This window comes from Salarias fasciatus, chromosome 14 (assembly GCF_902148845.1).
Source record: "Salarias fasciatus chromosome 14, fSalaFa1.1, whole genome shotgun sequence".
Taxonomy (NCBI): Eukaryota; Metazoa; Chordata; class Actinopteri; order Blenniiformes; family Blenniidae; genus Salarias; species Salarias fasciatus.
Genome location: NC_043758.1, coordinates 17,483,013 through 17,771,370, shown reverse-complemented (window position 1 = coordinate 17,771,370; position 288,358 = coordinate 17,483,013). Strand labels below are relative to the sequence as shown.

The 288,358-nt window shown below is 41.5% G+C and overlaps 1 protein-coding gene and 1 long non-coding RNA gene across 2 annotated transcripts; both read left to right on the top strand.

Moving 5' to 3' along the window:
• The first annotated feature begins 73,114 nt into the window (after positions 1 to 73,114).
• Positions 73,115 to 226,217, top strand: kirrel3b (kirre like nephrin family adhesion molecule 3b). Its single transcript, XM_030108946.1, is given in 17 exon segments — positions 73,115 to 73,407; positions 164,048 to 164,197; positions 169,108 to 169,257; positions 180,636 to 180,793; positions 186,788 to 186,938; positions 197,528 to 197,633; positions 206,038 to 206,186; positions 206,307 to 206,318; positions 206,321 to 206,433; positions 207,151 to 207,277; positions 214,978 to 215,078; positions 217,963 to 218,173; positions 220,082 to 220,189; positions 220,714 to 220,797; positions 221,101 to 221,210; positions 221,960 to 222,046; positions 225,151 to 226,217. Coding segments are annotated over 17 exon segments (2,400 nt in total). The 5' UTR covers positions 73,115 to 73,286; the 3' UTR covers positions 225,613 to 226,217.
• Positions 83,910 to 104,939, top strand: LOC115400885 (uncharacterized). The gene is made up of 3 exons (XR_003932829.1): positions 83,910 to 84,992; positions 96,296 to 96,297; positions 104,929 to 104,939. It is a non-coding gene; the product is annotated as an uncharacterized LOC115400885 (long non-coding RNA).
• Positions 226,218 to 288,358: the final 62,141 nt, after the last annotated feature.

Genomic DNA, 288,358 nt, shown 5'->3' with positions numbered 1-288,358 from the left:
CAAAGGATTACGTCATAATGCAGCTTCGAAAATGGCTCCATCTTCTGTGTGCTCGGCCAAATAACGTGGCTGGACCTCTCAGTTTTCAAATTTCTTTTCTCTTTTTTTTGCCCTCATTTTTTTCCATTTCAAATATATGTGGGACAACAAAGAAAACTCAGAGTTTGAAATGAAACTCCTAAATCATAAAGTTCCGCTGCGCGGCGGCACAAAAGACTCAAGAGTGGAATCTCATACACTTAAAATTAAGATGAAAAGCTTCTACGACATCGTCATTGAGGTGGAAATTACTCTATTTTGTTGCTGAAAAGAAATTCTAAGGTACAGTGCATACACAGAGAGCGTCGAAAAACAAGCAGCACATCTTTTTATCCTTTTGAAAGTACAAAAGATGCATAAAACGTTGCTCTCGATTCAGTCATGAATTTGCAAATCAAAGCGAGTGTGTGTTATCCCGTTTGGAGCCACATCATTTCATATGTTTTTCCTGTATTGATGGTGTTGGGTATGACATGTTATTGCTGTCGCACTGTTTTAGCAACAATGGCCTAATAATTTAATGCTATCATGAAGTTAATGGTGCACTCACACTTACTGGGGTTTCCATGTGTTACTTTTGTTTTATTTTGTGATACCTGAGCTTTGACTTTTAGCACTATGTTGATACTAATATGTGAGCTGCTTATTTTATTCTTATGTTGAATTGAACATATGTATTTTCCTAGTCTTCGTGGGTTTTCGTTCTCTGGCTGCTCTAAATGGCTTTATTAATAAAGATAGACTAGATCGGTTCCATGCATAAAGCTGTGACGGTCCTCTTGTCTGTTTTTGAGGCAACTGTTTGCTTTTTTTATGAGTCTCATTCTTCATTCTGCCTTCAGTTCATCAAGATCCTTCTTTAAAGAAGAGGTTCTATGCAGAATTCTGCATCGCTGCAGAGAATTGATCATGCAGTTGGAAATAGCAGACTTTCCTAACGACCGATTAAGCGATCCAGCTAACGGATGTCGCTTCAGCTCAACTTGTTGAGTGGATCAATCATCGGCTTGACTCACAGTGAAATAAATCGGTAAAGGTAAGATTTTTCACAATCTGCCTCTGATAATTAAATAAACGCAAAATACAATTGTTTTGACCTGAGTTGCCCCAAAATGTGTCAGGAATGACACATACCCTCACTGTTGTTACGGTTGTGCACTGTCTTGAGTTGAATAGATTAACTTCACAATAGTGTTGAATTCATTCATTCATTCATTCATTCATTCATTCATTCATTGAATTAGGATCCTTGAAGTTCAGCCTCATCTGTGTCCCGCTAAGATTTATAATGTACTGTATTTTCTGAATCAATACGGAGTTTTGGCCGACCCTTCCATTTGACCTGAGGGTGAAATGCGTGTGGGAAATCATCAGACTTCGTGCTGGTAGAATGACTGACAGAGCTATCAAAGAAACAGAAAATAGGGAAAGTGGTTGCCTGGAGAAACAGTGTGATCGCTTATTGAAATGCTGCTGGAGGTGAGGTCTGATGTCTGTGACATGCCTGAAATAGCATGCAGCCAACTTTCTTGTCCAAGACACAGCGCCGTAGAATAGGTGACATTTCAAAGCAATTTTATGTTTTTTCAACAAAGTTCATGCAATACAATGCGAATGTGAGACTCGGCCTACGGCTAAACGGTCACTTCGCTCGGCCGTCAAAATGAAGTCGGCACAATTCAAGGCTGAGCTTCTCTGGCTTTTGGAGAAAGAAGCAGAGAGGGACGTGGTATCAATTTGTTTCTCCTCCTGAAGGCGATCTTGTCTTGTTCTCGATGCAGACATTTCTGAAATTAACTGTTATGTATTTTTGTCTCCTTGGCCGTGATTGAAACGAAGAAAAAGAAAACAAAACAAAAAAAACATTTCAAATTTTTCTTTTTCTCGCTGGTCAGTGTGACTGGCAGCTTCATGAAGCTGTTCGAACACACAGACGGTTGTCTAACTTAGTTAAAGGAACGAAGTGGGTTCAAACCTGTGGCACATTGAAAGTGTTGAAGTTGTTTATCACTTTGTTGGAGTTACATCAGAACCTTCTGCACTGTACAGAAAAAAAGATTTCACTCCTTCCTTTCTTCTGTTTTGAAAAACATGTCTAATGGAAAAAGTGGAGCATGTCTGTTTGTCCTTGACACAAAGCTTCACTCCTCATCGTTTGGAGCTCCTTAATGGCCAGTAAGCAGACAATGAAGTAAAAAGTAGTCCTGGCAGTGTCTCCCTCTGCATCAAAGCAGTTATCTTGTGATTAAGGTGTGCACATGAACTCTATTGACATCTGTGAATACTGACCATTATCTTTTAATTACACCAGCAAATTAGAGCTGTCCCCTGATGGTTACCTTGGACGGGGATGAGCCGGTGATGGATGTGAGACTGAAATTGCCAGGCGAGCTGCGGACGCCAAATTGACTTGACAGTGAATGGAAGGGAATGTGATAACTGCAGTCTGAATTCTGTATTATTATCTTTAAATTTAATCTTGTTTAATGCTGCTACAATTAAGGGGGGATGTTCTAAATGTGACCGATTCAACAGATGACTTGCCCATTAAATGTAGGTTAAAAAGGTTTGGGGATGAATTTGTTTCAGGATTTGTTCTGTTTATCTCTGCTTTGAAAGTGCAGCTGTAGCAGTGTCATATAGTAGCTACGACTATTAGTATTTTTAGCAATTACTTTGGTTTTTCACGCAGCTTTATTTTCCTTAAATCACTGCAGCCAGCAGTACAATGCAGTGATATGGGGTATTGATCTGGGAACCTATTGATCACCTACCTTGTAAGGTCTTCCAAAGAATAGGATGTAAGGTATGATTAGCGAAGAGAGACTTTTAAAAAAGCAAATTGTTAAAGAGTAGCTGCATTTTCTCTTTCAGGAATCAAACAATGCAACATTTGGTTATGTAACACACTGTTGCACCTTCTTTAGGAAAGACTCAAACAGGTGTTTTTACCATCTGTGGCTCGACTGGTAGAGCAGGGCGACTCTCAGTTGGAAGGTTGCGAGTTAAATTCATTATCTGTCCACGTGTCAAAGTGTCCTTGAGCAAGACACTGAACCCCTCGATGGCTAGACTCAGTGTTTTGATGGCAGATTCTCCACTTGTGTGAATGGGTAAATGTGATTAACAATATAAAGCACTGAGCAGTAGAGGATCACTGCACATGTGGAATCTTTAACTTTTCCCATCTGACAGTGCATGCTTCAGGTTTTTTTTTTTTTTTTTTTTTTTTAAATTATCTGAGCTTTAGTAGTTGTACTCCAGGTGAGTGAATGCTGGCAACAGCAAGCAGTGGTACTTATGAACGCAGCACTGTTTTCAGATGAGGTCTTTAAAATGTAATGTTCCAGTGTTGATGCTTTATTAATTGGATGATGGGGGAGTTATTTCATCCTCCAACTGATGCTAAGTCCAACTCTAAAAACTGAAGTAGCTTGCTCTTGAGGTTGGACTGTCTTATCATTCATGGTTTCCTCGACAAATCTCGACAAACTGGACATTAAAATGACTGACTACTCCACCAAATCAGCTGTGAGGGAATTTGGTAAGGTTATTCATTATGTGCACTAAAATAATATAAATACCTTATAGTATGGAATACAGGTATGTTAGAGACAAAGTCAAGAATGTCATTAGGAGACCCGTTGGTAGACTGGTGTCTCACAATCGGAAGGTTGTTGGTTTGATTCCCCATCTCTCCCTGTCAGAGTGACAGTGAACAAGAAATCAAACCCTTTAACTGAGCATGATGGAAGGAGAACCTTGTATGGCAGCTGCTTTCATTTAAAGGGCAACTTCGGTTTTTTGACATCTGGATCTTATTTCTAGGTGTGTGCATGCTCATATACTCACTCAGACAAACATTGTGCAGCACGGAGTCCTTCAGAAGTTATTTAGATCCAACCGATTTAGCCGCACTTAGCCGGGGCCACGGCAAGGGAGCTTCAGCGCGGGACATAATCTCTGCAAAGTCGCTCATTTCGGCTATATTTCTTCATCCATCGCCAGTGTTATCATAAAGTCAGCTCGTCTACCGTACAGTTTTCACTGTACGCGACTTTGCAGAGATTATGTTCCCCACTGAAGCTCCCTTGCCGTGGCCCCCGCTAAGTGCGGCTAAATCGGTTGGATCTAAACAACTTCTGAAGGACTCCATGCTGCACAGTGTTTGTCTGAGTGAGTATATGAGCATGCACACACCTAGAAATAAGGTCCAGATGTCAAAAAACCGAAGTTGCCCTTTAATGTTCAAATTCTAGGTTTTATTTTCTCTTAAGGAAGCAGATTCTGTAGGACTGGACAGGAAAAGGAATCCTGGGTAGTCCAGGACTCGTATAGGTCCAGGTCCAGGCTGTCAAAAACAGAGAGGAGGTCACTGTTGCAGGTTTTTTTTTCAGCGAGTGTTGCTCAAGATTTCTCCCTTGTGAGCTGGTGTTAGAGTCAGCACCTGTCCCGCTCTGTCCAGGACACTGTGTTTTCTTCTCTTTTCCACCGTCCTGGAAGTTGAAATCACGTCCCGCCTTGTGATGTTTGAGTATGAAGCCAACTTTACCAGTCAGCTGTTAGCTTAGCCACCAGCGTTAACTTTGTGCTAGTCATGTGACTTTGTGCATTGCTCCAGTTGGTCATTGAGCTATGAATTCATCTGGGGTAGTCCAGGAACACCACCACCCTAAACAGGCAGGATCAGTACATTTTAGTCTGGGACTGCTCAGGAAAAGTCCAAGTATGTCTAAAATTTTTGGTATGGCCAAGATCGCTCCAGGCCTGGTCCAGGACCAAAAGATCTGATCCGCTGACTTCGCAAACAGAGCAGATAGGGACAGATTTTGACAGCAGCAGGAACAATGACAGCTAACCACAGCAAAAGTATCCACACTGCACAGTTTGCTCTCGGTGTGTCTGACAAAGAGCGCAGAAGGTTTATAATGTGTGATGACCACTTCAGTCAACAGGTCCACTCCACAACCACTCATGTTGTCTTGTGCCCTGAGTGTTGCTGTTAAAATGGTGAGAAAATGCTGAGAAAGTTAATTGAAAATTAACTCCCTAGGGGGAAAAAAAAAGACTGTTAGCAAAAGCCAGCAGCATGGGGGACCTCAGGAGTTTTTATTTATTTATTTTTTCTGATAAAATAACTTCATAGGTATTCACAAAACCCAAAAGACTCTTGATTGCTTACCTGATTATTTCTGCCCTTCCAAATATTCCCAAAAAAACAATGTGGAGGCACTGCACCACAATAACTACAACAATTCCTGAATATTTCTGAAAGTATCTATAATGGATTTTCCTTGTTATCTCAAATTTAATAGAAAGAGAGAATCTGGCTTCCAAACGTGAGTGGAACTAATATTTATTTTGTATGGAATCAGGGCCCATGTTCGAAAGCGTTCAGTTTATTGTTCCTGAGTCTCTTCGTGGCAGGTGTCCTGTGGCACATGTGATTGTGGGTGACAGCTCAGGGTCCGTGTTGCATACAGCAGTTGGCAGTTTGGGAGCTCGATTTGCTCTGAGCTCCTGGGGCACAAATAGTAGTTGTGAGACAGCGGTGTCAAAACAGAAATAACTCATGCTTCAAATGAGGGTTTTGGCCAGTTAGAAATGACTGATTGAATAAATGAGGCAATGAACCTCGCTGCTTTTCTAAAGTTTGTTTATGTTTCAGAGAAGCTTTTGACATTTTTATAGGCTTAACCACGAATAATTAAATATCCCCACAAAAGTATTGGAATGTTAAATATCCACAAAAGTGGAAAAAAAAAAAAAAAAACATTTGTACCATTTGCAAATCTGAATTATTCTGTTATCACCTGGACTAACATTAAGACCCACTGTCATCCCTTAATAACAAGCTGCAACTCAAACACGTGGTTTCTCAAAATCATTGAATTAAAGTAGGATTTTTGTCAAAACCACAGATAACTGATCTTACAATAATATATCTCGGGCTGGATGATAAAACGACAACAATACTGATCACAATATAACGTTTCCTCAATAGAATATAAGACATGATCAGTAGACCTTTCAATAGATTCCGTTTATGCAGATAAACAATGCAAATGCGAGCTGCTCCATGCTGAACTAATCGTGGCTGAGCAGAGCAAATCTCTCTTCTCAGATGTTTCACTGTGTAGGTCCCAATACCACCTCATTAACAAGTTCTTATTAAAGCAATTATCCCTTCACAACGCATGACAAACCTGAAATCTGAACAGGAGAACTGTGAATTTAGCAATATTATGCCTCAGTTCACCATGTGCTTTTCAACTCACAGGCCACAGTGGATTTTCAATATACTTCACCTGAAGTGACTCACCACGGAATGCAGACTTAAGTGTGACCCTGGAGGTCAAAGAAATTCTCACGGCTGGCAGATTTCATCTTTTGTGGGCTTGTATGTCTGACACCTCCGTTCTAAACATTGACAACTTCATTATGAGGCCATTAAACAGTGACAGTACTTCATGATACCACTTTGAGAATACCAGAATTCATAACTACTTCTTTAAACAGTTGTAGATTGGCAACAAGGCCAGTATCTAAGCTTTGGTCATATCTAAGCCAAATTGTTACAGAGTTACAAATAAACACTCTGTTTCTCCCCCTTTCCTTTGACCAAAGTAGCGTCTGAAATCCTGCTGGCGTCCAGGTTGCAGTGTGTGGTAAAATCAGCCTTTTCACAATCCAGTCTCCACTGAGGACAACCAGCTATCTAAGCCAAACTTTCTCTCATTATAGTTTTTAATCTAGTTCTGATGAGGTACGTCTGTGTTTTGGGGAATCTCACCACAGTGGAGGCAGGGCTAGAGCACGCTGAGATGGCATTTGGCAAGTGAGAAGACAAGTCATCCTTTCAGCCAACAGCGATGCACAACGTCCCAGGCATCTGCCTATTAAATCTTCACACCGAAAGAATAACTATCAGAAGACGGCGAAGGATCGGCAGGCTGAGTAAATTGAAATATATAGAACTTTATACCCTTCACCTTCACCTCAAGCTTATGTAAGAAGGAATCAGTCTTTCTTTTCTTCCTTTTTTCCCCCTTAAACACTTTTTTGAAACATTGAGACATTCCGGAGATCTAATGTCAGACTCTGCAAATGACTTGTCATTAATTTCAGACACCAGTCAGCAATTTGACTGACCTTGAGTTGAAAACCTGCAAGGGTAGCTCACTCAATCCATCTTACCGTTTTTTTATTTATTTATTTATTTTTTATTTCATGTTCTCTTTGCCAAATTGAAACTGCGCTCTGAATCATATTTTCATTTTTCTTCCACTAAGCAAGTTAAAAAAAGTGGAATTCTTGAAAACGTGAATTTGAAATGAGTTGGGGATGGATTAGAAGTTTCCTGTTGACAAACCCTGTAGGAACGATAAATCATTCATAAGTCAAAGAGTTAATTTAGAGTGATCTGTGAATTCTGACGTCAAGGATCAGATGCATGAAAAGCTGAGATGAAGAAGGATGAAATTCTTGCCAAGCATGTGTGCATCACTCTAATCCCCCATTTCTGCTTTTTGGGCTGAGTTCTAATTAATTAAAGGATGTATGGCAGGAACGGAGCAGTAATCTCCAAAGCTGTGCCTTTTCAAATCCAGATTCATGTTTTATGACCGGTGCCTGCATGACTGGTAATTCTGCCTTGGCCACCACGGATCTCATCCCTGTCTCTTCTCTAAAATGTCTAATTCCCTCCACAACATACACACCAGCTTCCTTGGTCTCACCTCCCTTGCACTGTCACTCCCATCTCACTTACTCAACATCACTCCCACTCCCACTTGTTTTTTCCCACATCCTCGTCATCTCTTTAAGATGAGATCTATTTTCAGCTGATGATAGTTTAATGAGCTTTTCCACAAGAAGTCTTATTGTGTCATTAAAAAAAAAACAAAAAAAAAAAACAAAGAATAATAGATCTGATGACGAGACAACCGTAGAAACATTCCACATAAGTCTTCTGGCGAGACGAGACAAGGTGCTTTTGTTTAACAGGACTCCGTATCCAGCTAATTAATGGCTCATGGCTGATCTTGAATCAATCTGAAGGACAGCTGACAGATAAGAGACAGAGCGACGTAAAATCCCATAAAACTCACGACCGCACCGGGGCTGCTGTTATTTTGTTTTACTTTTCCCCAGCACTAAAGGGGTTCCTTTTTTGGAGCCGTGTGAAGTCACTTTACACCCCTGCAGGGTCCGTGAGTGGGCTAAAGTGAGCTCAAGCCCCCTATTGGTTGTGTGTAGCTCCTGAGGCGAGTACGCCCTGCCAGTTTCTCTCCATACACGGCACTCTCAGCTCTGTCAGCTTAATTGGCTCACCTCCCATCAGCAAGATACCTCAACCCTATCGTAATTGGCTGCCTTTTAGCCACCCGGCCAATGCTATTGTTCAGGTACACAGTGTGTCGCTATGGATGCAGCGATCATTCACACATGAATTCTAGGACAAAAAACCCATGGGCTGTCTCAACCAGTTTCCTGAACTGCAGCTGTATTTTTGCCAACAACAACAACCATGATGCACTTTAAAAAAAAAAAGTTACCCTCTTCAACCTAATGCCCTGGGGCCTTCTTTGGTAAAAGGTAATTTATTCACCCTCTATGGTTCCTCCACATGATGTAGGACCCCATGCCGGCAGCTGTGCCGGCGCTGTCTCGTGCATTTACGTTCATCCTGTGGGATGTTTACATAGGGAGATCATAGTGGATGCCAGTCAACTCGCAGAGACAGTAAGGAGGATAATGATCAACAGTGTGTCTGTCTGTGTGTGTGTGTGTGTGTGTGTGTGTGTGTGTGTGTGTGTGTGTGTGTGTGTGAGATGTGTGTGAGATGTGTGTGAGGAAGACAGATGAAGAGATATGACATTCTCTTCCTCAGACTGAAGCCAGGCCTTGTTCTGTCTGAGGAAAGGTAGTCGGTGTTACCCTGATGAGTGCCACTTTGGCCTCGGCTGGGTCAGTTCCCTGCCAGTGTGTAATGAGGCCCAATGAGGGTGAACTCCCTGTTCCCAGGTGCCCCGGACTGTCTCCACTAATGAGCCTCCGAATAAATCACTGTTGGTGTACCAACCCCCCCTCCACCCGACTTCCCTCTACCCCACCCTTTTCCTGGTCCAGCCTCTGTCCCTTCACTGATCCCGCCAGGCCTGCCTCACCCCACCCCGTAATGAGCGCTGAAGAACACCATACATCCCCTGCCAGCATTTCCTGTCTCTTAATTGTGAGTATTTGTTTGTGGGACAGTCTGTCTCTCTCGTGTTTGAGGACTGTGATATTCAAATCACCCCATGTGTGACTGTTACTGTTGCTGCTGCCTGGAGCTGTGATTGAGTCTTTTTTTTTTTTTTTTTTTTTTTTTTTTGGGCAGGGAAAAAAAAAAATCGAGTGCTATTTTTTTTTTATCCTCATCACTGCTACTGAATTCGGGGTGTTGAAATAAAGAGATAACAGTACTTCCTTTGCTTCTGCATGCCCCATTAGTCTGGTCTGTTTTTGGAGCACCGGGGTGTCGGTGTTCACGCTGCATCCGGTAGACAGACACAGACAGCTTTATAAATGCTGATGATAAATATTGCAAGGGATGGCTTATTGGACCGCAGACCTGCCCACTCTGCTCCATAAATAGTCCCGAACAGTTGGACAGAAACTGGTCAGAGCTTCACATGATTTAACCAGAGGATATTTAGCATGCAGAGCTGGGTAAAGTAGGCCAGAGCTTTCGGTCTTGGTGATGAAGTCAGATGCGAAGGGATGACTCACAGAAAACACTGGGAACTCGATTCATAATGTGAAAATGAAGGGAGGAAGACGTGTGAGCATTTGGTTTTGATTAAAGGATAATCCTGGTATAGGAATGTGATGAAAGTAATAAATGCAAGTGAAAATTCGAGTGTGCGCGATGGATATTCCAAAAAAGTGACCCATCGGGATGTGAGAGAAGGACGAAAATAGTGGAAACTTGTTGGGGAGCCCACAGAGGAGGAGAAAAAAAAAGCGAGCCCCGGGGAAAGAGCAGTTACTTTACAGTACAGTCAGCACTGCTGTTCCCCACAGATTACCTTTCCAAGGTGACTGACCCCTGAGCAAATGTTACTCGTCAAAGTATTGGCTGCCATGCATCAGGTTCAAACATTGTTTTTCTTTCACCTCAACTGATTCGTTTTCTTCACAGATTGCCTACCGCAGAAAACTTATCAGTCGGCTTGGGGAAATCAATCATGGGGTGACACTATTCCGGACCACAGTGTTGTTTGCGAATCTGTTGTCTGTGATGCCTGCAAAACCCCCGCTGTGATTGCCAAGCCTCTCGATGTGTTGGTTTTGGAGTTATTTTTCATTGTAGGTCCTTTTTTTTCCTGTCTCCTTGGCTGAGTTTCTCCCTGCCTCGCTCGCTGCCTCTTTCTCTTTTCACTGTTACACTCATGTCTCACAATACAAACCTTGGAGTGCATTGATGTAACTAATGCCAGGGCTGTTTTTGGAGATACTGACAAATAAGCTCGCCCCACGAAGGTGACTGCCAAGCAGGGATTAATGTTAAACAGAAAATATTAGCGATTTGAGCCCGTGCTTAGCTGAGAAATTGCTCCTCGTTAAATAATCTCCCCCCTCCAGTCAAGCGAGTCGTCTTTTGCTTTTTTCCAATAGTGTCCGTTTTCTGTATGTCCTATTGTGTCCTATCTTATAAAAACAGTTGAAGTTCCATTTAGGTGAACAGCGTTTCCTGTCAACTATCCAAAGCTAACTGAATCAACACTTTAACAAAGGCATTCTTTATATACGCTTCAACAAACTGGAAATTTTAGGCTTTTGTGTTTCTCGAACAAAACAAAGAAACTGCTGTTGCATTTTTCCCCAAACAGGGAGCAGAACATGACTTCATCTCTGCATTTCAGCCTTGGCGTAGCATGTCTATCTTTGGAAGCATCTCCCGTACAAAGACAATGCTGTGCATGTGCTGTGAACTGTCAATGTCTGCCTTTATATTGCCGTGTAAAATGTGCACTGTATAAACAAATTTCCTCCCAGAAGACAATGAAGGATTTCATCTTATCTGTCTTAAGTTTTTTAAAGATGGCCGCTGCACAGTAATGACTAGGCACTTCATCACAGCCTGGAGAATGGACGTAACGATCCATGAATGGTTTAAGACAAAATGCTGGCTTTTATGATTGTAACTGAAGAAGATTCAGGATTTATTTTATAACCCCACACATTTACACACGCACACAAGTTCCCTCTTCCGGATATAAGTCTGTGAAATAATTATCAGATATTGACTTTATAAAGTGTTTTTACATTACATTAATATGAATGAGACCTGTTTCCTTTATTCTGAGTGAAAACAGCAGGTGAATGAATTAATGGTGGTTAGTGGGAGTTCTACAAAATGTGATAAATAAGCATCTTTTAATTATTTTAACCCTGACCCTATTTTAATTCAATCACAATAATAAAAAAAGTGTTCACGCAAAGACAACAGAAGAGAGTGTTTTCATCAGTGTTTACCTTCTTCGAATCAGTGCAGCTTGTCCACTGTATACACTTCTGCTCTGCACTCGCACGCATACATATAATCATTAATTCTCTCTATATATACCCTTCGGCTTCTTATTAGCATTCCCTTACACAGTCATGGTTTTGCTCCAGTAGCTTCAGACTGGTATTTTCATACATAAAATATCGGTATGCATAGAAAGCTATTTCACAAGATGGACCCGGGACTGCAGCAGTTTGCACACACTGAGAGAGTGTGTGGGTAACCGCACACTGAGTTTTCCTCCAGAAGCTGCACATATAGCCTCAGTCTGCTTGGAGATTATATGAGCTGTAAGGAGATTCATTCATCACCCGATCGAGATGCTTTCTCCGTTCAGTTGTGTTCCTTTTTATTAAGAGTGAAAAACTAGACAAAGCAATTAAAGTGCCATCACTCTCGTCTTGGACCTGATCTCTCTCCTGGCATTCCAAGATTCCACTGGAAGTACAAGTTTGTATGCAGTTTCCATGCCCCACAAAGTAGGAAAGAAGGAACAGACACTTTTATGCACACACTTACTAGCTATGTTTATATGCCTTTCAGGAACATTCCTTAAGACACGCATATTTCCTGAATCCTTCATCTTAACTATTATTGCTACTTTGACCAACGACAGCCTCGCACAGTAAAACCTTTGAAACTTTGAACCTCTGGGGAAGTAATGATTAGGAAAGGAATAACCTTAGACCAGACATTAATAATGTATACATTACTTTAACCTCACCTGCCAACGCTGTTGAAGTTTTCTCCTTCCCTTTTTGGCCCCAACTGTATCTTGAAAATTTACTAATGGCTTCAAAGTTTCAGTTACACAATAGTGCCCGAGAAACGCATTCCATGTCAATTGATGGAATTAAGAATTTAATTTCCCTCACTTCACTTTTGCCTTTAAAGTCAATTAATCAGATTCTTATCAAATTAATTAGTAGACTTAAAATATCTACAGCACAAACTATAATTGGTTTATGTTTCCCTGTGAGAGGGACTTTTAAGAGCTGAGAGAGGCCATGAAATTAATTATTCCAAACGTGATAGCACTAAGATGGTGCATTTTTGGCTCTGCGTGGCTTTCTTCCCTGCGGTTTAGAGAAAAGGGATCATATATCCGATGGGTAACTGGAGGATGAGGTCTCTTCGCTGCTTTGAGAAAGGAACACATCACCCAGCCGGAACACCTGCGAGCAGGGAGACTTCACATGGAGGTCACGTCTCTGGATCAAGCATGGAAATGAACTCACCATATATAATTCAATTTATTTTTGTTGCTAATCATGACTGAAAATAAAAATTCACTTTCCAGGAACGATCAGGATATCTTCACAACTATGAAAAAATATTTTTGAAATAATGAAAGGGATACAGCTTTTCCTATCACTTGTTTTTTTCATCTCTCATGCCTTTTGTTCGAGGTTTTCTCAAATCTAACAACAATGAAATATGCTTGTACTCAGGATATTGACCTCTGCTTTCTCAGGTCAGCCCTGTCATATACTTGCTTAGAATAGTCAGATCATATCATGCAGTTTTTCCCTTTGTTTCATCTCTATGATGTGACCCCACACATATTTTGACGGGTCCAAGCCCATTACTGTTGTGATGCACGTCAGCCATGGAACCCAAACATCTTTTCATTCATATTTGATGTGGCTTTATCCAACTCAGGGTCACAGGGCATTCAGCAGTGCACACACGGACACACACTGTGGCATGATTTCACATGCATGCTTAAGGACTGTAGGAGGAAAGTAGATTGATTACGTGGAGGAAACAACATGCATGAAGGAGAAACATGCAAACTTAGAAGTTGCAATTAACCACTTCAGTAGGACATAATAGACAGAGTCCATGATATATTGCCTCATATAAATTGCTTGTTTTTTACTTGTTGTCCTACCAGATGAACTTACAGCCAAATCAGCCCAAAGAAGTTTTCTATCAGCAGGCTTATTTTGTGATTTTGAGAGACAGGTGGAAAATGAAGATTAAAGTGTTGAGCCTGTGAGCTATATAATTTAGACTTGGAAGCTTTCTGAATCTGAGATCAGTAAGTGCTTAGAGGCTGTAATGCTCAGAATACAAGTCATAAATTGTGTGGCGTTTGTTCATAGTGTATGCTAATTTTTTTTTCACTCTAAATGCATATTTTGTCATCTTTCATAACACACATTTCCATAAATCTTGATTTGCTCGACTATGTGTTTTAAGTTTGTCAAGATCCTTTATTGTATGTATATGAATTGCCTGACTGGAGTAGCGAGTCCCATTATCCCAACTCTGCAAATGATAAATGACCAGCGGATGCCCAGAATTACTCTTTCATTTTCTATTACAGACAATATAACTGTAGCATTATCTGATTCATGTTTCTCCATTTTGTGTAAATTTCTTTTCATATTCTGGGAAGCTACAACAGGTCAGGACCAAGTGGAAACAATACACATGAAAATTTCTCAAGAGCACTGTTTTTAAAACAATTTATTTTTTAACATTATTATATTAAAAACATTATTTTTATTTAGAAAAATTTGCAGTGCCTTTTACTTTATATTTAGTGAGAACATACTTGGATCTAAATTATTTCAATTAGGTGAATTTTACATTTTGCTGATATCGTGTATATATTTTTAAAATTGTATAAACATTGAGCATTCTATTTCATAAACACAGCATGAATTGTAATATTCTAAACCACATCGAGAAAGCAATCCTTCCATCTATTACAGAAATCCCAAGGTAAAACTTATAATCTTATTATTCATTTGACCTATTTCATAGAAAATACCATTAAATTGCATCTCTCCTCATTTTACAGCTGCTTTGCTGCTACTGTGGAGATTTGCATATATGCTTGGTTACTGAAAACCTAAATAAAGATCTTTCAGTATTTTATGAACATTCTTATTTTTGATTTTATTTGTACCGTGCACCAGATCTTTGCTGGATTGCTTTGTCAAAGGGTACAGCTACACCTGTTATTCCAGCGTGCACCAGCTGTGTCATTGCAGTGAAGACTGAGATAACAGAGTTGGAAAAGAAAGATCAGCCTTCAGAAGAAATTATGCTTTGGTAGTCAGAGATGAAAGCAGGAAAACTGAAATTCCCCATTGTGTTCAAAGTCTCAACGGAAGAGAAGTGATCCTGTTTCTGAAAATGAAAGCTATGCCAGACCACGCTGCACCGTGCGCCACATAAATACTCCGTGAATTTCAAAACTGGAAAAGGAAAAAAAAAAAAACCAGGTGGCCAATTCAGTGACATAAGGTCTCCCATCTCAGCAGGGTCATGAGGATCATTACAGCATCCATTCCATATAGTTCCTTTGTCTTTCTCTAAGATTGATGGAGGAATGTTTGCTGAGCTGCACAATGCGCGATAGCGTAGATATTTACACCAGGACAAGATGAAATGTAATGGGCTGCAACTCAGCTGACTGACCAGATGGAGAGCCCTTGCTGAGGGTGACTCACACCTCCTATGCAGCCAGTCCGACTGCCACTGCTTGCATCTCGTCCTTTCCTCTCCACTTCTCGCCGCCGTTACCGCTGCCGCCGCTTCCACCTTTTGAATTGCTATATTTGTGACTGTGTCCATTGATGTGGAAAAAGCCATCATCTGGGCCAGTAGATCTGGAAATAGAGTACTCGTCGAGGTCGGCCAGAGACAAGCCTTGTACTGTGCAGCTCACCCTGCCAAGGGTGTAGGGGGCAATGAGTTCCAGCTTGGGAGAGCCGGGGGTCGCTCCTGGCTATTTTCTCGACATTCACTCTGGGGCCTGCAGTGTTCTTAAGCTAAGACAACCCTTCCTACTGACTGAAGCCTGTTCAGTCCCACGTCGCTTCGGTCCTGTGAGACACATGCAGGAACTCGGTATGTCAGATGCTGGCTTCTGCCAAAAAAAAAAAAAAAAAAAAAAGAGAGAATTTCTAAATGATGAGGTGTGGCAGAAGCTGGAGGCATGAATCAATAGAGGTAGAAAGATGCAGGGCGGCTCGTCAATTAGGCCAACAGGGGCCTTTAGACGAATAATACAAAGGCTTCGAAGGAGAAAAAAATTAAAAAAGGTGTTGGTTATCATGGAGAGTAGTCCAATAGCCATGTGTCATTTGATCATCACTAATGACGTTTAAATACTGTATTAATATTTACTGCATTTACATTGAATGGCTGGCATTTTGCAGATGCATTTATCAACCGTCAACCAATTTACCAACCAATATTGCTGAGGTCTGCAAGAGACGAGCTTTGAACTGCGTACCTCACACACAGCTGCTTGTTGTTGATATTGGCATAAGTGGTTAACTGCTCGATTAAAACAACAGTCATGCAGTTCTGGCTCTTATATTTCGTAGTGCTGTATTTTGTCCTCACGTGTTGGGCCAGCAGGTGGCAATTTCTAGTGAATAATGAATTATTCAGGATGTTTTATACCGTAAGCAAAGTCAATAATTTTGAAGTCAAACTCTTGGAGCTTCCTATTTTAGTAAAAATGAATGTGATAAATTTTATGATGTATTGCAAGGCTATAATAAATGTTATAGGTGAACTGGCTGCAGACACTTAATATTGCTTTCATTTTCATTGTAGAGTGGGGATATATTGACGAGGAGCGTGAATATCCCATCAGCGCCCATTTTCCATTTAGAAAGTGTGAAAAGTGAAAAAGATAAATAAAATTATTAACTTATTATGGATCTAGAATTTTCAGTACAGCATAAATGGACTAAATAAACTAACAGGGGGACTGTTTGTGTTGTGGGCGCTTCGTGTATCCAACACCAGGTGAATACTAGCAAAACAGAGCTGGCCAAACAAAATCAAAACAACCATTACATTTTTTTTTCTTTTTTTTTTCGTTTTCAATGCATCGCGCCGTCATTGTCAGTGCATCATGTTTGTTATTCCATTCTTCTAATTACAGGTACATTTGAACCCAGCAGATTCATGGGATCACAGCACTTAGCTCACTGGGAAGTAAGCTAACCTCTCTCCTCCATCCCACTCTAAAATGGCCCTCAGGCCTTTACTGTGGCATAGTTAATGGAGTGTGCCTACATGAATTATTAACAGTGCTTACATTCCCTTTATGCTTGCCATTCTATCGATATTCAACCCTTCGCGTACCCATGGGTATGTGGGCGAATTTCACACATCAGGATGAATTGCCCTTTTCGCACACATGCTGGTCCCTCTCAGATAAATATGTCTTATAATGTGGGATGTGCAGACTATGTTGAATAAAACATCCAGCGTCTAAGGAAAAAAAAAAATATATAAAAAAATAGATATCGAAAAATATCTATCTTTCTCATAGTTACAGATCTGAATTTAAGTGCCGGTGAGGACAGTGAATTGTGACGGTACAACACTCTGTCCTCCACTGCTTTGGTTCTACACCACAGGGACACCTTGAACTGTACATTATTAGAGCATACTTGGATTTATACCATCACCCTCTGTGGGGAGTAATCCAAGAGGTGAAATCAATGGCCAATAATCCACATCCGCAAACTATAAAATAGCTCCTCTCTTGGAAAGTGCTTGTAAACCGTTTTGGACCATCGTTGCCAGACCTGGCAGGACATCTCTGGAGAGAGACACATTAAGCTAAGAAAAAGAGACAAAGCAGCCTCCTGGAATTCTTATAAGGGACATAAGGGAGCGATCACGTCGACCTTTCCTCCGGCTCTGGCAGGACCTCTGACTAGATTGTTTCCAGTTTTATATAATGCACTGGAACCAAATTTGAAGAGCATCTTTTCTCGTGGTTAACCAGCTCAGTGGCTCAACTATTGATCGCTTGCGTGAGATTGTGCGAGTGTGTGGCGGCCTGTTGGTGTGGTTGAAAGATATAGAGGCCCCAAAGCAGATGGCGAGTCATTTACTACAGGCAAACGGGAGAAAGCCTTTAAGCCATTTCATGTAAGCAGTCAGCCTGTAAACTGTCTTGAATTAAGGCATTTCTGAAGGTGCCAGAGACGCCGCCGCCATGATTGTATAATAGATGGAAGAGCAGCGTGAGGATTTATGTCGTCTATGTCAGCTTTAGCTGTGTTCAGAATTGCCCTTGACTTAAGATTCCATCGGTTTTAGTTTAATGCGACTTTGACAGACCGGTTGAGACAAAGTATTAAAAAAAACAATAAATCATTTCTTGCAAAAGTGAGAAATTACATTTACTACTGACAGACTTTCAATCAAAGAAACAATACAGCCAATAATTAACACCCTTTTTAGTATATGTCTCTGATTTCTACCTATAGTAATAGCTTGTCATTTATTTCTTTTTTACATATTTGGTTACGTATTTGCTCCATTTCAAGCTTTACGAGGACTTTTTTTTGTGCCACCGAGTAACCTAATGAATCCAATCTAATTATTGTTTTCCTTCTCTCTTGTCCTGAATGCTGTGTTCTCTATTCTCCTCTCCCTCCATTTCTCCCCTCTCTCTCTCTCTCTCCATCCTCCCGACTCTTACCCTTTCCCCCTGCCTTTCCAAACAATCTCCCCTTTGTACCAACAGCCAATGTTTTCTCTCTTTCTGACTCAGTCGGCTCATCTTCCCCAAGGGCTCTGGGCACACAGGTCCTCAGTCTTCTTAGCCTCTGTAGTTCCCTGTCCGACTCTATGAAAATGAATTTCCATGAGCTGTTAATAGACTGCCCGCTCCTATATCCCTCATCACTCTCTACCATCACAAGCTTGATTGCTCACAGTGAACACACTGGTCTTTGCACAAAAAAGAAAGAAAAAAAAAAAACTTCTCCTCTTCCCTACTTCTAACCCCCATGTAGAAGCCAAGGCTGTATGTCGGAAATCTATTGTTTCCCCAGGCACTCTTCACCATAATCTATAAATGGTTCCATCTATAGTTGTGCCTACAGACAAAAGAACCTCCATGAAGCTCTTTATGAAACTTATTATTGTCACCACTCCCACCCACAAGTTCACAATCTAATATATATTGGAAAGACATGCACAAATGTATATTTTGATATTTTCTTATTCTTTTTCTGTAGTAATGTGAAGTATTACAGCGTGCTCTGGACAGACTGCAGTAGTTTTCAGCGATTTGCTGGGTATTTTACCTCTGGTGCAGATAGAGGACAGTGCTAATAAGCTGATCATAGGTCAGAAGGCTCTGGACATATGGCACTTAGCTCTTAATCAAAGTGATCTAATATTACTTCCTCCGGGTTTTCTTTTGCACAGAGCAGTGCATAATTACAGTATTTTACCCATGACTTGTGTATGCGGTTCTTTGCAGTTTCGATATCAGCGCCAAATGAGTGGTAATGAGATGCATGGTATGTACTACTGTGCTATGCTACTTGATGAGCCATCAGAATATAAAGCGCTCATTTTTTGGTAATTGGGAAGTGTAGGATGGGGGAAGCTCAGAATTTCATTGAAAAAGTGAAAAAAAGATGGTCTTCTTCATTAGATGGAAACTGGTAGTTTTTCTCCTTTTCAAATGTATAAACCGAGTTTGCAGACAAAACTATTCTTAACTCTGCACACGGCAGGGCACATTTAAGCTATTTCTGTTCTTATGCTAATTTGCCAGTAATTGTTGAAGCCACACACCGCCATAGTAATTCAAGTGTCCATATTAATGTGCCCTTACAGTAACAATTTCTATTTCCAGCATGTCAGCACCTCTTGGCAGAGATGCTATCTTTAAAAAGACCCTCTCACCCTCATTACGGCTCATAGAGACTCTGAAATAGAAAGTCTTTTTGTACAGCCAAAAGCGATGGGCATACTGACAAAGTTGTTTCACTATGACGACACTGACATTTTGGGCAGAAAACTCAACGGCAAAATAAACCACTTTTGTCCGATACAACTCATATGTGGTTCGTGACATTCAGTAGATTTATGACTGAGATTGCTCAAATTGCGACACATTCAATACTAGGATTTAAACAGTGGTTCGGTACGGGTCTGGGTGACTCCATTTTTATTTTAAAGTACAATTAAAAACTTCATGACACTTGAAAACTCTCAGGTCCAATAAGTGTCAACGGTGACAAAAGTAGATGTGAGTGAGCTTCAGGTTTCAGCTCACAGTGAAAACATGCTGGTGTGCCTCATCAACAAACCTGGTCCAATCATTTTCTGTATTATTTGTGACAAATTTGATGAAATAATGCTGCTTTTAAATCATGTCTCTGTAAAAATGCATGGTTTCGATCACAAAGACGTGTTAGAGAGCCTGTTCTTTCATAGCTTCTCACCGTTCAAATGTTGTTATTTGCCAATTGATGGACACCAGGAGTGATTTATGACTGTATCAATGATGGTTTCTTCTTCAGAATTTTCAAAATGTGAGAGGATAACCTGCTCTCACAGACCTTGAACCACAACCTGCTTTCAGCAACTCTCGCACTGCTCATGTTTTATCTCACAAATATTCAGAATTTTTGGTTGATTTCCACAGTTCAGATTATGATATTGTTTGTGGCTTTTGAGATATGGCTAAAAAATAAAGATACATCAATTAAAGGTGCATTAAGGAGTTTTTCAACTTTAAAAATATTTCTTTTCCACCATAAATATGTTACAAATATTCAGTGATGTGTACAGTGTGCCCTGACATATTAATTGTAAGTACCTCTAACAGCGCTAAATTGTCACTTGAAAGTTGCAGTGCCGGTCCGGCGCCAGAATTTTTTTGAGGAGAATTTGAGATGATGTGACGTAATGCGCGCTCCGGCTGGCCTAATTTGCATAGGTTTCGTTTTGTCCGCCATTACTCCACCAGATGCTTAGAGAGCAACAACTGAGCAGGATATTGAGGATGGATCTTCCAGAAAGTAAGAAAAGACCGGCTTCTAGCACTGCCACAGCTCCAGCACAGAGGCCCCACCAGGCAAAAGAAACTTAAATTTTACTCGAGCGTTACTAAAAGAGCGAGGAAGGAGTTCCCCTCTTCCGCGCACGTACATGGACGCAAGCCACAGACACAAGCGTTTCACTAAGCTGCAGTTACGCCTAAAGCCTGCAGGGGCCGTTGTTTCACAGAAAACGTGCAAACTCCTTAATGCACCTTTAATAAAAAATGTATCATACCTGTTAGATGCAATTTTAAATATCTGTTAGGTTGTCTTGAAAAATGTCTTTTTTTTTTTTTTTTTTTTTTTTTTTTTTTTTACATATTTCTCACATTTAAAGGGGAACGGTCGAAAAAAATGAATAGCATAGCTTCATGTCACCTCGACCTGTTCTCCTCCTGCAGCCGCTGGAATGGCATTCTTTTGGAGGTTCATTCTCTGGATCTTCTGGCCTTCATTTCTTTCCTGAACTGGGAAGAAGTCCTCAGATGTGAAGTGGGCACTCCACACCCGATAATCCAAATGTGGTAAAGTTGGAACTTTGATGCTGGGGTCCATGTTGAGCGCTATTAGCCATAGCTTCAATAAATCCTGGTCACGAAGTGGGAGCCTGTGAGCTCAGTGACGTCCAGCTGGTCATTTTACTTTCACAGCCAGGATATATGCACACTGGAACCATTGTACCAAAGTTACAACCAGCTGAAAATAAACTCTGACTGCTTAAAAAAGCCGATCGAGATGCCGTGGTCTGACTGCAGAGCAGAGACGCTACTTCCATGTAAACAAACAATGAATGTGCGCCACGGCGCAGTGTGATGACATCATCGCTTCAGAGTTCCCGGAGAGTTGCTCAATCTAGCCGATTTACAGACTTCCCAATAGCGCTAAGTGATGCTGACTTAATAAATTTACATGTATCTACCACACCACAACAAACATAAGAGAAAAGAGCGTCTGTAACGGCTGCATGTCGGTGCCCCGCCCGCTGCCGTTATATGGATATGGGAGCATCTAATTATCTCCGAACCAACTGCAAATCACACGAAAGTCAAACGGGTGAGTAAATGTTGTTGTGACGAATGTGAAATAAGGTCCAGATTGTAAAAACGACCGTTCCCCTTTAAATCCAATTTCTAAATGACGAAGACAAATTCACCGAAACCTACCATCAGCTTGTGTAAAAACTTAATCACTTACCCATCCTGTTTCTTCATGGATTAACTGTGATTAGCCACATATTTTGAGTTTGGTTTCGCGAACCACACCTTGGCTCATTGAATCACAAAATCTCTTCAGTAGAGCCAGTCTGAGAAAGTGAACGCGGCTAAAAGAGCTCAAAAATCAACACATCATGCTACCATGTCAAGAAAATCAATAAGAAATGAGAGAAACAGTCATTGGCTTTGATCGATCATTTTTTCATTATTCATTTATGTGTTTTGTAGAAAAAAAAATGTGGAGCTACTGTGGCAGTCTAACATCTTAACCCAAGAATGTGTTAAAATGTCACATTTTCAGAGGTGGTATTTTGAACTATTCATATATAACATTCTGGGCATGCACCAAATTGCATCAGTGCCTTCAGCGTTCCTCTGCTGTGTTTTGCATGAGAAACACTTTGTAAAAAGACTGCCTGTTTTTGAATCGAGACTTTTTTTTTGAGAATCTTTGCTAAGTCTATCTGTCTTCATTGGACATCTGTTACCCCTGCCCTGTCTTCCCCTTGGGGGGTGATAATCACAGCAGGAGCCGCTCTCAGCAGGTGATGGCTCGGTTTGAGAACCACTTTTTCAGCCAGGTTTCCATCCACAGGTCACGTTTCATCCATAGGGCCTCTGTTTCCACCCGATAGAAGGACATATCAAATGGCTGCAGTGGCAGACTCCAAATTTATTATGATTTTTATGGTTGGCATTTAATGCGCAGTCTTCAGAAAGCTCCAGAAAGTAGTTTTTCAAAGGTCACGTTATAAAGTTAAAGTGGCAATAACAAATGAAATAGACTTAACTTTTCTGAGCATCAACATGTAATTTCAGCTAATTGCATTTCTACTTGTTTTTCCCCCTTTTTTTTAAAGATTATGTTCTGTCCATTTCTTACAACTGGCCTAATCTCCCACATGAACTGCCCCGGTCTATTTTAATGAGGGGTGTCAATGTGCACAATTCAATGTGCACAACAACAGCGATCCTGCACTTGACTCTGTCCACATTGTTTGGTGTAGTTTTGCAAATGAAAACAAGCCAGTAATGTGATTTCAACCTTATAGATCTGCTTCATTCGGTTCTGAGCATTGCCTTCAGTGTTTCAGATATCAGCATTTGTCATATTAGATAGTGTTCTAAACGCCTGCATACTGTATGCACAACCAGGTACACTTTTGCATCTTTTGAGGCCTGAAATATTGTGTCCCATAAACCAGTGTGCATGTTTTTAAGGGGGAAATATGTGAGTTTACAGCTGAGGGTTAAAATTAGGATCAGGTTTAGGGTTGAATACTGTTCGGTGAGTGAACCCTAACATCAGTCTTATTTATGACATTTGGAGGACTAGTATCCTATAATTTTCCAGTGATCGTATTTCATTTTGTTTATATTATAATAAGGACTCTCAGTGATGTCAACTTTTTAAATGGTCAAGACCAGTGAAATAGTGCCATAATAACTTTTTAAACTTAGACTTTGTTACCTCCGCCAAGGAGGTTATGTAATCACGTTGGTTTGTTGGTTTGTTGGTTGGTTGGTTTTGTTTGTTGTGGTGCAAGTAATGCAAGTGTCTATTTTCAAGAAATCGAACAATTACAACAGACAATGATTTTAATGAGACCTTCTGGTGCAAAGTACATCAGAGCGTCCTCAAAAAACATCCTCTATAGCTGTTGTATTGTTTATTTATTTATTTATTTATTTTACAAACTCATGGTTTTAAGGCTAATGGTACTTTTTTTTGTTTTGTTTTAGAATAGCTGAAGCTATCTTTCATGGCATTGTGACTGATACCTCAGCTTATACTGTCAGTGGAGTGTTGTCCGCTACTCTTACAAAATCAGTACAATATTTGCTTTGAAATCTTGACTTTGCTTGGTTTTTCCACAGCCCTTATGTTTAACATCCCTGCTTCAAACCTCATACTCTATATATAATGCCCATCGATTTTTCTTTTCTACGGTTAATTAAAGTAGGTAATGGGAAAAGAGGTAACGCTTCCTTTTACAGTACGGTAATTACCATGTATTAACAAAAACGCTCCAAAAAGTATGTAAAAAGAGCAAAAACAAACGGCTTACAGTGTGATGCAGTCAGTGAGGTGTGTATATTCACGTTTTTCTTGGTGTTTTATTGATCATTATAGCGTATAGCGTCATTATATGTCGGTTTCATGTGTATGTTTGAAGGTTTAAAGATATTTGTGTTTTGTGCAATGTGTATATTTGTTTATTGTGTAAGTTTCTGTTTATTAATATGTATATTTGTATGTTTTCAGTTCTCACGTTTGGGGTTTGGGTGTTAAAGTGAATAAACCCTGAGCATTAAGAAGGAACAGTTCTGCTGTCCTCGTTTTCATCACGCTGAAGGAGGTACAAGTCTGGACGTGGACGACGTGACAACATCTGGCGACGGCGGTCCTGGGTATTCGGGATGATGGAGATCAAGGGTTCCTGTAGACTGTTCTGCAGAAAACACATGATGTGAATTCACAAGACTGGAGCAGTGTACTTATTAATGTTGATTTATAGTGATTGTTTATCACTGTTATTTGTATTTTGTTTTTTGCAAAAGAAATCTGTTCTGTTTCTTAAAAAAAAAAGGTGCCTGACTGCTAAAAATGTGCAGTTTTGTAAATTGTTTTATAAGAAGTTGAACTCCATTTGATTAAAATGTTTATCTTTGGCAGCTCTCTTGTTTTTGCATGTCTGTCACAGTGAGGTGTTCGGAGTGAGGAAGTGTAATAATAATGCGTTCATCTTCATGTAATGTGATGGCTGGTGATGGTGGTTTTTGATGGAAACTCTGATCTCCTGACAGATACAGTGTGCTGTTCAGACACTGTATCACAGACACTGATGGGGTTTGCTGCATTTTTGGTGCAAGTGTGTGGGGTAATGTGAAAGTTTCTGAGTAACAGGCTAAATACTGAGTAATTACCAGGTAATAACATGGAAACGGACCTCACTTCCTTTTACAGTACAAATCCACTTCAACAACTATGTAATTTCCAGGTAGATATTTTACTATTTACTGGGTAATAAATGAGTAATTACCAGGTAATAACATGGAAACGGACCTCACTTCCTTTTACAGTACAAATCCACTTTAATAACTATGTAATTTCCAGGTAGATATTTTTCTATTTACTGGGTAGTAAATGAGTAATTACCATGTAAAAACATGGAAACGGACCTCACTTCCTTTTACAGTACAAATCCACTTTAATAACTATGTAATTTCCAGGTAGGTAGTTTTGCAGTTCCTGGGTAATAAATGAGTAATTACCAGGTAATAACATGGAAACGGACCTCACTTCCTTTTACAGTACAAATCCACTTTAATAACTATGTAATTTCCAGGTAGATATTTTTCTATTTACTGGGTAGTAAATGAGTAATTACCATGTAAAAACATGGAAACGGACCTCACTTCCTTTTACAGTACAAATCCACTTTAATAACTATGTAATTTCCAGGTAGGTAGTTTTGCAGTTCCTGGGTAACGAATAAGTAGTTACCAGGTAATAGTGTGGAAACAGGCCTCACTTCCTTTTGCAGTAGTCTACAGATCAACCGTAATTACCAGGTAAATGTTGTAGTTACTGGGAAATACTAAGAAGTTACCAGGTAAGTAGTAAAAAACACTTGACTAATAGGGAAATACATAGTGTACACACCTAGCAGTACCTAGTAATACCTAGTAAAAAGTCTACATTTCCCACTGATTACATGGTAATTATTTAGCAATTACTTAGTAAGTACTTGGCAATTACCCACATAGTTGCTATATACATTATAATTACCCAGTAATTAATACTTACTACCAGGTAGTTACTTGGTATTTGCCTGGAATTTGCTTGGTAATTACTCTAAAAGTACTAGGTAATTCGCAACATAGTTACCCTGTAATTACATGGTAATTTTACAGTAACTTCTCCTTATGACATGGTACTTACCTTGCAATTACCATGTTAATACATGGTAATTACCGTACTGTAAAAGGAAGCGTTACCGGAAAAGACAAAAGGTCTGCAAACTAACAACATACTGTATTATACTCCATGTTTACATGAATTTATGAAACTTTTAAAATTGATTACCATTATGATTAACATGGTTAACATCGCACAGTTAAACTGCTTATTGCATTTGTAAGACACATGTTAATACTTTGCCTTTGGCAACATAAATTGTATTTATTTATTTGTTTATTTATTCTGTCCTTGTGAAGCAGAATATTCTCAGTTGAATATCAGTGTCTTCAGTTTATAGCTGGCCGTTCAAAGCAAGAGAAAACAGATAAGATCCAGCGGCTGTAACTGAAAAAAACATTTTAATAAATATCTAATAACATGTGATAGTAATTTAAAAAGAAATGCATGGTGGACATACTGCCCTTCACTCGCCATGTGGCCTATTTCAGCTGATCGCTCCTTTGGCACGTTGTTAACCATGCCCCTTTAGAAACCATCTCAATCTATAAAGGGCACCCTGTGTAGAGGGGCAGCTCCCTACGCCAACCCCAACAAATTACAATAATAATTCATAAAGAATAAACACATAAAAAAAGAAGGGGTTATTAATCAGTATCCCCCCCACTGGAGTAGTAGCTAGAGAAATTTTATTAACTTTATTTTGAGCTCATTACTCTTATATCACCTCTTTAGAATACGCCGTATTCAGAGGTGCAGCTTAATTGCCTCTATATTTCTACGTTACCACTGAATAACATTGATGAGGTGGGTTTTAGTGGGTCTCTTAATAGAAGTTTTTTTTTTTTCCCCTTTCTCTTTGCACTATCATTCCCGGAGATTAACAGATGTTTTCAAGACATTTATTAACTTGCTGGGGAAACACCAAACCCAGTAATATTTTGCAGCACAACCGCTCCAGACAAGACTGCGGATACCGTTGGAAATATTTAACCTGGGGAAATTGATGCTGTAAGCAGACCCACTGCTGCCAGATAGCAATCGGGGAATGAAGAGCAGGTAGTAAATGCCTCGGGTCATGATTAAGCGGACCGCTGGATAAAGCGCACTGATGCAAAATGCATGTTGCATAGTGATCAACAAATGTCGAGTGAGACGAGGATGCATCAGTCTCTCCCCAACGGGTTTCAGGTTATTGCAGCTAAATAATCAGGACTCGGAAGATTCATTACATGTGTTATTTGACAACCGCTGTAACCAAGCAGAGACAGCCTTTCAATACATCCCAGTGAGTTCCGTAAGTAAACATGCCAGTGATCTTTACCTTTGACCAGGATATTGCTGGTGGAAGCACTGAAGCTTTAAAACAACAGAACGGAGCTTGGCCTCGAGGAAACCAGAGTCAGCCACTGTGAAGATACATTTCTGTCTTCTTCTGAGTGGAGAGCCTATTTTAGGCAGATGAATGACTGAGCACGAATGAGAGGAGACAGACTTTGAAACACAGACAACTTTCTTCCGCAAATATATCATACAGGTCAGCTCGGCTGCTTTTCATATTGAAATGGTTGCCGAGGAAAGCAGGAATGCCTAGAATGAGAAGGAGGAACTGTATTTTAACACTACCGCCATCATTGGCCTGGGGGAATTCATGAGGTATGTTAATTAATACATCATTCATTAATTATAGCAATTATTTAGGGTTGGGAACCAGACCTCCACGCTGTGTGCTCATCAATGCATGTCCGTAATTGCTGGGTGACTTGGACTTCAGTGAACGGGGAGGAGAGGAAAAAAAAAAAAAACCTGCTGGTCTCCTCCTGTTCCTTGCCCTCCCCTGCCCACACCAGCCCCCCCAAGGAGGCGATCGGACTCGTCTGTTTCCCGGAGATAAAGGGCTGCTCACCGCGTCCCCAGAGCTGGGAGAAGTTGGCACGGGGCATGCTGGCAGTCTGCTCATGTAACACACCCCGTCACCGACACCGAGGGAGACAGCCAGGGAGCAGGGGTGAGGGCGAGACGCAGGGGTGGCAGCGAGGGCCAGAATTCGTGGAAAGTGTAGGTGAGGTGTTAAAAGGGTGCATCTTCGCTCCAGAAAAGGGAAAATCCTCATGGAAATATGATGACTAAACTCAGAATGCGTACATGTCAAGTGCTCATTCACAAGTCTCACAACAGTAAACCGAGCTCGCCCGGGCATGCAGGCAGGGTCAAGCCGACCTGCTTAAGTTCAAAGCGCGCATCCGAATGAGGTAGGGAAGTAATTTATGTGACTTTGAAGGTGGCATGTTCGGAGTATTTCAGAAGCGGCTGATCTACGGGGATTTCTTTGCACAAGCATCTTCAGAGAATGGTCAGAAACAGAGAAAATATCTAGAGAAGGAGTATTTCTCCAGGCTATGATGCTTCATCGACAGTCAGGCTTCAGTGGAAAACAGCTACACTTGTTGGAGATAACAGAAAGGCAAATATAACTCAAAGAAGTTCTCAGAACCAGGAGGATATGCAGAACTTCTCTATCTCTGAACATACAGCATGTGGGCGCTTGAAGCAGAGAGCCTCGCCGCCCGCCCCTTCTGTCTGCTGAACAAAATGCAATTCACATGGTTACATCAAGGAAGAACAAATTAAAATCGAAGGAACGTTACCTCATCTGATTCAACTTTGATTCAGCTGGGCGCGTCAGACTTCGGCGTAAACAACATGGAAGCATGGTTCCGGTTTGCCTTGGCTCCTGCTGGCGCTGTCAACACATGGAGGGAGATTTTCTGGGCACATGCTGGACCCCTCCGTTCTAAATGAGCATCGTTTAAATTCCACGGTCAACTTCAGCATTGTCGGCGACCATGTCCACCGTCTTATGGCCACAGTGTGCCCATCCACAGATGGCTACTTCCAGCAGGGTAATGCATCATGTCCCAAAGCTGGAATTACCTGAAAATGATTGCTTGAACATGACAATGAGTTCACCTCACTCCATCCTGCACGGAGGCCAGAGGAGAAGCCTGCAGCATGGGTGGGTGTTCGGATAAAACTTCTTAGCTGAAGGGTAATGTAATCATTTCACTGTTGTTTGAAATGCAGTGGGAATGTTTCCAGTATACACTTGAATAAGCAATGGTGACAACATGACATATCGTTCAGTGACTACGGTTAACTGAACCTATTTTCTTTCTTTTTTTTTTTTTTTAATAGTCTGTAGCCTCACAAAACAATCGTATTTTCTCCTGTGTGGTTGTTGACTCCTGGGAACTCTGACTCAATTCCAACTGCTGTGGTTAAAATAAAGTTACAGGCAAAAATTTAAATGTCGGGCAGTGTTTTTATTTGCTTTCTTGCTGAGAGCTAAATGAGGAGAAATCAGCCCGCATTTGGAAACAAAGGAAGATGAATTTGTTCTTTTTGTGTTTGCTTTGCAGGGATGTTTGCCTGAGTTGGGACAAAATTTAGATTTAAGCAAGGAAGAAAACAAATGTGAAAAATCTCCAATTGGAAAAACCTTGATTAAGCTGTAAGTATTTAGTCTTATGAATCGATCTGGGTTGCTATGGGTGACTTGTGTCGGTGGAGTTTTTCTTCAGTCCTCAGTGTGTGTTTATGAGTTTTCTCCTTCAGCAAATGATCCCAAGATCGTATGTATGAACAAGGTTGCACATTAAGTAATATTTTGAGGTATTTCTATATTTTTTTCACAGATGGAATTACACTTTACTCTGTGAAATCTTTGTTCCCTTTGAAGTCATCAGTGCACAAACTTTAATATTACATTTATTCTTCTAACTGAGGAAAACTCAGCTTTACACCTTTCTCACAAAACAATGAGCACATGAGAAATCTGCTTCAGACATATTTTAGAAATGGTATCAAATGGCATGGACACTGCATTTAAAAGCATTTAAAAGGTAAGCGTTCTTAAAGTAGTTCAGAAGAGTATTTTGTGACTTTCATTACCCTTTGGACCTCCAGGTGTTTGTTTGTGTGGAGCTATCTGTTCCTTTGTGTTGGCTCTGTAATGGACTAGCGACCTGTAAGGTTTAACCTGCCCGTCGTAGACGGTGAGTCATGACAGCTCCCGCCTCCTGAATCCTGAAGTCGTTCTCATGTTTGTCGGTTTAATTCCACTTCTGTTAGTAATTCTGTCAGTGGGCAGAATTGACACACACACACACACACTGTTTTGTAATCTCCATTTGTTGCACGTTATTCCCCCCAGTTGAAGGTTCAACTTGAACTCTATTGAAACAATCTGATCTTGCATCTTTTTGCTGTAGCTTAAGTGAACACAAGAGAAGAATAAGCTTCACCATCAGCTCTTCCCGAAGTGATTAACTTCTAATATTCAGCAGATCCTTTTTTTAAGCATCTGCTCACATTAACTTCATGAAATTAGTTGCCAAATTAAAAACAACAACAGTGCTTTAGGCACACTTTGGCTTCAATTCAGGGGATAACAGGAAACCTCCAAAAAGGAGGATGAGACTATTAAATGATTTTTAGCTCTGCATTACGATTATAGTTGTTACACTGTCTGCTATAGTGTAGAAAGAAAAACACAGTGATATTGTTAATTCCAACTATTTGTATGACAAAGTTTATTAAATATGAAAGTGTTCCTCATTAATAAGAGACAGCTCAGAGTTTAGCATTCATTTCACACAAGTCTCAAATAGCTATAGGCAATGCAGAAGGAAGAAAGAGGGAAAAAAATCCATATTGAATACTAAAATAAATTGCACATGGCATACAATGCATTTTCTCCAGCTTGGTTTACAAGCATTAATGTCTAATAACGTCCATTTTTTATTTAGTTTCCTCTTTTCAGACTGATTACAACTTTTTTCTTTTAAAGTTCGTTCCGTACTTTGTTCATCCCTAATATGTGCTTTCCAATCAATGTTGTTAGTTGGTAAATCTCCCCAACCTCTTCACACATGCATTCCTCAACCGTATGAATCGAAATGAGGTTGTATACACAAACACACAAGCGTGCACGTTCGCACGAGCTTTGATCCACTGAGACCGAGCTCAATATCAGTCTGTGTACAAGTTTTCCACCTCTGCCTCCCTGCTTTCATTTTCCAGTGTAGCCTGTCCTATAAGCTCCACCACAGGGAATAGAAATAGCCCAACTATAGTTTTCAAAGGGATCAATACAGTAGAATATTGTTTCTTTCTCTGACCCCCCCCCCCCCCCCCCCCCCCCCTCTCTTTGTGTCTCTATTTCTCTTCAGATCAATTCACCTTTTTTTTCCCCCTTCTTCTTTTTCCTTATGGAGCTACTGTCACACACACACACACACACACACACACACACACACACACACACACACACACACACACACACACACACACACACACACACACACATATCCTGCATGCAGCTATTTCCCCAAACAGAATTAGAAGAGAGTGGAGCAATGGTTGGTGTGACCCAAATAAAAAAGATGCCCTTGTCTTGGGGTGGAGGCAATTGGAGTTTTGAGCTGTCGGAAAAACAAATCCCATTTCGGGCTGAACGCTGCTGGAAAGTAGGTTAAAAAGAAAGAAAGAAAAAAAAAACCTTTCTAATTAATTCTTAACAGCTTCACTGTGAGTTTTCACTTTCAGATTTTCATTGATTGTATTCCTTAATCAGGCATTTCAAGGATTCCAGTGACAAAGGGCAATCTAATAGATATGTTAATCAAAGCTAATGTGAAAAGAATTTGGTGTTTCGAGAGTGAGCTCTGTGTTGCAGAGATGAGAAGAGTTTATAGTCGAGTCGGAAATACAGTCAAGCCAAAGTTTCTGGCTTGATCTGTAATATGGTCTGTAAAAGTACAACATATTTATTGAAAACATTTTGCCTCTGTACTTCGGACCAGTGTCTGGGATCATGAGGAACAGCACAAAGTCAGAACAACAATAACAGACCAGTCGAGACCAAGATCAATGATTAACCAGCCTTATTTATATGGAATTTTTATCCAGAACTAATTGATAATATATTATTGTCTATCTTGTCAATATGGATGTTTATCAGTGTTCTAGCTGGTAGTGAGATATGTCGCTTCTTAGAACAAAGCTGATATTGTCAACTTGGACGAGGCGAGGACTGACCAAGGTTTGCTGAGTACAGTGTCATGCTGGATATGCAGTCAGTTTAAAATCAGCTTGCAGAATTTTTGGACAAGGCACTGATTTGAAATTTCTCTCAATGCAGGATGTCTGAGACTTTCAGTTCATGCAATTCCTTTTTGTTTTTTTTTATTTTTTTGGAGCTGCCTTTAATTCTCCACCTCTTTGTCTCATGTTACGTACACTTTACTTGGCGGGGAACACAAATACTAGTTAAGATCAGCACAATATGCACGTCCATGTCTTTGAACAATGCTGTTTAAATACTGATTTGCGTCCATCTTTGGGCTCAGTTGGTCTGTTTGTCCTCAAATGAGGTGTTGTTAATGACGCCCATTTGATAAAACAGGATAGGATCCACACACAGACCTTTGGCTCATAACTTTTATTTTCTCTTTTTACTTGTCTGGTGCTTGCAGTGGTTGATAGGAGTATTTTCTTTGAGTGCACCAGGATTCTGCCAAAATGTGTATTCATGCTTGAGGCAGCAGTAGCGTCATTAACTAATAGCGCCTTACATGAGAAGAGGGTTTGAAAGCAGATGGTTTTATGTGTTTTTCTTTATTTCTGACAAATGAGAGAAAAAAATGATAGAGACAGAAAAAAAAAAAATAAAACAAAATTAAATAAATAAACGTAAACATCTTTCCTTGATCTCAAGAGGAAGGTTAGTTTTTCCATCTCATACGTCTCTTGGATGATTTAGAGCCAGTTATTCCACAACCTCTCCAGCATGTGTGGGTCACTGTCAATTTTTAGGGGCGATCAAAGCAAAATATTCTTCCACTGTTTAAGTTTTTTTTTTTTTTTTAAATGCATTGTTCTCTAAACTTCTTTCTTGGACTGTAAAGCAAATCTGTCTGATGTCTTGATTAATAATACTTGGCAGCGACATCAGTGTTTCGACATTAACTTACACTCTGATAATGAGATGAGCACTTGCTGGAAAGACCATCGTTCCATCCATCCATCCATCCATCCATCCATCCAGTCCTGTCCGTGGTATCTACAGTCCGTTTTATGAAATTCAAAGGATTCCAATTAATTTTGCCATTGCTGACGCCACCAAATCAGAAAGAAACTCAATAAGCGCATCCTTACTTTAGACAAATAAAACCTGATTTTGAATAAATTGATTAATTATCAAATATGTTCTCAGTGCATCAAATGCAATATGTGTACAAATGGATTAGCTTGAGAATCGCTGCATGAGGCTCCTCAAAGCGCATTCCAATCATCAGCGCATTAACATGCACAACAAAGCGCAAACAGCGTTATGGAAAGCTGTTGAAATAAATATAATTAAATTGAAGCCCAATGTAATTAATGCTAATCAAATAGCAAAGACAAAAAAAAAAAAAAAGAAACAATATATGGCAGATAAATAAATAAAACTGGTAATTAAAGTAAAAATGAAACTAATGTAAATGTAAATGGCTTGTCTCTGGTGTTCTGTATCCATTTGACGCCACATCTGTTATCTGTGTACAATTAATTTTGCGTGTGATTATTGGATGCACAAAAGATCAGAGGCTCTCTGTGGGGCCTCTGGTGTGGGGGCCACACATCTCCAACTAATCATTGATTAGAGGCAGCACCCTGTGTAACTGCCTGTTGTTTGCATATCGCAGTGCTGATAAGCAAGGCATTGTTGTCACCATGTATTAATGACTTTATTACAGCAGTTTATGAGTTTGGTTTCCTACACTTTTTTTTTTTTGTTTCCCCTGGTAAACATTTCTTTCTAATGATGTGGATAGTCTGCCAGTTGCCATTAAACATTTCATTTTGCAACTTGCAAATTAACTCGCTGCACTGGTTAGAATCAATATCCCATTATTTGAACTTCATTAAGAACCCATAATTTATTTGACAGCACTCTCATTAAAATTGTGACCTGAGTGGATAATTTAATGGCACGGCTTTTGCACAGCCTGTATCGGGTGGTATTTATTCTTCTGTTAAAAGAATGTTTTTTTTTTTTACTTTTTTCCTTTTTTTGCTGCCAACATTTTGTTAATCAATGTTAAAGTTCTCTAAAATTTGCATGTTTTGTTAGGTCCAAACAAATCTTTAAATAAAGAGGATTGAATTTTAAAGCCAGTGAAGAGATGTTAATAAATACTTCTTTGGCATTCGCCATTGCAAATCCTTTTTAGTGTATATTATTGGAGAATTTATGCTTTATATATAAGTGTTATACAGTTGATTTTTTTTTGTTTTTGTTTTTTGTGATCAACACCTTGTTTTACTGCAAAGCACTTTTTTCAGCCAAAAACACAAAGTAAGATATTCTTCCACAATGTGCAATAAAGATAATAAGTATCACCTCATAAAATACCGGGGTATTGGCCTCGCTTCATTTCGGAGTGGCACAAAATTTCAGCGCAGCAGTGCAGTGGAGAACTTTTCTCTCGTTCTCCTGCCCGAGAGAGTGATTCCACAAATCCCAGCTGACATGCTCACTGTAGATGTTGTGACATTTAGCCTATTTTCCTGCAGCTGATTCAGTTCTGAAATGCTGGATTAATCATTTTGAACACCTCACACCTAATTCAATTATTTCCCAATCAGTATTTGATGTGAACACTTAGAAGACATTGTTGAGCCTCAAGTACCACAAACAAGTTAACTGAAGAAACTAAATGCTTTGAGAACATCAAAGGTCTTGATCTGAAGACTCAAAATGCTCATGAAAAATGTAACAGACAAAGATGGGCTGAAGTAACCTTGTTTGAACTAGATCGGTCACAACAAACTTATTAATACGTCTTATTATTGTCTTTACATGCGCTGATTCATTTCCAGGCTTATGTAGGTCAGGGTCAGATGTAAAGCCAGGCAAGCCAATCAGCCATTTTATACTGTACATCAGCAGCCCTCGGCTCCTCCTGATCTGAGCCTCTTTGGGGTATTCCGGGACTTGATGCCCCTCCAGGGTGTCTTGGGTCTGTCCCAAAGTCTCTTCACAGACAGTCATGCCTGGAACACCTACAAGGGAAGGTGCCCAGGGTGCATCCCTCTCTGTCAATATGGAGGAGTAGCTGCACATCGCCTCTGAATCTCTGCCAGACAAATCTACAAACCTTTTTTCTTTTTTTTTTCTTTTTTTTCAATTTTTCCCAGACAGCACCCAGGTGAGTGTCTGAATTAAGATCAGCTTGGCTGTGACTCAGCCGTTTTTGGTTGACACCACATGTTTTTGACCACTTTTTTTTTAATATAAAACTACATACGTATATTAATTTTACTAGATTTTATCCACCTGTATATAAAGACCTGCCTTAAAATTCTCAGACAGATTGGCAGATTTAGAACAGCTCTCTGTAAATTATGAATCTGCATGTTTACTTTGCAGTACAACCATTGTTTACTTGCTGTTGCTGGTGCATTTCTGTTTGTGCTTGTCTGGTAAAATCTTAATTGTCCTCATTACAACGGACAGAAATAGGTACGTTTACGGATCCTGTTATGATCTTTGTTTCCTTGAATATGTACAGTAAGATATGACAAGAATAATTGCGTTGTATGATCTTCACGTCCTGCGTTTTACCTGACTATTGCAGCTCCGGATGGTTCGCTGCATCTCTCACACACTAAAGCGATTGCTCAGAAAAACGTCCGTCCCCACTGATCTGCACCCTTGGGTTTGTGTTTTTTTTTTTTTTGTTTTTTTTTTTTTTGGAAAAGGTGTTATCTGTTGTTATCAGCTTTAAACTGTGAAAGCTGAGGGAATAGTGTGTGGATTCAACTCAATCCAGGTGCTGTCAAGAAGCTAATGTTACCTGGGTGTTTGTAGACATCTGTACAGACAAATCGTTGAGGAGACGTTCGCTCGGGGGTGTCAGTGATAATTAGCACAGCTTTTCTGTGCCGACAGTTTGTTTTTTAGATGTACAGAAAATGATTTCTAATTAAGCGGCGTACCAACACCTTTGACAGTGGAGCAGGTCATTTATCAATGTCTTTTTCAACCAAACACCTGAAAACATGAAAGTCATGTCGACATTAATTTGTATTTACAGAAAGAAAATTGGAACTTTCAAAACAAATTAATCATTTTAATACTTTAATGTGGGTGGTTTACACTGTTTTCCAGTTCATATGCAACATTAACATGCAATATTAACAATATAAGTGTTTACAGACCGTAAGATAGCGACTAGTTTGAGAGTTAAGACCGGAAAATCACACCGAAAATGCATCAGACTCTGAAATTCCAGGATTGATAGATTGATTGTCGTTCGTGTGCCATAATGTCAGTAAGAAAAACACTTGACCTCAGTTCACCCCAAATATTATACCCATGGCCTCATTTATAAATATTGATCATACACAAAACGGCCTGAAAGATGAGCCTGAATGGTGAGGAGGTGAACTGAAGCCAGATTAATCGCATACTTGTAATTTCAGTATGCATCAAACAGAAATCCATCATTAAAACCAAGCCTGAGCTATTGGTCCTACTCCGGAATTTTCAGCAATGTGTAAGTATTATTTTAATCTTCAAGTGTTGCAGAGCAGTGGATAATACTGATTGATTATTAATTATGACAAGGGGTGTAACAATCCTTGTAATTGCTGAGTAAGTAGCACGGTGAGAGCCGTGCGTAATACTGCTCAGTGAATGCACTGGCAATGCTGAAAGATTACAACAATGGCAGGATAAATGTGGAGAGTTTATAGGGAGTATGAAGATTACCTGGCCCATGATGATATTTGATTCATGATCAACCCACTGGAACTGAGCCATCCTGGTCTTTAGATGTGTGTTGACCACTACTGATTTCTGGAAACCAACTCTTGCTCTACATTCTATCTCAAGCCCTTTTGGGGAAATGTAATATTGCTGTTAACTGATATCCTTAGGTCTGGGATACCGTAGTCATCCCTGAGCAGAATAATGCCAGCTACATTGGATGATATTATTAAGATCGGGCTTCCTTAAGGCGGCAGGTGAACTCTAAAAGGCAACTTGCAGCAATGTCCGTTTTTCTGATTACGCTCTCAGGCAAAATTCATTTGTCAAATGTAAAAATGTGCATACAATCAATGTACAAGTTGTTTCTGCTTGAAACACGGTTCTGAAATATTTAGTGGCGCAGCGGCCTGGCTCCAGACATCACTCATGCATCGTGACGCACAGCGGTGCAGAGAACATATTGCAGACGGGCTCTGAGCGTGATGGCTGGCTCCTCGGTGAGTACACAAACACCACTGTAGAAATTCCAACGAAAAACGCCTGATTTATAATTACTCCTCCGTCATACGTCGCGAGTGACAGCGGCTGCCCGTCAACAAGTATGTGTCATTATTTAACAGCATCTTTAATGGAGCTGGCATTTTCAGACATGCCTTCAGATTGTTACTCATGGCTCCTGAACGTATTGGTTGAGATCGTCGCTTGATGTCTGAGGTTGCTCTGATGGCGTTCCTCTACGTTTGCAGGACAGTGTCGCTCAGTCCAGCCGCATTGCTGCTGGAGACAGCGAGGCCTGCAGCCACGTTTCCAAGCCTGGCTGCGCTGGTGACTGAGGACTCAACACATCAGTCCACTGAGCGTCTACAGAAGTTCCTGTTGAAATGTTTATTTCATGCATTTAATAAACAGATAAATCTGTACGTCCCCGATCTCCACTGTGGTCTCTGCCAAATCTGCATCCGTGAAATTCCTCTTTCTTTTCTTTTCCACCATGATTGGCTGTAAAGTCCCATGAATCAGCAGGCTTATATACATGCAAAAATATTCATGAGATACTTTGCATTGACCACTCATGGTCCCATGTGGGTTTGTTGACAGTGGGATATGAGGTGAATCTACCTTCGTAACTTTCCACGTGGACTGTGATTTGTAAAAGGGGAAACCCATGTGTTTGCAGGTGTGCGTGCACATGGGTTTATAAACCTTTTTTTTCTTGGGGGGGGGGGGGGGGGGGGGGCTGTGCCATTTTTAGCCTCTGGGCACCCATACACTTTTAGTAGATTCCATGCAATGTTTTCTAAATCAAGACGATGTACTATATTTAAGTTCTTACCAATGTTTAAAGGTGAGATCCAGGCCATTTTCCCACATGTGTAGCTATTGTATGTTTACATGTTTTATATCTCACACTGTGGAAAAATGTCAGTTTGCTTCTAATTTTCGAAAATACTCAATACTCAAAATTGGCATGTGACTGTGACAGTGCACCATGAAACTGCTGTAGGCCAGATCAATAATAAATTGAATGAGGATATGTTAGAAGTAAAAAAAAAAAAAAAGAAAAAGAACTGTGCATAGCTTGCATCGTGGGACCAGGTTAGGTCTTTTTGGGTAAAATAAATGGTAAAGTTAATTTCTGAGAGTTTTTTTTTTTTTTTTTGTAAATATGTCAAGTTGACTTTTAAACAAAATCTGTGTCCCATTGTAATTTCTGTTCAAATTTGATTTTTTTGAAGAAACCACAATTGAAAATTACTATTTATTTTCGTTACGCTCAGAATCACTTCCAAAATCACATAATATGTCATGTAAAGAATTAATTTTTAAACTGAAATTTAGAGGTCGATAGCTGTGAACCTGAGAATATTTTCAGACGGTAATGTTGTGTTGACTGAAGTTAATGCTGGACTTCAAGTTATCTGTAGAAACACAGACATAAAGCAAACGTATTTTGACGGGGATCATCAAATCATTTGCAGATCATTTCCCGTGTCAAAGGGGCAACGAGAGCATAGAATTATTGAAGATCATGCAACTTTCTCAGAGTAATTTTCAGAAAAAAAATGTACTCCAATTCGAGTGTGATGTTTAATTTTCAGCAGTAATTTGTTCACTAATCCAGTCTGTGTCGTTCAGACAGTCCTTGCTGTGGCGTAAACCATCGTCCCAGCTTACAGGGGTTCCAGCTGGCTGTGTCCTCCACAACTAAAAACGCCACACCGCCAATCTTCAGATTTCAGGATGATTCTGTGAAATGGTGGCTTGTCGTACATGGAAAATCCAGAGCTATGACAGATGTCATACATGGAAAAGCATCTGTGTGATTTGGCAGGGTAAATATGTGCGCAGCGCGTCTTATCATACACACAACTGGCGCTTCCTGTGAAATCTTCCTAGAACTAATCAGTTCAAATCACAGTGATTGCTCGCCGCAGAAAATTAATCTAATTTTCTGTCAAAGCAGCTGCCAGTTACTTAAGATCTGATCTCTTTCATTCTTTCACTCTCATTTCTTTTCTGCCTCTCTCTCTCTTTTGGCCTTGGTTAATTAAAATGGAAAGGAAAGGATTTGCAGTCAGTAATTCAGGACAACTTATAGTGGAAGTTAATTATAGAGTCCAATGAATCATATAAAGAACATTTTGAACAGCTGGGGAACAAAAAAAAAGAAAAAGAAACATTGAACCAGCTAGAGGGCCTTAAAAAAAAAAAAAAAAGCCTCTTCAAACAATTGTTTCCGATAATGTGTGAACAACACAAACAGAGACATTTAAACAAATATGACAAACTGCTAATCTGACAACAAAAAGTGCGACTTGTAAAGAACACATTTAGGATTACTGTCCTCAAATCAGCCAGCATTCTTAAAACAAGTTAGTTGACTTTTTTGAAGAATGTTTTTTTTTTTTTTTGACTCAATTTTCTGCACATTTTTTGTCCACATTTACAAAACCTGCAGGAGCCATTTCATTCTTCCAGGGCAGTTCTGTAGCGGTGACCTCTCTGGTCTCACCTCATTGATGTCCACAGTTTGACATACAGTTGAGCCAAACTACTTCTGTACATGGAGTTTGACTATTCTTCCTGCGCATGCAATTTTTTTTTTTTTAAACGCATGCTGGTTTGATCCCACAGTCTCAACACGTGCATTTGAAGTTAAATGTTGATTCCACATGTGTTTGTCATAGTTGTCTGTTCGTCTTTGCTTGTCCTATGATGGACCAACCACAGCGCCCACAGTGAGCTGAGTAGTTAAAGAGAAATCAACCATCATGCTTTTCATCACTATTAATTGTTTTTTTTTAAACCCCTTTAGCAAGAGATTGATTCAACAGTATCTGCTGTGTCTTTATCAACAGCTGTACTTTGAGACTCGTGTTGGAATGCATCGTTTTCTGCGATGCAGGGAGGCACAGGCCTCTCACGCTCGATGAAGAAGTCCTTAATGTCTTGTCCCATTAGTCAATTCTGGAGAGTGTTTGTGTGTGTATGCATGCATGTTGCTGCTGTGCCAATGTGCCAATCTTTCAGCTCCAGTTTATGAATGGATTTATGGATTCAAAATAACAGTTTCAATGTACTAAAGGTATAAAAAACACCATCTGGGTGCAGCAGACATTATGCCCTTAGTAGAAAGATAAAATGGTTATTTTCACCAATGGAGCTGGTTGGTTTGCTCAATAAAGACAGTGTTGAAGTTCATGCTTCATGTAAAATATTTTTAATCATCAGGCTGCCTTGGAAAATGGAAAATATCCCACAGAGCAGAGAAGTTTCTGATGAGCTGTTACTACTTCTGACTTTTTGTGTTTCTCAGAAACGTACTCAAAGACTGGTCACCAAATGTGCACCGCAGCATTTCACTGAACATATTCAGTGCCAGAACGTTAAAATCATGCCGTCTTATCAAAGTCAAAAAAGCAGCTGTGGCTCAGTTGGCAGTAGTGAAGTGAAATACCGCAGATTTTCTTTCTGATCTAATGCCAAGTCAAACCAATCCTGGTATCACAGATACCGAGCAGACACTGGTACTTTAAACAAAGGCTTATCCGTGGTTAAAGGCTGTTCGTTCAAACTCGAACGACTGATTTCCTATTCGTAGAAAAGTGCACCACATGAACCAATCGGATGGCAGCCCATTGGGTTAAGCTGTTGGGACGAGGGGGAAGCCATGAGACCTCGGCCTCCGCTTGAGGGAAACACCATGAAGATCATTTAAGCAAAGTCCCTTCACTCATGGATGAGGAAAGTTTCAGGCCATCAGTATTTTAACAAATCATGTCTCAGAGTTGATCTCTTTATCAATCCTTAAAGAGTTACATTTTGTATCAGAACTGCCAACTTGTCATGTCCGTGGACAGACGCGTTCTCGAGCAAGACGCTCAACCCCAAGGGGCTCGCCGTGGCGTCCAAGCCTTGCTCAGACGCCGTCTGTGTGTGACTGGGTGACTGAACGTAAAGCGCGTTGAGAGCGCTTAAGCTGTAAAATGCACTATATAAGCAAATCCATTTATATTACAGTTTGCAGTCACAGCTGAATGAAAGTTGCCAACAGTAAAATTTTCTGGAGAATATAACTCTGTCATTTGGCTCCCTACTTCATTTGATACAGTTTGAAATCCTCACTCTTATTTACAGAGCATAAGACAACCACAGATCCCATATTCCTCCTTACTCTGCCGGCCCTATTGGTACAACAAGCTTGTTTTAAGAGATAAAGTGATTAAGATTTTGGAAACGCACCACCTCGACTTTGCAGCTGAGTTTCTTCTTGTAGTTGGCTGATTTAGTGGACTTATTCAAAAAGCAGCTAAACATTCAGAACTTCAGAAAAAGGAAAAAAAAAATCAGTTGCTGCTATCCTCAGGGTCAGCATTATGAATTGTATTTTGTCTTTTCTCATTGTAGCATAGCTAAAATCTTACCGCTGTATTTCTCTCTTATGTTGCCTGAATCCGTTTTTTGCTTTTTGTTTGTGAAGAAGTTGCTATATAAATTGATTTTATTCTTCTCCTTTTGCTGTTAAGCTAAAATGTTGCCATGAACTCCGTCTTTCAGGTTGAACCATGCCTCAGATCTTTCATCTCAGATGAACCCCCTTCTTTAAAAAAATCAATGTTGTTCCATACTTCACTAACAGAACTCTGCAGCTTGGTTGTTTGGTTAGAAAATAATTTCACCCACACATCAAGAGTTGTCAAATTACCTGCAAAGTAACAATTCCAAGTTAAGGATTGAGTGGATATAGATTATGCAGGCGAACAATGTGAAGTTCCAATGCAAATGTAATTTGCAGAACTTCTTTCAAAAGGGGCAGAGAGTGGAGGCAATAATAGTAACAGTGGCTGTAATGGATGCAACAGAATAAGAGTGAATTAATGAGGGGAGAGCTTGAAATAAAGGTCCAGGAACATTGATTCTGATCTGCATGTTTGGACCAGAACGCTCGAGGCCTATTGAAAATATGTAGAATAATTTTCAAGACTCGCCATATAGCCATAAAAAGTTCAAGGAACAGAAATGATTTGAAATTCAAACGGAAAATGTGTATGTTATGAACAAAAGATTTTCTCTCTTATTTAAAATGATGATCACTATGCAACAGTGTAATTAGGATACCAGTTGGTGAACTTTCATTCGTGTTTACACATCTTTGTAAATACTTTATTTCATACATTAGATTTCATAACACAAGCTTCTGAGTGAACACTTGGATTCAGTTGCCAGTAATATTTGAATATAAAATGCAGTCTGGTGTTAAATTAAGTATTACTACCTGGTGTGTGACTTTTCCATTTAGACGGCATGAGGCGACTGGCAGGTGAAGTCCATCTCGTCCGACCTCACTCTCTTCACAGGAAATAAAATGATAATCTCTCTTGATTTCTGAAAGCATGTTGTATTTGGCTGGATTAAGCTGAATAGTACCTGGCTAAGGCGGTCATGAGAACAGTGTGATAATGGCACAATGGCAATGTTGACACTGTCGATCCATCTCCCCTCTGCCAGTCAGCGCTGCGCCTGGAGTGTTGCCAGCTGTGCTTTGCAGTGATTGGTAATATGGAAAAAGGGCTGGAACTGAGTTGACTCCAGCATAGGAACCCGCTTCCGTTATGATTTTAAGGATGCTGACCAGGTGTTTGATTATTTGTGGGATTTGATTTTATTCCCAAGTGTTGTTATTGGGAATTCTTGTAACCCTGTATTGTGATTATTAATGCACACAATTTTTCCCCAAGTTATTGTGAGGCTGAAGCAAACAGCTAATTATATGACATACACATATGCATATGCATAGATCATAACAGTGATTTAAACATTTACTTTTTTAAAATTTATTTATTTATTGATTGATTACTTTGGTAATCAAATGTCCGTGCCTACATGAAGTGTTGATGAAATGAAACATGGATGGAAGGGCACCAGAAACTGAAAGTCCACAATATTTGTCGTCTTTTATTTCGTCTGAAAGCGGAAGCCAGCATTTTAACAAACAAAACAGTGATAATTGTTCCAATGGTATTCTCTATGAGTTTCAATCCAATAGACTTATTGTTAGCATATATTTGCAAATTGATCCTACTGCACACTTCAAGTAAAGCATAGTATCCTTAATACAAAATCTAATTTGCACCAATTCCATAGACTTACATTCTCAATTAACGCCATTTAAGATCAGCAGTTGAATCCATGTTTACTTCAGTTGCACTGTCTGTTCATACAGAGTCTTACTGAAAGGAGATTTGAGCAGCGATGCTTTATTGTCACAATCTCCTTTTGTTTTTGTGCTTGGCATATTCCAAAGGCATTGTTATTTTCACGTCTCTGACTACAGGGGTATGAATCATATTAGGTGTTAATGTTTTTTTTCGTCAATTAAATCATCTGGTCGCCTTCCCAGATTGTCATGAGATGACATCGCACTGCTTTTGACAATTATCAGAGCAACACAAGACATGTTGAGTGAATGTTTGAGCACGTAAGGAGAGAAAGGAAATATTACCACAAAAAGAAATATTTAAATGCCAGTCACATAGACAAAAAAAATCCCTTCAATCATCACTGTAGAAAATGCAATCGAAGAGTTGGTTTCAAAAGGATTTAGATAGTAGGAGCTCTGACTGAAGATTTGTATCAACCCAGCCATTCAAAGGAGGCTCATAAGTTTCAGTACGTTTCTTGCAGCATTCAGTGTTTTCGCGTTTGCACACTTTCATTAGACACTGCTGCTGGAGTCACTCAGAAGATCATGTCTGTTTGACATTTCGCTATACAATAACTAAAAAAACCGATCCACTCTATATGCTCTATTATCTTTCAGAAAGTTGCGCGGTTTATCGCCGTCTCTGTGAGGCGCTTGATTCTCGCCTCCAAGCAGAACAGAAGTCAGGTCTGAAAGAAAAAAAAAAAAAAAAAAAGATACTGAAGCGTGCCTCTCAAATAGAGGGGAAATAAATGCAAATACATGTTTAACATTCATTCATTTGTGGAGGGAGATGAGTGCCTGCTTGGCAGTGATGACGCACTCTTTCAGCTCTCATTGATTCTCTGGAGAAACTGCTTATAGAGGCAGTCGGGGTCCATTAACTGTGACACTTTTCCAGGATGCTTGTTGTGTGGACCATTATTAAACCCCAGTTAACAGCTGCAGAAGACCATATTAGCCAAACAGAGATTCTTTGTTCGCGACACACTCCCATATCCCAGCACGGCGAGGGCGCGAGGAGACTTTCTGCCGTTGTAAGACATCTGCTTTCAAACATTAGGAATGCTTCACAGCGTCTAATCGAGTCTCCAGGGTAAACATGTCCATTTCTGAGATGTGTTATGTGCTAGCTTCTCTTCATTTATTCATTCTTTATTTATTTATTTTTTTATTAGAGAATTTTACTACTTAATTTTGCTGTTTTACGCACAGGCGCCATTGTTGCCTTCTTTTAAACTTTTCCAGCAAGTAAGTACATGAAGAAAGTGCCTGCTGACTCAAAGTGACTCTCTCACGTCTCAGCAGCCCCAACATGGAAACACACCACAGTTTATTTATTTTTCCCCGACTAATATCTATTTTCAATAATTGAATACATGAATGACAAACCAGCCACCGCTTCAGCGATGTATGCAATCCTCCACATGCCTACCAGTCTTGCCAACGGGGAGGAAAAAGACGTGAAAAATCAATATTATCATGGCAGGATCGTGTCATCGGAGCACACGTGTGGAATCTCTCCCCCGTCTCAGGGCTTATTTTATTGGAGGGCCAAACCCGGGCTGATTCCCCCGCAGTTACTGATATGAGACTTTTCTCATTACAAGCTTTGTGATCACGACACAGAAGCGGGAGCCATGCGTGCGAAAAGGGAGGGAAACAGATGCAACACGACAGATAAGGCTGATCAATACCTTCAAATTCTAATCAGGTTGGCGCCCTAAGCAAATTACATCGACCTGGAAAAAAAAAGTGTCATAAATAAATAGCTGGACACAGAAATGTGCTTACCCTTAGATTGAATATTCCTCCCCTAGCAAGTAAAATAACATGCAGTGCACCCACATAAAACAAAAAAAAAAAACTGATAACATATCTATTTTTTTAACCAATCATTCATGTGGTATAAATGCCAGGAGGAATGACACCAGCCTTCCATGTGGTCCGTCTTGACATTTTGACATGACGTTTATATCAAGCCTAATGTAATATTTCTATTATCAATGTAACAATTGGATTACCCACGCCATTTCTGGAAAAAAAAAAACAGGCATATTCTGGATTTATATAATCAATCTGTAAATCCTGTGCAAAAGTCAGTGTCGCCATGACAAATCCGATTCCTCATGCCCTGAGTAATTCGTCCGAATGCGGATGTGCCGGAAGTGTGTAAAAACAGCAGCTGCACAGTCCGTTAACTGATATGCAAACAGAACACTATTTTATTCCATTTTAATGTTTCTTTTTTTTTAGTTCAGTCGGGAAAATGGCAAATACGCTCTATCTGAAGGAAGCTTCTATCAATCACATTTAGTAGATGCATTTTGAAACTAACCTTTAAAGTCACCCTGTTCTGCACAGTTAATTACAGAGCTGGGGAAACTCCAGTAGGGCCAATAATTCTCAAGATCAGGCCACAGGTCATTGGCTTCAAATAGTTGAGCCGGTATACTTGATCATCACTTTATGGCTGGCTTCTTCAGCTGTAGATGAATATGTTACGTAGAGGAGGCGATTTACTACACCTGACGTGGCTGGAGGATAGATACTGTTTTCATATCATGACAAATGTCTTTGAGTCCCTCAAACGTACAGATGTCTGGGTTGTTTGTGCAGGAGGGATTTGAAATGAATGAAATGCCACTGCTTCTGCCAGATGAGGACATGAGACAGTCCTCTGTTTGGGTTTATTTCAACTTCAAGTCTGAGCATTTTTTTGTAAATATTGTTTTTCAAAGAGTATTGAAAGTCATTTCTAGCAGCACAAACTTAACTCTATTCCTCCTTTGTTTGTAATATCTACACAGTTAATTTGATTTGTTCACGCTTTTGGGTTGGTTATTTCAGAAAACTTTATGCAACTTTATCTCGAGAGAGAGCAGTACATAAGAAAGTCCAATCTCCATCCACCGCATCCTCGTGTTTTGACTGTCGATATTTTATAATGTTGGAACAGTCGAAATAAAACACAAGTATACAAAAGGTGCAACATCACTTGTCCTTGACAAGAGGAGATACAGCATTTAGACAACGCATAAAACTGTGGAGCTCTGGCTCACTTTATAGTCTTCTCCTGAAAGCACCTTTGAGTGCAGTGGTGCCATAAACAATGACCATTATTTGAGCGATAAGAAAGGATGGCACGGAAAAAGCAGTGCCGCTCAGTGGTTGTGTGCACTTGGCTCATTTATTAATATATTTTAGTGTAGAAGAAAGCCCGGGGGAGCTGAATGTTTTAAAAATCCATGATTAATGAAACATTAATCATGAATATTGTAGAGGAACAGGAAGTGTTGTCACTCTCTATTTGGGCCCATTACGGGTCGGAGGGAACGGGGAGACAAGCAAAGGGGGAAAAAAAGGTGGAAGGAGAAGATTTGGGGGAGGATGTCAAGAAGGTGGAGGGGAAGGAGGATCCCACTGATGCTTTCATTTTAAGACCCCATTATGTCGGCTATAGCCATACATTTTGAGCGCTATGAGGATTCGCTTTGCTTTTTGACAAATATTTATGTGAGACATGGCCTGAAGTTACTGTAAAGAAAAACAATATTCAAGCTGCCACAACCTCATTCTGTATCCATGCTGTTTTTTTTAAAGACAAGGTCACAGCCAATATGATACTTTTATCATTTTTCACCTCCTGAAATTTTTATAGATGAAGAAAAAAAAAAAAAATCGCACCTTCGATCATTCGTGTCACCTTCTCCTTGAAACGAATTCATTGTGACATCTGTGCTTTTGTGCTCCGTGTGTTATATATCCTCCCATGTATATGCAAATGACGAGGCTTATGGAACTACAATAGCACTTGTCAATATTTGTGCCAGGTATAACAATCCTCTCTCGTTCGAAGTTCCCCGCAGAATGCAAAGTGCCCAAATTGAAATGAGAGACGGCAAGAACAGGGGACTTCTTCAGCGTCGATGCCTTTGAGGCAAACATTTCCACGTACAATAGATGGTTAGGATTTTGTTGGGTGGAGTGGAGGGGGTACAATGAAATAAACATGCCAGCTGCTTCTGTTGTGAACTTGCAGTGATTTGCACAGTGCTCGGGATTTGTCAGTGGCATTACCGTTGAGTGACTGCTGATAACGGCAGTGGGGTTTTTTGGAGCGAACAACACAACTCAGTAGTGTTCACCTTGCATGCTAATTTGGTTTTCAGACATTGATAATGTTAGATCTGACTTACTGAGGGACGGATGCAGACGAGACACTGTTTGTTTCACATTCGGGTCGACTTTTAGCATTTCTGCAAAAAACAAAAACTGACCTGAGTTCATGCAGCCACTGACTATATAAACACGGTGAGGAACAGGACTTTATGAATGTATTCTAATCACAGTAAACTAAAGTCTGACTTTCAGTGCTTTCATGATCCTTGAAAAGATCAGAAACAAGCTGGAGGTGGTGTACATCAATATTACTACTTTCAAACATAAAAACAACAGCGCAGTTTGTGTTCCCGGCCGAAAGGAAGATACACAATGGAAATAAAGAATGAATACATTAAGTTAAAAAGAAGAAGAAACAAACTGAACATCAAAAAAAAAGACAATTTTGTAAGAATCAGATCGGCGCTGCTTTTTCAAATGCATGCACAGAAGCATCCCAGCACGTGCAAACACTCGGAATTATTAACTAACATATGCTCTGTGTCCCAGTGGAACAGCGTATTTTCAGGGACTGGGACTCATATCGGGTGTGAAATTCAAATCTATGAAAATCGTCTTGATCTTACAAATGAAAACGGAATAGAGTCCTGATTCATTTGCTTCCCTCTGGCCCGAGCACAGGCTTGGCGGTGGGTGAAGGAGAGGACATGCTGGGCAACGGCACAGATGGAACTAAAGGTGATCTAATGGTCCTGGGTAGCAATCAAGAGGTGCAGAAAGCCTCATGGTGAATTGGATGCAGCGGTGGTTGGTGGCACTTACTGGAGTGGAGTTTCCCTTTCTGTATTCCTGCCGTCACTTGCTCTTGAGGCCTGGGTACAAAGACATGCTGGGGGCAGGGGAGTCAAGTCATTTCCTCCCTCTACACCAATCCAGCCCCTTGGCAACCTTCACATCTGACACTGATCCCATATTTGTCTAAGGGTGAAACCTGCCCGGTTTTTGATAACAAACCTCTCACATTCGTCGGCCTTCTACAGCTCTGGCTGCGGCTGAAGGGCCGCGCATAGCAGAGCAGCATCAAAGGCCTGCACAGCCCGGTCTCCAGCCATTAATGTTAAAAACGAGGCTAATTATGAGCATGGAGTTTTGAAGTCAATATAACAGAAATCAATGATCCTGCATACAAAACATTTGTGGACAGTGGTCTGTCAGAGCACTTGATCCATTATAGATAGGAAGTGAAGTTCTGCGTCGGCGTATCAAAAGCCTTTCTTCTGTTTTATTAGCGGCTTTCACAGTCAGATATACGCCCCCCCCCCCCTGTTCTCACTTGCAGCCCCGACCATCTTCTCCATTTATCAAAAGCTGAAATAATGTGGCAGGGATTTATTATCTTATTCAGGAGGCAGGATTCATTTGCACAACAGAGGCCACAATCCTCAATCTGGCATTGATTTCTTTTGATTTATGTGGAACAAGCAGTGTTAGGAGTGCATGTTCATTGAGCCCCGTGCCCCTCCAGTCTCCTTTGTTTACTGTGACAGTGATCTGGACGACGATGACACCTGGATGCAAATCAAAACAACTGACGTCGCTTTTCTACAACGGATCACTTCGTTCCTCGATACAAGCTACGCTCGTCAGCTTTGCACATTATTAAGTAGTTCCGCCCCCATGTGAAATGTAGCCATTATTCATAATTATTGTCATTTTCACTGGACATCTCAATGCATATTTGGGCAAAGTTGAAATTGAAGTCACTTATAGATTAAAAGTTTTAATGCATGGTTTAATAATGGCCAAGACTGCTGTTAAAATCTGGTTTAGGTTTTAATTCTACAAGGAACGGTTCACACAGTCAACATTTTTTTTGAATTGTTAACTGGTGTTGTTCTTTAAAAAAATTGAACTATTGGTGTGATCGCACAGCTGGGAATGACAATGTTTGCCAGTTGGGAAGGTACCATTCCCCACTTTGCAGCCTTCACATGACAATGACAAACAAGCAACACATCCGCCTCCAGCGGTTTTCCTTTATTATGGCTGTCAGAGTCCAGAAAAGAGACAAACAAGCTCATCATAACATATGTCAACAAAGAGGGGTGAAATGAAGCTCAGGGGGAACAAAAAAACAAAGTCACAGCATACATACTGCACATGTCCAGCCATTACTTAGATTTCTATATTTAACAACAATTACAACAACATCAAAGTTTTCAAAATGTGAGATCTTTGACATAAAACAGCACAGTTTTGAATATAGAACAATGCTATTATTATGCTATTAATGCAATTAAAATAAGGAAAAAAACAGTGAACCATCTTGAAAGAACCTTCACTTCTCCCACTGTGAGCTAAGAAAGGTTCTAGCTCCAAATTAGCTTAAATTTGAATAAAATGGGTTTATATTGATGGATGGAAAGGATGCTTCTGGACTCGTCTGATGCCTTGAAGTTGAGATAGTTATTCCTGTGAGAGAGAGATACTAAATACTCTAAACTCTTGCCAATTGACATTTTATTCTTGAAGTGTAGTTTTGTCGCAGTGCTACAAAAATCAGACCACTTTGTATTAGAATGGGGCTCTATGTATCACTGGTCACTTTTTCTATTGCACCACTGAACAATACAAATAGCTCAAGATCAGACAATTATGTAGTATTTCAGCTTCACTTTGAGGCTGTCCGCATTCACTGAAGCGTGCAGGCATTACTGCCCTTTTTAAAAGATGTACCCCAGGGGGAAAATGGGCCTCGACTCCTCTACTGTTGGCCTAAAATGGATGTGAACACCTTTGAAAAGTCAGCACTTTACTTCATAGTAATTGTTTCATTTGAATTGCAGTGCGGTGGAAGCGAGCCAAAACTATGAAAAACACAATACTCTTCAGTGCTGTAGTTGATCCTGAAAACCTCCAAATGGTTTTCACTCTCTTCCAGTTCAGAATAATCAATAAAATCTCCATATGCCATGCAAAATATATTAATCACAATGCAAATTATCCTTTGCAAGCACGTCCAGTAATACGTTACCCACCGAAGACCAACGCTTATACTTTTGATTCTCAACGCCTGAATGCTTGACTTCTTACTCGTAATAAACCATGGGAAATCAATTGCTAGATTAATAAAAAAAAAAACTTGTTGTTCTTGCTCGTGGTAGCCTCTCTGTTTGGATCCAGAAACCCTCTCGGAGCTTGAGTGGGTGTAGAGAAGTTACACCTTGCATGAAACGGTGCGTAATCAAAGGTCGGACCTACTTGCTCCCCTCCCAGTGGGTCAAGAGGGCTCCTCTCACCCTGTTGTCTTACTCCCACTCACCTCCGCAGTAATGGCTGCATCTGAACTCAAGAGATCACGCCTCACTCCAAGAAGCAACTATTATTTCAGTCACCATCCACTGATCTGGTTTAACATGACTTGTCAGGGTTTTACCGCTTTGATGGCTTTATGCAGATTTAGAGGCTATGTGCAGGGTGTGCATACAAAATCTGTTCATTATGCTGTAAGATACTTAATACAGAGTCGCAGTGAGCATCAGAAGCAGCAGCACACTGATCCTGAATCAAGGCTATTGAACTGCCTATTGATTAGAGCTGATGTCGTTGGAGGCATGTTGTTTAGGTCCATGTTGCATTTTTTTTTTTTTTTTAAACCAGATTGAAATGCTAATATGTGTGGGTGGTGCTACAGTATATTAGTAGGTTGCAGGGTTAGTGAGGGTCAAAAAAGCAGGCCTTTCTTTACATTCCAATACACTTGTGTAACAAATGTATTTATAACTTCACAAAGACATTTGCTGCATCTGTGACAGGAAAGCAGTGATTCAAGAAAATGTAATGCAACACCTGGTTAGCAAATTAAAAAAAAAAAAAAAAAAACTACTTCAAAATGCATTTCACAAAATTAATTAATCTTGGTAAGACTATACAGTGATTTAAATATGTGCTTTTATATCTGCTGTGTACCACTGTAGATAAAAAAAAAAAAAAAATGTGGCATATGTTAAGTTTGTCCCCAGGTTGAATTGATTGTCAACATATTTTCATAATTACGGCTAAAGCGGGAAAGTGATGTAGTGTTATGACAATAATGTTTATTTCCCGTTTTCCCGTTGTTTACCACAAGTTTATGCTCAGAGATATTACTGTTATTTTTTTTACAGATCACATTCACACACACACACACACACACACACACACACACACACACACACACACACACACACACACACACACACAGCAATAGCCAGCACTCATCTGCATGGTGCTGGGAAAAACAAACACAAAAGTTTCAATGTGTTGTTCAAACCTTCAAGACTTTTAAAGGTGCAATAAGTAAGAAATGTACTATAAAATGATTAAAAGCATTCCCATTTGTTGCCTCTTATTGAAGAAACATTCTCTTTAAACAATTTGTCTTATCCATGTCTTATTTAGCTGAGAGGTACAGGCGGAAAAAACTTCAGTGGGCGGAGCTAGACTGTCACTACCAGGTACCAGAGGTTGCCAAACAAGCAGCACAGTTATCTGTATTTTATGTATGCACCGCCGATCGTGCAGTGCCCCTAAACTCACCTAAACTCTCCCAAACTGGCAGACTGTGCAACATTCTCCGAAGAACATTATGTGACGCAATCTTACTTATTGCACCTTTAAAGATGAAATACTGAGGTTCCAATATTGGGAAAGGGAAACGACCTGCTCTTCCAAAGCAGAAGAACCTCTTTCACATGAGACTGCAGTGTCAGAAACCTTGAAAGCTCTGTATTTATTATTAATTTGAGATGAGTGTCTCAAGCAATAAAGTCTCCAGCCTCATTAAATTGCCTGATTGCGCCGCATATAAACCTCCATTCCTTTCATTCACATTTACATACAGATTAGTGTCTACTATTTTCATTATTTTCTGGTAATAAACTACCTTTGAAAGTTTAAAAAAAATACTTCCATCTACTGGCATTAGCATCAAATTTGTTGTTTAATCCAAATCAGGAACTTACTATATGTTATCCATCAGCTCTCACTCGGAAATAAATCATAAATGTGCCTAAAGACTCCGGGATGATCACTACCTGACATGTACTCCTCCTCCCTTCCACAGCAGCGCATAACAGATAAAAGACAGTATCAGATTCAGTGCGTCTTGCCGTGGGAAGCCACAGCTAAAGGACGTTGTGTGAACTCCCTGCCACACCTCCCCATTCTTCTCCTCCTCCCCCGTCGCCCCCGTCTTCAAAGAGGGAAGGAAACCACCGAGAAGAAGAACAGGGTCTAGATCCCCGGAGAGCCTCAATGAATGGGATCTCCTGCCTTTCGCATGTAATATTTCACAATTTAACCTCCTGGGATGATGGTGGAAGGTGGATTAGAGCACATCATTATTAGAGAGATTGTAATTTTCGATTTAAATGTAAATCAGTCCTTTATTTTTTTTCAATTGTTGCAAATGCTAAATAATTTTCAGTGTGGGAGCAGGAATCGATCTTAAAAACTTGAAAATACACAAAGCATATCAGTGATCCAGTGTTTTTTTTTGAAGGATAACTAATTGATATTAAAAAAAATAAAAAAATGTCAGTTTCAAACACTCAGGTTATGTACGTATCTTTTTTCATTTTACATGAAGGGTTTCCATTTCTTAAAGTGGCTGTATCATGTAAAATTCACTTTTTGTATGTTTCAACCTTGTTATATAGTTATTTACTCATCAAAAACACCCCCAAAGCGGGTTTTTCCTTCGTGCCTGTGTGTTTGAGCTTTCCTTAGAGGCAGCCCCTCCCATACCCGTGAAAACGGTCTGTCTACTCTAGTGACGTTACTGGAGCAGAGCGCTGAGCGCGCCCCTCTTCCCCTCCCCTGCAGGCCCTCGATTCTGAAATGGCCGAGCCAATCAGCGTTGCCGCTCTTTGTTTTCAGATTTTTTTTGGTGAATTCCGGTGGCTAAACCGGAAGTGACGCATTCACTGCTTGTAGCGGAGATTATGGAGAAAAACTTCAACTATTGTCTGAAAGCAACAGTCAAGCAAGAGCCAAGAGTCTGCGCTTGGTGAGTTTCTAACAGGAAAACACGTTTTCGCGCGTCTTTGTGTGTAGAGAAGCTAGAGCTAAAGAGCTAAAGCTAACCCTGAGAGAAGCTAACGCATGACGTATTTGTTTTGAAGCGCTGATTGGCTGAAGTACGCTGTCAGTCAAAGACCACAGGGGGAGAGGCGGGATTTTCAGTGAAACAAAATGTTTTCTCTTCCGGATTTCAGAATTGGCCCCAGAAAATCTTTTATTTCACACAAAATGACTTTTCCTTAGCGCCAAAAATAAACTATTACCATGTTAATGTCATTTCTAGGGTTTAGACTAGCTGAAAAAGCATGATACAGCCCCTTTAAATTTCACCACACTGATTAAAAAATAAATAAAAATAACTTGTTGAGACTAATAATCTGTGAAAGCTATGATCAATGATATCTTACAAAAACAAATCATGTGCTAATTACAGTTTTAAGCAGAATAAACAGTAGGTTCTAACATAGTCCACACTTCTAAAACATCAGAGTCGATGTCATTCACATCTGGAAGACATCTTTTAAATCATGACAAGTGCTTTAAAAATCTTGCAGTAAAGATGAAACATTTGATTAACCACTGAATTAAATTGATTATTCAGCGGTAGCTCATTCTTTGACTCTCGGTATCCCTCGTTCATTGACTCCTGATCCTCTGCAGCAGATCAGATTCTTGAAGCAATAAATCATCCAACACAATTCACAAGTCTTGACAGGTAACTTTAGGAACATTTTCCTGGGAATTTTCAACAAAAGAGCCGAGTTCTCGCAGATGACTATTTTTCAGAGGAACGTCAGCCGTTTAGCTCGTCCAGCAAAATTGCCCAGAGCGGAGCGGCGGCTGCTGGCGACAGTGTGATTGACAATTTTACATACGGGAGCATCTGTCAGGAGTCAGGAGTGCTCAGCGATGGCAGACTCTCAAAAGCACATCAAAACTGTTTATCCTTTATGTTTTTGTTTTTTAATTCTGACTCAACAAGCAGCTCCGTATGAGGCGTAGCAGCTTTTTCGCTTGTTGGAATCATTAAATCCATCATCAGTGGGACTCGTAGAAACGCTGGACGCCACATTTCAGACTTCCTTGTGAGCAGATGAAACGCTTCTCTCACAGTTTACTTAAACTGCACTCTAACAGTCTCCCTTTCAGCCGTTTGATGGCCCAAGCTATATGAAAAATCAAGGACTAGTTGCACAAATATGCAATTTATTCAGTTACTATAAAGCCTCTGAGACTGCATTCCTAACACCTTTCATATTAGCAGTAAAGCATATCAACCCTGCAGTGAGTTTACAACACATCAGTTAAGTAGGCACCGTTAACGTTTCTCTTAACATTGTAATCTCTTGTGAGCAAGCGTTCAAGCGGCTTGGTGAACTTTTGGGATACTTTCCTCTACCCACATATTAGCCTGTCATTTGCCCTATTAATGATAATAATGGTAATTTACACACTGAACACTCAACTGCCTTGACCTTTAGCTACTTTGTCTGGAACTGTGGCGAATCTCCACATCATTATGTGGTCGTTTGCATTGCCCGCACTCCTCTGAGGAGGCTGAGAATAAAATACTATTAAAAACACAAATTGAAAACATAATTTACATCTTCCATCCATCCTTCGTCTATAAACAGAGCTGGAGGCGACCACAGCCCACATCGTGTGGAAGGCAGAGCACACAATAGGTAGGTCACAGGACCGACACGGAGAGGGCAATCACACACTCATAAACACCCATAGCAGGCGAATGGCAAGTGATTAACCTAATGTTTATGTCTTTTGAGAGTGGGAGGAGTGGTGTAGCGGTTAGCAATGTCAGCTCATAGCCAGAATGATGCAGACCTGAGCCTCAGTGCTGCTGCCGTGCAGAGTTTGCATGTTTTCCCTGTGCATCAATGGGTTTTTGTCTGATATGCAGGTTTGGTCCTATAGTAAAGATGTTACTGAATCCCCCTTATGGGAGTTTAATATAGCGATTCAAAAAATGGATTGATATTTCACTTAGGGATAAACCAGTACTGCAGAGAGTACTCCAACCTGTTGAGTATCACCTGGCGCCATGCCTCCGCAACTTATTTTTCTTATTGGCATTTAATAAGTCGTCATATCTTCGCTCAGTATCAGCAAATAGATAAAGGTTAGGACTCATACTTGTATTCATAATTTCAAAAAGTGGGATCGGTGCTTCCCTAAATTGACTGAAAGTTGAATATCTTTTTAAAACTCCACAAAAAAAAAACAAACAAACAAAAAAAAAAACAACTGTAATGGCCAACAAGTTCAAAACCGCTGCAAAACTAATATGCCACCCACTTATGATTTCATGCAGTAATTTATCATTTTGCGAATACAATAAGACCAAAGTACCCAGCAGCTACATTGTTGTTGAAGTCGGCATTCAGGCGATAGCGACACAGCTGCTGTCTGTTCCTGAGAGCAGACCGAATGCAAACAGTGATTTGCTCAGTGATGAGGAAATTATGTGGAGGCTGGTCAAATATGGTCTCATACTGATTGTTCGCTCTTTCTCTCTCGTCACGCCAGTCAACGGGACAAAGAGGGGCGTCAGAAATGAAGCCGAGACATCATTTATACAACCCAGTTCTGTCACTCAAACTCGTCTTCTCACTTTAAGAGTAGATTACTGAACGAACGGTTACAGTATGGATCAGCTTGTTTCTTCTCCTTCTTCTTCTATTTTGCATTTGTAGCAACATTTGTTTTGCTGTAAATTAACATCAGGACGATCAGGATGTTGGACTTTAATATCAAGTGGCTCGAATCAAAGTGAGCATAGCAGCAAGCCGAAGAGCGAAGCGAGTGGAGGTGGGATTGCGACTAGTAAAGCCCCAGTGTCTGTCTGCATGAGTGCATGAGTGGGCGCTGGTGTAAAAAAGTGACTTTGTTTCTGTCTCATTCATTTTCTTTGCCTTTGAATTGACTATCTGCACTGTCACTCACACTCAGAGCTGCTTCGGCTGCAGGACTGAATTCAAGCACACTGGAAAAAAGCTTGCTTACATAACTGCCTCTGACCTGTTTTGATAAAGCACGTATATTAAAAACTTTTTTAAAATACAACACTGGAATAAACAATTGTGCTGCAATAGCGACTGAAAACAATTCCAAGTGACATGATGGTAGGAGTTTCTTTTAGTTTTTATCTTGAAATTCATGTTGATTGCAACAAACTAAAGTTGAGTAAATTCAGTAGAGCTCTACATTAAATTCCATGCTGCGGCGTGTAGGCTGCAAGCTAATTGTGAAGTTTTCTTTTTTTGGCATCCACATAAATTGTTAGATAATTTCAACAAATCTCTAGCTGCCTGATTACGCTGTCATAACTCTGTGCCTACGTAATTTTGTTATCTGGGTCCGCAGCAGCGTCGCAGCGAAGCATCCTGAATGGATTGGATGAGAGCTCCTGCGAGGGGGACTGGCAATTGAAGAAAGAGCCGAACGAAATTAGAGGGCACGTACATAAAGCATTTCCCACACCGGCAAATCAGTTTTCCCATGCAATTACAGCCAGATAGCTTTTATTTCATCGGGCGAGGCTAAGAGAGGGTTCGGCACCACGACTGTCAGCAAATACAACCAAAATCTACAACCTACAGTAAATCTTGTGAGTTTTTGAGGATATTTTAATGACCTGGCTCGTCCTCTGCGTGGCTCACAATCTGATTATTCGTGGCGCGGGACAAGAGGCTAATTGAAGTGTCATTCAGCACTAAAGTGTCTTTTTTCTTTCCCCTTTTTATGTTGAAAGAGAAAAATCATCATTTTGAATAAGTCATCAGCACTTGAAATATAGAGATTGCCATTGATTATTTCCCAAAGGCGCCGTCTGAAAAATGAACCGAAAAAAGGTAAATGCTGAAATGAAACGGGGGAAAGTCATTGACAAGTAAAAGAGGTAATGAGAGCCGTAGTTAAAAGATAGGACTATATAGTTTTTGACAGTTTATTTTAATCTGAAGCACAGTTCTAAATGTGTGTAATCAGATGTAAAAGTAAAGAAGACGGGCTACTATCGAGAGACGCTTGACGGCCAGAACTGCAGGGGGGGAAAAAGCATGTTTCTGGAACATCAGCTGGATAATATTGATGGAGCAGACATAGCTGAGCATGAAAAAAAAAAAAAAAAAACATGTTATTTTCCTCTCCATGACACTTTTTTTCCATGTGGGGCTTTTGAAACTAAAAATGACAAGTTTATACCTGAATGTAGATGACAAACATTTGAAAAAAGAGATATCCACAAGTCCATCACAGAGAGAAAGACTATAATATTGACTCATATTCATTCATTAATTTCAGTCAGTTTACTTTTAGTAGGCGCAGTCCACTAATCAGCTAACCGCTAATTAGCGAAGCTAACATTTTCATTAGCGGATTAGCTAACTTTGAAAAACATCAGCGGACTAATTAGCTTCCGCTAAACTTACACATTAGCGTAGTGGTAGCTCTGGGAACCAATGTAGGCTGACTACGTCAACATGAAAGGACAACACGTGATTGGCTGACGAAGCAGCTGCTGAACAGCAGCATGTCTAGTTTCCAAGGGTACTTGAACGCCTCTCGTACGTGCTTCCGTTACTGTGCAAAGTAATGAAAAGTCTCTTCTCTGCTGTTAAAAACGCTGAAAATTGTCTCGAAAAAAACGTGGATTTTGTAATGCATATAACTCCCGATCCGTTTGTCCGATTGAAACGATTCAAAAACTCTTAGAAAGCCCCAGAACTCAACATTCCGGGGGTATTTGAACAACTTGCATACGTGCTTGCGTCATGGCGTGACATCAACAAATTCATGTGCGCATTTGACGTGCCGGCTCGTCCATGGAGTCCTGAGTGCTAACTCGTCAGTTTAATGAGTCCATAGACAGAGTCTACAAGTCACTCATATAATAACATTTTGCAGTTAGCCGTCATTGTTAGCTTCAGCTAAATCTTTTAGCAGTTTATCGGTTTAGCGTTATCGAAGCTAACTTTTCAGTTAGCGGAAGAACGGTTATCGAAGCTAACTTTTTGGTTAGCTGTGCCCACCACTGACTTTTAGGTCAGATTTTTATATTATTTTTTTACAACATAGTGGGATCCTCACACAATGACTGGCATCTCTTTAAATAAAAGACGATTAAGGAGTGAACATTGTGGCCACTATGAAGGATCCACTGTTTATTCCATTTGATGTGATTAGATCCTTCCAGATCTTCAGAGTTAATACAGGCTGAAACCAGACATTTGCCAGCCAGGAGAAATCTAACCAGCCAGTGTGGACGCTTGGTAGAAAAACGCAGCCCTGTGAAATACAGACAGATTTACCTGCCAATAAAAAGCTTGATCAACATGGTGTGAACACTTCTGGCAAGGCTTTGAATGGAACTGATCCTCATTTCCATTTACCAGCTTTAATGCAGACACACATGCTTTGTCACTGATCTTAGCTTAAACAGCGGCGAGCCAAATAAAGCTGTCAACCGTTGAAACTTGTCAGTTTGTTTGAGGATTGCTGGGTTGTTTTCCCACATTTTCCTTATTCTCGCACTCGCACACAGTGTCCACTTTTCCAAGTTTAGCTGCCTTGAAACTTAACTGCACTTACTGCTTGGATTAAGTCCATGTTGAGGCTGTGACTGAGTTAATCATATTTTCAAAGTGAAAGCATTCTCTCCAGTTTGAAGGTTGCCAAAGGTTTCTTTGGCAGGTGTGGACAATCCTGTTAGATGGTGTTTGTGTTACACCTTAACCTCTTTTTCCAGTAAATCTATCTTTTGTTTGTACAGCTTCCCAGTGTGAAGGTTTTCTGCCAAGGAGATTTAAATGCATAAGTATGGGGAAAGGGCAATCTAGTGCTATCTTGGGATCCATACACCTATTTATTTGTCTTATGAATTAAATCACCGTGCTTTTTTTTTTTAAATTGAATTTTCGCCCATATTTGCTTTCAAATTTGTGTGTACTGTAAAAACAACCTGCGCTCGTGTTGAACACTGATATATTAAAGCTGCTGAGCAACACCTATTCATCTTTGAGTGACATCAAAATAAACATTCAAGTTGTACTATTTTCAAAGTAAAACTAATTAGTTCACTGAAAAAAAATTGTTAATTGCAGTGACAAACCCAATTCAAACAGCTTGAAAACAGCACAGTGCAGTGCGGAAAATACAGCAGTGCACAACTACAGAGAGCAGCCTGGAGCGGGCTTCTCCAACCAGTTGCAATAAAACATGCTAAAACACTAATATGATGCTTGCAGGCGTGTTATAAAATATGCAAGAGTTAAGAAGAGGCAACAGTGAAATTGCTGGTCTTTAGCCAGGTACTTAGCAGCAGCGAGGAAAAGGGAATTAGCACAAAGAAGAGTGCAGCATTCCCATAAATTGCGGTTTATTAATTTCTGCAACACTTTTTGTCTGATATTGCTGGTCCTTGTTTGACTACCTGTGCAATTATAATGAATAAACACAAACAAACAGTCGCACGTGGAAAGGGGAGCAATTTTATCTGATATTTTAACCAGCCATCTCGTGGTAACAGTTCAGGTAATTGCATCCTACATGCAGTCTTTTAGCTGCAGCATCAAGTTTTTATCAGTTATATTGCCTCCATGCAAATCCTGAGGGCGTTAATGGGGCTATTTTCGTTGAATGAGAGCTTTATGTGGGTCAGACTGTGTTTTCCTTTGACACCCTCTGAATGCTGCTGTTCTGCTGCAGTTTTGATTAATGGCCCACTGTGTCACAGTGACCTGAGATGGAGGGTGTCCATTGTTGGGAGCAGCAGAAGAAGAAAACACACATATGTGTGTGTGTGTGTGTGTGTGTGTGTGTGTGTGTGTGTGTGTGTGTGTGTGTGTGTGTACATATATATATATATATATATATATATATATATATATATATATATATATATATATATATATATATATATATATATATATATATATATATATATATATATGTATATATATACACATACATATATATACACATACGTATATATATATATATAATATATATATATATAATATATATATATATATATATATATATATATATATATATATATATAAATATCCTGTCCTGAGTTGGATAATGCTGTGCACAAAATGAACTACTGGATGGAAAATTACATTTTTCTTTTTTTCTCACATTTTGAACCACTCAAGCTGCTTTGGATTCTGTTCATTAACACACTAACTGCAGTGAAGAAGCAGATGAAAAGAGCAACATGACAAAGAAGACATGTCCAAGTTTCTATTAATGGTGACAGTGGCCATGCGCATCGTAGTCCTGCACGTATACAAATAGATGGACTTTTCCATTTCTGCTGTTTCCATGTAAACAGACATGGTTTTTAAAATGTTGCTTTGGAAACATTAAAGTCTTCTAAAGCGCCATGTGAAGATGAGCAATGTCAATCGTATTGTAAAGATTCCATTATTTTCTAAAAATGAATATAGAACTGGGGCATAAAAGTAATTTGAATATAATTATTGAGTTGACGTGATTATCTTTTCCTCTGTGTTGGCCCATTGACAGACTTGTGGCCTGTCCAGAATTAAATAAATCTGTGCATAAGATGGATGGATGGATGGCAAATAATGTGTTTTGCATTTTGAACCACTCACGCTGCTCAGGATTCCCTTCATTAGTGTCCTGACTGCTCTGAATAAGCAGTTGTTGAAGAGAGCAACATAACAAAGGAAACATGGACAAACTTATATTAATGTTGACAATGGCAAATGAGGAATTCATGCAAAGTTAGCCTACAAAATCCAGCTGAAGAAGAAATGAAAACATTAACTGGCAATTAAAAGTTTGTTTTCAGTAAGTCTTGGTGATCGATGAGGCCCACCAACTAAAAGTTCAGTTTCAGAGCAGTTCTGCTCTTAGCATGCAGGTTGATTGTTTAAAACATTTAGAAATGAGAATCAAAAACATATTTATTGTCATTTCGGGCATGAAAAGTGGTTCGCTTTCTCACCTCATTACAAGAAGGTTGTGGGATGGATGGATGGATGGATGGATGATGGACTGAAGTTGCTGAAATACTTCTCCCGTCTTTCATCCATTTCATCTTCATCAAACAATCAGCCTGAGCTTTCTTTGGGTTAATATTCTCTTCTTTAAAGGTGCATTAAGGAGTTTTTCAACTTCAACTTTAAAAATACTTATTTTCCACCATAAATACAAATGTTCAATGGTGTGTACAATGTGCCCTGATATATTCATTGTAAGTACCGCTAACAGCGTTAAATTGTCACTTGAAAGTTGCAGTGCCGATCCAACACCAAAATTTTATTGGGGAGAATTTGAGATGATGTGACGTAATGCGCGCTCCCGCTGGCCTGATTTCCTTAGTTTCGTTTTGTCCGCCATTACTCCACCAGATGATTAATGAGCAGCAACCAAGCAGTATTGAGGATGGATCTTCCAGAAAGTAAGAACAGACCGGCTTCTAGCACTGCCACAGCTCCAGCACAGACCCCACCAGGCAAAAGAAACTTAAATTTTACTCGAGCGCTACTCAAAGAGCGAGGAAGGAGATCCCCTCTTCAAGCCACAGACACGAGCTTTTCATTAAGCTGCAGTTACGCCCAAGGCCTGCAGGGGCCGGTGTTTCGCATAAAATGTGCAAACTCCTTAATGCATCTAAGTGGCAGCAGAAGTGTTCAGAATTATTTTCAATATACCCACTTACAATACCAGCAAAGCCTTTGTAGTCTTAGCATAAATGGTGTATTGGGATCCAGAGTTTGTGTGTGAATCTTGGCATGGCCGTTGTTTGTGCAGTTTGTATGATCGGCCATTGTTTTCCTTCCTTAATGCAACAACATTGTTACCACACAGTTGAGTTGTGATGATGAACATTTGTTTGTGAGCCAAACTACTGTTAGAGAGCTTTAATTGTGCTCAGTTCTGCGGAAACATTTTCAGCTAAGAGAATAAGTAAAATAAAATAATGATAATTTTCTTCATGTGATAGCTGAAAACATTTTATATACATGCAAAAACGTAAATATTTTTACAGTTTTTATGACCAAAAAATTGAACAGGCAAAAGTTAGTGGCTTTTTTTTTTGTCAGTCCTGCAACTTATAACTTATTTTCAAATCCACATATGTAAATACTGAAAGATCTGGTGATATGATGGAAAACCCAAATGATCAAATACAACAGGCTGAACCACGCCTACACCAGTCTTCCTAAAGTGACAGTAACCAAACATTCAGCCTCTCAGACAGTTCATAGTTTGCCACTAAGTGTTGTTTACTTCATGGTGATGAAAGATGAGCAAAGCATCATTTTTCATAATATGTTTAAATTTACTGCAGTATCCTTACATATCTTTCCATGTCTCCATTTTTTTCTCTTTGTTTTTCAGGATTAATTTGTGCATGAGTGCAGACGCTGAGCTTTGAGCATCTGGAATGCAAAAAACTCTGGCTCATTCTGCATTTTCAATTAAGACCACTGGCAAAACACTTAGAGTAGGTTAACTGAATATCATTACAGCCAACTATTTGTGGGCTGAATTGGCAGATATACGATTTGTACTTCATCAGCATTTTATGTACTGCTTTGTGAGGAAATGCTCCTTTTCCCATGTTTATTCTTTCTCAATTCCAAGCAACACATCCTCTGCACGGACACTTTGCTGGGAGATCTACCCCAAGGCGGTGCAGGTCTGTGTGGAAACATGGCAAAATCCACATTTCAAAGGAAAATTATTCATGATAATGCTTTTCATTTTAGTGTGATGTTCGAATTGTTGAAGTTACAGTAATGAAGATGCATGCAACTTCTCAACTTCCACACGGTGCTGCCAAACATTATTGGAGTGACATCCATGAATCCTGTTCTGTTGTTTTTTTGTTTTCCGATTGAGTAGATCTATTCACTTCTCCTCCGCTGACATCCGGTGTGTCCTCGCCTGAGGGCAAATCCATAGTTCACCATGCTGCTTTTATTTACCGCACAGTGTCTCGGGCTAGAGGAGCAGCAGGAATAAGGCATGCAATAAAGATGTCGATGGTCAATCTGTCAGATGCAAAACAACATGTAGTCACCTCGCTCGCAAGAAAGAGTCCAGCTTGACTTATGCAAAGTCCGCTGACCCCTGACAAGCTTTCCTGAGGTGCATATTGCTTGCCACTGCTCCTTACCTATCTCCAAATGAGCAAGACAAACAAATCTATACCGATGTTTTGCATGTAAAGACCTAATTTCCACAGGGCAATGAAGATGAAATTCAAATGGGGTAGAGTGAAATGACCCATTCGCCCTGTAGCTCTGTGAGTTTGACTGATTTAGAGAAAAGCTCTGGACTACTGCAGACTGTATACTTTGGTTGGGAAACAACATTTGGTCAGATTACATGAACAAAAGGACATGTTAGCACTGGAGTGCTGTGCTGACTTTGATGTGGAGGGGCTTGTAAACAATGTGGGATTCTTTGCACAGTAGCTCCCAGTTTGTGATCACCATGTAGTGATCATGTCATCTAAAATATTACATGTTTCTGTCTGATAGAACATCCATGTTTGATTGCTAGATTTTTTTTTTTTTTTTTTTTTTTTTCCAGGATTTTGTTCATGTCTGTGATGGTGCTGCTTATTGTAACTTGACACATAAGCCTGAAACAATCAGATTGAAATATAGAGTGGCTGCTGAAATTACTGCAAAAGGAATATATGCAATGAAAAATACATCCACTGAAAGAACGATACTTGAGAAAAATAGTTTTCAGTCTTCAGTTTTCTTTTTGTTGCCTTCTGTTTTTTCTTCCTCTATCAGTGTGACTTATTACCTAGACATATGCCGGGGTCAGTGCAGATGGTGCATTCAACTTCCTACCTGTCAATTGATCATAACATACAGTATTTATGATGACTTTTGCTCACATGAGCTTTACATGATCATGTAATGTCCGACACATCAATAATGCCAAATAATCCACATCCTAATCTTTATTATTTAATGGCAGACAGTAGACGTTATTATTCAGACTAATGATGCAGTTTCAGTTTGATTTGTTAAATTTGCTTTTCTTATTTAAATTTTACTTGGTTTTCTTAGATCATTTTTGCAAACACCATTACTTGTTTTTTCCCAGACAAGCTTTAAAAAACAAGCTAACATGTCACTGAGGGTTTAATAATGTTGACTGTCCTTCATGATGCTTTATACACATTTAGCTTACTTTAATTGCTGTGTGTAAACCGGGGCACATATGGAGATATATCAATCACAAATGTATTCTCGCAACTGTTCAGCATTAATTACAACGTGTCTTTGTCATCTGTTGCCCTTCATATTTCATGCTGTCAGTTGAAACTAAGAAAAAGCCATTTTCTTCTGTATTTATTTCTGTTTGATTGCTGTTACTAAAAACACGCTTGGGTTTAAACTCATATTAAATCTAATTTCAAGCAGGTAATGTTCCTATCAGGTTCATGGGAAGCAGATTCTGAAAATATCAGGATCAGGTCACATGTTTAATATTTTGCTTCACACTGCCGGGTACCAGTTGAGTTCAGAGACCGCTGATAATCCCTCCAAATGGTTGAGTCGCCTTAACCTTGATGCACACAGCACCGCATTCTTCCCAGACTATTAAAGATGAGGCTTTTAGTGTCAGAAAAAAGAAATGTACATTAAATACGAAGAAATGTTATCACAGAAAATCATTCTCACTCCAGTGTTTGATGCTTTTGGCAAAACACCATTTATGCTGAATCCCATTTCACCCCTTGGCCCTCCCCCTTGGCCCTGCCCCTCATTTTGTGCGTTCTCATGGAGGGGTAGGAGTGTCCCAGTTGTCATTATGACGTAGGTGTAGGGCCAAGAAGGAGTGCCAGTCACCCCTCCAAAAGGAGGTTCTCCCGAGGCACACTTCAAACGGAGGGGTATGATCCAGTGGCAGCCGATGGCGAGGGGCGCTTGTTCTGTCAGCCTAGACCGTGACGGGCGGGCGGGGTTAATTTACTTCCACATTGGCGGGAGCGATCGTTTCCACACCCGCGCATTCCAAACGCAACAGATAGATGATTATTTTCAATAAACCGGTTTCTTCAACACTGCCCGCCTGGAATGCGTTGGTGGGAAACAAGCGTCCCTGTCAATGCGGAAGTGAACTAGCCCCGCCCGCCAGTCACGGTCCAGGCAAACAAAACAAGCGCCCCTCGCCACCGGCCGCCACTGGATGACAGATTTCTCAGAAAGCCTTCCAAGATCGGTAAGATGGCGGCATCCGCAATGAAAGAAGTTCATAAATGTCAGTATTTTGTCAATTAATAAAGTTTTAAACTGTAAGAAAAACTTTCTTCTTCGGCAAACACTTGTCGCATCTGCCTACGTCATGGGCAGCGGCGATGACGTACGCGATTTTCGAAGGGGTGTTCCAATTCGGAGGGGTTTACTTTCGGCCCTACCCCTTAGCACTCCGTTTCAAAGGGGTAGGGCCAAGGGGGAGGGCTGGAAAGAGAAATGGGATTGAGCCTTAGTCTCAAGGAAGATATGGGAACATGGACGTCACCCTGTGAACTGCCATAGCGTCATCTTAATTGTTAAAAATAAAAGTAATTATTGTGATTGCTGACCAGTTGTTAATGGCAAAGTGTAAATTAGCGTAATGGCACCAGGATGTTTTCTTTCTTTTTCTTTTCCCGCCGAATGCCCCTTTGTTTAAATGTGCTCTTGAGGAAATGAGATGTCGTCACACTTCTGGCTTCCCTCTAACACCCCACCATACTGTTTAATTCCATTCATTTATGCCTCTGCGCTGCCACTTTGCAGACTTGATTAGAATGAGAGTCTGCAGCATGAGGGCTGGAGACGGAGCATCTCTGGGGAATCGTCTGACTGACAAAGATTGAGTGGGTGTCCTTCCTTGAAAGACAACTGGTTGATTTGCTAATTTCAAAATACAAATTGATGGCAGCACAAACAATACACACATGCGTAGCGGGACACACACACGTGTCCACAGACGGCACCGTTTCAGACCTTTCTGCGCCTCAACAGCGGATATGCAGGCCCAAGAGAAATAAACAGATATGTCACTTTCTATTTAGCTCAAAAACAGAGTGCCTGTCCGTCATCTTAACGTGTCACTTTTTGAGTGTGAGAATTAGACTTTGCATTTTATCTGGAATAGAAATGGATTGGAGGCAAAGCTATTTTTATGGGTAGGGCCAAAAATAAAACCAGCTGTATATTGTTGAAGCTTCAAATTCCTTAATATATCCTTTTTGATATCCATGTTTTTATGCTTTTTTTTGTATTTTTTTATGAATTCAGAATATCTGTTTCATCTGTTCCACAAATTAATTTTACACAAACAGTGATGAGAACTCATATTCTCTCATTTGCTTATTTTTTCCCACTTAACTGTGAATTTTGAACAGTTCCTCAATCTGTTCATCACAATTTGAAGGCTTGAAGTTTCAGTGGTTACTTTTGTGACCAAATACAACTAATTAAATCTGTGAGTAGCAGCTACTTTGCTGGGCAGTACGAGATGTGCTCTTTCAGCTTCGACATGCAGACGCGAGTAAGCGCCCGATAAATAAGATTCACTGCAACTCCGGGTTTGAAAGGAAACAGTTTGCTGCCTTCAGTAATCTCAAGTAGTCTTGAAAGTTAGACTAATGTGATACGCAGACTTTTAATATTGCTCCTGTATCTTGGGTGAAGTGTTGATGTTTCGACGCATTTTTGTTCCGCAACTGCATTCAGTGATGTGACCTCAATGTGTGCAAACCTGAAGAGTTTCTCTCAAAAAATATCTGCACTTTCAATACATGTTTTATTCCTCATAAATTATATATTTTTAAGAAGGTATGTTTTTTCTTTTTTATATATTTCCTCTGTGGGATTACTAAGGTATTGTGATTCTGATTCTGTTATAGTTGATGTAAGTTGACTCTCACAGCTAATACCCACAGTATTCACATCAGAGCTTCCAGATTTGGTGATAATGATTACAAGCTGCTTCAGGAGTGACAGGTGGAGCCTGTCTTATTTAAACCTCTGACATTTAAGCTGTTCTCTCTGCTAATGAAGTGTGTGGTGTCATCTTGCCAAGATCTAAAGAGCTCTCAGAGGCGCTCTTAAGAAAGGTGGCACATGCCTTCGAGTCTGAGAAAGGGGTTTAAAAAAAAAAAAAAGAAAGACCCCAAATGATTTGAAATGAATTTCCATAAAGAAGTCATAAAGAAGCCCATTGTGCCCGACCAGGATCTCCAGGCTCCTCTTACAATTTGCATGTCTACAAGCAACACTTAAAACTACTGTTGCTGCTGTTTTGAACCTAAATTATTGAAGGTGTAACAACTGTCCTGATGGTGTATTAATGCGTAACTAATAGATGGGAAAAGGTGGAAGGTTTCAGACAGCTCCCAGAAGCGGCTCTGATGATGCTCAACAGGTCGTGGTCTTGTAAGTTTAGATATGTTCTCACTCCAGAGACAAAATCATTTATTTTCATCTTATTTTTTGCTCCTTCTCACAGGCATGCGTCACAATCCTCCCTCGCGTCACTTCAAGGAAATTGTCTTGTTTGTAACCATGAAGCTTAGCAACAGTTCCAATATAATAATGGCTGGAAATATTAATAACAGAAAAAAACAACGAAACAGCTCCACTGAAAATGTCGTGTGATGAGAAATTTGATTTCATAAGGAGGCACAGTCTGAGGCTGCTTGTTTATCATTGTCTCTAAACTAGGAAAAGTAAATGTTGTAAACCTTATCAATGTGTAACTATCTCGATTCCCATGTTCATAAATGCAGCATTACTTTTTTTTACATTAATCTGTAGCTCTTTAGTCAGAACTTTTCAAATATTTGAAGAAGTTATGAAAGAATCAATTCTAAAGTGCATTTATTTTCCACCATACTGAAACTGGAGATGGGTTTTCATTGAACAACAGTATCTTTGAAAACACATTCATGTCTTGGATAAAAAGCATTGTTGCAGCCGTGCATTGTGTGTTGAATTCAGTTTCAGAGCAAATATCCATCCATCCATCCGTCTTCCATACTCCACTTCATCCAGTCCAGTGTGGTGTGGTGCTGGAGCCAATCCCTGCCAACTAATAGAGAAAGCAGAGCTCACCGCGGACGGTTCATCTGTCCATCAAACAGAGACACAAATGCAGGCCATTTATGGTCATCAGTTAAGTTGTCTAAATATTCAATCTGTTCTTAAGTTCTCCTGATTATTCCCTTCAGAACACATAGTAATATTGTTCCTGCCATCGGTGTAGAATGTTCAGGAGGAATGTGTCTGTGCTGTTTCTTATCAAACCAGTGCGATCAGCATTGATGATCACAGTGGAATACCCAAGCAGACCAGTTTTTGAAGGTGCTTTCCAAGGTTTTTAACATGTGTGGCGAGTGAATTCCAGCCGGCGGATGTCACAGGATAAGCAATGCCCAGAACTGAAATGCGCACATGGAATACATCCGTCACACAGATTATCAATAGCTGCTTTTTCCTATGAATACATAAGAAGCCCACATAAACTGTATTGAATCAATTATCACTTGAGGACAGGCTGACCTTGGGCCAGCTAGAGTCATAAGTCGATACGGTGGAGATACCATAAAGTTAAGATGTGTCATGTGCATGCAGCACCTCACAGTTAACGCCGTACTTTGTTTTAGCTCACTTTCGCCCTCTTTTCAGCACGTCCTTTTGACTGAGGATTATGGTTGTAGCTGATATGTAGAGGCTCTTGAAGCCAAAGTAAAATAGTTCCCCGTCTCCTGAGTCATTTAAGATTATGCCCCCTGTGGGTGCACTGTGGGTTTAACAGTGTATGAGCTCTTTCCCAGGCTTCATATCTCCTAATGTAACCCCCTTTGTCATTCTATGTAAGAATAGTATTGTAACAAAGACAGACAGAGTGATGTCTTTTTGTTTGTTTTTTTTTCAGTTTCTTTTAGGGAGGTGAGGGGTGGGAATGTAGAAGAATTGCCTCTTTATTTTTTTATTAGCATTTTTTTTTTTTTTTTTCCCGCTGGATCAGGAATTTGGGATTTAGTTTCCTTCTTTCTTTCTTTTCTTCTAAATAAACCCAAATCACTCTAACCCTCTCTATTTCAGGGTTCAGGATTAATATTTTACTTCATGTATTTGACAACAAACATGACAATTTCAGTTCACTTTATCATTCCCAAAACCTGTCCGAATACCCAGAATATATTAAAAGAAAAAAAAAAAAAGTTAAAGCTAAGGTTTATCCTCCCAAATGCCCAAATGGAGCCTCGTGAGTATTGGATGTACAAATTTGTTTTGCCTGTTTACCCCGTTTACCCTCATTTCTCAACCTTCAAGCACATAAGCTCCATTGTTATTCTTTGCCCCTACTCATCATGTTCTTAGGCAGAATGCAAATCTGTTATCCGCTGGTTTGGCCGCAGTGGGCTTGTTTTTGTGTGTAGCTGTTAGTTGCACTGATGAAAAGACCACCTGTCATCCACTGGCCCTTTGATTAGATTAGGAGGTCAGGGGCACGGACTAAACTGATATGAAGTAGACGAGGCCCACATGCGGTGCTTTCACTGTCGTTATGAGAGCTTTGATGTGGAGGCGCTGGGCATTACACGACGTCGATATTTACTTGCTCAGTCCATCCGTGTTGCACGAATTTTGTCATTCACCATTTACATAAAAGCCATGTGATCACTGGACAGTTCACAAGGTGGACGCCTGCAGTGCGGGGCTGTCTAACAGAAGGCCACTGGGCCCAAACTGACCCGCTGCAGGCACCACAAATACACATTTCAAACAAATAACTGAGAATAGAGAACACAACTATGAGACCCGAGCTGAGGCATCGGTGATGTTAACATGAAAGCACGCAACCTCATCGCTTGCAAGCTAGCACCATGCTGTTGGGGTGAAAGGGTAGAAACATACATCATGCAATAGCTGTAGAAGTTCTTTTTTTTTTTTCTATTAACATGTCACCGTTTTGTGCACCAGACAGTATATTTAAAATTGCTTTTGTGTTGAGATTCTTGTTAGATTCAAAGGTTATCATGGCACTGTTTTATCGGTCCAGTCCACTCGAGACGAAATTAGACTGTGTGTGGCCTCCGGAATTGAAATGTGTTTGACACCCCTGATCTCATGTGATCAAATACAACTTCAACATGATTCATTTTCTTTTTTTTTCCTTGAGGTTTTCTAATAGTTTACTCAATCTTTTTTTTTTTTTTTGGCCAATTCTTATAGCCACATGCTTCGTTTCAAGTGAGTCATTTTTGGTTGAAGTCCATCTTCTTCATATTTAGATATTTTTTCAACAACTGTTGAGATTCATCAGGGAAAAAAAGTGTTGTATTCCCCCTGCTAGTTAGAGAAATTGAATGTAAAGCATCCGTCTTTTTATGTAGTATGTAACTGTTACACTTCAGCTTTAGATATAAGGCAAGGCGAATTTTAATCATATGCAGTACCTCTTATTCAGACAGGAGGAAATTCACAGTGCTTTACAATGCGATTAGGGAAGACATGAAAAGACAAAGAAAGTAAAGTACCGGCATTACACACAATAATCTTAGTTTTAAGAAATGCACATTTCAATTAAATATTTATTAATCTTTTCCTTCATTTATTTATTAACATCAAGAAAAACGATTCCCCTGAACCCAGGGTTTTTATTACTGCTCTTCCCCTCCATGAAGTCCGTGAAAAGAGAGACTTTGAAAACCAGATATTACACAATTAGGATCCATTTTGGTTTTATTTTCAGGAATAAAATAAATAATTCAGATGTCCAAACTGTTTCATCCTGAGCAACGTTCCTCATTCTCTCCTTGATGTACCGATCCACAGCAGGAACACCTTCAGCATCCCACCAGAATGCAACACAAAGCACTGCTGGAGAGCGTTCTTTCCTGTGGTCATTAAACTCCACAACACCTCCAAATAAATAATTATTAACTGTCAGGCTTTTATGCTTATACATGTTATTTATCTATTTAGAGCAGCATTTATAGAGATTTTCCCCCTGGGATTATTAATGTTATTCACATCTTCCTTATTGTTTTTACACTGGGTTTCTGTATCATGTTTCTCTATTCTTTTCAAGCTTTTTGTCATTCTTTAAACTGGATAATTGGCACCTGTGTAGCCTTTTTTAAAGTTTTTGTCTATACTGTTCCACAGCAACTTCTTGCACTTCCTCTCTTCTTTCCTCATCCTCCTCTAACTCTGTGGAAACATGAGAATGATATATGACAAATGACTTCGATGGTTTGTTATATACAAATATATTTTTATTATATAAAAATATAATATGTTTGTGCACTGAGCTCTGGATCCAGTCGGAGGGTTCATTTGTTATAAATCTGGTGAAGCATGAGTGGGTGGTGGGCTGATAGTTCCTCTGTGTTTGCACAGATGCGGCGGCGCTGACATGGGGACGCAGTGTTTCAGCTGAAAAGCAGCGATCCCAGGATTGGACTCATGTAGACATTTCACCAAATAAACACATCCCTTGCAGTGTAACTGGCAGAAATTCAGAGAATTGACTAAAGATTTTATTTTCCCTCTCCACAAAGTGTCACTTTAATTACAACGCTTCCGTCATTTGAGATCTCTAGATGTTGTTTTATCACATCACCAGCTGAAACGTGTGATGTGACGACCATGTTGTGGTTTGAATGGTATTTGTGTTACTCTCAATCCAGGCAGTGGGCACCATAATGTCAACATGATAGCAGGAATAGGAGCTGGCACCGCTTCTGTACTTCTGTTTTGTTTCCGGGTTTTTTGTCATCTATGTTCACTAAACAGCTAAACAAGATTCTGAATTGAAAGAAGAGATTGTTGAGTTAAACTAAAACAAGCAAAAGCCTCTTGGAAATAAGTTACATTCACTACAAAAAGTTTGGTAATTCATTTGACAATTTACAGCAGAACATAGTGTCTAGTAGTTCAAAACAAAGGGGTTTTTACCTCACCTGAAATAGAAGCGAAAAAGCCTCCTAATAAATATTTAACAATCATAACCAGGAAAAGTTGTTTGTAAGCATGCAGTGCATTTGAGCATTTTATGATGTCTTGCATCATGACTCCTTGAGTGAGTGACTATGAATACAATTCTCCCCTAATAACAATTGGGTACTAATGAATGCCACTGCCTCGGTCTTGCATGCTAATGTTGGGCTTTATCCAGTCTCTACAAAAGCTCACAGATTCCAAACTTCACTTCCATCCAGCACATCCCACAAAAACGGCATAGATCTTAACTGGGAGGAGGGGGTGAAACTGCACTTTTTCCCCCTTTCTTTCTTTCTTTTTTTGTTTGTGATCGTCTGCGTTATTTGTAGCTATAGAGGTCTCGCTCCTATTCTCATTCTAATTGGCGCTGCACCCTCTCGGTTTTCTCCCATGGCAGCTCCCGTTCCCAGAGCGAGGACCCCAGCCTCCCAGCCTCACACTCATCCACAGCCACCCAGACAGAGAGAGAGAGAGAGAGATGGAGGGAGGGAGGGAGGGAGGAGTCTGGATGTGGAGTTCTCTCCCTTGACTGTGTCTGCTGTGTGAGTGGTGGAGCAAGAGAGAGAGAGAGAGTGAGCGAGCGAGGGAGGGAGGGGGAAGCAAGTGAGGGCTGAAGGCGCTGAGAATGGACGGGCAATGAGAGAAGCGGTGCGAGCGAGAGAGAGAGAGAGAGAGTGAGCGTGTGTATTCTCAGAATCAGCAGCGGAGACACAGAAAGTCTACACGCTCACATCATCGCCAAGAGAGTGCGCGAGGCACAGCTGACAACCCGGCGACTCCTGAAGAGTGACACAGAGAGGGAGAAAGAGACCCAGAGAGAGAGAAGAAGAAGAAGAAGAAGAAGAAGAAGAAGAAGTCTAATCAGAAGAGGAGAGGGACGGAAGACAGACAGCCAGCCTTTCCACTGGTAAAAGGAGACACCGCTGAGGGACCGTAGCATCATCCCCCCTCCAGCAGCACAGAGGAGCACTGTCTCATCTCGTGCATGTGTTTGTGCCTGCCAACTTCAATTTCACACTCGCCTACTGTTTTTCGTAGGTTTTGTCCTCTCCACTCCCCAGTCATGATCCCTTGGGTGCTTCTGCTCCTGTGGATCTCCGGACATGGTAAGTTTTCTAGATTAAGTTGCAATTTTCGCATTGCCTCTGTGACCCGCTGGCTGTGAACTGTGTGTTTCTGAGTCTCTTGCGGTGACGTCTGAGCTCGTGCCGCCATCTGTGTTTGTAACTGCTTGTGATATAGCTCTCTCATGTGCGCGGTGGTGTCTGATGCGGGAGAGGATGGAGGTGAAAGTCGGTGCAGCCGTCTTGAGGTTACGGCCGGTACTTTCTTCCTCCGTTGCTCAGTTTTTTCCCCAGTCAGTAGTTTGTCATAGCTTTCAGACCCAAGTTAATTACTTCCTATGTGGGCTTGACATTCCTGTCACACACGCTGACACGCACAAACAAAGCCCTTTAACCCCGGCCCGGTCAAGTCAAGCGTTCATTCCTGAGTCACATTGTTTTGAATTGACAGCCCTTTCCCATTGAGCCTCACTACAGGCGGGCAGGGAGATGGGGGGGGGGCGTCTGGTCTGAGGAATAGAGAGAGAAAAAGTTAACCATAAAGCGCCTCTAAAGACAGACTCATGAATACAGCTTGGCAACTTCAGCCCTTTGGACAGTATCTGCTGTTGTTATTTCTATTCTCAGACAGCCGGTTTGTGGACAGAATGAGGATGGATTAGCTGTTTCCCCTGTTTGCCACCAGGTGGTTGTCTTCAGAAAACAATAGAAATGAGTTAAAGGATGGCAGAACACTTCTTCACCGGTGCCGGTGTGACCGACGGCTGCACGGAGGGCTGAATCGGGCTGCGACTGCTTGTGAGTTTGCAGCAGCGTGCGCGGCCTGGTTGTTGCTCTGCAGGTTCAGGATCAATGACACGGCAGCTCAATACGTACCAAGTTTGACCCCATCATGTTGGACCGCATCCTAAGGAGAGCACTGACTGACTGAATATGTGTGTGTGTGTGTGTGTGTGTGTGTCTCTCTCCGTGTTTGTGTCACTGCACTCTTTACCCAGGGGGTTTTGTAATCTTTTGATGAAAAGCAGAGCAGAGAAGACCAAAGTCTGTTTTAAACTGAGAAGCATGTTTGTTTCATATTGTATGGAACCTGACAGCTTAAAGTTGATGATATGATGGGAAAGGAACTTTAAAGCAACGGATCCAGCTGTGGATTTGGACTTTTCAGTGAGAGTACAACAATTACAAAACATAAAAAAAAAAAAAAAAAAAAAAAAGATCTGCTGATCAGGTATTTTCCAGCAGATTATATTGAAAGAGAATAAAAAATAGAAAAACCTAAAAATCTTGAAAAATGACTGGAGCAATAAAGCCTGTAATCTCCATCAGTATGCCTCTTTGCTTTGCTTTAGCGTGTGTGGATGTTTTTGCTTTTCTATGACTGCGTAAGTCTTATGACGGTTGCACAGAGCTGTGTGTAAGTTGAGACGTGGAGTGGACGGAGTCTGGCCAGTGAAAGCTTTCTCTCTCTCTCTCTCTCTCTCTCTCTCTCTCTGTCTCTCTCTCTCTTTTGTTATGGGACAATTAGAGTACATCAAACAGAGCAGCACATGCTACTGTTCCTGATGTTCCTGCTTTGCTGTTTTCCTGATTTCACTGTCAAGCCTTTCTGGACCATCTGTGCTTATTGTGATTCAGAGATGCATAATTTGTCATTAGTTTCTTCTTTTCCACTCCGTTAGGCATCTGCTAAGTTTTCTGTCCACAGCCGACTTCTCATGGTATCACTGCTTTAACTTGTTTCCATTTCTCACAAAGTAGATCATGGATAACAATCACAGCAACAACAGGATATGAAGTGAAGCTGAAGGTTTATTGATACTTAGCACACTTTCTTTGACATTTCCATTCTTTAACCACCACATTTTCTTTCCCATATGATTAGAGATTTATCCTCAGCTCTGGAAAAGAGTTAAGACCACATCTCATATAGTAACAAATGGAATGAGGCTATTGCTGCACTGGAATGAGATGGGATTGCTGCGCATTTCAGCACAGTTGGTTCTTGCCGTAATATAAAATGCCGCTTCCCCTGCCAGGTAAACGGGGGATAACAACCTTCCTCCTTTTTGCATTCCTCCAGGGAGGAAAAAGTGCTTCCCTAAAGCTTACTGTTGTTGTACAAATTACGGCTCTGTTTATATGTCGAGCCGATGTCAGCAGAAAGCTGCGGAAAACAATCTTGTTTTTATGAACAGGGGGACAGAGGGGAGTAGCGGCCATCACAGTCATGTACTTAGACGCAGCTATCCGGTGAGACGGCGAGAGAGAAAGAGTGTGAAAACGAGACAATGAGCGGGAGAGGGAGGAAAAACGGAGGGGAGAGTCGGTCCAAACGCAGAGGCACTAAGCAGTTGTTTTGTCTCTCAACTTTGAGGAACAAATGGTCTGGAGCCAGGGAGACGGAGAGAGAGAGCTGCTCTGTCCCGACTGTGGTGTTATCGCATCTAGGGCAGCTTTTCTTCACCTGTCACCTCTCCAGCGAGTGACAGATGACACATGCCGGGTCAGGAGGATCTGGGAGACGGGCTCCTGGAGCAAAGTCAACTTTGGGCCAAACGTGTCCAGGACCTCATCTGTTTTCTCACAGCGCCTCCTCACTGTTCCTCCTCCCGTCCAATCTACAGGCTGTCTAACGCCTCTCGGGTTCTTCACCTGCTTCTTCATTTCACTCCCACCTTTAGAAGAGGCACTTCTCTCTCCTTCTTGTCAATTTCCATTCCCGCTGTTTGTTTTGTTTTTCAATAATTTGTTCTGTTAGAGGGTGATTGATTACCCGGCTTTTAATGGATGGAACATGTGATAGCATAATGTCACAATGGAGGAGTGGCAGTTTAAGAATAGTCTGGTGCTGGATGTGTGAGACTTTGAAGGGATTGTGCCAGAGAAAAATCACCCGTTGTCAATGTTAAGTGTACGGTCCCTTTCTCCTTTTCTCTCCCCCCGTGTGTCTGTCTGTATCGTTTTATCACTATTTCTCTCTCTGAGTGACATCGTGTGAAATTAGTATGCAAACTGTCAGTGCTGATCATTCTGTTTGGGATACTGCCTGTCGTGACAGTTTCCCCCCACTGGGGGCAGCATTGCAGTACAGGAATGAAATCCCAATCTTCTTCAAATCTTCTGCCTCATACATCCCCCCCTCCTTTCCTCTCTCTCTCCCTCAGTCTCCATCATTATCTCCCACCCCCTCATAGATCTCGTGTCAGGACTCCTGATTTTGCCACCCAGCCAGACTAAGCTGTTTCTTAGTCCTGGAAAGCGTGTCTTAGTACCCCCAACAGCCCCTATTTCATTTACTGCTGTCTATTAACTGCTGTCTGACGACTCTAAATCCGCTTTTCATGGGCGGCGGGCTTTGATACATATTTCTCAACCAAAGTATAATTAAATGTCTTTCCAATGTCATGTTTGGATGTGTGGATTTTTTTTATAGACGGAGAAATCATTCTCGCTTCTCCAAAGGAGTAGAAAGAAGGGAAGAAATACAGCTCATTACACTGCGCAATACAACTCAAACAGAAATACCAATTTCCAGCCTCATTATTATGAATGGTTATTTGTAAGCAAGACACTCTGCTGTCTAATGCATGGATTATGGCTATAATAACTCAGAGGTAATTAATTGATTTATCCCCATCCTATTGAAATGTTAAAGACAGTATACAATTTTTTTTTTTCCTGACATGCTGTCATAAGCTTTACTTGTGTGTTTAATGCAAATATTGTGAACAACAGCTACAGATGAAAATCTAAATTCGCCGTGAGCATTGACTGTGTGCTTCACCAGATACGAGCGTGGCACAGAATATGTATTTATGCTAAGAAAGCATCCTCGTCCTGGTCTTATGACCTTCCCACTTGCCGTACGCTGGAGAGTCAGACAGTGAGTGACGGGCGACGCCATTGGTTCATGATGGGTGGCACACAGTTTGTTTTCTTGTTTGTGCTGCGTGTCCCATCAAGGCTAGCCAGCTTAAGTCACCTCAGCCGCTGTGACCCCTGCTCATTTCTGTGCCACGATAGATTAAGCCCACTGTAATCCCTCTGAGCCGACTGCCCTGTCGGATATTTATGGTAATAAGTAAACATATGAATAAATAATCTAAGAGGCTGCCGCTGGACAGCTGGAACTTCTAAGTCCCGGTGTTTGAATTGAGGAAGATTTGTTACTTCTAACTGTTAAAAAAAAAAAAAAAGAAGAAGAAGCAAGTTTATGTTTAATTTTCTTTCTAGAATAAATATATTTCCAAATTTTCACATCCGAATGTGACAGTATTTTAGACCAGTTGCTTTTTGTGAACTACCCAAGTTAAAATGCAGAACGTAAGTGAAAATCTGAGTTTGGATGAAGGCCTCAGTTTGGATGAAAGTCAGGAATCAGGTCAGGTTAGGAGAGGAGAACGATTAGATTTGAGTCTTCTTGGAAAACCAGGCAATGATCGGCTTCCTCCCATGGAGTCAGTCTGCCTGTCAACAAAACCAAGCTGTTTACTGCGGAGCTTCATTATTTATCCAGAAGACCCTCTTCCCAGCCTCTACAGTTTTCTTTAGCACTAACCAATCATCCCCTCTCGTCCCCCCCCCCCCCCCCCCCCCCCCACCACCACCACCACCACTCCTCTCCCCCCTTCTCTCCTCCTCTCTCTCTCTGAGACTCTGCTGTGAGTTCTCATTCCTCTGGGATGAATTTATCCAGATTGGAGCACTCAGCAAAAGGGCATTATCCCGGATTACATGTCTGTTGGGCGGCAGTGTTAAGTAATTCAACCAGATGCTGTTGCGATCACTGGGTCACCTGTGAAGTTTGGGTTAGCAGCTGCACCTCTGTTCAGCGGGGTATTGTCACCTCTCCGTCCCTCGGGGACTTCAGCTCGGAGAACAACATAAGAATAGTAGCAGAAGTTGGTGAAAAGGCTTAGATGCAGTGTTGTTTAATATAGTGAAGCCAGTGGAAGCCCTCTCTAACCCCAGGATTTTATTTGGTGACAGATTATGGGATGGATTAAGGGCCTCTAAATTGCAGTTTAATGCACAGGGAACAACAGGCTATGTTTTCTCGCTAAACCAAGTAAAGGCGGCTCCACGGGACTCTGTGTGTTTAGTTGTGGGGGTGCTGCAAGTGGAATACTGCTGGATCATACTGTGTTATGTTTTCCTTTGAGGGGACCAAACACTGGCACAGCTGGGCTGAAAGAAATGTGTCGGCTTCGGCATGACTTCGTCTTTTCTGTGCTAATCCAGTGTCTTCCCAAAAGGGGGTTTCGATGAAGTTTTTTTTTTTTCTTTTCCTTATGAGATCAGTAGTTGATTGTAAGCAAGTTGATGGCGTCATTGTGTCAGTTATTCTTAAAACCATGAAAAACTCACAGAGCTCCTGAGACTGATAGCGACTCCCGTGCAGCGTTCGGCACTTAACTGTATGTGAAAAACACTTTTGCATACATTGACCCTTCTTTGCCCGAAACACCGTGTCCCCATGCTTTCTGCGCAGATCCCCATGCAAACATGGCGCAGGACTGTCACGCCACCTGTCGTGTTAGTTGTTCCATTGCTGCTTGAAACATTTGTTAGTAAACCAGCCAAGCAGTTCACGAGCATGACTGTGTTAGGAATGAACCTCGGAGGTGCATGCGGTGCCTCAGCGCAGAAGGCACTTGAGGAATTGGGTTGCCGATCTGATAACGACTTTCCTGTGTTTGGCGAGAAGTTTCTGGGACAGACCAATATTACACTTGAATGAACTTACCCATCTCTCCCCGCTCTTGTTTGGCCCACATTTCTTTCTCACTTTCTCCCAGTTCTAACTCTCTCATGCCAAGGATTCATAACAATGGCCTTGGGAAAAAGAGTTTCATACTGGACACTTCACATGGATTCTGTCTCTCTCTCTCTCTCTCTCTCTCTCTCTCTCTCTCTCTCTCTCTCTCTCTCTCTCTCTCTCTCTCTCGTTTTTCTTCTTTCTCTCTCTATCCATAAAAGCATGTGTGGTGTCTTTGCACTTCTACCGAGCCCTTACAATTACAACTACAAGCCTTGAATGGCAATATAAATGCAAATCAGCCTTTTAACGTGTACGAGCGAATGCTGAGGAGGGAGAAGCTTCTCACCTGTGGATGAATGCGGATGTGTCTCCGTCTACCATCGCCGCTGCTCTGCGTGTTTTAAAAAGTGACAATTGATAGTATGGACAGTACCTCCATTTATAAGCAAACCTCAGGCTGCTGTGTGTGTCTGGACTCCAGTATAATAAAGAACACCCATGGGAACAGTTGTAAAACATCATTGTGTGGGACAGTCTCACGTAGTGATGCGCCTCTGGCACTACCGCCCTACTTGTGAGCTTCCATTTTAGTAGATACATCCAAGCCGTGCTCAGCATCGCTAAATGGAACTACTCAGTAGCTTCTATTTATTAAATGGATAGGAAAACAGCTCTCGCTATGGTACCAGACACCAGTGGTGAGAGGCATGGCTTTTTGAAAGGGTATTTGATCTGGCACTGATACCAAAAGATGTTTTATTCAGTAAAGCACATCTGACACAATAACAGCACAAACTTGCTCTTGATCCAAGCCAAACTTTTTGAAATCTGCCAAGGGGGGGGGATGTGCAGCTTTGAGAATGAAACATGTCTAAAGCTGCGACCCTCCCCCATGCTCACTTCCACACACCATGTAGATGGGCATGTTTTTTTTTCTTTTTCTTTTTCTTCTCAGCAGATGCCAAACGGGGCTTTCAGCCACCTGCCTGTCTCACTAAGACAATTAAGCAATTGGGAAGAAAAGGGCCATTCATGAGAGGGGATCGAACTGTTAGCAGAGGAACTAGAAACTGCCCTGCATACCACTCCTCCCCCCACAACACTCTTTTGGAAATCCCCCCCGATGTTGGCACCGTGCCCACTTCTTCCATTCTCATTTTTCTGTGTGTTGTTGGGAAAAGCAGGAGTCTTTGACACTGTGTCTTTGGGAAATCTTTCACACTGGGCTTTTGGTGTGCACGGTGTTAAAGAACCCCTCTATCGGTCTCCAGGCGGATGGAGTGCAAGGCCTGCGGTTCCATGACGTTATGACTGTTTATGGGGCAAAGCTTCATCTGACAGAAACATCACATGGAACAAACACACACACACACACACACACACACACACACACACACACACACACACACACACACACACACACACACACACACACACACACAGTCTTCAGCAATCTGCCAAAGCGCAATAACAGATGAGAAACCCTGGAGTATGTGAGCACTGAGGACCCTGCAGTATTGGTAGATTCTATCACATGCTATAAATATATGTAGGTTTGTATTGATCCTGAAACATTAATATATCCTAATATAAGAAAATAGCTTTATTGATTGTAGGACTCCACTTCTGATGTCTCTTTGATATGATTCTTGTGAGATTCACTCTGCAGACTTTAATACACGGCCTATTTCTGTATGCAGTAATAATTTGGTGTCACAGACAGGATCAGCTAAAGGCAATTCGTATATATTTTTCACTACTCTGCCACAGAATACCCTTCAAACTGTCAGAACCTTTTCTTTCTGAAATCTTTTCTTCGTTAGCAAGGCTCCTCAAGTGGCTGTTGGGAAGCTGACAGAATAAACAAAGGGAATTTAACTATAATTAATATTTTAGTGGCCACTCCAATATTCACTTTGCTGATTCAGGGGTTGAAGAGCTCTTGTCACACTCAGATTTTTATTTTATTTTATCAAGTGCAATTTAATATTGTGGAGGCTGGCCCGGGCAATGAAAAAAAATGCTAATGCACATTGGGGAGTTTAAATGATTTGCTATCCTTTCAAATCTGTTGGCAGGGGTTTCAATCTGGCTGGCGTCCTGGGGGAATTCACAGTGGTCATTGCTCAATCCCTGGGGGACATTAGTACAAATCACAAAGGAGCGGAGAAGTCATTTCAGTTTTCCACTTTCCTTTGGCCACTGCCCAATGCTAAATGGCAGAGAGCTGGCTCATAGTACTGGGAAGGGCAAACTCCTCGTGTCTCTCCATATCTAACCTTTTAAACCTGATTTAATCAAATCAAAACACCCCGGTGTGGAGCCATTCGAGACGACCTGAAGACAAACAGTTGAAGAGCAAGCCGAAGGCCTTGGGCTGATCCATGGGCAAGGCCATCCATTACTTCCTGTGCAACCAAGAGCACAGGGACATGGAAAATGCCTGCGGTTCATAATGATGAACCGACTCCACATCAGAGATTGGATTAGAGTGGCAGGGGAGAGAGCCCTAAAAGCCATGCCAGTTTATTGAAGCCTTATCTAAAGTGATAATGTTACTACAGAAACGCCCACGTTTTGATGGACGAGTCGACTTTGTAAAGAATGAACGTCAGGAACAGATGGGTTTAGTAAATATGTAAAGTCGTTCTTGATCATCAGTTGTGTTTCTGGTCCTTCCACGAGGCGCAATACAGTCGATCACAACAATTTAGATTCCGTTTGATTTGTGATATCCATCAGACGTGTTTTAAAAGTGCTGTTGCTAAAATGCTAAAACCAAAAGCAGTGGTTGAGTTTATGTTTGTGTAATATTTACATTCATGTCAAGTTGTATCACGTCACGCATGTAAAGCAGTCCATATACAGAGACTGAGAACATTTGAATGGCATTCCTTTGGGTGACTGCAAAGTGGCATTTAGGTTAGAGTCTTGTTGTTATAGTTCTATTTTCACTGAAATGTCTAGAGGATTTACTCCCTGCAGAAAGCCAATGTTATCTTAACAATATATGGATTATAGCAATGACAACACAATGCATTCCCCAGTAAACAAAGATATGTAGTGCTTAGGGACGAAACTGAGAACAGGATAAAGAACGACAAAAACCGAATATTAAAAAAGGGGGGAAAAAATGAGCGTAAATACATTAATCTCAGAAGAAAAAGCATTTGTGCCAGAAATTAAAACATATCTGTATCTAGCAGCTGTAATCCTTAACGCGAGTGTATTTGTTGTGCATATGTGCGAACAAGCACAAATGTGAATATTTTTCACTTTGGTTTTATGCTAATTTTATTGCTTGACATTGTTTGCCCATTTCACTGTAAACAGCTTTGGTTCAAGCTACTTCTCAATGTTTGTGTACATTTAGCAGACTAGTGGGGTCATCTGTGTGATTATTATTTCAAATGCTCATTAATGTATTCATTTCTTGAAAATACCCTTGGTTAACTTTAAGATTATGTCTCACCATGATGTGCTCGGGGAGAGCCGGTGTCCCTGTGCCTGTGTGACACAGCCACAGCAGGGCATTAAAAATGCAGTAGGGTATCTAGGGTTGACCGTGGCAGCACACTGTGGGATGTTCAGAGGTCTCACCAATCCCACCATCGCCCCCTCCTCCCCATGAACGGCCCTCAAACTTTCCCCAGGTTACGACTTTAAATTATTAACAGCAATTTCATTAAAAAATGCAATTTGGTCAGAGCAGCTGTACAAACTCCAGCGCAGCTTCGACTGAAACATGGAGAGACTGTCTCATAAATTTATGCTGGATCCCTGCAGCCTGAAAAGTCTCCTCCAGATGGGTATGCTCCACACTGAGTGAAGAGTTAATGGTTTAGAGGTTGCTGTCAGCCTTCATATGAGTGTACCCGTAACTGCTTAATGCTTGTGTTTCCCTCTAAGTGCAATGTGTGAAGGGATCATGTAGTGTACGGATTGTTTAAAGAGATCATACACATGACTGCTTTAAATTATTACTTAATTTAATCAAACTTGTATGTTTAATCCAAATATAGCAATTTCAACGTCTACTGTATGTATCAGGTATGTTTATATGATATGTCAGAGATTTGCTGAAGGACAATCCTTAAAAGAGGGCCTCATGCAGGTCTGGGAATTGGTGTTGCTTTTGTTTACTAAAAAGCAGACATCTCTTAGCTTCTCCCTCAGCTCAGATCCTTTTGATCATCTCCTCCATATTGGATATAAAATGGAGAATGAACAGCACTGCAATACAAGTGACTTTTAGAGTTCTGTGACTCTTTGAAGACTGCCAAACAAGTGTCTTTTATCTCTAAAAACCAGCAGCTGCCGCGTACAAAAGCAGAACAGGACAAAATGAGAGAGGAAAGCAGTATCCTGTGCTGGGAAATGAAAACGTGGAGATTGTGGGGTCCCTTTTCCCTATCCGTTCCTCTGAGGCCTCCCATGAGGCAAATGACGAGCATTTCAAACAGCGCTGATAGCACCTGTCAAACAACTGGAGTTAAGACAGAATGAGGAAAAAAAAAAAAGCTAAAAGCTTGATTCTATTTACTAACTGAACTATTCAATTTATGAAACAGTGTAACTTTATTTCTCTCCAGTGAGCTTTGATTTGACAAACTAGAAATGTGTGACTGCATGAGTAAGCATCCACAGGTGATTTCGATTTTTTTGCTCATACATATCTTGCAGGCGATATGCATGACCCCATCGGCCTTCAGGTGATATTTGGCCGCAGATACATTAAAACCAGTCGTTTGATTTGAACAATAGTAGACCACAATTGAAACAAAAAAGAGCCGATGCCCTCGCTTCTAGAATCTATTATCCCTGAATTAATGATGGAACAGGAGCAGTGGTATCCCCCCACTGAGACATGAACCAGATTTCAACCCGTAGCTCCCTCGAGTTAAGGGCCAGCATCTCTCTGACAGGACATCTGGTCCCTGAGCATGGCCACCAGGGGGTCGATGTCGCCACCTTAATTGTAATGTTTCCCTCTTCCTCCCAGTCCAAAACTAGGGCAGCTTTCCATAAAAGGAGAAGAGAAGAGGGGGAGCCACTATGTGCTGGGCCGTGTCGGCATGCCACATCATTTAGGCTGACAGCTCTAATAAATTACAGCAACAGATCGCTGTGAACAAACAAAGCTTAATGGAAATAAAGTGAGCATTATCAGCCCAGAAATAAAAGGAAAAAAAAGGATGAAATTAGCGCAAAGAGAGTGGATGAAAGGGTGTCAGGCCCACATAGCATAAGCATTAAAATGGGCAAATTGCCACTTTGAACGATAGGAAATGTTTTGTTCTCATTATTACTTCTGTTCAAAATGGAGAATAATGTGAGAGTCCCCGAGCAGACATAAAGCATCATGCATCTAACTCTTCAAAATCATCCTCCCCTATTGCCTGAACCCCTCCCAGCTCCCCTTGTTTTGCCTCCCAGAAAACAATGCCGCAGATTGTTCTGCTCTGAAGGACCTTTCCCCCATCAATCCAGCCAAGCCAGAGAAAGCCTGGAAGCCCATGTTGTTAAAAAGCTTAGGCATGTGGAAGAGAACGACAACAGATGGAAGCAGGTGAAATGGTATGTCAGGGGAAATGTTTGTCAGGCCCTATCAGTATGAGAGCTGTCCATCCAGACCTTCAAAAGAACGGCCGGGCAGAGAGCACTCGGCTTTCAGGTCCACTCCACTTTGTCCATGACGGGAAAAAAGCCCAATGGCAGAAAGAAGTATACTGAACTGAACTATAAAAGATAAAAGATTGCTATAAAGAAGAGCTAACCTCATCAGGACACGAACTACCAGCTGCAGAATTAGTGATGTCTAAATGCAGTTCAAAAGAAAGTAAAACTCCTTCCTTGACACAGTGTCACGGTCTTCATTGTCTGAAAAAGACAGCAATCAAGCCTGAGTCATCTCTGAGTCTGATCCATTGATAAAACACAGGTAAATCCAGCTGAAGCACTCCTTGCCGACTTTTATAATTTGGCACGGTGGGACGGTAAAGGTCAGATGAAGAGGTTTAACCTGATCCTGTGCAAATATCTTTGTTTTCTATCTCCCAGTGGTATCTGTAGAGATTCCTGGGCTTCCTTTGCTTTCTTTTGCCTTGTAATGGTGTTACATCCCCCTTTGATAATAGATACAGCTATCTTAATCCAGTACACTTTTTTTTTCTTAAAAATACTATTATTGTTATTCATGTACTTAAATATAAATTTAAAATTATTTGATTTTATCATACAAAAGTATCACATTTAGCATAATCTCTCTTGGTGAGTGACATGCACTGTTTCCGAAAAGCTTTCTGTCTGGGAGATAAAAGGCAGAGGTAGCAAGTGTACCATTTGGCTGTTCACAAAATGAAAAAAATAAAACAAGTCCTCTCTGTTGGGATGCTCTTGTGTTGCCGAATGAAGAAGTGAGGCATCTGAGCCCTGCAGGGAGGTCTGTAACCACGAGCTGAAGTTTTGTCTAGCCTACTTTGTTAGCCAGAATGCATTGGACCCGATCCATTTCTACCTGGCATCATCATGAATGCAGAATGCGATCACTCTCACAGTGAGTCTTCAGGAAGATCTTGAGAGGTCGGCCTGAAACTCAAATGAAATCTAATTAAACTAAGTCACACTAAGCCACAACAAGCCAATAATAACTTCTGCTTCTTGATGCATGTGAGGTGCTTGAACCAGCACTTATGCAATTATGGACTGTGGGGGATTGTTTTGTTTTTTCGTGTGAGACATGATGAGCGTTTCAGGCCCATCCTGGTTCTTCCACTCCTGTTGGATGCTTAATCATGCCTGTGCAAAGTCTTGAATTTGCATGTCCACGTGCGCACCTGTATGAGACAGCCTGCTTTGTTTGTGGCATATACTTAAGAGTTTGTGCACTTAAGTCTTGGGTTGTGTGCGTGTGTATGCATGTGTGTGTATGTGTGTGTGTGTGTGTGTGTGTTAGTGTGAAGAGACCACCGAGAGCCGTCCAACGGAGAGCACTGCATTTCGAAAGGTGCCAGAATGAGTTTGTCACAGGGAGCGTAAACTTGAGGAGAAAGGGGACTGCGGAGAGAGAGACTTTCCCCAGGCACCCCGAGTCTGTCAGACTGATTAAGTCACACGGCTGGAGTGAGAGTTAGGAAACTGAACCAGACCATGCTAGGGGAGCACGGGATGACAGAAAATAGATAAATAAATAAATAGCAACATGTAAGTATTAACATGACTGCATATCCCGTGTGCACTTACTTATACCTTACCCTTGAGACTCATGCCGGGACGCTGCACACCAGCCTACATCCCATCATCCCACCGCACAGCTTCCTCACCCCGCGGCGACATAAAGCAGGTCAGGGCTATCTTAAAGTTCACCAAATGCAACATGACAGGACAACTCTAACATATGCCTGTGTGACAGTGAAGCAAATAGATGACTGATGGCAGAGTACTGTGTCTTAAGGGGAAGAAGAGAGCAGACAGTATAAAGAATACTGACTTTATATTTATCTCTCTTTACTTTTATTTCCATCTCAGACGCGCATAAGAAAAAAAGTGGGACACAAGCTTCAACTTTTAAGTTGAGAATGTATGGATCTGTCCCTATTATGGAACCACGGACGCGCAGAACATCAGCCCACTTGCAGGCCTGGCCTGTCTTTTACCGCTGCTGTGTGTGGAAGAAATGCCAAGGACCTTTGAACCCTGAAGATAAAATAGCAGACTACCGCACCGCGCAGGCCTGTCATTCACCAGACTAAAAGATGAACTCGTGTTCTTTGTTCCGGGGACCCTGGCTGCTCTGAGATGCCCCACTTGCTCTCCATCTTTCTCTGTTTCTCGGTGCCACGTGGAGAAGTGCTGCAGACTTGTTGGTGTATAGCAGGAGGGCAGCATCATTAACAATACCGAAGGCTACCCACATAGAAAAATCTCTGGCATAAAGTGCAAATGAGACGAGAGTTCGGGAATCGCTGCCAGTTATGCCCTCAATAAAACCAGGTATGGAGGAAATACTGCTCGCTAGCTAAAAATGTAAAAAAGCCTGCCATCTCGACTCTATCCTCCCACGGCTGGCCACCCCCATACTGAAATTAACATCACTCGTCATCTCCTCCACAGGCTCCGCAGTCCCGCTGTTACACGAAAGTACAATCTATACCACCTCTAGCATCAAATGCTAATTGCTAGGTATTCAACACGAGAAAAGGCCTCCCTGAATTAAGAGTCATTTAGCGGGAGCCTGAGCTCCATGATGCCTACAAGCTAATTTCTCTCCTATCTTCCAACCAACTCTAGAAGCGTAGGACCGAGTGAAAGTGTTCTTTCTCCACATTATAATGCAAATTCAAATCTGGGTTTAGCTTTGCGAGTAATTACAATGGCAGAACAAAACAGCATAGTTAATAGGTTCAAAGTATTCCATCAAACAAGAAACAGGGGAGCTATGTTTTGTTGGAAAATACAGCTTTTGACTGTGTTCAGGACCTGAAATCAATGTGTACAAAACAGCACTTTGGTCTTTAGACAGATTTTAATTTGTCAGACAAGAACTTCATTCATGTGTTTCTTTCAAACCGAGTTGATACAAGTAGATTTCTCTGTATATAGGAGCACTGCAGGAAGTATTTCCCTCCGTCTCTGCAGCAAACAATGGGGGCAGTGTGTATCTTTGATCAAGGGCATGTCTATGTTGATGACAATGAGAAATCTCCAGGCTGTCCCAAGAGTGCTGTAACCCTACCTTCAAAGTGCATTTGTTTTCATTCCTAACATCCTCTTCTGCAGCTTTCTTCTGTTGAAATGTTGAAATGTTTTTTTTTAACTTTCTTTTGTCCCCCATCCTGATCAACAGATCAACACTGAACTGAAACTCCTGACTATAGCTACAGTGCATTTTGAGTCATAATAATCTCATTTCTCAAGTTTTGTTACAAAGTGTGCTGACTGTGAATGTTCTTTTTTTTTTTTTTTTTTTTCGGGAGGGGGGGGGGGGATGATGTGAACTCCTGGTTTTACTAACTTTATTTTATTTCTTTCTTTTTTTTTTTTAACTAGTTTTCCTTGGGCTGTATACTCTGACACTTCCGACTATAACTGCTGTCTGCGCTGTGTCAGCAAGAAAGGCATAAAGAGCAATGCTGTGTGACCAGAGCCGACCCCGCTGCTGTGGGAGGGTTACGGTCTGGGGCCAGTTGTGCACCAGCTGGGGTCTTCTGCCAGTCGCGATATAAACTCGGATGGCATCGTACAAGTGTAGACAGCACGCAGGGGTCAGAGCGATGGACTTTTGTGGAGCCCAGCGTTGCTTGCATTGAGCTCTCACTGAGATTTACTCATTCCAGTTGTGATTTTGTGTTTAAATTCACATTTCGCTTTGATCCGAATGACAATTGCCTGATAGCTCTAATTAAGCAGATAATTTGTATCTGTGTACTTGTCTTACAATTTATCCTTTGCATATTTAACATATAGGGGCTTAATTAGAAACCTTTCCAATGGGCTGGCCTTAAATGAGGCTTTAATTAGGACTCCCATTATGCTTGGAGAGCTTTCAAATTAGTAGCTCCTTAAATAGGTGGTGGACCCTCAGTGTTTGTTGTGGCAGGCTCCATTTATTGCATGTGTTGTTTGTGGTGTTTAGCACACGGCTGCGGTGTGTTAAAGATGTTTTGGCAATTGATTGAGTCCAAAAAAACTTATCCGTAGTTTTCCCAAAAGTCATAATTTAAGTCTGCGGTGGGTGTTATATTTATGAACATATAAAATGCACACTGTTAGTTATAGAGTGGATAACAACTTCTTTTTTTCCTGTTTCTATATAATTGTGCAGGACATTAACAGAAATATTATGATCCAGTTCCAGTAAACATTGTAACTTCACCAGTTGCCATATATGTACAAGTCTACTGTGTTTGTTTCAATTTTCTACCAGGAGACTAAGTCTTTTAAAGACCCATTACTCTCTCAGCGTTTTACACGTTTGTGGAAAATTTACAATTAGGACACTCGACAGTCCAATGTTGCATTCTAAAATAAGGTTTAAATAGCCTTTGACAGTGACTGTACTTTATATTTACATGTTCAGTCTCGCTGTCAGCTGGTCAATAAAACAATAAAACACAGCAGCGTAATGAAAAGAATATACCCACTGAGCCAGACACGGAGCAACAGAGCCAGCTCAGACTCTTTAATCCAGGCACCACTTTTTCTTTCGCTTCTTCTCGCAGAGTGCTCTGAACCTGCTGCGAAATTGAATTTTCCACCCCTGTGTGTACGTGAACCAGCCAAGCACTGCATTGTCAGAGTACTCAATTAGCTCCCAAGGCGGAAGCCAAAATGTTTTCCAACAGCAAATGTATTCTTCACAGGGCAAGCGCTCATTAGCATAATGCTTCTATTCCTATAGCAGAGCTAGTGTGCCTTCTCAAGGTTGAAAACAAAAACAATCTAAAGCTTTAATATCAGTGTCCCTCCGTGAGCTATCATATGCTACTTTTGAGAGAGAGAAAATAAATGTTAACCGCTGACTAAAATGTCTCATTATCATTAGTAAATACCCTTCCTGGTGTGTGTTTGACAACTTGCAGAAACATTCTGGCTTCCTAATACGCAGGTTATCTGACCTCATATGAGACAAAACAGAACTACTGCAAAGTTGCTTTAACTCATTAAATCATGCCGGAATGTTATATTTTGGCACTATTTTCTCATTTTTCAAGTCATAATAAATCTACTGAACAAAAGCAAGCCTAGCCTTTAAGACCTTATAATTCTATCTGAAAGTTGGACATATGCAGCAAATAAATCATGTTATTTACTGAATTTTCTGACATTGAAACAGTATTAGAAATAATCTGCGCCGACAAGTCGCTAAGCAGCTCTCTGACAAAGTGACATTGAACTCACACAACTACACAAACTTTTTTTTTTTTTTTTCCCTCAACTGAATAACTGGGGGGAAAAAAAAAGAAACTTAATAACTGGAGACAGCGAGTCGCAATAGTGAGATTGTGTAACCTGGAACCCACACAGTCAATTTGGTTTGAAGTGCCACTGTGGCGGCGTTACAGTGAATGCAGTGCGGACAGGGGTCACGAGGTTGTAATCTCGCCTGCCAGCGACCTACAGTGCCCCCTCATTCTCATTACCGAGGTGCCACCGACTCTAAATTTAGAGCTTCTATGTTTGTCAGGTGCCCTGGGCCTTGTATATCAGCCCCCCTACACTCACACACACTCACACACACACACACACACACACACACACACACACACACACACACACACACACACGCGTACATCAATGACAGCTCCCGTCACACAGACAGGGCATGGATATGAAATGAGATGTGGGGGACTTTGTTAATGGTTTGAGGTAGTGGGATTCTCACTCACATTCCATACTGGTGTAAATTACGCCAGCAGCGACGCGCTGTCATGAAAAATCGGGCAAATATGAAAAAGTGAGATGAAGTGTCACTACCAAAATGACTCCATGTAAGTAGGACTGCAGTGGAAGTTTTAATGATGGTGTCCCATATTTACGTTATTTATGGTTATGTTTGGACTTTCAGTGAAATATAATCATGTTTAATATTATAACATTATGGATTTCAGTATTTTTATGTTGATGAACATATGATGCTGTCAATCCATCCTTTGTCCATCCATATTCTATGCTACTTTTAGCCCCCCTAAGGTCACAGAGGACTGGAGACGACCCCAGCTCGGATATGATAAACAGACTTAATTTATGTGGTTAACACTGACGGTGGAAAACAGATTACAAGTATAATGAATTTCTTTAATAAGACTGAAGCTGAAGTTATGACAGGAAAAAAACAAAACACAAAAAAAACAAAAGGTGAAAATAAATTGAACAATAAAATATTGAATACAGACAAGGAAATTTATGTTTGATCGGTTACACAAGAGCAGGTAGAGCAGATGGAGATGGCGTGTGTCAGCGCATCCTTTAAAGCAGGCGTTTCTGGCTGCTGTAAAGCCGCTGAGTTAACTTTCCCGGGGCTTTTTAATGGAGCGCGCAGATTACGGCACCCTTTATGAGGCGGAGACGGCGCCGGGATTAACCTTGTTTTAAATATGCCGTGTGAGAAAGATTGGTTGACCTTCACATGACCTAAACTTTGGACATACCATCGCACTTGATAGAAACTGGCTGTTAATGGACTTCGCCGTGCCAAGGAACACCCTGATGACATATGCTCATGTTTGAGATTAATATTGTTTGCCTTCCAGCGCTCACTTCTTGCTATAGCTTCAAATTAATTTCCTTCTTTTTGGCAAGTCGTTTTGGCCTCTGTCCCTTGGCAGACCTTCTCTGAAGCAGAATGTCTTTCTCCAAGTGAATGACGATGATCTAATTTTGAGATTTGCTCTGATCTCGCCTTGAGAGTAAGTCCCGGGCGAAAGTTTAAGGTAAATCTTTACAGCTGAAATCCAGCGCTTTCACTGTTCCGTGTGTGTCAAGGCTTATCACCTCCATTTTTCCGTGAAGCTGTGTGTGGCACACAGAAGTGTATATCTTTCAAAACCAAGAGAGAGCCGACAGGTGTTTGAAATGGTTTCGTCATCGTAAACGGTGACTCTGAGCCGAGGTTGGACAGGTCAGCGGAGAAAAAGAAGCGCTGCAGAAAAAAAAAAAAGGGGGCAGAGGTAACTTTAATCCGACCCATTAACAGAGTCCATTGCCTTGGATTGGGGCAGTTGGATTCTCGATTTGAGATGAGCTGCATTTCCTGAGAAAATGAAACAGGATGATGGAGATCAGTGACAATACCGGCTGGATAATCATTACCAAATCACAGCCATCTGCTCTCAATCTCCACCCCGATCTGCATGCACTAGTGTCAATCCCTCCCCAACAAATCCCTAAATCCTGACAATCTGCAGCACTCAGCTTAGGACCTATTTTAATCCACCTAGCAAGCCCACATTACTGGACAGGAAGGTACAAGATCCCCTGGACCCTTCGGCCATCGAGAAACCCGGTTTGGTCCTTTTGATGCCCATTCATTCCACTTCCATACTCCACTTACGGAGATGGAATTTAGTTTTATGCAATCCGCTGCGCTGATGCCCGTACTTCAGAAATTCAGGACAAATGTGAAGTTAGTCATTTGTTTGCTGAACAACTGGAACATAAATTTAAATATGAGCAATGCAGAGTAGATATGCAAAACCAGAGGACTGATTATGAGAAGATGCTTTGACGGCAAGCCATATGTGGGCGGAATATGTTCGGTTCATAAAAAAAAAAAAAGGAAGAAAAATCTTATTTATTTATTTGTTCTTTGGACAGTGTGATTCAAATACATATTGCCACCAGAGGAGAATGGCTGTGCTGTATTCCTACAACATAATCCACTTTTTCTCTGCAGTAACAGACAAAGTACAGCAAACAATATCACACAAAAGAGTCGGTGTTGTTAGCAGCGAACCACTGGATACAAAGGGTCCTGGCCCCATTGCGAAAGGGCAATTTCAGGGACCTGAAATACCAATAGGCTGGCTGTTGTGTTTGATAGGATGAAGAATGTTGATAAATGAAATGTACCTTGACTTTTCCTGATGAGTCCACTCGGCCACAAACCTCAACCACAGCACCTATTACTGCCTGAATCCTTACTGTTCGCGATTGGTATGACCGCCATAGAGGTCAGCAACCTGCTTTTTTTTTTTTTTTTCTCTGAAGATCAATACAGAAAATGTTTCTCAAGCAAAAACAGACTTGGAAGCCAGATTAATGTTGAAAACCGAAGCAGTCTCGTTTCTGAAAACCCGACTGGATGTTTCTCATATTCTGATCTATAAACAGTACACTATCTGTCAAGCTAATCAGCTGTTTTGTGTTTCTTGGCCAGTCTTGCCAGCATCGTTTTGATCCCTGCAATATGATACATGTCTGTGCCAACTGTGACGCTTTGTGTTAATGATTTTGTTGCTATCTGTTTGCATTATGGATATGTGCATGTGAAACATCAGGCTGACTGCAGCGTTTTGTCGCCGCTTCTTTCCTCTTAGCACCACGTTACGGTCTGTCTGCTATGTACTTGCCATCTCAATAAAAAAGGATTTTCTCCACTCATCTCAATTTACAGTATTTTTCTTTAAGCAACAAGGCAAAGAAAGTTTTCACACATTCTTTTCGTGACACCTTCAGTGTGTGAAAAGGCTGTTCACTAAAATGTGCGCCAAAACGGAACTTTTTCTTTCATCTAAAGCTTTTCAGTCACAGTTAGTGGTTTCTTTATTCTGGTATGTACTAGAAATTTGGCCTTCGGCCTGTGAATAAATAGCATAAAGCACATTATAGATGTTTCAGGTGAATCACAATTGTATCACCATCCACACGATTAAAAACCTCTTAGTTGAACTCTGTGAAATTCAGATTTACTGAATGTTTGATGTGCACCCGCAACCTCGTCTGTTTTTTTTTTTCTCCTCGCCATCTTCAGTATACATATACAGTGTGCAGTTATGGTAATTTATTGCCTTGTTTATTCAGCTTAACTTCAAATGTGCACAGCTAAGCTCAAGCGCTGCCTGTAATGTCTGCAGTGGATAACTCAGTCTCTGTCCTTGCTAAAGAGATGAAGTGACCAACTCACTGAGAGGATCTTATATTCTTTACATCTTGCTTTCAGACAGTGTCATGTTCAAGAAGCTGGCAAACACCTCTGTTTTCCTTTCCAACAAAAGAACCCCAAGAGCATTGAACTTAAGTCGGATTAAACTACAGAATACAGTCATTTGTTGTTGTTTTAAGTTCTGTCTTGTGGCTGTGAAGGGAAGTGAGTTTTCACCGTATGAGTCAAGGAAAACGCCTCAAGGTTATTTTTGTGATACGTTGTTGAAGAGATTTACTACCGTTTGATATTCCTCTCGACTCATCTTCTTGCTAATATAATGAAACTTAACATAAAAGGCGACACTCAAATAATGCTCAATGCAAATGCCTCAAATAATTCAAGTTAGAAAAAAATTATATTTTCAGTTTTCAGCTTTCAAAGGGACTCCACCAAGTTTATACCACTGTGATTAGATATACTCAATAGTTAAAAAATTCCAGAAAAAAAAACCCTCCAAAACACAGACATCATTAACTGACTGAGACACTGAGCGATTTGACTAATAGCACATTTGAATAGATTGTATAGAAAAGTAGGATGGTTAACACAGGCTTTGAAAGCATGGGTCAGTGATAGCTACGGAACATTTAAAAAAGCAAAGACTGATTAGCAGTTTGCTTCCTATTCATCTGGCAATTTAGCATATTGACATTTAACAAGACATATTCATATGTACCTGTTTAACAGATCTAATTCTGCGATCTAATTCTCCTCAGCCTGTGTGTAACCCGAGATGACAATCAGAGGTACCGGATATGTTTTTTGTCGGTCTGTCTCAGCGAAGCACTGCTGCTTTTGATCATTCTCTGCATACTTTTGAGTTTCAAAAAACTCGGTCTCAAAGTGTACCCAAAAAATGCCATCTGCAACATCTGCTCAATATGTAAACAAACAGCAGCTGCCAAGGACTGTGGCAGATTAGCCCTCCAAACCCCCCGAATGCAGCACAACGCAGCGCCAGTTTTAAGTCATATAACCAATTCAAAAAAGGGGACTTGGTGAATAGTACGCAAATGTGTGTGATCTAAGTCTCCGTGATAGGAGGAACATCGCAAAAACAAATCAGCAGATTAAATTGGGAGTTGACAATCTTCGCCTGAGCACATACTATCTGGTAACACACAGGCAGAGCTCGATGTCTGCAGTCTGTTTCAGGAATTATCAGGATAAGCACTTGCTCCCTCTCAGTAAATTGTCATATGCTTGTAAAAAGGATGCGCAACCAAAAAAGCTCGGACTTAAGAGTCTTTGCCGTGTAGACACCAAATCTTCACTGTGAGTTGGGAGTACTTAGTGTAAGTTGCTATGGAAATGAGCAAACCGGGCATGTTGCTGGGGGAATTCAGCGTGGGGCTCAATATGGATGACTAACGCGCTGCGCTCAACTGGCTGTGTAGATGCAGAGATCATATCCTCATGCAAGATTGAGCCTTCTTCCATTTAGCACGAGTTGGATTAGATGGATGCACATACTCAACCCTCCCCATTTGATGGCACTCGGGGGATGTTGAGTGCAACGCATGGAGGAAAAAAAGGAAACTGACAGCATGAGAATATTTTTTTATTCTAGATCGTCAGTGTAAATGAGTCCTTCCTCTAACCCGAGTGAGTTCCAGGGACAATTTAGTCGACACCTAGCAGGCTGATGCACAAAGCATGTCTTTGTTGTCATGTCATATAACATTTCCTTGTGCATAAGAAGGCATGTTGTTCCATCACTGGACAAGAGGATGTGATTTAGTCTCTTTTATTCTATTCAATGGAGCAAAGGATTTACTGGTGGAACCACTTTGCAATAAAGACAGACTTACACTTTATTTTAGCGAGAAAAGTGACTTCAGTCTGTAGATGATCACTGCATAATAAATATATTAATATTTGAGATGATTTTTGCTTCGATAACAGTATTGAATACATTAAAACGTGCTCTTTCTCATTAACTATGAGCAATTTTTACGCTGATGTTTAAGATTCAAAATTGCAAAAAAACAATTAAAGTCCCTTTTTTGAAGCGGGAGGACAAACTCCCCCATGTCCTACTTTTAATAGCTACTTGCTAAAAAGCTGCATCTGGTCATCTTTTCATCAAAATATGAAGCAGTCACATTTAATTTTCTTGTCTTCGAAAGCTGCTTTACTAAATGGATACATTTTTAACTGTTTTTTTTTTTGTTTTTTTGTGCAACAACAGTAGAGTAGTTACAAAGTCAAGGTGAGCATTTGAATTAGGAGAACACCAACGATTGTTCTTCTGTGAAGATTATCTCCAGCCAGCCCAAGAGCCATCCATTTAAGTGACTTTATCATTACCAGGCACGGAGTATAGATCCACAGAGCGAAATGGAATAGCTGGGAAACTAATGGCACTTGACAGATCCTGGTACGAGATGCGATGCTTATCTTTGTATTATGTGAAAAGAAGGCATTTTCACGGCTCACGCTGTGGTGGAGTGTGGTGGAATGTGAGGGGCGGCAGTGGTGGGCGGTTTTTGTAGTGGGAGTAGGAGGTGGGATTGGGGAAGGAGTGGGCTGTATTAAAATGGAACAACCCTTTTTTTCTCTGTCAAGCCAATGATTTGTAATGATGGGTTAAATTTTACTTACTCTTCTCGGTGAGGCTCCTCTTCATAGGGAACATGAAATGTGCCAAAAATATGGGCTTTTACCTCGGAGAAGTGCAACAAATCAAATACATTACAGTCATTTTTCAGTCATTTTCACCTCCTCACTTAAAAGGAATCAGACCCTCTACTATGAAATGCTCCAAACCAATAGATTTGTCTCTGAACTACTGGCGTGAACACATTGAAATATCCTGAAAATGGTACAGGTAAACCAATGCTGGAGAATAGCAGATGCTGCAGGGTTACCATGATATATGCTTGATTTACATGGCAATTCTCTTTGTTCCTTAATCAATACGTTTCTATATGCCCTATTAATTCTGTTAAACGCAAAAGATGATTGATTTGTTTTCCAAATCGGAGCTTGGCTTCTCAGTTGACATGGAGTAAAGCTGACAGGAAGGTTGTAATCCTCCCCGACGGTGGGCATACTGCTCTCCACGAGGTGGGTTGTTCCACTCCTGATTGCTAATTACAATTAGTTACGATTCAATTACACAAGGTCAGTGACTGAATCAATCTTTGACAGGCATGGCTCCGTGTCAGGCTATTGACTGAGGGGTACCACTCAGACCTGTAATTTTAATAGCGCGTTAGCATCTGAATCACTGGCACAAACGGCTCATCCAGCTGTCATAAATAGAAGAGGGAAGAAGGCCGTAATATATGGGCTTTCCTTTCACCATCACCTTGTGGGGTAGCTGCTTTGTCATGACTGATGGACTGGAGGAACGAGGGTGCGCCTTCCTTTCTCTCTTTTCTTTTTTTTTTTTTTTTTCTCCCCCACCGATCAGGGACTTCAGTGAGCAGCACCGGAGATTGCATTACCTCCCCATTGGCTGTTTACAGAGCCTAAGTGATAAGAGAAATGACTTAGTAAATAACTAAGACATCCCTGTAAGCTCTCTTCCACTGCGTGGGGCTGTGTGTTTGCATGTGTGTGTGTGTGTGTGTGTGTGTGTGTGTGTGTGTGTGTTTGATACACTCATCCACTAAACTGTTCTCAATTAACTGGGTGATTGTTTTCACCAGATTGGCCCCTGTGATTAGAAAGTGAATCCCAAGCTCGGGCGCATTTGTGTGTATGTGCAGTGTGTGTTTTGAACAGTCGGAAAGCCACTCTGATCAAGGTCGCAAGCTTCATTAGATGTGTGGAAGATGATATGAAACGTGTCAGTATCTTTCCCCCTCCGACGCCGTCAGCCTTGCCTACTGAATACTGTCATTAAGGGGAATTCTGCTTGTTTTGATTCAATAAACTGTTTTGCCAGGCATACTGATTTGACTTGGATATTGCTGATTATACACTAAAAAAGCTCATAAATCTTACATCAGTCCGTGAGATGAGGTCATTTAAATGCATGGCAAGACACACTGCTAAACAGCCCTATAGAAAATAATTTCCAGGATCTCAATATCTGCGATGCATTATGCAGTTTCTACTACTACTGCTACCACATGCGATTTTTTTTAATTTAACCTGACAGCTTTTATATCATCTGCAGTAATTGCCGTCCATTACTAGTCTCCTCGCTATGATCGCAATGGTTTTTACTGTCATGGCTCTCGCAGCCATACGGTTGGAGTTTTATACGTCTCTGTGCAAAAAAAAAAAAAACCCCGCCTATAATTTTACACTTGCACCTGCCCTGTGTATTTTTTGCATTTAAAAACAGCATTGTAACACAAACCCAAAAATCAAAGCTCACCTCGCGTCTCCTTGCCTGCGCCGATTAATCTGAAGCACTCAGCATGAAATTAAGAATTGATTATTGTAAGACGATTCTGCTCGGTTAACTCGATTCAGCGGCGTTCAGCCTGGCACGTAACCCCGTCCCCGGGGCCCTGGCATTAATTCTCTTAAATTTGTGCAGGTGACCTCACTGTTTAAACATTTAGACTGGTGAGACTTCGCCCCTAGTGTCCTTGCCAATAAGAGACTCGGCGGCTCGCTTGTAGCAGCCGCGCTGTTATTGCTTTAAGAGATGGAGAACAGACCAATTAGCCTGTCAGACTGCTGCGTGTCTCTTCCACTGAGCTTATGGATGCTCTTTATCATGAGCTCCATCTTTTGTTTTTCATCCAAACCTTGTTAGCGATTTGCTGGAGTCGTGGGTAATATAGACAGAATATGGGACTTGTATTCGGAGACGCGCTGCATTGTGGCGGGAGACAGGCCGTCAGTGACAGGTGTGACAGCAGTCTTCTCTCAAGTAAAGATTTCAGGAGAGAGCTATTGTATCTTTGATGAGTTGTGGTTTCTCCCTCGCCGTTGCAGTTCGAGCTCAGAATTTCTCCATCAAGCTGATGCGTCTGTCGTGATGAATGACTGCAATCAATGTGACCTTTTACCCCTCGAAGTGCAACAAAACTTTGCCGTCGCTAAAGTGCATCCAGTACATGTCGATGTGTGCGCGAACTGCGACACCTCTGACTCTGCCGTGGAAACTTCTTCACAGGAATAAGCAGAAAGTCACTCCACACGGACAAGTCACTTCGCTATGACAATACACGGTGTGAGAAACAGCCCTCCCTGTCAATCTGCCTCACTTTATGTGTCTGTTGGGAGGCGATCAGCCCACACCTTTGTCGTAATCCCGCACAACATGTGGTCCAGACCGAAGCTAAAATCTTCGGATAAGTCTTTTGGGGGGGGTCACTGAGTCACACCGAGATGTGAGCCGAAGCCTCCCTGGGATCCCTCTCTGGCCTCTGTCCTCATTTCCTTCTCCAGCATATCCTTTAATCAAATACCCATCTTTGAGCTAATCTGAGGAAAATCTGTTTCTTAGTGGATGATCGTCAAATTCTGCTCTTTAATAAGGCAAAGCGCATAAATGCTACCCTGCTGACAGGTATTTACGAGAGCCAAAAGGCACAAAGGCACAGGAGGTAATACCAAGACTTGCTAGTTCATTGTTTTTTTTTTTTTAAAGATCTTCATACAAACTGCACTACAGACTGAGTATATTGATCAGTCAGCTTCACGCTTCTTAATCTTTTCTAGTTTGTCTTGCTTATTGTTTGTGTTTCCATCCAATGGCAGACAGAAAAAAACTCCAGCCTCATCCGCAAAATGATTTCGCCTCAAAGCCATCTAAGTTTGCCCCAGGTACACTAACTTTGCACGCTTCCCACGCCTACATGCTGTCAACCAATATCCAGCAGAAATAAAAGAAATGAGGATTTTGGCTGTTAAAGATTTCTTTTATAACATAACACATCCCTCACAGGATATAACAAGGATTCAGTCCTCGATTTTCTTTTCTTTTCTTCCCTTCCTCTTTTTTTTTTCTTTTTAAGGTAAATAGTGGGTGGGGGTTAGGGGGTCTCCCTGAGGAGTCACGTATAATCAATAGAAGCTACAAGTGAGATTCTGATGCTTTGTCTGCTTTTTTTTTTTTTTTTTTCTGTCTCCTTCACCAGATGATGGAAATCTCTGGTGATTCTTTTTATACGTCAAGCCCCTTTTGGATTCTCGCTCTTTCTGCCATTGAGTCTGCATCGTCTGTAGTCCCCCCCACAACCCCCCCTCCTCTGTCTGCCTGTCGACTTTCCTCCGAGCTCACCGTTATCCACATTCAGGTTCTGGGTCGCCTGTGGCCAAATGACCACCCGTTCACTATTCTCGCTGATACAATAATTCCACCCTATGCACTGGCCTGATATTGTCAGCTCAAGGGCTATGAGGGGGCTCTGTCTGTCATTTAGCGTGACAGCGGCGCATACTTATTTGCCATTCTATTTTGAGGCTTGATTGACGGGCCGACAGCCTTGACATTCTTGCAGGCGTTGCAGAGCCTGTTATTATGCATACATTAACATTCTGATAAACACATGGTCGGCCATTGAGGAAATAATTACATGCCATCACTCTACTGTCTGGAAAGAGTGCGCTTCATTGTGTGCGTCTGCAGGCACACACGTTCATCTGCATGTTTCATCTCATAAATATGATCTCTGTTCCTCTTGTTCCTCCCCATCCATTAATGAGTTCATCAGCAGCACCTCTCATTTGGAAAGCACTCTGCTAAAAACCCACGGCGGACTGCAACTCTCAGAACCCACGCTGCAACTCAAATCAGTCTTTTTCTATGTGGGGTTAATATAGCTTCTTCAAAGATCTGAGGTCACCAAAAAACATTAATTCTTGCATTTAATGCTCTTTTTTTTTTTAGAATAGAATACAAAAGAACAGAGTATAATTAATTTTAAAGGGAAAATACAGGCATTAAATGTGAATAGTAAATTGATACAGGCTAATGAATCCAGCAAACTAGGGTGTTGAAGACTTTTAACATTCTCTGTCAAAACCTGAACCTTCAGGCTGGTCGGGTAATTCTCAAGCATGTCCAGGAACGCCTGTGCAGACTGATTCGTCAGTCCAGTTCCTTCCAGGTCCGACACCTCCAAGGTCCTGCTGAACAAAACGGCAACCGCTGGCATCCCTGCGATCTGATCACCGAGCGGGTTGCAGTCCAGGTCGAGCACTCGGAGCTGTTTATCAACTCTCCACTCTGCAACCAACCCGAAACCCTGGAACACATCCAGACGACTTCCCAGCATTCTAATCCTCTTCAAAATGCTCTTTTTCCTGTTGTTGAGATGGTTCATTGTACCCTACCGATAATGCTTTATGTTATACATACTGGATAGTTTCTCATCATAAACATATCTTAATGTATCATCACACCTTCGTCTTTTGAAAACTAGCGTTGTTATTGGAACTGACAGTTGACTCACAATGTTACCTTGCCCCATGACAAAGAACCCAGTGGGTTAATTATAGTTTGGCAAGAAACATATTGACCAATTCCCCGCAGGCTTTCATTCACCACCTAAATCGAATTCTGTTCACAGCACAATGACACATTGTATCCATCAAGCCGCCTGTATCTCCCAACACCTCGCGTCTGATTGATGGGTCATGGCAGTGAATGATCATCACAGTGTCAGTGGGATGTCCTGCCTAATCTGCAGAACTCTGACATTCAGTTCTGAATACCACGAGAAAAACAACTCACTTCACAGGAAAAAAAAAAATAAAGAAGAAGAAGAAGAAGCTGCATTGGACAGCATTAGTCTTAAGACTAATATTATGTGTCATGGTTATTACAGCCCTCCAACCCCCCACCACCCTCTTGATCTGCAGCCCTGACACTTTGAGAAATATACATGTGTCAGCAAATGCGGTATATGCAGCGAGCAGAGCCCTCCTAAAATGCCCTTATAAAACTGGGAAGCAAACAATAAAAAAGGCTAAGAGTTGCAAGTCTGGCAGAAGGTGTCAGATTTTGCTACAGTCAGCCAAGCTAATTTAGTGATAAGTCTTAGATATATTTTTTTTTACGATCTTGCACCCAGTATGCACAAATATATGCAAGTGTTTACATATATGCATTGCTGTGTGTCCCTAGATTTCTCCATAGCTTGGAATTTTGCTACTTCTTGTGATCAGGTGAGCTTTTAAGCTCAGAAATTGTATTTTTATGAAACATCAAGAACCCAGAAATTCACACCCCATTGTCAGGATGTTTCTGTCTGGAAGGAAAGCCCCTTTCAGGCCCCCCATAGGGAGGAAAACCCCCTTGGAAAAAGTGCAAATGGCAACATGAAGTATGTCAAGCTGACAAGTAGGACCCCGCCGGTCCTACGGGAGCCCTGTTGGTTAACTGCTGTCTACTAAGCCTGGTATTTGGAGCAGTTTGACTCCCAAGCTCCTTTTATCTTATGGGGCCCACATCAGTAAATCAAAGACTGCAAACACTATCTCCCCTTTGTACACCGAATCGAGCTCCGGCACTCGTGGGAGAACCAGAGCTTACGTGAAAGAATACCTAATGCCTGTGTGCCAACAGAGGCTGGCCGGCACTCGAGCGGAAAGCGACTGGAAAAGTGAAAGCAATGTGATGTGATCGTCAAGCTCTCTTAACACATAGTCCTGGTGAGAGTGGGGCTTTCAATTATTCAGCCTTTTTTCTTTGCCCTTGAAGTGTACATTCATCTAGTTTCATTCTCTGTGTGTTAACAAGCAATGTCGGTGCTGCTCCAGCAAGGATGTGGCTGTCACCACCATTACACTTCATTGCTTTTTTTTTTTTTTTTTTTTTTTGGGAGGGGGGGGGGGGGGGGGGTAGATAAAAGGCCGGAGGAGAGCGTTGTCATCAGCTAAAAGCAGCTGTGGAAGTGGATATAACAGGAAATAAATGGAACTGTTGTTTTCATAACATAGTCCTCTAAAACACGATGACAAACACCTGAGTATACCAACTCTCAAGGCTTTAGACAATGGCGATGCATTGTGGTAATGGATTTAGCGGAATGAGTGTGTGTGCACAGATAAATATGCAATCATACACAAATTTGGCAGGGATTTTTTTTTGTTTGTTTTTTTAGTTAGTTTTTTTTTTTTTAAATAGACTTTGTTTTGAATGTACTGTAATCCTTCTGTTATTGTCAGAAAAGTGTTACTTCTCACAAAAAGCATGGTGGTTTTTCGGCTTAAAAAAAGATATATTTTTCCAGGTAAAATTGTGATTTCATCAGATTGAATAAGTTGTATATGCGGCCAAAAAAACAGGCTTTATCTTTACATACTGAGTCTTTCAGTCGGTATGTAATTTCTTTGACATTTCACCATATACATGTGAAATACACCTCAAGGCAGTGTGCACATGTTAACTAATCTTCGTATCGCCGGCACAGAGCAGCACACGCACACTTTAAAGCGAAGATATTTCTTCCTGACCTGGATTTCAACATTGTCTCAAGACTGGGTCTTCAGCGTGTGCCAGCCAGCACAGCTTGAGTGCTTATATTTAGACAAGACTGCCGTCTGCCCCAAAATTACTCATGCTGCGGCTCCCCTGGGATTCCTGTTAGCTCATCCATGGCTCCTTTCTTCAAAAAGGCAAAAGGGCTGTGACCTTTCCCTGATGCCTGTGGTGTTTGTCCTTTACATGGTGCCATACCTTGACCTTTTCAATCCTTTTAGATTTCAGCAGGTAATCAATTAGCCGCTACTTAGATTATCACAGTCAAAGGTGAATAAGAGTGCAGTAGTATTGCCTTGTGAAGAAATATTGTTTTTAATGATTTCTCTTTCCCCGTCCTTTCCCTGGGAGATGTAAGGTGCACTCAGGTATGAAGTGTGTACCTAGAAGTCCCATTTTGCTATTGGAAGCAGGTAGTGACTGGATTTGTCCTTGAAGCTTGTGGAAAAACAGTGGATAATGCCTAAGGTGGTCTTTACTTTCTTTGAAAAACTTGTCTCAGGCTCTGCGGCACATTGAGGGATCTCAGACAACAAGAAAAACAGATCTGGAAACGGACGGACGTTCTACGTTTTCTGTGATTTTAATTAACCGAGTGCGCCAGCAGAGCGCTATGATTTATTGTCCCTGCTCTTATCTAATGAAAATGCCACGCATTTGTGTAAACAATCTAGATCTGGATGTTTTTTTTTTTAAAGAAAGAGAAGAAAAAAAATCCTTGATTAGTTCGCATTTTGATTCTCCCGCTTGACATTCTCCCTCTTAATGAGTCCGTGGCTTCTCTCTCAAATGATTTTCTGGCAGTGAACCTTAGCTTTTATGCAGGAATTAAAACAAACCCTCTGATTGGGGAAGCGGACCCCCCCCCCCCCCCCCCCCCCCCCCCCCCCCCCGGTGACCACAGAGCCTGTTTGACGGAGCCTTGACCTTCAACCTGTGAAGAGGGGCAGCACTCCGCCGGGACGACGAGACGGGCGCTCGAGGCTGCCTCCTCTTGGGCGTTTGTGTGAATCTGAGGTTTCGCCAGTGTTTACTGTGGAGAATGAAAGTTATTTGGCATGGATAATAGCGTGTGGGGGAGGAGGAAGCTCTGGGTGAGTCACAAAGACTCAGGTTTGGCAGGAGGTAAAACAAAAGCTCTGCTGGAGTGGATAGGAGATGGCAGGTAGGTGGAGACTTCAAGGCGGAACCAGCCTGTTGCCTTCTGAAATCACACGGCAAAAAATGGCAAGTTGGTCTAGTCGAAGCATGTCGAGAGGTAAGACAACAGCAGGGCTGACAGGAAATGGCCATCAGATCTGAAAAAAAAAAATGCAATTGTCTTTAGTGATATTTTGTACTAAATTACAACTCTTCACACTTTCAGCAGTTGATTTCAGACTTCAGATTTTAAAAGTGGTCATTTAAGTCAGTCCACTGTATCCCACATACCTTAACAACAATGACTGTAGATGTATAGCCATTTAATTCTGTCCAGACAATTACAATCAATTAGACAACTTTGCTCTCAGGCCTGTGAGGATTTGGTGTGACTGAAGTGAGATTCCCTTGGGGTGACGCAGCAGAGGAGTAATTCTCAGTCTTGGCTCCAGAAAGTTTTATGCTGGACTTTGGCCTTTCTGTGTTCAGTTTTTCGTCGGTCTTCTACAACTTCCTGCCACAGGCCAACAACATACTTGTTAGTTTAAAATGAATCACATCCAGTTGTTGCAGTGTAGGTGTGAGAGCGTACATGGGTGAACGCTTCGGTCTTGAAAGATACAGTGCCTGCATCCTGCTCTTGATCCAGTCTTAACAGCCCTTGTGCAAGTTTTTCCAACATTTTATTGTTAATCATATACAGTAAATCTGAACAGCATATTATTTGCTGACTGACTGCAAAGTTTCTTAAACAAGCTTCCCATCGTGTTTTAAAATATCCCATTTGTCTTCTGGTGAAGATTTGTGTTGTTATAGTTGGGAATTCTTATTGATCACCAGCATGTGACTGAAAGGTATTGAATTGACATTTTTCAGCGGATTTGACAGTTTTGAGAAATGACAATAATACAACTGAGAACGTTTTTCAGTTGGATTACTGCCAATACTGGCATAGTTACGAAGATTTCTTCACTTTAAATGGACAAATAGGGAAACAAACACTTAATAACATATCGCTGTATAGTGACAGCGTGCTGCCATGCTGATAATTCTGTCTCAGTCTTTTCCCTTTCAGTTTTTCATGTTTGTTCTTTTATCAGAACCTGAAACCAACTCCCACATTAAAACTATTCAGTAATATAAAGTTTGCACTTGCTGCTGCAATGTTTTCTTTCAAAGCATTACTGATCCACTCCGGTCCCGGCAATCAATGCGATGACAAGGAGCAAAGGCTGACAACACCTACACATTCACCGCACACATTATTGACGCGAAGCTTCCTGTGTGCATGAGCTTCAACTTTCAAGGTTCAACACAAGTGAGGTCTCCCACTCTCTCAATCACAAGTCAACACAAACACGCAGACGATCTCCAGTCGTATGTTTCCTGTAAAGTTAAGCTCCTCATCCTTCTTCTTCCTCCCTGTCTTCCCCGTTGCGTCTCTCTCGCTCTCTTTCTCTCTCTCTCTCTCTCTGCTTTCCCGTTCTCAGCCTCCTCTTCAGTTCCAAGGCTTTCTTTAAGGAATATACACACCACTTTATCACGCTGATGAATCTGGTGGGCTTCTCAAGGAGAGGCTGTCCGCCCGTAATGCAAAGACAAATGCCCCCTGTCGTCCCTCAGCCGCTTCTTATGTTTAAGGCGATGCAGAGGGACAGGTTGATTAAAAGAAGGTTAAGAGATGCGCAGGCACCGTCACTCAGCCGCAGTGACAGATCAGTGACAGGCAGGTCAAGGGTGTTGCAGCCCCAGAGATGGTGGTGCAAGAATGGGAACGCCCCCCACCCCCCCCCCCCCCCCCCCCCCCCCCCCCCCCCCCCCATCCCCCCCCCATCCCCACACGCACACAACCTGTGTTCTATATGGCCATATGCCCACACATACAGCACATTCGTTTTCCTTTCTCTTGCCATGCCATTACGGTTAAGTAGGATTTACAGGTGTTTAGTGAGAGATAGCTCGGTCGTGTTGTAATTAAGCCAGACGACTACTCAGGAAGACAAGGCAAAGTCACCCAGAGGACAGCTGAACCTGGAAGGAGAAAGATGTTGACCTTTTCTCTGATTGTCTTATTGGACGATTCCCGTTGGCTATGATTAGAGGGATTACAGTACTGTACTCTGACAAGAAAAAAAAAACTTTTTGAGTGGATCTGAAGCACCAAAAGCTTATGTGTATTGACTCAAGATAATGGCTGTTTTCTGAGGTAGTTGTTTGACCTTGAACATACCATAACCGTGATGAATAGCCTGAGTAACACAGCGAGGGGGAGTGATTTCCCCTCCAGCCTTTCAGCCATATCTGAAGAACAGATCCATGCTGTCACCACAGTGTTATGTATGCTGAGAGGGACATGGGTGCTCGGGAGCTTTAAAGTAATATACTGTATTATCATACAATTAACTCATGCGATCATACGCATTTTCCTCAGATCTCAATATTAGATGTGGTGAGTTTTGGTCAGGAATCTATCAACATATAGAAACATACAAATTGATAATTATCAATTGTTGGCAAGTCGATAAATCCATATTCCAATATACCAGTTGTTCCTTCAAATCCAAGCCTGCTCCAAGCCTGGTATGATAAATGATTAGACTCATGTGGCTGTAAATTTCTACATGTGTCATTGTTTATTTTTAGCTTAAATAATCCGAACACATATCCAAGAACCTGAAACAGGAAAATATAACAGGAAAAACTGTTTGAATGACAGCAAGATCAGACCATTAAACCAGAAAAACACTGGCAATGCTGTAAATGCCGGGTCAATGGTGGGAAAAGTAGAAGTTGAACAATACTTCCTATGTGTTTTCTCCATCAGGCCATGATTGATAGGTGATAAATGTCTCACCCTGGTTTTTTTATTTTATATAAGAGGAACAGCAAGAGTATGTTATGGTCCTGTTTTACATATTTCACTGAGATGTGTTGAGCTGTTGTTGTGAGCTGAAAAGCACAAAGTAGAATGGTAGAAAAGCAATGATAAATAATAATCCAATGCTAACATCACTGTGTTGTTTCTTTTTTTTTTTCTTGCCAAAGCTAATGTTATTACCATTGCTGATGTTCTGCAACTGTTTCCTTCCTGTCTTTATAATGCATGAGCCAGACCGTGTGGCTGTTATTATATTGAAAGTGTTGGCCTTGCAACATCAAACACAGTGACTTAAGGGAGAAAGCAGGCAGCACATCCAGTCAGTATAATCTCGGCATCCATCTGTCTGTCACACGGCCTCGGGAGGGAAGAGTCAAACCAGACAAAGATGGATTCATATGTTTCTGGTTTGTAACTCAGACCTGCAGGAGCGTGCACGCTCGTATCCTTGTTTAGCACCTGAGAATTACACGGCAAAAGTTATGTTGTTGACTGACGAGAGTTTATCCAAGATTTTCATCACTTTTTTTTTTTTTTCCACTCTAATGTTATTCGCCACAGCGTTTAGCTGAAGGGTAGGTTACATTAATGTCAGAGCAAAGCTGTGACTGTGACTCAAAAGCAAAGTTTTTTGGGATTCATGTAGGGACAAAGAGGCAACACTTTCAGAGTGTCCACCTCCCTCAAATGGCCACAACAGTTTCGCATGAGCTATAAAATCGGTGTGTGGATTTCCATGTTTTACTTTGGGGAAAGTTCTGTACCCATTTTATTCTGGAATTGGGAAAGCTGGGGAGGAGATCTCCCTCCCTCTTCCCTCCACACCTCTTCTCCCAGTGGCATCTGAGGTATGCTTATCTGAAGCAGCAGATGCACAGAGCTCATGGGACCTCATCAGAAAGACTCTGTGAAGGCAAACCTGCTGCCAGTGAACCGCTGCCTCCATTCCTGCTCGGTTCTTCTGAGCCCCCTAACCCCTGGCCTTCAGGGCTATCGGAGAGGCACACCAATTACTTAAACTCAAGAAGAAGCTAATGTCACATGTAGTGGAGTGACAACTTACTTCATGTGGGAAAGCTCCAATTTAAACTCAGTGAGATTTTTTTTTTCTCCTCCACAGTAACAAATGCCTGGCAATCAATAACTGAAGAGCGGAGACAGACTGCTGGGGAGGGACGCTCTATCAAGATACTAAATTGTGTTGCATAACAAAGTACACTTGATGATATAGAGCTTCCATGCTCTTTAGTTGCTTTCATATTAAAAGTTTGTTGAAAGACTACTTGTTATTATTTCTTTTTATTATTTCTTTCAGCTGAGACATGTTGTCTCAAGCGAAATACCAGAGATACACAGAAAGAAATGCATCTGGTTTGAGGTCAGCATTCTATTTTAAAACTTCAAATATTTAAATTTCGATGCAGATTTTTTGATCCATTAAGAGACATAATTATCTTCAAAATGCCCCCCCCCCCCCCCCCCCCATCATAATGTATTAAGCTTTGACTAAATCCCCCCAAATGGGTTAAATGGGTTTGGTCTAGACATGCTTTGGGCCGCATGCTGCTGATTTCTGATTCCAGGGAGGTCATGGCCAAATGAATTCACCAATCTGCTCAGAAACGTAACAAGTTCATCTTTAAAGCACTTTGGAACACTTTGGAGCGCTCATCAGCCCGCCTCAGTGTCTACACAGGATCTGAATGGACGGCCTTTGAATCGAATTTACAGCGTTGCTTTTCTCGTAATGGTAATGAGCATGCACGGACGTATATGGGCTCTGCTGTAGAGAGCTGGCCGATCCGGTGTTAAAATTTCAGTCTGACCACTGACCATGAAAAGGACTTTGGAATAAAAAAATCTAATTTTGGTGTGTATAAATACTGGATCACACACGTACAACGAGTGCATGAGGGAGAGTTTAATAAATTCTGTAGCACACAGTGTATGTATCTTTGTTTTATGATATGTATGTTTTATACACAACATTGATCACAAAGTAAAATGAGTCCAAACGAGAAAAAAAAAAAAAAAAAGAAAAAAATCTATTGCAGCATTTCAGATCAGTTTGCCTCCCGATAGGCTTCGTCAGCTCGCTATCTGCTCCACTCCTTTGGATTTGCATTTTTAATTATCAAATCAAACAGATTATCAACCTGCTCACATTATCCTAACCGGTTTAGTTTTGATAGTGAAACAGCGGCCCTTTTTTCTTGACCACCATTATCAGTCTGAAAGCTGTTGTGTTCAGTAAATCTCTGAAATCTCTCTCCCCTTTATCAGAAAAGTGCAGGTATACAGTCCGGTGCCGTATGGCAGCACAGGCTGGAGAGTCACTGAATGCTCAGGGGTGTGAGCAATGTGTTTGCTGCAGTTATCCGGTGTTTCAGAAGGTTCTCCGCCCACAGCGACCATACAGCAGGCACAGTGTGACGCTGATTGTTTAAAGGCAACTAACCTTTCTGCTCGGAACAAAGGTGTCTTTTTACAAAGTCGGCCACATGTGAACAACGATAATTGATCTGAGAAGTGAACATGAAAAGGAAAATAAAACGCCTCACGACTGTGTCCAGGAAATCTTGAAAGGCAAAATGTAGCTTAAAGACACATCAAGAAAAAAAGGCGACATGGCACAATTAGCTTAGAAACTCCTGTGTTGGATTTTTTACCTTGTGAAACTGTTATAAAATAAAATAAAATTACCAACAAAAATGTTAATGGGACCAGAAGCTGATGTGAAACAAAGATGTTACTGATTCCAGTGTTTAGACTTGTGAATACCATTGATCCCAGTGAAATCTACAAAAGAAACATCAGCAGTTTTAATTGTTCCTTCTTGGTATGTGTCTGTCTAAATGATCTCCAAAGAGCCGTTTGTAGGAGTCTTAATTGCTGAGCATGAAGCGCTGCAGCGTACAAGACTTGTTAAAACATCCTGCGCCTCTGGAAGGTGTTAATTGATCCACCTGTGTTAGAGTCTTCACTCAATTCTGAGAACGAAAAAGAAGAAACTCTTCATACTTTTTGGAAAGACAAACTTCTGTTAATGAAATTGTTGACTTTTTTGAAGTCTTTTGTTCATTAAAATAAAATGGTCCTAAATTATGAGCTTGAGCAAACTGCATTTAATTAAAACAACCCAGACACAGACATTCACGCAAGATAACTGCAAACTGTAAACTGTCAATCTTGGGGGGATTAACAGTGTACTTTACACTGTTAATCAGATTTTCACACACTTCTACACACATCAATGGCCATTCAAAGTACTATTCAGCGATGTGTGTCCTAACTTCTTGGAGGCAAGCAGCTAACTCGAGGCCTTTTGTTTTGACATGATTCGGAATTATTGAGTAATAAACACCTAAAGCGGGCGATGAGCGTCGTTTTAAGGTCTTCACACAATATATGAAAGATCAAAGGTTGTAAAAAAAATCCTTTGGACCACAATTTGTTAATTATCCATTGCATTGTGGAAATGATAGAGCGCCATTTTTAAATGTTATTGACACATTTCATCCTCTTTTTTATTTATTTATTTTATTTTTTTATTTTCAATGACATACCGAACCCTACAGGTTGCATGCCTCAAAAAGCAACGTTATTTGCACTGAACTTGTCGCCCTTTGACCGTTACTGCCGCTCTTTAATCCAGTATGGAGTGCATATTTTCGGAAACATCCACAGGATCAACAAATCCAGTCCCTCCAAAGCCCTTGGAAGTTGGACAGCGGCAGAGCTTGTATTTGCAGAAGGTGAAGCTTAATGGAAGCTGGGGAAGGGGAAGTGGGAAAGCTGTACTTGAGATAGGGCCAAGGAGGAGTTGTCAGCTTTGATTTATTAAGTGCAGCTCCTGCTCTGACTGCTGGTAACTTGTCAGTCCCCACATAATGGATGGGGCTCACAGCTCACTGCTCCGTGATTGGCTTTTTTTTCCCCGGACCCTGTCCGTCGGGCCTCTCATCCATCGCTATCTTGCTCCCATTTCTAATTAATTTGTTATTCACAACCTCCGCTACTTTGCCTGTTTGCCTGAGCACAGATGACCCAGCGGTCCACTCTTTCTCTTTTCTCGCTTTCTCTCTCCCCGTACACATCGTTCAGTGTTCTCACCAGTGTTTGACAACGCCTCCCTGTTGTGTTATAGTTGGCAAATGACTACCTACCCCCCAAGACCATTCTTCTAACCTGGTGTTGGTCCACGGTGTTCCAGCTATGCTCATCATTCACTCGCCAGAGATTCTTAGACGGTTTTTGTCTCCATCTTTCAGTCCATGATCGGGCTTGGCAGATCCCGCTTTATTTATCTTATTGTGTGTGGGTACGGTATCCCAGAAATCTGCGATAAGCTTCTTCCACTCCTTCCCGGTGCCGAATGTACCTGGTGTGAATCATCCTTGGTCGTTATCCCAAGAGCTTGTTATAATTCCAAACGTCGACTTGAGGATTGAAATATGTAGTGATGCTTAAGTAAAAGGAATGTACATCAGCAGAAAAGCTCGAAGAAAGAGACAGATGATTGCATTGAAATACTTTGGGTCTTTTCCAGTTCTGGAGTCCTGCTATTCAAATGAGAAGTGAGTTTTTGGAAGCTTAAGCTTCCAAAATGCTGTCTGCAATGAAGTAGTCATTGGCATGCTCGTGCTCACAACTCTTGTCAGCTCCAGTAACGGATGTGAGTAAACGGAATACAAGTCATATAAAAAGAGGAGACAATGTTGTCCACTTTATTTGGAATAACATTAAACTGGAGCGATAGCAGCAACTGTCGAGAGTGACTAATGCTGTTTGTCGTGTAAACAGTCAACCACAGAAAATGAACAAAAATATCTTTTTTCTTTATGCACTGCTTAAGTGAATCCCAGCTTGGGGTAGTCAAAGCTTTTAAGACAAAGCTTGCAGAGATCCTTCCGTACTGCAACATACCAAAAAATGAATTCATTTAAAAAAAAAAAAAAAAAAAAGAAAAGAAAAGAAACAAGTCACATGTACAAGATATGGAGTTTGAGGTAAGCCTCTGTGATGTTTATGCTATGACCCTCACACTGAGATCATGATCACAGCGGCACGCACACACATTTGCACACGCAAACATCACACCCAGCATGAGCCCAGCTGCCCCGCGGTGGACCCATCCTCCGCAATCGCTCACATTGCCGTCTTCCACGATTAGCTTTGTCTTTGGCCAGATGCAGTGCAGCGGGCCTGGAGGACCTAACGCAGCGCATGGAGCTATTACTCAAAAACAATCAGTCACAACCCACTCTGATTTCATGTTTTTACCATTTTTTTTTTTTCTCATGCTTCACCCGCTCCCCTGGATCCAAGCACAGTGGGACGGCATCACTTCTTTCCTTACAGAGAGACAAATGAGTTGCTTTAAATACCGCGCTTTAGCCCTGTCCATCCGCTGCTGGTGAGAACGTGGGAACGTTTATTGAAGAAACTGAAGGCCTTTCAGTGGTGAACATCTTGACCCCTGGAGTATTCTTCGTTAGCTGTTGAACAGTTGGTTTTGATTAGAACATCAATCCGACTGGACTTGATGAACAAAAAAAAAAAAACAAAGATGTAAAGATGTAAAGGCAAACTCGACATTAACAGGGACCTATTATTCTCATTTACAGATTTTTTTTCTTGTATCATTTTAATTCTAAACCACAAAGTCATTGGAGTGTCAATAAAATGTAAACAAAATTCCAATGAATAAGACTGTTTTTATGAATCCTTGAAATTGATCATTTTTATACTTGTTTCATTAAACCTTCCCTGAAAAGGAGAAATCTTTACTCTTATCAGCCACTTTACATTGAACCTCTTTGAGAAAGAGCTGTAATTTGACACCAGCATAGATGTAGATCCTGAAGGCTCCATTGCTTGATGCGTTCTGATACACTGTTCAAATTTAAAATGAACACGCAAAACTGTAATATGAGGGATAAACAATTTTAGTCTTAACTGTGTTTTTTGTGATTAGCTGCAAAATTGCTATGGTTTGATGTGAACCTGGTGTGTTGACTTTTAGAACTCTTCTCTGCCTTTTACTTTTTTATTTGTAACACTGAAACTATGTATTCCATGAAAATTACCCTTCTTTTGACCCTAATTCCTGTTGTTTCTTTATAGTATTCACTACATAAATAGTGAACATGTGAGATGATATATTTACAAAGACTAAGAAAAACCTACAAAATGTGATGTATGAAAAAAAGAGTGATGTATGAATATCTTGAAATATAAAACTCTAGAATGTTGAGTCATTTACTGAGTAAAATTCTAACCATAATAGCTTTATTTTGCTGTAATTGCTATTGATTAACCAATGAAATAGTTTGTTGAGGATCTCTTTGTGTTTGACCGAGTGGCTCCACTTTAAAAGACAATAGAGTTGCCTCGAAGGCTGACAGGTGACCCACATGTGGTTACAAGCCAGGGTTCATCGCAGATATCCAGTAAACAGGCGGAAGTGTGATTAGGAAGTGACAAGGTAAACAAATAGAGGTGTCATTATCTGACAGGTCTGGACCTCAAGGGAAGGAGGTGGATTCTTTTTACAAGACGGAGTTATTGATTTGCATAACTCTACCCTGCATCTAATGGGATGCGTCATTTGGCGCTACCCCTGCGGCGTCCACAATCCATCACTTATCTGTCAAGTGGCGCATGAGGGTGCACACCATTATTTGTGTGATTTATGAAGAATTTCATTGAGGGGGCAGTTTGTCTTTCACAAGCATTCTTGATCTGGTTTGCCGACAGGCCGGAGGTAGCTTGAGTGGGAGAGGAAGAGGCACGGAACAGGGTAATAGGGAGAAGGATTTTTTTTTTCTTCTTTTTGGCAATAAAAAAAAAATCCAGGACGCAAACAAGGAAGTAGACATGAAGATTTGGAGGAAGTTGAAGCAAAGTCCTGAGCAAATTGGCTTTATTACTGTGACTTTAAATTCACATGCGAAAACCGAAAAGTACTTTAATTTCCTATGTTTATCTAGTGAGCGGATGCTGCTTTTGTCCACTGTTGAATAATGGTCAGTGTTTGTAGCAGCACACACACACACACACACACACACACACAAACAGACACACTGCTGGTGGGTTGATGTAACAAGGAGAAGGTGGTTGAACCAAATCATTTCCATAAAACTACTGACATCAGTAAAATTACTTCTCTGCTTTTGACACAAATAAGCCTGATACCGCACGAGCAATTAGCATGAAGACACCTATCAGCACACCCGTGGAAGCATCTTTTTCTCTTGCTTTCATATTTGTTGCCTCATTAATAGCACAGCTCAAAGCTCATCCCACTTCATTGAATTCTGCAACATGAGGGAAACATTCTGCACTGAAGATTTTATCAATGCAGATGTCATCCTCCTCTACTGTTTTTTTTTTTTTTTTTTTCCCCCCACATATGTGAAGGACACAGCTATAATTATTTTGCTAACATTTCAGCATTACCAGCTTGAATCCTGCTGTCGTTTTTCTTTTTTTTTTTACACAGAGGCGATCCATCTGGTTTGAACATCTAATACGCTGTTGTATTATTGGATGTAAAAGGAATGTAGCAGTGGTGTGTGTAGAAGGCGCAGTCGCAGAGTGATCAGTCACGACTCTGCTGGGTGACTTTCAAGATGCGATGTAAGCCTGATCCAGGATCCAGCCAGAGAAACGTGTGACGCCGTGGAGCATCTTTCCACAAACCACCAGATTGATCAGGATTTTTAGTAAACAGGAACCCTGATTGATTGTCGCGGTAATTGTAGTAATCACAAGCGAGCGATGAAGGATGTGTAACAGTGGTCCAGGCGGCTGGCAGGTTTGGATTGTTCAGACGTTTAAAGTTTCACAAAGTAAAGCACTATTCATCCCACCTGTCATAACAAAAGCCAACCTGGACCTGATATTACTAATTTCAACATCATGTCGTGGTGTAACTGAGATCAACTGAGTAGTTGTGAGCCTAATTATATCAATATCATCATTTAGCCAAAAAAAAATTTAAAAAATAAAAAAAAGTCACACAATTTAAATGTGACTAATTCTGGCATTTTGTTATTAGTGTTTCACATCAACACTCATGTTGCTTTAAGACATCAAATCAGGCTCGCGTCCCTCAAGGCTACAAAAACTAAGCACACCATAAATGCACACTCCAGTGCTTCTCGCAGACACTTAACGAGCTTTAAACACACAAAGTCGACACAAAAGAAAGAAGTTATTCCAAAGTAATCTAACCTAACTCAATAGACAAACAAAGATTCGAGCAAAAGCTATTTACTATATTTATTGATTTAGATGACCGGATGAAGTTGGTGGGCTAAACTTTGTTTTTCATGACTCACTGTGACTAATTTAACGGTTGTACTGCCAACATTACTTATAAAGTATAGTAGAACAGATGACGGGCCGTGCCTAATGCATTTTTTAGAGACAGTTCCAAAAATCCAAGTAACCGTCCCCTCAGCAAAATTCAACTTCCTGCCATCTATTTCATTAACTTATTTCTCAATGAATGACTGTCCTCTATGAGATTAAGATCTAATTTAACAAGAAGTTGAAGCAAAGTACAAGTTAATTCCCGTTACCTTCCGCTGCCTCTTCATTCGCTCGCGGGCGCTGACTTTGATTAACGCGTGCCACCAAAATTATTTCACAGCTTGTAATTATTATTTAGCAACTGTAAAGCCAGTCCTCTAAAGGACCATTATCCAAGATAAGCAGAATATATTTCTCTGCTTTATATAAACTATCGGCAGACTGAAGAATGTTCAGGTTGCTCTCACTTCTTTTTCACTCTTTAACAATAAAGAGAGAAATAGACTTCCCAACTTGCTAATTTAACATTTAAAGGTTTACACTGGTAATTCCACCAGGATGCGTCCTTTTCCTTTTGATTTTCTATCATGAACACGCAGAATGTTTAACATTGTGACATCTTGTCTTTGCATTCCTCCTGCTTAAAAGCGGGAGCGATTGTGATACCTGCAGCAGCAACCAAAGGTAGAAAAACAGCCAACAAATGTCTTTGACGGCCGAGAGGTTAATCTCTGCTCGCTAACAGCTCTCTGCAGGCCAGAATCCTGCAACCCTGGTGAAACCTCCATTAACATAGAGGTTGCTGATGACACTGTATCCAGTGTACAGTGCGAGGGACCTGGAATTAATCAGAGGGGGATAAAAGATTGTCCCGTGTGTTATTGCTTGCTGCTTGTCCTTGACCAGACTATCTGTTCTCTGTGATTGCCTTGTGTTTTCATCAGGCCACTTTTTATTTATCACAGTAATTCAGTCGCATTTTCCTTGTACGGTCAGCAACTATCAGCACCTTGGCGGTGCGAGGCAAATTATGTCCAAGTCCTCTGGAGTTTAGTTTTCTTTTGCTATGTGTAGTTGTTATCGCTGGTATTTTGTCTTGGGAATTTATGATAGAAATGCAGCAAAAAAAAAAAAAAAAAAAAGAATTTAGTGCTCTCATTAGTGTGGTTATGAAAGACAAACTTATTTTATTTTGTGTCTTTAATGAAATATGCATCCCATCAGAAAACAGCATCATTTTTTCGGAGTTGTTATGGCAAAGGCCTCTTGCTGTAGCTGCAGTAGCAGTGGGAGTAAATTCAATTTATTTGGCCATGCAAAACAAAATAGTCATGTCAACTGTATTTTTTTGTTTTTTTTTTTTTTTACTTTTCATTTTTATTTTTTTATTTTTCGCCAAGACCAAGGACATGGCTGTCAACAGTGAGATTCGTACGACAATCAGAAGCGGCCGTTCCTCCTTCTCCGCATGCGGTCTTTCTCGGACTCCCTCTCATCTCCCGTTCTCTCTTGCTCAGTCACTTGCCAGCCCTCATTTATCTCGACAATCCAATAATTTATACTTAGAGGCGACTGGGCCAGGGGAGGCTGCAGAGGGTGAGCCAAAAGAGCTAGCGATAGCAGCTAATTAGCTACAGCTGCTGATGGGACCGCTCCTCATCGCCTGCCAGAGGAATCTTGACAAAATTGTTATCAAATGCAATCAGAACTGACGAGCCATTTTTCACCGCGTTAGGACCCGGGGCAATTTGGAGACAGGGTGGAACAAGGGGTTGGGACGACAGAGAGCGTTCTGCGAGGATTCAGTAGGTATTTGTTGAGAGGAAACAGAGTTGCCGCCTCTTATCACGGAGCGCTGGAGAGGTGGACGTATCTGTGAGTGAGTAGATGCATGTCCCTCTGCACATGCGGGCCTCTTCCTGCTGAACGCGCTGCAGCCGGGCAGCGACGAGCATCCAGGAGAACACTTTTCACCCTGTAATTGCCACATTAAAGTTGCTCTCAAGTCAAGAGTGCACCTTATCATCAAGCCTCAGTGTTACTATACGGCAAATGGAGCATCGTGTGTGTGGGCTGAGCGTGTTATCCAGAGCACGTCTGTAATTTACCTTTTTTGTGTCACCGACATGCTGTACGTCCGTTTGATTGATGCACGCGTAGGTTTACAGATGGAATGTTTTCACCACGCCGTCGGGGTTAAAAACGGCTGCACACACGCTGAATGCGCCTGAAAAAGAAACCTGTGATATTCCAACTCACTCCAGAAGATTTTCCCTTACAGTGAAGTTCGAAAATGTTAACATGGAGCTCCAGTGGCGGAGACGTCAGGGGGTCGGCTCATTTGGCATTGAGGCCTTCTGCAGGAATGGCTAACCGGCGTGCGGCAATGACAGCACGACCCTTTCTTTCTTCAGATATGAGCTATAAATAAGTTCTTTACATAGAGGGAGACACAGACAGCGAAGTGAAACACACAGCGTGGCGTTGCAGATAGCGGCGCAGACAGCATGTTACTACAGGATGCTGTTCTCTGAGGTATAACAAGGTAACACCGCGTGTGACAAATTCTATCAGGTAATTTATGCACCTACCGTCAGTTGGTGTAGCACTCCTCGTCCCAGGCTTTTGTGCCTCTGTTTCATGTTAACTGTGGTCCAACAGATTCATTTCACCCCCACCCCCACCTCCACCTCCGCGTCACACGTCCGCGTCCTCAGATATTCCAAAAATCAAACTGGAGCACGTCTGGTACGGTGGAGATTACGCTCCAGGCTGATTTTCAGGAATCTGTGCATGGTGCTCTGTGGTGTGTATGCATATGCATAGAAAGTGTGTCTCTGTGTGCGCCGCGTCTTTCCCAGGTGCTTACCCTGGCGTCGGGTCTCGGTCTAGGGAGGCTTGCGAAGGCCAGCCTGCTGGCAGCAGCTGGAGAGTGTCAGCAGATGTGAATTGTCAAGCGTTCTGTTTGGTTCATTAGCTGCTCTTCCACTTGCACCAAACACAGCTGTTGCCTGGCCCACAGAGCAAAGGGGAATGTGTGAATGTGTCTGCACTCGTGTGTGTGTGTGTGTGTGTGTGTGTGTGTGTGTGTGTGTGTGTGTCACTGTTTTTTTGTGTTTATTCATCACAATAAAACTGAGAATGAAAAAAATCTGTTTGAATTTCTACATAGTTTTGTTAATATATATTATTTGTTACTTAGTGATGACATATCCTGGATAATCACTTTTTTCTTTTAACCAATTGAATCTTATTAGTATTCTTGTGTACTTTATCTCTCTATTAAATTATATATAGTCTCTCAGTGGTTTCATGCCAGCTCCTTTATAATCAGATTAGAAGTTAAAGTGTCATAAACTTGATTTTCTTTTTCTTTTGAGACAACTAGTGCAGCAGATGTGTATTGCTGCGTGGCTCTGCCTAAGTTACTACAAGAATTAAATTAAGTGCATTGCATATTATGAAGGGCTAATGACTTTCTGCAAAACAGCTATCATCCGAAACAATGAACCGTCATTTCTAACAGTGTGACTGAAACAATGTGTGTCTTTGAGGAAACATCCTTATAGCATCTTGTTGAATTTGCCACATATAATTGTCATAATTTCTATAAGTGATACTAAATATACAAGATAACCTAATATCTTATTTAACACGTTAAAGGAAATGTTGAGCACTGATGTAAACTCTCACGGATTCTTCTACTCTGATCTAATTTGTGCACGTTCATTTCAAAATACAGATATGGAAGATAAACCTAATTGGTGTGACATCCATTTTTACCATATGTAGCTTAGTGATAATTAAACCCACAGTCATGTCCTACCCACACATCACCATACATTGTTATTAAGCTTGTCCCTCTCTATTTTTTTTTTCTGATGCTGTTTACCCTCGTCATGTCCCTCCATTGTCCCCGCTGGCCACAGCCAGGTTGTGCACAATATGCATGCAGATAGCTGTACTGTCTGAATAAATATTTATTCAGAGCCAAGGTCTGTTGTAATTAACAGGAAGGCGGTTGGAGAAATTCTATTATGCTTTTCCCTGGAGTCACCAGCAGCTCTGCAAGTCTCAGGTCAGCTGGTCTGGTTACAGAGATGTCTCATTCACACACTTCTGTGCTGTTTGTGTGATTGTGTGTGTGTGTGTGTGTGTGTGTGTGTGTGTGTGTGTGTGTGTAAGTTGCCTGAAACCACATACACTAAAAGTCAACCAACAAATGTTGCAACTGCATTCGACTGCTATTTTCTCTGCCAGAGGTCTAATTGGACCGTAAATCACTGTCTCTTTTATGAGATGATTCCAAACATATAAAGTCAATTATGAACATAATGCGTGTAACGTTTGGATATGACATAGATGGTAACCGTGAGCGTATTTATTTACCATGGTGGGGCCCAGTAAATCTACGGGGTGGGCCTCACACTAGTGGATGATGATACCAATATTTAGTTCCCAAATCAGAACTGAGGAGGAGATTGCTTTGAAAGTAGCAACTTTTTAGAGCATCGGCCCCAGTAGACCTCTAACCGCAAACACCGCAAACAATGCAATGTTCCGGCACTTGCAAGCATTCCTGCCTTGAAAACAAAATGTATAAAAAAGAAGAAAAAACAACAACAACATTGTTACATTTGAGCAGTGCGAACAGAAAGAGCTCGCTCTGGGTTCGTGTCTGAGTGGTGAGATGTGACAGTAGGTGCTTCAGTACTGCCGATGCAAGGAGAAAGCCCCCCTCCGAGCCCCTGTTTTAGTAAAGTCCCCCCAGCCTAATTAGGTGAAAAAGCACAAGATGTTTATGAAACATTCCAGGCATCCAGTGACAGCCACTAAAGAGCCATCGACAGCAAAAGCGTCGACGGGGTGGATCGACGTGCCCACAGAAGAATATGCCGTGAGGGTATTTACCCTGAACCTGCAGAGCTTGCACAGATGACATCTTAATAAGCTGAGCACTATGATACATTTTTAACAGAGCCAGCCGGTCTCTGCGGAGGACTGTGCACCAGTGCCCACATCTAATTGGGTTTTCCCGTCCTCCAGCATTGCATTATTGGTGTATAAAGTTATATTCTTATCCCTGAGTAATTTACCGAGAACTCTGCAGCAACGACACCTTTTTATCTTTGTCTCTGTACTTCATATATTTGTTCTCTGTTGCTTTTCGGAACAGTTTCATTGAAATCGCCTCGATAAAAATGAGATGTAAAGGAATACGCACAATCTCTGCGATGTCAGTGACGTGTAATTATCATTGTAACTAAAACTTGTCAGAGTTTCTCTTAGAGTTTGAATATTTATAATATAATATAATTTCCCCTGGACAGTGAATTATATATAAAATCTCCAAAATGAATGTGTTGTGTTATTTCAGTGCATAGGGAGGATGTCCGGCCCTGCGCCGCTGCCTCTGTGTGGATGCGACAGTAATTGCTACAGACTCACAGCTGGGCAGGTGTGGGGTTTGGCTCATTTCTGCTGGAATAAAAAAAGGGATGAGGGACAAGCGGTCAAAGGTTATTCTCTGAAAGGAAAAAAAAAAAAGAAGCCTGCATCCTTCACACACACACAACACTTGCGTAGAAGTCAGTGTGATTTTGATTGAAAGTGTCAAGGAAAAAAATGAGAAGATGTGCAGTTCTGGTAACAGAGCAACAGTCCTTTTTGTTCGGCAGACATGAAATCAGTGTATGTCACATGAGGAAGATTGAGAAAATTAAAGAGGAGATGGGAGGGCTTCTTTTTGGTGCTGCTTAGCTGCATTTAAGTGCTTCAGATATAAATCCATCACTGTATGAACCCCCCGTGACCACAATGACGAGGAGCTCAGCATGAATGTTTTTTATTCACACTGCTTTATTTTAATGTTTGTGGTTTCTGGTCATGCACATCAGATCAAGAGACGCCGCCGCGACACGACAGTCGACATCAAACGCAGCTCAGGTCAGTGGAGCTGACAGTCGTGCGAAAAAAAGAAAAAAAAATGAAAAGACAACAACAAATAACAAAGTTATTATTTCATTAACCGTCTCCTTTGAGGCTTCACTGCACAATGGTGCTTTTCTAGCTTCCCTAAATTGCCCACCTTGTGCGAGAGCAGTGTGGGAGTTGGATCTCTGGAGGCCTGGTGGTTCAGGCAGGGAGAGGGAACCATGTTCAGCCTGCATGAGCTGCCAGCGAATCTGTTAATTAAGCATGCTAATGGTTGTAATTGTAGCTGGTGATGAACCCAGCTGTTGAGGTAAATGCAAGGTTTAGCCCACTGGTTGTCAGTTCGACTCTTTGTGTGTGTGCGTGCGTGTGTGTGTGTGTGTGTATTAAGTGCAGGCACACACGTATTTTATGCATGAGTGAAGATAGAAGCAGGCAGACAGAGAGGTAGGAGACGGTCCTGGCTGCAGAGTGGGAGAAAAGGTGAAAGGTGTGCAGCAGACAGGAAGGGTACCTTTGGTAGAAAAATAGGACATTTAACCTTGTGGCTCCTTTCCTTCCTCTCAGCATCAGATGTTTCTGCAGCTGCTTCCCGGAAAATATCCAGGAGGTGTGTGCCCTCGGCCGAGGGATTAGGGTGTCAGGGCTTCACTAATGTCGGGCTGAAGTCAGTCTCACCTCGTTTGGCAGCAGTTGTGCGGCGGCAGGTTCACAGACAGGTGGTCAGGTTTTCTTTACCAACACCTAACTTGTTAAATGTTTATTCCAGATGACCATCTGTATGGGTGTTTTGAATTTCACTAAGTGTAGTTTTATTTATTTATTTATTTATTTTTGGTTTGTTTTTTAATTAGCATGTTCAAGGACACGCGCTCGCCACATTAGTGAGATTCCAGTCTAATGAAGGTCACAGAGTAACTCATTAATTTCCAAATGAATGAAATTTTGAAAGCACTTCTGTGGCTGTGGTTTGTTCAGTATTCTTTTTTACGGAAATTCTATAAATTCTCAGTAGACTGTTGTGTTGACAAAACAGAAAGATAACAGCAGTAGAGAAAGAAAATGTGTCTCAGAGAGTTATCTATTCATAAATTATTCAAATATCTTATAGAAGGACCTTTTGACAGGTCAGGGAGTTCAAAACTCAAAGCATAAAACAGACTGCTGAAAGAAAAACTGTTGCAATAGCTCATCATTCATATCAATAATTAATATTTTTGTCTTTTGAATTCAACTTGATTATGTATGTAGTGACAGTTTTATTTCATTAGGTGTGATGTTAAATAAAACAACATGTTTTTTATCATCATTGCATGTCAGCCAGCTGCAATTACTGTTCATCTAGAAACTGGTTCCCAATCCATGACTGCAGGAAGTGAGGCTTTACGTAAACAACGCAACAAAACATTAAATACTTTCTATAATGTAGACCTGGGACAGTTGTCATGCTATGAAGGGAGCAAATTTTGTTGGTGTGTCCGGCTGTACCTGACTCATGTTAGTTTGGAAAATCCTCCATCAGAGAGGGGGTCAACAGTCTTTTTTCATACCAATCCCAAAGAAAAATAATGCTGGAAATCCTTGATGTAGCGTATGATACTGCTCTCAGGCTTTTGTGTTTTTATTCACGCTAGTTAAAACCTCTCAATGCAGTTCAACTTATAAAACTCAGTCAGATGTTATGACCATGTTGTTGTTTTTGTGCAACTTTTATAATAAATTGTCGCCGTAGTATATTTAAGAATGCCAAGCCATCAATAATTACACCATCATGTAACAGCAGACGGTTTGAAATCTCTTTAAAAGGGGAAAAAAAAGCTTTGGCTTTTACATCCCAGAACTCTGTGAGACTGCAATTAATCACAAGACAGAAAACACACTCTTGATCTTTTTGAGTCCAAAAGTGATCTTGGCCCAGACGGCATAGGGAAGCATGTTCCCATTCATGCCCAGTGATGAGAGGGGAAATCAGTGAGACCCGCTGCCTCGTCTGTGCTGTTCACACTTTGATCGATGACTTAGTAGATCCGTGATAATTTTCAGTGGCGGGCTCAAACGCGTGTCGATCAGAGTGGTTTTATGAGGCCATGCAACATTTTTGAAAACCTCCTGCGATTGCTGCAAAGAGCAACATCTTCTAGCGTTTGCTATCGCGCCTCTTGTCCGTAAGATGAACTGCAAGGCATTTCTAAAGGTATGAAAGCCAAAGTTCAGGGACAGTGATGGCCTGTGTGGCACAAAGACAAATCAACAGCACAGTACCAAACGTACTGTGCAGCCATTGTTATGTTTGCTCTTCAGCCAGTTGCTTGTAATTTTGGCAATGCAGGCGCTGCATAATTGAGGCTTATTCTTATCCTCTGCTGACTGCGGGTGTGTCGGATACCGTTGGATGCATGTATCACATTAATGCATAAAATTGAAATGTAAAAGCATCCCATTGTATTTACTGTCATAAAAATGCGTGCCTCTGTTGCCACGCCATTGTGTGTGCAGCACGCTGTGCATATGCAAAATAGGAAATAATGAAATCAGGCATGCCTTGGTGAGCGCTTTTGTTGACAAAAAAAAAAAAAAAAAAGGCTGTCCATTGGCCAGAGCGTAAACCTGTCACAGTGGTGCTGTTTGTGGAGGCCTTAGGAGAATTAGACAATGACGTTATAAATAACCTTTCTTCAAGTCAATAAGCAATTTTAGGTTAGTCGTCTGTTAATCACAGAGGAGTGATTGAGGCGGGGGGGGGGGGGGGGGGGGGGGGGAATCGGTGTGCTTAGCGGGAATAGACGGGGCTGTGTTTTGTGTGTATGCAAGGTAAGAGAGACAGACACAATCTAGCACACAAAGATAGATAGAGAAAGAATGAGAAAGAGGGAAAGAGGTAGAGCATTAGTTCTTACACACACTTGTGCACACACACTGCATGTCCTTCCTATATCCTCTTGTCCGCTGGCCCGTTAGAGCCTAATCCTTTTTATCTGTCTGCGCTGCGTCTGCCGGTCTTTGCGGTGTTCGGGCTTGCGTGTGTGTCTCCGTGTGTCCGAGAGGACGTGTGTGTGTGTGTGTGTGTGTGTGTGTGTGTATATGCGTGTGGCAGTTTGTGATGAAGATGTCAGAGGGAGCTGATTAGCTGCCCGTTACCTTCTCTCCCAGGAGAAGAGGTCTCGCCATGGGCAGAAGGTGACAGATGTGGACCCATATCATTACAGCGGGACCGAACAGTGGGTGGAATGCTTCTCTCTCGCAGACATGACACGTACAGCTTGGCATTACTGGGACTGTTCCTCAAAGAGTAATGAAACTAAAATAAAAAAGACAACACTGACTGGGAAAGTGTGTAGAAATAGACGTGCAAAATATCCAAGTGAACTTGTGACCTTGATGGTGCTATAAACCGAAGGTGGTTTATGCACTAGAGAGTCTCAAAGGTACTTAGACCGCTGCAAAGAGCCGGAGGACACAGCAACAGTATGAGATCAGAATCTGTTTTCTTGGCTTCAGGATAGCTTCTGATATTGAGCTTGGAATTACTTTCATGTAATCCATTCATTCTCATAGCTGATTCCGGGAGGAACCACATTCTGATGATTACTCGGGTAATCTCTCTCAAAGGCTCTGGTCTACAGATCAGTACGCGCTGTACAACGCTGTGGACATTTTTCGGTGCTGCAAGGAAATAGATGGGCGCTACACCGGTGGAATGAATAGTCTTTTCTAAAAAAAAAAAAAAAAAAAATCTCCCACCTGTTTAAGCGTGATTTTTTTTTTCATTCTCAGAACCTGCTGTGAGAGAACATCACTTGATCCCATGAGTTATCAACAATCAGATTGATTTCATTTTAAAAATCTTCTTGTGAGGGAATGGATTTTATCACAGACTCAAATTTAAGGGTGTTTTCCCTGCTGAACACTACTTGAGATAAAGCTGAAAATGTTCTGTCCTTGAACAAAGCCGCCGCTACAAATTGTCCAAACCCGGCCGTTCCTCTGACATCGTCTGCCTGAAGCGGTGCGAGAGAGACCCATTAAGACGAAGACAAAATGTTTGCATGCCGTCCCCTTGACCTCTCCGCACATCTCACCACAATAAACTCACAATGAATCCCCAGCGACGTTTTTTTAGATCAGCGGTGGACGGCTGATATACGGGGGGGGGGGGGGGGGAATAATGCTTTCCATGGCTGCTGCATTCTTTGACATCGATCTGCGTCATTACTCCTTTTGACACCTGGTTCCATGTGACTAGATGGCCTACAGGCTGGACAACTAAGACAAGAAATAGGGGCAACAGATACAAATGATCCCCCTCAGGCTGTTCCTTTCATCCTGTTCATCCTGTGTGGGGTGGACAGGGAAGGATATGTGGGGGCAGCAGATGGAGAAAAGTTCAACGGGGTTACATTTTCGTACCTGCGCACCATGTGGAGTCCGTCCGGCAGAAGTGGAGGCAGAGAATAATGGGACTGGGTTGCGCTGAGCTCTCTTCATGATAATGATGGACCTCTGGGTGGGAAGTGTTCGATGGTTAAAGCCTCTTCCCACACATGAATTCAGTGATTACAGAGATGTACTCGGCTGGCCTTTCTTTGTTGGGCCTTCTCCGCTGCTTGTTCAGTCGTTCTAGTGCAGAAACTCAACGATGACATTATCACATATGTAGACCACCTACTGCACGGTAACAGCAGAAAATGGCTGCTCAGAAAGTGACTTTCATCCGTCCGACATTGGCCACCATGCAGATGAAAACTATAAAGCAGCGATTTGGGAGAGGACCCATTAATAGAAGATTTTCTGCTTGAAAAAAACATTTTTTTTTTTTTAAGGTTGTTTACAGCTGCATGCTATAGTGTGTAAAAGGGATTATTGATAAGGGCAAGAAACATAGTATTTTATGGGGAGTTTGTGTTTGTTTTTCCTTCTCCCCACAAGCCTGGCGAACATCATTAGCAAGCTGCAGAGAACGTAACCAGCACTGAAAGCCCGAGCGCAGACGAGGCTGTGCAGCAAACACAGGTGGCAGCCATAAGAGTAGTGGGCTTTCAAGTGCCTGCAATGGCTGGGCTATCAGCATGTCACCTCTGTCCCCAAAAAAGGAATGAATAGCCAATTTGCTTCTTCTCTCCACCCACGAAAGGTCATTTACAGTGAGGCAGTGCTTTCAAACAACAAAATGTTCCAGAGTTTTTTTTTTTTTTTTTTTTTTTTTGCCGATGTTCTTCATTGGATATATAGGGGATGTTGCACAGATATAACACATATACTGCTATTTCAAATCTATGGCAAATTTCCATTTTAATATGTGAAGAAACAGTGTAACTCCCCCCCCCCCCCCCCCCCCTCTTTTTTTAAATAACATCAATTGTAAGTTGTGTGTATCGCAGGTGTTGTTATACCAAAAAACACTCCATGCAGCTCGACAGTCCGGCGAGGGAGGATGAAGAGACCGTGTGAGTGGGAGTGAGGAGAACTCGTGTTTTTGTTCTTTGCAATTATTGATGTGACGATCGAGGGCGGGGACCGAGCAAATGAGTAAACAGAAAACATGTTATGTTAACATTACGCAATGCAAGAAGAGCCACAATCTCCAACAACACAGTCGAAGTCAGCCAAAATAATGATTTCATTCCCTTTGTTCAGTTTTCAGAGATATATTGGACGATGAAGGAAAATGATTGTTGCTATAATTTCCTCTATCGCTGGTCTGTAATGACATCTTTCCTGAGAGTTTCTTGCCTTTGATCATATTCAACTGGGATCGATTCTGTTCCTACAACAGGTGCAAATTCACCAATTTAGCCAACAAAGTTGATTACAGTGACATGAAACCCCACACTGCACTCATTAGTCCACTCCGGCGGCTGTGTGATCTATATGCTGACCGTTAATTGATGTGTCAATTAGGCATTCATTAGAGCTCTATGATGCCTTTTCATGCTGCCCTCTGTCTATATGTCACAAAGCTGATGGTAATTTTTCTCTGCCAGCTTATTAGCTGAAGTATGTGACAGGTTTTGTAATTCTGTAGAAGGCCATCGCATCCATTAGACACACACACACACACACACACACACACACACACACACACACACACAAACACAGCGTTGGAACAGCTTCTATGATCACCAATCATTAAGTTGACCTATATGTGAGAAACGTGCATTGCGTGATACTCGGCATCGTCTCGTCTTGTTCCACCATATGTGCGTAAGTAAAGTAGCTTTATGAAATTGAGTCTTTGGAACTCGTCTTTCTTGGTGAACTCCTGCCGAGGCTGCTTTAAATTGGGCACCAAATGTCTTTAAAATACATGAGGAGAGAAGAGGATTTTTGTGGATAGCAAGGATGAGTGATTCAGAGAAAGACGGGGGCGTTTATAATCCGGTGTGTCGCCACTTAAATCCCAGTCACTTAATTTAACCTCCTTTTGTTTAATTAACCTCAGATTTCAGAGCTAATTAGGTTCAGGTATTAAAGGCAGATTATTTTTTTTTTCTCCCACTCTAGCTCCTGGCAGGAGTGTGGATATGGTCTCACACTGCGCCGGATGAGATCTGATCGGGCGTCATATTGAAACTTTGGGGCTGATGGAAATCAGTAGTGAAAAGTCAGAAAGCGCAAAATGCAGCAGGGACGAGGTTCGAGTGTTTCAGCTCCATCGTGCTCAAACAACAATCAACGCTGCGATTTGTGTTTGCACGTTCAAAAACAGCATTTATTGCACCTTGAGATCCGTGACACAATCCACACTATCTCACTTCCAAACAATGGCAAGCCGCACAGAACAAAAGCTTACTTTTCATGTGCCGAAAAACTAATTATGGACAGTAAAAAGGATCAAGGTTTTTCTATTATGTTTCTTTTCAATTCTTTCTTTGTGAATTTCTACCTGTGAAGCTTGGAAACATCGGTTTCCAGTTGAGGTCGACAAAATGAATTTCGTTTTGTGTGAAAATCTTAACACATAAACAAATTCAATTCAGCTGTTTTGTTGTTGTTGTTGTTGTTTTGTTTTGATCTCATGAGTCAGGTGTCATAATTGATGCCCACAAACAGCAAAAAAAAAAAAAAAAAATGCTGTACTTGCCACTTAACCTACACAAACATGGACACACACATCTGAAATCTGTTTGAAATGTTGACCCTGGTTTTTAATAAGGCCCTACTGGGGGATCACAGCATTATATTGAAGTCGGGGGGGGATTGGCACCAGTGTATATGGCTCAGTGACAGAACATGCCACAAGCAGTGTCCTCTATTCACCCAATCACCAAAGCTGTCACGCCGTGCCTCATTAGCCTGATGGGAGCCCCCACACTAACCTCCCGTGGCCCACAAATCAATGCGCTCACAACAGGGCGTTGAAGGGATGGCCGGCGCGAGCGTCCGTCCTTTCTGTCGGACTGCAGCACTCGGGGTTAATTATCGAGGCGGTGATTGCGAATGGCAGAGCCTCTTACGCGAACGGAGCATAAACAAAAGCAAATTGGAAACAGGTATTACACTGTGTCCATATTAGGCCTCCCAGAGGGTTTTGTCTGATTACAACAATCGCCGCATGTGTCTCTCGGAAAGATAAGTGAAGCGCATGAAGTGGTTTTAAAGCAGGGGCTCGCACATCTATGCTTCCATCCATCTACCCATCCATCGCTCCTACTTGATCCTCTACTGCCTCTTAACCATATTTGAAATTGCAAAAGCCTCTCTTATATGGGTGGCTTATCACCCATGTAATGACAAAGTTCAAATGTGAATCCATCTGTACAGCTCAGAAAGCCATTGAAATCCTCTCTCAAAGATGCTGGTAGCCACTGCAACTCCCGTCGATTTACAAGTACATGGTTCTCAAAAAAAGAATTGCATTTTATGCATCTGTAGTTTGCAAAGAAGTTTTTTTTAGAAAAGGCTTATTGATGTCATTGTTTTTAAGTTACCCTGAACTATGCCTCATTATGCAGAAAATATATTAAGTATTGAGGCTGAATTAATCTAATGCAAAGTATGAAACTTCCAATGAAACAAAGGCACTTCCACATCATAGCTCTATTGAATTTTTCAATTCTTCGGTTGCATCTGAAGAAAGGCCAGCATCATACATTTGTGAATATCAATATTCACAGGCTGTGAGGAAATGCCAAAGCATGTAAATCATTTAGTTTGCAGTTCAGCTTAGGTGACTTTTTCTTGAAAGGAGCTCTTTTGATTTCTCTGACTTCGCCTCCTATCATCGCTGCCTTACCCACCGCTTCCCTCCTGCACATAGGGCCCCTAAAAATTCCCTTAAACCTGCACGAAGAAAGAGTGTGGAGCTTATTTTTGATCGAAGGTGTTTATATTTTCATGTAGTTTACTTTCATGCCCCGTGCCGCAAATAGAAAAGAGCATCAACACACAGAGAGGCGCACATGCGCCCCTTCATCTTCCTTGCAGCCTGAATAAATCACTGGAATTGTCAAAGCTATGCAGTTATCTTACCCACTGAAGAATATTTAGCAATGGGTGATTCTCACTGTAGGATACCACTGAGATATTGATGTTTCTTAGCCTGCTTTTCAGAGTCGAAACCACCAAGGCAAACAGGCGCACATGCACACCTCACGGAACTCAACACAGCACAACAACAACAGGAACACAATGAAGGGCCTCTCATCCAGGGCTTCGGTATAATTAACTGGAGCAGCTGAGTTTAGGGATTACTCCAGGAGGGGCGGTGAATTAAAGCTCAGCTAATGAGTTGAAGTTTCTTAATTTGTTCTCCCCCGTAATTCCAGAATGGATTAGCAGTAGATTTAGTCGCCTCTTTCCGCCGATTAGCATGGCTCACTCGGTTTCAGCATTTAACGGCGGAGCGGAGAGAGGAGATGGGAGCAGCAGGGATGGTTACACAGCTTATGAATCAACTTCTTCGGTGGTAAATGCTCAGCAGTGTTGAGCAGATAAAGGTATTCACCTAGTTGGGGGGAAAGACGATGGAAGAGTCTGTTGTCTGAATCTCATGATGAGAGATTCTGGTGGGAGAGTTTTCTTTATTGCTCATGTTGATTTATCACAAAACAAATCAAGCAAACACACTGTTCCTGCTATTCTTCATTCCTTTACATGGTTTGTCGATTTTTTTCTTTTCTTTTTTTTTTTTTTTTCTCCCCTAGTCATTTCCCACGTGTTCTCCTTCCAACTGACTCCTGGTAGCATCAGGGTAGCGAACTTAAGTCTGTCAATTAGGGTTAAAAGGCTCTGAGGAGAGTGGAGAGCGGTGAAGCATGATGGTTGGACCTGGCACAGCACCTGATGCCTAATAATGCACATTGACAGGGCTTGTTTTTAATTCTCCTGCTACTCCAGGCCGTATTGCTCAGGAGCACAACAATGCTGGAGGGTAGAAAGCCACACCTCCGGGCAGATTTCTCCATTAGCCCCGTGGTCCTTCATGCGCATGCTGGAGCACAAGAGTGTCGATATTATACAAACTGAGAGTGCCAGTCGAAGCCGGGCGACAGAAAATGCCGTGACCTGGTTCGAATTTCTTGAATGTTTACCCCCCACTCCTCCTACTCACACTGGCAAACAGAAATATCTGAGAATAGAATAACAAGTGACAAACTTCCAGTATTCTGTTAATAAAAAGCAAAATAAAATTGAAGCTTCCATCTTGTTTATGCTGCTTTTCTTCGAATTTTATGGTTGGACTTCAGCAAAACATCTCAGTACTGTTGAAAACAATGCACACTTTCAAACAGTGAGATCAAGAGCAAAGGAAAACAGCTTGGACATGGTTTCCATTGATAACTACAAACAGTGAGGCAGACTAAATGTGCGGACAGCACACAGTGCACTGTTACACTAAACTTAGAGAAGGCCATGTACTATATTATACTACAAATTCCCCCTAATGTCCCATTTCGTTAAATGTGCCTTTTGTTTCTTATTAAATCAACTCACTATTCCAATCAATAGTTCTAAAGTATGCATGATTGATTTTGAAGTCTTTATTACTCCATATAGCAAGTCATATAAAAACAAAGCTTTAAAAAGTGGCATGATTAACATTTCCCATAATAATAAAAGAAATCATTACTGAAAAAAAAAACATATGTAGAATATTAAAAGGATTAAAATAAAACACATTTGTGTGATTGCACATTAAAGTTTCTTGACTTTTTTGTTCTAGCAATTGGGGATAAAATGTGACTCTGTGATTAAGTGAGAAGACCTTGTGAGACTGCTGGCGGTGTCGGGGCTCTTATGCTGTCAAAACATCCAATAACATAGGTGAGAAGGTCCTGTAGCCAATTAGGGAGCAGTAAAAGACTAAGGCTCGGGAGAGGTTTTATTGTGAAACCACATCCCTGCAACATCCTATGATTATTTTTAGATTCTGGCCCAGAGCAGGCGCTCGTGAAAGGTGTGTGAATATGCCCTTGCCTGGGAAATGTCACACCAGCACAGCAACATCAAGTGTTGAATTCAGTCTTAGCTTAAGGTATAAAGTCAGAACCACTCTCAGTCTGGAGCTGAGCATGTGCACTCTCATTAGGATCTCTTGTACGTGTAGTTTGGGGGGGGGGGGGGGGGCAGGGAGGAAATTTTCAGATTCTGAGGCCTACGGCTGACAAATTAGTGGGTAGATGCAACGCTGTGAGCATGAGCAGACTGCTTGACCGATTAGACTGACGTGTGCATCTCATTGGCGGACACCTTTCATCAGGGAACTCAATTGCCATGGCGACAGCCAAGTGACTCAGGATGGGAACAGTGGGAGGCCTTTTGAAACACTGCCACATTTGCAGCCATGTATATTACTTATGCAGTCACTTACGCCGATGTTGTTTTTGTTTATGACGGGCTGATGCTGCTTCCTCACGGACACACTCCGAGTGAGCCGCAGAGGAGTGAAAGGCAGGCTGGAATTCACCGGGGCATCTGGTCATCACTGCCTCATTAGCGAGCACTTTGTAATGGACGTGTCTTTCATCATGCGCAGGTTGCCATACTTTCATGAGACTTCAGACTCGACTGGACTTGATGTGAGTGGGGATTCTGGACATGTGTGTGTCTGTGGTGTGACCTGCAGGAAGGTTATGGGTGCATTAAAAGCCTCATCAAGTCTCTGTAATCATCTAGGTAATTTTTGGATGTATTTTATCTCAAAAAATAATTCATGTGGAACAAGGTTAGAATGCACAGACTGAAATAAAAGATTTAAATAACAGTTGGACATGCATTTTCACACTTTGCATTTTTAATGTAAAAGTTGATTTTCACGTGTTTGATCTCCCAAAAAAATGTTTTTTGTTGTTGCTATTGTTGATAGCCATACATAATGGATAGCGTTTGCTTGTACGTGCTCATTAGAAGAGCTAACTCTGAAGGTTAGGGTCCTTCTTTAGATACAACCTGCAGCTGCATCAGTTACACATATATTGTTGCACTCAAAAGGTTTTAATTTCTTGGTTTTGCTTTAATTCACAGTACATTCAGCTTTTTGTGATTTTTATTCATCTTCAAATTAGTGTCAGTGTCCCACAGTGATGGTTTAAAGTGAGGATCTGTGGACATAACTCGGTCTGGTCTATGAATCCCTTCCCTGGAGGAATCTGCCTCCCGTAGCGATTAAAGCCAGCAGCGCCGGCCAAAACACATCAAGTGAATGCAGTTTGAAACCTGAAATCTAATTGCATTCTCCTTTTCGGTGCTATAATATGGGTTGGTCACCTTAATAATACATTTGGTTATTGTTCTGCTTGTATCTTATTATGCCTCTGGAAACATCCATGCCCCTGACAGTCAGAGAGCAGGAGTCAGTGTGAACCGCCGTGCCGGTCAGGGCTTCTATGGCGGGGTTAAACTGAAGCGGCCTGGAAATGCACACATCTGTGTTTGTAAGTGAGAGTGAAACGAGGAGCTCCATGCACACTGTTAAAGAAAGGGACCCGCTCCGTAGCCGGAGGGTTCGTTGGGGGGGGGGGGGGGGGGGGACTGCCGAACTCTGCCGTGACCACAGTCGTGTTGACAGCAACTGCACTTCACACATCCTCCCCAAGGCCCGATGCGCCCAGGATCCTTCAGAAATGAGACGGAGCTGCGGTATATGAGAAAACCTATAGAGTGGCGCCCGCGCTTCAACACAGCCGCAGAGAGATGTATCTTTCAGTGAGAAAGACGCCAGCCAGCCTTTTCACTGAAACTTTTTTCATCTCGACTGGTTATTTCATCTCTGTCTTTTATATGAAACTCCCCTAAAGAAATAAAATAGAAGATTCATGTGTAACGTGTAAAATGGTTGTGCTGAAGCTGACTACAGTAGAATTTGCTCCGACATGCCCTTTTTTTGGTTTTTCTATAGATGTAGTGGGTTTTCCTTTTTTCTGATGCAGATCAGGGGAATCTAATGTGCTCATTTTGAATGTTTTCGTGCTGCTTCGTAATTTATTTTTCTCCCAAAGTCGCAAAATTAGGTGACCAATGTGTTCCAATAGTAATTGAAATTTGACTTGTCATGAAAGCGAGAGAGCCTGGCACAACCACTGACTGTGTATGTGTGTGTGTGTGCAAGTATGTGTGTGTGTGCAAGTGCGTGTGCCTGATTGTTATTTCAAGTGTCACACTTATCAAGTTTGTTTGGCATCATTTGGACTAATTGGATAAGAGGAGCCAAATGTGCAAACACAGAAACAAAGTCATCCATCTTTAATTTTCTCTCACACGTGTTAGAAGACTTTTATTATTTGATCAGGAATGCTTCCTTTGTAGTAATTAAGCTCAGGGCAATTATGTTGTAGAAGTGCAGCTCGTGGCTCAGGCTAAAGGCTTCCCTCTAGACCACTACACATTTTATGTATATGTTCTTCCTATGTATTAAATCCTGCAGTTAAATTTATGGTAATAAAATCCCCATTTGTCCCAAGGTTATTTTAAAAGTCATGCCTTTGTACTTTTTTTGGCACTGCAGAGGGCTGAGGTTGTTATCTGCGGTATCTCAGGTAATTGCCATCATTCAGTACAGTAAAACTGACCACAGGTGGGCCGCTAATAGGAACAAAAAAGGCTACGTTCATTATGTGTCCGAGTCAGCTCTTTTATGGAGTGGGCAGGATATCGCACAACATGTTTGACCATGAGCCCCCGTTAGAATAAAGGTCCTTCACCGCTTCCATTATGCCGTTCCATAATTCATGTAACAGGCTGAATTTTTCAAGAGCGATCTGCCATCGGCTCGGAGTTTTATCGACAATAGCCGCCCTGAAGCCCGCTGATTGGGTGCCAGACAGGCCGAGCAGCTGATGAGAAATTAACATGAAAAGCTGCGTTAGGATACCTGTCAAATCCGTCAGTTCCCCAAAACTCAGCATGCACGGCCATCCTCATGATGTATTAATGATTAATCGGGATTTTGTGAAAACTCTCGTCGAATGATGGGAGAATAATGAGATTGTCTTTGATCACTTTGGGTTTGTTCATGTCAGTAATTTGCAGTAAGTCATCTGAATTCAGCTGTTCAAATTCACAGTAAGCTGAGAGCCCGTTAGACCACAGCGTTCATCGAAATCTTCCAGTGAACCCCTGGTATCCAGGAAAGATTTTGAGTTACAGCACTCCTGCTCCGCCGCAGCCTCTCAGGCCGGCTCAGACATCCGATCCTCACTGTGGACAAACCATTATTATGTCCATGATTGGACTCCCTGTGTGGGAATACCCGGTGCTCTCCTCTCCGACTGTGTGAGCCTAATGCCGTGTGGCAGGTCCGGTACTCCACTGCCGAAACACATCTGTCATGTTTTGTCATAGTGACACAGCAACCAGCTGACTCCCACCTCCGTGGCAGGGCAGACTGTATCACGGCGCAGGATCGTGAGTGAGTGAAAACGTGCAGGAGATAGAGATCAGCAGGGTCAAAGTGCTGATAATAGAGCTTAATACTGAGCACAAAAGGCAGTACGTAGACATCCGCATGCAGGAGTGACAAAAAATAAATTTATTATGGAGTCAGGAGGGACGGGGGAAAAAAGCTGGAACGACTCATTGTATATACAAGCTGAGAAAGCCCTACATGAAAACACACAGTATGAGGGAAACATTTGCATAAATATGCCCACGCATTATTCATTTACATTTCAAAAGCGACAAGTGCAGCCGCAGCTTTTAAAAGTTCACTTCGTCTGTGTCCTGCTGGCCCGCTGGTCTTATTCATGCCACCTTTCTCCCTGTGAACCTGAGCTGGGAGCTTTGTTCAAGTCCCGTAATTATTCATCTACATTATCTAATGAAGACAAAATGGATTGTTTTTTTATTAAAGTATAAATATGCATTTTAGATAAGAATAGCAAAAATAAGATCCAAGAATTTGGGAGATCCAGTCTTCGCACTGAGTCGCTTTCCTCTCATGTGGGTCAGCAGTATTGATGTCAACAGAACAGGAGTTTTTTTTTTTTAACCAACTTTGAAAAGTTAAACAGATTGGTGAGATGTCTGCTGAGCAGCAAAGTGTTCCTCACGCTTCTGTTTACTCAAGCTTGAACTCAACCAGTGGCATTAAGTGTTTGAAGGAAAGTTTAAAGTTTTATGTGTGAGTCCTTTTTGCAAACGATTGCCTCGCTTGTGTCTTCGCTTTGAAAGAATAGTTATATAATACTCATTAGAACACTTTCTGCAATAAAAAAATGCACAATCAATAACTTATGTAAAATAAATCATGCATAAATAATGCCTTGCCTCGTATTCATGGTTCCCTAAGCTTTAAAAATGTATATAATCTCACTTTATAATATGTCTTCTCTCAGTTTTGTTTTGAATTCAGATACAATATGTTGGAATGGGTTTGATACAATGACTTCGCTCGGTGAAATTTCTTTTCTAAGCGCCGTCATGATACACGACGGCTTCATTGTGGTTCAGGCCTGCTGCAGAGCATTCCCCTTCATTGTGATGGACAGAGCCCGCCTGGATTATGAGAGCGGCTACAGTTACTATTGTATCTTCCAGCAACCCCAAGAAATTGGCATTAGTTTCTCTTGACATAAGCCATGCACAGGCGTTGTTTGTCATTGTGGGAGTCCATATGCTCTGTGAACAAAACTAATTAACCCTTCGCAGAAATGTTAATGAATGAAGACACTTGTCCTCAAATGAGAAAACTCATATCCCCATGAAGTCTTAAGTGCACCTATTTCAGTGGCCTGGTATGACAGACTTTCACTGTGGCATTTCAAAAATGTCATTTTCCTTTTCTTTTGCAATATAACACTTTTTCTATATATATATTTATGGTTTTCATTTTGATTAGCATTTCAAATTCTTAATAATGCAACACACAAGATACAAGCACTCTTTTTTGAGGTATGGATCAATTTTTGCTGCGATCTGGCACTGGGAAAACACATCGACGTCCTGCAGGTGCCATGGCACATGCGTTTTGACAGTGGATTTATAATCACCCATTTAAGAGACGCAGCAGTGATTTCGGTGGGACTGTTCAGACTGCAGGATACTGCATGGAATATACATGTATATATATATATATATATATATATATATATATATATATATATATATATATATATATATATATATATATATATATATATATGAAATGAAAAAAACTGCTGGCAGAAACTGTTTTGATCATTGCATCATTTATTTATTTCAGCTCTCAGGTTTTAAAGTGTAATTTCAACTATGAGAAATGCATGCAAAAAGCCATAACTCCACACCAGCATTTACAGTACAAAGACAACAAACCAAGTTGAAACGTGTGTTCCCAGTGGCCGGGATGAGTGACAGGGATGCAAGAATGAATGCCACTGTCACTCAAGATTTTCTTGCCTGTCATCAGAAATGTGGTGCCTGTCGTCACGTTGAGCGCAGTGCACGGAGTGCAGGTGGAGCTAAAAGTGGGAACAGCTATGAAGAGAGTTAACTGTGACTGACAGGAAGAACAGAGCAATTACAGGACCTGTCAAGGGTTTTAGGTTCACAGGAGGTGAGGATAATTGAAGCGGTAACATATATAGTCTCTGTTCTATATAATGTCCAGGCTTTCTTTGTTGTTGTTTTTTCTACAATTTCAATGTCAGCATCTGTTTTTTTTTTTCACTTTAGATGTTTAAAAGAAAGTCAATTTAGAAATCATCTAAAGTGATGAACTGTGAGTTGTACGAAAATGACCATTAAAGCATTTTCTATCCATTCTATCTATCAAAGCACAACAGAGAGAGATGGAAAGTCTCACATCTGGTGGATTTTCAGCAATTACCTTAGCACCACTGAGATTTTCCAGCATTTTCTAAAAGAATGCTGCAAAGCATGAATACCTTCCAAAGATTGATTTATTTATTTATTTATTTATTTATTTATTTATTTATTTATTTATTTATTTATTTCAATGAACAAAATGTGAAATGAATGTACAGACGGTATATTGTGTGATCACGCTTTGCTTTCTGAATTGCTTGATTCCACAATTACACACAGTTTTTGGAAAGATTTTTACATTTTTTTCCAAGCATCCAGACTGCAGACCTTGTACGGATGAGTAATAATGATCAAATCCCTCCTTCTCTCCCTGTAACCCACAAATTCCACTCCGCTGCTGATCCACTGTTTTTGATAGCTCTTGATGACATTGACTGTATATTTTGTAGTTGGTTAAATTATTTATTGTATAAGTTAATACTGTTACCCTCAGTGGCCTCAAGGTTTTCACACAGTCGAGTGCTGAATATTAAAAACATGAATTTCGATGCTTTCCTCATTGGTCCTTGTTGAGATGAAATAATCAAAAGGGTCATGTTCAGAGCAACAGCATTTCTGCGTCTACAGCCTCTCTCTAAACAGCAGGAAACAAACATGGCCCTTCTCCAGAACCACAAGATGGCAGAGGCAGATGGCCAATTACATCCCATAATGCCTAATTGTAAATGATGAGGCAGGTGTCAAATTAGGCTTACCTACAAATGAAGGGGAATTCTTAACACCTCACCTGAGATAAATATATTCAGTAATTTGTAAAACCTTTTTATAGAAGGCATAGCTACAAATCTATACAGGGAGGAAGTGTGCAGACAGTCTCATGAAGTGAACTGTGGGTGAGCTTGTAATAATATGCAAAATTTCAAAGACCATGTGAATATCAGCAGCTTCCTGGTGAATCCAATTAAACATTGTGCAAAAAATGACAAGTAATAAATATACATGGTGTGCCAGAGTTGATTTTTTTTTTTTTGGCAGAGAAGGGATCGCAGCTCAACGGTAGAACTGTAAATATCACACTGATAGTTCGCGAGAAAACTTCAGAGTCTTGATTGCAGCACAGAGGCAAAGCAGGAAACGTTTTCAGTAATTTTCTCACATATCACGAGCAAGCAGTGAGTTGCAACTTGGAAGAGGTGATAATATGACTGAAAACCTTTTTAGCTTTGTAGGTGCTTTTACTTCACAGGAAGTGCATCTTTTGTGGCTGTGGGGAAACTTACTCAAGTTTGAAGAAATAACCAATGATATCGTTGCGGCTTATTAGGTTAGGCTGCCTGACCGAAAATCCCAGTGATTCAGAACAGTCAAAGACGCTTGAAAGATTAGAGCCTGGAAATCCAATGAAAGACGCCACTGAGTTGCACCATAGGAAAAGAAGATTTACCAGAATGTGAACGCTTGAATAAAACTAAAGACTGAAAACCTCATTATTGCAGCTGTGTTTTTAACCACAGCTTTGAATTACAGTTGCTCAAGAGCATAAGCTTCCTATGTAGCTTAGAATTTGCTTGTCATTTTACAAAAAGATGTACAGAATAGTTATTGTGGCAAAAAATATTTATTTTTGAAGGACAGAAATCTATCATATAAAAGGAGTGTTTATTTTCTTTTGATAAACAGTCAATACAGGTCCACAATGATTAGACATGAAAGAGTCACTCAAGGTCTTGTATACAAGGCCACTTCTTGGTGCAATCATTTAACCATGCCTGCATTGTTCCTCTCTCATCCCGCTGTTTGTTCATCTGCCTCGCCTCGGAGGTCACTGCGTCCTCATTCCCCTTCTCGTCTTTCCAAACCTGATTATTGGCTCTCCGTCCACACTCAGTCACTCCTCTTAATTAGTGCAAACCTTTTTCGTCATCGAACATACATCTTCTCTTCTCAGGTCAGCCAAGATCGGAGCAGACTTGCAACAGACCGTCATTAATTTGAAGTGCTTACCCTTTCTGTCTTTCCCCAACCTCTGCTACCTTCCCGCATAGCGTCTGTCTGGAAGCAGAGAGCCGCTAAAGGGCCACAACCCAGAATGGCCTGGCAGCGAATATTAAAAATCCATCAGGCTGCAAATCAGCAAGCCACTACATGGCAAACACTATTATTTCCGTAGGGTGTTACTGTCATCCCTGCTCCCCCATTAACACTCTGTGGTCCGAAAGAAAGCGAATCAACATCATTATGGGATCTGACTATCAACAAAGTGTTAGAGACTTTTGACCTGCAACTTCAAGATTTGCTCACACTCATGTGATGCAGCCATGTTGAGAGAAAGTCTGTGTGTGGCCACGAGACAGAGAATGTAACAAAAAAAAAAAAAAAAAAAACCCACCAAGTGTAAGTCAACAAACTTCAGAAGGACACCCACAGCTGAATGAAAAAAAAACAGGAATTCTGAGAGCCTTGGACAAAGAAAAGATGTTGATTGCTTGCACTCATAGCCAAAGGTTGTCCCTATAAAAGCTTGCCCTTTCCTGAGCAGCCTGGCCTCTCTCTCTTATGAGCGCGCTCATATGCTTTTAACGATGCTCTCTACCATCTCTGCGCTCAGCCTTCGCCCCGGGAAGACACTATTCCATTACCCCCTTCCTCAACGGAGAGCACAAACACGTCTGCTGATGCATGTACTGCATGGAGCGATCTGCTGGGGGGTTCCTCGCCCAGTCAGGTTCCAGGTGGCGAGAGGAAGGGTCGTCCACGTGAAGTCCTGCGAATTTAGGATATATAGAGTGTGAATACACAGAGGGCAGAAAAAAAGGTAGGAAACTGAAATAGAACCAAAACGCTAGGTGATGTATGACTTCAGTGTCAGGATGCTTTGCTGAAGGAGGCGGCGAAAGACACAAACAGGGAAAAATCAGCTGCTGCCTTTCCACCTGAAGTCCATGTGATTTTTAATTTTGGCAACAGCTTTTCAAGAAAGCAAAAGGTGCCTTTATCCCTTTGTTTTCTGTATGTCCATAACAATTTATATGCACATAAGAATTGGATAAATTGGGGCACCTGGGTAGAGTCTTCTTTCACTGTGTGCCAGAGTACGAGTGCTTTATCAACTTCCAACTGAGCGTGAATCAAGAAATTCTGGAGATATATACACTGAAGGCTGTATACAGGGTGACTGACTTCCTCTTAAATGTCACCCTATCTGCCATATCTGCATTCCTTTGTCATTGCATTTTCACTGGCAGGCCAGATAAAATGTTGCTATGCTATATGCATATCACATATACTCGGGACTGGAAACTCCATCTTGTAAAGTTTCTTAACTTTCCAAAGTCGAGTAGTTATTTTTTGGGGTGAAATAAAAATAAAAAATATTCTCCCCAGGACTCAATGCTATACCTACATTGCTGCTGTGGAAACAAATGCAATTAAAGGAGTGAAGTCCCTCGAATGGTTTCTTGTCCCTGAGGGTATTTTTCCCCTCTGAGAATGCGGCTAAATACATATTTATGCAGATTCTGCTGCTATCAGCCTCAGCGCTGTGATGCTTTATACTGTATTTGCACCCTGAATGTAACAGGAGGAGGTTTCAGTGGTTTCACCAATGAGGAGGAAGTTGAGAGAATTGACTTTAGGTCAAAATTAAATGAAGACTGTGAGTCATATTTAGCAGAAGAGACTATGTATCATTTTAACATCTGTGTCAATAGTTTTTTTATCTTCCTCCCGTACATCTCTTTACCAATTGTTTAGCATCACCTGTTCGCTGCATGTTCGCAGTGCAACACACAACGATACAATGCCCGACAAAACAAAGGACCTGACAATCCCCAAGTCACCCACTCCACCTGGCCAGCCAAGCGTCCCACATTGCCTGCCCACCGCACAGCATATGGAACCAGAGCACTGCCAATGGTGCAAATGGTGGTTTCAATCCATCTGAGCCCAACTGTCACAGGGTGGCACCTGGGGCGTGTGTCGTCTGCAGCTAAACTCTTCTGCAATCAAGCCACAGGGTGCTTTGGAGAGAAACTGCAGCAGTATTAGATTTTTTTTTTTTCTTCCCTCCAGCCAGCTTGATAAGTATTTCATCTCACCCATTTTCTAAAACCATTTGCGCAGACATCCATTAAAAAAAGTGAAGAGATAACACCAAATGGTGTGTAAATGTTGGTGTTATTGTTGATATATACTTGTGAGTCTCATAAGAAGACTAAATTGGATTTTGAATTTTTTGCCATATACATATGTATATATTTTTTTTTCTTTTTTTTTTTTTTTTGACACAGTATTTGTTTTTTTTTTGTCACGCAAATAAATGAAGAGCGGCCGCTGTCTCAGACGGCTCTTCTCTCTCCGCCACAGGGCAGACATTAGTGTCACATTCCCTTCAGGAGGCATGTCATAAAACACACATCCAGAACCAGAGACATCTCAATATTCCCCATTATTATTGTTCTTTTAATGGTAGATGTGCATGATTTAATGCCTTAAATATATATTTTTTTCAGCCTGGCATTAGGTTATCTGCAGAAAATGTCATTAGCACGAACCTGTTTGAGTTTGGAGAGGGGGTGCTGGTGTGTGTGTGTGTGTGTGTGTGTGTGTGTGTGTGTGTGTGTGTGTGTGTGTGTGTGTGTGTGTGTGCACGCGTGTGTGCGTGTGTGCGTGCGTGCGTGCGTGCGTGGGCGTGCGTGTGTGTTTGTGCGTGTGTGTGTAGTTGATAACAGTCACCCAGTTAGCTCATCATGCTAACCCTCTCTGTGTGTGCTTCTTGCTGCCAGAATTAAAGATGATGGCTCTGTAGCAACTTTTGGGGGCTCTGTCACATTAATCCTACACACACACACACACACACACACACACACACACACACACACACACACACACACACTCAGACAGACTCACACGTGCAGCAGTGCACAATTCGACTGCAGGGTTGCTCAGATGGCCCAAGATACTTTAAGCATGAGGGCTGAAGACAAACAGCATCTGGCAATGGAAAGAAAAAAAAAAAAAGTTGGGCAAAGGTAAAAAGTCATTCAGGCATCTGTGCTTACTCAGCTGAGTTTATGTGTATGTGAGAGCCAACGAATGAGAGATGCTGCAAGAATATAAACTCTGCTTAGATGGGCGGTTTTATTTTTGGGAAATCATTCCACACCTTTCATAACAGGACTCAGAAGGCATCTCCTCCTATCCCATCTGGGAAATGGTGCTTGCATTTTTTTTCCCCTTCTTTCGTGTGCGTGTGTGCGAGTGTGTATGCCACGCCTGTCATGCGTTTGGGGGCCGCAGTGCAAACTCGCTGCCAGGCTTGGCCTGAAACGCGCCGCTCTATGCAGAGAGCTGCCGCCTTCAACAGCGTGCGTGTTGTTTGTCCCCCGTCCTTCCAAGTATCTCCAGCATCTTCAAGCTCTTCCAGCTTTCTTTTACCTCAGTGGCAAGCGCCGAGCTGCAGACGCCCAGTCAACAATTTCCGCCGTGTTTGAACTGAAACAAGGCTTCATATGCACACAAAATTGCCAGAAAATGTGTCACAATTCAACTTTCGACTGGAGACGCCCCAAAATTAAAAATGTTTTTTTTTTTTGTTCTCTTCCATTTACGAGATGAACCTTCACCTTCAAGCAGTGAGATTTAGCTGAAAGATCCAGTTTTAAAAGGCACTGCTTATCATAACCGCTCAACATTGTAACTTTCTTGTTAAACATCTGCACCAGAGGCCTGCTGTTACCACCAGTGAATTGGTGTTACTTGATTTAACCACCTGGTATGAGTCTACTGTAAGCTCAAAATGTCATTGTTCACCAGGCGATGTGATCAGAAGTTATGTGCAAAGGTGAAGTAATTGAGATGTTAGTGGTGCACCAGAGGATAAAAAGGCATTCATTATAATGTGCTGCATGACTTGTGGAGAGACGTTTCGTGAGATGAGTAATGGCATTTGTGTGAGTGACGAACGCATGGAATATATCTAATTCTGAATCATGAAGAAGGCTACGAATTGTGTCAAATTCAGGGGCAAATCCTGCAGGGAGAGAGTTCACGGGAAAACCCAGAATTTTCTGCTGCTTGTGATATCTGCCCAGATCAAAACGGCCTGTTTGTGCCGTGGTCGTGCATTTCCTCACCGATCACACCCAAACATGAGGAGCACACACACTCACACAAGAGGCTCCCCACGGCTAATGCAGCTGTTTGCTTTAATAACTTGCATTAGAGTAAGCACATCCCCAGAGGGCTGAGCTCAAGATGGAGCCCAACACTTCCATCTCCCGAGGTCACAGCACCCTTTCCTTCACTCTGGCAAGCCGACACTTGGACACGCAGTAATCTGGGGCACCGCGGGTTCACAGCTGATCTTATCACAGTTGTGTAAATTTCTCTCAACCCAGTAAAGTTATACTTCTTCTGGCTTAGGTCACGCATAGACTCTGTATGTGTATGTGTGCGGGTGTGCTATGTGTGTCCATCGGTGTGTGTGTGTGTGTGTGTTCTTGATCTTTGCCTGAAATCTGACAGGCTGGTGTGCCTCTGGATTAGAGAGGGCTCTGTTTGGGTGGCTGCATAATTAGGACAACTGTGTTGACAGTGCTGCAAAACGGCCTGCTTTTTTAGCACGGCAAACCCCCCACCCCCACCCCCACCACCACCTCCACCCTCTCTGTTTGCTTCCTTCACTTTATAGGTCTCTTCATTTTTAGCCCAGCCTTGAAGCAAAAGCCATCTAAATTAACACAAGGTGGCTAAAGAAACATTAAGTTGTTGGGAAAAAAAAAAAAAAATCACCACCTACAATGATACAGCCTGAACTATTGCAATTATGATAATAACATTGTGTTGCTGTGTTAGCCTATTTAGCTGCTCTTGTTAATATATCGAGTCATTTTAAGTAAAAAACATCTTTAAAAAAAAGGTTTTGCTTGAATTCATAAAGACCCAAGCTATGCACATATCAGATTACCGGTACTGTTGTTTTTTTGTTTTTTGTTTTTCAGCCCTCTGTTTGACATCTTCTTCACTTGCATGTGTACTTTCCATTCATTGTTGCTGGCTTATTATCAAATCTGTTTGATGTTTTCCGATGCTCCGAACCCTCCGCCACATCCTCCGGGAACAGTTGTCGTTCTTGCTATAAACTACAACAACTTGTCTAATTGAAGCGCGCAGCTGAGCGCCACACTCTTGCCACGATCAGTCAGGCATGGCTCAACTGAACTGTGAACGGTGGAGACCCATGTGAGCGTGTGTGTGTGCGTGCGTGCGTGCGTGCCTGCACCCGAGTGGGTGGGCTGTAAGATGAGGGATCATGGCTGAGCGGGAGTGCACCAGGGCGAGGTCTGTTGGCCTGTTGTGCTCCAGGTAATTGCTGACATTTCTTCATTTGTGAACCTAATTGCTGATTTGCACAGCTTCTAATGCTGAGTGAAGTCAGATTCAGACACTGTAATGTGCAAGGCAATCTAGCCAGAGGTGTCCAAACGGTTCACTGTCGCTCTCTGTCTCTCCTCTGCTCGCTCTCTCCTTTTTCTGTCTGTTCCACTCCTCCGTGGCGGGCTGACATCTTCTCTGCATCCTTTATTTATGCACTCTTTCATCAGTATGGCGTTCTCCTGGCAAACTGCCTAGTCAAATTGTCACTTAAGATCAGAGATGAGTTTATCTTTCTCTCACTCTCTTGTTTTGAGTTTTTTTTTCTTTTTCTTTTTTTTTTTTTTGCTGTCTTCCCATCGCTCCATTCCCTTCACGGGATGACTCGCACCATTCCCGCATGCAGAGGCTAACAAACGACTTGGATATCGGTTCACTGGAAGGGAAGGAAAGCAGGCTGGCAGAAAGCGAGTCGGGGGCTCAGCTTAAAATGACACTAAGCAGAATCACATTGTATACCATCACTGCATTTTCTTCTCGCATTTACTATGGATTATGATTTTCTAAAACATGATGTGTTTTGTTTATCATTACGCAAACAAATGAATATTTTCCATATAAAATGCATCCCAATCTGTGATATGATAAAGTTGCCACAATTCTGCCTTGCTGCCATCCTCCTATTTTTTATGTGATTATGAGGTGGAGACAAAGAGACGGAGGAAGAGATCAACCATTTATTACAGCATAAGGCTGGAGTCATTTCCTGGAAATGAACACACACTGGGGTGTGATATATGGGATCCCCTCTTGCATGTAACGGCAATCTAAGTGTCCTTTATGATTTCATTCAAAATCCCTCGTCCTTGTGTGGTGCAACTAAACACATTAAGGCAGAATGACGAATGGGCCCTGTGAGTGTAAGGAAAAAGCTGGTGGAGGATACAATATGTATTCTCCACCCGCAGGGTTGGGGGATGGGAGCGTTTCCTATTAATTATAGTGAAAGGAATTTGCCCCACCACATATTGTTCAGGTCCACTGAATGAGCGCTGCTATAGCTACTTTGAAGCGCATTTGTGTGTGCGTGTGATGGCTCAAGTGTCCCTCTGTGGCATGCCAGCGACGGACTAAACGAAGCTGACTTTAATGGCTGCCTTAATGAAATACCCAGGTCCTAATTAAGCCCTCTCCACAGTGTTGGGGACGAGCGAGCGCCTCTCTTCCTCTCTTTCCTTCAGAGTTCCCTGAAGGCATGTTCCCCCTCTTCCTCCAGGACATGTTGCCTTGACATCTAAAAGCTTCCTTCTAATGGGCAAATTGTGTCTGGCGAGTGTGTTTGTCTGTGCCAACATATGCCAGAGCAGCAGAGCTTTGATAACACAAAATCCATTGTCAGCTTTTTTTTCTTTATTTCTCCTGGCTGTGCACAAGCACTGTACGAGAACACACTTTTCAAAGTGTTTGTCCATCAGGGGCCAAAGAAATAGAAAATATAATTGTTTGATGTAATCCCAAGTGCAACATTTTCTAATTGCCTTGTACTTGTTTTACTTTTATGTTTTTTTGTTTGTTTTTTTTTTGCCAAACAACTTGCTGTTTGCTGCAATTTTTCAATTTACTTATCCGCATATGACTCATCTGTTCAACCTTTTGACAGGAGAACGACTTTCCTAAACATACCATGACGAACATGGGAGGCGTGCTGAGTGAGTTGACCTTCCCACAATGTGAAGCGCCGCGGTGACCGACAAAGTGACATTCGGGGATATTAAAGGTTTCAGGCATGCGCACATAGAGCAGTGATTGATGGCGCCGCAGACGCAGCGAAGGCATCCCTCCATCTTCCACACAGGCATAAAGGAATATTATCATTATATTAAAAACTCCTCCTCGCCCCTCCTATACATCCGCCATGCTGGCGCGACGACCGTAATGAGCGCTTTGCATTCACCTGATCAAGTCTTCAGTGAATGTAAAATGGCATGATAAACAGTCTGTTTTCTCTGTTTAATTGGCAGCTGTGACCTTCATGTGTTGAAGTGCAAAGCAAACATTTGATAAAATCAGATCACATCTCAGTGGCATCATTCCGGCTCTCCTCTCTCTATTCTGTTTGGCTTACTTTAATCATGCTTCCCTGCTAGCTGTCACAAGTAAATAATGAGTCGACTCAAGATGTCTTTGATTTGCAAGACATTCGTCGGGTCACAGCTCAATTGGCACAGACAAGACAAAAAGTCGGGCCGTTTGCTGAGGGCTCATTAGGAGCCTTGCAGCATGAAACCAGGGTCACTGAATGATATGGAGTCTTTTTTTTTATTATTGAAACCCCCCTTGATCCTGGAGATCATGGAAATATGTTCCACCATGATAGCAAGAGAGAGGGGAACAATTTCTCCAGATGACAAATTATATGCTTTGGGCACAGGGAGAAAAGAGAGGCAAAGTGTGAATACACTCAGGCAGACAGAAGAGAAAGAAAGAGGGAGAGGACATAATCTATACCTATGTGACTCCAAAGCCTGCAGATGAAAAGTCCCATCATGTCAGGCTGAGCTTTGATGCATGCCGCTCAGTGATTAGGCAGCTGGCAGATATACTGAGGGTTAGGAGGCTTTTCGATCAACTCTTCTGGAGAAATCTCAGCATCAATGTTTGACAGTCGCCCATATATATCCAAAATGTTCATAAATCATGTCAAGTTCCCACAGCTGACTGTCCAAATAAATACAAACATCTATTAGCAAAGCAGAGGTTCAGCATCTGTCCAGGCTGCGTCAGAAAGTTTTGTAAAAGTGGCCTCATCAGATTACAATAAATCCAGTTGATGTAGAGAAGCAGACTTGAATTGGGAATTTGGAAGTTTGAATCCTACAGCTGACAGTTCACTACTGTGGGTCCCTGAGCAAGACCCTTGACACCCTCTGTATTCTAAACACAGGATAGGTGTATGCACACACACACACACACACAAAAGAAATCTCCACAAGTGGTTTAATAAAGTATGATTAGTTTAAGATAAGTGTGTTTAAATTTGCAATAACAATGCCCCCCCATATTGTGACTCTGTGTCTGAAAGGCTGATGCCCTCGTTACATAAGAAAGAAAAATAAAAGCACCCACAGACACTGTACTCCTTACATCTGTTATTGTGTGTAAGCAGCATAGACAAATAAAACCTAATGGGATTAATTTTGATCAATGAATGCATCCGCAGGAGTTTTATTAGTAGTAACATTTGGTGCATCATTAGGCACATCATTTCAACAGCTGTAGAAAAAGATCCTGCTGTGTCGACCCAAAAGCAACACGAATTTAGACAATAGGGTTTTTGCTTTGCCTCGTTCTGAGCAGCTCATATTATCTCACGCTAGCTGGTGCTTTCATCGCTGCAAGAATAGTCTTTTCTTTTTTTTTTTTTTTTCCCTCTCAGTTTTTTCTTAAAACAAGATTGGGAAGATTTCCATCACTGATCCGTTCTTTTGAATCGTAAAAGTGTCTTTTCTAAACTTATGACCCCGTGCATGGAGAGCGTTTTCCGTGGCATCCACCCCCATTATTACAGCAGATTTCATTCCTCTGATCTTTCTCCCTTCTTATTCCCCGCATGACAACGTCATTACCTCAGATGTGCAGTGATACCAGCAATAATTATTCATAAAAAATGTGTGCCGGAAAATTAATGGAGAGACATTATGCATACTGCTCTGTCCTGGTAATGTATTTGACGGTATTTTAACACAGGGTAACACCGGCACACAGGTTAGGACCTGCAACCTATTATTCATATTCAGCACTATTTCAGCCAAGGTTAAATGTGGGTATAAAAGAACAAAGTGGTAATAATTTTGTCACTACAAGGGATATATGTTAATGCACAATGCTCATTTGATCCAGAGTCCCCATCAATATTAAGGCAGGAACAGGAATATTCCTCTCAGGCAAAGCACTTTGCTTTATAAGTACTTTTCTGTTATACGCCAAGATTTTGGCAGAAGTAATTTGCAAGTCACAATTTACTACAAATTCAGCACTTAGACATTGTGCATAATTGGTTTTTGACATCTGTATTGTCTGCAGGTGAGCAGTCATCGTTGTCTTGCTAAAGACATGTTGTTGTTATTTTTTTTTCTTTTCCTGATAAAGAATAATGTGAGTGTGAATGTTTTGCATTATTTGTCATGTTTAGTAGGCATCAGTTAATTCCCAACAGTTGTGACACCTGAGAAGTAGTTATGACTTTTCATTCATCTGTGTGCTCCCTGTGCAGCTGTGGGAAAAAGCTGTGAAAAGGGAGCCTTCAGATTGAGGGAGAGAGAAAGAGGAATGGACACATGGGGAGTCAGACAGAACCAGAGGAGGCTCAGGACAGAGGGTTCAGGTTGTGACATGTTAATTGCTCCTCTGCAGCCAGGTGCAGTAGAGAGTTGTCATCCAGCAGGGTTTGAAACTGCCTGGGAGTCGACGCTCCACTCTTCTTCATTCACACCTGAAGGGTAACACTGACACACACACACTCTCACACACACACACACACACACACACACACACACACAGCCATGTGCATCCTTCAAAATCCAAACCGAATGTGATGCTTATCATCCCAAAGGGCATCACGTCACACCGCTCATCCAACTCACTCCAACTGATTGCAGACAAACTCGCTAACTGAGATGTGCTTGTACAGGGCCTGCAGCTTCACCTCTTCATGGCACCGTCCGTTCAAACACTTGTTTTTTGTTTTGTTTTCTTTTTTGCACAGCAGATAGGGTATGTGTTTGTTCATGTCTGTGTAGTGTGAATTTAAGAGCTATTCTAGGTTTTTTATTTTTCTTCCCATCGTGTACCATCTAAACATATCTAATCTGACTTCTGGTTCAGAAAGTCACTGACATTTAAATGCATTGGATTAGCCATTTGGTCACATTTTATATGATTGCATACCTTAAAAGTATGTCTCAGTGTAAATAAGTCACTACCACAGAAATACTGCGAGGCACCAAGAGATCAGTCGCACAGCAAGTACTGGATCGCTAAAGGTCAAACTGTCAGTGCAGGGCAGCCATTCTAATCTCACCTGACCTGACCTTTAATAGTGCAACATTATCTCCATTAGTGTCTACCAAAGCAGTACGCCATTTCTCCATGCATGCACGTCCATATTTCTAAAAGTCTATGACCGTGCGTACGTTTGAAGGTGGTCATATGCTCGTGTGCGTGTGTGCATATGTGTGAGAGCCTCGCAGATTTTTTTCTTTTTCTTTTTCTTTTTTTTTTCCCCCCAGCTTGCAACTGGCACTCTGCCCGGCAGTTAGGACGAAAGCTCTGACAACCTAGGCGACGGCAGTCAAGGGTAATATCCAAGGGTAGCTCCACGAGTGCTGGAGTCATGAAGGCAGTTCAGTGACCAGGCAAAAAAGCAAGTGCAGAAGAGCCTGTAAGTGCTCAGTAAAAACTGCAGAGGAGGACTGTGACTGTTGAGAGGCTGTCTAATTGGTTTAGTAGCCATGTCATCGCCACTTAGAGCAGTTTAAGATATGCCTCCACAAGCCGATAGCTTCACACGCTGAGTGGAGAGGTGGCGAGGGCCGAACCCCAATCATGAACAGGTTTCGATGGAAGATCATTTGATATAATGAGGTATAGCTTGCCTCTGGAGAGGACTCTATGGTATATGGCACGGTTTTTATGGCCCCTTTTAATGCCTGGTATTCTAGCTGTTACGCCCTAGACTATCACTGAGCTGTCATTTAGACGAAGGCAGCTCAGGATACTTCCCCCCTCTCGAAATGTCCATTCAAATCTTTTCTTTCACTCTTTATCTACTCAGTATTGTATGTTTTTTTTTCCCCCTTTGTGCGGCTAAATTGTGAGTTAAAGGCATTGGCAGTTAAGTGACTTTTTTTTCCCCGTAGCGTTAATGAGATACAAAGTGTGAAGGAAACTATTTAGCTACCTGCTTCTTCAATGCTCGTTAAGCCAGCAGGTGAACGCTACACGGTGAAAAAAAGAAAAAGAGAGAGAAAAAAAAAAACACTAATGCCTGGCCTCTACTCTTAAACAGCTCAGCTTCCCCTGTAAACACTTCATGGTGGGGGCATCTCTTTGTAAAACCTTGTCAGACTCATTAGTCAAATCAACACCCAGCTGAGTTAAAAGTGTGGAGGAGGCAATGTTGTGAGGAGTGAGGGCGCCTTGTTGATTTACTTTTTTTTTTCCCCGTCTTCTCCAAAAACAGAAATTCAGCTGTATTTCTTAAAAAAAAAAAAAAAAATCACACGCCTGAGCAGAAAATAACAACTGGCAAAAAGCAAAAGCAGACGTCAAATTAGAGAAACGGGAACAACTAAAAAAGCTGAGGCAGTGCCAGGTGGGGGGTTTTAGAGGTAGCAATGGGAGGAGCGTGTGGGGGTTCAAAACACCTTCACCACTGGGAGCAGAATTATAACCCCAGGCGCAGCTCCCAGCGTAAGAAAGTTCAAGAGGTATGGAATAAAGGAGTCGGGTAAAATTAAAAAAAGAGAAAGGAAAAAAAAAGTTTTCTTTAGGCTTTACCGTCTTATAACCAGGATGCTGACTTGGATGTGGCAAAGTGCCCCGGGGGAGGCCAGGAGCGCTGGGAGACGGTAACCTGAGATGAGAGCTACCTGCGCTCCAGCATCAACCCTCTCCTGTGATCCGCTGGAGGCCCAACGCTGCTCTCTGATTCCGCAGTAAAGACCGATCGCTACAGTCCACTCCGCCCTGAAATGGACAACAGTCAAGAGGAGACAATTTTACAATTAAGAAGTAGTGTCTTTGATTTATAGCGGCTTCTTTTGAATTCTGTTTAGAATATTACATGATTTTTAGCATTACTAAAAGTAAAAGCAGGCATTCGCAATTAGTTTGCAGGCTTTTTGCCCGCTAAGTTTCTGGCAAACCTTTTTCTATCATTACCCTCACATTTATATTACTGCCTTAAGTCCCCTAAATCCAGTGACTACTGCATCTCGCGCAGCTGTGCACTTTTATGGCATTTGCTAATGTACTGTAAATGACATAAAATATGACAAGCTTAGTTTTCTGCCAGCTCTTGCTTTTATATCATTTTTTATACCATTTTGAATTCCCATTTATTTATTTGAAGGCAGATGTGATTTTATGTCCTCGCCATGGCTGTAAAGTGCTACTTTGAAATGCAAATGAAGCTTTGATTGAGAGATTTTCATGGAAAGGGTGTTGTGTATGAGGTGGCAGTGTGGAAGTAAGTCCAAAGGGAGACGTTTTGCGGTGCCACTTGGGGCTCGGTGATAAATTGCCAGAGAAGTACACGGACTGGTAGAGGACGCTCTAGGACACAACGTTGAGCTCTCTAACTCGAGCCCGAAGCATGACGAACAGACTTTGCAGACAATCGTCTCGTCCGAGGTTCTCATTGTAAAAGCCACACCTCTTATAAAAGCGGGATTTCCCACTTCCAAACACACTACAGCTTTCTGCTCTCCCCCAGCGCTTTCAAGACATAGCCTGGAGCTTTCTGGAAATAATGTTTTCGTCCGTTTAAGGGCAGATTTCAAAGAAAGGCTTTGGGAATCCAAATGAAATTACAAGATAGAGTGTCTGCTTAATGCCTTATATGCACTTAAAGGTAGAGTGTATACTTGAAAGGTAATGGCTTTCTGCAGTCAAGTATTATGGTGGCTCCCACACTGAAATGGATCTCTTTACTTCTGTCTTGACAGAGTCCTCTTAGTGAAGGTGTGGCATAATGTAGTTCCTGCTCAGGTCTCTTATCTCTTGTCAGTGTTATCCTGCACACCTTGATAAAGCTTCCTCTCCCCCCTTGTCTTGTAACAACATTCCACTCTGTCTGACAGCTACTGTAGCTAACAGGAGCCTCCTCTCAGCGTTCCCTTTCTTTCTTGCTCTCTTTTTCTTCTGCTCTCTCTTGCTCACCACACACACACACACACGCGCGCGAGTCTGTCATTACTTGTCTTAAAAGCTTTTTTTTTCCCCCACTAATGTAGCAGAAGAGGCTTGCAGCAACGAACGTGCATTTGGTTTAATCTGAAGCGTATTACACTCATCCCAATCACCTGTGCTAATGGGCAACACTGCTGACATCTGACAACCTGCCAAGCATAGAGGTTAAGTCGAATATCCCCTAATGGAAAAAAGCAGACTCCCAGTAAAGGCTTGTATGGAAGGCATTGAGACGCAGACCTGCGATTAATCTCTGCGTTGTTATTTTGGAACTTTAACAATACGTATTGAAAATGAGGGCGAACTCTAGATTCCCATTTTCCTCATCTGACTCCTCCTTTTGAAACACCTCCACTTAAAAATGACATGTGGAGCAGTTGCCTTCACTTAACCTTCCTTATTTGCGTGGCTGCATCAGCCATGCGCCACTTTTTTTTTTTCTTAATAACACCACAAAGGCACAAGCACTTCAGTTTAAGTAAAGATATCTTGTGGTGTGGTCACTGTCTGGTGTGGATGTGATGACCTTCCCCCCTTTACATAAAAGAAAAAAAAATCAAAGATCAGATCAGACAGCTTAAGATGATAATTTTCATTTGCATGTCTCTCTCGAACACCATTTCCATCTTCATGCCACACAGCGTTGTGCCTACAGCCCACTTGACAACAGAGAAAGTAAGCACCGTTATTGCGACATTTATGAGCATTTATGGTAAAGGCACCACGCCCGTGCTGCCTGTAATGACCGCGGTTGAGCCACTGACGTTGTGATTTAACCTGGCACTTTGGCGGTAGCGAGCCGCTCCTCCAAATCAAGGCTAAGTGGCGGATTCATCAGTGCCCTGTCGAGATGAAACACTCGCCCGGCGGTAACACAGAGATGAGGCCCTGATTGGGACAAATACGTCTCCCTCTGGTGTCAGCTCTCATTCACAGGTCTGAGCGCAGGCTGAAAGAAAGACAAATGTTTTGATTAGGGGTCTCTTTCAATGTCACAGCAGCCGGCAAAGAAGAATGAGATGAGGCTGTCTCCAAGGGAAGCAAATAGTTGAAGACGATGAGAGGAAAATAGATGTCTCCACTGTCTGGAGGATGTCAAACGGGGGCTTGTGAGTCAGAGAGAGAGAGAGAGAGAGAGCTCAGAGAAACGCTCTCTTTTAATGAGGCTTCTTTCCTTTTGCTAGAAGATTATTTCAAGTCAGCTCAATGATTGTTAAGATTCAGGATGCAGTGAATAAGATACTTTTGACAAAAAAAAAAAAGTGGCATTGCTGAAGTTAGTTATTTCTAAAGATTGTACGTTTTTTGTCTGCAATGCATTTTTTGCAAGCTCAAACAACAATGCCACTGAAAAATATCCTGTTCAGTTACTAATAGGCGCTGTGATCACTAACACGCTGCTTATTCCCTCATCCTCCTCGAATTTTTATCTTTTTTTTTTGTCATCACAGAATTTGATTGTTGGCGAAGCCACATCTTTTTAACCATCCTTGCTCTACACAAGCCTCGCACAATGTTTCATAGTCTTTTGTACTTAAAAGATTTGTATCAGCCATGGCAAACCTGCTGAGCCCATATCTCTTCCTACTCTCCACATCTCACACAGCGATGCCGAACCTTTGTTCATCCAGCAGACTTAACATGCCGTCTTATGTAGACCAATATTTCCTCACAGAGAACAAAACGTTGATGCCTGCGTTCCGCGGCTCGTGGGGAACAGAGTGGAGAGAAAATATACGGCATTGCTTTACAAGAGATACTTTGACGGATATGGCATGCATTTCAGTGGGATGCTCAAACGGGTAAACAACTCAAAGTGCCCTCGCTGTTGTTGTGTGAAACCTTATCTTGGACAAAATATTTCTGTCAGTGCTGCTTATTTCTGGAGCCTCTTGCGCACAACCGACCACGTCTTTCTCCAACACTTGTGCTGCAAAATGTTCTACTGATTCCAGCGATAACATGACTATTAAGCGCAAGTACAGAAAAAGTATGCTTCAAATAAAGTTATGGGAAAAAAAGGCAGCGTGAAAATAATTTTGTTCTTCAAATGTTTCAACAGTTCAGGGAGAAATAGAATAAAATATAGTATGATACTCTAGACTAATACAGACTAATTAATAATGACTATAAGAATGAAGTTGTAGCGTAACCTACTGCTGAAGTGGACACCGTTCTGAACCCGCCAGATGAACAGATACATCTCTTTTGGCTTCATTTTCCAAGGGCTTTGATCTGTCTCTTGATTTAATCTCACTCAAAGGGACAAAAATGCTTCAAGTCTTGCAAGTCAAGGTACACTTTTATCTTGTCAGCCCAACAAAATATGACTTATGGCTGGACAAAAGGCGGTTTAATGCAACTTGCTGTGCTTGTGACATATCATGTAATAGAAAAATGGGATTCTGACTCAAAAGAGACGATATGCCCCGTTGGACTGAGACCTTCTCTGCGCCGCATCCATCAAATCAACCACCTGAGTCTGTTTCAAATGCTCATCATTCCTTAATGAACATGATCAATCCCAATGCAGGCCCACTTTGAGCACCCTTCAAGGTCCCTCCGCCACACAAATGCACTATATTCTGTTTGTGAATCATCGAGTGCTTTGATATCCATACATTCTAGTAAACAGTCTTCATGTTTCAACGACTCGACAACATCACGACCGTCTTGAGCTGAAGAGCCAGGATGCGATGAAGGAGGGGAGGTGGACAAAGAAAGCATATAATGGTGGGATAGAGAAACAGAAGGGACCTTTCCTGCTCAATCAGGCCCATCTGAACTCGCAAACTCCATCTCATCTCCATCTCTCGCACTCATTTGCATCTCTTTTATGTCCCCGCTTCCTATTATGCAAAAAGTGTACGCTAAAGAGAAAGTGGTCCGGTTTGCAAAGTGTAGCCGTTCCATTTCCCTACACTTTTTAATCAATACCAGTCAGGGGAGGAGGGTTGCGTGGCGCTCAGCCACATTTATGCTAACCAGAATATTTGAACTCTTCTCTTTGAACTGGAGTTACCTTGGAAACCAGCCCACAGGAGTTTCTGTTTTGTAACAGTAATTACAATCATTGGTCAGACTAGGTCTTGTTTATACAAAATGTAAAGAATTTCATATACATCCAAGAGGTCGAATACTCTGTGCGAATTGTTGGATGTTAGAATAACCTGAGTGTTTGGAGACCGGCGGCCTTGAAGACTTTCACCCTTCACTAAAGCTAACTATTTCTACATCAATCACACAGATGCTGAAGCAGGTCTGTTTGTTTTCTCCAGCAGAAAAAAAAGAAAAAAAAGAAAAGAGTAACCCATGGCTCGTGGTAGTTAAATGACCTTTGCACTGCACTGTATTAGAGGTGCAAACAGCCGTAAAAAGATGCAGCCTAAAGAGATTTAATAAACCCTTTGTGCTCACCCTCCAACACTCCCCTCTGGTTCTCCGGCTTCTGATGTCCATGAAATCTCGCTTCTTCTGGCTGTGTAGCCGATGATAAAGCGAGTGCCTGCGAGGCCTTCTCGCCATTGCCATTTGTAATTTTTAGAAGTCATCATCGGAGGCGATCTGTCTTGATTGTGCCTTGGCGACTGTCATGCTCCACTAATGCACAGTGCGAGGGGGGGCATAAATGCAGTGTCTTCCGGCAGCGCTGATGTTTATCTTCCCTGCTTCATGAATTTGCATTCCCACAGACAAAATTTACTCATAATGGCAGGCATCAAAGGCGAAGATAGGCTTGGCGTATTATCAGTCTGTATACAGCGTTTGTTTTACAAGTGGACAGGCAGGGAGAAAAAAAAAAAAAGGATTTGAACACACTGATGAGGAAGACAGATAGATAGTAATACATGTCTCCTCTAATGGGCTTGATAAAGCTTTATGAAATATTCATCATTGGTTACTATTGTTGTAACACTGACAGCTGCGACTTAGGGATTACATTTTTATATTAATGAAGTAGCCTGTGTAACAAAAGCACAACTGCTTTGAGAAATACTGCAACGCTTTCTGCCGCTGTGTTAAAACCTTGATGAAAGCTTCTGGAAGTTTTTGAATTCCTGCATCTGACAAAAAAAAAAAAAGAGAGAGAGAGAGAAGAAGAAGAAAATCCTATTATTACAGCGAATACCACTGTACCACCCAGAACAGACTTATGATAAATACTATGGGGAAAATGTTAAGCCTTGTCATTCCTGCTGTTCTTCCTCTCTCTGAAGGCAGACGTTTCTTCACATTGTCGTGTGATTTCAAGTTTTTGAAGGAAAAAAAAGATGGTAGAATGCAATTTTCTGTCAGAATAGTTTGAGTTTATGAAAAAAGGATAACCTGTGTATTGTACTTAAACCATCTTCCAGGCATTCACTGTTGGCGGGAACCGATTTTTGTGTATCTGCAAACTGTACCATTCATGTAGTCAGAGAGTTTTACTTCAGTCAAGAGAGATAAACTATTCACTTTCAGTCACTTTCACCTGCAGAATTAGTGTCTGTGTGCCCTCAGCTTAACATCCAGCCTGGTTAGCTGTGACAAAGTCTCTCCTGCGTGCATCTTGAATCTGTGTGGCGCATTAGCCTTGTCATGTGTTTGGGTGTAATGTGCATGTCAGATGATGCTCTCGAAAAATCCAGAGCTTCAAATATCTGTAAAAACCATCCCAATACCACACACTCAGTTAGTACTCAGGTAAGCAACAGACCATTTAAAGCCAATCAGAATTATAGGTGGACTTTTTAATTTTTACTGGGAATAAATTAGAAATCATTGCTGATTGAACTTGATTTACTGCTGCTATGTCGAGTAATTAGTTGCCTTTTTTTGCTGCCAAGTTTCGATCACACATTCACAGTAATGTCCCGTTAACACTTCTGAAATTGCACTTTTTTTTTCATATTCATCAAAATCTTATTTGAGACCTTTTGCAGAATACCTCTCTTGTCTAAAAAAAAATCTCACAAGCACGAAAACGGAGTCTTATAACTGACAGGAGGGACGTAAGTCATTCTTCAGCAACACTGTCAAATGAAATGAATTGTAGCGGAAAAAAAAAATTTAAATGCAAAAACGATGGCCAGTAGAGCAATATTGCAGGGCTCTGTGTTGAACAAAACAGTTGGGGAAATACTTGGAGATGTATTGCAATTTGCAAGTGTTACTTGGTAAAGATCTGGAGAAGATAATCCATAATCAGTGGATTCGTGTTTATATTGAACCAAACACCACAGAAGCCTTTCTTTATATATATATATATATATATATAAATGTTGATAAATCATTCACAGAGGTTTGCAAAGATCAGGGGCTGTGTGGCGGAGAAGTGGTTAGCAGTCTACTGACACTACTGAAAGGAGAAGATCCCTGGTTCAATGTCAGGCTTGGTGAGCTCTCTGTATGGAGTTTGCATGTTCAACCTGTGAGAGTTGGCTCTGTTTATCCCTCACAGTCCACCAGAGCCAAATTGACTGAGCATGTGTGTGACGTGCTGCCTTTTTACCCACAGTCAGCTGGGTTTGACTCCAGAATATAAAGCGTCATGAAAGATGGATGGACGTTTACCGACGGTCAGCGCTGTAAATTGATAGGGCGCTACACTTCACGTGGCTGTCTCCTGTAAGATGCATGTTCTCTGGTTCACACGCTGGATCCTTTGTGGGTACAGTATGTCTTTTTTCTTTTTTGACTCAGCCAATGATTGCAGTAGTTGATAAAAACACCTTGATTTAAACCTGAACGTCACACGTCACACATTCAACAAGCAAGAAAAAAAACAGCACCTATATAACACTGAGAATTAGTAACATAAATGTCATAAAAAATAGAAACTCCATTCATTGGCTACTAAATAACAACACATAGCAACTCAATTGCCTTCCCTTTCTAAAGCTCTCCTGTGCTTTGAAATTGCAAGTATGAAATGCCCAGGCCAGAGGGGTAATAGTTTTTGATAATGATCTTGGACTAAGCTTTGGTGCTGTGTGGCCACATGCCGCACAGAAAGCACGCTGATTATTTCTCTGAAGTGGGCTGGATGTGTGTCCGTAATGGTAATTTCCAGGCCTGATTGGCAAAGAGCGATGAAATTGGGGGCAGTTAGTACTGAGGGGAAAATAGTGCTGGAGTGTGTGGAAATGCAGCCGCCGTCCAATGGTAAACAAATTATCTGAAGTGAAATGACAACATTAGGCAATGCAAAGTGTTGGTCTGCATTATCAGTGCGACTCTCGCATATTTTTAAACTATCTGCTTGTTTTGACACAACCGTGCTGTCCTTATTAGAGATCTACGTTCTCACTTTAAATCGTGGTCATTCAGTCATACCTGCATGAATCATTTTCTGTGATTTGATGCACATAAACATCTACTTCCAGCACCTACGTGTATATGGAAAAACCTCCGTATACAAATGTCCTGTTTTTCACTTTAGTTTGTACATTCTAAAACAAAGTCAACAAATGTTTGACTGTGAAGGTTCTGAAGCTGTAGAAACAATCGCCTCTAATCCTTGAAGATGTTCTCTGCATCTTTAAAACAGCCGACAAACCAGCAGTGCCTTTAAATGAAGGTAGTTTTTAAGTAATAAGTGGATAAACTCTTGGGCAAGATTTGAGCAGAAACACAATACCCAATTCTGCAAATCCAAAGAGCTGAACTCAAACACTTCTTTGCTGCCGCCGCTAATCTTTTCAGACAATATCTGAAAACGCACTCAGTAGTTAACTTTCTCTCCTTCTGCCTCTTTGTTTCTGACAATCTATTCATAGGAAAAGGTTTTGGCTGTTGCTGAGTAAGAGGAACCCACAGGGCTGTCTGATGTCTCTAGTGACAGAAACAAGGTGTCTGTTTTTTGCTCTGTTTGCCCACGTATTTACAGAGCCTCACCCTCAAAGTCAAGGCCCATTTGACTCGCAGCAAATTGGCATGTCTAGACTGTTTTCCATTTTAATTTTATTTATATATTTAACTGAGCTCTCTAGCAAGCCCTATTAGGACACTTTATACAGCATTATTAATGTCTGGCTCTAGTTCCGGCACCTGAGCACAATCACCCTCCACCCCTCCTATTACTGTCAGTGATGAAGGCTGAAGCCGGGTCCTTGGTTCCTAATTGTTCTTTTCAGTTATGAAAATATGTTCCATGAATATGTGAGAAGGCAGATTGTCTTCATTCTGTTGTGCGCCATGCCTTATCCTGAAAAGAGACTGGGTAGATTACATGGTGTATTTTTTTTTTCTTCTTCCAAAACTGTGCTGACCAATTTGGCAGAGGTATTTGTTATACAAATGGATGAATGGAAGATACCACCTTGACACGAACCCCACTGTTTGTGTGCACGTGTCGCCACTTTTTCTACAACTACATCACGACTGAGGTACATTTATTGGCAAATGCAGGCATCACGTTTTCAACTGCCATCAACATGATTCCGGATTCCTACTAGCAAAAATACGTGCAAGCTTCAAATGTCTGCTATGTTCAAAGTTTCATACAAGGTCACAATAATTCTCATCATTTTAATGTAAGCATTATATCACTGAAAACCCTCTCGTGATCTGAGGTGTGATCAAATGAAATTCTAATTTGACAGTGTTGCTGTTGTTGGTTGGTCATTATTTACACATTCATTTGGCTTCACAGCAGTAAAGCCATTCAGCCATACATGTTCTGCTTTGGGTCAATAGGCTTTCTGAGGTTTAAACTCATATTTTAGACTCCCGCTGCCATAAAGTTATAGCTCCTTTATGTTTCTGAGGTCAAAACATCCCAATGAGAAGGTGCCCAATAAATAATTTACTAAATCACAGGACTAAAAGAAAAAAAAAAAAAAAAACTCTTTTAATATGGTTTTCTATGAAGAGGAATTCAAGTTACCTTGAACAATTCACACATTCACACTATATATCTATCCCTTTTTCCTCGATCTTCCTTCAGTGTTACACAGAGCAATTGAGGCTCAAGGGTCAAAGCCGGTTGCCACTTGTTGAAGGATCAAAATCTCACAGGAAAAGTCTTCTAGCCTCTTATTAGTCTTAATAGTCTGCTCTTAATAGAGATTTGTCGTGAATAGGTGAGGTGAATAATCCATTCATCATCACAAGCTGCATACAATGAATTACTGAAAGTTATTTACTTCTCAACTGTGTTGCCATGTTTTACTTGTAAAGCTACGTTCACACCGAACGCGATTTTGCGTCAAAAAGCGCGTCAATGCGAGAAGCTGAACGCGTGTCAATTCTGAGGTCCGACGCTGAACAACGCGGGGCCAAAAGCCGCCTCCCCACCAGACGCGACGCGTCGTGTCTGGTGGGGAGGCGGGGCTCCCTGTAAAATGAAGAAGTTTTGTCCCAGAGCTCTGTGCGAGCGTAAACGGCCATTATGCTGAAATTTAGCTTTTTTCCCACATCTACCCTCCTAGTTCTATGGTGTGATGGACCGCAACACGGGGGGGGGTTTACGAAAGTTAGATTCATAGAAATCGATTTCAATTGAACAGTAATAGCTTATTATACCAAATTGGGAATCAATAAGGTTAAAGTTGGCATAAAAAGAAGTAATTCCTTTGAAAAAAAAAAAAAAAGAAAGAGTCTGTCAATGGTTTCAGTATATTCATTCTACAAATCTACCTTGAGAATTGACAAATTCATCATCATCCAATGGTTAAAATCAAGTCTGCATTCTCTTCACTCAAAGGAAACAAAAGTAGATTTGGAATTGATATAATTTTGCAAGGTTTAGAAGGTCAGGGCTGCTTCCATGGCCTCAGACTGAAGGTAAAGCACCAGAACAACAAATCTCAAGGTCTCCACCTTAAAAAAATATGTGTCTGTTGTCCCAGATAGACTGGGACAGTTTCAGGGACGGCTGTCGATCACTGTGTTTTATTTAAGAGGCAGGATAAGGTAGACAGATTCAGTACAGTCGGCGGATGCTTCTATCACTACAATGAAACAATCCAATCTGTAAAAATAAAAACACAAACAGCATATGTCTGCAATGGTTGTTGGGAAGCTCACACCTTTGTTGACCAAACCTAAAGACTAAATGGATCCTGTAAAGTCCTACTTTATAATAATAAATAATAAATAAATCCTCTGTGCTTGAAACAAGCTGGAAATGTGCCACAGCATCAAATTGTCCCTTTTCTCAATATGTTCAAAGATGAAAAGCAAAAGGTGGCATGTAGGTGTGTGCAGGAAAGACACAGGCATGTGACCTACCAGCAGAGAGATTCCTTAAAATGTTGAAACAATTACAGCACAGTCTGAACTGTTTGATAATATCAGTCATGAGTGAGCAGATGCGGGGCTCCCTGGTGTTTATAGTGTTTTCTGTGAACAAGACAATAGATCAGTTGAATCGCCGTCTATACGCCGGCGCTTCATCTGCGTCCTGGCTGGGTAACGGAGCACAGCTGAGATAAGCACGTGGGAACACAGTCAGGGCTGAACAAAGCTGTCTAGCTTTGAAGGGCAATACATATGGCGAGATAAAGTCTGTCTGAGCCGTCGTCAGCTGCGGCGAACGCGCACATATTCGAAATGCCTAGTTAGCCAAGAAAAAGGTGTTGAGCCTCGAGATGATGAAAAACCTACTCAATGCTCCGAGAAGAAACACATTATTTTCTTTCCTCTTGAAGTAGGTTTAGTGATAAATGTACATGGAAATGAGGCAGTATACAGACTTGCGTGTCGCTCGCTGTGTGCTGCATCCTCGCCGTGCTCAGAGAAGACAGGGCATGAATTAATTTGAGAACCGCTGGCTTATATATTTTAACAAGTTATCCATCAAATCCAATTGAGCTCAGAGCTGTATGAAAAGACGCTCAGATTCGAACGTCATTCTCCAACTCCAGCGAAATCACTTTTTAGTGCATGACAACAATCTTTGCTTTGTTTGTGGTTTGAAAGTGTTAAGAAACGATCTTTGAATACAAAATGAAGCGCACAGTGAAGCAGTGACATTCAGACGACAAAAGTGTGAGGTATGAACATGCCTTTGTAATCAGCCTTTGCTCTGTTGATGTGATTTTCATTATGCTGCTACTACATCAGTTTTTTTTTTTTTCAATGCATACAATTAAGATGAAAAATTGTGTAAACGTAAATGGGTGCGTGGAACTTGATCGCCTGTTGGTGCATGTCCTCAGGAGAAAGGCGGTTAAGTCGATTGAGAAAAAAAAGGTTAACAACTGAACTTAGCAGTTGCCAAATACAAAATATCTGTGAACCAAGCTGTCTCGGCAAAGTGTGAAAGAGCAAGTCACACTTTTAAACCTTTGCTGTGATTCATGCTCGCTGTGTGTCTGCGCCCGCTGCTTGTACCAATGCATATCTGTCTGTGTAGGCTTTAGTTGATAGGCAGGCTGCCAGTGCTGCCGACTCCACGTCAGTACCACTCTGTACCCTCCATCCTGATCACCGGCTCTTCCCCGCACACAAACACATTCACGCACTCCTCTTACCGTACCCCCTCCCCGTCGACGCACCCTCTGTTTCTAATGGAGTTCGCTGCACACCACTTTCCGCCCGAGCGCGCGGTGGAGGAGTGCGGCTAATAGCGGTTGCACAGTTGGACTACATGGGTGTGAGCTCGACTTAATGTATGCCGCTGTAGCCGTGTTGGCAGACAGACTCGTGTTATCTGCTGCGGTGTGTACGGCCCCGGCCCATCTGTACGGCGACATCCCTCATAAATGAACCGAGCCGAGTGGTGACGGCTGTCTCGTAGCCTGTGCTTCCATCCCGGCGCGCCACCGACACCTACGGTGCGTGTACAGTATCTCGTCTCCATATCATGAATAGTAAAATACTGTGCCACATTTGTACATAGACCTTTTGGGTTCTTTTAATGTGAGTTTGACAAGAGGTTTGAGTGAAATTGGTGAAAATAAGCCCATAGTGCTCTTCACCCATTGTTACTCTCATTCAGCGCTGGAGACACTGAAAGCAGGAGTTGGCATAATTTCACTTATGATTCTCTTTCATCTTCAGTTTTCCACGTCTTCCTGTCTGTGTCACGCTAAAATAATGATACTGAGTTGAAACATTCAGATCTAACCATTTCCTTGTTTCTTGTCTCTTCAGGGGTGGAAGCCATGTTTTCCCAGCAGCCTCAGGACCTGGTGGTGGTGGCAGGTCAGCCCGTGACGTTACCGTGCTCCATCCCCGGGTACCAAGGCGTCGTCCTGTGGATCAAAGACGGCCTGGCACTGGGAGTCGGGAGAGACCTCTCTGGTAAGAAACAGTGCTCTCGATTTTTTAAAAATGTCATCCTGCAGTCCCCCGTCACGTTTTGTTTTCCCACATTAAACACAACACATTATGCAACTGTCAGATTAGAACGGATGCTTATTGTCATCCGGTCCTCACATATCAACAGACTACTGCTCTTCCAAATATATCTCTCAACAGTCAGATAAAGGCGTTTTCATAATAGATTGTTAAAAAGAGGACTGGTGCAAGTGTAATAATAATGTTACTGAATAAGACCAAACAGCAGTGAAATATTGTTTTCTGCCTTTATGTTTCAGACTGACTTCAGTCTCTCACACTTTGTGTTAAGCACAAACCAGAGAGACACAAACATCCCAGTGAAATACAACATCAGTGGCTGCTCTGGTCTTTCTCTGGTGCTTCAGGCTGCTAAATGGCTTTTGAAGAGTAGTTGGCATCCTCTAATTACACCGCACCTCATGCATAATTGTCTTAATTGTTTAATTTGGGGTAAAAGTGACTACAGCACTGTCATTTAGTGGCCTGTTGTTCCACCCATTGACACTTTATGTATATTCATGACCTTGATGTTTTTCAAAGAAACATATCAGTCCTCCGAATAAGCATTGAGTCATTGAATTGGGAAAAGGCGCTATCTGTTTATTGAAATGATCATTAAGTTCTCCCAAAACAGAGATCTGTCTGAACTCATATACAGCTCACCTTCATGGCTAGACATTGTTGCATACAAGCAAAAGTATTTCCTTTGAATCTCTTTAATGTCCCTCACCTTCCTCTGCTCTGGCCCCTGAACTGTCTTGAATTAATTTCAATTTAAAGGAGAATCACACAATGTCAAGCCCTTTTCAAAACATACATGCTTCTTCTGATCTCAAACAACTAAATATATATTGGACTTGAGATTTGAGGTCTTCTACCTTCTGACCTTTAGCAAAAGCTTTTAGAGGTCTTCCTCGCCACGACGGTGGCCTGTAATTAAACCTCGGCGGCTGACAGAACCCCAGTAAAGCCGTCCCATTCCCTCTATAGGTCCTTATCAGGCCCTGGAGAAGCAGAGAGGTAGCTGTAAACAATAGTCCTCCAGTCTTAAGGTCTCTTTGGGAGAAATAGGAGGCAGTCAGGGAGAGTACTTATGATTGCTTGAGATAGAAAAAAAAAAAAAAACAGAGAGATAGAGGAAGAGGGAGCACAATTTTGTTAGGGGTCAGAGTTTAGCGGAGATGTTTGTCTTCTTTTTTTTTATTATTGATTTAACAAGACAAGATGATCGAGATGAAATCTCAATGCGGCAGTGTTCAAAGTCAGAGGCATGAGCAGAAGGAGAAAAGGGAGAGAATGTTGGGTCACCACACCGAACGGAGCTGCAGTAGACCCCACTTTAACAGCACATCTGTGAAGAGCTTAATAGTCACGGGCAGGATGCCGTAATCTCGTCTCTCTCCACAAACATCCTCCCGTCGTTATCTGAATGAATAGTGAGGCCTGAGACGGAGAGTTGAAGTGTTAAAAATGCACGGGGTTTTTGTATGAAGAGAAATCGCTGCCTGCCTCGAGGAGATGGGTAGCTGGAATCAACGGTATGATGCGGACAGGGGCTGAGTGCCTTCCATTGAGACAGATGACACTTTCTCAAACCAAAGCGCTCCACAGCTGTCCTTTTTTATCACCCCTGCCTACCTAAACAAGCAATGCGTGCAGCCGAAGAAAAAAAAGAAAAAAAAGAAGGAGTGACGGTACATCACCGCATGATGTACACAATGAGAGAAAAGTGGCAGCTGTATACATAAAAAGTGCGACGAATCAAATGTTGCATGGAGCATTTCAATAATATAGGTTTGCTCGGCTATTCATAGAAAGAAGCTGCGTTGGCAGCGTGCTCCGCCTGGGACCTGTTTCCATTCACGGGAGCAGTGATTAAACTGAGAGAACTCTTTCACCATTCAGCACAAGAAATCGCGGCACAAAAGCCAATGATTCCTATCTGTCCCTGAATTTCCTCTTCATTCCCTTTTGTGTCACGCTTTTCCACTCTAATTAAAGAAAAATAAAGTAGCCCCACAGCGGCTCGACATACCAATCAATGTCATGAATATGCATGATGCTGAATGTATCTCCTACACGTGATGGGGGACAATAGTGGGAGCAGCTATAAGTGAATTCTCCCAGTGTGCTGGCGGAGCGAGGAGAGGGACTGTGTGTTTGTACACTTTGTGCCTGCTGATTATGGATATAGGAGGAGAGTGAAGTCCTAAACAGACCTTTAGAAGAAAAGCATGTGTCACTCCAACTTCTCACAAGAGCAAATTGAACACTGGGGACCTGTTCGCAGCAGCAGCAAACCTGTTTCTATCCTCCGGTGGTTACACTGTGTGAAACGTGTTCTAGGTGAACGCTATAAATCACTAGGCCACGCCTCAAGTGTCCGTACAGCCACACACACACACACACACACACACACACACACACACACGCACGTAAGCCATCGATTCAGCCTGAAGACAAATCCATTCCCCCTCTGATGGATTCATTACTCCTTAATGGGCCTATTTTACATTGTTTGCTTTGGGTAACACATTGTGTCTTTGAAATTCGCTGAGATCTAAGATCAATGGTCCTTTATAGGTACACGTCACATGCAGAGGGGGTGATCAGTCTTCATGTGTGCCAGTATAATTTCAATCATATTGACAAAATGCATGATCAAGGTGCTTATAAGGTGACACAAACACATTACACTGTGTTCATATTCTTTGGGAACGAGATTATAAGATCCTTATCATTTACTATCAACCGCGAATGCAAATATGTCTTCCTGCTACAGTACAGAGAAGAAACTGGAACGGCGCCATGTCCACACACAGCAAAATTATTCTTAGCGTGCCGGAGGTACAGATGAGATAACTGGCAGGACCGTGTGTTTGCGCAACAGAAATTAACATGGCTTATACCTTGAGACAATCGAGACAAGCAAAACAGGAAGCATATTAAGTACATCTTATTTCTGTGGTAGGTACAGCAAAGCACCAATTACATCGACTGGAATCAACTCAAGGTCATATTATTCACATTTGTGCAATGACCATTACCCTTGTGATCTGGAATGGTATTATTGCTTTGAATCTCATCAGTGGGCATAAAACTGAAGCGAAATGGCTCTCTGGGTGACCTTCTATACATAATGGTGCATCTTGAGTTTTAGGCTTTATTCTGAGCATGAAAAAGCAGAAAGCTGATTTTTAATCAGTGGTTATTAATGTCACTAATGGACACTGCCAGACGTGTTTTTTTAGCTAACCCTTTCGTACTTGCATTACATTTTGTCTGATAGTCCAAACGTTTCAACATATCTTTAACGAGTTTTTTCTTTTCTTTTTGCAAGTAATAACTCTTACTTTAGAGATGCATGAAAGTCTGCTATCTGACAGTTTAGTTTTTTTTTTTTTTTTTAACAGATTCTGTTTATGTTTGGGCTATCTTTTGTCCTTCATCCCTTTAACTGTATAGACGCCTAAGATTAAAGGCTACATGTAGGAGGATAAATTGCAGAGAGTGGCTTAATCGGCTGTAACTCACCCCACCAGCATATAATGAGGCCCACTTCATGCTCTATTAAAGGCTACTGGATTCAATGAAGCAACAGTCAGTAATTGGACTTTGAGCATATGATGGGTTTTTTTGCAGTAGACAAATTCAAGGACTTAAAAGCTGTTACAAGTCTGTGCAGTCTGTTCCTTTTGGGTGCTAAAACATATAATCAGACTGTAAACCCTTTTACAGTCAAAGACTCCAATTTTTGGGGAATCTCTGAAGTGAAAATGACTCATTCGCTAGCTGTTACTGAGAAATCAATATTTCACTTCCCAACATTTTTTTGGCGATAACCCAACGGTTGGATGGGTACTAATAGACCTTTTCAGAAAAAAGAAAATGACAAGTGTGTAAGTCTAAAGTGTGAAGTTTTCTTTTACAAAGCACAAAGTTGGACCAAAGCTTTATTAAAAGTCTGGCCTTGTTCCCCTGTAAAGCTCTCCCATCCAATCTTCTGGTTTCATCACTGATCAATGAATTACGTAAGAACTGGTGGAGAAAAAGCAATTCTCCACGAGACATTCTTCATATTTCTTAAGTAGAATTTTTATGAAGAGACATTCTTGTTTTATTCCACATACTGTATCCATAATAATTACAAAAGACGGAGTGAAGGAAGGATGAAAAGGGATCTTCAGAGATGTGCAATTCCAGAAGCATGTGAAATACTCCGCAGAGCTTCCTGGTTAAACACATTCTTCTTCCTGCTTATTCGCCCCCATGGAGGGCTGTACTCTGCAACACACTCACAATGCATATTCAGATAATAGTAGAGGGGATATCTTTTAAAGCATCTTGCTTGACTTGTGTAAAATGCCCAGGTCTCTTGGATATTGCACTGCTTTCTTACATTATTAAACTATAAATCATTTCACAGGGCAATGCTGAAACAAGTCAAACTTGAGCAGCTCCTGTTTACGGTTGCAGTAAAACATTCTCCAGAATGCAGCAACCTCCACAGCATCTCATTACCACTGCCTGAAGAGCTATAAAAGCATGTATAAAAATGTATTGTGTATACATTAACAAATGAACCGTCAAGCCACTTTCACTCACCAAGTAATGTGTTTCCAACTTTCTTCTTTTCCATTCATTCGCTTTTGCAGTTCAATTAAAATGAATAAGTTGCTAGTTAACAGAAACGTCCATTCATTAATGCTGAAGCAATGCGTGCTTTCTTCATTTCTTTGATGAAGCGTGATACTTTGCAGATGAATCGTATACTTTCACCTGACAGGGCTGACAGTGAATTTACCTTCTCTCTTCAGCCGACCGAACAGGCTTTTTTGCTGTAAAACTCAACAAATGCATTTCCATCGCAGGCTACCCTCGTTACACCGTGATCGGCGACCACAGTTCAGGGGAGTATCATCTGCGCATCCAGCATGTCGAACTGATGGACGACTCTGTGTTTGAGTGCCAGGCGGTCCAGGCTGCCATGAGGTCCCGCCCTGCCCGTCTCACTGTGCTGGGTAAGTTGGCCATAAACACACAGACTCCAAACAATACCATAGTGTTTTTGCCAAGCCTGTCCAACTGGCAAACAATCCCTGGCTTCTGGCTTCTCACTTTGTGGTTTGTTTTTAAATGTCCCGTGCTAGTTTTTTTTTTTTTTTTTTTTTTAACGCTAGAGGCCCAATGTAAACATCGCAAAAGCTGGTTTTTGCTCATGTTTTATTGGTTTATATGTCTGAAATATTCAGACTAAATTAGTGTTATCTCTGCCTTTTATTCAATGCTGTTTTTGAGTTTGAGTCTTTGTTCACTTTCCAGCTTCCATGCACATGTAAATACACAAATGAAGGCAGATGTCTGAGCGTTCTTTCATCTAAATCATGATAGCATAGCCACGGTGAATTCTGAGAACAACAGAGGTACTTCATATCATCAAAAGGAATTAAATCGTTGATAATGTTTCCCGCTCAGTGCAGGATGCCAATATGAGTGAACTTCTACAGACCCTTACATTTCCATTCTTAATTTCCTTCCTCCGCCATGCAGCCTCCATTCCATTATTACCATAAGCTTGAGAGGTTACAGGCTCTTAATTAAACTTTATTGGGTTATCACTCAGTGTTGCCATTTCCGCCTTATTGGGTCGCGCTCGTCCAGACCGCGGCTCACGACTCCTTCTCCCGGCCTTTGGGGCTTTTCCGCCGCCGCCTCCTCCGCCGGAGGAATAGCCGAGGAGATAGCCGGAGTCAGTGACAGAGAGGGAATGAGTAAAAAAGAGAGAGAAGAGAGAGAGGAGGGGGGTGTCTGCCACACAGTGCTCTCCACCAGCGACTGATCCGCCTTATTGATCCAGCCTAATGAAAAGTGAAACTAACGATTTGTAGGGGAGAAGGCAGTAAGAGAAAAAGAGAGGGGAAGACAAATTGCGGCATAACGTTTCTCTGGCTGCCGAGCCCCCTGCAAATGGATGTAAGTGAATAATTATGGATGCTTCTACAGTGAGCTAAAAAGTGTCTATTGTAAAAACGGTCTCTTCTTCCACTGACATTCTTGCCTACATGTTAAAGATTGTGCTTCTTTGGCCCAGAGCTTTTGTTTTAGTTTATTTCTTGGGAAATTCCCCACTTCTCAGTTGGGAGAACTCACATAAACCAACAAGTCAAGTTGATGAAAAACTGCTTAGATATGGCGGTTATTCCTGGTAATTAGCCACATGATGCATGGAAAACAATATCTGTTTGTTTGTTTGTTTTTTCTTAATATATAGGAACCTACCAGTTTCCAGTTATTTAAATTCCCTTTGTTTCAATCCACACTGTTCAATGAGGTTTTTTTTGTATGTTTTTAGTTATTTCAACAACCCTTCCTCTCAGTACAGCATGTAATTGAAAAATGATTCTCAAATACTTTCCTCTGTGCGTCAAGAAACCAAACAGCCGTTCAACAATTGCCGCGACTGTATTTCTGCAGCTAATCAGCAGCGAGGGAGGAAAAGCCTTTATTAGTTATTTGGCTTTTTGAGGGTGAAAAAGTTTATCATTCCCCAACATAAGCCCAAATGGAAGGTGTTTGTTTAATCCCCTGCCAAGCTGGCTGACTCCTGAATGCACTGCCAAGAAGAACTCCGGGCTGACGTACACACAAGGTAATGGAGGAAATATATGCAAGGCCTGTGTCACCGCAAACTCCAAGCTGTCAATTACTTGCCAGCGGTGACAGAGTGTGTCTATCGACTTGGAAGACAGCTATGGTCACACACACACACACACACACACACACACACACACACAAACACACACACACACACACACCTGTGTGCACGCGCAGACAAAAATACATCTGCATATACACAACGTGTTTAGGCCGCACACTCCAGCGGTGCACACACGCAGCTTCCCCTCTGCAAACTGACAGCAGTATAAATCTAAAGCTCTCCCCTCCATCTTTCAGAACTCAATATCAGCCCAGACTCCTCCATACACTGTGTCAGACGACCGTCTTCCCTCTTGACTTCAGTAAGCTCGGAAGTGTTGAAACATAAACATTTATTTGCATCAGCGGCAAAAAGAAATGTTTTTGAATTGTTTCAAAAACAGATAATTTTTTTTTTTTTTTTTTTTTGCTTTCTAATGGTTTTGCTCAGTTTCTCTTCAGCAGAGCCAACCTTGGCCCGGCATTGACCTGAAATGACCGGCCCTTTTACAAGAGAATCCAGTCTGACCTTTTACTTCACTCCCATCCATTTCTGCCAGTACTTATAGAGGACAAGAAAGCAGGAAGAAGAGGGGGAACAAAAAAACAAACAACAAAAAAAAGAAAAGCACTGGCCATAGACAGTAATGAAGTTCCTTCAAAAAGCTCTTGGAACGAAACAGTGAACTTAACCTATCCAAGCTTTTGCATGACTTGCAGGCTTACCCTCAGATGCCAAAGGAGAATCAAGGTCTTTGTGAATTAGTCATGAAGGGAGAGAATGGAGGGTTTCGAGTCCAAAAAAAGACCCCTGAGGCTAATTATATCCCCTGCAGCAGCTTGGCATTTCTGGAGACCTTTGCTCTAATCCTTCTACCTGAGGTTAGTGATCACTGGAGTGAAGGGAAGGGAGATAACTGTTGTTTGATTGAGGTCTTTAGCTGTAAACTCATGTCAGGGGTCCGCTTTAATGGAGATTGTTTCTCATAAATGTATGATTCTTTTGATTTTAGAAAGTCAGTTTATTCTTGACCTCAGTCAAATTGCCATTTAGAGCTGAATCAGCAGTAAAATGCCATAATTTATTAATATCGTATGATTTTTTTTTGCACTTTAGTTAATTCATTTAAATCTGCATGCTACAAATGGATAGCTTCAACATGCATTGTCACTCTAATCTACTTCAGAGGTCACAGATCATCCATTCATCTATCTATCAAACTTATATACCCATTTATTTTCCCAAAGTAAAGGTCACAGGGGATGGAGCGTATTCCAGCGAACACAGTGGTTCTCAAAGTGTGAGGCTGGGCCGCCCCAGATGGATGTCGGAGAAATTCAAGGGATCATAGAAACAGAAGAAATCATGTGATGGATTTTCTCTTTTAATTTTTGAGAAGTTTGACAACAAAAAAATAAGTGGAAAGTCAAACTTTATTAGATATTTCTATGATACAATCTGTTGTATGTGCATGATAAGAACTGTAAAATTGCCTGAAGTTCAAAAATCATCAGCAAACGGTCACAAACTTTGCAGACTGCATATTTTCAATTAAAAGAAGTAGGACAAGAAGACTAATCATTAACCACAACCATGAACTGATGGAAATTTTCCATTCAATCAATAAATTATTTTTCTAAAGGGCACAGTGTGGCTAAAGTCCAGTCGAGAACCTCTCAATTAACATAAGGAGAGGTGCACGGTTTTGCCCAGAAGGTACTGAAACTACCCTGTTTAATCAGAATCAGACAGACGTACAGTAAGTAACCGACAAACTAAATCTCGCTGGAATGATTCTCATGACTGGCTGCACATCTATCACCACGAGTCCTTAAAACTCCGTGAGCTTATTTTGAGCCTTGAAGTCCACATATTATTAGGACTTCAAAGGATAAAATGTTGCAAGATGCGAGAGTGGTTAGCTCGGTGTAGTTGAAAGTTCTGATAAATTTTTTATAGGTATTTATTTTCCTATTCCGGCTCTGCCCAGCGCAGGGTATTAAGGTCACATTGCAGAGAGAGCTATTGAAATCAGCGAGAAGTTGAGAAATGTTTTAAGATGTTCACCGTACTCGCAGCAAATGAAGAGGGGTTACAAAGCTTGACACATCATTAGGAGAATATTTCTTTTCATTTAGCAGAAAATACATGGCTGTCAGCTTTAGAAAGTTGTAAGAATTCACTGTACGTTCAAGATATTTTCCAATCATCCCAAGCTGTGGGCAGTACAGTGGTGCAGTGTTTTGTTCTGTGACCTCACAGGAAAAGGACTAGGGTCTGATTCAGAACTATTATGTGGACTTGTACGCGCTTTCCTCGTGCCTGCAGGGGTTGTTTCGACTTCATCTTGCCTTTCACTCAGCGCCAGCTGATTAAAAGGCAGAATACATCATCTGTGTCCAAATGATATGATTTGTGTGTGTGTACATGCAAAAGTAAACCGTTAGACAGTTTCTGTCAAAACATTGTCTCCATTTTATGTTATGTAAGCTATGCTGTTTCTCCTGTGCGATGACACTTTTTAAAGCTCGTCTCGCATTTGATTTGGATTCATATAGTCAAGGTTTCATTTGATCTCTAAAATGAGTTGTATGTACAGTTGCTGCAGAGAATGAAACTCAAAGACTCTCCGCAAGATCCTTCAAAATGAAATTCATAAATCCAGCGCGATGCTGGTCGTCTGACAAGCATAATTGATAGCATGCCATTTGAATGAACCATTGTGTGAAAGATATTTGTTTTCCCTTTCTTGCATTGTTAATGTTTTGGACCCACGCTCCAGCAACAATATTCATGTACACAAAAGCCCAAGGGTATCTTTTGTTATTGTTGTTTTTCAACTGCCAAAGCTGAATCAGCCGTTTTCTGTGGATAAGTCTGAATTCATTATTTCTCAAGGATCACAGTGCCATCGTTTTAGTAATGGAAATGAACTTTGAGGGCAGGGTAAATAAACAAATAGAAAAAGCTAGAAAGAAATTACAAGTTTCCCTTATGCAAAAAGGCAAAAACAGACAAAGGAAATGTTCCGCAGTGTTTGTGTGTTTTGCACACAGTGTCCACAAATTAAACTCCGCCAGTGCGTCTGGATTATCTTGTTTTATTCATTTCACCGTTTAAGAACAGATAAATCATCCATACCTACAGTATATCCCTGGTACCGAGCACTGCTTTTAAAAACAGTGCGTCCAAGCCACATCCTGAGAAATTTATTACATCTCACAGCCTCCTGTGTAAGTAACCAATTTGTCTCTTACAGAAGCTAATTTGAGTCTAGTCAAGCATCTCAGTGGTATAAGGAGAGATAAGGTGTCCTAAACGGCAGTCGTTCCGTGAGAAAACTTTACGGGAACATCGGTATCACGCTGCCTCCTCTGCCATTCTGTCTGCAACACGAGATGGGATGATAACTACATCTATGATATCGCAGAGCCCGGGAACAGGTGCATGATTATGGCAGACAGGCTGCATGTAGGATTTTTTTTTTCTTTTTTTTTTTTCCAAAAGCATTTCAACAGAAGGAGGAGAAATGACATGAATACATCTGTTCTGCAAAAACAACAGTACCAACTGTGTACAGGTGCTAGGTTGATTTAAATTCACACTACATAGTAAATAGTTCTGCTTCAACTATTCACAATTGTTGTCAGCGAACTGATGATTGGCACTGAGAACATCGTGAAGACCAGACGGGCTAATAATTGGCAGAAACTTCAAAGAACTTCTTTATTTTTCTCTCTCTCTCTTAAATTTGGAACCTGACTCCTGAATTTTCTGCCTCCCACCCTCAAACTCACACTTACTCACACATGCATGGTTACGGAGCGCAGCTCAGCCGGGTGGTGAGCGGGAATGTCAGCACCCTCCCAATCTGTGGAGAGCAGCTTCTGGGGCTGCACATGGCTGCGCTGTGACGGAGCAACCGCCGCGCCTCTCTGACAGCTCTGGCATCTCCCCACTCCTCATCTTCATCCTTCCTTCCCTCCCCACTTTATTTGGCAGTGTTTATAGAGTTCATGACACCAAAAGCTTGCTAAGTGTTTCCATGGTGCATTTATTAAAAAAGTTACCCCAAGCCAGCCCTCTGTCTTCCCCGGTCCGTTCATTTCCTTTATTTCTTTCCCATCGTATTCCTTTTCCCAATTATCCTTTACAAGTTTCAGCGAATTACCCCTGTATGGCCCTTTTTATACATTATTTACACGCTGCAATGGTGTATGAGAGTAACGTCCTTTCATTTTTTGTGTCGTAGTCCTGTCGTTGTGTCTGCACATGCATGCGTGCGCACGCTCGTTTGTTTGTTTGCACACATGACAGAGGATCTTATGGCCTTCAGACAGATGTACAATGACAGCATTTGAAGAGGGCCGGGGGTTTGGGCCAGTGAGCGTCACATTCCTCTGGTATCCACCTGCGCAGGGTGTTCTTCTCCCATTCTTTTTTGTCTGCTGTTTTTCCTGATCTATCTATCGCAAACTCTGCAAGCTGTCGCAGTGGGTGACAGTCGGCCCGTGCAGGCGTTCCTCGGAAATAGACAGGGAAGTCAGGGGGCTCATTGTTGTTCGGGACACGTCTGCAGGAGCACAGTGCTACAGCAGTTACGCGATGCCAAGCCTTCCTTTCTCCCTGCACGATACATCCTCCATGTGAGGATCTCCTCTCTCATTCATTTGACTCCAAGTTGCTTTTCCTTCCCTCGCTCACACTCCTGGAAAGACGGGGCGTTCACAAGATTTCATTGGCTGCGTTGGAGAAGTTCCCCCGGTGCTGGCTTGGCTCAGAAAGCCCAGCAGGGATCACCATCAGCAGCACCAGTAGTTACCAGAGTCAAGCAGTCTTCCCAGCCAACGCGAGCGCATGTTCTCAGTTTCCCCTCACATAAATTCGAGTTTTATGTTTAGTGTTGGGGGAATTTTATGTCCGGTGTGTGGAGAATTCACATGTATCATGGGACAAACGGCAGCTTTATGACCCCTAGGGTTTATTCAGACCCCGCTTGGAGGAGACACACTTACTGCCTGGCACTGTCGAGTTAATTACACATCAATATGCCTTGGTCTCATTTATGGATATCTTTGCTTATGCGGTAAAAGCAAATGATCTCACTGAAGTCTATGTTTTACTGACGTCACTATATTCCTTTTTTTTTTTTTTTTTTCTTGTGATTCAGGAGTCCAAGGCAGGGCCTTCTACAAGTTCATAAATGAAAGCCAAGTCTCAGACCTCCATAAAATGTTAAATACCTTCAAGTAAATCAGTGGAGTATATAGCTATACTGGGTTGGATTTGTGTCAGCTGGTGTTGGATCAGACTATTTCAATCAAACAACAAAGCTAAGAAGTCAGTAAAACAAATGGATAAGATGACACATCAAAGCAGTCTCAAGAAAGCAAATCAAATGAACTGCTAGTAATATGATGTAAGTAATGAACTGGCTGTATCATACAGTTATTATTCATCAGGTCCTCAACTGAAACCACACTTCTTACAGCTTTGATCAATACCGACAGGCAGGATTTTCTTTGTGACTGATCTGTTATAAGTTATCTCCGACTTGCATTAAACCTGTAATCACTGAGATCCTGGCAAAAGCCGGTGTCTACGTGCATGCATGCTGACAGTGTCCATGTCTCTGCATGTACAGAAGAATGCAAATTTGAGAAAGCGTTGAAAGGGATTACATTATTATCCCCAAGAAAAGAAGAAAAAAAAATAGTGAGTGGAGCCGAGTTTGCAGTGAGTCAGCCCTGTAATTAAAGAGGAGCGATCAATCTGTACCACTGACCACACTACTTATGCCAAGTCCATCGAATGGCTGCAGTAAAGAGCTAATTTAGAACCATTAGGGACTGCCGAGTTTGCAAACAGCCCAGTAATGATGATGGCTGATTCAAGTTCAAGGCTTGGCCTCTGTATAACTGTCAGACCTGGCAGTCATAAGACAGAAAGAAGTGAAAGATCACAAGTGAAAAGAAAGAACAAAATAGCATTTTTATTTTTTTTTAGTTAGTTATTTATATGAGATATATGTCAGGATAATGGTCCATGTTCACATTCCCCTCGGCAAGAAAATCCACAAACCAATTGTTGCTCTGCAGGATCCTTTTCACATTAGTTTTTAATGAGCGTTATCTCAAATAGATGCCAAATTCGAAAGTGGAATTATACAGATTTGCTGGCCACATAGATGGTTTCTGTACAGGCTGGCGTATCCAGATCTTGTATTGGACCTCAAATCAAACGAAGGACAGGCAGATACAAAACTATGCAGGATGGAGTCAGCCAGCCGTGCCCCCGATCTCCTGCTTGTGTTCACCATTCACCCCTCAGTGCTGGCACCGCTCCAGAGGGACATGACCTGAAAGTGTACCAGAGCAATGTTTGCCTGCGACTTCTCCTTCCATGTAGCTCCACTGTGCATGAAATCAAAAGCTCTGCTTGCTCTGTGCACTCCGGTATTCCTCAATGGGCAACATAACGCTGAATAATAGTGGACAATTGAGACCATTAAAGGTCAAGTGGAGGCATATAGTGACTAAATAAAATACTGTGTGACTGTGAGGGTATAGCCATTTATTAGCCGTGTAACCTTTCGACCTTTTGCACATGCTCACAGGCACTGATCTCGACTTGTTTGTGGGATATTTCCTTTGAGGACAAAGGGAAAAAAAAAAAGCCCCAAAGCACACTTCCTCTTTGAGTGTTTAGCACGTTTGCAGTAACATGAAAATCACCTCTCTCGGATGTTCGGGATTCATGTCAGCGTCTTATCACTCACATCTTGTCAAAGTCTCCTTTGTAATCTCCCTCTCTGCATATAGAAAACGTTCATGCTTGTCTTACACGCTTGACATTTAATTAATGTTTCAGTCCCGTGTGCGAGCACTGATAGCAAACCAATAACAATCAGCTGTCACACTAATATGAATCAAACCTCAGTACTTCCTCTTTAATGGCAAATGGTGGAGCTGTCTGGAGAGTCCCATCCCAGAATGCCTTTCTTATGCTCCCTGTCTCATTTGCATACCATGTAATATCTCTATTCTTAGCACAAGAGGACAAGAATGTGATCTTCTTGACCTTGTTTCCAATTGCTGATAAAGGACTAGGAGGTGACCACATTCTCACAAAGAGTCTTCCCTACTTGCCGAGATCAGCACACTCTCTTGTCTGATCTGCTTGTGCTGACCCGAGATTCCTCCACCTCCTCCCAACCCCTCCGCATAATAATGAAGGCCGGATGAAAGCGGGAGTCAGTCAGAATTAACATTGCATTTCAAACTCTGGCTCATAATGGGAACCGGTGTGTCTGAACTTTCTTCCAAACAGCAGATTTGCTGGTTTTAGGCTGTCAGAGCTGGAGTTGTCTGGTCGAGAGTTTGAGTCCAGACGTCACAGTTCCCACGCCGGTCTGACTCAGTCCTGACTCACAGTCGGCGTGTGACACGTTCTATGACAATTTGAACACACAAACATTTGCCAACATTTTCCAATCAATAGCCTTACGTAAGCCATTAGTCACTGAAGCAAAAGCCCAAAAATACCACCCCGATCCGTTAATAAACTACAGCACGGCCAGATAGGACATATATAAATATAGAAATGAAATGTATCCTGTGAAAGTAACACGTGTGTTTCTCATTAAAGTCACACAATCTGTTTGGGCTTGCATTAAGAGCCTTATTGAAGGACTCACTGTGGAGACACTTGTAGGTATTTCTGATATGTTAAGACAACAGGAATGTGTCATTCCATGATAACAAAAGCTTCAACAGATACACTGCGTGTGTTTGCATTTTAGTACCGTGTTTTGAGAATATCATGTTTTTTTTTGTTTTGTTTTGTTTTAAATTGAACAGTCCTAATAGACTGCTCTATCTTGCAACCAAACAACAAATTATATTCGACTGTTTTGCATGAGACAAAATCTGAATGAATTGGAATAAAGCAGGTGGAGGCTTCAGCAATTTGTTGTTGTCGAAAATGCAGTGAACTATCACACACTCACACACATTTGCGCACACACACAAAGCTACTAAACAATAGCAATATATACATACCGCAGTGTTAATAACTGGAGGATAACAGGAATATAAGGCTCGCCTTCATCCTTTCATGCTTCATTATTGTCTTCAAAAACGTATAAAGGTTGATGCATCTGCATTTACTGGATGCGTTTGCTCTACATGGGCTAAAACACTGATTCTGTCATGAGCGGATACACGACAGGAATACTAATGCAAAAAATAAAGAAGAATGTAAAAGGCTTAAATATGGACTCCATTTCTTTATGGGGATCCATTGTTGTCTTAGAAGGGTAATTTCAACGCAGCAGGGCATTAGCAGAAGCTGGCACCGACAATGGAAAACTTTACATAAAGAGGTAATTGCACAAAGTAATAGTAATTGGCCAGTGTTGAATAAGAATGTCGGCCATAAATAGCATGAAATGTATAAATTGATTTGTCAAATACGAACAGAACTTCAAGATAAGCGGAGATGTCGGCCTGTGATTAAAACCAAAGGTTCTTTTTTTTTTTTTTTTATGCCCAAAAAAACACAATTAGCCGCATCAAAATCAAACAATGTTGAGTAACGTCATGAAAAACCTGAGGGAACAATATAAGATGCAGATATGTACACTCTGGCCCGTCATTCTCATTTATGTCTGTCATGAAAGAGTATTTTCATTCCGATTGTCATTAAATGTACAAAAGCACGCCAAATTACATATTCTTTATTCTCATTCATCACATATCTCTTTGACATCATAAATGTAACCCATAACAACCTTTCTTCCAATCACGATGCTATTGCGAGGGAATATGGCAGCTGCCTGCAGCCTTTGATTTCATCTTGCCCCAGATCTGCATTGTAATGAGCACTCAGGTCAATCAATAATTCACTGCAGCTTCACTTCTTAAAAAAGGAAAAGGGGAAAAAAAAAAAAAAAAAAAAAAAAAACACAGATCGGCTCATGGGTAAAATGGGAATAGGTCTTTGATCAGTACCATTAGAGGCGCATATAGCACCGTTGTGATACATTCTTCCCTCTCTTGTATTTGTCGAAACTTAAACAAGTCAGGGGGAGAAGCATACGTCTGTGCGTCTGAGGGGGGGGTTACACACTGACTGACTCACACTTAATGCCGACGTGTATCAACGTGCTCTGTCTGCTTTGAGTGATGATGGAGTTGATTGTTATTTAGAGAATCATGCTGTGACTTCAAGAAAGCTTTCTGCGCCTCCACCGGCATCTTTCACTAAGTTCTCCATTAAATACAGGGCAAATACACTTCTCACTGTGAAGTCATTACCTTCCATGAGTGCTTCATAATAGAAGTGGGTTTTATTTTTCTGAAGAAACCTAATCTGTGCGCATTAAAGCAAAGTTTTGTCTCCTGTTGGTGTCTTAAGTACACCCATTTTATGGCAGCTAGCTTTGAAATAAGGCTGCATTTCATGCTGTCAGATCCTCGCAGGTGCCATTAGTTTAGTCTTGTGTTTCATATTAGATTCTCTGTATTAGTGTTGGGTACATACACCATATCAAAAAGGACAGAAAAATGAAAAACAGAACAAGATATTTTGTGTAACAAATGTATTCATTTTCAATTTTGTATTGAGAGTCAAACAATCTGCAATTAGTTTTCCAATAGATATAAACCACAAATATTTTTTTTTCCCCCTCTGTTTCGATAGTTCCACCAGAAGAACCGGTCATCAGTGGAGGACCAGTCGTGAGCCTGAGGGCCGGCGACCCTCTCAACCTGACCTGCCATGCTGACAACGCCAAACCTGCAGCCTCCATCATCTGGATCCGCAACGGAGAGGTCCTGAACGGGGCCATGTACTCCAAGGTAAGCATTGAGGTGTGTGTCACTCCAGCTCTGTAGACGTTCTGGGTAGAAGATGGCGAATTAAATGACAGGATCGGGTTTTATTGCTATGCTGCTGATACAGGAAACAAAAACAACACTTAACTGTTGTGCAAGCTACACAACAATGTAATCACAATATATGTAGCAGTGTAGGAGAATAACTGAGACATAAGGATGCTAATAGTGTGTAGCAATAGGACAGGATGCATTTAAATTTGGTTTTCTCCCTGCTTTACTGCCAACGTGCTAAAACTTGGAGACGACCAGCACTTACACTCAATATTTTGTCTCTGCCTCTCAAACTTCTGAAATGCCTCAAAAACCAAGATTACATTGTGATTACCAAAAAACTGCCTGACATTTTTTCCTTCACCATAACAATTGGACTCAGACAGGCAGCTGGCAAGATCATGAAACTATCAGTGACTTTGCATCTCTCCGTGGTGTTGGGATCCCTTCTTTCTGTGACATTTATCTTCCCAACCTGTTAGAAAATCCGCTCTGTCACTTCCAGGACGGTATAATTCCCAGTGACAGATCGTCTTTCCACTCCTGACGCCGTAATACACAACAGTGGCCGTGTGCGCCACAGTGTGGCGTGGGGATCACCTGACCTCATATACTCCTGATTGACATTAGCCTTCAAGGCTAATCACGCATTCAGAGCTGTCATGTTCCATTTCCATTTAAACAAAGGACATAAAGAGACGAGGCACTTTACGGCACCGACGCCTCCCCTGCCCCCCCCCCCCCCCCCCCCCTCCCGCTCCCCGCGCTGCCTCATCCCATTATCGGCTTTTTTCAAAGAGCAGATAAATGCCATTGATTGGACCGAGGTGCGGCACCGGGCCGTTTTGAATGAAGCGATCGCTGGAGGTGCCGTTCGCTAATGGTGGGCGGGAAAACGCACTTCCTGTGTTCACTTCCTCTCAGAGCGAACGCAGATACGAGGACATTCTGTGCTGGCGCCTGATGGATGGATGAAGTACGCCGCTCCGCTCTCTTATCTCCGTCGGCCAACATTAAAAAGCAATGGCTTCAATTAAAAGAAGATGACTCTTTTTTTTTGGGATGGGGGGGGTGGGGGTCCAAAGAGCAGCGGGGGACATTTTGTAAGCATAATCATCTGCTCCGATGGTCGTCTCATATCCCACAGATGAAGAGGACTAATGTGAGCAGATGTGGTGGAGGAGTCACAGAAATGGCCTTCCTGATGGCGTCGTGTGTAATGACAGTTGTGACCCAAAGATAATTTCCCACTGTAGGCCTCCAAAACCCCATTTCTTTGACCTCATAGAAAACTATTTGCTGGACCAGTGGGTAGAGAGAAACTATATATGATTAAACCTATCAGTTGGCAGAAGTGTGTGTTGCTTTCTCCTACTCAGGGAGTTTGCAAGAATGATACAGTTCTTATCATTAGTGAGTAAAAAAAAAAAAAAAATGGGAAAGAAAACATATGAGAATAATTGAGTGGCAGAATCTAAACATGAAAATTGTCTGTTACTTTCCTCTTTTCCTTAACTGTTATTATTGAGGAGCAGCTCTGTGGTTGTTTATATTGTGCAGCCTGTGATTATGTGCTGTGGTTTGGAGTCCTGCACATTTTTTTCCTGATTTTCTTTTTCTTTTTTTTTGTTTGGGAGTGATACTATAAATCATTGTGGAAAGAAAAAAAAAACATTCTCCAACCAGAAAGTCATTCCACCGAAGTGCGACATATATTTTCCTTTTCCTGAGTGCTTTGGTGGCGAGCTGAGAGGCGAGCGGGAGACTCCTGATTTATTCCAGTCTTAGGAGATTTTATAAGATATAAAATGAAATTGTAATGACATTTTATGAGCCCCGTTTTACTGGTGACAACAAGATGGGTGTTTTTTTGTGAACTCTTTGCAGTTAAAGTGTGTCGGAGTTGAATGCCATATGAAATTGCGAAAGTTAGAGCAAAATTGATATTATTTTCAACAGGAAAAATAATAATCTACTTTTAAATCCTGGGTTCTTTCTGTTTCTCAGCATTCTTCTTTCCGCCACTTTCATTATTATCCCCCCATTCAGCCACAAGCGTTTCAGTGTAATTACAGCACTTTATTGTATTTTAGTCGCCGCTTGCTGAATCATATACTCACAAATAAAGTACCTTAATAATAATTGGTATGAACTTTTTTTTTTTTTTTCTTTTAGGACAGTTGTGGTCCTGAAGGCCAAAGAACTGTTTTCTCTGAAATATAAATGCTCTCCAATTTGTTCACGACTGTAACTAAAAGTAAAGGGTGATCAATTCAAGTGAATGTTTTGAACAACTTTTTGAAAAGGTCTTTTTTTTGGATGAGCGGTGAGTCAGAAAGAAGACAAAGAGAAGAGCTGAATAAAAGAACTGACCAAAGTAACCCATTGTGCATCTTTAATGGTTCAGCGCTGGATAATGACAGCGTGTAAAGATAAAGCCCTCAACATGTTCGGGTTCTGCACTATTAATACTGACGGACTGCTGACAACTCAAGGTTACATCTGCTATCGGATCAAAGGCATGTTAGAGGAGTAAACTAGAATATTAATGTTGTATAAATTAATGTTTGCTCACATGGTAACATTAACACTATTCTGTGGTGTTTTTCTCTATACATGCCTACCGGGTCTCAGTGGGTCGTTATAATCTCACGTAGTGCTTCTTTTGATATCAACGACCCTGAAGTCTCTATGAAATAGTTAAAAGAAATAAATCTGATAGTTTTACCTGAATGCTTACCAAATTATAGCGTACATGAGAACATATGTATTTGTGATCAGTCAATTTTTTATGTTAAATGTCATATTTATCTAAGATGTTGCTTCATAATTAAGTATTGTTACACTTCGGCTGCATGGCTGTTATGGTCTTAAGTTAATTTTCACTCCATAAACTGATCAAAGACAGAAAAAAACAGAGAAAATGAGGACTAAAAGTAAACATAATGTCAAGTATTATTGAGTGGATAACATGTTAGAACTTCTTTTAATCACAAGATACTCAGAATGACAGGAATTTGAAGCCACCACCTGCAGAACACTTTTTATATTCTCCTTTCTGGAGTACAAACACTTAGAGCGTCGCCACTCAGCATCCACCGTGTTCATTAGAGCTTATTAAGCCTTTGTTAAAAGTTGATTGGTATTCAGGGTTGGACGTTAATTACCATCTTAGATATATGTGTCTGCTCAGGCTTCTTTGCTCATGCTTCATTATGTGTGTAAGACATACGTTTCATGAATTTGATATTTGTCTTTAACCAGTGGGCTCAATTATTATTACCGACCACGGCTGGCAAGCCTGCCAGGTTAAAAAAAAAAATAATAATAAAAAAATGAAATAGAAAATTGGCTAACACGTTATGTATTCACAAAAGGTCAAAGTCCTGTTAATGTTCAGTCTATAGGTATAGCAGTTTTCTCAGCGTGGCTGTACAGCGGGTGTTGGGTGTTAATTGGGTGCAGACAACCTGGCATCAAATCAGCGCTGATGCTGTCGAGGTTCCTACAATAGTATCAATGAGTTTATCCTCAGAGGCATTTTTCAATAAGTCCTCTGGCTTTATACTTCTCAAAAATTCTAAGTCACCTCAGTCATTTTTTTTTCACGTTTTTCATTCATAATGTGTTACAGGTGGCCAAAAAAATGCTCACATTCTTTCCTAAAGTAGGAGCAGTTCAGGTTATAAAATGTATGTTGGTGTAGAAGTAAAAGTTTCTTTTTAACCTTCATGATAAATTACATCCCTTTTCATGTCTGTTTAACATTTTGGTGCACAATAAAGCTATGTTTCCTTTTATGTTTTCTGCCATGGAACCAGAAATATTCAAATTGTATCTCAGCACTGAGTTAGATCTAATATGATATAAGAAAGAAGAAACTGGTGAAGTGAAGCGAACATGATTTGAAGCACAATTTCTTATGTGAAATTGAAAACTTTAGTATTAAATACAGAATTACAGTAGTGAAATGTAAAATTGGATTTTTTCTGTGTAACAGTTGCAGGTCACCTGGTCTGTGTTCTCACTTCAACAATGGCTGCACTTGATGTGTTTCATTTAATTTGTTCCCCCCTCTGTTTCTCAGTGTTCTCCATAATCCAGTTTTAAATATACTCGGACAGTGCAGCTCCAGTCTCAATCCGGTCTCAAACTTCAGCCGTTCCTCCATCAACCTGATGAGAATATTCCTCACAGAGGCTTCGGGCGCTACACATGAAAATGTATCAATTTGTAATGTGGCGCGGTGTCGAATTCAACGCAGCAGCCGGCTAACCCCCTCCCGAAGATTAACGACTTCAGACAGGTCCGGAGCGACGAGGGAAACAATCCTGATTGTGTCAGAAAGGATATTACATTGACATATCCCGCGTCTGACAGCTAATGTGTTCTGCTTTAGAAGTGACTCACGCACGGCCATGACTTCCATCACGCGGTCCTTTACATACAAATGGGCTTCAGAGACGCATGCATGGGATCCATAATGTTCCCTCACAATGAAGCGCTCATTAAAGCACACAGGAGCTTGTTTACTTGCACAGATTTTTATTGTCTAAAGTCATAAGCGCTTAAGAAGTACCTTGAGCTACTCGAGCTATAAAACGGCTGGATGTCTTTTGAAACGTCTTGCCGTCTGATTTTACAAGTTCAGTGACATTTTAATTATAACATTCTGACTGTGACAAGCTTAAATAAGAAAGACAGTGCACAGGCTGCAGTTTTATTAAACTGAAACCCTTGCATTGGAGTGGTGAAATGCAAAGATAATTACTCTTGGATTGTACTTTGACAATGAACCACAGTTTGAATCAGCTCATGATGATTGAAGAAGAAATTATTATAATGATTTTAAACATATTTGCAGCATAGCTTTAATGGACTTTGCAGAACATAAGTTTTAGCTGTGGCATGAAGAGTTTTTTATCCAGAATCTAAGTGAAATAGCTTGCCGAGACGAGGTGGCCTTTGGATTTTTTTGGTAGATGTGGAGCATCGCTATGAAGCTCTTAAATACAGAGGGGGAAAATAAACAAAACAAAACAAAAAAAAAAAAAGTCAGTGAAAGTATTTATATTTTTGTGAGGCTAAACCAATGGTAGCGGTGCACTGAAGCAAATCCACACTGAGATCCTACCGGTCAATGCCGAGCTTCTGCTTCTATTTCAAGCATAGTGTTTGATGCGCTCGGCAAGCAGGGTCCTCTTTTCTTCTGAAATGCAGAGCAGCGGCGGGGCCGCTCTAAAGAGATGGCAGGGAAATGCATCTTGACTTTGTGGTTGACCACACTGTGCCCCGTTGCCCACGCAATTTGTTCTAGTCAGTGACTTTGTTCTGTCCCGCACTAGTTAACATAGACTCCCAGAGCCCTCCCCTGAGCGTTTGAGGGAGAGTGAGAGCTACTGAGCGCTACCAACCGATTCCAGATGGCTTCCACAATGTAGGGCTCAGAGGATGAGCGCTGAAAAGAAGATTGATTTCCTTTGTGGAGTATGACAAGCCATGCACTAGAGCGCAGCTCTCCAGACATACAAAAGGAAGCAAAGAAAAAAAAAAAAAAACATATTTCTACTTTTATTCATATCAGTGTGCTTCGCAGTGAAACTACAGGCTGGAGAGTTCTGAGGGTTTGTCTCTGGTTTCCTGAGGGAGAAGATGTGTGTGTTCATGAATGTTCAGCCCCTTTTTTTAAAAAAACAATTTTACACCTTCTCCATCAAAGCTTATCTAGTAAAGAATTGTTCCACCTCTCTTTTCCGTTTGACAGTCACTTAAGCGGTTTATAATTTTAGCCTGAATCGAGGCTTTTTGAAGGCTTTAGTAGAAAAAAGAAAAATATTTTGGACTGACTGCAGACACCAGGATCGTGAGAACTTCTGTTCATTGATTAAAAAAAAAAAAAAAAGAAGAAGAAGAATCAACCAAACACTCATTCACACAACTGCATTTACTTTTTGTGTGTTGCAGACCTTGCTCCGGGACGGCAGGAGAGAAAGCACCGTGAGCACGCTCTACCTATCGCCTTCCAACATCGAGACGGGTCAGCAGATCATCTGCAAGGCCTCCAACAAGGCCGTGCCCAACGGCAAGGAGACCAGTGTCACGATTGACATTCAGCGTAAGCAAGCTGCTCCCTATACCTTCTCTCTGGCATTTTCTCTAATCCTTAGTGGTTAGTTTAAAGCGTTTATTAAAACCTCTGCATCACGAGTGCAGACAGCGAAAGCGGAGTCCAGTGATCACAAAGACACTAGTCTCATTACCGCACGGTCAAAACTATCTACTTTGAAAAAAAATGTAGAAACTCAAAAAGTATGTTCTATCCTTTGTTGTTTTTTGATCAAAAGTTATTTTCCAGCTGCTATCTTCGGATTCACATCCTTGTGGCTCGTGATAGATGATTGTCAGGGTGAATTTAGGAGTGGCGTTCGATTCTCCTGGCGCTGACTGATTGATAGAAGCCTCAACCTTCAGAATCAACCAATGGGTTGCCAGTATAACTACAGTTATACTATAACCTACAGTTAACTACTATAACCTCAGTGAGTCTCACAGCCGCACAGTAGGAGAGGCGCGTTCTTGTTTTCTTTTATTTGTTTTCATTTATTTTCTTTTATTTTCATTTTGCAAAACTGAAAAAAACAATGGAAGGCAGAAAAAGAAGTTGGTTTTCTACAGAGGAGCTTCTGCGTGTGCGAGAGTTCAGTGGTAACAAGGAAACAATGCCTGATGTAAATAGTTATTTTATATTGTTTTAACTGTTGCTGCTGTTGTCGTGCTGTTGTTGTGTTTCATATATCTTATTTGAAATACGTCTGTTTTATTGGTGGTTTTAAATCTAATTGTTTTTGCTTTGTTTTTTGTTTTTTTTTGTAGGTAAGAAAAAATGTATACATTTTCTACCAGATGGATTCACTCCGACACGCTAACACATGTCTTCATTCTGACACTTTGAAAGTAATCTCACAAGTATTTGCTGTTGGGTACATCATTTCAGACAGGAGGCAGAAAGATGGGCCTTATTGAAGGTGCCTTTGTTAGAGAAACATGAGCAAAATCATGTTTTAAAAGTAACCAGTACAGGTCACATTGGTGGTATTTCACACACCGAGGCGTGCCACTGTGCAAATATGAAGGATTCATTCTAGGCGCTGTTGGAAATGTAGGACTTGTTTCGATTTGGCTTTCATATGAGGAAGGTGGGTAGCTTGGTGATGCATCAGTCATTTTTGTTTGCTGTGATGAAATATCAAAGGAGCTGTCCATCTAAAATGAATAGAACTGCCTTCTTTGGTCCAGCATACCTGCCTGCTGTGTCGCTTCACAAACTGTCTACACCTCTTTTGTTTTCCCGCGCATGCCATCAATCTTTTTGATGAGAGCATCCCCAATTCCCCCTGCAAAATAGGCAAAGTAAGCCCAGCGTGTAAAACACATTCAGCCTCAATTGTCAGGAAATCTTTTTTCGATCAAAAACTGCTCACAGTAAGAGAAGGGCTTTGAACAAAGGGATTTTGCATCGCTCACAACCCCTTCAACACCATTAAGTATGACTAATAAAGCAGAAAATGCTATTTAGAGAGCCATTATGACTGACGGCTCCATTCTTTTCATTATGAACACCACAAGAGGCGGGCATGGCGAGAGTGGGCACGGCACGATCAGGACAACTCAGGCACGGGAGTAAAAATGATTAACAGTTTTTTTTTTTTTGGTGTTTGCAACCCTTGCAGTTTGAGCTCCTTGTTTTTTTTTTTCATGCAGAGGGGGAAGTCTTCCCACATGTAAAACTGATTTGTCACCATGTATAATGATGCGACTGATAAATGCTCGCGATCATATCATCATTTCTTGGTCGTGAATGTGTGATTTAACCCTGAAAAATGAGTGGAGCAGATTTCTAATTAGCATTCCAAGATGTGCTCTTTACACAATTAAAGCTCCTGAAAACATTTTTCGCAGCATGAGATCAAACTGAGCGACAGCAGAGACTAATTGTCGAGACTCAAATTGTCTCCCACAAGGCTTAGGCTCGCGTCTCCCCCACTCTCTCGCTCACCCTCTCCTTGACGTGTTCAGTGGGGTTCACCAGGGTTCATCAGAGCCTCTGGAGTTTGTATTTTCAAAATATCTTGCCCCTGAAATGAAACATATCACGACTGAACATGGATTCCTTTTGTGCTTGGATATAGATTCTGCTTAATTTTAGTGCACTGCAGCTTCTTCACAAGGTTATTGGCAGCATCTGCATGACACAAATGAAAATATAACCTAAGGTTTGGATACACACAATGCATTTCAAGGTTCCATTATGAAAAAAAACCGACATTGGACAAAAAAAAAAAAATTACATATTCGAAGGTAAACTCAGCTGAGGTTCCTGTAATTGTATGGATTTACATTTACTTTTTTTTGATCCAATGATAAAATTACATTTATTAGCTTCATCACACGGCAACACAAAGCTGGACGTCTGGAAGCCCTTCAAATGTAAGCACACTGTAGGATGAGCTCCATTGTCGTCAGACTAAAGAGGCAGTACAGAAAAACTGTGTTCTAATTCAGGGACGTGATCCTCCGACAGAGGTTAGTCTTAAAAGCACCTGAAGGGCAGGCTGTACCAAATCACATTATGTGGATAATTCTATTACTTCCTAGCTAATTACCAAGCCGTCACCCTTAAATGGCGAACAAAGTTTCAAGTACCAGTACCTGACAGTATCTGTAACCATCCGTCTGACCTGCATTTACTTTAATGAAGTTCAAGTGTTGTTTATTATTAGTTGTTTATCAGGGACATGATGGCACAACCAATTTATATATCTTCTTTTTGTTACGGGTGTGCTCAATTGAGAAAATGTTTAACGTGTGCAGCGTCTGCAACAGACGCGTCACAGTGCAAAACATAGGAGACAGGAAAAAAAGATGAGATGCAAACACTTGCAATTGATTTTTGTGAAGAAAAACACCTTTGTAGCAAAAAATGCTTTTCATTCGATCAAAGTGTCCATTAAATGTAACATAAGCCCTCCAAGATCAAAATATTGCAGGTTTTGTATTGCTCATCCCGCTTATTTGACACAATAAAAAACATATATAAACTCAACATTTTAGAGTTTGAGTGAGAAACCACTGTCAGGAAGAAGACAAATGCCAGGCAGCGCTACACATTATTATGTCTTTGGAGTAAGAGAAAGAGAACCCAGAGCTCTTTCCTCACGCCTCTCTAGTAGTCTCTCAGTGAGCCTTCCTTTGAGGAGCCAAAAGCCATCACCCTACCTATCAAGGCAATGTTTCCTACAGGAGCTTCCTGTCAGCTTGTGAAATAAATGTAACACTTTCAGCAATTTCATCTTTACAACTGTGCTTGGGTGTTCTTCTTTTTACAGCCAGACCCAGTTGCACATCCAACAATACAGGCTCATAATTCTTCAGCGGTGTTGCAGCCTTCTGGGAGGCTGCGTCACTAATCACCAGGCAAACACCAATATAACATTCGCTCAGCGTATTCTGGTCCAGTTGGATATCATCAATTGACAGATTTCCCTCCAGTTTATTTCACCCTATATTGTATGTTTGGGCTTTACTTTTAATTAAACTAACCTAATGCCTGTTATGGAAAAGTCATCATCATTCAAAATGTAGCTTTTCACATCAAACTGCTTGATTTAAAGCACTCTACTGGTAGTATTCTCAGATAATGATGAATTCTCTGTTTAGTGGAGCTACAGACACGCAGTGCTGATGAGTAGTGCTGTTTTGTTGTTTTACTGCTACTTTATAGGGCAGCTGAAGAAAACATTTAGGTCCTGTCTACAAGACAATGTTTGAAGGGAAAAGACATTATGTTTATGGGTTTGTTTCGGAAAAGTTTTGCATTTTTGCAATGTTTTTGAAAAGAATGTCCGTTTACATGGAAACAACATAACCATGCAATTTGCATGTGTTGTTTTTGCCTTTGTATTGAACGTGCACACGCCCTCAGAGAACAACACACGCTCAGCGTTAAGAAGGGCGATTATACAGCCATTCATGTGGACAAAGTTGGCCTGCTATTACAGGGGGATGGGAGTCATGTCACTGTGCAGGTCACCAGAGCTGTTATTACCCTGTTATACTCGCCCTTGTGCAGAATAGCTATTTATTGTTTTCAAAATGTGTTTTCAGAGGCTGTTTACACCGTTTTTGTGTAAACAGAGAATCAAAACACAATGAAAGTTTGTCATTTTCACTTGAAAACTTTTTCCCGTGTTAACGGGGCCTGGCTTAAATTGTGTGTGTAAAGGACTCACCTCAGGAGGAAACCTGTTTGTTAAATCTGTGGTAAAAAAGAGGAAAACTCAGAGGTGAAACTATTCTTGATTATATTTCATAAGTAACTTTGGCAACTTTTTAGTTTTTTTTTTTTTTTCAATAAATCATGCTGGTTTGGAACTAATTGACTTAAATAAAGTAATGAAACAAATGTAACAAGGATAAATGAAAAACAAAGGCAATGCCGTGTTTTTATTTCTTTTGCCTCAATGTCCAAATAATAGCGAAAGAATATATTTTATTGTGAGATAGAAGTTTAGAAATCAGCTATTTACTGGAGCCCACACATGAAAAAAACACGACACGAGTTTAAGCCGAACGTGTGGCTCTCACGTCTAATTGTTGGTTGACAGCTCTGTGCTTCATGCTCTGAGAATATCTGCAACAGAAATCTCACGTCGACTTCACTCGTCGCTTCAGATAACCTCTGCAATTACCTCGTCAGTTTATCGTTTGTGCAGAAAATTTTATAGCTGCATGCAATAATTGAATGGAATTGAAATCATTAAAAAAAAGAAATCCATTGTTAACGCAGTCATTATATGGAGACAATTATAACTTTTATGGTATTTCCCACTTCATGTTCCTTTTCACATTGTGCTCTCATGTGTTTTACAAGTGAGGCTGCAACGTGCCTCGGTCCCATAACAAAGATGGAGGGATTAATGGCGGTCTCTGGTGAGCAGCTGCTATTAGTTTAAGTGGGACCCTGGTGAGGCCCAGAAACAGTAAGTCACTGAGGCTAGACTGCGCTCTACGACCAATTCGGTCCCTCCAAACATCTGATGGTGTGCAATTATAAGTTGCTGGCCTAAAAGTCACATTGATCTTTGAGCAAAACTTAGTTCTGGTCAAAGTCTATAAAGCCTGAAAGTAGGAGTTTCACCTCATTTATAAAATTAGGTTTTTATATGGAGAACTGAATGTTTAACCCTGAACTTTTGTTTTCTTTTCTTTTCTTTTTTTTTTTTTTTTTTTAGAGATAATGTTTGGTAGCAATTAGAAATGGGGTCAATACGTTACAAATGCTTGATGCTGTATGTTTGATCGCTCCGTATTGAACATACGCAAATAAAATTAACACCGACGCTCTCATCGCACTCTCAGCGACACAGCAAATAACAATAAGCACATTTCCTTTCGATCCGTGCATGTGGATGATGTCCTCTGAGCACTTACACTCCAAATGCTGTTGTTGTCTTCTGCGTAACTCCTTGTGAGTAAATCCCACTTTTCATTAAATAATTAAAGTCCCATTTATTTTGCTGCCTCGAGTTATCTAATCAACCGAATTAGTGAGATAATAATATTGGCGACACAAGTAATTAAAACCTCCTCGTTCCGTTTTCGCGTCTCAATATTTCATATGCAGCTCACCTCCACGCTCAGGAGCCTTTTTCCTCTCAGCCTCGTCCGTAAAGCAGGACCCAGTGAGAGTAATCTGAACACAATCCCTCATATTGCCCTCAAGCTTACACCAGACTTAAACCCAATGCATTTAACAACAGTATTTTATTTTATCATTTCTTTAATGCCCGTGATTTACATCCACCTCAGCGTTTTCGCTCCCGCCGAAGTTCATACGGCGTTATCAAACCGAGGTTTAGACAAATTAGCATCTAAATACAATGTGCAGTGGTGATGTTGCCAAAATGAGAGGGATTTAAAGCCAGCAGAGGTGATTCCGAACCTCGGATAGACTGCTGACATCGGTTGTCCATAGCCGTCCATTAGCTGGCTGTAATTATTTGATAGCAGAGGGGTGGCTACCCCCCGACGCTGTTTTCTCCAGCAGCATGACTTGACTCGCATTATGCCCGTTGGACTTAAATCAGTAAACCTTCCTCCTCCCACCATCTCGGCTTACCGCGGCAGCGAAATGTGATTTTGATGCCACAGTTTCATGTCCCGCTAATTCCCTCTCATCAGGATTTAAAATATTCTTCAAATATTTTCTAGTCCAGTTGCATATCTGCAGAGCGTTGCCCCACATAGAAGCAGGCTTTGAAACACGTAGTGGGAAATGAATGCACGGGGGACAAGTGGAGCCAAGGTTCTCCGCGTGTTTGCATTGCAAACAAGCTGAGCCATGTGGGGGGAAAATGAATGCCATTTGTTGAGACTAATTAATAAAGAACATGCAGATGTGCAATTGGGGAGGATTTATTTTGGGTAGCTTGCTCAGCTACATGCTCACCTTGCTCACTCAAGCAGATAATAGCAAATCCATCTGACAGAGAATCTGAAAGCGAGAGGGAAAGAACATAAGGCAATAAAAGGGCAAGAAAAAGGCCTTGAATTGTCTCAGTGAGGACGTGATTTCTCAGTATCGTGTTTTGACGATGCTTAAAATCTCACTGATGAGCTTAACTGTCGCTAAGATAGTTTTGGCGGATCAGTAGCAAAGCCTTGGTGAACATTTACAGATGTGCTGAAAAGCAACACACACCCCTTCAGCTGAGCTGCTGTTCAAATTGCAGAACATCTGTTTTCATTAAACTGAGTAAATTCTGAATAAACACACACAAGTGAATAGTTTATGATCAATATGTTGGTCCTCAGGTTGTCAGTCAGTCTGTTCTTCCCTGGAATCTTCTACTCAGTCAGCCGTATGACAGTGTGCCCATATTGCTGAGGCTATAAGCCACGAGCGGCTGGCCCTCAGACAGCTTCACTATCCTTCAGAGGCTTCCGACGCTCCCGGAGTTTGAGGCTCGTCCTGCTGGAGAACAGCTGTCTACAGTGACCCAGAGAGATTGGAAATTGAGCTTTAAGAAAGGGAAAAAAACAATTTATGCTGGCACTATCTGCAGGAAACAGAGAAGTTGGAAGATTGTTCCAAAAACACCATCTGGTCTCCACTTTGAACTAACCGATCAAAAGCTGTCGGCCAGCCACACACCACCCTCCCCAATTCATCCTGTTGTTTCCACTGAAGCTCTGATCAGTCCTGCTATTCCCCATTTTCTTTTCTCCATCCATCCCTTTCCTCTCCGCTCCCTCCTTCGCTACTACTCTCTTGACGAATGCGAGGAATTAATAGTCCTGCATATTGATGTGCCATCGCTTGATACCTCAGATGCTCTCTGCTCGGCAACTCATGCATTTATACATCAAAGTGGCAAACAGACTTCTGTCTTAAGTGGCTGCCTGTCATATAGGAAGCGTCAGAGGTTAGGGCAGTTGCGTTCCTGGATTCACAGCCAGGGCCACCGCTGACAGACTTTTGACAGCTGTTGCTCCCGTGGCTGTCTTTGCTTTGTAGCTCAGGGAAATGGAACTACCCAACAAATTGCTCATCTGGATTCTGGATGTAAAGTCATCATGACACTACTTCCTACCGAGAGGGACCATGGGCTGTTTTTGAGGGAGGGTCAGTTCATTCATTTGAAAAGAGCATTAATTTGTTGCTGGATTGACAGTAATGAGCATTTGAGTCCTTAGAAGTCTCCTGGCAGGAAGAACAAGGTTGGCATCATTAAAAAGTACAGTATAAGAACACTTTAAATGAAAATGACTTGTGAATTAGCATCTACATTACTGCGCCTATTAATGCAGACGCCACCTTCAGATCTCCCTCGCTTCCCTTTTATGTCAGCCTCTCGCTTTACACAAGCAGATTCTAGCTGAATTTTATTTCCACGTCCTCTACTTCCACATCTGTCATTTTGCCCCGAAGGTTGTTTCTGACACGTTTGTGTCCGCTCAATTTCCCACCCACAATGCAAAAAAGCATCTATTGGGCAGCTAGCCCTGCCATGCGAGCCATGGATACTTTCATGATAGTGTAGAGTCACATGTGTATGTGTGTGTGTGTAACCACGTTCCTGCTCATGCTAATCCACAGACTGGTTATTCAGTACCGAGGGAGATTTGCCGGTTTGACCGCAGCACTCGGTCTTTGTGGATCCACAGTCTTGTTGTTTTCTTTACCAGCCTGGGGAGTAACTGGCTCAGGTGGAGCTCCTGGAATTTCAAGGTGGTAGTGTGGCTGGTGAGGGAGGGGGGGGTTGGGATGAGGGCAAGTGTCCTGAAGGGAAAAGAGTCTGCTGATGGGGAATATGGTGTGTGAGGAGGGAGGAATGTGGCACCTGGACCGCCCCCCTCTCTGGGGTTTTATGGCAGCTGAGCCAGCCTCGAGCATCTGCACAGCCACAGGGTAAAAAACTGTTTTCCTACACTTCATACCACACACACCACACACACACACACACACACACACTGGATCTCTCTCCATAGAAGTATGCTCAGATTGGCTCCATTACAATTGTGTCTGTGTGCTTCTTAAATTCTGTGAGGGTTTTTGAGCCGACCACACTGCCCTTCATCTACATCCAAACACAGTTCCTGGTTAGAACGTTACTCCTACTGAAGACAGAGTTAGATATACCTTTGAAAACAGATGGCTTTCTCCTGTATCCAACTCAAACCAGCTCTGCTCCCTTGGGTCTAGTTTACTGTTCATGATGCATAGCAGAAACAACCTGGTCCAGTGTGACACAATCAGGCCCTCTTATTTCACTCAATATTTTAACAACGTCAGTTTAGTGCACGGCACTAAATCCCCCTTTGGGGCATATTTTCACTAATCTCTTTGTTTACCTTTGCAAGTAAGACACAAATACGTCAAAACAAACAAAAAAAGAGATCCCACCACGTTCCATCAAGCCTCCATGATCTCTGCTTTGAATAAGTTTGTGTAAAATCTGGGTGGGTTTTCCAGGCATTAGTGAAAGTGAACAGCTGACGACTGAATCCGGTCCTTGTTTGTATGTTTCTGTGGGCCATTGTGCGTGTTTGCATTCAAGATAAGAACTCAGTAGCATCTGCTTTTATATCCTCAACATCCAGTCCTTGCAGGGGAGCTGAGGGAATAATGAAACATTTCTCCGCTTTGGAGACAGTCATTGAGATCCTGCTGCTGCTATTTATTGAACTCTAAAGAAATGCTCCAACAAACAGCCAGCAGCTTTAAGCTTGTAGTAGCATAGGCAAACCTATGTGTGCCTGGACTGTAAGCCAGTGATGTATGTGTGCACGGTGCTCTGCAACCTGAACAAAACTGGCCATAGGCTTGAGATGTAGCTTTGGCTGGTCAGTATTGATTTTGAAAACCAAACATAGCGATAGTACGTTTTGAAGTGGCACTCCCAGATGTCAGTCTCAGATATGGATGGATGGATGGAAGTTTGGCCTTCTCATCGCAAAAAAATATGGCTAAATATATGTATGTTGTGATCATATATATATATATATATATATATATATATATATATATATAGATATAGATATAGATATAGATAGATATAGATAGATATATAGATATATATATATATATATATATATATATATATATATATATATATATATATATATATAGATATGTGTAAAGTAGGTAAGTCTTATTGATACTACCAGTATTGACTGGATGCTGGTGTTGTGATTTTTGTGGTTTGATTTGAATCGTTGATAACAATAGACCTAGCATCTTTTGGGAAGCCTCCACAAAAAGCTTTACCTATTTGAAATTCCTTTTCATCCTCTGTTTGTTTCACCTGGGACAGACGTCTTCAAAAAGAACCCCACCTTTCTCAATTAGGAAAAATTGAGTTGTTTATTAGATTTGCATAAACTGGGTGTTTGTAATTGAAAAAAACAGCTTTAATTGTATTGTATCACTAAGATTGCTCATTGTTTTAATTGCAGTGCATTGCACGATGTGCATTGCACTGTTTGCAAATTGCCATTTACCGAAGCTCATTATCAAGTCAAGTTTTCCTTTGATATGCACCTTGTGATGCTAATAATGAATATATGAGAATAAAAATAGCCAGTTATCCCCCACACCTGTATAATGCTCTACAGCGTTATTCAACAATTGGGCCCAGACCCCTGGTGGGCGGCAGAAACATTAAACCAGGGGATTGAATTATTCAGGAATAATTGCCTATTATTTGGGAGAAAATGCAAACGCAAACTGTGATAAGTTGTCACAACTGTTCGAAGCACAGCCACAGCGTACTGTATGATCATCAGAGAGAAAAAGACTTTCACCCAGCGGTTTTAAGTGGAGCATATTTACCTTCAGTGTGTGCGGTACAGCTACATAAAAAAAAAAACCTAGCATACCTGTTCTAGGTTACAAAACAAAAACACTTCGTGCAAATGTAGGTCCCCTGAATAAAACTGAGAATTTATTTGGCGTCTGTGGGCCTTCTTCTTTTAATGTTAAATACATTTCAAGCTGTTTATGTCTGATTTGTCTCATCTCCACAATTGACAATAGCAGCTTCAATAACAAAAGGTCAACTCAGACTTAAACCTTTCTAAAGTATGAATGAGGCGGATGCAAGTTTTGTAATCGGTGGTCTTTGCCTCTCTGTGTTTTCACAGATCTCCCTCTTGTCAATCTCTCCGTGGAGCCGCAGCCAGCCCTGGAGGGCAACCTGGTGAAATTCCACTGCTCTGCAAAAGCCAACCCTCCTGTCACGCTGTACAGGTAAGATTAGAAGAAGAAGAGTACACACATAAGTCATGAATGCACAAAGCGTGAAGGATTATGTAGTGCACGGGAGAGAGAGAGAAAGTGGCATAATTACCTTAAAATGAGGTCCCCTGTGATCGATGCTGCTGGTGGAAAATGCATTTTCACATTGAGTCAAATTTAACACTACATTATTGATAGCATTAATTATTATCAGACACCCTCTCATGATGCCGTGACACCATTACATCTGCCCACACTTTCTCATCTTTTCAAGTGGGGAAATATGAATTTGCCACAAGCTGGAAAATATGATGACTACACACCTTTGAGTGGGAAACATTGTCATCTTCTGCAGCTCTGCAGCAAAGACCAGCTCTTCTGTTGTATAACTGTTTGCTTTGTGGTCGTATCGTCACCCTTGAACTCGAAATGCTCATCAGTGCTCGCAGAATGCTGGTCAAAAAGACTACTTCTGGTGTCGATATCAAGATTTTCTGTGTGTCATTTAAAAATCAAGCAGCTGGTTTTGTGATTTGTTTTTTTAAACAAAGTTTTACAAGGAAACAAATCTATTTTCAGAAAACACACTGACTTCACACTCAAGAAGAGAGCAAGTAAAAGAGTGCTTGACTTTTTTTTACGGCCTACTCTGCTTCATCCAAAAGAAATTTCACCACCATTATCTACTCTGATTTCATGAATGGAGTGATCAAGGACGGTCACTGTGTTTCTTTTCTGTCCCTTTTTTCATCTTGCCAGTTTGTTTGGGGAAGCTGCGCCTTCATTCTCCCCATGTTTATACGTGGCATTGAGGCAGCATCTGGGGTCAGAGACGTTCAACATCTGAAATCACTGAGGTCTTTAGTTAGTTCTGTATGAATAAAGGAAAAAGTTAGTTTAGAAAGTTGTATATTTGGTGCTGTTCTGCTACCATTGTAGGATCTCTGTTGAAAAAAGAAAAAAACAGGTTTTTATATGATGGAGGCTCACTAACCAACTATGCACAAGACAGAATTTGAATTTGAGTTTTTCCCTTTAGTTGGAAGCTAAATGTATTTAATAACCCTGAATTTCATGGGACCGGATATAAGATAAGAACAGATTCTACCAAAACTCTCTGCAGGTGTGGAGCTCATGCAGCAGGCCCTTTGGTGGTGGGTGGACATGGGGGTGGCTGGAGTTGCCTGAGGGCCAAAAGTAGCAGGTCCACGACTGAGGGAGATAAAATATCAGCGGTTATAGATACTTCAGTATTCCTCGTGGTTTAGAATGTAAAGGGAACACCATTCACTTTTCCTTTGCTTCTAAAATCACCTTTACAACCACGCCAATTGCAAACTAGCAACCCTGCTTGTTCTTTTCAGTAAACAGAGGCGGTCTTGCATATTTGCAGACCACTTATATGAAAAGTTTCATATCTCAAGCATAATTCAACTATGCACTCTGTAGCTGAGTTACAAAATAAAGGATCCATTAAACCAAATGCAGTAACTGAGAACACTGAGACGTGACTGAGGTAAAAACTCAGACGGGTTATTTCGGCAAGATCCCAATAGAGGTATGGATGAAGCTGTTGAAAATATGTTATGACTTGTACATATTTACAAAATACAAACAAGTCATAGTATTTGTATTGTTCGTTTGCTCTTGCTTAAGATGGAAAGTATATGGACATATCCGTCTTTTTTGTGCCGGTGCAGCAGTGAAAGGTTTGGCTATGTGAGGCTCCATGCAGTAATTTGCTGAATGCGTACAGTGATGGGATAATTGGGATGCAGTCAGACGGCTTCAATGAGCTGGATTTCATTGTGGCACTCCAGTAAACATCTGAAATGTCCACTGATGAGGTGAATGATCGTGTTTCGGAAATCCTCACCGGTAAATGCAAACGCACGTCAGTGGCTGAGAGCGCCCAGGGCTCACGATTGACTGACACTCAAAAAAAAAAAAAAAAACACTTCAATGACTTGAAGATTACTCTTGATGAGACAAGTAGGCCATCACTTTTTGTTTCATGCTCTCTAGGTTTGCCGATAGTTTTAGGAAACATGTTTTTCAGTGCGGCTCTTATTTGAAGGTTGCTCTCAGAAAAAGCTTTTGAATTCGAGATCAGAACAGCAGAAAGTATCTAAAATGTCAAGTGTTTGAACAAATAGGTCACTTTTATATTTTCTGTAGTTAACAGGGCGGTAGCAGAGGTTGTAAAGTTTTTTTTTCTCTGTATATTGCATATTTCTGTCTCATAAAACCATGGTTCTTGCTGTTATTTAACGATATTAATGCTCCTATTGTCAAATTTTGTGAATTAAGCAAATCTACCCAACCCCAAATCACATTCAAATCCTTTTTTCCTCTCTTTTTGGCTCTTTTAGTGGTTACATTTTCCAGTATTTGTACATCAGAGTATGCCTAATGTTGACATTTTTGTTACACTGCAGGATCTGAAAGGAAATATATCAAAGTCGCTTCATAAAACACACAAGCAGCAGGTTCTTGTTCTCACTGATCTAAAAACATTTATTGGCATAACAAAAAGGAAACAAAAAAACTAAAAGCTTTTTTTTTTCGCTTTCTTAAAACTTTATCTCTTCTTTCTCAGTTGCCCTCACACAAGTTAGTTCTGACTCTTTTCTCCCTTACATCCCTGAGCGTGATGGAACGAGAAAACGGACATTAATTGTTCACATAAGGACTCGCGTGGTCCTTCAGAAGTGCAACGCTGAGGTGATTTGTCCGGAGACGGTTTTCTGTGTGGGAGGTTTTTAAAACCAAGCGAAAAATAAATGGAGTGAAATCGATAGCTCGGGGAATTGGCTGGCTCTGAATCTTGTAATGGTACTCGGAAATGAAATGGATGTACAACACACTCACAGGTGGCAAAACAGAGATGTTGCCTTTTTTTTGATGGATCCTGCCCTTTTGAAAAAGAAAAGGAGGGGGGAGGAAGGGCAGTGATATTGTGGAAAACAAGGTTTGTATTTGATTGTGTAGGTGCACAGCGGAGGCTGAACGTCTATTTCACCTGCAAAGGGATTTCACCTCTATTGTTATGAGACTGGATCAATGCTAGAATCAGACTTCTCCCCAGGGAGTCGAGCACCAGAATTCAATGGCAGCTGAGACGACTTTTTCTTTCAGTTTGACAAACTATGAAATGAAAAATGGCTGGAAGTTGAAGCTTAAAGAGACTAAAAACCATCGCTCTCCCACTCTAATTTATTTATTTTTTCCCTTTCTCAGTCTCGACTCTGTCAGTGTCTCTGCTGTCTGCTTCTCTCTTATTGACACAATCCACTGTAGGATTAAAATAATACAGCCAGACTAATAACTTTTGATACTTCAAGGTTGCACTCTTCGCCAGTTCTGCAGTTTCCCAGTCTGCAGTCTAGATTTATCTGCAATTTACACAAGCACTTCAGGACTCGCATGCACCATTGGCATTCGGGGCGTAGCAGACCAGGGATTTTTGGGTCTCATAATGCTTGCCTGAGAGGCTTTGACCAGGGACAGGCCCCCACAAATTTCCCCTCTGGAGAGCAATATCACAGAGGAGAGCGTGAAGCTGGTCAAGCAGTGTGGGGCTATTATTCAGTGCTAATACACTCTGTCTACCCCAGATCAGATACAGCACAAGGACGGAGTAGTTCTGAGACGGATGGCCTCTTTTCCATTCCCGAGAGAGCCATCTATTCCCAATGTGCACAGCGCCACTTTGCCATCCTCAATTCAGTGGACACTCGAGACACAGACCCAAGATAGCGAGGTTACAAGTTGGAGGGACAGTGCTTCCTGCAGCCTATACTCTCTTGTGATTACCACACCGGTTCAGTAAATCTGAGTTAAAAGCATGAAAACGGGAGCAACACGTATTTTCTATAGATTTCACATCAAGGGAGACGTAACGAGCGGAAGTAGAGGACATAGCGTGGAGGTGAGATGGTTGGAAATGTGCATGAAAGTGACGCACACGAGCCTGAATGAAATAAAAGTAATAGGCATTTGTATCAGCCAGCACTCGGGGAATAAACACGCTCTGGGAGAGAAAGACGAGCGGGTTGGAACATCTTCATTACGGTTTATAATGGTAGGAGGGATATCTGGCAAAAAAAAAAAAAAAAAATCGCAATCGCTCAACCGCCATCTGAAGAAGACACAGAGGGTTTCCTCAGATCCAAACAGGAGCCCACCAGAGAGAAGAGAAAGAATAACAAACAAAGTCAATCAAGTCCCTCATCTGCACATACAGCCGTGCACAAAGAAAAACACAACCCAATTCTCTGCATGGCACGGCAACAAACATCCTCTCCGTCCTGCCTGCACTTCTTCTCTCTGCTGTTGTTGCTGCAGGATTGTTTGCTTTTGGCAAGGACTAAAAACACTGTACCTGCCGTCTTCGCCGTGCAGGTAAATAATTGATACATCTGCACCAAACTAGTTTTTTTTTTTTTTTTTTTTGGAGCATGACTGGTGTTTATCAATCAGTCTGCAGTCAACTGCTTTAAAGGAAATCATTTATTAGTGTATGTGTGGGAATCAATATCATCAATAATTCACCATAATTTCAAGAAAAAAAAGCACTGTTTTTTGCTAAACATATCATAAAAAACTCAGTCAATTTAAGTAAATCATGAGGTGGCACTAAGGGCCATGGTTTACCCAGGTTTTGTAACACGCATGTTAAATTGCATGCGTGTATTTGCATTTTCTTTGCACCGACTCCTCCCAGCTTTTATGCAACCATTTGGAACAACCCGATATTCCATATTCATAAAGGAAAACCCGCTAAACAGGTCATGTGTGTCATTCCTCCCATCTGTCAAACGCAGTCATCAGCGCTTCCCATTGGCACATCTCTGCATCAAACCAATTTTTCTAATCACAAATCCTTGCTTTTTTTTTATGGCAAAAAGTGAACACAGAAATAAATGTGAAAATCAGTGATTTTCCTAAATTACTGGGGAGATCATAAATAGCGATGTAATTTACGGCCATATCCAAATAGCGGCATGCAATCGCTAAACTTGTATATTTATTCAATATTCCACCGAGAGTAGTCACCGCTTCCAATATGCACGGGAGGCAGAACAGAACTGCTCTGTGCTGTGCTTAACCATGCTGATAATAACTGTAGGGCCTGATTTACTGTGAGTCTTGATGCTGATGGCACAGATACCTGCCTAATTTAATTGTTACTGCTTTATTGCCTTCATCGCATCCAGGTAACACAAACGCACACACTCTCTCTCTACTCCTCTGCTTTGCTTTTATCCCATTTGTTTCCCTGAACGTCAGAGCTTTTTATCTGCATCGCAGCGTCAGCGTATGTGCTCGTGAGCATGCTTAAACACATACGTGCAGGGAATCCCACCCTTTGAGTTGAATACAGCAGTGTAAAGTGAGTCAGCCATTGAGTAAGCCCGCGCTGGCCTTTTTAACCTCCCAAAGGGAATACAGGTGTTTGTGTTACCCGAGGCCGGCTATGTTTAGACACGAGTCTTGGATAAGGCCCAGCACTCCAGCGGAGCTCCTCGCGCTCCCTGCGGACAGCAGCATTCTGTCTCCGCTCCCTCTAACGCTGTCAAGGGCTCCCATACCTGGCGCTCGCGCGCTCGACTCGGGAGGAGCCGGCTGCCCAAACATCTGTGCCGTCCCTGTCAGGAAACCTGCGGCGCCGGCTGGAAGAGTGCAACTGGAAACAGTGAAACACGTTCCTGTTGAAAACAGAGGGCAACCCGGCGTAACTGCTTTGAATCGCTGAACAAACCAATATTTGGTGGGTTTCTTTCTTTCTTTTTTTTTTGTGTGGCGTCACCTTGATGTCTTTGGATGAAGCTCCATGCAGAATAAAGTTCTTTAATTTGCACAAAAATCTTGTTTTTCATAGATGTTTTATACAACTCAAAGATTTTTATGTTTTTTTTTTCTTTTCTTTATGTACTTTTCATTTTCTTCAGACATTCAGTGGGACCTTATTTGATTCCTTCTGACAAGTTCATCCTCTAAATTCTCTCTCCTTTTTTTATAATTCTGCCCTCACAGCATTGATTTTTTTTTCCGAACATACACCACTTACAGCTCCCTCGCTCTGAAATGATTAGTTTTAAATCATTTGAAGATCCGTTTTAAATTCCTCACCAGGCTCAAAAAGCTTCCACAACCTTTCTCCTGAAGGTCTTGAGAGCTCCTGAGAGTTTTGGAGGGTGGCAGCACGCCGCTCGATGGAAGACGGAACAGCCGACATTAAATGTCAGAGATTTAAATCAGACAGGTTCAACCCGTCCCGATCTAACCAGGGTTTGATCACCGGCACTTAAACTGGAACTTTTGATTTAAAGTTCTGAGCACGGAAAACTGCAGTGATTTGTTTACGGAGCCAAGCAGGGAGAAACCTGGACTGGTCATCCGCCCATCACAGAGACAGACACATCACACACTCACATTTACAACTATTTAGTGGAATTCAGTCACAACTTTAACACAAACTGCATCTATTGAAATTGTACTTTTGAGAAAATCCTTTCACACAAAGAAAATGCACACTGTGTACAGAAAGACCTCCAATTCTGTGATTGCAAAAGTGCTAATCACGACACCACTAGGCGACTCTTCTTCCTTTTAAGTGATTACTCAAAATGTCAACTTTTTAGGCAGTGTTGTTAGTGCTAATTTTCTAAATCATTTTAAAAACTAGTAAATCAGAAAAGATGCTGCATGCTCCAGGCTAGAATTAACTTGTTCTACTATTGCTTATTTCTTTATGACACACAAAAATGTTGTTTTTTACTGTGGAATTATAGACTTGATTGTTGCTTTCAGAAGCAGCTGATCCATTGTACTTCTGACTTGGATCGATAATTTCATCTTCAACCCATTACTTATCCTGGAAACGCAACTGTTGTTGGGTTTTTTTTTTTTTTTTTTTTTTTTGGAGCACTTTTTACAAATCATGAGCAGCGACACACTAACAGTGACTAAGAGTAACACCAAATTGCTTTTGTCACCTGTTGTTTGTTCAGAGTGCAAAAATAACCTCAGAAACTCATCACCATCTGATCTCCTGCACTGCTGTGTGCCCCGTTTTCATCAATGCCGTCATCAGCTTCATCATTCTCATCATCCCAATAATCACAGTCATTGTCTTTGCCGTGATTGCTGCCATTGTTGCGAGTGTTGTTGACCTATTCACAGTCATCAGCATCATCATATTTACCATCAGAACCTCATAAATAGCAGCTGAAACATCCGTAATGAGATTCATAGTAAAGGACATAGTGATATAAACGTCAGACTCATTAGCATGTTGGATTTTTTTTTTCCCTTTAGTATGAAACATCTATGGGAATTTGCATCCCTTCAGATAACAATATCTAGAATTGTTTTTATTCTTGTCAGCCTTTGCATATCTTGGATGTCTTCGGATGTACAAGCAGTACAACTACTCAATGAGGCATGAGGGCAGATGGGCCAAAAGTGCCCATCTGCCTTAATTTCTAACATTTTGGGAAACACAGGTGTTGCAAGCTTTCATCTGCATCCTTGTCACACAGAACACAGCTCCGAAAGATCCACTGCTTAAAATGAGCAAGCATGAAAAAATCCCATGAAGCCCAATTAGAATTCTGCTTCACTTCACTTACTGATTGAATGAGGTAATCTGTTCTCATTTAAATGATAGCATTTCAGTCAAGCATGGGGCCAGCTTAGTCATGGAAAACAAATGAGTTCCCCGTCCCGTGAAAACTCTTCTCAACGCTGGCAGGAATGTAAAATGGAAACAGGCGTCGGTTCCGTTGTCATTGTGTCGTTCCGTTCGCCACATCGGCGTGCCGCCGCGGATCTGTTGTGGGGGAGATCGGCATTGTGTGTCCTACAGCAAAATCTACATTCCTCCAAATAGACCCAACGCGTCCAGAGACACCTTTGCTTCATTTTTATAAATGGCCCTTGTCTGTTGCAGCAGCGGAGAGTCATCCACGCCACGCGGCGTGAATCGCCGCCGCCATCATAAAAGCTTCTGCATAGCTGCCACATCCTCTACAATTCCCCAACGCAAGCAGATGTTTCTTATGTGATCCCATGTCAATTTATTAACGTCAGCTGTTGCGTTTAATACAGTGTGTGTCAAACAATGTCTTCAAAGGTGGCGAAGCTACCCATTTGTCATTCTGTGATTTGTTTTTCTTAGCTGGCACTGTGTGCTTCACTCTCTGTCTGGCGTAATGAGGAACGTGCTGTCTGCTCCGAGTTGCCAGGGAGCTTGTCACAGCATGGAGGGTTGCCACAAAAATATGCTGAAGCCAGCACAGAAAAACCTGCCTCAGAATGATGATTTATTCACACAAAAAGAGCAGTATTGACTTAAGTAGGTGAAAACCTGTCTTAATTACCTTTTCCTCTGTTTCTGTCCCCTCACCAGGTGGGCCAAAGGAGGAAGCATCATCAAGGAGGTCTCCTGGAGACACTACGAGGTGATCGTGGACCACTCCTTCTTCAACGAGCCTGTTTCCTGCGAGGTGACCAACCCGCTGGGCAAGCACCAACATCAGCCGCACGTGGACGTCTACTGTGAGTGGCTCCTCCTGTAACGCCGCCGATGCAATTACGGATGTCTAGAGTGTGAGCCGAAACCGACTGTGCTCTATAATAAATGTTTCATAGTAGATCCTGGGTTTTTTCTGTCTCCAGTCGGCCCCCGCATGGAGCAGAACCTCAGTCCTTGCAGGTGGATCTGGGGTCAGACGCGGTCTTCAACTGCGCCTGGACAGGAAATCCCTCTCTCACCATCGTGTGGATGAAAAGAGGCTCTGGAGTGGTGAGTCTATTTATTTAGACCAGCGTGGGGCTTCGGGGCAGCAGGAAAAATCACTGCTCAAGAAGATACTTTTTTACAAGCATTATTTGTTTTCCTCCTGATCGTTGACAAGAAATCATGAGACAAGAGGAGAGCTTGTGTTATTGTACATACACATAAGAGTTATGCTTTTTATTTTCTCTCATTCCTAGCACCCATCACCCAAAAAGTATCTCACAAAGTGAAAATACCAAAACGTCTGCTCTAGACAGAGCATTAGATTTGGGTTTTAGTTATTCTGTTTATGATTATATGAATATATTGTAGAAAACCATCAGTCGAAATGGAATATTTTAAGTTGTCTCTCAAATATTCTATCATTCACATGGAATATTCAGAATACCTTGGACAGTTATTGCTCATCTCTTTAGCAACAGAAATGAATGAAGCTAAAACTCTGAGGCCATCAGTGACCCGTTCTCACTTGAGAAATGCTGTTTGAACCCCAATCTTCCGTTTTGTCATCATCAAAGGCCAGAGCTTTACTCCACCGAGCTCAGGCCCTAAATTGGATTTTAATAATTGAGAGGAGTTGCCCTTTAAGGTATTAAATGTCTGTGTGGTGGTGTTTTTTTTTCTTTTTTTTTTCTTTTTCTGAGCACTGCCTTGTTGCAGTTGCAAACGCAAAGGTGCTTTGGCAGCCATCGCATTTGATGACATCTGACTTCTTCGCTGCAGGTTCTGAGCAACGAGAACCTTCTGACACTTAAATCTGTGAGACAAGAAGACGCCGGGAAGTATGTCTGCCGCGCCGTGGTCCCGCGCGTCGGAGCAGGAGAGAAGGAGGTTTCTCTCACAGTCAACGGTAAGCCTTGTCCCTGAGATGTCTTTCACACAAACCAATCATGATAGATTCCTCCAAAGTTGGCAAATCCATAAAAATACACGTATAAATCTTGAGCTGTGGGGTTAAAAAAAAACACACAAAAAAAACATACACTGTAGCATGTTTGATGTCCTGGATTTGACCTGTTTTTTTTTGTTTTTTTTTCCATGTACTAGATCAGATTTTTCAAGACATGGTTCATTTCACCAGGCAGGCACAATAACAAAAACACATCCCACCAGATTGTGGCACCAAAGCCTTTCGTGTAAATCCATTTCCCAACAAAGGTAATGCGATAAAACACAGCTGTTGCATCGGCTGTCACAATTGTGAAGGCTTCAAACATGAAAAGGAAAAAAAAAAAGAAGTAGATTAAGTCTTTTCAGAATGTGGTCGCACATTTCATAAACAGGTAAAATGTACTTAAATGTTAATTATATTCCGCGTGAGTCACAGGGAAGCTGGCTTTTTCTGAGGCGCTGACTGACTAATGAATACCAGCCTTGGTGGGAGACCTGGCAACTCTCAAACAAATGACTTCATTATCAGTGCTTGATATTCACTGAAGCATGCCTCGGTGTGGCTGGAGGTTCTAGTTTGTGGGATTTACGTTTCTTATTTTTCCCTTTTCCCCGTGTCCATTTGAAGGAACCCTGCATGAAATTATGAGGGAAAAAAAACAAAATAAAGAGCTTTACAGTGCTGGCAAGATGATATTGAGGTAATGCTCACAGTGTATCGTTGCACATTTTTGAAAGCTAACAAAGGAGTTTGCCTGTAAGCAACACTGCCGCTGATTCTGGGATGAAGATACATCAAGTGGCAAACAGTGTCTTTCAAGATTTTCTTTTTCAAATCACGATGCTGGCTTTGCATATCAGAGAGAATGGGTTACCAGCACTCCCTCCAGCATGAGATCAGAACCATGACTTTCTATGAACTGCGATGAGCCCCCTCACTCTAAGCCAGGAATTCAGTGGAAATCAAGGCAGGAGAGGAAAATTCATGACTAATTCTATTGTCTACCGTTCTTTTGATAGAAAGCTACGCTGGCATCATTTCCTCATGTAAATCCAATACATTCCACCCAGTGTACCAGTTTATTTGATGCATGCCAATTGTTTGGTGGCGTGACGTGGAGAATGCCTTGGTTTTCGTTTTGTGTGGGGGTTTTTTTTTTTATATGGAAAAAAATGATGCGACAGGGAGAGGAAAGATGGATTGTTTTAATAAAGATTACCACACAACTCAAAGCACTCCTGGAAACATGCAAGAGAGCAGAAATGGCTCGTTTATTCAGTCTCGGCGGACAAGCAAGTTTTCGATGTCTCAAGTGTTCCTATTGGTTTAGATCGTTTTATCTTCTTTGCATCCTGCACCTCATTGCCTGAATTGTTAGTTGACATTCAAAGCCGTGAATAATTGAAACGCGCATCCATTATTCTGAGGCCGCACGAGGAATCCCGAGTCAACTTCGAGGGCGGACTTTGACGAGAATCCGACTGTCAAACTCGTGAAAGTGCAGACGGTGTGGTCGAGGCGTCGGCGTACGGGCAGCTCTCCACCCGGGGGTCATTGATTGTCCGGTTGTCACTTCCCCTCTGCTGCCGACGAACTCCGGACCTCCGTACTCTCATCAGCCGATACGTCCAACGCCACCGGCAGTCAGCAGAACTCCGCCGATCCGCCAGTAAATCACTAGCACAACAAATTAGCAACTTTGTTTTTTCGTCGTCGTCGTCGTCGTCGCTGTTGTTGTTGTGAAGGGCGATGACACAGTGAGGAACGGGGCGATCTAGTCGGTTACGCTACGGCGGCGTCTGCTGCACATTCGAGTCTTTTCTTCGCTGTTTGTTTTCCCTGCAGTTATCCCCTGATTTCTTAATTTCATCATTTAAATTACATGTGTTTATAATTTGTCAGTCGCTCTCCCTCTGTCGTCTTGTGTCACCGGCTCCCACTGTGGCGTACGGCACAGACATGAGGATTTCGCTTTCCCCTGGGGAAGAATGTAATTTAATTATAATCAAACAGCTAGCAGGGGAGGCAGTTTGTGTTTAAGTCACTAATGGATACATATTGCTTATTCCAGTCAAACATTTTCAGGAGGAAACGACGCCTCTGAGTTTCATCCGCCGCTGTCAAGTGGCTGCACGTATGAAGGGGGGCTTTGCACGTCCATGCGTGTGATTATTTATACACCATACAATATGTATGCATGTTTTTTTTTTTTTTTTCCCTTCACTGTCCTGCCCAAGTTGGACTGACAGAAGTTATCTGACATGCTTGAAAGGGTTTCGCTTTTAACTGAAGCACCATATATTCGTGCGATACATATTAATTAATATGTGTGAGAAGCCCTTGGTTTGTGTTTGTGGGAGTTTGTGTGTGTCTTTGGGCAAAGTAATTTGTATAATGACACACATACAGTAGTTGAGCAGCCCAGGGAGAGAAAAGCCATTACCACAGTAAAGGAGAGGGAGGGATGGAGAATCCCCCAATATCCCACAGAGCTCTGGGTTGTTATAGATCTTTTTTTTTTTTTTTTTTTTTTCTGTCGCTTCTTTTTCTAGACGGTCTTTATGTGTCTGGTTAATTAGCATTCCAGCCTCCTTTAAACTGGCAGTGACACTGTATAAGAAAGAGAAGTGCAAATTAATGAAGGAGAAAAATGCATTTAGAATGCAGCACATTTTATCTGACCGGCTAAATTTAGGCACGGCAGGATATGATCCACACCACTTTCTCTGAGACTTTGAACTCACTTTTTCTCTTATGTGCACCTCTCAAATAAACAATCTCTATTTAGTGCCGGCGTTACTGTTCCTATGTGAGAAATATCTTCCAAATATCATCCATTCACCATGTTGGAGAAAATAACACGGACGTGGGGTAAGCTGTGGTGCGTTCAAATGCTCCATCGCATTTTTTTTTTATATATACCCAGGCAGGATGAAATGGTTGAACGAATGTCCTGTGGACATCAAGTGAAGTGGAAAGAAAGGCGAGGAACAAACAACCAGCGCTGTCACAATTAGAATCGTCTTTCTGAACAGCGCAGTGAGATAAGAGCTCACCTAACATTATAATGAGGCTGAAAGTTCGATTCATTCAATCAACAGCTAGAATAACTTGGCTGTATCTCAATGTGTGAACTCAACTCTGCAGTTTGGTTGTATTTAGCAAATATCCTGCCAGGTTGAGAATTAAGTTTTGCATTCTGAGTCTGAAAAAAAATTGCAAAATTCTGTCTACAGTAGACTAACAAACGCTATATGCTATTCAAAGGTGTTAATTAGATGAGCTCTCCTGCTCATCATAAGGATCAGCGGGTTATTATTGTTATTATATTCTGGTGCTTCACATCAGAAGTCTGAATGTCTGAATTTCTTCATCTAAAACACAAAGAGAAGAGTCATTTGGCCAGTTTTACACATACTTCATATAGTCAAATAGCCACAGAGTTTTATTTCTGACATGAATCGCATGATGAGCCTGCAGTGCCGTAAAGGAGTCTGCTGCTGGAACACACAATGAGATGGATCTGATTGTTAGCATTCTGTCTTAAAACCGTATGTTCTGTTCATGTGGGGTTTTTTTTATAGGTTGTTTTAAGTAATAAACAGATCAGGATTATCGTTTATGCGACAGGCTGATAAATATTTACTTCGAGTAGATTTTGAGTCAATCTTTTCAAACACTTTTGTTTAGTTACATTGAATGTACTTGAATACAGTCACTACTCACATGTTTAAAATAAGTGGAGTTACTTTACAGATTCCTGATTGGATTAATATCATTGCACTGGGGTTGATTTTAGTGTATTTATTTATAGATCTGCAAAATTCATCCAATGGGCTTTGCAGATTTTTTTTTTTTTGAACAGCTGCCGTAAGCTGAGCACGGTTTTCTAATTAATTTTTGTGTTAATCAACTATGACAGTAATGCACAGGGTGGATTTGTGATTCATTTTTCTCACTGAATAATTTATAAAAAGGCTGTTGCATCATTCTGGGAGTTTTGATTTCATGTAGGGTTATACAATAAAAAGCTAAACTAAATTTATGTGTGATAACTTCAGATGTAAAAAGCTATATGTTTACTGAAGTTAATTTTGTAAAACAAAAAATAAATGTTTGCGGGGAAGTAGAGAAGGAAATATAACACGATCAGAAAAGTATGTGCGTCCTGCAAGGCAGGGAAACTTTAGCAATCATGAAATCTGAGAGACAGCAGCTCTGCACCGGTTTTCATTAATGGAAAGTAACAAACTCATGGAAACATTATTACTTTCAGTGCATTCTTAATTTCATACTCGTAATAAGTTACTGCCATGCTTCTGTGAAAAATAAGGCGGTTTCACATTTAATTATTGTCAAGAACTTCAATCATATTTTCCCACTTCATTTTTTTTTTCTTTTCTGGTCCACTGCTGTCCATTTCGTCTTGGCCACTGAGTACAAATGAGGTCTCTTGTAATATATTACAAAACAATCTCATTCTCATTTTCAGCTTTTTTTTTTTTTTTTTTTGAAACCTCATCAAAGGCCCCATTACTTATTATTATGTTGACAACTAATCACCGTGAGGCTATTATTTCCATTTAGAATGGATGTTCGCAGCTTGAAGTGAGGACAGCGCAGATCACTCTGGATGCAGAAAATAAACCAAGGTGGAGAAACAATCTGGTCCCTGCTGAAAAGACGCATTCCCTCATAGCAGGGTAATGTGGTGGAGCTGTCAGGGTTTTCGGGGCAGTAAAATTTATATTCCGGTGGAAGTTAAACATGATGGTTACCTCAGGTAAACCAATCAGAGAGGGAAATGAAATCATTTGCAACCCGGCGATATCCGCGCCGACGTGCCCACTGTTGATGGGGTGGCCGGAATGAAACAGTGGGCGCTTCGTCGTAATATAGGCATGAAGGAATTTTTACAGTCACTGATAGTAAATAACGACAAATCTAATTCCAGTGTGTTTGCTCTTGCCTGGCCGTTCTGTCTGATTATTGTTGGATCCTATGTGTGGACACATTCGAGTGCGCCCCAACTGCGTGCAGCATGAATTTACAATTCAAAATCTCCTCCTGAGCAATTTTCTTGTAGAAGGCACAGATCCCTGATGTGCGTCCCTTATTTGAGTATTCAATTGCAAATGTCAAAGTCAAAGTCAAAAACAAAACTCAGCTTTTAAACCCATTGTGCAAATATTGATATTAGCAACAACTGATACAGTAATCGACCACACCAGACACTTCTTCCCACCTTTAGCTGCCCAGTTGTACTTTATGCTCTGTGACAACGCAAAATAAAACAAAGAGGTCGAACGAGCTGCACCGAGGTGGCATGGAAATGTCAAGCTGTCGTTCGGAGCAAATGCCTCCGTTTCGGAAGGAAACGCAAATCCCGGCATTTTGACACCCACACCGATATTGTGTAATCAAATCGCAGCGTCCACTCCAGATTTAACACCTCCTCAAATGAATGAGTGAAACATTGCACCCAACATTTTGATTACCTCCCCTGCTGCTAGCATTGATGTTGTAGTGCCACCCACCTCCCAGTGACTAATGTGTTTGTGCTCTGATCACACAGCGCTTGTAGCAAACACGTACTTTTACACACGCGTTCGCATGCAGATCCACACACGCACACACACACACACACACACACACATACTTTCAACCCAGGCTAAGCCAGGGAGATAAAGCTATCTAATTATATTCCTCATTTGCAGCTCTGATCCATAGACTAGATCCTCCCCAGCCACCAGCACCAGCCTCTTACAGGCTGCGAGCCATTGATCATGCTGGGTGTTGACAGTCGGAGCTCACGCAAACCACATCGTGCAATCGCAAGTCGTGGATTGCACACGCGCATGCTCCGACATGGATTATTTAAAACAAGCGTCATGTGTTATTGCATGTTGGCAACCAGTGCAAGACGAAGGGCTTTCAATACATTTCTCTTAAACTGTCTGCAGCATTCAGAGTGCAGCAGCAGCAGCAGCAGCCTTCCAGCATCCTCCAGTAGCATACCAAGACACCATCTGGCAAAGTCTCATTAAAATGCTAATTCATTTTAATAAGAGACAGGTAATAAACTGCAATTATGTATCGTCAGAGAGATGGCAAAGAGCGGGAGTTTGAGGGAAGTCGGCAGGGATGTGAGTTGTCTCACTAATCAAGAAGCTGCCTCACTTGCCACCCCCTCAAGCCCACACTGTTAACCTTAACCACTACCGGAGACTCACAGAATATTTGATTTTAAAGAACTTTTTGGCAAATATAAAGAGATGCGAAGGGTACAATGATGATTTTCACTTTCTTTTCTTTTTTTTTTTTTTGCACTGTTTTTGTTACATGGTGTCTGTAATGAGAAGGCGGATTAAAGCAACTGTTGGGATCCTGCAAAACTTGCCTGATTGTGTCACACAGGTTGTGTCTCTGCGTTTTGTAGATATCCAAAATTGTAAATGTCAATCTGATTGTGGCAACAGTCAATCAGCAGCAGAGACGCAGCTTATCAACCGATTGCAATTACACGCAAAAGGCACAAGGAGTAAAACAAAATACAAAGTCGTCCGCTGTAAATGTGCTTGCATACCAGCTGCTTTCAGATAACTCGGCATATGCACTTTAATTTCAGATCACTTCATGTCAGCACTTAATGTTCCATTTAAATATTGATTTGAATGCAAAACTCAGCTTCGCCTCCGCATAGTTTCACTTACAGTGAATCCATCAGGACCTGCAGGGGAGGGGGACGGGCATGAATGACAGAACTGGGTTGTGTGTGACATCTTGTCTTCATATTAGCGCTGTCACCTGGTGTGAGTAGCTTGGCGGCCAGATGGCGAGCGGACCAGCCGTTTAGGCTGAGCTGCCCTTGTCAGGCAAGATTCTGTAGCTTGACCAAGGTTTAACATATGCTGGTGTGAAGTCCCCTTCATCTCTTCTGATTAAACTAGCCCAAATTAAGCAAGCTGGATTAGTAATACATCCAATGCATTTAATTAAACCTAATCATGGGAGAAACCTCACGTCTTTTTTGTGATTACTACAAGGTAATTATGAACAAAGCTACATCAGAATACATTCTGTACTGAAAGAAGTAGCGGCGCCTTTGTGAATACTTGGTTTTGTTGATTGCTTGAGGTCACGCTGTGCATTCAGCGACAGCCCAGGCTTATAGTGTTTATTTGCCGACCTATTGGTTCAGGGGTCAACTCCGCAGCAAGCAAATTGATTGAGGTGAAATTCTGTGAAAAGTGTGTTATCTCTCAACAATGGCATTTTCTCCTTCCATCTGTGCAGTCCTGATTACGCTCCAGAGGACAACGTTTATCTCAGTGGGAAAAATCAAGCCAGCCATAAATCAACAATTTCTTGATCTTGAATGAGGTTCAGGCCACTACTTATGCCCTTTGTTCAGCCCCGGCGTGTCCTTGGAAAGATTGCAGTGAGGGATGAGACCTGCTCGTATCTCTGAACAGCGCAGTCTTCCACAGGACTCTCAAATCACACTCGAGGTGTCACTGCTAGGAGGCATTCAGAATTTAATCTACCATCAAGAAGTCAATTTAGCAGAATTGTCATAAGACCTGAAACTGGAAAAATTCTTCAATTTCACAGAGGTATTTTTAATTTTTTTTTTTTTCTTTTTGGTTCTGTTTCAGGACCCCCTACTATCTCCAGCACACAGACTCAGCAAGCTCTGCATGGAGAGAAAGGACAAATCAAGTGTTTTATTCGGAGTACACCACCTCCAGACCGCATCGTGAGTATGCCGCCTGTTCTAACTCATATTTAAAAATCTGATTGGAAATGTGTGTGCAATTAACTGGCTGGTCACTGTCACCTTAATAATGCAGATTGAAACTGGATCAGAGTACTGTATAGATCGAGCATTTGCACCATAATGTGTTTTTCTATATGGTGGAATTCCCAATCCAGCATTAACCCTTCGTTTCTTATTCAATGCACTCCTGGCACCCTGGTAGCACTGATCCCATTGAGATTTATGGTCTAATATAAACAGCTCACTCAGAGCTTGCGTCTCATGATTATTAATTTGCATGAGTGTGTGTGTGTGTCCACATATGCATGCGGTTAATTGCCACACTTTGTCATGTAATGTATATTTTTATTATACTGATGTCCAAAATTAAGTGTCGGAGCATAATTAATATCTGGTTTGTTTGGAGAGACTTCACTGCTCCAGTCTCGATGCGTATCCTTGATATTCTAAGTTAGTTAACTCAGAATTCACCGTGAAAACACACATATCTTATGATGCTCGCATGTCGAGAAACATGAAGTCAGTTCCATTCAAGCAAAGACTAAGATTAGACTCTGTCAGCTTTGCTGCTTTAACCTCCAACTCTTGATGTGGAACACATCTGATCTAATAAATCTAATGCTGTTTGTCAAGTATTAAAAACTCATTATACAACTTTAGGCACGAGGTGTTCTCTGAGCTTCACTGACTTTATACTCTGCGATCAACATTTTCCCAACTATGAAAAACATAAGAAGTAGTTAAAGGCGCCTTAAGGAGTTTGCACAATTTATGCAAAACAGTGCCCCCTGCAGGCCTTGGGCGTAATGCAGCTTAGTGAAAAACTCGTCCCTGTGGCTCGAGTGCACGGAAGAGGAGGGACTCCGTCTTCGCTCGTTTAGAAGCGCTCAAGTAAGTTTTAAGTTTCTTTTACCTGGTGGAGTCTGTGCTGGAGCTGTGGCAGTGCTAGAAGCCAGTCTTTTCTTACTTTCTGGAAGATCCTGCTCAGTTGTTGCTCACTAAGCATCTGGCGGAGTAATGGCGGACAAAGCGAAACTTATCCAGCCGGCACGCATTACGTCATTATTTTCAAATTCTCCCCAAAAAATGCTGGTGCCGGACCGGCACTGCAACTTTCAAGTGACAATTTAGCGCTGTTAGAGGTACTTGTAATGAATATGTCAGGGCACACTGTACACATCATTAAAAATGTGTAACATATTTATGGTGGAAAATAAGTATTTTTAAGGTTGTAAAACTCCTTAATGCACCTTTAACGCACACCAGAAATGGGATTTTTCTGTTACCACTGTGAATTTTCCAGCAACATGCATTTGCCTTAGAAGTCAACCTAAAACATACAACGATTTGAAGCAAACATTCACCAAATGAGTACGATACAATTTGAACAAAATCTGAATGATGTGTAATTTGTCTTAGCACAACAAAACATTGTTTTCTGTCTCACTACATAACGCATGATAAATTATCATCAGTCAGAGACTGCAAACATGCAATTTCTTCATTTTTTCTAATTTTTGCAACATGGAGCTTCTGTGATGACTGATTTTTCTCATGTGGGATGAATAAAGTCTCACATTAATTGCCATTGTTGCTTCTTCATTGAATAGTTTGAGTTGATGAAATGGATTCAACCTCTCATGCAACATATAGTCACATTTTTCTTTCATTTTAATAAATACATGATTGTTTCCTTAGCACAATGTGGAGATTTTTATAAGACGGTATTTCCTTGAACGTTTAGGGTTAGCGTGTGTCTTCCTTTGTTTTTCCTCTCAGGTTTTCAGAGTCTACTGTACTGAAAACAGCGCTCCTTGCAAATTCTTTTTGTTTCACAGCATGCCCTTCTCTCTAAGTGGTTGCATGCAGTCTCTCAGCAGCCAGATCCAAAAAGCAAAAGTAATTCAAACACTGCAATGAGAGCAGAATTGCTCGGAGTACACGCAATTTGCAGCTATCTATTGGACATTAACTCAGGCTACAGATGCCAGAAAAATCTCACTGAGCTGGCAGCTCGTCAAATGGAAATGAAGAGCACCAAACGGGCAGTTAACAAACACAATTTTAACCGTAACATTTTTTTTTAACAGAACACTGCATCTCAAAATGTTCTATCCAGCCAGAGTCCTGCAGCACAGCCTTTGTGTTTTTCCTACTGACTCAGGGCTCTCGGAGGCTTCGCTGTTCACCTACCTAAACACGCTAATGTCCGCACATTGATATCAGCAATTTATTCCGTCTTGCAACTAAACAAAGCGTCCAAGACGATCCCGTTATTATTGTGCAGCACCAGGTTCATCTCTTCCTGACCATCGCGTTGCATAAACGGCTCGCCGTACACTAGTGCACAATTAATTTAAGGATATGAAGGTGAAACGGCCTCCAGACTGAACCTACACCATTATGAGTATGACATTGTATTCAAGCAAATTGAAGCCTGCACTTAAAGAAGAATTCACTTGTGAGCAATAAACTGTGAGAACGACACACACTGAGGTTATCGTTCACCTTTAACACTGAGATGCTAAAGGTCCCCTGCTGGAGTGTTGGAACACTCAACAGCTTTTATTAGACACAACGATGGCTCCATTTTTCCACATCATGTAGCTTTTTCAAGTCATGTAAAAATGTCAGAAAAGGAGCTTTGACTGTCACCAAACTGAGTGTTATATTTTCACCCAGCTCACACGAGATATTGGAGTGCTTGTATTGTGTGTTCAAGCCTGTATTTTTTAATAATCTCTACTGATCTTGCATATATGTTCTTACTACTTGCAATCCCTGCACTTGTGGAGAAGACAGTAGAAGACATGCAGGTGCAAATAAATATCTTAACACTCCTTCACCATGTGGCGTGTCTCAGGCTTGGTCATGGAAGGAAACGGTGCTGGAGTCCGGAACCTCTGGCCGCTACACCGTGGAGACCGTCAACACGGAGGAGGGAGTCATCTCCACCTTGACAATGAGCAACATCGTCCCGACCGACTTCCAGACCATCTACAACTGCACGGCGTGGAACAGCTTCGGCTCCGACACCGAGATCATTCGTCTGAAGGAACAAGGTGGGAGCCAAGGTCCGACAGGTTCCACCTTCCTCTTCTTCAAATCAGTGGTTCTAGAACGTTGTGACGTGGCCGTGGCTTTTTGTGTGCGTCACTGTGGTTGTGGCCGTCCCGTGTCGGTGAGCTTGTAAGTGGACGTTTTCCTGGGTGAGACTGTGCTTTTTGTAAGTATGCATGAGACTCTGAATCCTGGCAGATGACAACACAAAATGAAAACTAATGCATCTTTTAAAAAACATGCAATGGGCAGATGCTGGCAAGGTTTAATCCAGTAATGTAAAAAAAATAGTAACTGAGAGTTGCCGGATCTTCAATAACAAATGTCCCATCAAATTACACTCTTTGATCTCCAGGAAATGCAGCCTGATTGATGCTTGACTATTTTACTGGCTGCAGTTGTTACATTTTTAAGGGATACATTTTAGTGCTGCTTCAATCATGTAAGAACTTATTACAATATAGGTAAAATGTTATTATGACAATGGATCCAATATATTGTTTTTGCTGTGGGCTGTATTACATTGAGAAAATCCAAAGTTAATACATTGATAGCAGGCATTCAATAAATGTCTGTTATTGCTCGTTATCTCTAAGTTATTTAAAAAAAAAATCACTTTTAATCATTTGGAATTATGAAATACTGGTAAAGCATTACAGCACGCTCTCTCTGAAATAGTTGATAAATGAGTGATAGACGAATACTTTCATTTCTGATCATCTGCACTTGGATCTTAAGCAGCTGATGTTCAGTGAGCGTCCATTTCCCTTCTATACCTCTTTATCCATCTTAAAGTCACAGCTGATTCCAGAGACGACAAACGAAAGCAGGGTGAACTGTGGACTTGTTTCTCACAAACTCCTAACCCTGTACTAAAACCAGGGTACAATAAAAGTGCACTAACCACTACTCCCTCTCGTCCTCAAGTAAATACTTCTGACCTAATATATACAAACAATTTTGTTCTTTCCTTGTGAAGACAAACATAAAACAATACGTTCCCGCCTGTTATGAATAATCATAATACTTTTATCTGTGACCTTTTCCCCTTTACTATTGGGAAAACAGTGTTTTCATCCACTTATCGCTAATGATAAATTATAAGCTGCTTATGTGAAAGTGACATTGATCAATGGAGACACTAAATAGGCTTTAATGGTGTAGGAAGAGCAGTCGGTTGTTTGCATTTGTTTAAAATGCGAGAAGGTCATAAATGTGGGCTGGTAACTCAGGTTCTCATTAAACCGCCTCTTAATGAGAACCTTTATAGCTGCAACAGCATATAGATATATGCCTGCTGGTTTTAGTGTTTTCCTCATGGAGGAACATCCATGCAATAACACACAAGCATGGCTATCCTCAGACGGATGCACGGTACAAAAACACAGGACTACCACAAGATACAGCTCAGAAAAACGTTTATTTACTGTGGCAGCTCTGTGTTTCCGTACTCATGCACTCGCCTGCTTGAACACAAAATCCCTCGGTAAACACCGCTATTAGTCTAAATAAGTGTAAATTAAAAGTTATTGGACAGTTAGGTAGTAAGACAGTATTAGCTGGGGAATGTTTACCTGTGATGATAACGCATAAAAGGAGCTGAGGAATTAATGTTTTGTTTGAATTTTCTGGTGTTTGGAGACGTTGCACAGAACATCTTTTGTCTCTGTCTCATTGAGGCTGTGCGGTTTTAAGCCTTTTGCTTTTAGTAGAATTTCTGTGTCGCACTGATGGGGGGGAGAAAGAATATCTCCTGGTGGTGCATGCATGTCACTGATAAATAAAACTTTGTAACATACATCCTCAACATTATGATCTGGAGGCTGCTGTTTAACTTTTCCGTCATGTTGAACACTGCGTGCAGATGAGCCGTCTATGGTATGTAACTGTAGAAGGACATGTCTTTTTGTTGCTCTCTGCAGAATCCCTTCCAGTGGCGGTGATCATCGGCATTGCTGTGGGAGCCTTCGTGGCCTTCATTGTCGTCATGGGCACCATCGGAGCATTCTGCTGCACCCGCTCTCAGAGAAGTATGTCTTTGTTTCCCCCTTTCCATCCATGCATGCCAAGGTTTTGTATTATCCTCATGCCCATTAGAAAAAAAATGTCCATCTTTTCCAGTATAGACTTATTTTTAAATCAAGTAAATTATCAAAGAGGTGATTATACGTTTCTGCAGAGATGGTTGTCTTCACGTTTGGTGGGGTTTCTCAAAAAGTGGGACATCTGCCAGCAGTTTCAAGGAACGTCAAGCTAAGTTCGGGGGAAAAGCAGCAGTGTCACACTGAATAAAAGATGAAACCCAAGCCTGAGATGGACATCTTTTTTTTTTTTTTTGTGGCGCAGAGATAGCCAGATTGCGATAAGGACTCATTTCATGCAATCACAGTCTGGCTGCATTCGCTTTTGAGGCTGTTTACATCCAGCGCAATGTTCACCGCCAGCCACCCATATACAGACTGACTGAGGTTCGAAACAGTTGGCCTCGGTCTCTGTCCAAGAACCACACTGTGCTACTGGTCCCTTCAGCATGTCTATTGTCTGTACACTACAGAGGAAGCGCACCTGGTTATGCCCTCACTGCCCGTCTCCATCTGTGCTCACCAGAGAGAACTTGCAAGCAAAATTAAGACAGAAAGTAAGACTTTGTTATATGACAGCATCACATCAGCACTGCCGCAAACAGAGGAGGACTCTGTGAGATTGCACATACATGCATTAAAAAAAAAGAAGATAATCTTGTGTTGGCAGGAAACAAATGATTAATAATGCTTTTGTACTGTTGTGTGGAAATGGGGGTGATCTAACCAAGCAAAGCCCAGGGATCTTTGCTAAGTTCTGTAATGCTGCAAACTGCACTGGGGGAAAGTATAGTGTCAACAAATACAGAACGGTGTTGATCCATCCTATTAAGACATACACGCCCGTCTGTTTCTGCCAGATCTGAAAGGAGTGGTGTCGGCAAAAAACGACATCCGTGTGGAAATCGTGCACAAAGACCACAACGCGGCGCGAGAAAATGAAGAACACACCTCCATGAAACAACTGATGGTGAGTGTGAGTGTCACAATTACTCTTTCTTTTTCCTGTATGTGTTCTGAGACATAAAGTATGATCTGTTCTCATTAATTTTTTTTTTTTACTCTGGCATGCTCTTTTTTCAAAGCTAGCGAATGCACCGTACCCGCTGTTGCTGTTTTCTGTGGAATACATTGTTTTATGAGTAATAGAAGAACAGGAGAGCATGCATATTGCATATGTGCTGTTTATATTTATCAGCATGCCACTCGTCCAATAAGCAGAGCAGACCCCAATACATTTTAACTATGGCGATGCTGATGTATACCGGTAATCCTACAGTGGGTGTACCTCTGTATCTGCATGCCTCCCAGACACACAAAGACCGGTTTCCTCTTTGAGCTCCACCACTGTTTTGCTTTCCGTGCAGTTCGCTCCGGGGCTGGGCTATTTGTAGTTGGAGCCTCTGGATTACGTATTCTTTTCAAAATACTTAATACAGTCGGCACTCGATGTCAGTGCAGTGATATGAGCTTAGCTGCCTCACAAATCTGCATTTTGTAAAGATAAATAAAAGATACTGATGAGTAAATTATTAATGCTCCCTACCAGTCCCGTGTGAAGGTGAAGCATGTCTGACTGATTTTAAAAAAAGAAGAAGAACGAGTGATGAAAGTTAAACCCTTCTATCTCAAAATGTCTTCTTTTTTTTTTTTAATACTGTTACTGGAGGAGTTTCGGAAACGGCAGACCGACTGTGCGCTGCTTGATTTTCTATGCAGGTTGAGCGGGGAGAGTTCCAGCAGGAGTCAGTTTTGAAGCAGTTGGAAGTATTACAAGAGGAGGAGAAGGAGTATCAGCACATTAAGGTACGACTCATGTACAATGACAGCATGAAGGCATGAATCGGGAGAGCATGAGTAGAAGGTGGTATGAGAGAGCGAGAGAGAGAGAGAGAGATAGGAAATGCCTTTGGGCACATGATGGTCTTCGACTGTGGAACCAAAATAGCTGAAAAGCATTAATCCCTCATCTGCTACACATGATTTTTCCAAAGACAAGTCCGCAGGCAAAAAGAGTCCTGTTATAGGTCTAATTTTAATAATTAGTTTCTCATCCAAGGTGGTTTGAAAAATCAGAGACTGGTCAGCCCTCGAGCTGTTATTTCAGTTTTTATTTATAACATCTGCAAGTAGACAAGAATGGGCTGTTTTAAAGATCATCTGGAAGTGGGGAAAGTGCTGAGTAGCTGTACGCCAGTTTAATTCTGCTCACTCAGCCGCAGCTTTCAGTTATCGGTAGCAAAAATCCTTTTTTCTTAGCATTTGTTGATATATCGGAAATGTGTTTGAATTAGTCGAGATGTTCAAGACGTGGAAAACTGTTTCTCATCCAGATGAACCTCACTGCCCTGCTTCACCTACGGGAGGCTGGGGTCCATCAGGCCGGTGTATCACAGCGCTGAGGGTCTCTGGGGAAAAGAGAAATGAGCTCTCGCTCCCTTTACTTTAAGAACACGATGACGTCAGTCTTTCCTCTCAGTTTGCTCTCATCACATCTCCGGAGCAGAGTTATTCTGATTTGATGTCCAACATCCTATCTTGTGATTTGCCATAAATCCTGAAGTTGGCAGAGTCGATGCAAACATACCACTGATGTTTTATTTAATGTCCTCACAGGAGCTTCGCACTTGAGTTTGTCGTGACTTACTTTGTCCTTGCCGTCTCAAAGAAAGCAAACTGTTCTCGCAGTGTGTATCCCTTTAACCGAGGCAAACACACAAATTAATGCTGGAAAATGTAGTCACTGTAGGTAAAAAGACAGAACTCTGACAGCACAGGGAGAACATGTAAACTCCCACAGAGAAAGGCCCTGTGAGCCAGCAGATTCAAAAAAGAAACTTTCTTGCGCTGATTTGACAGCGAGCCACAACTTTATTGCATCAGTGTCATTATTCAAAGAGTGGCCATGAAGTGAAAACCTTTTGTGAAAACACACACGGCGTAAGGATTTTAATGCAGCAGTTTTCTGCTCAGAAGTGATATTGATTTGAAGGTTGTTTTTTTGTTGTTGTTTTTTTTTTCTGACTGGCAGGCACATCTTTTGTTATTCTTGGAAAAAAACCAAGTGTTCTGTTCGCTCAAATACCGTGCCAGAGTATTAAATAATTATTTTTCCCAAAATGACTACACAACGGCACAGGTTTGAATCACACTGACATGACTTCATGTCAGCGGCGACACCATAAGCAAGCGAGAAAGACTCATAACACATTCAGCCCTTATGCCGGCAGGTAGCAGGGAACAATAACGCTATATTTAGACAGGAATCTGACCCCAGGAAACTATCCGCCGTTTGATCGCAGACATGCGTGTTCAGCCACTGATCTCAGTAGCATGTTTGAGGCCTGGCTGTAGACACATGAGACGAGTGAAACACCACAGCTGCGAGGTCTTTCAAATGCCGGGATTCCGTAAATAAAGTAAAACCGACTTGAGGGCTATTCGTGGCTGCCTGCTCATTTGCGTGCCGATTGTCAGTCTCCATGGACTAGTCACTTTGTTTCACTTGCCAGCATCACAAAACCTTCTCAAGCCAAAATCAGACGTCTTGATGAGGTGATTGGTTATCTTTCACACCTACATAGATGCTCTTTTAAAAGGGGTATTTAGTTATCAGCTTAATTGAATAATAAGAATAATTTCTTTGTAAATGCTTGTTGTTAATTATTCATAAGTGTTGTGTTTGTCGTGGTGCTTAGAAGAGATTTTTTATCTTCACAAGTGAATTGAAAAAGTCTATTGTTGAAATGTTGCAGAACGAAATCTCCATATTTTTTTTTTTTATAGACATGAGCTGTTAAAAATGTGCTGTTAAAAATATTCACATATGTGGTGAAAGTGCTCGCAGCCCCTCAAGAAGAACCCGGAGGTATTTTTCATGTAAATGCACTGGTAAATCAAGCACAGCGGATTATCACAGCAGGTGTTTATTCCACCTCCGACCTGCCTTCTTGTCAGCAAGATGAATTCTCACACTGCAATTTAGAGTTAACAGAGATGATATCATTGCTGCGATGCCTCACCGATACAGGTGTCGTCCGCGCCTTGCTCGGGCTCGTCAGTGTCACCGGAGCGAATTCTGCCTTGTTTGTCTGTCCTTTTTTTTTTCTTCCTCCAAGTCCAAGCAGTTGTTGGCATTGGCTCCCTGGAGTACACTTGTGTTGTGTTGTGCTTGCTTACCTGCTCCCTCTGGAAGCAGATTTTTTTTGATCCTCGCTAATGACGGCGCGTAGCAGAAGGGGGGGACCGAACGTGAGATAAAGGCCAGGCGCGAACAATCTCCCTGCCTGCTGTCTGATAATGACAAGCATAACGAGGATCCTCTCAGGTTGTCGTTCTCATTTCCCCATTATGAGCATTCTTCTTTTGGGATTTGCCACCGCGCTCACTGTGCTTGACATTCACAGTCCATTCACACGAGGACGTAAAAAAAAAAACACACACACACACACACACGCACATGCCCCAACCGGACCCTTAGCGACAGCGCGGTGCCTGCAGGCAAGCTGACAAACAAGTGGCACAGCTGTATAGCCTCAGAAGTTGCTTCAGTGTATACATGAAATTACCAACAGTATAATTCATTGAGGTCCAATTATTACGGGTTCGTGAGGGAACTTCACAGGGACGCGTTTCATGCCAAACGGTGAACCGTTGAGGACTGCTTAATTAGTGCTGGACGAGATTTTTCAAGGTTAAAGTGGAGGTTAACTAATTTCTGGTGCTGAGATTCACCACTTTTTTTTCTTGTTGCTTCAGTCGTTGGAGTGATGTACACAGCTGATGGTGTAAACATGGTGTTTGACTGGCAATTACTGCCAGTCTGACCTCGCAGTGCATTGAGCATTTTGAAGGAAACATATATAATCATAGTGTTTTTATCTCTTTTCCCATTTATTGGTTTTCCCTAGGATCCTACAAATGGCTACTACAGCGTCAATACCTTCAAGGAGCACCACACGCCCACCATGGCGGGGAATCAGACCCCCGAGGTCCGGAACCCCACCAGCACCGGTACCCTGGGTAAACAGAGGGTACCGACGGGAATGTCCTTCACCAACATCTACTCCACCCTGGGGGCGGGTCCCAACCGCCTCTACGACTACAGCCAGCGCTTCGTGTTGGGCATGGGCAGCAGCTCCATCGAGCTGTGCGAGCGGGAGTTCCAGCGCGGCTCGCTCAGCGACTCCAGCTCGTTCATCGACACGCAGTGCGACAGCAGCGTCAGCAGCTACAGTAAGCCGGACGGCTACGTGCAGTTCGACAAAGACAGCAAGGCGTCGGCCTCCTCCTCGTCCCACTACTCCCAGTCGTCCTCTCAGAACTCAGACCTCACCCGGCCCCTGCAGAAGCGCATGCAGACCCACGTCTGACCTCAGTAGCGGGGAGGGTGGTTTGCACGGGTTGTAACGAGCAGCCAGGATTGTAAAACTGTGAAAGAATCGGCTCCCAGGATCTCCTGAAAAGCAACATTGTTACAATGTGTTTCCGTATTGCCAGAAGACGCCAGAGCGAGTGGGCTTTTAACACACCTACGCCGGACTTGCTTGGACTTCTCACCGTCCCAAAAAGTGGATCAAGAAGCCTTACACTTCTTCATGGTTAACTCATCGACTCCCTCCTTTATTTAACCCATGATACAATCGTGCCACAGAGAGGTTATTTGCCAACACAGACACTAAGACACGTTTGGAATTTGAACATCACAGCGTCTGCGGTGAGACTGTCAGCAGATCAGAGGGCAGGAAAACAAGGCTTTGTGTGACAATCAGCTCCCCTGGCATGGACCAGTTTTGCTTTTTGGAGATTGTCTTTCAGAACAAAAAAAAAAAAAAAAAACTCGATTGTTGTTATGAGGGTCGAAGCGCTCAGCACAAACTGCCTGATAATGAGTGCAAGCCAATGTCCTGCTGCTCTCGTGTAGTTCCAAGCACAAAATTGAATGTGCACGTGCTTGTTTTTTTTTTTTTTGTTTTTTTTTTTTGTTTTTTATTGCTAATTTGTTTGGGTTTTTTTTGTATTTTCTTTTCTTTTTTAGTTGTTAAGGTGATAACTTTCTCCATCTCCCACCTTTCCTTCAAACACTCTGTGTTAAGCTTGGCTTGTTGAAAACCCGTCTCCTGTGTAGGTGGAAGAAAACTTTCTCCATGTGCCCACAGACGTCTCAGACGCTGAAAAGAGTGGCTGTTTTTCCTCTCTCCACAGCTGTATCTAGGCCACAGCGCTGAGCTGATAAGGAGGGGCTACGATCTCATTTTAAATCCCTGAGTCATTATTTTACTTTGTCACTCTGCGATAAAAGAATATCAGTGTACATATGTGACTGTAATTTCTTCTCGAGCATCTAATTTCTGACTCTGATTTCCCTCATGGATGCCTCTAAATGAGACATGAGCGCCTCTTCTTGTCCATATCTGCTTTGCCTTGAGGGTTCATTTGAACTGGGTCAAAAACAAACTTTGACTAAATGAGATAGACGTATACACTCGCAGCTCCTCTGCCGATGTTGAGCGGCATTCTCCGTGGCGTTGCCGCGCCAAACCCACCTCCGAGACGCGCAGTTGGAAAGCCCACAAAAAGCGCCGCGCGTCGCGCTTGTGGCTTTTTCCTCCTGACACCACTGATCAACAACCATATACTTGAGGGCACCTGCTGAATGAAATGTAAACATTATATTTTAGCTTCTTATTGTGTGGTTATCCCATATTGTCAATATCACTGTTGACGCCGGAGCTTAGTGCATCCTGACTGTATACATACTCGTGATCGTGCCGGTCATCAAGGGACCATGACAAGCTAATTTAGAAAAATGTGTTTGATTTCGCCGTCCGCGACTCATTTCTGCCTGCTGTGGAACCTGGTGGTGGTGAGCTAAATGCATCTCAAGTGCACTGTTTTGTTTTGTTTTATTTTTTTTCCACTGTATGTGACATGTATGGAATTGGATTTATTATTTAATCACTGACACTGTATTTGTTTTAGTTGAGGGTAGAGGCAGAGCGTAGCGATTTAACGCGCAGCTACACAAAAACACTCTTACATGACGTGAAATTTCAAAGTGAGCCACGTGTCGAGAGCGACGTTGTCACACGGCGTGCGTGTCGTCTGGCAGTAAGCAAAGCGAACGAGTGAGTGGAGAGTTTTGCGCTTTTGTAGTACAGAACACTGAAAACTCAATTGCAAAATAAAATCCCGTCATTTCTCATTGACGCTACCACGCAGCAGGAATGCTTCCACACACTGCCATCAGCCGTAAGCTGTGTTAAAGCTGGCTCTGACAGAAAAAGACACCCAGTTTGTGCAAAACATAGATCATTTCTGTCAGAGTCGTGTTTGATTCATGTGTTTGTTCCAGCCATGTTTTATAAAATTAACTAGTTTGTCATTTAATCAGTTCTTTAAAGATTAAAAAAAAAATCTTTTCTAGAAAAACTGAAGCAAATTCTTGTAAAAACAGAAGTAATGACACACATTCAGTCCCAACCTTGTTTTGTTCATACTGCTCAGTTCTAACTAAAGTGCAATAGAAAGCAGAAACGTTAATAAACAAAAAAACTCTATCTGATCAGGTTTTTTTTTTTTTTTTTTTTTACTCTCTCTAGTAAACCAGTCAATGTGTTTGACTCTGTGTGAGCCTGGAACTATGAAATCTGCCTCTCAACTCATGAAAAAAAAAGCAAGCACTGTATTTCCAACAAAAGCAAGTTGTTGTTGTTGTAAGCACTTTACATATGATTATATTCAAGGCATTTGAATGGGGCTTTCCACTTGAGTGGCAGTGGTTTGGACTCTAATTTTACAAATGGATTGGCGCCCATTGTACAGCTTAAGACAAAAAGCTCTGTTTCAATGCTGATAATCCAGCTTGGCACTTAGTAGACTGTATATAAATCTCCAACGCTGTCTTTCTCAGCATATAATTTTTCCTGGTTTTTCTTTCTTTTTCATTCAGAGCTCAGCGGATCCACATGGCATTCAAACTGTACAGATAGACAATCGCTTTCCCTTTGTTTCCTTTCCAAAAGAAAAAAAAAAAAAATTCTGAAACCTTGCTTGTTTCTCAAAATCACATGAAAGGCTTGTGTGCTCAGTTTTCTTTCCTCCAGATCTCACAGGGAAAACTGACACTCTGTACACCGAGCACACATGAGGCTATAGGATGAGAAGCTGAGCTCAGCCGGGACAGCTTTGAAGTGAGATGCAGTAAGAGGTTATTATACTTTCAGCCCCTCTGAGAGATGCTCAGATGCCCAGTAATATATTGCATTTGGCACCACGATGACTGTCAAGTATGCCTCTGCCCCTTTTTTATTCATATTTCTCTGCATTTATGGACTTAAGGTATCGGCAGCATTCAATTACAGTGTGATCCAGTTTGAGAGAGACGTGCATTTTTTTTATTTTTTTTCATTTAAGTCATTTGCATTAAGTTACATCTGCAGTCATTGATTATAAAATGTTTCCCCTTCAAAGCTTGTCCGGAAAGGTACAGTTTTCCCTGACTGATGCGGCTCCTGCACTGATCCAAACATAACGCATTTTCCCAGTCCAGAGAATCTGCACACTGCACAGCAAACAGATAAATATTTGATAGGCCGGCCTTCTGTCCCATCCTCTACCCACCCCAGAATGCCCCGCTCGGTGGCAACAGCCGCAGTGGGCAGGAGAAGCAGCACAGGACGTGAGCGCCGTGTCGGTCTGCGGGAATCAAAGCCCATGCGGGGACAGAGTGTACTCTGCTCACCTGTGGACGCCTCGCCGGCTGGTGCTGGCGCCACCGCCGCCGCCGCCGCCGCCCGCTCTCCTGGCCGCGTGCGCCGCACAGATGCCAGGGCAGAGCAGATGAATAAACACAAAGACCCGGAACAATTACAAGGGGTTGCTGCCCTTTTGCTGATAAAACAGGGCAACTCTTTCAGTGGAGAGGATGCTGGGAAGTCCATTATTCAGAGATGTTAAAGACTGGCCTGTAACGCACGAGATAAGAACATTTTCCGAGGTTATGAGCGGCGTAAAGTGAAGGCTGTGGGGTGTTTCTGTCACCTATGCTTTCCACTGGCTATCCTATGTTCTATACTGTATTGAAAAATAAAATCGTGGGTAAAATTTGGCCTTTTTTTTAGATTATTGCTAATCATTTTCTACAAAGAACTGGTGAAAAGAAAAGGGTAGAGGTAATATTTGTTTTATCAAATGTGTATGGCCCTCTGGGGACAGCAGCTGAAGTGGCTTCACCTGTCCGACTGCAGCGCAGGCGTCCTAAGGCGAGCTCAAAAGCTGGCTTGATCTTCATTTCCAGCGTGAGTACAGACCGTGAAAGCAGGCCTCACGAGGTTTCAGGAAAGGACAGCTGGTTTGTGGCAGTCAGACATTTATAACAACATCACTTTTTTTTTTTCTTTTTTTGTTATCGTTGCTAAGCGGAACTCACCAAACGTTTCATCTCTTAATGACCAATAGAGCACGCGAGCTGGATTTAGACCGTTATGAGTGCAATCTATGCCCAGCTGTTGCAGAATAGATACAAAGACAGATATTTCAAAATGAAAGTATGAAGCTACCGTTGGGATTTGCTTTTATTTGCCTATGGGTTCCAACCGCCTTTGACAATAATATCCTGTACGTGAAAACCATAACACATAAGAAATGAAAGATTGATTGCAGTGTGTGGCTTACAGTACATGAGGTTATTTCAAGCGTTCGATAGATGTTGTAGCCCATGATCCTAACATTTGCAAGACTGAATTGATCATAAACCTTTCTTAGTAGAATACATGCTTTATATTGCCCCCATTCTTTCTCTCTCTTTTTATTCATTTGTTCTTTTTTTCCCACTTCATTCCAATCAATACCTTGTTAGTACTTTAAATAACATGAAAGTTGTAAGGTCTGGACTTGTTTGCAAATAATCCACAGTTTGCTCCAGCCTGCAGGGCGCACGGGTAATGAGCGTGGCGCGGTTTGTGTACAATAGGTCGGATAAGAAAATTGAAATATCACTGAAAACCCTTTGAAAGTCAAATGAGAATGCTCGTCTGTGATTGGTTGAATTGTTCTGTACTCCAAATAATGCAAACGAGTTGCAAATAGGACATGACACAGGTCTGAGGAGGTACTCGACATGATCAGCCATTTCAAGAATCTGTATAGTGCACCACGAACATACAGTAATTGTAATAAAAGAAAAAAAAGAAAAAGAGGTGTAAATGCTTTTGGGTAAACTACTATTTTCAGGCAGTGGCCCTCTGTATCTAAGAAAAAAAAAAAAGAAAAAAGGTTGTATTTTAACTGTACTGGTCTGTGAATCTATGATGCTTTTGCTCTGTATATTTGGAGAATAAAACTGATGTTTGAGTTTGTGTTTATTTTGCATTCATCTCTGTTGGCAGGAATGAATGGGAGTCGACTTCATCACAGTATGAACAGGCAATTTGTTTAGAAATGAAGCGGAGGGAGAATAAGAGTGCATTAAAATGAAGAAACCTTGGCATTCAATTTTTGTTTTTGCAAATGCGTATATAAGAATAGTCTCATATTTTATTTATTTATGTTTCTTTCATATTGTTTTAAGCCTGAGGGTGTTGCCAATGTAGGATCTCATTATTTATTCATACAACTACCACTAGGGTACTAAAGCAACATTTAGAGAAAGACTGCTAAACCACTATGGCGCCCGTTTCAACATCACTGCTATATCTGGGTTTGTCCAAGTCCACTTTTGGAAAAGACTTAACTGCTTGCAACGTACAGTATATTTAGAAAACAACCTAAAAAAATGAGCTGAAATGTCTTGATCTTAGCATCCAGTGAAAACAGAAAAGGAAGAGAGAGGTTGATTCCCACAGTCGGTCATTTGAAGCAAAGCAGACCGAGAGGTAAGAGCAGCAAGCTTATGACTGAAAGGTCGAGGTTTAAATCCCGCCATCCTCTGCTAAGAGTCGCATTTGCAAAAGCATCATCCAGCGTAAATGCAGATCAAACGTACGGATCACCATCTATTGTGGAGACGGCAGAAGACAGCAGCAGCCTGGAGCAGAACTCAGTCGTTAACCTTAATGCCAGGAGAGGTGGGCTGCCGTGCTACGGCTCCTGGGGAGCTTGTGGGAAAAGCTTGTTGAGCTCATGAACACACAGTGGTCTTATGTTAGACACATTTCCAAAACAGAAAATATTCACACCAATCCGTCCATCCATCCAGTGAAAACCCTTCTCCTATATAAGGTTAAGCAGAATGAATATATTAATCATTTATTTCGAACCAAAGTCAGCCTGTGAAGCAGAAAATCTGCAGTCTCAGACGCTGCTTCATATCCATCTACATAACAACAACAAAGCAAAAAACAAATGGACCAAAATCATGTTAACAACCAAAGCTCTCCTAATGAATCTCCTTCGCTGGTTTCAGCAGTCTCTGATTTCCTCATCTATTTTAAACACAGCTTCGCTGATCCCTAAACACACACAATTACTGGAGCCAAAATGCTTTGTAACCAACATATGGCCCAGTCGATGTACACGGCTGCCACTGACGGATTCCAATATAAAGAAAAGTTTCCTGCTGGTTCTGATAGCACGTCCATGCAGTCTAGATTTCTGCTGGAGCTGAATGTTGCTACATACTGTGCTTTTATTTAACACTGATCATAAGGCAGAATGAGAAAAAAGTAATGCTAAATGAACAAAAAGCTTATTTACAGGCAGCGTTTGTATGTGTTGCAGGACAAGAATAAAGAATCACGTTCACAGGCTTCACTCATGTGTGTGTGTTGGTAACACCAATCTACTGTTCCCTTTATATTGCGGCTGGTTTAGAAGCACTGTCCCTCCCTGTATTTGTTAAAAGTATTCAGGCTGGCTGTTTATCCACTTCCCGCTCTGTTATTTTCCCGAGCAGTCAGCAGATTCACACCATTACATTTACATTCAGCCCTTTAATCCATTAATAGGACCATTGCAGTCTTACTTCCAAATTAAATGAACTCACATAAACACCTTAGCTTGTCTCAAGTACTGGCTCCAATCCTACAGAACTGAAACTTAAAAGTGATTTGAATTCCCTCATGCATAGAGTCGGTACAATGCAAGGGCAATTACTCTTCAGCTGGATTAATCCACTTGCAGCCGGCATGGAAATGTAGCATTCTTGAAGTCAGAACCAGAAACAATTCTGTGATTCGTATGAGCGGTGTGTGTGCGTGTGTGTGTGTGGCTCAGATGAGGAAAGAGTACGCATTTCGCTGTTGCACATCAAACTCACACCCAGACAGACAGAGGACTTGCTGTGCCTGCATAAGGTTACCTCAAAGCAAGAGCAATAACCAGTCTGGTCTTGATATTGAGAATCCATCTGCTAACAACATGATTTCCCTGGAAAAGCTCCCCATGCTGCATATAAAATGGCTGTGTTTTCTAAACATTACACAAATAGAGCCATTTGTGATGGATTTCACTAATCATAGAGCTCCAACTCATTACTGAACAGATCTAGGCCAGACATTTGCTTACATTATTGCTTTAAACACTCTCCTTGGAACTAGTTATTGGAAGGCACTAATCATTCATCCCTGCCTTCCCTGACAAAGTACAGAGCGCGTTGAGCTCCCCGTGGGCCTCACCTCATCCAAGAGATACAGTATTGTTACAAAATGACTCATAAATGACTCTGCATCCTTTCAAATGAGCGCTTACGACAGGCTACTCTGTCATGAATTACCTTGGCAGATAATTGCATTTGGAATCCAATTTAACAAAGACACAAATTCAGAGCAAACGGCAGACTAAGCGCCCGGCGTGCCGGCGCATTCGCAAAATTATCTACGGGCAGATATTTACGTGGCGGGAACAAAGGCGCGCTAAGAGGTGGAGGGCGAGCGCGCCGAACAACACGGCTCAGAGTCCGCCGGCTGATTGAACATGCTCTCTGCGCCATGACCATATTCCATTTATCCACCGATTATGTTGTTGTTGGGTTTTTTTTCTGCAGACAGCCTGATTAGATTGTCAGTCAAACTTGTTTATCGGCTCCAAACTGTAAAGCATATGGTCTAATAACAAGCAAGACAAGACAAGCTGAGTGACACGCCGAAGCAAGTCTCCGTACCGCCGCCTCTCTGATGCAATTGCGTATGAAATGCCTTCTTTGGAGTCAATTGTTTATTAAGGACAGCTGTTTTAGCAGAAAAGTCGCTCCACCGGCAGCTGTCTTTTGAAGAAACATGGAGCCTTGAGCAGATCCTTAAAAGAGGCATGTCGAGTTTCAAAAGCAAACTTCACTTCAGTTGTGAGGAGGTGAATATGTAAGCAAATAAACCTGTCTGTGTGGAATATTAACTCATTCATTTGCAGGCAAATTATCACACAAAAATACCTTCAAAAGCCACAGTTTGCTTTTAGTTACCGTTGAGTTTCCAATCTGTATTGACAAGAGAGCTCCACAGTTTCATCTCTCACCTTTTAGCACCGTAAAAACATTAATCAGCAGTAAAACTTGAACTTGTGACAGTTACTGAAGCTTGTGAAGCTTCATTATGAACAAAAAAAAAAGTTTGACAAAGTAACTTTTAATTATCACTGTTAATAGGAGGATTAATAATATCACTGTTTATTGTTGAAATGACACATGAGCTGATGAGGTTCAGCTTAAGTTTCCTCCGTGAAGGTTGAAGTCACAAGTTATTTTGATCAATTTTGTTAATCAGAAAATAACATCCACTATTATCCAATCAATGGATTTCTTTGAGTGCAATGCAATATATAGGGTGAACTGAAAACTTTACCGAACACTGAAGAAGCAGAAAGCAGCAGAGATAAACTGAAGACAACAAACAGCAGGCAGATTTAATGAGGTAATTTTTATATAAAAACAAAATAAATCAGTTACCCATTCCATCCTGCCAGAGTAGAAATATTACAGTGATTCGCGAACATGTTTTCTACTAACACTGTTATTCAGCCTTCTTATTTATGACCTCTTGTCACTGGGAGCTCTTATACGGTTAGAAAAACCTCGATGTCTGCTTTTACATTGAATACAAGCCCGCAAAGATTTGGTTCACAATTTACTCACTTGTGCAATTTTTTTTTTCTTTTCATTTTTTTTTCTTTTACCCTAAAAAGTCTTTGAACAATGTACCAATACGCCTTAATGATGTAGGGAATGTTTTTCAGATTAGCGTCATATTTTCCATTGCCTTTCCGAACTGTGCGTGCCTTATGTGGCAAATGATTTATCTGGTTTCATGTTTATTTTAGCAGAAAAAGTGTTTTGTGTTTTTAATTATTAATTTTTATGAGTATTAATTTAGGAAAATCAAGTCTCTATTCTACATCCTGACAAGAATTTGTTTGGCAGCTTGGTAAATCTTTCAGGGGAGAAAGGTTTGCAACATTCGAGCCCACACAGCCTGGAGATCCCTCCACTCAGATGACTTGCATTATTTAAATCAGAGGAGGAGGATCAGGCAGTCCAGTCAGTGCTAAACGTGGAAAATAATCTGCTAAATAAATTAAAGATATTCACAAAAATTAAAAACAATGATTCTTCCTGAGCTGTTGAATTAGAACAAACACAACATTCATGACTGGGGTGGTTATCGTCCAAGTCTTGGCCTCTTAAACATAGACAGAGACTATTATTATCGCTTGAAACATCAGAAGATTAGAAAACATTCTTTTTTTATGGTACAAACATTGCCTTCTGTTAGATTCGGTCTTTTATGTCTTCACTCAAAAACCGCAGTTCTTCGCCCTCAATACATTTTTTTGTCCTTGGATTTATATTTATACTTTTTCTCCCTTTTGTTCCCCAAAGTTTTCTTAACAGATGCTTAGTGTACCGTTGAAGTACTGAGAGCTGCTCCCTGTCAGGTCCTCGGGGTAAATAAAAGAGAAAAACTCATGGCCTTGTGAGGGCACTGAAAATCGACCGAGGTGGCACCGTGTTTGTTTTTTTGTTTTTTTTTTAGTTTTTTTTTTTTCCTAGTCTGCCGTAGGATTGTGCATTTAAAGTTGGTTAAGATAAATAAATCTCCTCTCCTGATTACAAGCTGACTGCAGAGTCAATCCCGGGGAGCATCTTAAATGAATTATTGATCCTGTGACCTTTCCCTGTGTTAAGGCTCGCTCTTGTTTGTTCCAGCGCCGCTGTTGACTGGACTCACACTATCAGACAGTTTGGACTGATCAAACATTATCTTTCCATATTAGATTATTAATTACTCTGGCTGTATTTGCACTGCGGCATAACAGGTGAGGCATGGGAATGTGGGCACAACATATTAAACATGCTCCACTACTCTCTATGCATGTGTGTGTGTGATCTTGTTTTTTGCTTGTTTGCAAGCAAGTGCCTCTTTTTTTTTTTTTTTTTTTTTTAACAGAATGAAAGGACATTTTCATGATATTTTCACAGCTCACTTGACATTTGAGTACAAACAAAAGTCAACCATAGTCAACATACACTCTTTCACAGCTGTTTGGGGAAAAAGAATTTAGATGCATGACAGATAGTTGACTTAATTATACTCTCCATCATGCGCTGCATGTTTGACGGGGCTTGTTGAAAGAGAATCGCCTGGATCAGGTTCTGTTGTGCCGATTTAGAGGAGAGAAATGTCAACCAGTTAATCTTGTGTCAGTAATGATGTGATAGATGTGCCGTCTTTACAGAATCCTGCATTAATTTCATCTCTGCCATGCTGACATTTGGCAAGCGTGGACGGGATGAAGCGCATATTGTCATCAGGTTGTATAAGAGAAGAAGAGTTGGCCAATTGTAAACAGAAAATGAGCAGACGAGCCGAGCAATCATCATTTTCCTAATTAAGGTTTAGTTTGCACTTCAATGGTGAGAGCTCTTTCTAATGGTTGGAGCTCTTAAATTGCTTTTCATTTGGAGTGCATTCAAAACAAATGGAACAGCCTGCAGACGTGACATTTGGAGTGCAAGCCGTCTACTGCGAGACTTCTATTGCAAGTCCATTTGTTAGACTCGCCCCTTTGAGTTGGAAGCATTCAAGAAACTGTTAGCATGAATGAATATTAATAATGCATGGACAGTGGACACAGAGAGAGTTTCTTAGAGAATAACATGAGGAGTTCTTTTGGCAGCTTGTGACTTGGCTGTTTGAAACCCAAGCTTATCTAGTTAATTCCAACAAAATATCATTTATTGCACTTTGATGAAAGGCAGAGATGACCTTTATTTCAGTTAATCCACTGGAAAAAAAAAAATAAAAAAAATAAAAGGATTTCTCTCCCAAAGCTAAAATGGAGAAAAAAACAAGACCTTGGTCTCAGATGTTATCAAGAGAAGGAGGGGCTGGAGTTGCTTCGGTGATAAAGAATAAAGGGATGTTTTTTTTTTCCGTCTTTCTTTTCAGTTGTTGGTCATCCAGGGAGGAATGGGCTGCATTAATATTGACATGATTCCCATCGTTTATAGCAGTTTGAGAGGAAATATTAAATATCGTTGGCCATTCAAGCACGCTTTCCGCAACACGCCATTTGATGCCGACTTCACGAAGAATATAGTGTGTTCAGTGAAGATATTCAGGCAGACAAAATCCAATGAAAAAAGTCCAAATTTGATGTGACAGTACAGAAGCATTAGCAACCAAATGGCAAAATACAGCGGCGTGCCAGGGTGAGGGTTGTTGCTGCAAAGCTACACAACAATCGAAACTGAAGCTAAGAGGTGTCAGATAAGATAAAAAGTCAAAGATGGTCAGCAGTCTCTCTCAGCGTGCTCTGGTGGGTGGGTGACAGACGATCTCGGAGTGCAAAGTGTCGCAGACTCTCGCAGCCACAGATGACTGGCAGTAGGCAGATGGCATCCTTCATACGGTTCCACGAGAGGAGAAGGATGAAGGATGAAGGGAAGAGACGGAGGAAAGGTGCCCACGCACCGCTTTTCAACCCGCAGTGATGCTCACGCCCCCCTCCCCCAACCGCTCGGCCCGTCGAACGCCCACATGGCGCCCGCCGCAACAGCTGCCGGCGCCGACGTGACTCACGGTGCACGTTTCTGTCTGCGGACGGAGACAACGGAAAGGGGCTCAGGAGCGTGTGTGTGCGTGTCGGATGTGTGTGTCTGTGTCAAGGGGGGTGGGGGGGGGGGGGGGGGGGGGGGGGGGGGGGGGGGGAGTGTAAAATGGGTCAGGGGAACAGTAGCCAAGGCTTCACATTGGACACAGGACTGATGGGATAGGGGCCAGCAGGAAAGGCCCCTTCTGCCCCCACAATTCACCCCAGAGCATGAGGTCCAGCGGAGGGTGTAATAATGCCTTAATTGTGCCATGGATGGGAGTTATTGAGTTATTCACACAAGCGTGGAAAAAGGGGGTCGGGCCCAGGGGTTGTGACCAAGCCTGTAGTCAAGGAAGGAGCAAAGAAAAGACGGAAAACAGTGAGTCATTCCACTAATGAGCTGAACATTCCCTCTAAGTGTCTCTTGGTAAGTCAGATGTGAACCATTCACATTACAAAACAACCTCTCCCATGACATTATTTGAACTGAAAGCTTCTAATTAGGCACATGAAGGGAAAAAAATAACAAAGTTTCATAATGTGACATGTCACTAGATGTTAATACTGATTGGATTTCTCTCTCTCTTTTTTCTTTTTTTTTCTGTACAAGATTCAGTTTTTCACCCTTTTTGTTTGTTCTTTTATTTCATTTCATAAACGATTAATGTTTGTGTAAAAGTCTAAACAGCTCAGCAAAAAACACTGGGCGCTGAGATCAGACTCTCTGGGTCAAATATCAAACACACAAGCGTCGCAGCTCTTCTGTTTAAAAAGCCTGAACTCTGCTCATTTGTGTGCAGATGTCACTCAGGGATTATGATTCCATACTGCCCCCCTGTGTTCACCGGCGATGACAACATTTTCCTGTCAACAGACTCCCAGCACATCCTTCACTTTTTTTTTTTTTTTCAGCACCACTTTGAACACTATTAATGCAACTGTTCTGATACTTCATCCTTTCCCCTAATTCTTGTTAAAACATTCTTACTTTTGATCAGACGTCATGATGACACAAAATGAGTCTTGTTTGTGAAATGTTAGCAGCTTAATTAGCCTTAGGAGAAAATGCTGAACTCATTTACACATACGAAGACATGTTTTCATGCTTGGGACATAAAATGTCAAATGTAATCATGGCACGGTGAGCTGGGAGAGGGAAGAACGCCTCCCCGTGTGACAATAATTACACAGATGGATCGACGAGAGTCGATCTGAAAGTCGTTCAAAAACATTTCAGGCACTCCGAACTGCTTCATCCACATGGAGCAATTTTTCACAAGAAGCCACTTGTTTAATGATCTCTCATTTGATTAACCTTTAATGCTATTAAGTGTTTCACTTTCTCACACATCATCAGTCTTACCTTCTGAAGCCATTTACAGATGGGTCTCTCAGAAAGGAGAGCGCTTGACTTGCCTGGTTGAACCTGAACGCCTCGCCGTGGGAAACAAACAACTGCTAATGCGGTGAAAATCTTTCAGATGGCTAAAAGGAAAAAAAAAAATCAAAGAAGGTATAAATAGGACAAATGCATATATGTGAGACAATTAATAAAGATTGGTCAGACTGAGATATGTCTTCTATTTCAATAGACAGAAAGTAAGTTTTACTTAAAACTGATTTGATTAGATTGGTTTGAATAGATGGATGGATGGAAAGAAAGAAACGTCTTATTAGCGATGTATGACTATAGCACATACCCTGATTGGTAGCAGAATATTATAGCTGAACGTAACGTCTATTTGCCACTCAACTTCTGTGAAATATTGCGTCTGAAACCAGGGGAACTAATCCCCACTGCAAAACAAGCAGTTTCCACTACTTCCAGAAATATTTCAACCCACATGTCCTCCCTCTTGGGCCACCAGGATTGGAAAATTATGTATATTTTTAATAAATAGATAAATAAATGAATGTAACATTCAACCCTCTGTGAAGTCTTCTGTACATCATTTGAGAGTGAGTGTCTTTCTTCGGTATATGGTCTACAGCTGTTTTTAAGAGCTCCAGGGAACATTCCCCAATGAGCTGGAAAAAAAAAAAAAGTTTATCACTGCAGTTTAATTATCCAATTTTTATTCTACACTACATAGAGTCAGAATTCCAAAAAATGAGGAGATAATTTGCTGAGGGACTCATCTAAACCATGCATGAGAAGCAAATAAATGTATGTTTGGTAGATGATTTCTCTGCTGTGACAACTCTTAAAAATTAAAGTCCGATCACTTTTTAGATAAATAGTGCCACATTCATAAAAATTGCATTTGTAGGATGAGCGTCAAAATGGATTGCCACACATCTTCCTGGGTATTGCCAAAGAGATTTTCCTTGCCGCTCACTGTTGTTTGGAGCCTCTGGTTCCCCCCAGGTGCAGACATTCACCTGCCTGATTGGCAGAGCGACGTCGAGATGTTATTCTGCAGCCTGTGGCAATCCTATATCTCCACAGTGTGGGACCAAACTCTATCCTCTGATGACAACACCGGCTCCCACAGGGCGCGGTTCATCAGAGACCTCTTCCGGAATCCGGGAGCGGAGAGGATGAAAGGGCCTGCCAGCAGTCCTGACCTGAGCTACACTGAACATGTGTGGGATCAACTTGGGACAAATGCCATCTCGCAGCAGTGTGTGAGCCAGGCTGCTGCGGCCGTGCACGGTTCTTCCACGTGTGCTCGACTGGCTCGAGCGAGTTGTTTAATCCCCTGGCAAGTGAATGGGGGAATGTCATTTTGGTGTGTGAATACAATGACAGCAAAGATTCCATCATGATATATAAAAATTCCATTTAATGAGGGTTCTGAATTGAATTCCCTTTAAGTTCTGGTTCTTCAGACTTCAATCATCTCAGCTCCATGACTCAACCTATAAATGCATCCCCATTGTAAAGAGAAATAATTGGGCTGTCTAGATATGAAGTACAAAGACAAATTTCTTTATTTTTTTTTTTGTACATGGTTTATTTTGCTCGATTGGGGTCTCCGATGCGGCAAAACTCCATCAAACAGAGAAAGTTTATTCTCTGGAAGGACGTGACTCTGTGGGTCGAAGATGTAGGAGCTGGCACACATCTGAAGAGTCAGACGATTTATATGCAAACAATTAAAAAAAAAAAAAAAAAAAAAAAAAAAGAGTGCAAATAACCCAACATAAGTCTATGCTGCCAGGGAAAAAAAATCACACATCCAGAGTTGGTGAGTAGAATTAATAAGCCTGAGACAGCAGCTTGTGGATGACAGCATTAAGACACTGCAGGAACATGGCGGGTCAAAATATCTTCCTTTACATAATATTCAAGAGACAAGAAAATATGAAGAAAAACAGTCACTGGAAATGAAAATGCACAAACACTTGTTAAAAAAAAAAAAAAAAAAAAAACCCCACACACCAAATATATGGTGTTTTTATGAGTGTTGCTCCTCCAGCTGGCCTCACAGGTCACTCAGAAATTTTTTATTTTTTTTCCCTTTATAAAACTCTAAAGTCTGTAAAGTTTTCCTGATGCAGTATTAAGGCATGACTTGTCGTTGCCAGACAACCTTTCTAAACATTTCTTACCTCGGTGACCTTTTAGGAACTCATTTGTTTGGTAGCCTTGTTGACAAGCGTTTCTATAGGCCCGCGCGAGAGAATGGGAGAGTTATGTCACCGGAAGCGGGGCTGAATTCCTGATTTAACCCACACACACGAAAACAAGTGAAGTCAGAGCCAGTAAACTCAAAAGCTGTTGAATTTACTGTTAGGTAAGTGCAGCAGGCAAATTGGAGCATGATCAAATACAGCATTATTGATTGGATTTCTGCGTGGGCCAAGATCCTGACTTTATTTGCACATTGACATGGTGAGCAATATCATGGTGAGCATTCCATTACGCAAACAAACACATGTTCTTGCGCGCACACACACACACGCACACACACACAAAAACACACAGCCCCGAGGCAATTCTCTGTTATATTTCAGATGTGAGATGTAGAATTTGAGGGAGAAAATCCAATATCTACAGTAAGAGGGGACCGTATCAAACCTGAAGAGCATCCACTAATTTAAACCAGAGTGCAGAAGGTGCAAGGCGAAGACAAGCCGTCTGAGAGCGATACCTGTCGAGCCAAAAAGCCAAGAACTCAATACTGCCAGAGGAGTTCTAGCGATCCTATAAAAAAGAATTAAGAGCTGCAGGAGAGCTAGAAAAAGCGGCGGAAAATGGAGACGGGCTGCATCTGACCAAAAAATCTGAAGCACGGCACTTCACAATAAACAGAAATTTATTGGAGAAAGAAGTCAGGAGAGAGTGGGAGAAGCATATTCAGCTCATATGTAGCCCAAAAAGTTACTTTTGAAACTGCAGGCTCTCCCAAAGTAAGGATTATTTTCACACAGGACAAACAGCGCTGCTTCTGTGGCGGTGTTTGCTTATCTGACCTCTTTTGGTTAACCTGTTAAGCTTTTAGTTCTCATAGTCTTTTTTAAAAAAGTCATAAACGTGTCCAGTGGTAGAATGTTTTCTTGAGAGCAGTCGTCCAGGCCTGCAGGTGGTTGACGGACTCCCGTGAATTGAATCTCCCAGGACAAAATGAATGGTTGGCGCGTGGGAGTAAAGGATATGTTGACATTTTAGTGTTTCCTGAAGGCACAATATGTGACACAACTATAAACAACAGCACAGATTAGCTAATAAATGTCATATTTAACCGGAATTTATGACATAAATTTACATGTAACGTATATTGATGTTTTCCTCTTTAGTTGATTTTGTAGAAGTGAGCCCTCACAGAGCAAATGTCCCTGGCACAATCAAATACGAGTAAGTGTTTATAACACTATCAAAAATGTATATATTCAACATTAAAAGATGAAAAGTAGTTCTATTGAAATCTCATAACACTAAGGGGAGAGATCAGGACATGCTTCTGTCCTCCAATAAGGATCCCATTTGTAGTTTACCAGGTGGTGTGAATTGCTGCGGAGTTGGACAGCCCTGAGGACAGATGTCACCCTCCTCCTCCTCCTCCTCCTCCTCTGTGTCCTTCATACATGAATGTATGAGCCATTCATTTGGCCTCTTGCACTGGTCCCGCCATTTACAAAGCACAACAGAGTTTGAGGTAGCAATAATACAAGCCAATAAACAGCATTATTTATTAATAATAAAATCACAACTGAGAAAAAAAAATCCTCTTTGGAAATGACTTTTCTTTAGCAAAGTTTTGAAAATGTTATTCTTTAAAAAAATTCCTTCAAGCAGGTTCAATCCACTACTGGGAAAACAGCATTACCATAGATTAAATACTTACTTCTGACTTATTTATAGTTTTGGAAAAAGTGTTGAGTCTGAGTCGACTGAAGTTGAGACAACAAGCTCAGTGTTTCCATGACCGTAGTTTGCATCAGCAGCAGTTTGGTCACGCTCTGCAAACATTTCCCTCATTTACGTCCCCGTGGTTTGAAGAGTTAGTACTCCATTTAACAGGAGGAGCTCAGAACTGAGACAGCTGGAGCCACTTCATGCAGAGTTAGTACAAAACAACATGTAGTGCTGATCCCATTGACTCTTTTGATCAAAAGCAAAAAAGAAAGAGAAAAAAGAATTCATGCTGATTTGCATGGACATTGAGGAAGTTGCTGTTATGAGGACAAACAATAATCCATTTTTAAGCACCCTTTATCCAGGATGTTGCTGCATGAAACTGGAGAAGATCCATCTAAGAGAAAAAAGAAAGTCAGCGTTTCAGAGTTAAAACTTACTTTAGTTCCCAAGAGAGAACAAACCAGCGCAGACAACATGCAACCTCAACACAGAAAGACATCTTTAAAAGGTTGCTGTGACACCATCATTCCATCCAAAACACTGATGTTTCGGATTAAATGAAGAATGGACGTCACTTAAAAGACATGTTTTTAACACTTCAACCATCTGAAAGTGTTAGTTTGATCGTCTACAGAACTGTGATGGTGAATGAAGATGCTTGAGTTTCCCTGGAAATCCAGTGTGTTGCCAAAAGACAATTGGATTGGAGGACAAACTATCAACAGAGCCACAGCCGCCACAGAACTTGGTAACCTTAATAAGTCCCTCTGTAATCCATGCAGTGCATATGGAGGCATAATTAGAAATGTATAAAACAAAAACAAAAACACACCGTTGCATCAGACCTGCTTTCAGTGATGAGAGTCCAGACAATCAAATCATGCATACACAAAAGCTGGAAAGGCATCTAACCCCCCTCTGTTAAACCTCGACTGACTCACACTACGCAACTGGAACTTGATCTAATCTTCGGTGTGAAATGAATGTTTTTGTATTCTGATTTAAAGGATAGTGTGAACAAGAACAAAGTAAATTCTTGTCTAAAAGGTGAAAATTTTCATCATACTATAAATACTCTTTTCTTCCATACACTGCATGAGTTTCTGTTTTCTATTCACAGCCACGTTTATGGAGGGATTATCTCTTGGAAGCAGTAGGTAATTCACTGAAAGCAGCAGAGAAAGGTTTTTTTTTTTTTTTTTTTTTTTCCTGAAACATTTTAGACAAGCTCTGATGTTGCTTTGCACATCAGGTAAATGTGATTATGAAAATGCCCTCTTCATAACCATAGCATAACACATCGATCGCTGCTTTTAACTGATAAAGTGACGGATCTCAAAGAAATGATACATCATTTATAACTCATCAATTAAAGAAACATCACTTCACTATGTAAATGATGCGACGTCGAGCTGCATCTCACAGCATAAGCTTTGATTCCTGGAGTCACCTCCGGTCAAAAGACGCCAGAAGCGTGCGAAAAGCAGCATCTGTACTTTGCGAGATAATTATCTATATAATTGGGTAAAAATGTCAATCAAATCTTTAGTGTGAAAAGTTAATCGTGATGTGAAAGGAATCTGCAGAGGCGTTCATATATTGCCCAGGAACGTACTGAAAAAATGCATTACCACTGTGGCTCTGGCATCATTCCAGCGCGAAGAGAAGAGCAAACTGATCTATTTGCCTCCTTCTCTGAACCAGAAGAGGGCCGACGAAATTGAAAGTGCCATTGCCGGCTCATTCTGGGCTGCCAGACATCGATGTAAAGATAACAGAAAATGCATTCTGAGGGTGGAGCGACCTCATTTCAAGTAAAAATGACATAAGAAGAGCAATCTGCCACTCCGAGCCGCGGCCTGATGGTCACGGCGTTAGTGGAGTGGACTGAAACATGCGAAACTGATTTTATCTCAGGGAGACGGACGGCAGAAGGGGCGGACAGTACAACACGTGTTCGGGTGAGGGAAGGCGCGCACACTCCCTCAGCGCTTGTAATTAAAAGCCAGGGAGTCATGTAGACCGCCAGATATTGTCCATATATTTGCAGGTGCCCGGCACGGCACTGTCACCGCGTTTCAACAGCTCCAGCTCCAAGGTTAATTAAAAGAGCCGCCGTCTCCTGGTTGACTCTGCCAGGCTCCAACAAGAGGACACATAATTAAAGCGACACCTGTTCGTTCCCATTTGTGGGCTCTTCACAGCACATTGCTGGAATGCTATACAGAGGTTGAGCAGTGGCAGAGAACATACAGCTGTAGAGGATGAATGGGATCATTTTTAATGGTCGTTGGCGTCCTCGGCATCCAGTCAGGTGGAGCGGTGGCAGAGGCGCTGTGGGCATTCACCTGCAGAGGTTTAACGAGTGCCGAAAGTTTCAGCTCGAGTACAGTATTGATTAAATACCAAAAACTGAAACTGATGAATGAAAATGAAACGTTTCAAGTGAAACTGGAAAATTTCTACCCAGCATAACTGGTCTGAATGCTATTTCCAAAATTTGCATGTACATGCAGTAGAAGCTTATTAAATTGGATGCAGGTCGCATGTTCTATGTCACATCTAATTATGGGTAAATGGGCTCACTTGAAAAAATAATAATACAAAAAAAGGGCAAGAATTCACCAAGATTTGTAAGAAAACTAAACTTTTTTCCCCTTATTTCTATTTCAAATGCAAATAGAACAAGTTGCCTCTGTCTGATGCATGAATTTTTTATTTATTTTATTTTTTTATTTTTTCAAATCGTGGCCTCCAAGGACTTTGCACAGAGCACAGTGAAAGTCAATTATCAAGCACAATGAGTGGTGTTTTCATTGCTTTGCATGCATCCGTTCCTTACACGTTATTCCTAAGAGTCTGTTTTTAAGGTGATACCCATCATCATAAACTGTCAGCTATAATCCGTCTGCTGTTATCCGACAGTCTCCCGTATGTTAGACATAAACGGGATATTTTCTATTCTCAGCCTTTAAAAGCTACCCATCGTTTGACCTTTTCTACAATTCTCTAACCTTTTCCCTGACACAGTCGCTTCTGCTCTAAAAGACGTCTTATGGCTGAGCACAAATTGCCCAGCAGCTGCTGAGAGTATTCCCGGTGTTAAGACACATTTTCCACGTGTCATTTCCTACATGATGGTTCTCGCATGCAAACCCAAGACTGTCTGGTGTTGGTAAAGCAACGCCGGGACTCGTGCTGTCCCGTCATTTCTCACCAGTCCCCTGTGTGCAATATAGTACAGTACTGAGCACTGATTCCGTGACCCGGGCTGACAAAGAGGGGCCCGGTGGGAGCCCGCGCCCTGCTCACTGCACAACAGGTAATTATCACCACCATCACCCAATAAGCGGTGTATTCAAATGAGGGAAATTGATATGTAGATGAGGTGCCTTGGCTGTCGCTGCAGCATGCATGTGCACATTCGCCACATGCATAAAAATCAACAGGCAAACGTGCATGTTTGAGCACTCAATGCAGACACGAGAGCCACGTAGCTGACACAGTTGTCAAGTAGACGGTGCAGCAGGGAAATGTGGAATCGCAGACAGACACACACACACACACACACACAACCACACACGCACACACAATTCATTTTGACACCAGCAGATTAGGATGCAGAGGATGTCCTGGAGCGCTTTTTATTAACATATGCCATCACACCGGGGGGGTCAGCATTGCTTAGCAAAGCATCACCAGCACTGCAGAAATTATTTATCAAATCAACAGTGCCTTTTTCAGCCCCCATTACTCCCTCCTCTGCCAGCGCAAAGTTCCCACACAACACAACGGGGATACTCATTTAACTGAGGTTGCTTACTCGAGAGGAACATCTAACTGTTTAGTCAGGCTTTAAGGGATGATGCAAACTTTCACGCTTCAAGATGAGCTTAGTTTCTTCATGCTGATGTCTTCAGTTAGTTTTTATTGTATGCTTAAATAGTAGAAGCTGTTAATCTGATCAATAAAATATTCACAAAAGTAACTGAAATATGAGCATACATTGGGACTATAGATGTATAAAGTTTGCTGAGCTTTCGGCCTCAGTCGTTTTTCTTCCCTGACTGGGCTCTTTCCACACTGTAAATATATAAAACCATCAGTTGCCTTGTTTCATGGTGGCAGACCGCAAAGAGCTCACGAGTCAGTTTATGAATCGCTCCACATTCAGGGATTGTGGGTAATCCTGTGGCCTGAGGCGCACAGTTTACCTAGAACAGAAATATCGACAATGTGGACCCAGGCTGCCTGTGGTCTCAGTTTTCAGACTGCGGAGTAAATGTTTAAGAGAAGTCATGGTTTAATACTGAGGGTGGCATGGCGGCCAGCACTGCTGCTTAAAGGGAAGAGGGTCTGCGGTCAAGACATAGATGGGTGTGTTTGCACATTCTCTTTATGTTTGCATGGGTTTTCCTGAGGTGCTCCAGCGTCCTGACAAATCCAGACAGAATCAAAACATATGTTACCTCTGGCGAAGGTGTGCTCTGCTTCTCATCCATGTCAGGAGAAAAGACTCAGCCTCTCAACAGTCTAGTCATTTACATTATATTCAAAGATTCAGAAAGTCTGGTTTATTTGTTATTTTGCTGCAACTTGTAATTTTACTTAAAAAATGTAATTGTTTTGTTTGAGATGTGTCCTTCAACACTGGATTAGTGTACACTCGGCTTTTTAATGACAGTGTTAGTTTTTATTTGATTGTATTTTTGTTAGACTGAAGTCAAATATCTGTTTTGTTTTCCCCTTTGGCTCTCTCATTATCAACAAGCCTGTTGTTCATCACTTTCTTCTTCCTTAAAATGTGCTTTGATGTGATATTGTTTAAGGCTTGTCATAGTTCGGATTTTTGTAGCGAATGGCAGAAAATCAACAGTTCCGCTGCCGGGTGTGCTGTTTTCAGCACAGCAAGAGGATATAGCTGTGAAGTTTTTGGTATTCCTTCACTAGTTAAATGTGTGTTTGCCAGATGTATCCACAGATATTGGCAGATATAAAATTAGTCTTTATTTTCACACAAAATCTGATCGAGTGTGATTGTTAAAAATATAATGCTGATAAATATAAATATGTCTATTCTTGGTCCTATATTTGAAGCCTACAAGGTTAAAAACTATGCTGCTGCTACTTGACCATCATGCTGCCACAAAAAATAAAAAAGTGACTCCGTTGACATTTGGTTAAAAGCAGGGTAAGCAAGTAGAGTTTGCTAAGTCAGGATCTGACAAGTAGTAAAAGTCAAAAATGAGAGTGAAATATTCTGAAGTGATGGAAACATGACACTCACTGCACTGACATATGGTCTGTGGTCTGTGTCAACCAAAAGAGACCCAGTACTGAACATCTGAAAGACTGCCCTATGCCTCATATCATTGCAGATGATACATTATTTCAACAATAAAATAACTAATAAAATGGCATAAATGCCTTGCATATATGCAATCAAACCACACACTGCTGGTATTCAATCTTTATTTCTTCTGGAAACTTTAGGATTGGAACCAAGTAGTAGGAGTACTGGCAGCAATGACCACCAATGGCAGAGGTTCTTGAAGAACAGCTGTGTGACTCGTGGTTATTTTCTTCTTCCCTCTGAGAAAGAGCTCGAATCTTCATCCTGGCATCTGGCCAGTATACAGTGTTATTTCATAGTGATGCCCTCTGGTTAACTGATGGCCAAACGTTCATTCCAACATAAAAGACAAAGGTAATTAAAAAGTAAAGAGTGTTTAAAACTGTTTTCTGTGCATACATAGAGGATGAAGTAGGTTTTGGTCAATCTATGCCCTTACTCTGCGTGTGTGAGCACGCGCGTGTGTGTGTGTGTGTACCTGTGTGAAGCCATGTGTGAATCCACTGCAGGTTCAGAGCTGGTCAGAAGCCTTGCCAGAATCCTGGGCCTTTTGACAAAAGCTTACTCTGGACCCTGTAACAGTAAATATTGATAACCTGCTACATTCCAGGACCCAGCTATGGGCTCCCTGCATTATTCAGTTTTCTTTTCTGTTCGATCCCTTCAGGGAGAGCCCATAAATAACATTACACTGGAGTCAGTCGTAACTTTCTGCCACCGAGGGTTGGATTAGTATGAAAACATTATCAGTGGCTGGAGGAGAGGCTGACATCAGTCATGACTAATAAAACTGCAGCATCCTTTAAAAGCAGTTCACATTGTTCCTCGTTATGCTGACAATTTTGTGACAGAGAGAATGATTAATACAGAATGGAGGGACCCAGCATCACCTTGAACTCAACCGAACTGAGAGAAGGAGGCACATATTGGTTTGATTAATCCCCACACATCCAATCAGTGCCGACAGAGTTTTGGTTTTGTAGGCATCCATTCTCCATTAAAACCCACACTTTGTGTATCATGACACAAAAACAGCAGTACTGGTAGTCTTTGGAGATCTAACCCGGCAGTGCATCATTACAAAAGATGCCAAAATACCATGCCGTGATTATTTTTGACACAACTCCTGCCTCCTTCTGTTTCAAGTAAGAATCCCTTTGTGGAAATTTGATAAAATGTCTAAATGACAGGCCCAGACTACGAGCACACGAGGGAAACCACAAGACTTATTTTGTCTTACTTGTCGGCGTAAACATTAATAAAAACTTGCAATCAATCTATATACACCAAACCATCAGAGAGATCTGAGGCTATCATCTAAGACAAAACAAAAAAAATCTAATTATGATCCTAAAAACTTACATCTCACAAAGTTTTGTTGCAGCTGAGGAGGTATTCGTCTCATTACAGATTTCACGCCTAATTTGTCTCTCCTTGCTCCTTAACAGTGACCTCAGGTTTACTTGCAAGGATATATTGACTTTGATTAATGAGCCAAACTATATTTTGCTGCCTCAAGGATACACAACATAATGAACTGAAGATGAAGATGCCTGTTCTGTCAGTGTGCAACAAATTCCGCCTCCAAAGCACTCTGGTACTTTAGTGTATATTCCTTAATATAGGATAACATGCTACTATGAACCTGAAGATCTAGAAGCGTCCAGAAACATTGAAAGAGATGAACAGAGAGGCTTTTTTGGTCATTTGTTTGTTTCATCTCAAAAATATTTCCTCCATCCTGCGCCATCTGTTTGGTGGAGAGCGGGGAATTCTCGGGGAATGGTCAATGTCTAATTGTCTTGCTCGTGTTTTCTAGGGAGAGAAAGTGTCTTGAAGTAGTTTGTCATCCCACTGCAGTCACAGAGGGTAGAGGGCAGAGCCCGGCACCATGTGTCCAGCTCATACAAGCCTAATAAGGGCAACAGAGACTTGTTAGTCAGGCATGAGGCTCCAGCGCTGCTTGAGCTGAGGGTCTGATGCTTGTGGCCTTCACCACGGCTCGTCAGACAGAAGCACAGTGTAATCTGAAGCATTTTACTAGAATTAACATGCTGTCGGAGAACACGTTACTCTTTTTTTTCCTTTCTTTTTACACTGTAACACTATCCTATAATTTCACATCTGACGATCCATCTTTCTTTCACCGGAAAACTTGAGCTTTATCGCGTTAGTGTGCAACCAGGCTTTGTAAACTCAGGACTGACACCTCCAGCTGGGCTGAAGAAGTCTCCATGGAGACCAAGTTGACCATATTCCCTCTCCTCCACTTGTCACTGGCAGGCACAAAATTAATTAAAGCAGGACTTCTCTCTCTGGAGCATATTCACTAATAAGTAGCTCATTGGCTGCCTGACATTTGAGTGTGTGTGTGTGTTCGTGTGTGTGTGTCCTGCTTGTCTGGCATCTTTTCATAAATAGCAAAAGAATGTTTTGTTTTTTTTCTTTTCTCCTTTTATTTCCAAGGTTGTGAACATTAAAGGCGCAGACAGAGTTCCTTGTCAACATTAAAGGCAATGGAGTCAAGCTGACATTCATTCATCAGCACAGTGCAAACAAACCACATAAGAACACAACATACATCTGTGGACTCATCAAAGGAACATATTGTTCCAAACTTTCCCTGTAAAGGTAAAAGATAAAAGAACAAACTGATAGAACCTGCTTGAGTATTAGTACATTGCTAAAGTTGGACAGTGCACGAGGCATTTTTGTTTCTGTTCATACAAAAGCATTGACAAAGATAAACCCTAAATACACACCAAATTAATCAGTCCTGTAGTTTAAAGTGTGAGCACAAAAGAGGAATGTATCTTTAATCTGATTAGCCTCAAGCGCTCTGCATAGAAACTCACAACCCTGTTTTATTCCCTTGACAGTAAAGCACACACACACACACACACACACACACACACACACACACACACACACACACACACACGCGGGTGGATGCAGAAAGGCCGCGGTTCCCGTACAGTAGTCACACACATGCATCATTAGCAGCAGAGCCAGAGAGTGGTGGGTGGGAGCTGACAGTAGAGCGGAGCTTGTTGTCTTCACTTAGCTCCATCAGCACAAAGCCGAGAAAATATCCCGACACTGTCTGCAGGGTCCAGTTCTCGGATCACTGAGGTACCTCGCCCAGAGAAAAAGACAGCAGATGTCAAATGGAGCTAAATTGTTTTGGTCTTGACAAGAACTCAAGATTTCACCTTTTTTTTTTTTTTTTTTTCCTTTTCATGGACAGCAATTCAGAATCCAAACAAAAGGAAATTGTTTTTTTCATTATTATTACCGGTATTGTAAAGATGAAAGAGCTCTCAATAGCCTGAGGAGATACCTTATTTACAGACCAGTAGTGAAGGTGTGCAGAAAGAGAACCGTATGCTTAGAAAAAATAATGAGGAAATGAAATCGACAATAAAGCAGAGCAACAGAACAGCAAAGCAACGAAACACGTAGAGCAACTTCTCAGCAACACCAATCCAATTAACACACTGATTTTAATGTGATGTAAATAATTTATGTGATGAATTTTGGTGCAGTTGCACATTTCCCATTTCATTTTTGTTCATAATTCTTTTCCTTATGATTCAACTCAATTTGTTTCTGAATTGATCGATTAAAGTGTCGAAAATCACCTTCGTTTTCAGAAGGTCTGAGTGTCTCAGTTAAATAAAAATAATAGCCGACACCTTTCGCTGTGAGAATACCAGATGTAGCCAGCTGTGCTTCAGCCCGTGCCCCTCCTGTCGCGTCCCCACAGGAGCTCCCGGAGACTTTACAGTTCACCGGTCAGGGCTTGTTCATTGACTCATGTCCTCTGCCGCGCCGACACAAACTGCAGGCGCCGAGGATGTCACTCCGTGTCACATGGCGATGTGTTTCAGAGGCGGCGAGTCAAAAGAGCAGAGATCATTTGTGTTGCGTCGGAACGGTACACCAGTGGAGGTGAAGAGGGGAAAGTAAATGGCACTTGAAGAGAGGTGGATGAAATGAACACGGGAGTACTCGAGCAGAGTATGCATGCACGGGCGAATGACCCTTAACCTCTCGCACTCTGACCGCAAAGGGGGAATCCTGACCTAGAAACAAACTGCAAATTAAGAGAAATGGATCCCTCACCGGTGCTGGGCACACTATCAGAGGAAAGACACTGCGCCACAGGGGTGTCAAACATACAGTCTGCGGGCCAAATCTGGCCCGTCTGAAGGTCCAGTCCAGTCACCTGAGCCACGTAAAGTGACGCCATCGTACTCTGTAAAAGTAGATTTTTCAGAACAAGCATGTTCAAGCATGCAGAAATTGTGAACCCTGAGAAGTGACAGACTTTTGTCAAAACTAGGATTAAACACCAGATGGAGTTTCAGATCTTTCAAGCATATTTTGACGGCTAAGGAAAGCACGAATTCAAGTCATCTGTGGATGTTTTCTGGAAGCGAACATATTAATTTGCGGATGGCGGACGAGGTTTTTGGACGTTTCACTGGAACCTGCACCAGATGGCATTAAAAGTTTCTCTTTCTTAAAAAGTAGTAAATTGTTCACTTTTTTCTTTTTTTTTTTTTTTTTTTTAGAAAAAAGCATTTTGATTAAATTGTGGAATTTTTTTTCAAAGTAATTTTATTAATTTGCATAAAAACTTTGTTAAAAAAAAAAAAGGATCCCTATTACAACAAGACCTGATGAGCCAGATAAAACTAGCCTGTGTCACAATGGTCTTCCCTGTTAGCAGGTGAACAAACCAACACGTGGTGAATTGTACCTCAAAATGATAGGAAGAGTCTACATTATTCTATTACTTGACTAAAATAGGTTTCCAAGATTATGACGTAATATAATTATTTATTTTTACAAACTGATGTTCAAAGTTATCATTTGAAAAATTTTGAATCACAGAACTGGGGCTGTATGAGGGGAATTTTAGAGTTGATCTTAACTTCAAGTTGGTAAATCGTCCACAGAAATGCGTGGGTCACAGTTGGAGCTGCACTCATTCTGTTCACGTCCAGCAACAGACTCATAAAAAAAACTCAATAGACTTCTGTGCCTGTGGCACCAAGGTCGAATGCTCTCACTGAAGACATAAATATTTTAATAACATGTTCCAAATGCAAAAGTCTTTTCTTTTTTTCTTCTTACAATTGAGTCGTCTCACCAAAACATGAGACACTGTAAATTATTGCTGAGACATACCCAGCAGGAGTTGGTGATGGGGATTGTGACTGATCCATAAACTGATTGATAGACACAAGGAACTGGCTTCTTCTGCAGTTTTTTTTTTTTTCTTAAATTTTCAAGGATAACAGAAAAAACAGAGGCTGCTTCCTTACTTTCACTGTTGTTTTTTGACAGAAGGGACCAGAAGAATAATAGTGAGCAAATGAAAAGGCTTGACAGCTCGGAACTTTAAAAAAGAAGAAGAAAAGTAACAGACAATAAACAACACAACAATTGGGGGGGAAAAAAAAACAGCTTTCTGCTGTTCATGGTTGCAGTGATTCAACTCACTCCTTAAATACAATTTAGTGTAGAAGCTACATCATTACAGCTAGATCTGTACATACATTGCTTGATTTAAAAAGGGTTGTTGGTAAATGTCAGTTCCCACTATAAGAGCAAATTGTCTGCCGAAGTGCTCGACTGGTGTGCTCACACAGTGGGGTCTAAATGTGGAGCCGCAGCCTGACTGCTCACACCTCCACTGTGAGCCGTGCGCCTCCTCCAAAGGCAGGTAGACGTTTGTTAACATTATTGCTGAGTGGATAAGCACAAGACAGCGATGAACCCGAAAGCTGTTTGTGAAAATCACAGGGGGAGGAGGGTGAAGGAGTAAGTCTACAGGAATAAAAAGCATTTGCTCGTTTTCTTTTCTTTCTTTTTTTTTTCTTCCTTTTTTGTGCCACTGAAGGGTTCAGAAAGTTAACATGGTGGAAATGCTCCCTGATCACCTGTGGTATGCATCCCTGTGAGCTGGAACTAATTAAAAAGAAAAAAAGTAGTAGGTGGCAGCATAGTCAGGCTGAGGAGTGGGTAGGAAGATGTGGGCTGTATTGCTTATTCGCAGAGTAAATTGGAGGTAAAAGGGAAATCTGTTAACGCTGTAGATTGTGTGCAAAAATGGCATTTCCTTGGTTCATCACAGGAGCAGAAGCGAAAACAAGGACAGAATTCTTTATATAATCAATTTGTGGTATTGCTCCAACCCTGAGAGCTTCAGAAGCCAAACATCATATAGCTGAATGAGAAACTGACTGGCTGCTGTGCTGATATCAGAGAAGAGCAGTCAGGCATTGGCACAATTTTAAAATGAGCCTCACAAGTCAAAAATGACCAAACACATCAAGGAATTTAATCTTTTGACATTCTTGTGAAAGGACACTGTTTTAGCAAAACAAAAACAAGATATTTTCTAGCAGCACATGACTTACTTTATTGATATCTGTTTGTATTTTAATTCCCTGGACTTGAATAAAAGCTCTTTGATGTAAGGCAACAGTCTTAGCTAACGCCTCAGGATTGGTCGAAAATTGCTTTGCTGATGCCTACTTTATTTTTTTGTGCTTGGTTGTTCAGTTTTGCTTTACATGTATCCTCATTAGACTCTGGGGTTAACAGTCTGACCTTCACTCTCATATGACCTGTGCAGAAGAAGATGAAGCGTCACATTCAGCACACTGTAATTACAGAAGCACTGCATTCGCTCTGCAACATAAACGGCTAAAATAGGCAGTTTGGTTAATGTCTGCAGAATGCATGCCTTTTAGTATGAAACGCCGTGATTTTAATGAACAGCATCTTGATGTTAGCATCTTGTAAAACAACCACATTTGTCACGAACCAATAATGATTCTATGCTTCTATTAAAGCACTGTATAAATCTACTTTATACAAGGTATTGCTGATGAGAGTTAAAGTAAGGTTTTCCAATGACGTGTTTCCCAGGCAGGTAAAAGTTAAGAGCCTGAAAAAGAATGGATCAAATTACTGAGTGTTCGATAAGAAGATGAGGCTTCATCCTCCAAAGGGCCGACAACAGCAGGTATGGTATTGATTTATCCTTCATAACATTCACATAATTACACAGCTAAGCTATAAATGAAGGTTCTTACATAGAGTGGAGCCCAGATAAATTCTTTTAAGGTTTCAACTGAAAAGAAATATAGATTCTAACTTCCTTTTTTATGTATATAATATTCAGGGAAAGTCTGTATTTTCTATTTTTGCTCTTGGTTTTGATCTGTTTTCAGTTTTCAGACATTGTGTATAATTAGAGGAAAGTGTGTATAAACAATCGGGAGAAAAGCTGTTAAGCTGTGTCTAGTCGAAGGGAAGTGGAAAGTAATAGTTCATTTAAAGGTGGGAGTGAGGGACTGTATTTCTTCTTCATAACAAAATTCCGCCTGACACATACAGCATTATATAATGGCTAATGAGCAAATAACCTCACTCGGGAGGGAAGGGGGTGGGGGCCGTGCAGCATTCTCATCAAGTAAAGACGGCAAATGGAAGATCGCCAGACAGAAATCCCACACGGCCCAAAAGAACTCATTAGGAAACAGAATCGATAGCTGGTTTGTTAGACGGATGCAGGGAGGAGCTGCAGACGAGGCCAGAACACTGGCTTACTTTGGATCATCGCCGTAAGCCAGCTTTGACTTGCAGCACCTTTCCCCACCTTCACACACACATAACACACAACACACATGCACACACACACACACACACAGGCGGCCAGCCTTCCTCAACTTGTGCCCATCCATCCGCTTGACTAACCAGCTCTCTGGTTTTGACCACATCTCTTGTTACAGTATCTGAGCACAGGAGAGAAAAGCGTCCATGTGCAGAGAACGTTTTCATCCACACTCACCCTGCCAATTCCCGCTGCCTTGAGATGTCTTTAATGAAAAAAAAAAAGCCCAGAACACCCTCAAATGAAAACACAAGATACATGTTGTGCAAACAGTGAAGTAAAATAATATTAATGAATGGTTTCTGTCAGAAAGAAAGTCTGTAAATGTTTTTTTTTTTTTTAATGCTCTGTATTTTTTAAATTCCAGAAAAATACAGGTGCAGAAATAAATCACAAATGAGAGCTCGATGTGTTCCAGTCAAAACCAATAAAACCAAAACATGAGCATGGCAATCGTGACATTACCATTTTACAAACTGTACCTGGACTCTCTCCTATCTGCACCCACACCGGCTTTATATTTATCATTTACCTCCACCTCAGGCTACACGCCATTTCAACTTAGACAGCTCATCAGGGTGAGTGGCAAGTGTTGGGAGGTGAACTTTACCATCGGAGGGGGAGCGGAGCAAGACTAACATGCCTCCAGCCTGAAGGTGAGAAGTTATGTGTTGCTGCTTTTAAAATAGCTTTCAGTAAGTGCAGTTTCACAACCCGAACAGGTCACTGGATATCCTTTTACTTTTGGTTACCAGTGAACTATTGGTTGAGGCTTTTTCATTTTTTTTAATCGAATAAGAAAATGCGTGAATTACTATTGATCAAATGGAAGGCAGCTTTCCCATCTTCACTCACTCGAGGTCAGGTTGCAGCTAATTTCATCATATGTTGTAGTTCACCTTGACTGAGTCTCAGGTGGGACTAGAGTTTAAAAGAAATGGCTTTGTTCAGCAGATAATCATCGGCTGTAAGTGGAGGACCTGTCCATCATTTGTGGCCTGGTTTTACTGGACAACTTCCTGTCTGATCCGTCTCTTTATATGCAGCATCGCTTCTGTTTACTTCCTGAGAGCTTGCTCAGAAAAGTACCGGTGCTCTTAAAATAGGCCACATCTTTTAGCCAAGCAGGAGAGCAGGAAGGTAAGACAGTGGAGATTAAAGCAGATCAAAAAGACAAGGGTAGGAGATGAGAGAGAGAGAAAAAAAAATGAAGACAGTGTGTGCATGTTGAGGCTTCTGTCTCTGCTAATTACCTTTTATACCTCATTAAGTATCTCAAAAAAAAAAAAAGTGACAGGCTTCTTGTATTTGTGGTCGGACTCCAGCACAGAAATCAGGACCGCAAACCAGTCTCGCCCCTGCTCACAGTTGGGTTGCGAGCGTGACACAGTAGCCTCCTTGACACATTATTCTTTGGGTCACGGCCATTCAGCCGGCATCCAAGCTCGCTCTTCCATCTGCACACTTTGTTTAAGAGGAGAATCCCAGTCCATTAAGCTCATTGTGGCTGTCAGTTCCAGTGCTAAAAGCTTACCTTAGTGACCCACGCCAACCATTAAGCTCCAGTCCATACGAATCCCCGCGGATATTTACTGCCACCGCACAGCATTAAACTTATATGATGTCATGTTCTAATGCTGTATTATCACCTCCTGACTGGATAACAAGCAGAAAGACAGCCGCTGTGCCTGGTGATTCAGCCGCTACATTAAGTTAACAAAATATGATTTAACATAGCTTTTAGCAGACCCTTCAAAAAATAATGATGATAATAATCCTGAAATCTCAAAATTAAACTGAAAATTACAAAAAAAAAAAAATATTCAGAATTGCAGGGACTTAGTCATTTCCTTTCCTTTTAAAAAAATCACACTTTTCTTTTTCATGTACTGACTTTCAAGGCTTGGGACTCTAATTAATGACATCGACCTGTAAAAGGCAGATGAATGAGAAACAATAAAGGTGAGATCTCTCTGACTGTAAAATGCTTCTTTTATTAAACACATACTGAGTCACCTTTGCCATTCACACTCCGAGGGCCGGAGACCGTCAGCAGATATACTGCCAACAGGCGAAAGGTGGACGAATGACAAGCGGTGAAAATGAGGCGAATCATGTGCATTTCCAAAATGGTCCTGAGGAGAAGGGGGCGAGTGCTCCCTCACTGGTCCCACCAGAAACCATAATGACACAAAGGTTCCCCCCAACCTCACTCTTCTGTCAATAGGACATAAATACATAATAAATCATCAACAAAACACACAATAATAGTGAAAGATAAAATTGATAAATTATTATTTTTTGACACTAAATAAATGCGGTGACATTTGTAGGTGTGCCACACTTTGGTTTGTTTCAGTTTCCGTCACAGTTCATGTAGCCGCATCACTTAGCCTGTTTTTTATGACTTCAGTGGAACATATTTCACTGATCTGTCTTTAATTCCAGTGACAAACACATTTCCCTTTGACATATGAGTCAAATAAACATTCTTTGTGAACAGCAGTGCATTATTTTCACAGTAGTTTACTGATTTAGCCTATTCAGCAAAGTACTTTACAATTCTAAAATATTTAAAGGACACTCAAATGCATGAATCTAACTATTTTAGCATTAAAACAGCAACATGAATCACAAAACAATTAAAATATTCACTACTTGAGTTAAAGACACACAATACCAATCACTTAGGCAATACAGGGCATCATGTGGTCCACATTTAATGATTTCAATACAACATACTGATCTATAAAAGCTAGTTAAATGAGGAGCAATGGAGCAGAATAGGATTCTATCTTACTTCATACTGCTTCTGATGAGAAGGTGGGGCTTGCTTTACTTCTCCAGCCAGTAGCAACATAATCAACACAAAAATGGTCAGGTGAAGAAGCACAGAGCACAAGTTTGACATGGAAGAGCTGTGAGAGAGAATTCTGTCTGTCATCTAAATCACTCCCACTTTACAGCAATAAAATCATCAGAATGACCCATTTGTATGGGTTTCTGCTCTCATACCGAGAGCCAGAGTCTTAAAATTCATCTTTCATTCTGTTCTGGAGCACCTCTGATATGCAGCCTATCACCTTCACAGCACCCAGAAAGCCATCGAATCCCCTGCGCAGCCATGATGTCCCACTATTCCAGCATGACGTGATGTTACTGTTGTTGCCAGAGTCTGATCACCAAACTCACAAGAGAGTGAATTATTTTATGTTCTTTATTTGATCTTCCTTTTAACGAAATACCAGATGGTAAAACATTATTGGAGACATGCCCTACATTTGTGCATAAAAAAACTCCTGAAAGCGGCATCATGGTTACTCAGTGAAGAGAGACGAGTTTCATATCTGTGAAATATTGTAGCAGAAGAAATAATCTATGAGAGCACTTTTATTTTCCTCATCACCTAAGATTATATAGCAACAATTGCCTCAGTAAAGCTATATTTTAGGTTTAAAGAACATGTTGGTCGTTTCTTTGCAGTCATGTTGAAATGGCTTTGATGATAGGTAATCTCTGTCTTGTATGTTTTGTATGCTTTTATCCGCATCACTTCTATTCAACAATTTTTCAGACCAAACCGTTGGTGCACCGTGCCAAGCAATCAGTTAGTGTCAGCCAAAACCCTGCCAGAAACCAGAAGGGTGCTTCGCCGCTGAGTCCTGGCATGTCCTTTGGCTGTTCCGTTCCACTCACCTCTCTGCACACTCCAGCATCCCCAAACACACCTCTTCTCCACCAAATCAACACCTTGGAGCAGCACAGTCAATACAAACATTCAGCATTTCATTTTGATCTGCTATGATCAATATGTCGTGAGGCAGGCTGGAGTGTAGAAATAAAGCATGATTGAATACATTTAAATGCTCTCAACATAATAATTTTGTTTAAAAAAAACCCCATTATGTTGTGTTAAGGAGCAGACTTAACTATTATTGGCATCATTCACAACATTGGAAGCAAGTGTTCAAGTGCTGTTTTGGAGTCTATCGGCACTTTCAGAATGTCTGCACACAGATGTTTCCATTGGCGGTGAATGCTTAATACTTAGATACTTTAGATTGTTGTGTAAATGGGGCCTTGACAAAACTAAAGAACTGTAGATATATTCATAACATGCAGTATAGTACATGATTAATTTCAGGTAGCTTCAGGTCTAACAACAAAAAAGCCTTCTTTTTGACTTTGTTTTTGTCCACCACAAACTCTCATTTGCGTTTGTCTGAAGGTCCAGAGTTAGGAAGGCACATTTCCAAACCAGTCCTTGGTTAAAATATTCATCTGTATTTATTATCTAGACCTTGTCATTTTAAAGCTCACTGAAAATTCAAGAAGAAACACCAATAATCCTTTTTTACCTTTTTTTTTTGTTTGTTTTGCGACTAACAAAAGCCAAAAAGCTTAATGCTTCTCCGAGGCCTTAGCGGTCTCAGGGGTCGGGACTCTCAACTGTAAAGTAATAAGTGTTGCACTTGGACTGCAGTTCCTGACTGCTGAGTTTGTTTTCAAGCTGAATGTGTACACAGACAAGATATACAGTACACTCAAATTAACGGTGTAGAGTTGCTTTGCTTTGATAAACCTTAAGAGTAAAAAAAAAAAAAAGATTCCTGAAGCAGAATTGAGAGTTAGCAACATGATGGCAGAGGTCATTACGCCGCCAGCGTTTCTGCAGGCAGTCCATAAGCATCGCGGCTCCAGACTGAACACATCCGGAATGTAAATGAGGAAACCTGCTGTGCCGTCGAACATCTGCCACTCAGTAAGGTGTCATAAGACGTAATTGGCTCCATTAAGTGTTGGGTAAGATAAACGCTTTTTACATTCATATAATTCTAAATGAATTCTGAGGTGTTTCTGTGAGGACTGTGATTAAAGATTTTTTTTTCCTCTTTAACATCACAGCAGTATCTTATTTTTCATCATGCATAAACTTTCTTCATGAGCTGACGTTACAGTTTTTTCCTCATGACAGTTTTTTTTTACAGTGTTACGTCAATGTAACACAATATATTACTGAAGAGCACCTTTGTTTCACTGTCCTTTGAAACATGTTGACATTTTTGAGCCGAGCTGTTTGTACACTTGAAAAACAATCTTGTGTCATTTTAAGTGTGAAGAGTGAATTAGTAGTATATGATGGTAGAGGCAAAGATATAAATAGCCAAAAAAAAAAAAGAAAGGGTAAATAGGAGATCATTTAGATTAAGTTATTTCAGTGGGAGAGTTACCATGGCCAACATCCAACTGTCAAACAAAATATTGAAAAGAAACAATTGACCAATCTATCTTAAAGCGACCTTTCACCTTGAGCCTGTAGGTGAGTCCACACAGCGATCCACATAAAGGCGACAGGACTTCCACAGACTGACACAGAGCAGGAAGTTGGTAATATGGTTTGTTGGATGCAAACATCTATGTCATTTTAATAATCAGTATGTCAATAAATCCTGGATAAATGTTCATGTAACCTTCAGTCTTATAGTCTGAGGTTTTCCACTGAGCTCCACTGAACCCAAAGAATAATCCTGCACATTCTGAAATAATACAAGAAAGATCAACAACCTCCAATCACTGTCCCAAGTATTTTGCTTTCAGGCACACCCTTTTGGTGTAGTCTCAACAAAAACAGAAGGGTCAGAGCTTCCCTAAAGGCAAGATATATACTGAGAGCCTGTGACTCTGGATGCCATTCCCAAGCACAGAGGTTTTATATTTGTACTTACTGAAAGGTTTTCAGACTTGGTATTTTTATGACATTGCCCAGAGGTTTCACATTCACACACCTCGTTGATAACCTGAGAATGAAAAATCACCTGGTGCGCTCACCTTTTGCCACTAATAAAACTCCCACAAATTTTGCCACTCTAGCTAAAGTTATGAACTTTTTTTTTGGACTTTTTTCTTTTAAAACTAATAAAATACAAGTGAAATTGAGGTGGCAAACCAGACACACTCGTCACCTGCAGCTTCCATCAGTACAGGAAAAATCCACAAGCTGCTTCCAGGGAAAACTGAGGGTTAGAATCCGTCCAGCATGCCCATTGTTGATCTACAGCCTCGTTTCCACTGCACCAGTATGGCACAGGTTTTCATGTGTTTACACTAACAAATGACAGTACTGAAAGTACCGTGCCTAGCCTTTACCATTTATCATAACCCTTCCGTTGGTACCCATGCCGTACAGGTCCCACGAGGAGGAACTCCACCACTGCCGTGTCCTGATTGACCAGTGATCATCATCACTCTTGACAAAAACAACTAAATGTCAGACATTTGCTATTTTAATTTCATCTAATTTTTTCTTAATGTTTGCATTTTTATATTTTAAATCTGCTGAATTTACATAAATTAGATCATTGCAATGCTACCTCAGTGGGTATCAATACAAACAGATGTAATCTCTCTGAAGCATCCTGAGCCATCATTGGGGCTTTTTTTCCTCATTAAATACTCACGTGTAGGTGACATTATACTCAGGTGCTCAGTCCACTTTAACTGCTCCCTCTTAATGTGGAGTATTTGCTCTTCTTTGAGTCTTGTCTGCAGGGCCGAGTTCCTCAATTTTTACTGAAGAGTGAGGCCCACCAGCCTTGAAAGTGGATTAAATTCATGCTCTTGTATCCATGTCCTCAATATTTCAGGAGTCACAAAGTCGATGACTGTTGTTGAGATTGGTGGTCAGCCATTAAACAGATATCTTTGACTTACAGCCCAGCCGGCCTGACTGCCAGTCTGCCAGTCTTGGGGCACGAGGCCTGGCCCCGAGCCCTTGGATACATCACTGATAAAAAAAAAAAAGAAAAAAAAAGAAAAAAATACATGAAAAAATTCTACTTGTCTAGAAAAACAAGTCAAGTTTTTGCATAATTTATTTGTTAATCAAGCCAGTCTGTTCTTTGTTTAAACTTTGTGTTTTGTATTTTGTACAAATACTTTTGTCTTCATTACCAGATGTATTTGTGTAAAGATATTAACTAGAATTTTTATTGTTGATTTCACAGAGTTGAACTTACTTCTCCCCAGATTTATTTTTCTCAGTGACAGAGCTCTGGTACACTATGAGTGTCCTTGTGTTTAAACATGGTGTCTGTTCTGATCGATGTCTAACAGACACAGAAGACCAAAAACAATTCAAAACACAGGTTCAGCTCAGGCAGCCTGTTCCTTCCAGCCAACCCTGTTCCAGGTTACTTATTCGCTGTTTAATATGAGCAAACAGATCACAGAGCAAGACGAGAGCCTATTGACAGGGTCCTTTTGAGTATTTCACCTATTTGCTTCAAGAATGCTGAATACTGTGAACTGTTGTTTGGTGCATTTGCACAAAAACACTCACAGTTTTCTGTCCAGAGATGTTCAAACCACAGAGAGGTGACCCTTTCAGCCACAGGGCTCCCAGTCGGGGGCTGTAAGCAACGCCACATCCATACTGTTTCTCCACCTTATGCAATGTCTGTGTAGGAAAAATAGCCACCTGTTGTTGGACACCTGTTGTTGAGTCGATTTACATCTCACCAGGACCAGGACTTTACCCCGCTCTCCAAAATGTGTTTCTCTTGCGAGGACCTGCGACGTTGTGTGGTTTCCCACTGTCCTACTGTGTGAGAAATGCACCAATCCCCACATCGGACATCATCGGTGATGGACTCATAAAGACCTCCCTGATCAGAAGACATGGGCTGCTGAGCCACACATGCTCACCAGCAAACATCCCAGAGTCAGTAATCTGGGAGGGATACTGCTTTTTCTGTTGTTCCTGAATCATAGAGTATTTTTGGACATCTTTGTCTGAGTCTTCTGGCAGGCCCGTCAGTCTGCAGAGACCTGATATGAACCTTTAGCGCAGCGATCTGTTCTTTGACCGCGCAGCCACTTTTGTACGTCCCTCCGCTTGCTCTCACAACAGTCGGCTGTCCATCTTTCTACAAATAACAGAACTTCTGTTTTTGAAGATCTGTCTGCTGCATTAAATGGTGGCATATAAAGAAACAGAGAATTCAGTGCTAAGAAGCTGATGCCAAGCCATCTTTGTGTGCCTCTGCCATTTGTGTTTCACACTCTGATTCATGTCTGTTTCAGAGAGAAATCTGCTGTCACATACCACAGCAGCCCACAAGGCAGACACATCTTGTCTAAACAAGACAAACAGGACCTTCAGGTTTAATGTACGATATTTATTAACACCTTTCGTAGACCTACAGGCCCATTTCATGCAAATTTTACAAGAAGACAGAGTTGGTCGAAAGATATATATTCATCAAAATCTGGAAATTAAAGCACCCTGCCAAATACGCAGCATCTAACCCAAAGGCCGACCTGTACATCTACTTTACCCGAGGCTGAGAGAAAACCCTCGGAAAGTATAACATTTCATCAGTTAAATATTTGATCTGAATGCTTGTCGGGGCAAGTGTAAGCCTGTGAATTTCCTATATGCCTCTATTACTCTCCAACACTGAGAGGGTTGTCAGATGATGCAAAGAAAGCCCTCCTAAAGGGTAAGCATTAGTGACAGAGGAATAGAGAGCAAGAGAGAGATAATAAAAAAAGAGAGCGTGAGAGGAGGAGAACAAACTCGTCAGTAGGGTTATTAAGAGAAAAGAGCAATCCAGTCTGACAGAGGGCAGCATGGCATGGATAAGAAAAGATAGAAGCCTGAGAAGCACTTCAAAGCATGATTGGTAACTGATTCTCTTGACTTCTCCCCTTCAAACGACGCATAATAGAACAATTTCTGGAAGGCCTACTGAAAAATATTAAGTCTGCACTCCATACTTGGATGATTCTGTGTGAGTCTCCTCACACAAAGCTAAACAGAGCTGTGCATGGTTTCCGCCATGGCGTTTTCGGGGAGAATCAACTACCCCAGAACAGCTTAGCTTGATAAATATGACAGGAGCATCAGGGTGTAAAAGACGCATCTTTTCTGTCTTTAAACATTTGCAGATAATGGACTCTCTCTCCACTGTTGCTGCTTCTGAGCCCTTTAGGCAGAATATAATTTTAATCAGCTGTCTGATTAGTACGACCTTGGGAACTGTCTTCATTCCACAGGGTAACTGACTGCAGCTGAAGATTGGTGTTAAGTTTCGTCAACACTCCTCGGAGCAAGTCTAGAATATGTTAATTAACTCATTGATTGAGGTGGGCGGTTCATTTTAAAAGCAGAAGTCGAGGTCTCTGGTGTGGGAAGACAAAAAAGAAAGAGGAGAGAAAAAAAAAACTACTGCTGTGCATATCAATGGCAAACATCAGTAGATACTGCAAACCATATCCCTGCACTTCAAGGACACATTCGGTATCTGTTTCTCATTGCAGACACAGATGCAAAATAGAGTTACCAACGGAGGTTTTGCCTCCAATGCTCCTGCATTAATTACTGCTCTGCACACTGTATGTGGTACTTGCAAGTGGTGGTACAATTGGGAGCTTTACTTTTGAACTCATTAGAAAACTGGGTTTGTTTGTGCAAAACATATGAACAACCACCATTTTGCAAAGTCAGTCAACTTAACGATAGAGTTTGGAACGATAAACACAGTTTAGTGAAAGACCTTCGCTTTGTTTGTCTGAGGAATGTCATGAATTGTAAGAAATATGTAACCAGCATGATTATTTCCCCCATCTTTTCTAATTCCCGTTAATGGAAAGGTTTCAAAAACAAATCTTTTCAATCAGATTCTGAAAGTATTGTGCGCTCACTTTTCTCTGGGTGCATTTTGTGCAAACATGCCTGATGCAAAACAAAGCTTGTCACATTTTGCATCTGCACAAATTCAGAGGAGTCACCAAGGCTGTTCTTTGTTGGATTGTCACGAAGGTATTTTGGCTTGTTTGATTTCTCTTATTAAAAATATGCAGCACAAAAAGCAAATCACAGTGACTGTCATTCTCCTTATTGAAATACACTCAAACAAAGATCTGCTTTGTTGGAAAGACATCCCTCTGTATCTCAATGCATTTTGTACAGTGTTTACTTGATGATGTGGATCCCAGTTGACTGGAGAGATTTCTGTTTTTCATTTACTGAGGTATTTTCTTAAGTGAGTCAGCTACCTGATTCTCCAAAGCAAGTACAGTGAAAGAAACAGGAGAAAATTGATACAATTTAAGAGGTAAGAAGAAATAGATGAGAGTCATAAACACACTGGTAAATAGTGGGGCACCATGCTGGGTTCAAGGAAACCAAGTGAATTGCTGTCAAATGAACTTTTTCATCAGCGGAAAGCAAATATAGTGTAGTTAAAAATCAACTGCATTCATGCTTTGTATTTTCTGTGTAATTGACAGTGGAGGAGGTGTGTGTTCACACATTATTTAGAGACTGCGTACCTCATCACTGCTGGCTTATATACTGTAGTTATGTAAATTGCTGTTGTAGTTTCACTCATTATTGTGGTGCGCAGGAGGTAATATAGTGAAAAATAGGGTGCTTATTTACACTTACATTCCAGTGATTTAATTTTATATTTTCCACGTCGATGTATGATTTGTAATAAGGACAAAGAGAAAAAAAAAAGAGCTCTGGAGAACTGGTCGTAGCAGCTTTGCTCATCCATCAATGCAGCAGCTAATGATGGATTTCAGGGAGAGGAAAACAGATACATCTTCATCAAGTGTGTGTCACTTTTTTGCAATTGTTTTAAGAGCAGATATTGTGACTAACAAAAGAATGCAACACAGACATAGGTAGATGCCACATAGCACATACAGGAATCCAGCAAGTAGTACTACTTTAATTTAATACATTTCTGCATGATGATTATCATCAGTCAGGTCAACTGTTATAAGAAGAATTCAGTTTTTTCCTCCTTTATTGACTGACTTCTGTCAATGAATATGATTTTTCCCAAAGTTCGTTTTACCACAGCAGTGTGACGCTCATGTATTTTTGATGAGAGAGTACCCACGCATGCTCAGGGAGAACTTGTAAACTCTACACAGGAATATTTCGCAGTTTGAAATAAAAGTGTTGAACTCACTTGACAGTCCATCTGCAGGTACCGAGTCTTACACCTCTGACTGAACTGTGAGTGACCACCCTTGCTGTTTGTTTTAAAAGGAGAATAACTCTTCAACATTCAGATGACGACGTGTGATCTGATCAATACCCTGTAGGCACTGCCAGAATCAAAGTCACAATCAAAATTACGATGAGATTTGACTCCCTAACATGTATGTACGTTACATGAACGTGACTTTCTGTGATAAATTAGATATAATGAAGCTGCGAGGGGTCTTTTTTTTTCTTTTGGAAGTTTGTGAGTAGATGCTAATTTGCATATGATGGGGAATTTGTTTATGCTTATTATCTCTGTCTGCCTGATAGAAACATGAGTCAGAACACTATGCGGGAGAACACACACACACACACACACACACACACACACACACACACACACACACACACACACATACGCATCAGAAAAACAAATCCATTAAGATGCACACATACTGCCACATAAAGTAAAGAGACAAAGCTAAACAGCTAATTTGCCGTCATTTCATTTCACTGGCACAGAATCTCTACAACAGACTTTGTTCTTTAGCTTACCGTAGTTATTTCTGCCTAGAAATGTTACATTTTGCACATTTTAAGACATACAAACAAAATATTTACTCATTCGTACCTTGTATCTTTTTTCACACTAATGAGCTTAAAGCTGCTGCTTTGCTTTGAAGCGCCGGTTAGAGAATGGTACTGTAGATTAAAGGGAATGGGAAACGGTGTTACATAGCAAAGTGCACACGAGTGCTTGTGAGAGGGATGGTTAGAAAATGACAAAGAGAAAAAAAATTGCTTTTGGAGCAACAAAGTAGACGCTCCCTACTTATTTTCAGAGGTTGCAGAAGAGAAATTCCTCCTCCTTACACAGATCAACACTTGCAGACATGTACGCATGCATACATATAGACAAACACGTGCACAGAGTGATGTATTGGCATGGTGGATTCCACAGTACCTTATAATACCTTAACCATCAGAACTGATCTCATTAGTCTGATCGTGAACTCAGCTCAAGAATCATATTGCAACTCTCAAAAACATGCAAAGCCTTGTGGGTCTGGTATTTTGATTGAACAGAGCATATGTAGTCCTGTTTGTGTTGGCAAAATCACACATGCACGTGCACACGTGCACGCTCAGAGGGGATAGCAAACCTTCATATTCACACGTCCAGTTGTAGGGAAGCTGTGTGGAAAGGAGCTGGAGGTTCAGTGTAGTGCTAGCACCATCTGTTGGAGCAGCCGAGGACGGCTGGATCATAGTTTTATTTTATCTTTGAGTCCATTGCAGCCAATGATAAAAAAAATGGAAGCTGTGGTCTATTGTTAGCCGGATTGATTGATGCGGGGGCCGATGTATGTACTGCTGATAACACTGTTGCCCTCTTATTATTTATGTGATGCTAGAAGACAGGAGATCTGCAGCTTTATTTTGTAAAGTAAAAGTTGTGTTCATCTTGTCTCAGCGTTGCTTTGACATGTTCAGTGATAAAAACACATGTTCATGAGATTCTTTTTTGTACATAATCTGTGGCCTTGTAACTGATACAATAAAGCAGGTGATAAGAACACTGCACAGGGCACTTGAATACAATACTGACCTTTTTTTTTTTCTCTTGTTGCCTGCAGTGGTCCTATGGAGGGAAAAGAAGCACTTTAAATGGAACTGCATATTTCTTAAGTGTTTCCTGTATCATAATTCAGCACCTGTCAGCTCAAGTAGAGGGAGGCAAGTGGAATATCCATGCTGCTTGCATTTGATCTTCTCTTTATCTATGTTTAAAGCTCTGCAGAGGAGATGATCAAGGTCAGACTTTTTATTGCATTACAGTTGCAGAGAAACCTTTTTGCACAGCTGTAATAGGTAGGGCAAGCACTCCCGCGTGCCATCAGTGCCTCATGATTCCATATCGAGGATCCCATAAGCCCAAATGCATGCTGGCACTCATCGTAGCACGCCCTGCAAGAAAGGCAAATCACCGTAAGATACCGGGTAGAGTGTTTTTCTTTGGTAATCAGATGCAAGGCATATGTGTGCAGGCACTTTGACATATCTGTGCATTTTAATGGTCTCTTCTTCGTGTGGGAAGAGGGAAAATATTGAGGTAGCTGCAACTTATTTGCTTTCTTCTCTGTTGTGCTCATGACACATTTGGTTCCTTCACATTTGTCATTTTTGAGCCGTTTTCTCGAACTACTTCGGTTTCCTCCTACACAAACGCATAACAGGCTAATTTGTGATTCTACACTGGACACGAGTAGGTGTCTGACAAAAAACAAGACATTAATACTAAAAGACCCATGAAATTACACTACAGTCCAGGAGATTGAAGCACCGTGGACACTCTGGGTTAGTGTACAGCCAGGAACGGTGGAGAACATCAAATTCCATGACATCCGTATCTCAGCTGATCTCATGTCGCCTGCAAAACATCTCACTGAGACAGAAGAAGACCCAGCAGACGCTGAGCACCTCCCAACCTGATCCACGCTGTGGTCGTACAGCAAGGTCCTGCAGCGGCTGACGGTGGCTCTGAGCATTCCAAACAGGCCGCTATGCCCCTCAGAGACGTTTACACTGACCGACTACAAAACAGGGGCAGATCTATTTCAGAAGGACATCGTCAGTTCTCCCTATTTCCCTCTGGAAAGTGACGCATACTCTTTGAAACTTCAATAAATGAACACACACAGGCAGTCGTGTCTTCACCACAAGTAAGACCTCAGGGTGGATTAACTCTCCTGATTCCTCCTTAGTCCTGATTTATACCATTCACTTTATATCTTTATTTTTTATTCATAACACATTATTAGACCTGCTGAACATTTTTGAGCCCGGTTCATGATTAACATGTTAGGGGTGATGCCTGTAATTTCTAAATGTTTTTGTTAATTTGTACCAAACAGTAACAAGCAACCAGTCCATAAAAAAAGCTTTTATGAATCCACTTGGAAATAAAACCTGCAGCAATAACATGCATTTGTGAAAGCTGCCTTTAAAAGGATGTGAAGAAGAGGTGCTCGCTGATAATAAACACTATTAGTAGAACTAATATTTCTTCCTACTCTGGGTGTTTGTGACGCTGATAAATGTCTTGCTTTATTAAAATCCAATTATGCTTTGCAGTTGTCTGGGGAATGATGCCTGCTTTCTGAGGATCATCACCTTGTTTGAAGTAACGAAATAAGAAATATTCTACTGTACACACAAGGTGCAAATGAGCATCCCACCTGAAAGTAGACAACAGAATTAGCCTGTGGGGAGTTGCGCATTTTCTAATTAAACGGTGCAGGTGTAGAAACTAGGCCTCACATCTGTTTACAGAAATTACAAATGTTCACTCAATGCAAATTAGATAATGTTGTGTACCCGGCACTGTCTTTTGCACTAATAATTATTCTGGAGTGAAGTGCTGAATCCATTCTGTTTTTGTTTTGTTTTTCAGCATTGCACCTACTATTGGAGAAGGATAATGTGTGCAGAGATGTGTGAACCCATATTTACATATTTTTTTTCTCATATCCTGAAAAACAACTTCTCTCTCTTTTTTTTTCAACAAGAGATAAAAGCAGTGTTTAAAACATTTACAGTTCCTTCAATAATGAACAAGTGAGAATAGACCTGGGCCAGTTGGAACATGTAAATAAAAGTGCTCCTTATTACAATTGCTAATGCATGAGGTAGGTGAGAAATGTTTTTTTCTTCTTTCTTTGTTTTAACCTCACTTCTTTTTTTTTCATACTAAATGCTTTGTGGCTAAATCTCTCAGTTGTTTTTTTTCTTTTTTTTTTTTGGTGGTGGTGGTGGTGGTGGGGGGGGGGGGGGGGGGGGGGGCATGTCTCTATAGATACACCCTTTCTGTCCCTCCAGCAAGTTATGTTGTAATTGCAACAATTAATTTAAATTCAACCATTCCCTGTGAATTCTGCACCACTTTTCAATTTTTACAAGTTGTGATGACTGGACAAAATTGCAGTTCACAGTGATTGGTTGAATTTAAATGAACTGTTGCTGCCTAGAGGGACTGATACATGCAGTGAGAGTAGTTGGTGCTAATGTTTTGACTGTCAGCTGTGGGGTTAACTCATGGTTTATTGCAGCATCGACTTTATTTGTATCATATTATTAAAATATCTCCCGTCTGCACTCTACAGCCTGAGAGGTGGAAATGAAAGACCTTCAACTCGGGTTTAAGATCCCACACATACGCAAAAAAGTAACTTCAGAATCATCCTGAGAAGAGATTTTGACCAAATGTGCGGCATGGTTCACATTCAGATTTCTTCATTGTCATTGAGGCAAAACATGAGAGATGCGATATGACGACACAGAGTCAGTGATAAAAACTCGCTCCACTTGTCTCCTGGTTCAAAGCTGGAGTTAAACAGGTCTGTAATTGATGGTAACAGTGGTAGAGGGTTTTCCCTCATGCCGAAGTGCAGCTGGGGACAGATTTTGAATGTGTGTTCCAAATGAAGTTCACCAGCAAGCGCTAACAGTGCATGAGTGTGTTGTAGACATAACATCACAGCCCCTCTATGATATCCATGTGCTGCCTTTGTCAGGCCAAAGCGTGCCGAGCAGAGGACTTTATGCTTTGAATTACTATGAATCGGTTATTATTAACAGGTCATTAACACTCTGTTTAGGAGCATATGAAAATGGAGACTGTCATTGTCAAAGCGGTTTTATAGAATAGTCCACAAAAACAGGCCGAGGTTACGTTTCCAGTTCACTTCAGGCACACGGACGTGCTGCTATAAGATGAAGCCTGTGGTTTTAGAGGATTGTGCAGTGAAAACCACATGACAGCTGCTGTTTCAAAATGTTATTCTAATATCTCTGAACAGCTGAGAGTAGCAGGGGACTGTTTGTTCTCTTCAATGGCCACTAGATGACAGAGCCACTTTATGAGCCATACGCCGCCTAATTAGTTCTTGTCCTCCTCTCAAAGATGAGCCAGAGCTCCATTAAGTGAAAATAAATTGCTGAAAGAGGGACACTAAAGGTCTGTCAAGGTTGAGATGAGATCTGTTGAGAGGACAGGTGACTCATGATACAGAGACAAACAATATGGGAAGATTTCATCTCTAAGTTAAGCTCAAGGAAAGAAGCGAAACAAAATACAGCCAGTAGATGGCATTACTGAATCACATGTACAGTGAGTGACAACAGAAACATGTACAACATGTTTGTTTCAGCTCATAACTCTGCTACTTCCTGAAAATTATATATGTTAAAACTGCTTCTGATGGATGTAAGTCTCACATAAATTGTAACTTCCTCCGAAACAAAGCAAACATGCCAAACGTGAATCAAAAATGAACAATTTATGTGTAAATTTAGAAGATAAAATAATGTTTAGGTCTTTTGCAGCATGTGTTTTGAAACAGACAAAGCATTTACAGTGCTTTGTTTTGATGGTATTCAATTGAATACGGGAAAATGAAAGAAATTTCCCCTATATTTGATCTTTTACTGACTTAGTGTTTGGTCCCATTATTATTATTATTATTGTTGTTGTTGTTGTTGTTACTAATATCTTGTAATTTTATGAAATAGCAGGTTTTCATACAGTTGTAGGTTTTCATACATCACCATATTCATGAATAACACCGCATCATAGAAAAACAATTAAAATTTCCTCCCAAAGCATGTACATATGATACCATCCAAAAAAAAAAAAAAAGAAAGAAAAAGAAGATGAATAAAGAAATCAGTTAAAATGCATAATATTCTTCTTGAATGTAGATAAAGATATAATGAGTATTTCAGGGTTTTAATAATTAGAATTTCAGTTTCAACAAGATCCTGATTGGCTCCTCCAGTTTTCTCCAGATGAACTGAAAGATCAACCATCAGATAGTTTCTTTTGTTACTTTAATTGTTTTACTTTGGCAGTCTAAATAACATTGTCCTGGACCAGAAAACAAAATGGCCCGCGCAGGAGCTGGCACGCGGAGCGCCACAGTCCCCCCAGCATTTGGCGATGCTATCGCGGCCAGCCCTCCCCTTGTTGATCAGAGGCAAACTTGCCGACGCCACTGTGTCGCATTCTGGGGATAGCTGCACACAGGGCCGCTGTGATGTGCCACCTGGCCCCCGGCCCCGCCGGTCGGGAACTCTCCCTGACCTCTCCATTAAAACTCGTTTGCCACCACGAGCTACGTCAGGGAGAGTCTCCGAGGGACACTTGCGCGCATTCTCCCTGTGATGAGGACGGCCCCGGGGGAGGCTGCCGACACCTATCGGGGAGGCTTCGCCTGCCTCTCTCTCTCAGCGGGCTCATGAAGCCGCCGGGCCCCGAGAGCCGCACAGTTGCAGATCAAAGATTGTCCATTTGGTCGGCGGCCAACAGACCACTCTGTGCCTCCTCGCCCCATTACTAATAACCATAAGCGCTAAAACAGCGGGGTGTCTGATGGATGAAAAGCCTGAAAGATTTTGAAAGGAATAACTGTTACGAGTGAGAAAGAATTGCCTGACATTACAAGTCGCACACTGTTGTTGCTACTTGTTATTCAGATTTTTGTTTATTCTGAACTTACAAGGACAATTTAGGGAGTTTATTATGAGTGTAAAATAAAGGTTAAATATAGATTTGCACTGTAATCATGTCACAGATTGAATTGTATACACATTCATATAATAATATGGCCAATATTTATATTCTTGTATTTCTAAACTGTATGAAGTGATTGTTCCTGAGAGGTCGTTACGTTTTCCTAACTCTGTACTTTTCAATCAGACCCTTGGTATTGTGGAGAGGTAATCCTGAGAAACAGGTGTTTGATTTGTTTTTCCCTTTCAGTCACCTTGCAGAGGCCCCTGCAAGCCCCAGACACAGCATTTAGTCCAGCAATAGCATGAGCCGTCAGACCTCACATGTAGGCTGCACCATGTTTGTCTGACTAGTCTTCAGCAAGATGATAATATTTGTCCAAAGAGCTGAGAGTAGATGTTGCAGAGCCTCTGGCGCTTTGTCTGACGGGCTGGAAAGACACTGTCTCCACCTGTTGCGGGTCAGGGGCTAATGCCTTAAGGTCAGGGGTTGAGTCCACAAGGCTGGTTGGAAAGTCCTGCTTTCTCTGGCTGTAACAGTTCCCACCCGGGGTGCTGAAGGTTTGAGTCAACAGTCAGGACCGATCAATGCGTCGCACGGAAAGGGCAAGCGAAAGGGCGGCTGGATATACTGTCTTCAAGACAATCGTGCATGTTCCATGGATTGTTGTAAAGTCTCTGTGGTGATACTGGTGGTGAATGTTGCCTCAGTTCACACACAGCACACTTTGCCGGCGTGATCCCCAGGAGTCTAGTTGGAGTGGCAGCTGTCGGCAAGACAACAAAATATGTAGCGGCGTAACAGATAAATGGAGCAAAAGCAAACTGTGGTGTGGTTACAGGGCTCCAAAAGTACCCGGCTATGTTCAGCAAAGCAATGTAATGAGCAGATAACTAGGCCGTCCCCGAATACCATGGACTTGTAAGGCTTCTCTGTTTTTTAATGGTACCCGGGACTTATGCCACTTTTAGCCGCATTTAACTACGGGATTGTACACCTCAGAGGATTCGGAGGTATGGCCGGGGGCTAATTAGCTTGAAAAACAATAGCTCCCTGATCACCATTCCATTGTGCGCCCCCTGCATTGTGTGGCGGATCTGATTACAAACTTGTGATAAACAAGGAGCTAAATTAGATGTGCAGTTGTTCCCATTGTCCTCGGTTTCTGATACCCAACTCACCCCGACGTCCTCTGCATGTAAGGGCCAAAGCGGACAAGCTTGAAAGTGTCACCGGTCCCTGATGGAGTATAAATGTATGGTAACTGACATGAAGGGGGAACTGATACGGTTGCTTTGCTCTCTTGCGGTCACCTTCCTCTGGCAGGGCCGGGAGGTAATTAAGACCGCGAACGCAGTCCAAGCAGTGGGCCGCTTAAGACAGAATATTAATGCAGCTTTGATGGATGAAGTCAAAAGTGATTTCTTGCAGCAGAGCGTGGGTTGAGAGCCAGCTGGTCTTGGGTCAGAGAGCTGGACGGTGGGCAGATGCTTACAGGCCCTCTTAGCCTCTGCTGATGGAGCACAATTGATTAATGCCCCCCAATTAGGAAAACATTAAAAGCCACGTTTTCCAAAGCACAATACAGTGTCACATAATGCATGAGGGGCAGTTTGTGTATTCCCAGATCGCCGGAGGACCGAGTAGCTCAGTTTGCATGGAATCCACACTTGGCAAATTTCCACCGCAGTAACAGGCCGGTATGTGGAGTGTTTATTCATAATGGTTCGGCTTTTGAAAAGAGCAACGCCGGTGGGTATTCAGATGTAAAGACATCAGTGTAAACACTCTACATTGTGTCAATGATTCTTTGTTTTTACAATTATAATTTTTGCAAAGCATGTAAGGCACTCAAACTTTCTGTCTCTGATCTCAACTGATCCCATAAAGACAGCTGTTTGTTTTACGTAATCACTTTTTGTTGTGTATTTGTAAACTTCTGACTTTCTGTGTTGTTTTTAGATAGCTATATTGTGTATTACTGATCTCCAGCTCAGGGGGATTTTGCCAAATCATTGACCGCATTTCTCTTAAATATTAGAATGGTACGTCTTCCTCATTTTATTTTTAACATGGAAACATTTATGACAGTGAAACTGTCAACACGATATTTTATTGCTTCAAAAATATTTTAAAATGAAAACAGTCGCCACAGGCACGCATTGTGCACGTGGCTGGTGAACCTCTGGCTTTGTTTCAATCAAAGACATTCCTCATTTGGTTGGATTAATTCTAAATGGTCGGGCAAAATAAAATTGTTCCCTTTTTTTTTTTATTTTTATTTTTTCACTCTGACACCCGTTTCTGATTCGGGAGCCTCAAACCCCAGAGGACCCGCGAGGAGCCAGAGAATGTGTCCTTGTTACTCACCAAGTAAAGTGTGTTATGCTCCTGTAACAGGAAGCCCTGACCTGAGACATCCATTGGCCTGCCTGTCAGAAATCCCAAGACTTTTTGAGGGGAAAGGGGAGCTACAGATAAAGGGCAGAATCAAATCAGGAGTGCAGCTTTGTTACGGATGACCCGCATCTCATTTCACGAGCTTCTAATGTCCTCATGATGGTTATTGATCACGCGTTTTTCCACTTCTCCTTTATTGTCACTTGCTTATATATAGTTCATTGAATCATAACATTTAGTCGAAGCATGTTGGAATGAACCATTAACGGAAAGTATTAACTCCATTTCCAGCAGGGGTGAAACATTTCTCTGCTCTGGGTAATGGAAAAAATTGTTACCAAATCTTCTTATTGAAGATATTTTTATAAAATGACGGAGTGTAATTGATCACGTCCCCGAGGCTCTCTCCTGTCTGAGCTCCATGTGTCTTAAGACGAGACCGGGTCAAGGCCGGGGACAACTGCGAGGCGCTTGTTAAGTGTCAGAGGCTCGTGCCGCTGGGACCCCTGAGCCATTCCTGGCATCCTGCGCGAGCAAGGCCCCCTGTTGCAAGCCTGGGGGGTCTCGTCCCCCGTGCGCTCGCCCTCTCATCTACTGGCGCAGTTATATTATGTCTAGGCCCCTCCGTGCTCTGCGCTCAGGAGGGTCTTGATTGTATAGAAACCAAAATAAACAAATCAACAAAACAAAAGGGGAAAGGTGGACAAAGAGAGCGGGGCTGCGTGGGACGGACGGGTTTTTCCATCTGTTTCGAGATGTCAGCTTTGGAGATTTGGATTGAATCCACTCGCCAACGCTTAGCCACACACTAAGGCATTGACTGACGATCTGTGGCACTGACTGAGCACCCGGTGTCTCTGCAGCCGTGCAACGTGAATGAGACGTCCTTTAATCTGCTTTAATAATTGAAATATGGCACACCAGCAATGCATTGTGGCTTTTTTGGCATGCCAACAAATAAAAAGAAAACAAACAAAGAATGTCAGACAACAGGAACGTACTGGGGGGATTTCTGGATGCGGTTGTCGTTGCATATTGTGTGTTACAGTGTTCCATTGTTTGAGACTTTTAGTCCCGGTATTGAAAAGGCTTTGTGAGATCTGTTTTTGCAAACATAGTGCCACAGGGCATATGTCAACAGCCGTGGAGGTCCAGAACACATTTTATATCATTCACTCTGAATTAGAAATGATATCAGTGATGAATATAATTATTGCTGAATGTTTCATCGTTTCGTACGCTTTTCACCGGAGCATCAACTAGCAAAATAATTCTGGCCCACAAGACAATAATAAAAATTTGATGTCGTCATGGAACTTCTTGCCGAAGCATTGCAGTGTTTTGTCTGCATCCATGGAAATTAAACTAAATTTCATTCCAGTTCTGACGAGGCAGTTGTAGCGTAGGATGCAAGAATTATTTCAAAGAAAATCATTCATCAGATGACTTTTCTTTTTTTTTTTTACCCAGATCATTACATAGAATATTTCAACCGCAGTAATTTGTAACTGCTTGAGGAAAAAGACGCAGATGCCAATGTGTTTTGTTTCAAATGTATCAGGAGGTCAAAGGTGGTCAGGATTAAACGTTTAGTTTTGAGAGATGTTCTTTATGCGGTTTGAATGCAGGCATTCAGGATACAATTAGGCTCTTTAATCTCCTGCTGATGGAAGACTTCACGTTCAAAATTCCATTAAAACAGACTCTGTCAAACACGACCCGGCGCTTCAGGCCAACAGAGAATAAAACACATCTGCCAATGTCGCATTTCTGACAGCATGATTCAAAGGTTAGCAAATTAAATAATTGTAAAAGACATTTTTTTTCCTTCATTAAACTTCACTGAAAACCTGTCTGTGTAATTAACAGTATGCTTTCTACAGTACAAGCATTTCTTATTGGAGTGTCAGAGATGATTCACTGCCTGTTTGACAGAGTCATAAAGTCAGATTTAGAATGTCACTTCTGAAAACACCCAACCATCCATAGGACAACATGAAGCCTCAATAAAATCCCTGAATTATTGTTAGAGAATGATTATTAGGTGGAAAGATGGTTCCAGGTTTGTTGGATGCTGTGCAATATTTAATGAGGGGTTATCATGCTCGGTGTTTGTTACCGATGCAGCACACCTGGTAAAAGACTCCTCCTGCTCATTTCGCAGGCCTGCCATTATCAGACACCTGCTGCTCTTCTTATTTTGGAGTGACTCAAGTGCATTACATCAATAAAGGGCAGGGAATTAATGAGAAAAGGAAAGGAGGGCATCCTGGGTGCTCGGGCATTAACATCTGGCTGCAGATTTTTAGAATTACCAAAGCATGAGCGCATTGTTCATTGTACTTCTGATGAGTATTATTAGTGCAGAAAACCCAAGTTAATCACATATAAGAACGACCAGCTTTTTCTTGTTGCTGTTTGCTCCTTTACAACAGTGTTTATGGTCCATGTATACAGAAGAGTTCCAGCTGTTGAAATTTGAGCTGATGAGTGATGTGGATATGAGCCGTGTAATGTTTCCCTTTTGTTGTTATGGCTTTCCTCATGGCGGTTTCCTCGTTTTATTGGTGTGACCAACCGAGCCACTGAACAACAAACCGTTGAATTAAGGAAATAAAAAAAAAAAGAAAAGAAAAAAAATTTCAATAACTCTGCTGAGGCCAAGAGTCAACAAGCATAATTAGTCTCACTTCTCAAGCGCTGGGCGACGTATGCCCCAAACTGAACCTATAAATTCCTTCATCATCACACAACGGCTAACAAGCTAATAACCACCAGCCGGGGCGGGGCGGGGTGGGGAGGGGGGGCAGGAGGGCTACAGGGTGAGCCCATGCTAATGTGCAGGACCGGGCTGTTCCTCCCCTGGAGGTGTACGGCAAAGTGCAGCCTTAACGCAAATTAAACATCATGAATTGAATCATTTATCCAAAAACAATGCCTTTGTGTGTGCATTTGGAAAGTCGGGCTGCATGAAATCTGACTTCTTAGAACTCCATCCAGTCATTTTCCGCGGTGAAAGCACTGGTTTCACTCATACAGGTGGCAGAGAAAAGGCTCTCTGTAGAAGGATCCCGCTGTCTCAAACGGCACCGCGGCCAGAAACAATACCTCCGCCACATCCCTTCCAGTCCGCTCAACTGATGGGTAACTGGAGTCGCCTTGAGAGGAGCCCCGTGCAGCGTTATCAGGGGTGGGAAGGGGGTGTGAACAGCGGCAGAGATGCCTCCGAGGTCAAGCCTTTAATAATGATTACAAACTGGAGCTGGCTGCTGGAGCGACAGGCTGCAGCTGTGGGCCGGCCGGCCTTTGAAGTGCCCCCCGCCTGTTGCAGGGTCCCAGGCCCCCTCGCATGAGGAGACGCTGGAACTATGTGGCTGCCTGTGGGAAAGAATGTCGTGCGACGCCAGGGTGACGGAGCGCAGGACGACTGAAGGGTGGACGGCCCGGCTGGTCCCGCCGGTGGGCTCGTGGCTCGACCACTGGGGACGGCAGGACGGGATGAGGGAGGAAAAGAGCAGGGCTGGATGCACATGCTGCGCTCTTTGGTTACAGACACACACAGGATGGGGGGCTCCATGAAGTTAGTGGCGCCCAAAGATGTTGTCTGTGACAGAAACGGTGACGACACACTTTGTGCTTCTTGTTTGAATGACACCGACTTTCTCGAAAATTGTTATAAACCAAATTAAGTTCTCAGAATTTTTTTTTTTGTCAAGTTAACACTTACACTGACACTTTTTTTTTGTTCCAGTCGGAGAAGTGAATATTAAACACCTCTATATTTTGCTTCCCTCAAAACACGAAGTAACATATGACTTGAACTTCTCAGATATAATTTACAGCCTCCTCAGGAAAGAGAGTGCAAACCTCTTAACCCCGGCGCTTCCAACACGAAATTCATAGGTGAGATTTATAGCTCATCTATGTAATTATTACCTGTCTCATACAGAAACAGCTATATGAGGACAGCGCATCAGAATGTTACAAAGCTTAAAGAATTGACGGGAACACTGCCGTGATTTGCTGCTGTGCTGACGTTGCTGAGGAAGTATGATCGTGTTTAATAGTTGTAAATGTTGGACTTTTAGATGATGTTCCCTGTATGTCTGGGACACTGCGTACTAAAAAAAAAGTTTATTAGAAGTCTTTTAAACAGCTCCTGGTTAACTTTGCAATTATAAGCGTGAGTTAATTTAAAAAAATCTTTCACTGAAGAATATGAAGGGAAAATGGCAGCACTGGGTAAAAGACAATTATTTCTTCATGGGGAATCTATGATTTTTTTTTCCTTCTTCTTCTTATCACTAGGTTAAATCAAAATAAATGCCACATTTTAATGTCTTCTTTATGATCCTTAATTAATTTCTTTCACATTTGTGCAAGGTTTTAATGAATAACAGACATGACATCACTAAAGACACGTACAGATAAGGCAAGATAATTTTTTTTTTTTCCGCGCTGAAAAAAAAAAATGGGGGAAAATGAAGACGAGCAGCAATGTGTGCAGCCGAGTCATGACTTCATCCCTTCCATAACAATGATCCATTGTGGTGTATAGGCTTCTGCTCTCTGGCAATTGCTGTCCATAAGTTTTATTTGGCATTTTATAGCTGTTAGATCACAGCAGCTCAGTGCCATGCTCAAAGGTGGCCACTCTGTGATCGTCCACAGAGGGGGGGCTGCAGCGGAGAGCTGCGAGGGGGCGGGAGGGGGGCTCGAGGGGGTATCCACTTCTGGCACACACTGTTGAGAAAAAGCAAGTGTTGGAAGGGGAAAAAAAAAACGAGCGAGAGGAGAGGAGACCACCACGGCTAACACAAGTCCTGGGTTTCAGCTCAGTCCCTCTGATGCAGAGTCGGCCTTTCATCTCCTTCGGAAAGGATTTCCGTCCCATTTCCCCTCAACAGACATGTAATTGCTAAATGACAGTGGAGCAAAATGGTTTAATACGCTGCAAATCCTTTCTCTGAAAAGGAAAGAAAAAAAAAAAAAAGGAGTTTAATATGAAAGCAAAGGTCCATTGCTCCCGCTCATGTTATGCTTATGTGAAATCGAACTGGGGGTTTTGAGGTCGCTGTGTGTTACACACAAAGAGATGTCTCAGCGCCGCCTGTGCATATTCACCTGTGAATACTTTTGGTTTCCACATATTATTTAAGCTTCTTGCAGTTAATTGTATTTGTGGATTAGGTACCAGACAAGTTGAGCTGTATAATTAGCGAGGTGGGAATCGGTCCGGGTTAAATAAATCCAACTCGCACTGAAAATTGCGTTTTAAACCGTCGTGGCCGCGGCTCAGCTTTTGAGATCATGAATAGTTTTCCAACTGAAACGCAAGTGCAGGCAGGGGACATTCTGACTGTCTCTGTTGTTTTTGGAGAGAAGAGAGTTGTCGTGAATTTGCATTTAAGTGACCAATTGGGTCCATTTGAGTAAAAGCTGTAAAGCCTTTTGATCACCAAGAAAAACAGACAGAAGTATATTGTTGCACTGTGGCCAACCTGGCAGACAACTGACAGAAAAGATACATGATGGAGCGCCATTTGACTTTGAAAGCTTCTTTCTCTCTTTCTTTCACACTCAAGCTGTCAGACGTCCATGACTCTGTCGAGCAGACTTTTTAATATTGCGCTCTGTTCCCTCTGAAGCCCATTACTTCAGTATAATTGAAACGTAAACATGCTTCAATCGAGATTAAAGGGCTAACTTAATGTTATTACAGCGGTGACATGTCCCCCTGTTCAGATATTTTTAATACCCTGCGGCACCACCCCCAAACCCAACTTTTTATGACCTGCTTCATAAATGAAACCTTTCTCCGCAAATGTGCCTACGTCCTCTCCTGTGACCAATAATAGCCAGCGGGCTGATTGAGTGTGCCATAATGTAATTTGGATATTAGACCGGGTTAGCTGTATATGTACTGGCAGACCTCTGGTCTCTTTCCTCAATTCAACCACAGGACTTAAGGATAATGTTTCCCTTTACCGCCATTAATATCAATGGCTTTAAATACTGCCGAGACTCCAAATAACGAGTAATGGGCTACCTGGCACATCTGGCTGCTCACATCAAATCGTATTTCTTTTTTAATCTCGCATGGCGTCATTTTAACTGTTTCTGTAGAAACGCTGACTGTTTGGTAACACAGCGGCTGGGATTGTCTTTGAGTCACAATATGAGTGAATTACCAGGAATGATATACGAGGGAGCCATCGAGCAGGGCTGACTGGGAGCTTAATGAACCCGTGCACATTATCCAACACATCAACGTTTTAGTGGCGGATTATCCTCACCATCAGTCAGACCGCTGAAAAAGCATGTTGTCTGGATGAATGTGTGGACAGTACTGTCACGTTTGAAGACCCCGGTTCTACTGTCGCTCAGGCCTATTTTCTCAGTCCGAAAACATGATGTTTGGGTGAGTCCATGACCATGAGCAGCTGTGTTTTTGTGTTTCTCTCGACATTTCACCTTACTGCCACCTCAAAGATGGAAAAATGAAAGCAAATAAATACTGAAGATTATCATTCTTGGGGCTAAATGGGGAAAATACTTACTGATGAATAACAATATAATGTGAAAAAAATACTTAATGAATTCGTCATCAACTGTCAAATGTCAGCTCACTGAAAACAAGTCACACTCAATGTTCTTTTCAGATCGTACTTCCTGAATTCCAAAAGATAATTGTGTTCATTTTATTAGGCACGGTGTGTCAGTGATAGAAGTTTCACAAAGCAAAACAACTGAATCTGAACCGTTTGTGGTTATTTTCCTTTCCAATCACATCATGTAACGTGCAAGGTACACAAGAATAGACTCATTCTGAGTTTCCTGCAGTAATTGCAGCCTGTGATCAGACTATGCGTTCCTGCCTGCTGTATAAACAGTTCCATTTCAGCCGCGTGACTCATTTGGTGTGTACTGTGCAATTCAGGTTTGGTGTAAATACACCCTTGTCTAAAACGGTGTTCAGTGGCTGTCATGACAGAGCCGGATGCATTATCTAAGCATCATAACTCTGAAATAAAATTACAAGGAGAAAAACACACGGTGGAAGGTGTAATCCACGCATTACCTTAAAACGCAACCTTTTCATTTCCTGAAGATCTGCATGCACCAGCAACGGGTTCCGTCATTTAAAGGTTACGGAGTGGCATATATGTGTCACCCTGAGGTGTATAATTTGGGTTGTGAAGATGGATTTATTGATCAGTTGATGGATTAACTGAATGAATGAAGCACTGGTTGGCAAGTTGATTGATTTATTAACTGAAACGAGTCACATTCTGAAAATGTTTTTTGTTTTGTTCCGAGGGAATCACCAAAACAACCAACACGCTACTCTGCGGTCGTGTGGCGTATCGCGAACAGCATCATGTGAGATTGTCATCCATATCTGCGAAAACACTGAGTGTCTGAATTTTTTTTTAATTTGTCATTATTTCCCGAGGTAAAAGTGTGTTCACTTTGGGTGAAGTTGAGTGAGAAGGACAGTGTGTGCAACCGCAACACCGGGCCTCTGACGGATCAGATCTGATCCCTAGACAACAGTGAAAAATGGAAAAAACCAAGAGATACAAGACACAGACATTAAAAAAAAAAAAAAAAAAAAAATGCATAGTTGTCTCCAGGCTCTGTTTCAATGCTTCGCCGGAGGAAAAACAGGCAAAGAGTCCAGTGATTGTTACATTTCACCTGCTGCAGTCACCCCAAAACGGACAAAGCTTCTCTCCAACTCCTGCAGCTCGCTCAACAACTTAAGTCACGATTGCGTCATTCCAGCATGTGAGCCAGAAAACACTTGGCTGCGCGCCCACTTTCCTTCTTTCTTTCACTCTTTTTTGGAAACATTTCTTATAGTTGTTTTTAACAACCTTTCCACATTTCTTTGCCGGATGAACGCAGCATTCCCCCCCCCCCCCCTTTTTTTTTTTTTTTTTTTTTTTGCATCCCGTCAGTCCCTCTCAATGTTGACAGCTTATCTTTTATTTATGCCACTGCTCACCTCATGTGTGCCACTCGGGAGACAGATGGATGTGTGTAACAGCAGATCTGACCTCTGAATGCTACATGTCTGTAAGTCAGCTCCTCGAGTGAATGCACGCTGAAAGACGTCCTCCTCCTTATCAGTCAATGGGCGTAAGTCTATCAGCGGTTCAGGCCTGGAGGAAGGGCTCTGTTTTTTAACAGTTATGAATAGGTGCTTTGCTTCCTTTCCTCCAAACATTTCGCCCCAAGGCAGATACTGTAAATATCTCCCTCTTGAATCGAGCAGAACTCTTGAGATCCTCAGCTTCAGGCTTTTCTTCGGTTTTGTGCAGGGCATAGTTTTGCTTTGTATCTGTGTGCAAATGCTAAAACATAAATCACCATAAAGCCGTATTGTTTCAAGAATTATGCTGGATTCATGCAGAAGTGAAAGTATTACAATCTAATCTCCTGGATGTGAATCAACTGATTCCCTCAAACAGTTTTTAAGCTTTTTATACACAATGCAAATCAATTGGCACCTTTTAATAGTAAAGTACTAACAATATATAAAGGCCGTGTTAGTGAAGTGAATGTGCAAAAATAGAGTCAAATTATCAGAAGTGTATCGAAAAAATAAAATATACAAAAGCAAAAGTCAAACAATCAAATTCTAAATCTATCTATTGTAATTTAGAGAAATATTTACTGCTTGTGAAACAGTTGCATATATTTTTCTAATTATTTTGGCGAGTGAAATGAGACGAGTTTCTCTTTTATTCAAACAAGTGAAAAAGTGAACGTGAAAAGTTGATGTTATTTCTCTCATTTTATGGTAACAGTTTATCTGCTCACTATCATCCCATCATTGAAAGAAATAGCCCCCCCATTCATCTTATTTTCATTCTGATTTTTTTTTAAACAGCGTCACAACTGCGCTTTGAACCTATTTAAATCTTCACTTTTGCTTCTGCTTTTATCCTATAATGAGTCGATGATGATTAATGAAACCACAGATTGAGTCTAACTCTCTGTTTGCACAGTCACATGTCCAAACATCAATCTGTCCACAATGGATTTATCAAACCTACTGTTCGGGGCATTATCCCTTTGACGCTATGTACACTTCTGTGGAAAGCTTCTTATAAATCTCAACTGTGCACATTTGTGGAAGGCAAATATTATTCATTGTTTGGACACGATTTCCTTTTCTTCTTTTTTTTTTTTTCCTTTTCTTCTTTTTTTTTTTTCCTATTGCTCCGTTCATGTTTGTGAAGCCTCTTAACTTGTCAAATGAGACATTTGCTAATGCATTCAGGTGGAAACAAGTTAAAATTAACTCCCGTTTTGTTTTGGGTCTCGGGCATCGTTCCCCAGCAACAGCTCCTATATTCCCCTTCATTTTATTTATTTGCCTTCTGCCCATTTGTCAGTGTTCCCTCAACATAAAAAAAAACTGAGTGATGTGTATCAATGGGTGAGGATCACTGGCATCAATGCAAAAAGGAAAAAAAAAACACTGATCACTGGGAGGAAATATGCGGCATCTACCTCTTGTAAAATAAAGACAACCTCTAATTCACCTGGCGAGAAAGCAGCCGAGCGTGTCCGGTCCTGAGGATCAATGCCAGTGCAGTGATCTCACCAGTCTGATCCAGATCGTGGAAAACAAGAAAACAGCCTTCATGACAGATTTCATTACCCTAGCTGTATCGCACATAAACACGTCAATCCGTCTTTGTTCGCATTTGATAATGTTTATAGGCGTCTGGTGAAATATTAGCAGCGACTACTGTTAAGTCGTGTAAAGAAAAAGACAGACAGCTGAAGGTATTTTGAGCTAATCCGTCGTCCGTATTTGAGGCGAAGCTCTGTAGGATCGCGCTCGTTCTCGTCCTGCAGATGGGATGATTTACAAACCTGTTCACACCCGGAGTCATGTGTTGACAGCCATGCCAAAATGTCAAGCTCCACACACATGCACAAACTCTCTGCTTTGTCAACCAGTTGTGTAATTGCTATTTAATTTATAGATGCAGAATGCCTCAGAGGCAAATTGCAACCTGCAGAAGCAGGCTGCGGAGATTCTGCAGGGCAGAGTGACAAGAGATCTTTATGCACGGGCCGTATGATATCCTGCACGTATCTGTGTTCTGGGGCTCGGAAAGATTGATGCTTGTAGAAAAAATAAATATCATATTGCATCTGGGACAGGTGGACCCATGGCAGCGAATCCTTGTGTTGACTTTGCATTTTTATGGTTTGGGTGCTAGCGGAGTCGTCTTGGGTTTTTCAGACGCAGCAGTTGAAAGGGGAGGTTCACCTGGAGGCAAAAGACAAGACATTTTTATTGCACCGCATCAGATTTGCCTGTTTTTTTTTCCCCCCCTTCGTTTTGTTTTGCTTCACTGTGCGCTCAACTTTCAGTCAGCGTCTACGAGAAAACATCCTTAAAAAAACGTTTTCAAATGCATAACCCTGTGGACTTTGCTGATGATCAATATGCCATCAAGCGTTTGAAGGTTTCGATTAAACTGTGATTTAAGTTTTTGCAGCCATCGGAGATTCAATAAATCATCCTGAACATGCAATATGTACACACACAGACACACACTGGAGGTTATCGCCTTGAGTCGAGCTGTTGCTTTTAGTCCGTTTTGGAGGCCTGGCAGAGCATCTCAACGAGCAGCCTAGCGGTGAAGGATACACCTGGGCCTTTAGGAAAGACTTGTCAACAATTCACAAGTAGAGCCATAAAATCCCAGGGGACGCTCGCTCTCCTCAACGGCTTTATTAGTGCGTCTCGCAGTCATTTCGGCTGCTCTTAAATGGGGCAACACTTAGAAGTGCGATGAAGTAACTCGGGGGCCATTAGCTCGCTCCGCGGCACGGCACTGCGCCGCCGGTGCCGAGTGATATTGCCAGCAGCTGGTTCGACAGCATACGGCCCGTAGGAGGATAGAAACTGTGAGGTGACCAAGAAAAGCAACCAGCAGACTTCCTTTTTTCTGTGTGCTTTGACCATAATCATGGAAATCAAACATCTGGAATTTTTAACAATGTAATTACATAGAAATGTATTTATATCAGAGTAGAGCGATTTCTACAGAGCGTCTCACGTGCCTCTTTTTTATTTGTCGATGATGAAGATGTTTTTCTAATGACGAGACGGACTCCTCCCTTTGCAACCTGAGACGAAACTTAATTGAACTTTAGCTGGTGCTTGACAGTATGAAAGCGTGTCAAACACTGAAAAAAACACAATGTCAGTTATTTCCTGTAGTAACATTAAACCATTATAGCAGGAATGTCCATCATGTAGCTCTCAGACGAAAATGATCCCAGAAGTGAGTTTAATCCACCTGCAGGAGGTTAAAAATAACAGATAAGAGCATTTCTCAGTAAATGTACCTGCTTTCCTGCTATGGCTGCACAGTCTTCAAATTAACAGAGGTCAAAGGGCAACGCTGAGAATCAGAACTGAACAGCAGAGGGCAACAATGCTTATTGCAAAGGATCAGAGATGCAGCAGAAAAGCTAGCTATAGCTTATTTCAAAGCAACATTAAGTCACAGGGTGCTGCAGAAACCTTGTGCACAGAGAAGTGACACATTACCCACATTCATCTGAGTGGAAACAACGTGACAGCTAGGATTCCAGATTGTATTTTTGTTTGTTTTTCCTTCATAATCACTTTTTAAAGACGCTTTCAATGTGAACATTTTCAGGATGTTCTTATAGTTCTCCTGGTTCGGCTCCAAACCGCATCCAAGGTAACTGCAAGTTCAGAAGGTTTTTGCACCAACATAGCAGGTAATGCAATGTTTAAGCGGAGGTAGTGAACCGAGAAATGTCACACTGCAAATGTTGCAAGAAGGGTGCGTGCGTGCCTGTATGCGTGCATGCGTGTGTGCGTGCGTGCCTGTATGCGTGCATGCGTGTGCGCGTGCGGTCATTTCTGCACGCCTGTCACACTGAGATTATCTGCAGGTGTTGAAAAACAGGCCACTAAGCTTCGCCGAGGCCTTTTGCCATCCTTTCATGCACATTCCTCAGCTTAACATGTCGAGGAGGGAAAAACATTACGAGATGTTGGCGTCGCCGTGGTTACGAATTAGGCATGTGGCGGGTGTGTGCAGGTATGTTTAAGTGTGCCCAGTTCATTGGAGGAATGTCCCCAGTCCACCCGATCGAAACCGGAGAGCCAGTATCACCTCAGCCTGAGCAGCGATACTCGGAGGCCACGGCTCGGAGCAGATACCTGCAATTCACGCTCGCTTCGCTTCACCCTCCTCAGCTCTTCTGTCATCTGCCGGAGCAACTGAAGCGGAAAGAAAATTACACGCTGTGCGCTAAGAGTCGGTGCGTCACGCAAAGTTCATATGTTCGCTCTGCCGGCGTGGCCGTCCCGAGATGTGAAAAGCTCGTCTTTAGTTTCAAGAGGTCAGATGAAGCTGTTAACCCTCCCGTGCGCAGAGAGAGAAATGGTTTTGTTTTCAACAACTGTGAACAAGGGTGAGAGGGCAGCAATTAAAATTTACGGTCACTTTATGACAGGCTAATTGGAAGCTGTCACACATATCTTAAGGAGGAGATTATTATTAGAAGAAATGTGACACTTAATTACTCCAACAGATCAAAATGAAAGTGGGTTTTTTTTTCTCTCTCCTGAAAATTTACATGAACATGCAAGAAAAAAAAAAGAGTTAACCTGACTCATTATAATGCTATTATGTGCATTTCTTAAGAACAAAAGGGGTCTAATCTCACTAAAAGAAAAGTTTTACAGCTGTTA